The 259,983-nt window shown below is 39.9% G+C and overlaps 3 protein-coding genes and 1 long non-coding RNA gene across 6 annotated transcripts; 2 read left to right on the forward strand and 2 right to left on the reverse strand.

Moving 5' to 3' along the window:
- Positions 1 to 55,889: 55,889 nt before the first annotated feature.
- LOC116658633 lies at positions 55,890 to 57,979 on the reverse strand. Its single transcript, XR_004313855.1, has 2 exons — positions 57,526 to 57,979; positions 55,890 to 57,048 (listed from the first exon to the last, which is right to left on the reverse strand). It is a non-coding gene; the product is annotated as an uncharacterized LOC116658633 (long non-coding RNA).
- Positions 57,980 to 64,555: 6,576 nt separating this feature from the next.
- Positions 64,556 to 200,558, reverse strand: RALGPS2 (Ral GEF with PH domain and SH3 binding motif 2). Of its 3 annotated transcripts, XM_032463663.1 has the most exons (21): positions 200,200 to 200,558; positions 188,269 to 188,342; positions 164,712 to 164,853; positions 159,224 to 159,328; positions 158,096 to 158,146; positions 145,746 to 145,829; positions 141,471 to 141,560; positions 137,903 to 137,995; positions 131,223 to 131,349; positions 96,459 to 96,596; positions 95,268 to 95,358; positions 93,148 to 93,215; positions 91,690 to 91,825; positions 90,742 to 90,893; positions 87,938 to 87,992; positions 85,428 to 85,505; positions 83,724 to 83,829; positions 81,005 to 81,097; positions 75,422 to 75,527; positions 72,993 to 73,084; positions 64,556 to 70,253 (listed from the first exon to the last, which is right to left on the reverse strand). In XM_032463663.1, the coding sequence occupies exons 3-21, from the start codon at positions 164,763 to 164,765 to the stop codon at positions 70,224 to 70,226; spliced, it is 1,749 nt and encodes a 582-aa protein (XP_032319554.1). In that variant the 5' UTR covers positions 164,766 to 164,853; positions 188,269 to 188,342; positions 200,200 to 200,558; the 3' UTR covers positions 64,556 to 70,223. The 3 variants fall into 3 exon arrangements, with proteins under 3 accessions (XP_032319554.1, XP_032319553.1, XP_032319555.1); XM_032463662.1 differs by lacking the exon at positions 188,269 to 188,342 and having other exon boundaries at positions 200,200 to 200,556; XM_032463664.1 differs by lacking the exons at positions 85,428 to 85,505; positions 188,269 to 188,342 and having other exon boundaries at positions 200,200 to 200,557.
- On the forward strand, positions 101,760 to 124,401 carry ANGPTL1 (angiopoietin like 1). Its single transcript, XM_006187288.3, has 5 exons — positions 101,760 to 102,118; positions 107,147 to 107,992; positions 118,927 to 119,120; positions 120,236 to 120,506; positions 121,770 to 124,401. Exons 1-5 carry the CDS (start codon positions 102,109 to 102,111, stop codon positions 121,955 to 121,957), a joined length of 1,509 nt encoding a protein of 502 aa, XP_006187350.1. The 5' UTR covers positions 101,760 to 102,108; the 3' UTR covers positions 121,958 to 124,401.
- LOC116658816 (collagen alpha-1(I) chain-like) lies at positions 199,086 to 200,294 on the forward strand. The gene is given in 2 exon segments (XM_032464750.1): positions 199,086 to 199,527; positions 199,529 to 200,294. Coding segments are annotated over 2 exon segments (942 nt in total). The 5' UTR covers positions 199,086 to 199,351.
- Positions 200,559 to 259,983: the final 59,425 nt, after the last annotated feature.

Consider the following 259,983-nt stretch of genomic DNA (forward strand, 5'->3'; position numbering starts at 1 on the left):
TTCATGGAACAGGGAGGTGGCCCAGAACAGGGGAGGACAAGACAATTAACACAGTAGGACTATGAGACCAGGGAGAAAGGAGCCGACAGCTCACTGCCGTGCCTGGTGTGGCCCTCAGGGACCCCTGGGGAGAAACAGGGAGGCCAGACATGTGGGCAAGGGGATCCTCGGGGAAGGGAGTGCAGGGGACCCATGACAGGGATGCACAGGCATTTTCAGACAGCTTAGCAAATCCCTGGCAGAAATAGTGATACCAGGATGGTGTTTCCTCCATGGCAATGTATAAGAGGGGAGGGGGAAGAAAAATAGTTTACGGCAATGCCCAAGACACCCTCTGACCTGTTTCTCCTGTCCTTTTCTGGTTTTCATTCACGGTGGCGACCACTCAACCAAACCCGAAACACCAGGTGTCCTAGACTCAACATCAACCCACCCCTGGTCAGTACCAAGTCCTGCCAACCCTGGCTCCTAAAGACGCCTCGAATCCAGCTCCTTCCCTCCAGCCTCACCACCTGTTCCTGTGCAGTCTCCGTTTTCTCCCCCACTGGTTTAGGGCAGTGGTCTCTTTTCTGGCCTCTCTGTCTCCAATCTTTCCACATCAACCCCTTGCAATCTGTTCTAGAAAGTCCTGAACCATATTGGATGCCTGCTTTTAACCTTTCAGCGATACGAAGAATACAGCCCAAGGCTCTCAGCAGAGCATACAGAGCCTCCCGGGCTGGGACCCTCCTGCCCCTTCAGCCTTCTCTGCCGCACACTCGGCATCCTGGGAACGTGGAACCGTGTGAAGCTCCCTGCATACCCTGTGCCAGCTCGTGCCCGTGTGCTCTCGCTCAAGCTCTCTGTCTGGATCCCCTTCCCACCTTCCTCCAGCCTTACTCATCCTTTAAAACATGTCATCTTTCTTGAAAAGCTAAGTACCCATCTCTCAGCCCCCCTAGGACTCTGCCCACCCCACCCCTCTGTCTCATAGTGATTTAAGATCTTTCTTCTTTTTAAAATGAAGGCATGTGCTATACGTTTCCCTCTAAACACTTTAGACACAACCTGTAAGTTTGGCATCTTGCGTTGTTTTCATTTCATTTTCCAACTTCCCTTGTGATTAATCCTTTGATCCACTGGTTATTTGGGAGTGTGTTGTTAAATTTCCCAAGCTTCTTTGTTATTGAGTTCTAATTTCATTCTGTCATGGTTATAAAACATATCTTATGTGATGTTAGTTTAAAAAAAAATCTGTTGAAGCCTATGTTATAGCATAACATGTGAGCTATCCTGAGATGCTTCTGTGACACTTGAGAAGAATGCATATTCTGCTTTTGCTGGGTGGTGTGGTCTACAGGTCTCTAGGTCTAGTTGGTTTAGTGTTGTTCAAGTCTCCTGCCTCCGTGTTGATATTCTGTACAGTTGTTCCATCCATTATTGAAAGTGGGTATGTACTGAAGTCACCGACTATTAATATTGAATTGTCTATTTTCCCTTCAATTCTATCAGTTTTTGCTTCACATATTTTGTGGCACCATTATAGGTGCATATGTGTTTATAAGAGTTATGTCTTCTAGATGGACAGACCCTTTACCATTATAAAATGTCCTTCTTTGTCTCTAGCAATATTATTTAAAAGTCTACTTTGTCTGATATTAGTTTAACCACCTAAGCTCTTTTTAGTAACTCTTTGCATGGGATATCTTTTTTCCATTCTTTTTCTTTCAATCTACTTATGTCTTTGAATCTAAAGTTGAATTGGAGGAGAAGGTATAGCTCAGTGGTAGAGTGTGTGCTTAGCATGCACAAGGTCCTGGCTTCAATCCCCAGTACCCCCATTAAAAAAAAATTAATTGTAAGTAAACTTAATTACCCCTCCAAAATAAATTTAAATAAAAGAAGTAAGAAAAAAAATAAAGTTGGATTATGGTTTTTTTTTTAATCCATTCTGCCAATACTTGCCTTTTAATTGAAGTGTTTAATCCAATTAATGGAGTTACAGATAAGGCAGGGTTTCTGTTTGCCATTTTGCTATTTGTTACCTCTATGTCTTATGATTTGTTGTTCCTTTATTCCTCCATTACTGCCTCCTTTTGTGTTAAATCAGTATTTTCTAGTATACCATTTGAATTCCCTTGTTTCTTTTCCTATATCTTTTTTGAGTTCTTTTCTTAGTGATTTCCCTGGTGATTACAATTAACATCTTAATTTGTAACAGTGTAGTTCAAATCAATGCCAGCTTTATTTTACTAGTACATAAAGCTCTGCTTCTGTATAGCTTCATTCCTTCTCCTCTCCTCTGTGCTGCTGTTGTTACATAAATTAAATCTTTATGCACTGTGTCCGTCAGCACAGATTTATTATCACTACTTTCCTCTTATTGTATGGAAATCATCTGTTTCTTACACGACTGAAAGCTCTTTGAGGATAAGTACTGTGTCTTACTCGTATTTGGATACCTAGAATCTGGTAGAGTGTCTGGTACACAGTAGCTGCTCAATAAGTATTTGTTGACTGAAAATAAAATGAATTGAATACTGAACTGGTAAACTGAGACTACAGACCTCTTACCAGATCATTGAATGAGGATGTACAGGTGGTTGAATCAAACTCACATCATCATTAATGGTGATGCTCGTAGACCTATTTAGGGAAGTCAGTTAGTAGTGGGTAACTAAGTTATTCTCAGGCAAATCCATTTCTTTAGTTCTAGGAAAGTATTGGTTACGTAAAAAAACATTTGACTGCGGGTGGCCCTTCTTAGTATCTACTTGGTACTCGTGTGGTGTGTTGGGAGGGTAGTGGAGATGGATTACTGCCTGCTGTTTAGGTCTAACAGATGGAGAGGGACGGAAGGAGAGGGGGAGAGAGAGAGAGAGAGAAGGGTTATTATCAGGAAGATGGAGAATTGTTATGAGAAGGTACTTTTAAAAAATGCTTATAGAAGGAAGCAAACCAACCTCAAAAAGACCAAAAAAGAGAACTTTTAATAATAAATATAACAGTTGGGCAACATTATCTGATGTCAGCAACAAAAAGCAGTTCAATGTCCTTTCAAGGACCTCAGAATAAGGCAGTTCCATGCAGGGATGTACTGACTTTGCATTTGGTCCAGTTTCCTCATGTTACTGATGTAGAAAACAGAGCTGAAGTAACTTGCCCACAGAAACACAACTGGTTAGTAGAGTCAGAACTAGAGGTTGGAGTCCAAGTCCAGTTCTCCGTCCTGGTACCCACGGGACGTGTCTCTCTGATGACCCAGACCACCTTCTCGCCTCCCCTGGCCCTCCCTGTGGAGCTATGTCCCTCCGGGTCTGACTAATGATGAACCCTTTTAGCAACATGTTTGGCTCTTACTCCATAGGGTAGATGCCACTGGTTTCCCATCCTGTCATCACTCCTTCACCCTTCCCTCTCCTTCCGGACTCTGGGAAGGGCTGGACATGTCAGAAATCATCTCTCCAGCTTCCCATGCTACTAGAACATGGACATGTGACCAGTCCCAATGGATGGGACCTGAAGAGAAATTAACTGCAGGGTTTCTGGAAAAGCTTGTCCTCCTTACTAAAAGGAGAATGACTAGGGAAAATGCCCAGCTTCCCGCCCTAGGATGCAGCTCTGTGAAGAGGTTAAGTGTGCAGTCTGCCAGCAACTTTACAGCCATGAAGGTAGAAGCCTAAAAATAGGGCCAACCGTCTGAAGAGGACAGAAAAGAAAAACAGGAAGTACCAGACACTTTCCCCCCATTCGTAAACTTCTGAAGTAAACCATATATGTAGAAAATTAGAAGCATACAGCGCCATGAAATTTCACAAATTGAATGCACCCGTGTAACAAGCGTCTTCCCATCACCACCTCTCCCAAGGGTAGACACTCTCTTGACATCTAACATCATAGAAAAATTTGCCTGCTTTGGTACCTCATGTAGCTGGAACTTGACTGATACGTCCATTTCTGAATGCACAGTATTCTGTGAAATCGTGTTTCATTTAACATCCTGTTTGTGAGATTCATCCTTGTTGTGTGTCATTACGGATCCACTCATGCTCATCGGGGAATAGCATTCCATTGGGAGAATGTGTTATAATTTATGTATCCATTTTCATCCTTGATAGACTTGGGGAAGGTTTCCCCATTTGGTCTGTTGCAAATAGTGCTGCCGTGAGCACTCTTCTGCCATGAAGAATGTTCGGGTTACCTAGGAGTGGAGCCGCTGGCTTGTTGGGTATCCTTATGTTCAGACTTAGTAGACAGCGTCAGTCTTCCAAAGGGGTGGTACCAATTTACACTCACACAAGCGGTGCACAAATGGCAGGAGCTGCACATTCTTGTCATCTGGATTCTTTCTGAGCCGCTGAATTGACCCACCCTGGAAACTGTCTACTTCCAACTGTGTGAGTGTTTAACCAATGGCTAGGCAGACCCTCTGTGACACACAGCCTAGAGCTTTCCAACTACGGCACTCTGCAAGGGTAGACCCTGTACTTTGCTCTGAAAGGCATCTTTCCTTTAAGGTCAACCGCTTTCTGACCGGGTGGGCCACCCACTGCCATGGCTGAGAACAGTGGGAGCAGGGCCTTAGTGTTTCCTTAGGGAGTGACTCCCCTCATCCAGGTGCCCCTCATTTCTTTCCTAGAATATTGCAGTACTCTGCTAATGGATTTTCTCATCCGAGTATCTCCCTACTCCAGTATATCCCCAAATACTCCCTCATATACCTCACAGTGGAACTCCTGAGGTCTCCTGGATTATCTACAAACAACTGAAGGTGTTTTCTTTGATATCCCATTTAGCTATCCAAGGATACCCTGAAAGGGTTCTTTGCTAAAAGCCAGTGTAGTAACTACCATTAACTGAGAACTCATTTTGTTTGCCAAGCCCTGCCTGTGCTGAAAGCATCACATATATCTCATTTTAGTCTCAAAATAATGTTTTAAAAATCTTTGTGCCAGTTATCAATTTATGGCCTCTCTGTGCCAATCTACCCTTCATTGCCTGCTCTGTGAAAATCGTGTTGGACCTTTTTAAAGTATTTTTCCTTCGCTGGACGGCACGGTGTTACGCTTTGTCAGTAGAGGGCGCCAGAGAGACACTGCAAGGAGGAAGGGGCTTTCCGTTTCTGGTTCGAATGGGCCCCTCTCGGATGGCCCGGCTCCTGCAGCGCAGGGCCGCCAGCTGCTTCCCCTAGCATCCCTCCTGGTGTCTCACTAGGAGACACCTCCCCATAAATGGCTTTTTCTAGTATCCTAGAAAGTGGGTTTTGAGCCAGTTTAGAGATTTCCAGCAAGTCCCTCCACGGCAGCACCATGAGACGTCTCTGCTACTTCGTGAGCCCGGACTGGGTCTCAGTCCTGGGAAGCGAGGGGCTTCCTCGGGGCTTTATCTCAGCCGGAGGGGGCAGTGGCTGTCCTTGTGCCCGCTAGTTTTGTATTCTATAGAGTTCGGTTGCCTTTTTACTAGACAATCTCCCTTTGCTCCAACCCACTAGAATACTTAGTAACTCTTTCAAATTACTGTCTAGTTTCTATTTGGACCCTGGTGGATATAGTCCTTTTCTGATTACCTTTTTTGTTCCTGGGTTTTGGGGGGGAATTAATGATTGTTTTTCTTTTTTATTTGTTCACTTGTCCTTAGTGTTATTATTTCAATCCAAAAATCTCTGCCAGTTGCCTGTGTCTCCTCTCTGTAAACTCAATTTCACCTTCTTTGAGAAATCTTTCTTTGGAGCCTTCTGACTCTCTCCCACACAGACTTTTTACTCTTTTCACTTGGTCTGCCTTCAGCATCACGTTGGGAGTCTCCTTGGACTGTCCTGTGTGGATCACTCATCCATGTGCTTCCAAATTTTGTCCTTTTCTTTCTTCCTCCTTGCCTTTGCAAGTGTATGCCTTTAAAAAGTACCTTTTTTCTAGTTACAGGTCCGGGTGTATGTTCCTTTAGTCTTGCTTTAAAGCGAATTTTCATTTACTCATTATCCTTTTTAGAGGATATTTGTTTATCAATGTCACTGCTAAGTTGCTAATAAAGACCTTATTTCATTTAGGAAAAAAAAAAAATCCTTTTATTGCTGTTTTAGCAGGGTCTGGGGAGGAGCCAAAAAAGCATACACATGGTTATTCTGCCGTCTTTACCCAGAATTCGCTGTACATATTCTTTTGAAATCTACATTTTATTTTTAACTTAGTAGTGTATCATGAACAACTTCCCACATTGTTAGATTCTTGTATTACATTTTCTTAAATTACTAAAACATTTCAAAAGATCTTTGGTATCCTCTGCTGAAAATACGCTTTAATTTATTTAGCAGGTTTCCCTTGGTTGGACATTTCCGCTGTTTGCATTTGTTTGCTCCTGAGAAATTTTTGTAAGGGTCACAGAACAGACCTGCCTAACAGAGATGGGGGTGCTCACCCAGGACCCAGGCAGACGTAACACAGAGACAGCCTGTCACATTCACAGCACAGCTCTATCCCCAGGGGCTCTGGAGAATCCACTAATGACTGGAATTATCTGCTTTGATGACCCAAGGGCAGGACATCCTGACCACCCTCTTAGCTAACTGCCTGCTAACCAACAGCTGACCAGAGAAAAGGCAAAGTTCATTATTTTCAACTTGTCTTCAGTTTTTCCTTCTCCCTTTTCTCCTCTGTCTTGCATTTAACTCCTAATGTTGCCTCCAATATATGAGATAAGTCTGCTCTTGGCTTCCCTTGCATACAAGTAAGTGGTGTGTTCCTAATTAATTTTCTGTCTTTGAGTTGATGTTGACACCATTATCTACAGTGTTTCTAGGCTCATTCTCCTGGATAAATCGGTGTGCGCATCCAGGACTGTCTTCCCTGGATAAACGAGGCCCTGACTTCTGGTGGGGCTGGATTCTGTGCCCCCATCTTGGCTCTTCTGATTACAGAATGTAACACAGGAGAGAATAGTTTTTAGCATCTCCGGTTATAAAATGCACCAAATAATGACATAATTACACAGGAAATAAATACAAGATGCTCAATGAAAAGCTAAGTTGTGGAGAAACTTACAAGGAAAGTGAAAATAATCTTGACCCTTCCAGTCGTTACCCTCCTCCATACATAAGCACAGCCTGGCGATTCACAAGTAAATGCAAGGTTTTCAACACCTAACAGTTTGGGGTAATGAAAAAACAAGTCAGGAGTAAACCATTCTACACAGTGCCTTTCCTTGTCCTTTTTTAAACTCGAAAGAGGCTCAAGCAACAACATTCTCGTTCTGAGCTGAAACCCACAGGGGCTGAGGCGGCCCCGGCACAGTGCTCCTTTCATGAACCCTGAGTGAAGACTGGGCTTATTCATAGAACTTGCTGGGCAGTTAGACCACACCCTTCCTGGGCTGTTGCTTTGGAACCAGGCAGTGATGTAGGCTGGGACCTGAGGGGCTCGCTGACCCCCAGAAAGGCAGGATGGGTTCTGCTTCTGAAGCAGCCCTCCCTTGTGGAAGCACACCTGGGGGAAGCCTTACTGTCAGGCATGATCCGTTGCTCTGGATGGTCAGGCTTTCAACCTGCATTTCCTGAGCTGCTGCCATGTGGAGGGCCTGGAAACAACACGGAGCACCAGACTGGTGGGAGACAGGCATGGACCCCCAGAATCACAAGACGGTCTTTTCATGCCCCTCGCTCAAATAACAAACTCCTCCCCGCCAGCTACGTGGCCAGCTCCACAATTTCAATAGCAGAGAGGTCTAGGGGAGCTGTCTGCTTGGAAGTGGGTAGTGAGGGAACTGGATGGGAAAGTTTCTTCTTAGACTGTACACGGCTCACCAACATATATGGCAAAGTTTTCCAAAGATGCGTTCATTCATGTGTATAGGATTGAGAAGATGGCAGTTTTCCATACTGCATGTTTCACCACATTTAAAAATGCTTTTCTTTCTTTGTTATTATGCAAGGAGGTAAGGGAGGCCCTGGTGGAGATGGTAGGAAGACAGCTAAAGCCCCCAAGCCCCCTTGGGCTGCCTCTAGCCAGGCCTGCCTTAGGCATGAAAGATGGCCTCCGAACCTGTCCCCAGTGCAGAGGAGGTTACTGTGTCCAGGAGACTCTCTATGCGAAGAAAAATGCACTAGAGCGTAATGAGTGCTACTGATCATCCTTTCCTAGTTTCTTGAGAACCTACTGTGAGCCAGCCACAGAGCTGGGCCCTGAGGGTACAAGAGTCCTCGTTCCCTGAACTCACAAGGGCAGGGAGACCCAGGGAGTAGGGTTTCCTGATTCAGAACAGGACAGCCAGTTCAATTGGAATTTCAGATAAAGCAGTTTTTTTGTACAAGTATGTTCCATGCATTATTTTGATTTGCTAAGACAGGCAGTAAGTAGAAGAGACCATAAAGAACACAAAGTGCCAAGGAGCGCAGAGGGAGAAGGACTTCCTTCAGGTCCCTGCCTACGTGGCATCTCCTCGGTGAGGCCACCGTGACCGGACCTGCCCCTCAGCCCCTCTGAAATTACAGCACACATGGGTGGGTTTATCATCAGTCTTGCCCAGGAGAATGGATACGCCCCCGGGTAGGGTCCTTATCCCTCCTACTCACTGTTTGGATTTCCAGCAAGTAGGTGTTCAGGAAATATTTGTTGGATCAGTAAATGTTCCTGGGGTGATGGAAGGAGGGCTTGATGGTGATGGGGGTGGCACTGGAATAGGGTCTTTCCTAAACAGACAGAGGGGTGGGAAGGACATTCCAGGCAGGGGGCCGGTGTGAGCAGGGGCGTCGGGGATCAGAAGAGCTGGTGGCCAGTTTTTACAGGTGCGCAGGGGATGTGTCTGGGAAGGAGGTGGGAGAGAGAAAAGCAGGGACCTGCCCTGGTGGGCTCTCCTGTGTCCCCTTCACTGAGGGGGAACCAGGAGAGGTTTCAAGGCGTAAGGGAGAATTGGAGAAGTGTAGGTTAGAGCAGAGAGGTGGCCTGCAAAGGGCTGGTGAGAGGGCATGAACAGAGGCCGGATGGTGCCAGTGGAGAGGAAGGGACTATTGTGGGTATTTTGGGGAAGAATCAACAGGACTCGAGTATGCAGTGTTAGGAGACAAGGTAACAGATTCAGCTGTCATTGGGGGAGAGAGGGTGACATTTGAGCTAGGTCCTGAACACTCCAGGAGGGCAGGGGCAAGGTCTTGGTTGGGAGGAAGGAATTCTGAGCAGAGCAGCCATCATGAGTACGTGCACCGACGTGTGATGGGCCACTGTCTCGTGGGGAACGGTGGGCCGTCTGTATAACCAAGGCTAACTGTAAAGTCCCTGCCTGCAGCCTCTCCACGTGGATAAAGAACAGCTCACACCCCAGCCACCAGCTGGAAGGACCCCTGGGTTAGGGGGAACGTGGATCTCGTGGGTGATGATTTCCTCTGTGCCCCCAAAGGGACTCTGCATTGGCTGTGACCTCAGAGAACAAATGCTCCCTTGGGGAGTCACGTGCACAATTCAGCTGTTTCTGAGTGCTGAGGTCTAAGGATTAAAAAGCAAACACACAGAGACCGACAGTGAGCTAATGGCTTTTCACAGGACAGTGATGATTCTAAAGCCGCGTGAACAGTAGGACAGGAAGTGAAGCCCAAGCATGTCTGCTCTGAGCCAGGCCCTGTCCTAGCCCTTGAAGCTCCCTGCCATCTGCCCTTCCTGCTTGAGCTCGGAGGAGCGAAGGCCTGGGCTATGAGGAGAGGGCAGAGTCTTATTGTGGATCTTTGTTTTGTTTTTTTTTTCCTTTTATTAAATTGCTTTTTATTTGCATACAGTAAAAGGTGTAGAGTCTGTGCATTTCATACATCTTGTGACCTCAGACAGGAGATAGGACAATTCCAACACCCCATGGTTTCTTTTGTGTTGTCCCTTTTGTATTAGACCTTGTCTCCATCGCTAAACTCCGGCAACCACCGCTCTGTTCTCTGTGCCTATATTTCTGTCTTTTCCAGAATGTCATATAAATGGACTCATCCAGAAGGTACCTTTTTGAGATTGGTTTTTACGTAGTGCAGTGCATCTGAGATCCATCCACGCTGTGGCACGTGCCATGGCCTGTCCCTTCCCACAGCCCGCAGTGCTCCGTGTATGCATGTAACAAGTTAGCCACTCACTGCTGAAAGACACAGAGTTATTTCCAGTTTGGGGCCATTATAAATAATGCTGGGATAAACATTCATATGGAGGTTTTTGTGTGAAACACATTTTCATTTCTCTAGGATAAATACCTAAAAGTGGACTGTTGAGTCCCCTGGAGGTGAAAGTTTAACTTTTTAAGAAATTGCCTGTTTTCCAGAATGACTACCATTTTGTCTGTGAGAGGGCCGTTGACTTTTCTTTCATTTGTCCCTTCCTTCCTTCCTTCCTTCCTTCCTTTTAAATTTGTATTGCAGGGTACCTCACATGCCATCTTAAGCACAGTATCTGTTGTGTAAAACTAGATGAACTTTTATTTATATATACACCCAGGTAACTACCACCCAGATCAAGATACAGAACACTCTCAGCACCTCCTCCCAGGAAACACGCCACAATCCAGCGGAGGAACTGCTCTTCTGAATTCTATCCCCGTAGATTAGCGTTGCCTGTTTTAGAGCTGCATTTATGTGGAATCATACAGTATGTAATCTCGTGTCTGCCTTCGCTTCGCTCAGTGTCACATGGAAGCCACCCAGGCTGACGTGGGCTGCAGCATCTCAGTCTTGTCTGACGGCTGAGTGGTGGTGCGTTGCACGACTATGCCTCGATACTCTCTCTCCTCTGATGAGCATTTCGGTTGGATCCAGTTTTTTGGCTGTTAGCAATAAAGCTGCTCTGACTATTCCTGTATGTTTCTGTGTGTTTTTGGTGGACGCAAGCACTCATTGCTGTTGGGTACACGCCCAGCAGTAGAGTTACAGGGTATATTTAGCATTAGTAGAAATTGCCAGTTTTCCAAGAGGTGGATCAATCTTCAGTCCCAGCAGCCCTGTGTCCTGACACTTGGCACTGTCAGGTCTTTTCATTTTAGCCATTCCAGTGGAGGTATAGTCGTAGCTCACTGTGGTTTTAATTCTCGTTTTCCTGATGACTAACGATGGTGAGCATCTTTTTATATGTTTCTTGGCCATTCGGACATCCTCCTTTGTGAGGGGCCTGTTGAAATCTTTTGTCCATTTTTATCTTGTTGACCTTTCTTTGCAGGAGAATGGAGGCCATATGAAGAACATAAACTCAGCCAGCGGTCACCTCAGGGAGAAAACTGACATTGACCCAAGGGCAAAAGATGCTTTTTTGGGGTACGAGTGGGAAGATGGGAGAAGGGGGCTGTCTCCTCTGAAATCTTGCATAGCCGGGGCAGTTCTGTGTGGTTAGCCCACTGACCTCAAAGGTCTTGAAAGCCCCTGCCCTACTCCTGGCCTTTCTCACAAGGTTTTTGGTCAAGATTGGGAGATTGGGTTGTGGGGTGGCGTGGGGTGGGACCAGCCTGTCCTCCTTGACCGCTCTGCACAACCAGCCGGGCCCTTTATTGAACAAGGACCTTTCTGGTGGGCAGAATGAGATAGGGTGCCACCCGGTACTCCTCCAACCCAGTGAGACACCCCTGGGAGCTGTCACCCTGGGTCCTTTGGCAGTGTGTCCCAGGGGGCTCACGGGACAGCCGGGAGGCCTCACCTGCCCACAGCCCTGGGCCTGTGGCCGCATCTGACTGTGCAAGCTACATCCACATCACCTGTATTTTGGGGAGTATAGTCTAGTCATTAAAATAAATTTTTAATTGAAGCGAAATATGTTTACAGAAAAGTTTAAAAATCATAAGCTCACAGATAAATAAATTATCACAAAGTGAACACACCTACATAACAGACACCTAGAAACAGAACATTTCTAGCAACCCAGGAGTCCCACGTACCCTCTCCCAATTGCTGCCTTGTCTGTCTTTCTCAACGGTAACCACTATCCTGGCTTTTAACTGCATAGGTTTTGATAAATTTTGGTAGATATATACTTCCACGAAACCACCACCACAGTCAAGCTAGCTAACGTTTCCATCACTCCCCAAGAAGTAAGTTTCGCCTGTTTTTGAACGGGCACTATTTCTGGATAGTGAGAGGGGTGTTGGAGTAAACCTCTTTCAGGGGTGTACATCTCAGTACCCTACCATCCATTTGAAGCCCGCAGACCTGGATGTGGAGTGAAGACGTGGCTGAGGGCTGGAGAAGCAGCGGAGGAGTCCCAAAAATGGGAACAAGGAGGGACCAGAAGAGAGGATGGAGTAGCTGGTGAGGCAGACTCAGGCCCGCATCTGATGGGTCACAGACAGGCGAGGTCTTCGACGTGAAGTTTACACCTCACGCCCACTCCTGCTCCTAGCCCCTCACCATGAAAACAGTCTCGCCCAAACACCAGGAGCCTCTCTCTGCTCTGCTTGTTTTGCTAAAGTCTGCTCTGCCCGCCTAAAATCAGGCCCTAACCAGACAGAGTCCAGATGAGACTAAACTTCCTCTTAACGGAAAGGCTGGGAGGTCTGTTTCTCTAAGGTCTGGGTCTAGCAGGCCGGAGGAAAATACAAAATCCCTTTAGCAACCAAGACGTCGTGGAGGCCACCAGATGTGAGCTGAGTTGACTTCCTACAAAAAACAATCAAGTGAACATTTCCTTCATTACCAAAGCTTCAATTCCCCTGAAGTCTGGGAGAACAAGGGAGTTATAAAATGCTGTATAAACATAGTCACCAAGATAATAATAATAACATGGGGCATGAGTGAGCTGGATGGATTGTTCCAGCATGGGGGCAGAGCAAAAATCAACACCATTCCAAGCACATTCATTTCACTTCATTGATTTTTTTTTAAACATTGACTCAGCACCTACTTTGAGTTAGACATTGTTCTAGGGCTTGTTGTTCAGAAATGTACAAAGGTTTGGTCTGTTGCCCAAATGTTCTGTCTTCGTGGAAGTCAGCCAGCTTCTGCACGTGAGATCACATGTGTGTAAGTTTTGCCACTCGGGGTCAAAGATGCACAGATAAAGAACTCCACTGCCTTTCTTGTTGTCAGCCTCAGAAGTCTGGAACTTGTTATGATGCATCCAAGTTCCCCCACACTCTGTCTCTTCTGACTCTTGGACCCACCTGCCTTTTGTGATTCTGTCTGTAGTTTCAGCTTCTGATCCTGCCTCTTAGGGTAAGCTTGTTCCTTGTTGGGGGAACAGAGTGACCCCCCTCTTTTTGTTGGCCCAAGCCTATCTCGCGCACACTAAGGGGGGTCCTCTAGCGAAGTCTCCGTGGGTGAGCTCACCATGTTTCCTTCCAGCTTTCCCACCATATTTCTCACACCTTTGAATGGCGAAATCTTTCACCCAGGTCTTCAAGCCAGGAAACCGAGGTGACGCTCCCTCCTCATGTCCCCCACTGCTCATGACCACCATGCAGCCTCAGAGTATTAAAGCGACACCGGGTCTGAGCAGAGCAGGGTAGGAAATGGAGGGGAGAAATGGTTTACTGGCTGTGTGGATGGTTCTACGAAGATTGCTTTTTAAATTTTGGCCCTGACTCGCTCCTTTAGTTAAACCAGGATGGGACCCAGCGATCGCACCATCCCATCTCTGCCCTAGTCCTTCCCCCTTCTTTTTTGGCTTCCCTGTCCAAAACAACACAACAACCCTCCCCATTCCAAAAAAAAACCCCACTTCTGCCTCTTTCGTTCGGACAACAAATACGAACTTCTCTTAAAAACAAGACAGTGGGCCCCAAAGGAGTTGCTTATGCTAAATGCATGTTACCAAACCAAGACTTACAGTTTTGGCTCCGCACTAAATGGAATCTTAAACCAGTCAATGGGGAATTATCTAATTAGCGTTAGTTAGGTAAACTGCCTGATAGACCCCTGCCATCCACTAAAGGAAAGTAACTTTGTAATAACTAACCCCCGCCCCCCCTTTTTTTCCTAGTATAACTTCCTTGTTCCTTCTCCCTCTGCCTATAAAACTCTTTCGTCTCCTAAACTCCTTGGAGCTCCTTTCCATCTGCTAGATTGGATGCTGTCCGATTCATGCAGCATTGAATAAAACCAACCAGACCTTTAAAATTTACTCAGTTGAATTTTGTTTTTAACATTTCTATTTATATAAGCTCATGCAAGTAGCTATTTTGGAGAAGAGGTATCTCCAACGTGGCAGGCAAATCTTACGCTCAGACACTCTGAGCTAGTACTTGGTGACTGCATGAGTGAATCTATACCTTTTCTGTCCCAACAGCTTTGGGTTCGCACAACTATTCACTCTTCTCCCCTATTCCCGTATACACTGAAGAGTTCCAGGGTCTACATTTTCTTTCTTCTTCACCATTTAAATTGATTTTCTTAAGTGCCATTAGATCTTTCTTAGGACACAGTGGCCTTCACAGAGGCTTCCAGGAGCAGACACAACATGGCTCTACGTGAGGCAATGTACACATTTTCAATGATTTGCTTCTTTCCTGTCAACTAACACAACCTAGGAGGATTTTTCATTCAGTCATTCAACAAGAGTATGTTGAGAATTTACTCTGTGCTGATCAGTGTGCTAAAGGCCAGTGTACAAAAGTGAAAAAACCCAGTATAATCTCAGCCCTTAAAAAAAGTATGTAACTCACAAAGCAGTGGGAGCGGTGCTAGAGTCGGGGTGGGGACAGGCAGGGACAGGCGCCAAGGGGGTACATGGGAGAGACTCCTGACCCAGGCTTTGTTTTTTAAGTTTTTCTTTTGGAAACTTCCAGACATATACAAACGTTGAGAGTACAATGAACCCTCATGTCCCCATCACCCGGCTTCCACAATGATCAGTATTCTGCCATTCTTATTTCATCTGTCTCCTGATCCCACTTTTTCCCTTGAGTGTTGTAAAACCAACCCCCGATATCAGAGCATTTCTCCCATTTCAGATTCCTGGTTGCAGCTCTAACAGAGGAGGCCTGCCCTAACCAGTCTCCACGAAGGCAGGAAAGCTTCCTGGAGGCAGTGGCACCTAAACCGAGGCCTGGAGAAGGAGCAGGGTCAGCAGCCGGGTGACAGTGACAGGAGAGGCGGAGGAGGGCAGGAAGGGGGATAAGTTTCAGACCAAAGGAATACCTTGTACAGAGGTCAAAGGTGAGGGGAATATGGTGTGTTTAGCACATTGACACTCACCTGTGGTCTGTGGACCAGGAGAATGGGCATCACCTGGGAGCATGCTAGAAATTTAGAATCCAGGGCCCCAACCCAGGTGTAGCGATTCAGACTGCATTTTATCAGAATCCCCAGGGGATTCATTTGCAAATGCAGGTCTGAGAGGTAGTGGGTTAGGGGACTGCCTGAGGGTCGCTGCAGCTGGAAATTAGAACGGAGTGGTGTGAACGGAGCAAGGAGCAAGGTCAGGAAGGCCCCGAAAGCCAAGGCGAAGGCGCGAGCTTTACCCTGACCCCAGAGGAGGTGGGAGCCTGGGAAACAGGTTAGGCTTTTGCTCCTTTAGAAGCTATGGGGCGGGGGGCAGGGGGCTGGGCGTGGACCCAGAGCCCCACAGCCTTGCCTGGGTTGCATTTTCATTGTATCATTCAAACCCCAGCCTGGCTTCTTACGAGCAGAGTGGCTGTGACTTGATGAGCCTCCTTCCTCATCTGTCCCAAGCACGGCACTTTCCTTCCATGGGACCTTGAGTGCAGCGTCAATGAAGAGCGAATATGGAAATAGAGCCTGGTATTGATACGAGCAGAATTCAAATGGCATCAGAAATGCAGCAACGGCCTGGCTCCACACTCCTCCCTCCCCCAGCCCAGACTACAGTACCAGGGCCCTTCCCTTCCAGAAAGCCCTATGGTCAGGGAAAGAGCACAGAATTGAATTGGGGCTGGGGACTCAGCTTCTGGAGAAGTCAATTCAGTGCTCTGCTGAGAGGCAGCTCCCCAGCCCCACCTCCATGCCTGTTCCCATGCTGCCCACCTGCCCCTGCTCAGGCCAGGCCCCTCACCTGGAGTGCAGGTGTGCACATGTCCGTTTATTCCTCACTACTAAGTAAGCCACTATGTTTGGGACATTGTGCTCTGTGCTTTGGGGACCTGAGGATGAGTGAGGAACAGAACCCTCCTCCCCTCAGCCTGTCAAAATTCTTCCTATTCTTTGAGCTCATGCCCACCCCCTCTGTGGCGCCTCTCCTGACCATGCTGAGCTCCAGTGGCTGGGGAAGCTGCAGCCCAGTAATAGCAGAGTTGAGTGCCTCATGGGGACATGTCGCCAGGGGAGAACAGGCAGCAGGTCCTGAGGGGGCCAGGTCCCTCCCCAGGAGTCCTGTGCTGCGAGCAGGGACAAAGCTTGGCTGATCAGGGAGGGCCTGAAGGGGTCATTTGCTCAAGGTCAAAGGGCTGAGGAACCACATCTGGTGCCCAGGCTCCCTCTTTCCCGCCTCTCCTGGGTTGCACCTCCACAAGTGGCCACACGGGGTCAGTGTCCTTTCACGCTTGGGTTGGCACGGCTGGCCGGGGACAGCCCTGGACCCCATGGCTCTCTCTGCAGCGTCTTTCTGCAGAGAGTTCTGGCTAATTGTGAAAAGAAATTTTCCCTAAGGCTTGGAGCAACGTGGCCCATTAGGCCAGAGGGGCCCAATGGTCCAGGTGAGAAAGAAGAGCAGCGGATTATTTCCACAGTCTTGTTTCACTGAGAGGAGGCCCAGGGCCCTGCCCAGATGCCCTGCACAGGCTGGCTCTGTGCTCTCTAAGTTAAAAACAGGAGGTGCTCATGTGGGCTGATGTGGGATGGGCAGGAGCTGGGAAGGAGCCTGAGTCACGCGATTTTAGGAAGATGGAGGGCACGCCCCTCAGGAACACCTGGGGGTTCCAGTCAGCCGCAGACCACCTCTGCTGGTCCTGTTTTTAACAACTACAGGACACGTAGTCTCAGGTAGTGCTGGTGGCTGGGGCCTCCGGCCAGGCCACAAGGCCCGGGGGCTCGCTCTGCACCAGGGGGATGGCATGTGCTGGCACGTGGCCAACCACCCTGCCAGACATGGCCTCCTGGGGGAGGGTCCCCAGAGGCCTCGTCCTACAAAGGCGTGTCTCACTGGCTGGTAGACCCTCCTGCTCCCCACAGGGACAAGGTGTTCCTCAACCTCAAGTCACTGATGGCTCCCATGCCCTAAGCGATGAAGGCCAGGATGGAGACTGTCGGGGAGGAGTGGGCTGGGGACCCCAGGGGACTCTGAGGGCCAAGACTGGCCCTACACACACTAGACATCATTTCGCTCCATTAGGACACGACTGCAAATCACATCTGTAAGTTCACTCCCAGCTCAGTGTCCCCTTAGCCAGATTCTAAACGTGCCCATAGCCACTGTCCACCATGAAAGGAAGTGTGACCAAGAGATGTCAGAGTGGGAAAAGACTGCAGTTTTAATTGGTCTTAATTGAGGATGGTTATTATATCTCATTTTTCCAAATTTTACAAATGTTAAGCCATTGCTAAGGGCCACTCCCAGGAACTTGGAAGAGGTCCTTGCCAGCGAGGGGTCCTGAAGCTTCATGCTCGTCCCCCCGCGCCCTGGACGCATCCCTCTCCCCTCCCGCCCTCCCTCCTCCAGGCTGGCTTGCCTTCTTTGCTCTCCACCGCCCACCATGCCGTTGCTTTTGGCGGAGGGATTTCTTCCCCTCTCAGACGGAAGCCGGAGCAGATCTCGGTCCCCTGCCTCTCTGGGGCCTTGCTCTTCCTTGCAGTCAACACACAACCCTTCTAGGCTTTCCACTGATTTGACAAGTAGAGACAACAGACACGGGGAAGAAGACGGAGCCTTCTACCCTGCCTCTGCCGTCTTTGGGTGCCCCGGAGAGACAAAGGCACATGGGGGCGTGGATGGCGTACCTTCAGCTGGGACCAGAGGGCTGAAGTGGGTACTCCAATTTCTGAGAAACACATGCTTGCTCTCTCCCAGAATTAGTGTTGAAGGTCGCTGTTGACAAGATGAGATAGAGGCTGAGCAACTAGTGACTGAGGCGGGGGTCACTGCCACTTCTGCCAGACCCTACGTGAGTTGTCCCTGGCCCACCAGACCCTACCTGAGTTGTCCCTGGATGAGACCACAGCTCCTGAGGGCACAGGCTGTGTCTTGTTTATCTACATGTTCCCTGCACCCGGCATACTTCTTGGTACATAGTTGGTGCTCAATGAATGTTGAATTTAAAGAAGAGAATGAGGCTGGGGGATCTGACTGCTCCCGGGTGGCCTCTGAGGGCACGGTAAAGGCTGCTCTGTGTCCGAGTGGCCGTGGGCGTGTGAGGGCCAGGGGACTGCCTGTAACAGGCGGCAGCCAAGTGACTGGGGCCAGACCTGCTGCCTTCCCTCCCTTTGCCCACATTCTCACCTAAAACACTATTTTGTTTAACAAGGTCCTTCCTGTAGAAATCAGGCAAGGACCACCTGCAGCCTAGTGTTTGTTTATACACAGACATTTCTTCTGGGCATTTCTGGGGAAATTAGTATGCTTTTCCCAAATCTTGAATCCTGAGAAAAATCAATTGGGAAAACAGGAAAATGTATTATAATTCTCCTGTGGGAATCGAAGCTTAACAATCAACACAGAGACGTGGTTGGTTTGAAGGATGCCACGGACATCAAGTGAATCAGAAGCAGAAAGTGCTGACAACTCCGACTTGAAGGTTAAGGTCGACATTTTTGGGGAACCAGGGATGGGAACCTGTAGGAGAGACGTGGTCACCATATAATCAGTCTTGTTTAAGGCTGTTGCAATAGCATGACTATATGTTTGTGGCCCCGTCTGGTGCTTGAGTTATTGTTGAAAATAAATATTAATGGGTTTATATACTTAGTATACCTTTTTCAAATCCTATGAGTGGTGTTGCAAGAAATAACAAGTTTTGAAAGCAAATAAGTCCCTAAATTGGCACACAATGTAGTGCTGTTCACCTTGTGGGAGATCCACATGTTACATCATCTGAATCCCACCCAACAACATTCGCTGTTGTCTTCCTGTGTTTGAATATTCACTATCGCCAGCGTTCTTTATGATTACCACTAAATTTAACAGTTCTTATACATTAAACTAAAGCTTTTAGATATACATAGTAATGAGTAAGGTGTATAAAGAACGTTGAAAGTGTTTTAAGAATAACTTATGGTTTGGAGAACTTCCAAGAATTCCCAGGACTTCAGTTTCTTGTTCCTTAATCCTGAAGTTAAATATCTGTCAAGAATTTGGAAACACTATTTCAGCCTCAATGAGGATCCAATTTCGAGTTAGGGGACTGGGCAAATGGAGTTTTAAGGACCAGGACATTGGCTCGGAGAACTGTGAGGTTCACCCAGTGGCTGCTGGTAGACATCATTCCGGGTAGAGATCTCAGCCCAGGGCGCATGATTTGTGTTTGGGTTGGTGGGTTGCACTGAAGGGACTGAGAATCAGAAGGGATCTCGGGGGTTGTCCAGTGACCCTGCATTGCTGGGGCATCCACAACAGATGACACTATACCCACTGTTTCCTTGCACTTGACTCCCAGGCTCCCCACTGCCTCCAGCCCTGCAGAGGGGAGCGTTCACTTTCTTCCCAGGGAAATAAATTCTTTTGTCCTGCCCAGGTCAGGCTTTGGAAGGCAGTACAATCATCCCTTGTCCCTAGGTATCCACCGGGGATTGGCTCCAGGACCCCCAGGGTACCAAAATCCCCTGACCAAGTCCCTTATATAAAGTGGTGGCATATTTGCATATGGCCTACACCAATCCTCTTATATACTTTACATCATCTCTGGATGATTTATCATACCTCATGCAGTGTAAAGGCTAGACAAATTAGTTGTAAATACAGTGTGAATGCTATGGAGATAGTTGCCATCACACTGCAAATTCAAGTTTTGCTTTTTGGAAATTTAACAAACACATATGTATTTTTATCCAAAGTTGGTTGAATCCGCAGACGTGGAACACGTGGATACGGAGGACCCAGGGTATACGATCCTTTCACTTGGCTTCTCGTGTGGAAAGAGCTCTGGGTCTGATTCAGAAACCCTGATTTGAGTCCCGAATATGTCAAGTACAAGCCTTATCAGGCTGGCTTCTAACTGGTCTGTTTACAAGCGTGTTCCCCCAAGCTCTGAGGCTGGGGTACTAAAAAAAATACTGGTTAAATAAGTGAATAGATAAGCAAATGAATGAGTAGTTGAGGAAACATTTGTGAAAGGGCTGGCGCCTGATGGGCACAATGTCTGGTCATCGCAAGAGAAAAATAAGAACTTTTGGTTAAACAAGAATTGAAAACATACGTGTATCGTTCCTTCTTCCCCAAACTCCATTTACAAAGTTTTATTAAGACATTAAAAAAAAAGGTGTAAGCTCCCAAGGATGAAGATTAGAGATGTTAACAACTGTTTAAAAGACAGAATAAGGAGAAGCAGCCTGTCAGGGCTTGGGAGGCTGCAGGAGGCACCGACTCACTCAGAAGGAGGGGACGAGAAGGGGCAGAGAACACAGGGAGAGTCGGGACCCCCCCTCTCCTGCCCTCACCCTTACGGGAGATGGGAAGTTTATTCACTGCAGAAACAGACCAGACAGACCAGTTTCCAGGTCACCAGGCCCAGTGGACTGGGAGAAAGACATGCACTGAAGTCAAGCAGCTGAGTGCCAGGCCCCAGACTGTGCCCTGAGACCCCACTCTGAGCTGAGCAGCCCGGCAACTGGAGGTGCTTCCAGGTGGGCAGTTGGTGGATTCCTCTTTGGAAAAACTGGCCAGTCCAAGAGAAAAGACCTACATGATTGAAATCTGGGTCCTCCCCCCAAAACAAGCAGGTCTCAGCCTGGTCACTCTGTAGAGAACGCCAGTGGGTCCTATGTCCGGTCCCCACACTGGCTCAGAGTCCCCACTCAACCACCCCCTGACAGCCCACCCAGGGTCCCCAGAGTGGGAGAGTATCTTTAGTAAGCCAACAAACACAAACTCTGCCTTGTGTTCCAGTTTTAGGGAAAACGCTCAGAAAACAGTCCCCAGGCGTCCCTCAGGGAGGTTGCAGGTTGACTTCCAGACCACCACAGTAAAGCAAATATTGCAATAAAGCAAGTCACATGGAGGTTTTGATTTCCCAGCACATATAACAGCTACGTTTCTACTACCCTGTAGTCTACTAAGTGTGCAACAGCATCGTGACTAAAAAACAATATACACACTGTAATTAAAAAAATATTGCTAAAAAATGCTAACCATCACCTGACAGTGCAGGGTTGCCACAGACCTTCCATCTGTGAAAACCTCAGTATCTGCCAAGCATGACAAAGCGAGGTCTTCCTGCGCATATTTAAAAGGACTGCCGCTCTTGCGGCAGGAAGAGGACAAGCGGGACTATTGTCGCCTGCTAGGAGTTGGCACTGAGTTTCCCAAACCACGCTTTTTATGAAAAAAGGTTCACACGAATTTCAAACCATTAATATTATTCACATGGCCGTAGATTTATGATGAACATAATTGTCGAAATAATGTTTCACAAATATGATGACTAATTCAAGAACAGGAGGTGTTTTCTATGCATTTCTCATATGAAAAACCAGTTTTAATGCAAATAAAGTTTCTTATTTTTTATTCCTTGGGTGTCAGGAGTTTTTAAGAATAGAAAATAGAGTGTACTGCGAAATGCCATCTGATTTGGGATTTTTAATTTGATACCAGTGGGTTTACCTCGCAAAGCATTTTATGGAAAAAACTCAGATTATTTTTTTCCTTAAGTGAAGAGTGCATGTGTGTGTGTGTGTATGTGTATATGTATATGTGTGTATATATATATGTATATATATAAATAAAATACCATTTAAAAGGTATTTTAAAGGGAGGCTTATTTATGTTTCCCAGTTTGGATTTATGTATTTTTTATCCATACCAGACAACTGCCAATGTTAAAGATGGAGACAAAACAAGCAACCAAAGGTAAACAGAAATAAAGAGTTCAGCAAACCAAAGATAATGTAAGATGCAGAAGAAACCTTAAACAATTAAATTCATCCTCGGAAAGACCAGGACATAAAGAATGAGGATGCCATTTATGTAGATACACACCCCTGGAGACCAAGAAATAGTTCTTGGAAATATGACAGTCAAAATAAATTCAGTAGGAGGGATGGAACATAAATTTGTGAAAATCTCTCAGAAAGTAGAACAAAAAGACGGAGATATGGAAAGTAACCTGGTCAGATATCATACACTAGAGAAGTTCCAGTGGCAGAGGCCAGGGGAAATTGAGGATATTATCAATAAATTAATACAAGGAACATATTCAGCACTGAAGCCGTAAGTCACCAGTGTGACAGGTCCCACAGGGCACCAGCAAGAAGAATGAAAATACAGCCACCCCAAGGTACTTAGTCTTCAATTGTCAGAACATCAGAATAAAGAGATGATCCTATCAGCTGGTGGTGTAGAGAAACAGTTCACGCCAAGATCAACAGTGAGAAGGGGATGAGGTTTCCCACCAGCAGCAGTGGGAACCAGAAGACAAGGAAAGGATGCCTTCAAAATAATGGGCGAAATGCCTTCCAGCTTCTACTTCCAGCCAAACCCTTACTCTTGGGAGGACAGACTAAAGGCATTTCAAACCTGTTGGCTTTAAAATGATTTACCTCCCACGCTCCCCTGTCTCAGGAAGCTCCTGGAGCAGGAGCTCCACCAAAATGAGGGAGTAAACCAAGAAAGAGGAAACTGGGGGTGCAAGAAACTCTGGAGGGTGGGACGGGGAATCTCCTGGATGACAGCCCTGCGGTCTCTCAGGCCCAGGAGGCTGGGAGCTGGGGGACAGATGTCTCAGAGCAAAACCCAACGTGGCCCATTACCTGGGTATCAGATCACAGAAACAGAAGTTTTGAAGGAAAAAAATGAAAGACAGGTACACAGAGAAGAAAGCAAACAGAAAAGGCAGTTCTTGATGTGGGGGCAGGGCGGGGGGACGCTGTACAGGAAGGAAAAGTGTCATCTGGCACCAGGAGCCTCAGCTGGGAACAGTGTCTACTTAGTCATAACACAAACACTCAGTATCAATTTTTAAATGTCGCCACACAACTTCCTGTGAGGTGGGAGAGTGGAAATGTGTGTATGTACTGGGGGCGGGGAAGGGTGTATAAGAGAGAATTCTTTATCTTTTGTAGTGGAAGTCAGTAAAGAATGTCTAAAATGAAAAATAGATTTAAAAATAGCCTTTAAGAGGGGAGGGTATAGCTCAAGTGGTAGAGTGCATGCTTAGCATGCACGAGGTCCTGGGCTCAATCCCCAGTATTTCCATTCAAAAAAAAAAATTAAATAAATAAACCTAATTACCACCCCTACCAGAAAAAAAAAAAAAAAGTAAAAACTAGCCTTTCAAATATGGAGGTAAATTTTTTAAAAAGCTACAGGAGATAAAGGTGGCTGCCCTGGGGTTGGGGCTCAGAGGGGGATGGGGTGGCAGAGGACTCTGGTTTTCTGTGATCAGCCTTGAAGTACTATTCAAGCTGAGAATACGCATATCCTGTATTTTGTGCTAACAACAAAAGCTAATGGCAATCCCCCAAACTTCTGCACCCCTCTTTTCTACTGCAACCCCACCAGGCTCCCTGCACTCAGAAACCCGTTCTCCATGCATCACAGAAAGGGCTTCTCAAGTCCCCTGAAGCCCAGCAGAGTTAGCAAAAGCAGAAGCAGCCCCCGTGCTCTTCGTGAGAGACAGGAACTCAGCCAGCAGCGCACCGGCGGGTCAGAGCGCTATTCCCTCACCTTCCTTCCATGCTGCTGGGCGCCTGCCAAGACTCAGTTCTCTACTAAATCAAACCCTAAATCTCCTGCCTCACCCCCACACCAGATCCAGCCAAAACGACTTTGCAGGAGGATTTATTAAACTGGAGGAACTTACAAAGAGGGGGAAACTCTCACACGCACTCCCCTCACACCACCAGGCATCTTCAGATGCTCTTGTCCTCTGGAGAGAGCAGAATGGACGGGCTGCCCTGGGAGACCCTGCACATCGGAAACTCATTACAGATGTGCGCTTCAGAGTAAGAGGGACACTTGGAGACCTGTACATTTCAGAAGTTTGGGGGTATAAATGTGTTGCCTGGAAACCAGAGACCAAATAGGAAACAGGAAACCCCAGGAGAGAGAGGCTTAAATATTTCAGCATCATTTCCAGAGTTGAAGGCTGCTTGCCAATGCCTGAGGGCAGCTCTGGTCCTCCTTTCTCCCCAGCCTCTGATCATCAGAGCTCCTCCCGCCTCGTGGCCCTCCATCCCAACCTCGCTTTGCACCTCTTAGGGAGAGGCTGGATTCTTAAAGGGTCCACACCAGAGTCCATGTACACACAATCTCACACACACACACACACACACACACACACACACACACACACGAAGCCGTTTTCTGGCACTGGATTCTGATGAAGCTGGACGTTTAACAGAAACATCGGCTCACACCTCCAGACGTCCTGCAGCTGCAGTGGCTGCCCGGGGCCGGGGCTCTGACTTACGGCTTCCATTTGTGTGACCCTGGGTGAGGCTGGGTCTGTCTGAGTCTGTCCCAGAATCTGTAGCCAGAGCAGAGTTGGGGCCAAGCTTGGAGAGTTCCTGGGACACAAGGGAGCCCAGGGCATGAAACTCAAGTAGCCCCCCATCTGAACACACCAACCGTTCTTTCTCTGAGGCCGACACGGGCCTGGCCAAAGGGGCCCCCTTTGGTGTGCCCTGTCCCTTATGCTCTGTGTCTTTGTCTGTCACTGAAACCCATGTAGAACCCCTCCCCACTTCCCACCTGAAGACCTCCTGGGGGCTCCAGCTTTTTGTGCTCACCCCTCCTCCACAGCCTGCAGCTCTTTGACCACAGTTCTCACTTGGCTTTAGCATCTGCACGCTGGGATGTTTAGGGCGTGTGTGGTGTGAATTTCAGGGTCAGGCAGACCTCGTTTTCCATCACCAGCTGGATTTGGGGCAACCTAACCTCTCTGAGTCTCAGTTTCTTCATCTATAAAAACATGGACAATCCTTTTCTGTCAGTGGTATTGTGAGGATTGGGGGATATAAAATATCTGGGTCTTGAACAGACCTTTCTGCAAAGATCTACAAATGGTCAACAAGCACGTGGAAAGATGCTCAACATCGTCAGTCACCGGGGAAATGAAAATTAAAGCCACAATGAGCCACCACTCCGCACCTACTGGAATGGCTGTAATAATAAAAAAGAAAAATGAAAAATAGCAAGTGTTGACGAGGATGTGGAGAAATCAGAACCCTCATACTTTGTTGGTGGGAATATAAAATCGTGCAGCTGCTGTGGAAGACAGTTTAGCGGTTCATCAGGAAGTTAAACACAGAATTACTATATAACCCAGGAATTCCACTGTTAGATGTATACCCCCCAAAGAATCAAAAACAGATACTCAAATAAAAACTTGTACGTGAATGTTCATAGCAGCACTATTCACAATAGCCAAAGGGTAGAAACAAGCCAAATATCCTTCAACTGATGCATAGACAAAGAAAATGTAGTCTAACTACACAGTGGAATATCATTCAGCTGTGAAAAGGATGAATACATGCTGCAACATGGTAAATCTATGGTAAGTGAAAGACGCCAAAAGCAAAGGTCACTTATCATATGGTCCCATTTATATGAAATATCCAGATTAGGTAAACCCACAGAATCAGCAGATAATTTTTTTTTTTCTGGCTGGTAAATATTTTATTTAGTGGTGCCCCTGGTGCTATTTCTGGTGCAGATCTGACTCTTCTGTAGGGAAATTTCCAGTGTGAATGTGAGAAGACAGACCCACAAACTAGCCCTGGTAAATCGGATAAATAGCAGGACGTGTGCATGAGGTTTCGTGGGAAAATGGATGTGGGAGTGGTTGACTCCACTCTGAAGAGTGGGCACTGTGGCTATTTTTCAGTATCACCAGGTAAACATGGGCAGGAGCTCCCTCAAGCAGAGGACATGGCTTGGGGAGAAACAGCAGATTAGTGGTGGCCAGGGGCTGGGGAGAACGCTGCTTAGTGTGTACAGGGGTTCCTTCTGAGGTGATGAAAATGAGCCAGATAGAGGTGACTGTTGCAGAGCATTGTCAAGGTACTGAATGCCACTGTGTTGTACACTTTGTCATGCTTAATTTTATGTTATGTGAATTTTACCCCAATTTAAAAAAAAAAAGCATCTTCTCTACAGGCCTGTGTTTGGTGAGGGATGAAGATCTTTGTTTTTCAAACTTGGCTGCACATAGGAGCCACCAGTAAATGTGGACGCCTGGGTCCCACACCCAGAGGTTCTGGTTTAATTGTCATGAGAAGAGCCCTGAATATAGAGACTTGTGGAGGCTCCCCAAGGGATTCCAGCACCCAGGACCTTCCGTTCTGTTTCCACCTGGCTGGCACCTCTTCACCCCCAGCTTGCAGGCTTGCTGAGGGCTCCAGGGCAGCTAGACAGAGTGCCCTTGGCTGACCTTGGTGTGCTTCATTACAACTTGTGTCAATAGGGTCTGATCTTGTACTTGAGCATGTGAATGTGGGAGGCAGTGAGAAGTTAGATTTATATGTGAACATGTGAAGAAATATACAAGGCCTGGAGGGTATGTGTATGAGGGTAAGTGAGGGTGGCCAGCCATGGCCTTAAACCCTTCTACCTTGAAGGAATAGTTCCAGGTATTTCCTACACAAGTTACCCATGGAGCCAACCCCAAAGTGTTACATTAAGCCAAGGGAGGAGGGTGTCTAATTGTTCTGACAACAGCGTTGGGGAAATTCTCAACATGTTTTTCCACTGCTGCATAACAAACCAGCCCAGAACACAGTGGCTTAAGAACCCTTTACAACAGTGAGATAACACCTCACAACCATTGAGGTGCCTACTCTCAAAATAAACAACACACAAAAACCTAAAAAACAGAAAACAGTAAGTGTTGATGAGGATGTCGAGAAATTGGGACGCTTGTGCACTTTTGGTTGGTATGTAAAATGGTGCAGCCACTCTGGAAAACAGTATTCCTCAAAAAATTAAAGACAGAATTACTAAATGATCTAGAAATTCCACTTCTGGGTTTATACCCCAAAGAATTGAAAACTCGAAGAGATGTTTGTACACTCCTGTTTATAGCAGTATTATGCACAATATCCCAAGGATGGAAGCAACTCAAGTGTCCATCAATGGATGAATGGATAAATAAAATGAGGTATATACATACACACCACAGAATATTATTTAACCTTAAAAAGGAAGGAAATTCTGACACATTATACCATGGATGACGCTTAAAGACAATATGCTAGGTGAAATAAGCCAGTCACAAAAGGACGAACACTGTATGATTCTACTTGAATGAGCTCCTTAGAGTAATCAGATTCACAGAGACAGAAAGTAGAATGGTGGTTGCCAAGGGCTGGGGTGAGGGGGCAACAGAGAGTTACTGTTTAGTGGGTATGGGGTTTTAGTCTGGGAAGGTGAAAAGAGTTCTGTGGTTGGATGGTGGTGATGGTCACCCAACAACATGAAGGTACTTAATGCCACTGAACTGTAGACTTAAAATTTATCATCTTAACCCTTTTTATGTAATGTGTATTTTACTACAACTTTTAGGAAGTTTATATACTACCTCCCACCAAAAAAACTCCAACAAAAACCCAGTTGATTATCTCTCATGATTCTGTGGGTTCCCTGGGCCTGCCTGGGAGGTATTTTTTCCCATGTGATGTCAGCTGGGGCTGCAGTCAGCTGGGGCTTGGCTGGGCTCACTCACATGGGTGGCACTCTCGGGGGGACATCTGGAAAGGGGGCTCAGCTGGGACCTGGGATGATGGGGCCTCTCATTCTCCTTGTAGACTCAGGGTCTCCTCCTTCCCAAGTGGCCTCTCCACATGGTCACTCCAGCAGGGTAGCCAGACCTCTTCCATGGCGGTGCGGGGCTCCCAAAGGCACAGAGGCAGGAGCTGCCAGGCTTTCTTGTGGCTCTGGCCACGACCTGACACAGCGTCCCTTCCAGCACATCCCATTGGTTAAAGAGAGTCGCAGGCCCAGCCTGGGTTCAGAGGAGGGCCCTACACAAGGGTGTGGACACTGGGAGGTGGAGAGGGTCACTGGGGGCCATTTTTACAGACTGGCTGCCATGCTCAGCGTTTCCAGGACTGGGGTTTATGACCTCCTCCATTCTCCTCTACCCATGTCTCTGTCTGCCCAATCCACCCCTCTTCTTGGGTTCCTCACCTTGAGGAACGGCACAGCCATCTGGTCCCCTAACCTGAGCCCAGACTCATCCCTGATGTCCCCCTCTCCCTCCCCTGTCCGTCCCCCGCCTACTCAGTCACCAGGAAGTCCTGCCTTCTGTATCCCAAACACCCTACTCCTCCCCAACCCACTGTCATGGTCTTCCTCTAGGCCACATCCAACCCATGTGGACTGGCCTCCTGGACTGGCCCCCTCCAGCCTCCCCAAACCACAGAGTCTGTGGGTCCTGTCCTCTTGAAGTCTTCCCACCTCGCTGAGTCTCCACAGCGCCAGGGCAGAGCCATCACCTTCCCTGGCCGCCCAGTCTAACACGGTCCCTGGTGCTCTCCCTGACGGGGCTGGCTTTCACTTTCGTCACAGAACTGCTTACGCCCCCTGCTCTGCCCTGACTCCTCTTCCCCTTGTTTCTGCTTCCTGCTGTGTGTTCCTCATACTTGTACTTATTTACGTGCCTTCTCTTTCCATAGGCTGAAACGTGTGGGATTATTACTCATCTTGACTTTTTTAGATTTTAAAAGAGATGCCAGTTTCACATGGTTCCAGCCAATAGATTACGAGTGATGTGTAGCTGAGTGGCTTTGTATCTTGGGGTCTTCAGCACCTGGCACAGGGTTTTAACTAGTCAGTCCTGTGGATCAGGCCTTAGGAAAGAATCTCAGAAAGTCCAGAGGAAACACAGGCATGAGCCCAGGGACATGAAAAAGTACATGACGTGAGAGGGGCAGGAGGCTCCAGAAGAGAAGGTTCCGAGAGCAGAACCAGGAATAACCTCCGTGAAAAAGAACACTTCTAAGTACACGGAACGGGATTTTCTTTTAAAAGCTCTTAACGTGGAAGAACATGCGTCGGTCCTGGATGATGGGCAGAGAAACAAGGACAAACTCAAGAGAAGAACAAGGACACTTTCTGAAGAGTGTCAGGAAATCTAAAGCCGAGCTTTGCAAAAACAAGTGTTTTTGTTTGGTTATTTTTTATTTACTGTAGTTGCTTGTGGCTCCATTTGTTTCCTTTTGCTGCTATAACAAATTACCACAAATTTAGTGGCTTAAAACAACACAAATTCAGAGAGGGAAGGAACAGCTCAGTAGTAGAGGGCAGCGCTTAGCATGCATGAGGTCCTGGGTTCAACCCCCAGTACTTCCATTAAAAATGAACAAAGAAATAAACCTAATTACGCCCCCCCCCCCAAAAAAACACCCTGAAACAAACAACAACAAAAAACAACAACACAAATTCATAATCTTACAATTCTGGAGCTCAGAAGTCTAACATGAGTCTCAATCAAGGTGTGGGCAGGTCTGCATTCCTTCTGGAGGCACTAGGGAAGAATCTGTTTCTTCGTCTTTTCTAGCTTCTGGAGGCGCCCGCAGTCCTTGGCTAGTGGCCCCTTCTGCCGTCGTCAGAACCAGTAATGTGGGGCCATGTCTCCCTCATGCTGCCATCTCTTCTATCACCCTGTATTGTCTCCTTTTTCCACTTTTAAGGACACTTGTGACTCCCTTGGCCCAACAGGATAATCCAGGGTAATCTCCCTATTTTAAGGGCAGCTGATTAGCAACCTTAATTCCATCTGCAACCTTACATTCTTGAATTCCATCTGTATCCTCTTTCCCAGGTAACAACACATTCACAGGCACTGGGGATTAGGATGTGAGCATCTTGGGGGGACCATTCTGTCTGCCACAGTTGTTTTAATTTTGTTTGGAAGGATAAGAAAGATTAATAAAAAGGGGATAGACCCACACTACTTGGTGGTAAATGTTAGTGGCTGTCAGAACCCATTCAGATGCTATCTGCTCCACAAAGGGGAAAACAAACAATTTTAAGAGGAAATTGCAACATGACATGGAATGAGGTAGTGTAGCAGAGAATTTGGGTCATGAATTCAAGTGTGCATGAAAGGTCACTACTTTCTATTTTCTTCAAATTGGCAAGCTCCTGTCCTGCCAGCTTGGCAGGAAACATAATTTAAATTATTACAAAGGCTCCTCCCCAAAATTCAGGGGCCGGACCTCTGAACCATCAATCACTCATCATCACCACTACAATCCTACCTGCCAGGCACTGCTCTAAGTATCTACACATGTGAACTCACTTAATCCTCATAACAATCCTGAGACAAGTAATACTATCATCTCCAGTTGTACAGATGAAGAAACTGAGACCCAGAGAGATTCAGGATCTTCCCTGAGGTCACACAGCTCCAAGCCAGAATGGTTGTGGTTGACATCCTCCTTGTGTGAATTCAGAGTGATCCCATGAAGGGCTTTCTCTGTTTTAATGCCACATGTGGGGTGGGGAAATCATTGATGAGATGGGGCACCCTGATACCTGTGCCCTACCTTCTCCAAGGGTGCATGCAACCACTGACCCAGGTCTCACCACTTCCTCAGCACTGCTCAGTCCTGCTCCTTCCCACCCTGATTCATGATATTTTTTCCTTTGCCTCGGGGGATTTTGTCCCCTACTCCTGCAATCACCATTAAAAATATTTCTCATAATCTCTTGAACCAATGCCAGGAATAGACAGCCAAGTTAGTGCTTCTATTTTTGGCCTCATTGTACAAAACTACCCTCATGGGAAGGAACACATAAGGACCCAGCTACCTTCATCAATCTGGGGCCAGGACATTTAAAGGAGGAATTAACAAGAAATTATCCAGTTACACAAGAAAGGGAGTTTCTGGCACATTTAACCTAGTTCAGATACATCCCAGAGCATGGACAGAATCTGCAAAGAATATGCCCAAATTCTGCTTGGTTGGTTGGTCCTCTGTGAGGCATCTTGGAAAAGGAGGAAGGTGTCAGGAGACTGGCAGGATTTTGAACCAAATTTTTAAAAATGGAAAAAGAGGTAGACTCCAAAACCAACCTACCTGAAACTTGGAAAATCCCCTTGAAAAGATTATTAAATACACAATTCGTAAGACTGAAACAGAAGAAATGGCCTCATTTCCTTAATAGTGTGGTCACCAGACTGGAGGATTAGGGAGATGTTATACTCTGGATAGAAACATAGACCTTAATAAAGACTCTCATGACAAATGAATCACCCAGGTGATAACCTGGTTAGATAGTGTTACGGACTGAATGTTTCCCTGAAATTCATATGTTGAAGCCCTAACCACCAAGGTAATGGTATGTGGAGATGTGGGGTCTTTGAGAGATAATTAGATTCAGAAAAGGTCATGAGGGTGGGACCCTCACAATGGGATTAGTGCCCTTCTGAGAAGAGGAAGAAACACCAGGTTTCTCTCTCTCTTCACCGCACGGGGACACAGTGAGAAGCTGCTGTAAGCCAGGATGAGGGTTCCCACCAGAACCTCCCCTGCTGGCACACTGATCTTGGACTTTCAGTCTACAGAACTGTAAAAAGATAAAACCTCCATTGTTCCAGCCACCCAGACTGCATTATTTCGCTATGGCAGCTCAAGCTGACTAATACAGGTGGGTTGGTAGCTGGCTCAACAGAAGTTCTTAGAAAAGGTTTATTAATGGAATTCTATCAAAGGGGGGTGGGCAGGGATTGGGGCAGACCTAAACTGACACATACAGGGTACTTAGGTCCTGTGCCTCTGTTGCTGAGAATGGAAGGTAAGGATGCCAGGAGGGAGGAGAGAATTTTTTAGGGTGCGGAACCTAATTTAAAGGTGGGAAGCACAAGCAAGAAGAGATACTTCTTTCCAAATGTTTTAAACTAACATTGCTCCAGGCCTTACATGACCACCACAGAAGGGACCCTGACCCCACAGCCAGAGCCCATTGGCCCAAGATTGTGGCTACAGAGGGCCTGGTTTGCACAGACCAGCAGGGTTGACCAAGTGCAGCCATTTTGGGGGGACAAGCACACTTGTCCAGAAGTCGTGGCTCATGTGTGTTCTTATTACGGAGGGTCGCTAGAGCTGTCATTCTCTCCTAACCTGTCTCCCTGCTTCCCCTTTGACTCTCCACACAGTTATCCTCTTCAATCTTAGATCAGAACTCTCCAGTCACTCCTCCTCCCATCAGGGTAGAAGCTGAAGTCCTCCCCTAGGAAGCCCCACGGGGTCTGGCTCCACCCTCCTCTCTCAGCTCAGCTCCTCGCCCACCCCTCGCTCACTCCACCCAGGCCCCGCCCACCTCCTTGCTCTTCCTGAAACACACCAGGCTTTGGGCTTTGCACAGGCTGTCCCCTCCATTCACAACATTCTTCCTCCAGATACCGCTGTGGCTCACTCCCTCACTTCCCTCAGGTCTTTGCTCAGGTATCATTTTCTCAACAAAGTCTACCCTGACCACCCTATTTAAAATTGCAGCCCTCAATTCATTATGTTTATAGTCTTTCTCCCTTTGCCAGAAGATAAGCTCTCTGAGGACAGGGATTTTGGTCTGTTTCATTCACTGCTGTATCCCAAGCATCCAGAGCAGTGGCTGGTTCATTGGATCCCTTAGTAATCTCTGCTGCCACTTCCTGTTCTGCCCCTTCTGCGTAGGGTAGGACCACATTCTCCCCACTCTCCTGAGTGACATGTGCTACTTCCAGAAGGGACACTTAAGCACCAGTGTGTGACTTGCCCCCTTCAGCCTGTTCGTTTGCCCCCCATCTCTTAGTCAGGACTGGATGGAGTAGAGCCCCTACAACTTGAGGTGCACAATAGCATCGGCAAGAAAGACACCTTGCTGTTTTGAGTCATTGAGATAATGGGGATGTTTGTTACTGCAGCATAACCTAGCTGATCTTGACTGATACAGTAGCCCTTTATAAATATTTAATAGTCAGTGAATCCTTTGGTTGCCTTCATAAAGTCCTCAGCTAAAGAACTCCACTCTAGTACTGATATATATATATCATGTATTATAATAATAATTATTATTATTAGTTATTTTTTGAGTGCCACTTAAAGTTTGCAAGGCATAGATCTAAGCATTTTACATGTACTTATCCATTTAATTCCCAATAATTAAATATGAAATAAATGCTATTATCCCACTTGTCAGATGGGGAAACTGCAGCATGGAGAAGTTCAGGCCAGACCCACTGGTTAATGCCTGACTTTCATTAGTCACCATTCTGGAGTTCACAGTGGATGCACCCCAGCCCCTGCAGAGCATAGTCAAAACGTGCCAACTGGCCATGGGGATACCTGCAGCCATCCTCTCTTTATATTCCTGCCGCCTCTGGATGTGGAGTGAGACAGGAATGTGTGTTCGGAAACAGGGAGGGGCAGACAGCTTGCTAACCTGCCGTGCTGGGTCACAGGTCACCTGGATGACTCCATGTCTGGTTAATATCTCAGGATGTTTTAAGTGGTTTGGCTGCCAGTAAAATTCCCCAAAATATGCTTTGGGGGAAAAACACCCAATCATCCAGAAAAAAAAAATCCAACCCCCACCCTTGTCCTTTAATTTTTAAATTCTTTGTGTATTCTTTGGGAAAATTCAGTCCATATGTTTCTCAGCCTTTTATACACTGAAATGTTTCCTATGGAATATTTGACTTCCCCAAACCTCAGAACCTCCCCCCACTTTCCCCTCCCTGTCTTCAGCATCACCCCATCACTCCCAACACTTAAAATGCAGGAATTCATGTCCCAGCAAAATCAAACCTTGGGGGAAGCACTAAAGCTGTGCCCTGAGAATCCTGAATGGCTCTGAGCCGTTGAGATGCCTGCGGGGGCATCCACCCAGGGCCTGACACCTCCGAGCATCACTAGTCGCAATGGACAGGCTGCCCTCCTCCATTCCACGTGTGTCCCACTCCCTGAGCGTTGCTTATGGAGCAGTGGAGGCAGACCTCGATGTCTCTTTACACACTTGGAGTCAGAACAGTCAGACAGTACAAAGATTTATGTGAAACTAGGTGGCGATTCACGTTTCACAGGGAGCCTGGAGCCTCAGTGGGGAGAGTCTCAAGATAGCTCTACCCACTCCTGACGGCGGCTCTTCATCGAGGGCCAGCTTGAGACAGGGAGTGGAAAGGGGAGCCGGTGTAGTGCAGCAGGGCTGAAAGGCAGGCTGCACGGGGGCTTCACGCCAAGCTCCACGTGGTGGAAGTGATAATAATTATTAATGCCTGACATTTGTGTAACACTTCATAGTTTAAAAAAAGCTGTCAGCAGCTTGATGTAGCCAGTAGTTTGGAGCCAAAACATCTAGATTCCAATTCTTTGTCCTAGCTGTGCAACCCTGGGCAAATCACCTAACCTCTCTGAGCCTCCATTTACTCATCTGTGAAATGAGGACAATAACAACTCCTGCCTCACAGGCTCGTCGTGAATCTGTGAGAAAACATGAGCGAATTCACCTTCTAATTATGAAGCACTAACAGCTAAAGCTGGCTGTTGTGGAGTTGACACCTCATCTCTCTTGCTGCTCAAATCTTGACGCTCAAGAGCCTGACTGTGCCCAGGGATGACAAATGAATTTTCAATTTTCCATATTTTTTTCTACACAGGAAAGCAGATGCCACTCTCCAGCTTACCTTCCTGTCTTGAGTGCACCCGGTTGCCAGCGGTACGTGTGGGTCCCAGGATTCTGGTGCAGGCGTCTGCTGGGGCCCATTTCTAGGAGGCACTGTGGGTCCCCCCAAGAGGAGAACTCGTCCTAAGGGAGGACAGGTGGAAGGCAGGGCTTGGGGTGGCTGTCCAAAGCAGAGGGGCGGCTCTGAGTACCTCTGAGGAATCCCAGCAGGAAGGCCAGGGACACAAGGGATGAAGTGATTTCCCTAAGTGCTCCGTCAGACCCGGAGGGCAGGCCAGCTTGAAGCTGAGGTGCAAACCCCCACCCCCTAGGATGGGGTGCCGTGTGGAGAAGCCTCAGCAGCCATCTGCAGGGGACCCGGGCACCAAGCGATGCCTTCACGGGGGCTGGGAGGAAGGCACTGCCAGGCTGCCTTGGTGCCACGGAGCCACCCCGGGGACTCCCAGAACGAGGCTACCTTGAAGTGGGCGTCCCAGGATAGCCAGTGGGGGCAGAGAGGGCAGCACTGCTAGTCCTGTGACCCTGACACTCTTGGCCTTGGGGTTCCATTGGGCTCTCCAGGTGCCTCTATCTGAGCAGGAGTGAAAGTCTGACAAAGTTAAGAAAGCATCACCAGCCAGTGTGATGCAAGTTTGCGGAGAGGCCTCCAGGTGAGATGTGTTTTTACGCACATTAGGATCACCTGGGGAGCTTTGAAACCTGCCAACGCCCAGGCGTCACCCCATAGCAACTGTCAGAATTGACGGAGGCAGGACCCAGGCATCAGTAGTCTTTGAAACGCCCCAGTAACATGGATAGACCTAGAGAATATTGTGCTTAGTGAAATGTCAGACAGAGAAAGACAACTATTGTATGATATCCTTACATGTGGAGTCTAAAAAAATAATACAAATGAATGTAGACAGAAAACAAACTTGTGGTTACTAAAGGGAAAGTGCAGAGGGACAAATTAGGGGAATGGGATCAACAGACAAACTATTGTATATAAAACAGATAAGTAACAAGATATACTGTACAGCACAGGGAATTATACCCATTACTTTGTAATAACCTCTAATGGAACATAATTTGCAAAAATACTGAATCACTATGCTGTACATATGATACTCACACGATATTGTAAATCAACTATACTTCAATGAAAAGCAAACAAACAACGCCCCAGGGGACTCGAATGTGTGGCCAAGTTTGAGAAAAGGTGATCTAGGGAATTAAAAAGAATCCCCATGCCTCAGCCTCTCCCCAAAATAATGAAATCTGACTCTCTCTGGGGCTTGGGCATCCTTTTGGTTGGTTTTGACAGGTCTCCAGGGGGTAGTAATGTGCATGGGGGTGAGAACTTCTGATGAGGCCCAAAGCCCTCATTTGGCCCTTAAAGAACCTGCAGCCCAGAAAGGTCAAGGTATTTGCCCGAGGACATGTAATACACGCTGGGACCAGGCCATGAATCTAGCTCCGGGGCCCTGAATCCTAATGCAATGCCCTTCCTATCACATGGGGCAGTCGACCCTTGACCCTCGTGGAGAGTCCCTCTAGCCATTCATTTCACAATTTAGGTGTTGAGTTGGCACAGCTGGGCAAGAGGTTGTGCGAGCACCCTTGACTTTGATTAGAGAGCTTGCATGGGGGCCACCCTCCCCTCTCCTGACCTTTGTCAAACTCAAAGGGCAAAGTCCTTTGGAGAGACATCACCCAACCCCAATGGGAAGAGATTTAGCATTCTTTGCAGGCTGAGACTGATAACAGACAGCGATGATAAGACATGAGCTAGTGTGGGGTAAAAATCTAGAAGAAAGAGCCCGACCCCGAGGTATCTGGGCTGCACTCAGCCTGCACTCTCCTGGAAACTGCCTGGAGCTTGTATGCCTCTTGCCATGACTCACAGTGCTCTTTCTGTCCCTCCCATCATGTGGTTCCGTGGGAGCACCATGGGTTTGGAGACAGACTGCCCTGGTTTTCCTCCAGCATCAGCACCAACAATAAATCCTGGAAACCAATGTTTACCGAGTGCCTCCCGTGTGCAGGCTCTGCACCTGCGTGTCTTTGGCTTCTCTTAATACTCAGAAGAATGAATTCTCCGGTAGGGGTCATTAGTGCCCATTTCACAGACAAGAAAATAGGGCTTGAGGAGGTTAATCGCTTTCTCCAGATCACCTGGGTAGTGAGTGCCGGAGCTGGGATCTAAACTCAGGTGCGAAGTCCGTGCCTTCTCTTGTGGAGCACCCGGCCTCCCAGCATGGGCCGCACCCAGCTCACTTTAGTCAGCCCCGAGCTCCTCTTCATCTGTCAAAACCCTCCTTGTTGTTTGGGACCTCAGGGACTTGCTTCCTGCCCTGGTAACCCATGCCTACTCTGGACTTATCCTGGTGTCTCTGCCGCCTCATGGTGCCGACTCCCGTTGTCTTCTTTGTTCCTGGGTACCCGACTCACGGGAGGAGCCCAGGAATGCGCGGTGGTCTCTGGCCAGCAGCGCCTGGGATCCTCGAGCCCTGTGAGGAGACACACAGGGGCTGGGGCAGCAGACCCCCTCTCCCCACTCTGCCCCACCCTGACCTCACCTCCCGGGGTCTCCTCTTGGGTTCAAGAGGTCTCCTTCCCAAGGGACGTCTTTCAGCTCCAAACATGTAACTAGGGGATGGTAACCACAAGCTCTGATCCGATTGTCGTGAACTTCCTTGGCATGGGCAGTGGATTGGTACCTTAATTTTGTAAGACAATTTCGTTATTAGCACAACTTTATAGTAACTCTGAAGGAATTTAAAGAGAAAATGCTCCAATGCATAACCCTACCTACTCCTCTTACACAATTGTTTTCATTTGTCTGTGTCTCTCCCCAACCTTCGGCCAGAGAAATGCACGTTTTTTAACTTAGTTCTAATCAGAGCATTTATAAACAATTTTGTGCTCTGCTTATTTTAATTAGAACTAGCTTACAAACATTTTCCCCTACTCTCATCTTCACGTTGATTCATTCTAACATCTGTAGAGGCTTCGATCACGTTTTTTTTTTTTTTTTTTTTTTTTTTTGGTGCTGTGGTTAAATTGTTCCCCAATAGTTGATGAGTGAGGTTCATTTTATAAATGTGGATGGACATCTTTGTCCATACATTTCTTATGGAGGGGCCGAGAGGCCAGAACTGTTGTGTGCAGCAATGGGATTGGATGGGGTGGGCGGAATAGGAGGGAGAGAAAGTGGAGGAGAGCAACTTTCCCTCCAGTTTTGTCTGCACCAGCCAAGCTCACAAAGCAGGCTTCCCGGCCACCCTCCTGTGGGCAATGAGGTCACAGGCATCACTTGCAATTTCTGCACTCTCTCTGGCTCTGAAACTTGGCCCTCTCTCCCGCCTGCATTTGTAAAACTTGGCCATAAGGAAAAGACCTCACCTCAGAACCCTGTTTATTTAGAGCTGATGGGTGCAGAACGGTGTGTATATCTCAGTGAGGGTCAGGGTGGGGATGGGCTGTACTAAACATGGTAATCCTCACTTGGATCTGCTGCATACCTACCACATGCCGGATACTGAATGCTTCCTGTGGATGATCTCACCTCATCTTTTCACACAATGAGGTGGGTATCTGACAGATGAGGGCCTGAGGCTCAGGAAGGATGCTCACTCTCTCTAGGTGATAATTACAAGGTTCTAATCCACGTATGTCAGATTTACATCACTCCCAAACCCTAGTGGATAAGGAAGTCTTAACGCATCAGAAGCTGTCATTTCCCGTCAACCTCAGGAAGCAGCTAGAACTTTAGGGCCAACTCTAGCCCATGGGCCAACTCTAGACCATGCCCCAACCCAGGCAGGAAGATGAGCTGGCGTACAGTGACCATGAGCTAAAAGGCGCGAGCTCCTGAAAGCAATGAAGAAGGTAAAGGGCTAGGTCTACTTGGGGTTTTCCTCTAAACACCCAAGGGAAATTTCTTACCCTTCCCAACTGCAGTTGTCACTTTTAAAGTCTGTGTTGTGCATCCATCTGTGCAAGAAGCTGTTGGAGGGCAGGGTCTGGGACACACTCTCCTTTGGTCTGAAGAGTTGATGAGGTGCTCATCACTGTGGGGTGGAAGCAACGGAGGCCAAGCTCAGCTTTGAAAGGTGGGTGAGACCCCAGTTGGTGTAAAGAAATGGGGAGGGTGACCTGGGCGAGGAGGTGGTGGAAGCTCAGGCTGGGAGATGGGAAAGAGCAGGAATGTGTGGGGTGAGCAGGGCGGCCAGCGAGGAGACGAAGTCCTAGGTTGGGTTTGGGCTGGAGAAAGGCAAGAAGCAAGGCTGGACACGGGGCCCCTGGACTAGCTGTTCGCCTCAGGGATGGTCCTTCTCCAGGTCTTACTTTTTCTGGCTCAGAGTTGGAGAACAGTGATGAGGGTGAGACAGTTGATTACATTTGGCAATTTCTTATAATCAGGAAAGGGGAAAAAAAAATAATCTAACACTTGATTAGGTAAACAACCAAGATCCAAGTTGCCACGTCCAGACCCTGAGTGAAAGCAGGCCGCCTAGGGCCTGTCTCAATTCAAACAACACTCCCGGATGAGCACAGTCCTGCAGAGGGAGAGTCCTGCAGCGGGGGGAGTCAGGGAAGAAGCTGCAGTGTCTTGTCCTGGCCAAGGCGGAGTCCTGGGGGCAGCTCATGCTCAGGCCAGACGCTCCCCACAGCACCACCAGGATGGCTGCTTGGGAGACAGGAGAAGGTCTTTCTCTGCAAACCATCCTCTATTCCTCACCCCTGTGGTTCCTCCAGAGGCTCCAGAACCTACCAGGAAAACCTGGGAGACCGAGACCCTCTTCTGGAATGGCCAGGGCTTGCTCCAAAAGCTTCTGTGCCTTGGTTGCAGGTCTCCCCCATCCTTACCTTGTCTCTAGGGCTGGCAATAGAGAGAGGTTGTCAGCTCCTTCTCTGGGTCCCAGCCTCTTGGGCTGTTTGCTAATTTTGGTTTTGGAACTCTGGTGTTAAGTAAAAACAGCAGGGATTCCTGGCCAAGACTCAGACAAAATGAGAATTAGAAAAACAGAAGAGTCTCCAAGTCTTCCCAAGCAAATAGCCCAAGCTGTTGATGGCCCCCGGGGAACACTCTTTAGCAACAGGCAGCCCCAAACCACCTGCCTTTAGCTTGGGAGGCTTCTCCGTCTGTGGTTCATGTTAGAAATTCTGACCTATACATCCAACTGACTGTTGGACGTTTCCATCTGAATGGAAACATCTGAAACTCATAGGTCAAAGCCAAACTCCCCAGACCCCTGGTCTTCACCCTCTCTCTCTGTCTCAGCAGCTGGCGCCACCATCCTCCCAGAGACTAGAACCAGACAGATGGGCTGCGCCAGATACCAAACAGTCCCCAACTCCCCATCCTCCTCTCTGCTTCTACTGCTGCACCCTTGGTTCAAGGCTCTCTTTCTGATCTGCTGCAACTGACCCTTCAATGATCTTCTTACCTTCTATCCTGTCCATCTCAGAACCATCCTTGATGCAACTACCAGGGGAATTCATTCAAAACACAAAGTTGATCACGCACCCCACCCCACGCCCTTGGAATGTACAATGGAGAAGACAGCTGAAAATGAAGTCATTGCAGGACAGCATCCTTCTGAGGGGGAGGCGGTGGCACGGTTTCTATCTGTGGTGAAATAAATCTCTGTCCAGCTCCCTTCCGCTCGCAGGAAGGGGTGGGGAGAGTAGGTGAGAGCTGGGTTTATGGCTCATTGTTTAGGTCAGTACAGAGAAAGGCTTAGTGGTCACTGATGACTCACACTGTGAGAAAAGTAGGTGGAAGCTACAAGTCATGCTGTGATGAGTCGGAAAGAGTACTATAAGCAGGTTACCTTAAAAATAAGTATCTTTCTGTCTCTGTCCCACCAGGGTGCACTCCTGCCCCTGTCCCTCACCCTCCTGATGCTCAGATGCATCCCCAGCTCCTGGAGTGTGATCTCTGACGTCACTAACAGGAGTGAGGATTCCACAGGGAACAGCTGATTCCATGCATTGAGGCAGGAAAAAAATTACGATGAGCCTGGAGCATCTTTATTGTTGCCAGAAGCAAGAATGCTTTCAAGAATGTCACAGACAGTGCTGCAAGGACAAAGAAGCCAAACCAAGGGCTCCTGGACCAAGGCTTGACCACTGGGGCATTAATTAGAGCAAGTTGAGCCAGAGAAAGAATGTGAGTTCAATACGATTCTCAAAACACCTTAAAGTATATAGAGCAGTGGTTGGAGCACAAGAGGAGGGCGACCGTCATGGGATTTGTTCATTTCCATTGACTTTAGTAAGTGGTGCATTTCATATGAACACGTCTTTTGTTTCTTCTATTAATTATATATCTTGTTTACCAAGGATGGATGTGTTTTTGCTTCTGTCTGTGAAAGCAGGAAAGAATAAAGGCAGGGAACTCTGAGTTAGCCAGTTTGTTTAGGAAAAAGTACACACTGTCCCAGGACGGGGCTGCTCCGCCCTGGGGCCACACAGGACAGCTGAGTAAAGGTGGGTTCCCCTGTGTTCCCTAGGGCCCTAGAGAGGAGCAGAAATTACAGACTCGGTGCCTCTGCCTTTAAGGGATGAAATTTCGAGATAGTCTCTATAAATTATAACACAACACCAGCGAGGCACACATTTTTAATAATGCTAACAGATCAGGTCAATACATCATGATGATAGGACAATGGGTTACGCCAATGCTGGCCAAGTGAGTTGAGAATTTATCTCATTTCAGGGGCAAAATTCAATGCTGTAAAACCAAAAACCTTCCAAAAGGTGTGGCTTTAAAAAGTCTTATTGAAGAAACAAATAAAGAATAATTATGAAATGGAAGCTACCCCCATTTGGTTTCTTTTCCTTGGAATCTGCAGCCCAGGCTCACATCCTGACCCAGAATTAATCGTTCAACCACCCAGATTTTGCAACTAGAGGAGTTTGAAGCAGTGCTTTTTCTTTTTCTTTTGGTCTGGTAAGATTGTTAAAATCCCTAGGAAGGTAAAAATAGTATTTGGTAAAATCACTGAAATCCTAGAAAGGTGTCAAAACTGGCACCCCAGGAAGGTGTGGAATTCAGGATAAGAAAGTGAAACCCACAGGATTAGCACTTTCATAACAGGTTTTGATGTAAGGGTATTAAACAGCTTTAGAATTGTGCTATTTTGTATATTTCATACATCTTAAAAAAAGGATCTGCTGTATTAAACTTGTGAATTTAAATAATGTTTCATGGTGTTTCTTTAAGTTTGCAATCAATGTGAAATGTTTGTGAAAATCCAATGTGCTAAATTTATGAATTTTTCTAAAAAAAGAATTTAGTTTTGAGAACAGTTTTAGGTTCACAGCAAAATTGTGGGAAGCAGAGAATTCCCATTTACCCCCTGTGCCCCAGCCACACAGCCTCGCACACTAGCAACATCCCCACCTGGGTGGGAGGCACACGTGCCGTCCTCAGCGAGCCTGTGGTGATGCATTGTCATTGCCCAAAGCCCGTCACTTACATCAGGGTTCACGCGTAGTGCTGTGCGTTCCGTGAGTTTGGACAAATGTCTAATGACACTGTGTCCCCCACTACAGTGTCACACAGAGTAGCTTCACTGCCCTAAAAAGCCTCTGTGTTCTGTCTAGTCATCCCTTCCTCCCCAGGTCAGCCCTGGGCAACCACTGACCCTTACACTCTCACCATGGTTTTGCTTTTTCCAGAATGTCATATGGTGGGAATCGTACAGAGTCTGCAGCCTGCACAGTTTGGCTGCTTTCACTTAGTAACATGCATTGAAGTTTCCTCCATGTCCGTTCATGGCTTGGAAGCTCTTTTTTTTTTCCCCCTTTTAATGTTGAATAATATTCAACATTAAACATCCAATATTTAATGGAATAATATTCCATTGTCTGGACATACAACCACAGCTTTTTAATCCATTCACCTGCTGAAGGACATCCCAGTGGCTTCCAAGTTTGGCAATTATGACTAAAACTACTGTAAATATTTGTACGTAAGTTTTTGGGTAGACATAAGATTCAACTCCTTTGGATGAATTACCAAGCGGTACAATTGCTGGGTCGTGTGGTAAGACTATGTTTAGTTTTGTAAGAAGGAGCCAAACGAACTCCCAAAGTGGCTGTGCTATTTTTTAATTCCCACCAGCAATGAGTGAGAGTTCCTGTTGCTCCACATCCTCCCAGCATTCGGTGCTGTCATTGCTCTGGATTTTGGCCATTCTAATGGATGTGCAGTGGTGATTTACTAGCTGTGTTAGCAGATGTGAATATTGAAAGGAATGCTGATAGTTTATGGAGTGATGATTGTTATAATCTCACTAGATTAATCGGTGGGCATTAAACCGGGGGTAAAGAGTAGTCAGCATTCCTCTCCATGCCCAGAGGCCCTTCAGCCCTGAAACAGGCATCGGCGGCCTGAACACGCACCGAACAGTGCAGGCCTGGGCGAGGAGTGGCGAGGGAGGGCCAGATGGCCCTCTGTGACAGAAAGAAGGATTTAGGGGGGAATGTCAAGGGCAGAGGGAGTCAGTTAGGGTTGGAGGGGGGGGGCGGAGAAAGGAACATGGCAGGAGACCAAAGCCTGGGGCTGGTGGGAATGGCTAAGGAAGCATGTAAGAATGGGCACTTTAGTATCCATTGGAGGTAATTAGCATCACTGTGACGTGGGCCTTCTCCGTTTCCACAAGTGGGCTGCGCTGTTGACTGAGTGCTTTTTGGTGGAACTCCAGGAAAAGTGACTGAGCTCTGTGCTTGTGTCCAGGCAGTGGAGAGAAGGGACAGCTATGGGCAGGGAGAGGTGAGGGAGACTGAGTTACTAAATTAATGCATCACCTTCCCCAAGGATTGTGTAGGGCTTCTGCGGCTGGGAATGCGGGAGGAGGGGGTTATATGTGATGAACTAGTGGGTTGATGCTGGCCTTTACCAGCCCACAGGCTGATTATTAAATTTTCAGGAGTTTTTGTGTGTTGGTGGTTAAACTACTGGTAGATTGAAATCTGCCAGGAGGGAGGTATTTACACCATGGAGATTGGCACCAACATTACACATCAGTAACTTGTCCAACTCTGCCCACAGCTGCTTATTAAACATTTACCCAGGAGGCCATTTCTGGTCTAGCTCCTGGCTTCTCTCCAGGCTCAGCTCAGGTCACTTTCTGCTTTTCACACACCGTAAATGCCGAAAGGCTCACAATTCCTGTCTCCTGGCCTTCTGTGAATGCTGCCCCCTTCCCCTGGCTCCTCTTCGCTTGTCAAGCTTCAAGTTCAGCGTCATCTCCTGGGAAAGATTCCACCATATGAAAGCTGCCAGCATACACGGTGCCTTGAACCCACGAGGAAAAGGTGTCTCAACCCTGAGGGGTCCTCCCTTCCCATCTCCCTTGATACAGGCTGGTGGATTCACTCATTTCTGAGTCAGGAGAGCCTGGCATGGGGCCAAGCCCTCTCTAACCTTCTGCAGGATGACCCCCTCCCCTCCCAGGGCAGGTTTTGTCCTTAAGGACAGTCACAGTGAGACTGTGTGGAAGGAGATGCTGTCTTTGAAATTGCAGAGAAAGTTCCCTGGAGTCTTCTGTATGGGATGAGGTGAAGGGCAGTGAGACAGGGGCCTGTTGATGCTGCAGGGGGTGACAGAGAAGACGCCCCCTCTGGAGGGCAGAGGCCTGGAGCTTCCCTCCGCGGGGCAGGGGCTCCTCGGTCGGGTGGGAGGAACTGAGCTCACAGTGGGAACTGGTCCCCAGGCCTCTGGGATGCCTCCCAGCCGTCTTCGCCCTGGCCAGGCCTGGCCGCCTGCTGCCTGTGCCACTGCTCCCAGCCAAAGCCACTTTCCGACCCCGCAGACTTGTCAGCAGGACTGGAAATGGTGACTTGAAAGAAAAATGTAAACCATAGGGAAACTGTTCAGGGCTGCAGGGTTCTTAAGTGCTGCTCTCAGGGCTTTGACAGGGGTCCCTGTCCCCAGAGATGACACTGTCTCAGGGTGTTCACAACTCACGCCTGTCCCCAGCTCCATCAAGTCTATTTTGGGGAAAAGGGTGGTAGAAGATAAGCAGAAAAATGGGAAGATGCCAGCTGAGCTGCCTCAGGAACCCGCGTGAAGCAGGAAACAGAGCTGCTGGCCCCGTGGACGGCGCTGCCTCTCCTCCAAGGACAGCAGTGATGAGGGAGGGCCAGGCGGGGCTGGCCGAGAATGTTCCCTGACCCTCTCCTACTCTCAGAGCCGCGCCCCATCACAAACACTGTTTACTTTAGAATACTAAATTTCACTTAGACATTCTTACTGACAGTGATTATCCAACACAAAAGCCAGTCTTCCTGGAAGTGACAGGACATTGTCCCCACACCCAGCAGTGGATGGCTTAGAACAAAGTGGAAGGCTGGGAACTAAGACGGGGACGTCACCCCCAACCCTGGTTGCCCAGAAGTCCTGCCCAGGTGCCTGTCCCGACCCTGCGCCTTCCAGTCAGGATTTGCCCTTCACTGCCTTACCTCTCTGGGCTTAGATTTTCCTGAGTGGCCGAGATTTCTTTTCCTGGAAAGCCGAGCATCTGTTTTTCCTGCCCCTCTGGTGCCCAAACCGGCCTGCCATCCCCATATCACAGCTGCATTCCTGGGAACGGCTCCACGGTGGTTGACTTGGTCGCTTGCAGAAACCCATTTGCTCAAAAGAATCCATCTCTGCGCCAGGTGTGCCTGCCAGGAGAGACCTGGGAACGTGAAATTCCTTCGCAGGTTAGCTCCGAGGGCTGAAAGCAACTGAATGGTTTTATCGGATCATGTGGAGCCCTCGTTATCCTGCCATTCTGGCCTGCGTGTTTCCTTGTGCCTCCTTTCCTCTTCCTCTTGTGACTAAAGCAGGAGCTAAAATAGGTCTCGGTCCTGCCACCTCCACCTAAACAAGCCACGGCCCCGAGGATGGAGCTGCCGTGAAGATTCACGGACGCGATGCCGTCCTTGGTGCTTACTGAGCCTCTTGACATAGGGCACAGCTCCGCCCACAGCTGCTGGCACTTCCCGAAGGCTGGCGATTGTGCTGAGCAATGCAGAGGATGTCTCACGGAATCGTCTCCGCGATCTTATGAGGGAGGGGAGTGTGACCTTTATCGCCTGGAGAAAAGCGTGGCTCAGAAAGTTAGGAAGTTGGTGGCATCGCTCACAAGTTGTAGAGCCAGGATTTGAACTCAGATCTTTCAGACTTGGGTGTGCGATACTGCCTTCCAGGGACTCGTCAGTTCAGTCTGATTCTCAAGTTCAAGTCTTTGGACAATAGGCAGACCTTGCAGTATCAGTCTGCTTTTGAGAAATTAGGAAAATGCCATCCCTAGAACATTTCTATCAACACGTTATTGAAAGGTTAAACTTGTGTTTGCCAGCCACAGACAGACACTGAACTTCTTTCTGCCTTGTTTTCTTTCTACAACCCGAGTTTTCCTGTCTCCACTTACCTGAGATGTATTGTGTTGAACCATCTGAACTCAATGTCATTGTAGGTAATACAGCGAAATATCAGTGATTTCACTTGATTCAACCCAATAATAGACACTGCAACTTGAAAGCCTTCACTATCTTCACTACTCCGTCTCCCCTCCGTCCCCAGCCAACAATGTTTCTTGTCCAAATTATACCCTCACTTCAAGATTCAGCTTAAATCATGCCAACTCCTCCAGGAAGTCTTCGCTGAGTTCCCATCCGGAAGTCATTTTTCCTAAACTCTCATATTTGCCTCTCTTGTCACCATTTTTCAGGCATCACGGTTGTCTACATGTACACATGCTTTTTCTTCTGGTGAGGAGCCATGTCTAATTTATTCCTATCTGACTGGCTTTGTCATAATAGCTGGCCCATTGTCGGTGTGTTGGTTAAGAGTCTGTGGGGCTCAGCTATGTGACGTCCTGCTCCTTATAGGGACAATGGCTGTCCCAGGGCTCCATACTAAAGCTTGTAGGAGAATCTGATGGGGGGGTGAGTGCCACCCTCCCTTGGGCCCCCACCTTCCCGTTCCTGACCCTCACAATCACCTGCAGTCTCCTGGGAAGGGGCTAGTGAGATGCACCTCTGGCTCTGCTATAAATTCAAAACCTTGGGAGCTTCCCTGGGTGTAATCTGAAATGGGCCCCCTGAACGCAGAGGGCAGGGGGAGACAGAAGAAAGAGACAGACCACCGCACAGCAAATTGGTAGGTGGCAGGTTTAATAAGCAAGGGAACTTACACATAAGGCTTGTTCTCAGGCAGCCACAAGATGAGTAGATCTCTGTGCACCCCTGCCAGACTCTTACACATTTATATAGAGGCCTTAACTGGGGTCAATCACATGTACCGTCCAGATGGTCTCAACAACAACTTACTATTCCAAGGCCGTGTCCTTGGGCAGCTTCTCATGCGGGGAAGGCAAGCGGAACGTACATTCCGAGGACCAGGGGAGGGGGTGAGGCGCCTGTGATTACCACATCCTCCGGAGGCCCTCCTCCAACACCTGCTTGGAGAGGGGCCCAGGAGCCCTCTGTGGGTCAGACTCAATGCAAGGATCAGGTGAGGATGACTCCAAGTGCGCCAGAGATAAGGTCCTCCAGATGTCACTCTCCCAAGTCTGGCTGGATGGGCAGAGCTGCAAGCCACGGTTTTGGTCACTGTTTGTACACAGTCTTAGGACGTGGTCTGTAGGCCAGTGAGTCAGGAGACAGGTGGCTCTGCTCTTTTTCCCACTGATTACATTCTGGAAAGGATCCCCCAGCAGCCTAGGCCTGGTTCAAGTGGAAGGCATTCGTGAATTTGTATATCCTCCAGAGAGATGAAACCCGCACGTACCGAATCTGCTTTCTCTCTAGAAGACGTGGATTGTGGACGACTGCCGACCCTTGAGTAGCCCATCCCAAACCCAACAGCGCTGCGGTTTCCCCTTCCTGTCTTCTGGTTTCCCTCCCTCCCTTTCTGAAATCAAGACTGAAAAATAGAGGAGGCAGGGTTTTAAGTGGCTGCAATGTCCATTTCTTTGTGGGCATCCGCCCAGGGCCGACTCAGGATCCAGGCCAGTGGAGCCAGCATGCTGAAGAAATGGGGCAGCGAGGGTGAAGGACACAGGCGGAGAGTCTGTCTCCCAGGTCTTCCGTGTGACGGCGCCAACCCCCATCCCCATTTTCACTAGCAGCAAAGCAGGAAGGATATGCCGCTTGTCTGTCCCAAACTTGCCCGGAGGATAAATGAGAATGCAGATGGCACAGGGGGTGCTTTGGAAGACAATGTTGGGGCAGAACATCCAACCCCAAACACATGCGAAAGCACCGTGAAAACCATAAAGCGCTATACAAACGTAAGGGGTCGAGACGACCCCTCATTCACTGAACGCCTGCGAAAGCCAAGCAATGTGAGTGGTGCTGGGGGGCAAAGGTGAGGTTCCTCTTTCTCAAGGCAGCCAGAGGGCAGCGTGGGGGACAGACAGACAGACAGACACACACACACAAATAACCAACGCTGGACAAAGACACAGGTATACGCGAGTGTGAGAGAGCCAGGCTGTTGAGGAGTCGGTGGAGTGAAGGCTCCCTGGAGAAGGAGGCCCCGGCTGAATCTCGAGCGGCAGGAGTTTGTTAGGGGAAAACGGGGTGGGAGGGAATGGCCTTCCAAGCACAGGAGAAGCACAAGCTAAGGCTCTGAGTCAGGGGGATGTTTGGGGACCTCCAACTGTTGTACACGGCGGAGGGGAAGCGGGCAGGGCCAGGGGCCGTGAGAGAGGGTAGGTCGGGTCGTGGAGGGCCTGGTAGGAGGCTGCAGTGTGCTCTGGAAATCAGAGGATGTCACTGAAGGTTTTAAGCAGGTGAGTGACAGGAGCAGCTGTGGGGCCTAGGAGACATGTGGCTGCAGTGTATCCTGCTGCCTGGAGGACCGACACCCAGCACTCCGGTGAGGAGCCAGCGCCATCAACACGGAAGCAAGCCCATGAAAGGTCCCCATGATGGTGGCGGGGGTGTGTGGGGGCCCTATGTGTTCCGAAGCAGAGAAAGCTAAGAAGTGTCAAGGAAGCTGAGTGCAGAGACTTAGTAAGTAGCTGGGTGAATGGAGCTGGGGAAGGTAGGAGGAGGGGGGTGACCACTGGGGGAGGGGATGCAGGAGGAAATCAAGTTATGGCAGATGAAGAATTCTGGTCTGAGTTAAGCTTCTTTCCTTTTAAGTAGGAGATAGCTTTTCCCTCCTTTATACCAGTAATTTGTTTCATTGCAATTTTCTTCGTTGCAAAAAAAAAAAAAAAAAAAAATTCAGGACATATAGAAAAGTATATAAGTGAATAAAATTTTCTCTCAATTCTGATACTCACAGATAGTCAATTAACCTATTGGTGAATATTCCTCTAAATCTTTTTTCTGTGCTATATGATTTTTTAAAAAAATTTGAAACAGAGTATAATACTGTTTTTAAAACTTTCAATGCTCGGCTGTATCCGAGACCAATACAGTCAGAATGATGGTGGGTTGGGGACCAGGCATCAGTGTTTTTTAAGGCTGATGATTCTAACGTGCAGCCAGGGTTGAGAAGCGGCACCCTTAGACACGAGCGAGTACCAGACGGCAGAGCACAGGCAGCCTCCTGTCACTGCCAGGCTGTTCCTGAAGGTCCAGAAAGAACCCCCAATCCACGTAATAAAAAGAGTCAGTGGTCATAAGGCACTTCAGACTCCAATCTAACGCAGTCAGACCAAGTCATGATTCAAAGAACTGAGGAAAAGTCGGTATTTTTAGATACTCTGCTCAAACCCAGTGGACGCTTCGCCCTGGCGGGGAGCCACCTCAGTGGTCAAATTAATACATTAACACCTCAAGATGCGGCCTCTTGAGCTGGTGGTCAGTGGTACTGAGGATACTGTGAATCACGGAGCAAGGTTAACTTCAGGAACTAACAAGAAAAGGGATTCTAAACTCTTGGAACAGGAGTTCACTGTCTTAGAGAAAGAAAAGAAGGTGAAGTGGGAAAGGAGGGCCTCCGATCCACATTAGAGCTTCGAGTCCAAGAATTGTAAACATGTATGCGCTGCCAAATCTCACTCTAAATATATTCCAATGATCTCATGTTTTCATATGCAGCGGGATAAAAAGAGGCATTTTTATCCTTCTTGGATGACAGTGTCTCGAGCTTTTATGGAAGCGTCCTAGAGGCCTTAGTTTAACCAAGAGGGGCAGCAATATTTCAACCATTGCAAGTTGCCATGATGGGCATGTTAAATGCACGGAATGACAGTTCTCTATCTTCTTGCCGCTTGGACCCTCAAACGTATTCCCGAATATCAGCAGCGAACTCCCCACCCCACGGGGGAAAGTCTCCGATCAAAGATCCTCTGAGGAGCAGGAGCGCCAAGAGAGGCTTTGGAGGGAGCCGCGCGTATTTTGAGGTGATTAACATTTCAGTTTTGGCCTCTTGGTCCGCATGAGCGTCATCTGTTACTTGTTTTCTCTTTGGCTAACGAGACCACAGTCCGTGTCCCGCAGGAGAAGGCTGGAAATTCTTCTGAAAGCCCTTTTAGGTGAAGCCCAGTGAGAGGGCAAATGAAGCTTCACTCCTTTTATGGCCATACCTCACCGTGAGAAAGAGAGCACCCCCTCTGCTCCCCTGATGTCTGAGGAGCCTGTGTGCTCCTGAGTCCTAAAACTGGGGGCCCTCTCAGGACCCCTGGACTGACAGGACCCTCCGACCCCCCCAGCAACCTGCTCCCCCTCGCCCAGATCCTGCCTTCACCCCCACCATCTGCAGTCTTCGCTTCTGCCCCATCGGAGCATAAATCAAGCAGCAGGGTAGCTCGGAAATATGACGAATACCTTGGCTGGCTCCTGCTTGCAACGACAAGCAGGGCGGGGAGGGAATCTAAAGTAACCAGGCTTGGCTGCAAGCGCGGCCAGAATTTAGGGTTCCTGGAGCCGGCCCCAGCTGCGCAGACAGGAGCTGCCAGGGGCATCTTCCCTGGGGGCGGCCCCAGGGCTCCATGCTCAGCGGAGGAGAGAGCTTTGGTGTCTGTCAAGACCATTATTCAGAAATTCTTGGACACTTCTGAGCCCTCGCTGTGATCGTGGAGACGGGGGCTGAGGGTGCGGGGAGCTCTGCCTCAGCTGGGAGGGCCCTGGTAGCGGCCCCAGGCTTGGATGCACAGGGAGCCCCCCCATGGGTGCTGTGTGCGATGCTCGTGTGTGCAAGTGTGTGCGTGTGTGCAAGTGCGTGCGTGTGTGCGTGTCGGGGGCCGGTGAGGCAAGAGACCCCGCCATGCCCTCCTGAGGACACGGGTCAAGGGCGCCTCCAGCCCTCAGGTTTGGGGGCCTGCTCAGTGCTGGAGGGGTCCATATCCTTGTTCTCTGTTTCCTAGTTTCACTAGTTCCCAGTGTCTCTGGTTCACTGTCAGTGGGTTGGGACCTTGCGGGAATGACTCTAGCAGAGCCAGAAACTGCCCAGTAGGTAAAGCCGGGGGTCCTAGGCGTCACCCTCAGGCCTGCTGTCTGCCACGCCGATGGAGGTCACGGGACCCCGTGCAGGCAGCTCCTGAGTGTCCCGGCTCCTCAGTTTGGTGCCACAGAGTCACGATTGCCCATGACATGGGTCAGGCTTCAGGGAGCTTCAATCTAGAGATTCTTTTTGTTTTGTTTTGTTTAGTGTTGTTTTATGACTCATGAAGAGATTATTCCCATGGCCACTGACAAGAGCTTCTAGGCACAGTGGCGGGTCCACCATGACACTTCGGAGAAGAGTGTCGGTAGGCATCTGGTCTCAGCTGTGACAGGCTCTGAGCACATGTGTCAGAAGGGCTGCCTCCCTCAAAGCATTAACCACGTTAAAATATTCACTCCTCCTTCCAAAACCCTTCAACACCTAAAAGCTTTTTTTATCAAAGTTTTTTTTGTTGTTGTTGTCGTTTTGGGGAAGAGGCACTGTGGGACCCTCCCTGCAAGAAGTCAGAACATTATCGCGACCCCTCCCCTCGCTTCCCCCAAAGCCCTCTCCTGACCACAGTGTCAGTCCTCCGAGCTGGCTGGTAGAGCAATTAGCTTTCCTCGGAGCAGGGGCAGATCACCAAGTCAGGCCTCCATCCAGGGATTTCCTGTCACCAAAGCCACACTAATGCAAATCTATTTTTCATTAGGAGAAAATAAAACTCACAAGTGACATCAACTGAAAAATGTTCTTTGAGAGCAAGTTCTTTCCATTTAAAGCTAAGCACATGACAGCTGGTGACTTTTAATGGAAAGTAAAATTTGCTGGGCTGAATCACTATCAAACCACTTGAGAATTTGTGTTTTTAATTTTCCTTTTTGGAGAAAGGCAGTGTTTCGGAATCCAGAAGAGCAGATGAGGAATGGAAAGGTCCAGTCTTGTCTCTGATTGTGGCCTTAAAAGACCCTGGACCATCCTCAGCAGAATCATGGTCCAATATCCAGGTACATTAACTTCTTATACCCTTTACTTCAAGCTCATTTAAGAAACTGCTTAGAAAACAAATCTCTCTGTCCCACTGTCATTTGGGCTCCATAACAAAACTGAAAACTCTCCACACTTCTCCACTTAATATAAAGTATCTGGTACTAAAGAACCCAGTGGTATTTGTTATGGGCTGAATGTATATGTCCTCCCCAAATTCATATTTTGGAACCCTAGCTACTATTGTGATGACAGTTGGAGGAGCAGCTTTTGGGAGATAATTAGGTTTAGATGAGGTCATGAGGGTGGGGCCCCCATGATGGGATTAGTGCCCTTTCAAGAAGGGGAAGAGACAGAGCTCATCTCTCTCTCCACCCTGTCAGCACACAACAAGAAGCTGACTGCAAGCCAGGAGGAGAGCTCTCGCCAGGAACAGAATCTGCTGATACCTTGAGCTTGGACTTCCCAGCCTCAAGAACTATGAGAAGCAAATGACTGCTGTTTAAGACAGCCAATCTGTGATATTTTGTTATAGCAGCTCAAGCAAATTAGGACAATGTTCAAGTAAGCTAAAGGGTGCTCTGTTACCAAGAACTCCAGGGGATCAGCTGTCTGTACATCAGAGCTGCATCAGACATTAAAGAAGAACCATGTGAGACCAGCCTCTGTGCAGTCAAGTTCGTTTCAGGCCAATATAAATTCAGTTCCTCTTTCCCCCCAGACTCTTCTAGCACTTTTAGAATCTAAAAGACACTTGTTGTCTGTGTGGACAGTGGAGAGCACCTCCAGAATTTGGGGACATGGTCAGAAGGTGTCAGGCACTGAAGGAAGATGCTAATAGAACCCTCACAATATAATTGAGATTAACCATCTACAGATGAAACCTGTCTTGGGGAGGTTTTGTACATGCATTGCTGAGGATTTAATGATTTGCTACAGTGAGATTAGATATTTCAAAGTTTATTGGGAGATTAAACTACATAAAGTAATGACAAAGTATGTTGTGATAAGGTCATGCTACTTGAAGAGAGTTAAATGGGTGGACATGAATGATCTTGTATTGAGCCTAGAAAATGAGCGTTGAAGAGTAAGAATCACCCAAGAGTGTCAGCAGAATATGGTGGAGAAGGCCTTCTAGACTCTACCAGAGTCTGAGCCACACACCCCTCAGCACCTTTCCCCTGATTCCTGCTTACCAAGCAATTTTCACATAGTTTGATGCTCTATTAGACACATATACATTAAGGATTGTTATGTCTTCTTGGAGCATTGACCCCTTGATCATTATATAATGCCCTTCTTTATCCCTGATAACCTTCTTGCTTTGAAGTCTGCTCTGATTGAAGTGAATGTAACCACCCACTCTTTCTTTCTTTTCAGTAGTGTTATGGTATATTTTTCTCTGCCCATTTATTTTTAATCTATATGTGTCTTTATATTTAAAGTGGGTTTCTTCCATAAGCAAAATGAAAAGACAACTTATAGAATGGGAGAAAATATTTGCAAATAACACAACTGACAAGGGGTTAATTTCCAAAATATACAAACAGCTCATAAATGTGATATCAAAAAAACAAGCAACCCAATCAAAAAAATGGACAGAAGACTGAAACAGACATTTGTCCAAAGAAGACATACAGATGGACAACAGGCATACGAAAAGATGCTCAACATCACTAATTATTAGAGAAATGCAAATCAAAACACAACGAGGTATCACTGGTCAGATGATACCTGGTCAGAATAGCCATCAACAAAAAGTCTATAAGTAGTAAATGGAGAGGGTGCAGAGAAAAGAGAACCTTCCTATACTTGGGGGGAACGTAAACTGGTGCAGCCACCTATGGAAAACAGTATGGAGGTTCCTTAAAAAACTAAAAAGAGTTACTATATGACCTGGAAATCCCATTCCTGGGCATATATCCAAAGAAAACTCTAATTCAAAAAGATACATGTACTGCAATGTTCACAGCAGTACCATTTACAATAGCCAAGATATGGAAGCAACCTGTGTCCATCGACAGATGACTGGATAAAGAAGTTGTGGTGTACACACACACACACAGACACACACACACACAGGAATATTACTCAGCCATAAAAAGAATTAAATAAAAAAAACCAAGTTTCTTCTGTACAGCACAGGGAACTATGTTCAATATGTATAATAACTTTTAATTACAATAATATGAAAATGAATATATGTATGTGTAAAAAAATAAAAATAATAAAATAATGCCATTGGCAGCAACATGGATGGACCTAGAAATTATCATATTAAGTGAAGTAAGTCAGACAAAGAAAGACAAATATCATATGATATCACTTAAATGTGGACTCTAAAAAATGATACAAATAAACTTATTTATGAAATAGAAACAGACTCACAGACACAGAAAACAAACTTACGGTTTCCAAAGGGGAAAGTGAGGGCTGGGTAGGGGAGGGATAAATTAGGAGTTTGGGATTAACATATACAGACTATATATAAATTATAAACAACAAGGACCTACTGTATAGCACAGGGAACCATATTCAATATCTTGTAATAATGGAAAAGAATCTGAAAAAAATATATGTATAACTGAATCACTTTGCTGTATGATTGGAACTAATACAACATTGTAAATTAACTATACTCAAATTTTAAAAATGATTATAAAAAATAAAGTATGTTTCTTGAGCAAGACAATATATAGTGTGTCTTTTTATCAACTCTGATGATCTGTCTTTTCATTGGTGCATTTAGACTATTGACGTTCACAAGGATTACTGACATGATTGCATTAATATCTCCCTTATTTGTTTAGTGGTTTCTATTTGCTGCCCATGTTCTTTGGCGCCATGTTTGTCTTCCACTATTCTTCTATCTTTTGCAATTTTAATTGAGCATTTTATATGATTCCATTTTCTTTCCTTTCTTAGGATATTGGTTATACTTTTCCCCTTTTTCTTGTCTTTTTTAGTGGTTGCCCTAGAGTTAGAATATACATTTACAACTAATACAAGATCATTTTCAAATAACACCATTTCACAAGGTGGCATGAGTGCCTTCTATTAAGAAAATAACCCTATCCCCTCCCTGTTCCTTGTACCAGTGCTGTCACTCATTTCACTCACATGGATAAGGATCTATATACGCAAACATACATATATACACATGATAGATACACAAGCATAATCAAATACATTGCTGCTATTATTATTTTGAACAAACTGTTATGTTAGATAATTTAAGAACAAGAAAAATAAGAGTTTTTATTTTACCTTCACTAGTCCCTCTTTGACGCTCTTCCTCTCTACGCAGAGCTGAATTTCTGACCCATGTCAACTTCCTTCTCTTTGAAGAACTTCTTTTAACTTTTCTTTCAAGGCAGGTCTGCTGGCAACAAATTCCCTCAATTTTTGTTTGTCTGAGAAAGTCTATTTCTCTTTTACTTCGGAAGGATAATTTTGCAGAGTACAGAATTCTAGGTTGGTAGTTTTTTTTCTCTCAAAACTTTTAATATTTCATTCCACTTTCTTCTTGCTTGCATGGTTTCTGTGGAGAAGCTGAATGCAATATTCTTATCTTTTACGCTCTAGAGGTAAGAAGTTTTTTCCCTCTGGTTTCTTTCAGGATTTTTTTTTCTTTATCTTTGATTTTCTGCAATTTGAAAATGCTATATATGCATTGGTGTAGGGTTTTTGTTTTTGTTTTTTTGTTTTTTGAGGCATTTATCCTGCTTGGTGTTCTCTGAGCTTCCCGGATCTGCAGTTTGGTGTCTGGCATTAATTTGGGGGAAATTCTCAGTCATTACTGTTTTAAATATTTCTTCTGTTCCTTTTTCTCTTTCTTCTCCTTCCGGTATTCTTATTAATCATAGGTAGCATCTTTTGTAGTTGTCCCACAAACCTTGGCTACTCTGGTCTGGTTTTTTTTTTTTTTTCCTTTCAGTTTTTGTGCTCTTTGCTTTTCAGTTTTGAAGATTTCTACTGAAATAGCCTCAAGCGCAGAGATTCTTCCCTCAGCTGTGTCCGGTCTGCTAATAAGCCCATCAAAGGCATCTGCATTTCCATTACGAGTTTTTCATTTCCAGCATTTCTTTATGGTCATTTCTCAGAATTTCCAGCTCCCTGCTTACATTGCCCATCTGTTCTTGCATGCAGTCTACTTTATCCATTAGTGTCCTCAGCACATTAATCACAAACATACATGATTACATGTTCTAAATCACACATACATACAACACATGTTTTAAATTCCTGGCCCGAAACTCAATAAATTGACTGACTTTATAAATAAAGATATTTGAAAAGGTGAGAAGTGTGAATATAATTTATTTATCTTCTTTGGAATCCAACTATAAAAGGCATAATGAGAACAAGCTAATACGTTCTGATGTTTGATCCTTAGTTTGTCTGAGCTGACGCTCCTTGCCAACCTACCTTCTTTAGGGATGGGCAGAAAATTCCACTTACCCTGGCCTCCCTTGCTCTATCCTGTGCCTTTTGTTTTCATTCAGCATGTCATTTACTTGTCATGAAATAAGATGTTATTTGAGACTGACTAGAGCTTGCGGTGTTTACATTTATTCCTAATTATAGAAGTTATAGCTAATTATGACAGCCAATCACCGTTATGGAACTACAGACCCCTCAAGCATCCTGTAACAACAACAACAACAAAGTGACAAACTTGAAAAGCACAGTAAAAGCAGTGCCAGGCTTACTGTGAGGCCTGGACTGGCAACGGGAGAAGGAGCCTGTGCAGGAGAGGAGGAGCTTCAGCCGGACACACAAGAGGCAGGATTTTTGTTGCAACGCTGGTTAGATGCATGTGTTCGAGCAAGATCCTTCAACCAAGACTCTATCTCCTTATCTATAGCAATGCAATGAACAGTTCCTCCCTCACGGGACTGATGAGGATTGCATCACACTGACACATGCCAAGTGTACAGCGCAGCATCAGTGGGAGAATGGAAAGAGTGAAGTCTTGCGTGAAGGGCATTTCCAGGATTCTCAGGTCTTGACCTCTCTGGATGGGGCCCAAAGCATCCCAGATTCCCATCCAGTAGCTGTTACAGCTTGGCTCTAAGACATTATAGTATAAACACAAAGGAAGAAGAAAAGTCCATATGTAGAACAATAGCATAAAACAAGGAACTATGATGTCTCGCTTCAGGGTCAGTATGGAACAACTCAACTTGTTAGACAGTTGACTGTGTCCAACTTAATTTACGGGAAACCCTAGAGAGGGATGGTGCTTTCAATTTGCTTGATTGCACCTTCAGCTCTTTGCCAGCCAGTGTCTAACGCTTCCCAGAGTAAGAAGAAAACAGCCACTCTCCATAGCAGCAAGTCCTCATGAAGCATGCTTGTGGCCCAGGGAGGCACTGGTTCTAGCTGACCAAGGGAGATGGCTGTCACATTGGCCTGAGGGTTTCCGAGAGCCCAGCCCCATGCTGTGCATTTTCCATGCAAAATGCAAAATGTTAATTATGCTTAACAGGAGTCATCTAGTGAGTTAGGCAGTTAATGCTAGGTCCCACTTTTTTCTAGAAAAGATACCGTGTTGCCAGTGAGGGCCAGTGTAGACTGCCGCAGGCCAGTGAGTCATCACTTCCCGGTTAGTTGCACTCTGTACTGGAGAGCAGGGTTCCTGGGTGCACGGGGCAGAGGAGCATCCTTCCTTCCAGATGCTGAGGTCTTTTCTCCCCTGTGCTCCCACTTTGGGACGGGCCCTCATTCTCTCTCCCTTGGAGCATAACTACCCCCTGCCTGTTCTCCACCCTCCAGCTCCTCATCCTGGCAGTTAAAGTCCTGACCAGTTTGGCCCTAACCTACTTTTTCAACTTTACATCCTGCTGCTTGTCAGTGTGATCTCTTCCCAGCCTCAACTGCATGCTTCCACTCTTTGCTTTCAGTTCTCCAGCCCTAAGTCCTATCCACACGTACACCTCATCCCTTCCACCCAGCCTCCCCAGCCTCCCCAGCCTCTCCAGGCCACAGCGCAGTGCTTCTCCTTCTGACTATGCAGAACTTTCTGGCCTTGCATGCACATGTGACATTTAAGCAATTCAGGATTGTTTGTGCTAACTGTTCTGTGTTTTGTGTTTGTAGTGAGGTTGCAGAACTCCAGGGACCAGATTCAGCACAGTATGTGCAAGGCCCATAGGGAGGCTCTGGCCTGGCACAGACATTGGAAAAAAAAAAGTTACATTTGCATGTTGACAGCACACACATTGCTGCAGCTAGAAACTGTCATAAGCAAGAATAACTAAAATAGGAAGCAGCTGATTGTTCTTTCTTTGAGCCACATAATAAATCACAACACTATTTGCCGAGCTTTCGTGCTGCTAGTCCCGGGCACCAAAATTGCTAGTTACAGCTCTGAAAGCCAGGGTCTGTCAGGTTGAGAATGAGACCAGAGTTTGAATCCTGGCTCCACCCTTTCCTGGGTGATTTAAGCAAATTCCTTAATTTCCGACCTTTGTTGTTGTTATTTGGGGAGAAATACTCCTGCCCCGGAGGGCTGTTATAAGGACTATTGAGATAGTGTGTATAAAATGAGTAAGATCACAACCAAGACATCAGTGATTATGTGATGAGTCGAATTGCTACGTTTTTGTGAAATACATTGGGAACTTAGGGTGGGGTCTGTAGGGACATGGTGAGGAGACACAGGGCAGGACCAGAGCGGGGTGGACAGACCAAATGCTTAGTCACCTTGTCCAGGGTGGGTTTGGGCTCCAGGAGCAGGGTGATGGGGAGGCAGTTGCCCCCAGACAGGAAGGTTGTCCCTTCTTCCTAGTGACGCCCCTGTCTGACCTCACCTGCTGGGTGACGCACTCCGCCGTCTCACACTGGGGACCTCTCACCAGGCGCTCAGTTAATGCCGGCTTCTTTGTTGCTTCTCACCTCTTATGTCCCCACCTTGACCGTAAGAGTCGTCAGTCAGAGACGGCCCCCCCATTCCCCAGAATCTGGCAGAGAGCAGGCGTTCAGAACACACTGGTTTATATCGGACATTCCCAAGAACACAGTTTCCAAGAATAGAAGAAAGACCTCTTCCCAGATCGACTTGCTAACTAGCAAAAGGACAATTAAGATATTGCAAGGAAGTTATCGGCAAAGGTCCAAGAAGCCGCTTTTCCTAAACTCACAAGGTGCAGCGGGGCGCGTTTTTTGACAGCAATTACAAAGCGCAGGGCAGATGGAAGAACAAGAAGTACAGAAGAGAACTTGATTTGAGCAAGACTTTTGGCTTTGTTTAGCAACTGTTTACTGGATACCATAGTAGCGCGCCTTGCCCTGCTGTGGTGTGCGAGATGCCTCGTTAGCCAGCAAGGGAGAATGGAAATATTTGAGAATAAAAGCCTAATTATTTTAAGGCATATCAAAACAAAAGCAACGAGGGAAACAATCTGGCTCTGACAGGTTATGAGAACGCAGTATCTCTGAAGAAGCTGGGGCCGTCAGCGAGGGGAGGGCAGGGCCCTGGGGGAGCCGAGGGTCTCCTACTGGCACTGCACCGACCCCGCGAGGAGGCGGAGGCGGCTGGGCTGCTCCTTGACTTAAGAACCAGCAGGGGCCCGGGTCCGGTTTACCCAAGTGAAGGAACAGGACGTTCCCTCTCGAGCAGAGCCGGGGCTGACATGGCCCCCCAGGGGTCCCCCGACCCCGGATCCCTGCAGGCCAGTCTCCAGACCTTTGCAGCCAGTGCAGGCACACTTTTTCCCTTTTAATTAAAAAACAAAACCAAAAACAAACAAAAAAACCCCCCCCAAACAGAGAAGGAAGTTTCTCCCCTTTACTTTGAGACTGTTAATACCACCTGGTTGTACTTTCAAAAATTAATAAACTGGGGAGCACAAGCAGAAATCTTGTAAGAGATTTCTCCATTAAAGATTTTTTGCAGCTCCATCATTCCTTACCAGCGCAAAGAGGTCTTAAAGGTGGGCCTGCCTTTCCCCCTTCTTCCTCACTTTTTCTTCTTTCTATCCCATCTTGTTTTTCCTTTCTCTTCCCTCCCTTTCCTCCTTTCTCTATTTCCTTTTTAATCTTCTCTCTTCTTTTTTTCCTCTTTTCTTCTAAGGAAAAGAGGCTATTATTATACGTAAGAAGTCCAGAAGTTGGACCCTCCCAGGGTCGGGTTATTTCAGCAGCACAAGGAAATCATTAAGGACCTCGGTTCTTTCCATCTTTCCTTCTGCTCTTGGAGACAGCTTTGCTTCCAGGCCAGCTTCCTTCTTGGTCATAAAATGGGAGCTTCAGTTCTAGGTATCACATCACAACACCTAGCTTGGCAAAGAGATGAGCAGAGAAAAATCTGCCCAGAAATTACTGGAAGTGGTGGGGACTATGGTGCATTGGAGCAAACAACCCTCCCAAACGAAGGCTTTCAAATGCAGAACAGTTTCCTTCCTGCTGCTTCAAAATATTTAATTTTGTTGTTAGAGGGAGGAAAAGGGGATCATGGATGTTCTGAAATAACTGCTTTGAGTAAATACATTGTTGCAAGCAGTCAAAACACTGTTATTGCTCCAATGTTGCCGAGGTCAGCACTGAGCTGCAGGGAGGATGGGCCAGCAGCCAGAGATCAAAGGAGAGAGAAGGCTCCTCAGCCGCTGCTCTGCCTCTCCACTCCTGCTGGGAACCTTGCTGCTGCCCAGCCACAGGCTCTGCCTCCTCCCACCACAAGCTTCCTCAGAGTGCTGTCTTCTCTTTTCGTGCCCTCCTCCCCCACCAGCCAGTACCGATGGCACTGCATCCATCACATGCACGGGGATGCAGCTGCAAACGCACAGCTTAGTGTGCATTGAGGATGGATCAATCCTCCGACCTTCCCTTTCCAATTCAATCCCTAATTTCCAGTGGTTCTTTAAGTGTGGGCTGCAAATCAGCAGTGTCAGCATCACCTGGGACCGTGTTAAATATGTTCATTTTTGGGTCCCACTCCAGACCTGCTGAATCAGAACCTCTAGGGGGTGGGACCCAGAAATCTAAGGCTTAACAAGCCCTCCAGGGGAGTCTGATGCCCTTTGATCTAAAGCCTCTGTATTGTTTCAGAGACCAACAATCTAAATACTAACCCTGGCTACACAGTCATGTCATCTGAGGCGCTTTAGAAAAATAATGCCTGGATCCTATGGCCCCTCCCCCCAAACCCACGCTTATGTAACCGGTCTGGTATGTGGCCCAGGCTTCGAAAATTTTTAAAAGTTCCCTGGATGATTCTGAATTGCAGCCAACGTTGGGAACCACTGATCTAAATAAATATGAAGGGAGACAATTATACTGTGAATGATTAAGTAGGTATCCAAAAGTGAGACACAGTGATGAAAAACGTAGGGGGAAAAAAAGGCTAACATGAGAGGTTAAGCTGTGAAACCAGAAGTATAAAGGAGAGAGATGATTTCAGTTAGATGCTATTGGACACATCCCACGCCCATGATTTAAATTAGGCTGAAAAGCTCATTACCTCCTTTGGGAACAAGTATATATTGATGGTTTCTCATTGCTGTGGGTGTTACAATGAGAAGTCCTCTTTACTGGGTCAAAACACACAGCTCACTATGTTCTGAAACACTTTCATCATCTGATATGTTCCCTTCACTGTCCTTTCCCCTTTCTGAGCTCGGATAGAGGGAGTAGGTAGATTAAGCCTGAACTGCGTCAGGCCACCATCAGAGGTAGGACGGCCCCCTGTGAAGGTCCCTTAAGCGCAGAGGCCCTCCTGCCAGCAGTAAGCTCCAAGAACAAAGGGCGTCCATGGGCGATTTTAACCAATAGGAAAACAGAACATAAGCCTCTTCTTAAAGAAGGAAAAACATGAAACCAGACATGGGTCTTCCTTTAGGAGAGGAATCAGTTTTAATTCAGTAAATCTGAGGAATCACATAAAATTTGTTACCCAAGCGTGGTGAGTTATCTTGATTTGCAACGAGGCGTAGAGCACAATTAGCTGTGTCCCAGCAAGTTAACGCTAGAATCAAAAGTCTCAATTCAAATTGCACCAGGCCATACTCTGGACTTTTTTGTAGGTTGTCTATCCTGAAGATCCAGGGAGATGTGACCATGCCCCGAAGTCTATCATTTAGCTCTTTCAACATAGAAATTCTTATCTTGTATTTGTGTGGTTGTTAAGATTTGTTAAAACATGACTGAGATTGCATACGGTCATAAAACAGAGCTACCACAGAACTTTGTGGTCAGTAGGTGTTCATTGATTGAACTTTATTGCTTATGATGTAAGAAACTCACAGTGAATCTCCAGGTTTTTCTTCCACATCTAATCGAAAAGATTCATGTTTTCACATTAAAATCTCAGAATAGTTTCTGGCAATAAAATAGTTTTTTTTTTTTGTTTTTTCTTCCACGACGGCTTCATATAGATGCTAACAGGTTCTGAACCTAAACTGGATGAACAAGTTGGCTTTGACAGCTAGGCAACAGCACAATAAATTCAGTAATTGTTACTTTTAGTTGAGCTTGGGCTGTGAGCAAATCAGCCCAAATGGAATTCAAATTTTAGCCTGCACCAGGCATTGTCCTCATATTCTGACTTAGGCGGTTTGGGGTGGTGTTCAGAAGTCATCGTCGTAAAGTAGCACCAGGTGGGTGAAATGCTGGTCTTAATAATCAACAATAATAAACGGGGGTTCTTTTTTAAGAGGCTTTTCTCCACGTTTTTCTCGACTTGCCGGTTGTCTGTGATGACTATACCTGGCTTATTTCTTTACTTGGTGTACAAGAAGACATTTCTCAGTTCACTGTGACTTAACTATGCACAGACACCTCTCTTGTTTTATTTAAAATTTCCCCTCCACCTCTAACCCCACTCCCCGTACCTGAATCCAAGAGCCGAGCTGGCAGGCTACGGGGTAACAACCACCAACTTACCACGACGGCCCTTCCCAGCGCTGGCCCCGCTCTGCATGAGCTAAGTTTAGCCTCACCACTCTGGGAGGTGGGCTTGTCTTCGTGTACATTTTAAAGATGAGGAACTTGAGAAAGAAGGTAAAGTCACCTGCTCAGGATCAGGCAGCTAGTGAGTTATCCTGTGTTGGAATTCTTAATTCTTTTGCTCTCTGCACAAACCAGATTTCCCTAATGTTGCCCAGAGGGTCTCTGGCACGGCCTCACCAGTTTGACAGATACAATGGGACAGCTCTCTGATGATTTCTCTACTAGGGAGATTGTGCACCTTTTCATAAATTACCCACATAGGCTTCCTTCTGTAAACTGTCTACTCATATCCTTTAGCACATTCTTCTATGGAATAAATTTTTGCATTAATTTGCAAAAATTCCTTGTATATTCTTGACATGAATCCTTTGTTTTATTAACTCCAAATATTTTCTCCCAATCAATCACCTTATTTGCAGCTAATATGACAACAGAATCATACTGGACAAACCATCAGAACTAGATGAGGGGTTTCAGTAAGACTGCAGGATGTCAAGTATTCACAAAAACCAACAGCACTCCTATACACGAGTAATTCACGGTAGAAACTAAAACTAGTTTCCCTAGGAATAAACCAACAAAAGATGGACGGAACCAGTAGGGAGAAAACTGCAAAACATTATTGAGAGACATTAGAAACCCTAAATAAATGGAGAGATAGTTCGTGCTCAGAGATGAAATAAACTTTTCAAACTGTTATTCTCATATTAATCTATAAAGTCAAAGACATTCCAATAAAAATACCAACAGGGTTTTCACTGGACTTGACACACTGATCCTACAATTCATAGGGAGGATGAAAGAGTGAAGGACAGCAAAGGCAAATTTGAGGAATGATGTAACTACCTCACCAGACGTCAAGACTCGCACAGCCATACAGCAATGAAGACAACATGGTGCTGGCTCAGGGACAAACGACCAAGGAAGCAGAAAGGGCAACTCAGAAACTCAGCACGCATTCATGAGAACGGATGTGAGACAAAGAGGGTGCCGTGCGAGGTAAACACAGGCTGACTCCATCAGAGAATGGTCACTCTCTTTTGCTTTCAGTACAGGGACAGTGAAAAATTTCAGAGGCTACCAAAAAGCAGAGAAAATTGTTGAAAATTGAGTTATGGTCTGTCCAGACACTGGGCATTCAACCCTGTCTGGAGGTTTCTCAAGCTTCTTAGGGCAAAACCAGCACCCTAGCCCACGACGTACAGGAGACTCAATACAGGTCTTTCTCTGTTCTTCTGAGTTAAGGCTCCATAGGCTGGAAGATGGATTCTGTTCTCAGAAATGATAAGATGTGAAAAAGCATCATGTTTTAGACTCCATAAAATACAGCATTAGCAAAAAGGGCCTCTGGGGAATGGTCACATCATGTCATATACTCGGAGTGGGAGATACGGTTGGAAATAATACCCTTGACCTCCATTCCCCACGGTCCCACCTGTCAGCAGGCTGGGCACATCTTTGTTCTGGCACAGAGAAGAGCAGCTGAAGTTCATGCAGACAGAAGCTTCCCTGTACCAACAGAAACCCTGTCGACTAGTTTAGAAAGGGGAAAAAAAAATCAAGTTGGAGAATTTATTTAAAAGTTAATGATAAAAGTGTAAATATGAAAACAAATTATCCCCAGACAATCTATGTTTTTAAGTAATTTATTCCAATAGAAATATTTCAGAAAACTGTACTTAAATTCATTTTAAGTTAGCTTATGCAAACACACTGAAGATCTCACACTCACATTTGCGTATTAAACAGAAACAAAAAGTGAGAGAGGAATCGAGCTGCACATCACTCCAGGAGGTCATAGTGCAAAACGAGTGTTGCATCCTTAGTACCTCAGGTTAACCGGGATAAAGGAGAGTAAAAATGGCTTGCGTTTTCCTGTATATCGTCATCACTGGGTATTTACCCCCACAGATGCTTTTCATCTCCTTTAGATTACGCTGTGAAGGAGTTCCCCGCCCCCCTCCCCACACATACACATTCCAGTCGGCAGTAAGACAATGGATGCGTCAAGGTGTAGAAACCCTCAAGAGTCTGGTGACTTCTTATCAGCTACTCTGTCAGACCTAGTAAGTCAATGATTATTGGACTGTCTCTGCGAACAGTTGTTAATAGGTGATACCTTCAGGGGAAAATGAAGATTTGTTACCTGGTATCTAAAGCACAGCTAATTATGACATTTTCTGCTTGTCTATTAAAAAAAGTTCAATCCCAAAGGACTCTATGTGTTCCTTTAATCTCATCACTACTTTGCAGTCCAAATGACTAGAATAAAAATTTAAATTCTACTAATAACCCTCAAGGACCAGGTAACCCTTTATTTGTCTTTAAAGACTACATCTACTTGCTTATTCTGGAACATACTAGCCCTTTAAAAAATGTGAAAACAGTGTCCTGGCTCAGCTGAACGACACTAGCTCCGGAGCCTGCAGCAATCTCGGAGAAGCGAAACACATCCAAGCTGTGTTTTTACTGAGAAAGCTAGCTTAGTCCCTTAACTTCTCTTTACTTTGTATTTTAGAGTTGTTTTCACTTTCCTGCTGTAATATTTTTAAGTAAACAATAACGGGTAGGCTAAGTGACTGCTTGTTTGTTCTGAGTCTTATTTAAATACAAAAATGAACCGAACTAAATCTCATTTCTGGCCAAAGGGGATGCTCATTTCAGGATTTCAGTAGCTTTAATAAAATCCAAACAAATATTTCTGGCTGTATCATATTCTTTCAGGGATTTTCTAAAATGGATTTATAATTAAATCTATGTTCAAAACAATTTCAGTAACACAAAATAAAAATAAACTCAGCTGGATGGATGCTCTTCAAAGTTGTTCTGATGAATGCTCATCTAAAAGCCGATTTGGGTGGGTTTATTTTTAATCTATCCTGGAAGGAGAGGAGCAGGGACAGAGCTTGCCTAAAAAGACTCAAAACCAAGCTGATCTGCAACAACGACCTAGAGTTATCTGTACACATGTTCTCAGACTTGCTGTGAGAAAGGCTAAGCTGGTGGCGAGAGGGATAGCACACACTCCTGAAACAGGAGGAGTAAGAGGGCAAATGACTGTTGTCGTACTCAATGCCCTAAAATTGGTCTTCAAATCGATAAGGCACTAACCAAATTTTCCCCACACTACTTGAGATACTGATGTAATGAAACTACTTTCAAAAAGCCCAATAGTTTGAATGCACAGATCTCTTTCATTAGAATCCTCTAAACAGAAAAAAAAATAGTCAACTTTAGACACAAGCCATTTTTAAGGGAGCAAAACCAAAAATACTTAAATCATTTTGAAAAGGTTGACTTCACATGGGAAAATAATTATCATCAAGGTGATTAAATAACAATGTTAGAAAAAAACCAGAATACCACTCCAGCTGTAAAATCATACATTTACTATGTTTGAAAGAAATACTACAAAAGAGGAGAGAAAATGAAAGCAAACCCTAAAAGGTCACTGAAGAGGTCAGACAAGCCTCACCACCTGCCTGGCATCACCTAGTCATGCAGTAACAGTACCATCTGTTCCACTGCGACACCGTCGAATTCATCTTCATTTTCAAGAAGGGATCCAACTATGTCAACAGGCTTTGAAGCAGAGGATTTTTTAAAATTGAAGATTATCTTCTGTTAAGCAACACTGGTACCCCTTGTTTTGCAAAAGATAAAATGGTGGTTTAAAAACTCACTGTACAGAAATGTGCCTCAAAAAACAGGAAGGAAATCAGTGGTGGATATATTCTTTTAAAAAGTTAATGGATTAAATCTACTATTATTGATTTCTAATTAATATGATGTCCTATAGTTTTGTTTTCAGTAGTAAAGGCATATATAGCTTACAGATTTAACCTAAAAAAAAAAAAAAAGACTTCTGCTCAAATTATTTGGCCAGGTAAATTCTAGTAACCCCAAGAGAGCAACAGGTCAGGCTGCTCTCAGAGGGCCCTGGTTTCAACTAATATATAGAGTGTATACACTGCAGACTGTAAACATTTTTTCCTTCTATAACAGTGCACCTTGGGCAGCTTTATAAATCTTCTAGGAGAGGAGTAAAGCCATTAGTATAACTTTGCAGCTACAAACACCCTAGTTCTTGACCTACAGACAGACTCAGTACCAAGACAGTCCACACAGAAGGCAGTGCCAGTCTCGTGGCCTTTTCCACACAGGAGAACATCTGTCACTGAAGCACATGCCTGGGGAGAAACAAATACTCAAACTCGAATTGTTGGATCCCTTTCTGTAATGTTTACACAAATAATATATACACAGTGAAGAAAATGTAATAGGAAGGTGCGTATGATCAGTTTTAAAAATTCTCAACAGTTTGAAGGTAACAGTAAAAAAGATGCCTCTGAAAAAAATAAGCAGAGTTCAAACACAGAGGGGGCAGAAAACCAAAAACAGTGCTCCTGAAGGTCGTTATATAGTTATATTTTAAAACCTGTCAAGTTACTTCTGCGTGAAAAATAAGTTTTCATGTTCAAATCGACTATTAAATGAGACGTGCCTCAAACTGTGTTTGGGCTGGTAATCTACTGCTACACTAGGCTGGTAACACAACCATTATGCTCATCAAAAACCAGCTTAAACTTAAATTATAATGGAATGTCCAATGAGTTCTTTTTCACTCGGAGAAATAAATGAGCTTAGTAATGACAGAAGTTTCAAGCTTTTGAGTTACTAATTTACTAATTTTTTAAGGGGTAGGCCTAATAAGAGGAGAAAAATTTCACTTTCCCACGAATAAACTACTTAAATAGTTAATATTTTGGTACCATTTATTTTTGCTTGAATTATTATTAGGTATCATTTGGTGAATGATAGATCACCATGAGTAAAATCCACTATTTCAATTCACTTCTCTCACTGGTCTCTTCCGCTTCAAATGCTAAAGTAATCTTCAAAAGCAATGAGCAATTTTTGAAGGGACAAATCTGAAGACAGAAAAACAATGGTGACTTCTGGTGCACGGGCAAGAGTTTCAGTCAGTCAGAGGCCACAATCCACATACGGACTATTCACCGAACCTGAACACCAGTCTCACTCTGTGCAAGCATCCTCACGTTTAGCGCTGGAAACATCAAACACATCTCCCAGCTGAGCTCTCTCTTTGGCAAACTGTGCTGTCAGGCTCTGACGTCTAGCTGCGCATCTCCACGGACACGGTTAGCCTGCAACTTATCTACGGTAGCTTATTTATGACAAACAGACAAAATAATAAAAAATCCACAGGGTTCTTATCCACAATATTTTTAAAAAAGCACATACACTGTTAAAAAAAACCACTTATTTCTGAAGAGAAATAAACAAATTAGAAAATTAAAAAAAAATGCAAAACAAAAGTCAGCTGTGCAAGGTGTACGGAGAAACACTGCTAGGCTGGCTGCGCAGGGGGCGCCCTAGAGCGCGGGCCGGGCTGGGAGGCCCGCAGCCCGAGTCACTGGCACAGGCTCACGCTGCCCTCGCCAGCTCATGTCACTTCCCACAAAACCAGGAATAACGGTATTTCTAACTGTGCTACGTGAGAAAAATATATGAACTCTTTAAATCCTTTCCAAACAGAAAACTAAATTAAAACACTTAGCACTGAGAGAAAGCTCTTCTACTTCCCAATAGACAGATTTTTAGCTAACTATTCTAATAAGCAGTATTTTCTATTTAAGTTTCATGGACTCATGGGTAAAATACATATGACAAAAAAAGTATAAAATTCTCTAAGGATACAAATCTGAGAAATTTTACGTGAGGCCCACTGGTAACAGAAGTCTACCAGAAGTTGTCAGTCAAAAAAACATTTCTTACTCTGGGCCATGGCCAACATTCACGATGGATGCCTCCTGAGTTTATAACATCCAATACAGAATCTTTGTTCAAGTGCCATTTTTTTTGTTCAAATTCTAAGGCATTTCACCTTCAAATTTTGTTTTTAACTCCACATTTATTTTGGAAGTTAAATGCATTATTGCATAGAAGAGCTCTCACAAAACTGCTTGATCAACTACTGACAAAATATGGTTTCATGGTAGGACCTACAGTTTTCAGAAAAATGTTTGTAATAAAGGAAAGTTGTGCAAGAAGGAACACATTTAGTTTTGATACTTAAAATTTCCAGGATCTCAATCTTTGACCTTTCTCCCTTTGAAATTTATTCTGTATGCCTTATAATAAAATACGTACATGCATACAAACATATGTAGGATCTCTTTTAAACAAATGTGATCCTGAATCTCATGTTGAACAAAAAATAATGAAAATCAATAATAATAAAAAAAACCCTGGCATTGTGCACATTAAACACTGTAAAAGAAAATATTTTGACAAAATAGCAACACACCACCCTTGATGACAAGCATCACCCGTGAGTGGCAGATGAGACAATCTGACTAACTTGAAAATGTAGTTAGTTATTGTAAAATCTTCTTAGAAAAGTTCAGGTTGGGATTACAGTTCTCTACGAAGCAGATCTGTGGTCCAACAACAAATTCATGTAGAAGGCTAAGCTTTAAACTCAGTTAAAAACAACCATGTTTTCTGGAGCCCACCTGAAAAAAAAGTCTGGCATATGAACATTCAACCTTTATACCTAATGCAGGAAATAATGTACCTCATACAGTACTAAATTTCAGAAGTTTAGTGTTTAAAAAAAATCTCCCCCTATTCAAAACAAAATACACCCCCCCCCAAATCCCAAACAAACCCCAACAACTCACATTATTAACGCTTCTAATTCCTACACTCTTGCTGTGAGAAAGGGAGTGAGGCTGCAGGCTCGTGGAGGCTCCCACAGGCCTCCCGAGGAGGCTGCTGGTAGAACCCTATTCAGTTGGAGTTAACTTTCCACCTCAGTTCAAAACCAGCTCCTGATGTAACCCATAAGAAGTATGTTTTTCCTTCTAAAGTGTGTTTAAAAAAGGCGATTCCCCCCTCCAAAATTAGTACAAAGTTAAAAGAAATGCAAATGAGCTACGATCTATTCCAAGCACAGCACCGCCAGAAGATTCACACACACTATTTGGTGTTTCATGTTGGTTTTCCTTTCATTCTTTTAAGGCAGTGGTTTCCACAGGTCAGTTCAGAGATAAGAAGCATGGTCCATGGCAGTTTGTTTTGCAACTCCAATTTGTTCTCTGGGAATATCTCACTTCATTCCCTGAAATTAGTGCTTTTTTGGTTCAGAACGCGAGAGGCTGAGACGGAACCTCCGGCTCCTCCTGGCACTGGACTGGTTTACAGCTGGCGCTCTACAGTCAGGGCCTCACTTTCACTCAGGGTAACGGTTGGCCTTGTTCTTTCTCAGGCTTTTACTCAAAAGTCATCAAGTTTGTAGGAACCTAAAAAATATAAGCATTACAAACTGACAGTATTTAAAAGGTGTTCTTCAAAGTACTATTTCTTACCTCCCCTTGTCATTTTAAGTAAGCCGGAATATTAAAATCTTCCTCACCCAGATCATCTTTCTAAAAAATTTGATAGAAGGTATTGTAATCGTTTATGAATAATGAGTAAAAATATGCTAGAACATTTCTGAGAGAAAATCACTGAGATGAGTTAATATTCCCTTCACTAAAGTGAAATCCAGACAGGAAAAAGGGCAGAGACAATATCTTTCTCATCTAACACAGGGGGCTCAGGAGATGTTCACTGAGGGAGTAAATGAATGAGAAAAAAGTATGGTCCTATTAGGGTGCGATTCCAGACAAACATGCTTGTCATCATTTATTTTCTCATTCTGTGTATTAAAGTGAATTCCTACATAAAAATTTTAAAACCCAGCACAGGTAATTTTATAATAAACATTACTAAGAACTCATCATGAAAGTAAGTATAAAGGAGTAAAACTCATCGTTAGATAAACTGTGATCTGACATTCTGTGACTGAAGAAACCACAGGTTATACAATAGTTTGCTGCCTACAGATTGGAACAAATTAAAGTCCGAAATTCAACGATAATTCTTAGAAATATGAATATATTTTGTTTTTAAAAATTAGTTGATGAGTCCTGTAGTCAAGGACTAAAGAGGACTTCACCATGTTAAAAAAAAATGCCCTTTAACTTTTACTTCCAGTTTTCCAAAGTTGTGCTGTTAGACATATTCATCCATCAGTGGTCATTTCTCCATCTTTTAAAAGAGCTTAGTTCTCACACTTTAGCAACCCTTTTTCTGAAAACATAGGATACTAAAAATAAAAAATTAATCTCTTACATATATCAGCTTCTGAATGAAAAATTATGACAATATAATCATAACTGATTATAAATTTAATACACTACAAATGTTCAAGTGCTTAAATTAAAGTATAAATTCTCAGGTCTGGGTATAAGATACCCCTATTTAAATAAAGTAAAATTTTCATTTCCTCCTAAGGTGCATGAATATGGTTTAAGGTGCTGTATTTGAATTAGAGTCTTTTACTAAAAGCTTTCAAATTTCACAGCTATTTATACATTTGCTATTTCTCTGATTCTTCCAAATATAGAAACAAACAAATTAAAAAAACCCCATTTATACACATCTAGTTGACTTGTTCAGTGGGAAGGTCCACTAATACAGTAAAAGAAACTAAACCTCTTTGCTGGTATGCATACATTGTCTAGATTCATCTTCAAATCTGAGACTGAAAAAAAAAAATGACCCAATACTTTAAGCTACATTAAAGAAAATGTACAGCATGGAGCTGAGTCCTGAAAAGCTTAGTCTAGGCAAAAGAAGGTCTGTTTCCTTCATTCTGTCCCAGTCAAAACTTGTCAAGAGTAAAAAAGTAACTATTACTCTATAGTATTTCATGTCCTTAAGGGATGTTGCTAAAAATGGTACCAAGTATTGCTATTAGTCTTTCATATATATTTGAAATAAAAATTATCAGAGAACAAGGCCCATTCCAACAATATTTACGAAGAATGGATCTTTAGGAGGAAGACAGAGTTTGTGTCTCGGGTCCACCATTTTTTGTTTATTTGATCCTGTGTAGGTCATTTAGTATCTCTGACCCCTAGTTTCTTCTTTTTGATTTAAAAAAAAAAAAAAAGGCAATAACTTAGGTCCTGATAGCAGAGGGTGAAAAATATGTTTAAAAGCTTTATAAACTTTCATAGTATATCATCAAAAATTAGCTACTGATATCACTTACTGTATACTTCTGTATTTCAGTACCTTAAGGCAATAAAATTTTCAAATATATTCAACTAAAAACTGGCCTAAAAATATCTAGAAACTTCTATAACTGCAGTTATGTTTATTTCATATCTGTCCTACCAATTCATGGTTCAAGTTTAAATCTGCAACAGTGTTTGGGGAAAACAGCCTTATGGATTCATTCCCCTTTGCAGCTGAAAGTCTTTGAGTTAGACCATCTTTGTTTCAGAAAATAAAAACAAACAAAAAACCCCAAGTGGTCTTGGTTTTCACTGCAACCATAGGAACCCACATAAAATTGTCAACAGAACAAATAAAGATGCATCAGAATTGTTGTTAAAGTACCATCTCAGTTTTACCCCTTTAGAGCTACACTCCCTTGCCTCTCACTGCATTGTACCCACATGGTCCACATGCCCTTATTTTGAGCACCGCAAGCTCGTTCCACCTTTAGGGTGTCTGCACTTTCTGTTCCCTCCACCAGAACTCTGTTCCCCCTTATCCTCACATGGCCGTTTCTTCTTGTCATCCATGACACTGTCATCTCTTCGAGGAATTTTCTTCCTCACTTAAAGTTGTCCCTACTCCCATCACTCTACATCACGTAATTCTATTTTGTTTCCTTCACATAGTTTTTTTTTTTTGATGAAATCCAATTTATTGATTTTTTTCCTTTTGGTACTTGTGCTTTTGGTGTCCTATCTACATATAGTTTTCCCTATTTGAAATTCTGTTATTTGTTTATTTGTTTATTGTCCATCTCCCTCACAAAAACGTGGACTTCAAGTCTTGTTGACTCTGGCCAACAAGAAAAAGAATATAAACAATACTGTTTTTCTACTTCATTCAGAAAATTAGCCTACTTATTTCTCTTTGGAACTCTTAAATATATTCCCAATTTACGGACTATTCTGAGGATTAGGAAAAATGCTTACCTGTTGTTTGTTACTTTGGCAGGCTGCACTCAAATGCTTAAACCACAGCATTGCATTCATCCTATTGCCAGCTTGAAACTTGTATGAATTTCCTAAAATCATCAAAAACAAGGGGGAAACAAAAATTGATGAGTGAGGGAGGGCATAGCTCAAGTGGTAGAGTGCATGTTTAGCATGCACAAGGTCCTGGGTTCAATGCCCAGTACCTCCATCAACATAAACAAACAAACCAACCTAATCACTCCCCCCACCAAAACAAACAAAAAATCGATGAGCGTTCTCAGCTTCAGAATTCGACTTCTCTAACACCTGATTTTTCCAATACAAAAGAAGAGTTCTCTATGCTACGTTCACATGCTACCAGTTATTCAGAAAGTCATTGTTTTGCTGTTTATGAATGGGAAGAGAAGTATTTTATTTGACTCCTTAAATGCTCTTTAAAGTATATCTAAATAAAATAACCATCTGGCTTCTCTAAATTTCTCTGTGTGGAGAAGTGCAAATTATCAGTTCTCAACACGACTTAGATGATCTATATTAAGTTTTTATAGGCTAAAATGCTTTAACACGGTTAACACTTAAACATGAGCTATTTAATGTGATAAAGAATTAATCAGCTAACATCAATATAACCTATGCTTTTAGTTTTTAGTTACATTTGTCAAAATTATTACAGAAGTGTCCAGGTCTAGTGAGGGCTTATGTGAAAATCTAAGGAGGCACCTTTTTCTGTTTTTGAAAATTAGAAATTCATTTGTGCTGTATGTATTTAGACCTCATGCTGACTCTAATTCAAAACTGACACATAATAAGGGTCTTTTATATGCTTACACGTATCACGGTAATAAGCTGAGAAAAGAAGAAAGGACTCATGCAGAACAGGTTGCCCTAAGTTGAGCTTAGTTCCCTTTTCTCACTGACCTGAGTTCTCTTTATTTCCCAGTTCTTACTGAATTCTCCACCTTCCTTTCTGACCACATTCAATGGCTCAAGAGTCTGATCCATATGTAGGCATTATACAGCTCTTTGAGATTTTAACAATCAAAGACTTTTCACTTTCAGAAGCAACACTCTTCTTCACCAAATTTTTAATTATTCAAATAACACTGTTTTGCTTGTTGAGCCCAGAGGCAAACATCAGACCAATCCAGACAGCAGGCATTTCTGGCGAGCTGGCCACAGCTGCCATTCATCCACTCTCTCCCTCCCTGGAGAAGACTGTCCATCTAGACTTCATAAAATCCTTGGCTACTCTGAAATAGTTCTATCAAGCACACTAAGGAATCGAAGGAAACAAAGAATTTGTTAACTAAGCCCCATGAAAATAATCTCCTTTTAAAATGTACTTTTATAAACAGTGAATGCCTTTGGGATTGGCAAGGTGGATGCTAGGGTTTTGAATTCAGAACATTGAGTAGGAAGTTCTTACTCTGTAAATCAATCTATTTCATCTCAAAACATAACATTTTGCTACATTTTTTCTGTACTAACTTTTTTCTGGATATTTGCTTACTTAAGTTTTTACTTAAAATATCACAATATCCTAAAAGCAGAATATTGATATAAAATACATTCTAAATAAACAGAGGTCAAAGTATAATTCTGCAGTCAATAGATGGTAATATAATATCATTTCAGTAGTGAGTTGCTCAAGTGAAGATTCTGGGCAGATGCAAAAGAATCTCCTCTCTGGCTTCCTCTGAGGTGCTTATCAATAGCTGGCATATGTCATGAAGGAAGACCTGCAATCACGTAGGGATCTGTTCTGATGACCACTGAGGTGGTCTCAACTACAGGCACAAGCTGGGTCAGGAGGTATGATCTGATCTACACAGCCCACCCTCCAACTTCTCTCATCCACTTTGAAACTCCTATGGCCAACAGAAATAATTTCATTCATAAATGTCTCTATATACTGTAAGCAAAGTATTAAAATTATACTTATTTGGAAAATGAGCAATTTGAGTCTAATAACCAATTCATTTAATTAAAAGTAATGGAATAAAAAATCACTTAAAGGAAAATTTCTGCCACATTCAGAACTTAAGTGTAACAATTTACTTCAGGGTATAAATGAAGAGGTACTGCATATATGGGAAATCTGAGATTTTAAAAGTAACAGTGGTCTACAGATTCTCAAATTCCCTCCTTCCCCTCCTGGTTAGTAGCTCTCTAGGGATAATCTGGGTTTTCAATTTCAAGCTTATGACCACATAGCAAAGAAATATATTTAATAAGCAACTAACAGATATTGATATCTAAAAATATTGCTGTCATTACTATATATGATGTGATAGAAATAGTTCCCAAGAGATAAAACTACACAAACAATGCCCTGCAGTCAAGCATTCCAGTTAAACTGAACTTTGGCTTACCCAAAGCTGTGTATATGCACTGCCTTCAAAACCCTAGTTACTTTAATGACTCACCTTTCTCAGAGTCAGTCAACAAGAAGAGATCTGGATGTTCCGGGTCATCAGCCATCATCACCATCCATCCTACTACAGATACGTTCTTATTTGATGTTGATTTGAACTGAGAGATAAAAAGATCATGGAAACACAAAATTAATGGCTCATCCTAAGTAAAAATTAAGTGTTAGCATATTTTCAGTTTCTCCTAGTGAGAGACGAGATTTCTTGCTGGTCAGGTCTGCTCGGGGCCTTTTACTACTAAATTCCATCTAGGCATGCTCTCTTTAGATAGTCTCCAACTTCCCGTGTCTTTATCAGCTTCCACTCCTCATCAAAAGCTAACTGTCCTAATGTCCATTCCCGAAGACCATGATCTGTTAGTGGATATGGTAAGTTTGTCTATGTTATTTTTTCTGTTACCGTGCTACACCTCATCCCTTCCTTACAGAAACACATTTGCATTTTAATAGAGGTGTTATCCTCCCTCCTCCCAGCTTTACTGAATATAACTGACATATAACATTGTATACATTTAGGGTGGATAATGTAATAGGGGTGTTACCTTAAACTGATAAAACTGATAATTTAATAAATCAGCAGTGTCATCACAATTCTTAGGAATATATTCTTACTTGTATTTCTCAAAAAAGGTTCTTAGCATACTTGTTACTTTTCTAGTTATTCTTTTTTAAATAAAGTTATATTTTAGTAATAAAAAAGGGCTTTATAGAACAACAGGAAATTTAGGTTAATTGTACTCATGAACATAAATGAAAAAATATAAAATAAAATATTGGCAAACTGAACGTAGCAGTGTATAAAAAAACTGGTAAGTGATGACCAAACTGGATTTACCCTAGGAATATGAGGCTGGTTAATGAAATCAACTAATCAACTAAGCTGGGTTTATTTCAAGAAAGCAAGCTTCAACTTTAGAAAAATTATTAGAGTAAATCACCATATTAGCAGATTAAAAAAAAATTTGACCAACCCAGTTGATGTAAAATGAAAGCATTTGCTAAAATATAATGCATATTTGTGTTAGACTAGGAATGGAAGGGAATTTCCCAATTCAAAAAGAGTGTCTATCAAACGAACAACAAAAAATGCCATACAAAACCTGAACAGACAAAGCGGGAAAAAAGAAAACAAAAACCAAACCAACACGCTGCAACACCTACTTAGGGGTAAAATGCAAAAAACATTTCCAAATCAGTTTCATGACAAGGATGCCCATCACGGCTACTTCCACCGGACACTGCATTGGAGGACGTAGGCAGCCCAACAGGACAACAAAAAAGAAATAAAAGGTATAAAGGTGAGGAAGAAATAAAACTGCCGTTACTTACAGAGGATATTCTCTACACAGAAAATCCACCAGTCAATAAGAAAGATTAGCAAGGATGATCAATGTAAGAGTCAACTGCAAGTTTATACATTAGAAATCTAAAAGTCACTTATAAGAAAGGTACCTAGGAATATATGTTAACAGAAGACATACAGGAAAGTGTAACAGTTTAAAGACATTCAAGAAGAACTAAATCAAAGAGAAATACCATGAGATGAGGAAAAGGGTTCAGTGTTGTAAAGATGTCAGTTCTCCCTACAATGATCTACAGATTCGGTGTCATTTCAATAAAAATTCCAGTAAGGTTTTATGTGGAACTTGAGAAGCTGACTCTAAAATTTATATGTAAGAGCAAAGGACCAGAAATAGCCAAGACACTCCTGAAGAAGAATTAGGCAGGACTTGCCCTGCTACCATCAAGACTTGTAAATCTACAGTAATTGAGACCATGAGCTACTGGGACAAGGACAGACTGAGGGGGCAACGGAAGTCTAGAAAGCAATCTATGCCTATAGATGCAAACTCATACAACAAGAGTGGGCTCTGCAGACTGGTGAAGGAAGAAGGAAGAATGAATAAATGGTGCTGGGAAAATTAATCATCCATGCAGGAGAATCCAAATGAATGCCTACTCATACCACATCTCTCACACACACCTGTCTGACTCCAGGTGGATCAACGATTTTAAAGCAAACTGCAAAACTTTAAATCTATTAGGAGAATATCCTGATCATCTCAGGTTAGAGAAAAAATTTTAAAACATGACACAGAATGTATTAAGCATAAAGGAAAAGATAAATTTTATTACTTTAAAATTAAGAACTATTCTTTAAAAGACACCACAAAGAGAGTGAAAAAAACAAATCGAACTGGAAGAAGATATCTGTAACACATAACTGCTAATAGATTAGTATCCAGAATATATAAAGAACTTTTCCTAATTAGCAAGAAAAGACACCATTCAATAGGGAAAACATTTATCCAGGTATTTTAAAGAAGAAACATAAGTGACCTATAAACATGAAAAATACCTTCAAACTCATTAAGTAATTAGGGGTATATACATTAAAATCATGAGGTAACATTTCATACTTAGCAGATTAGCCAAAATTAGAAAGCTTGACAATACAAGTGGGTAAGGATGTGGAATGATGAGAAGACTCGTTATGCTACTGGGGAGGGTGTGAATAAATTTGGCACTTTGTTGGAAGGGTGAACAGTTGCACTCCTAGGTATGTAACCTAGAGAACAAATGCACAAAAGTATTCATAGTAGCCTTGTTAGATAAAGCAAAAACCCGGGAAGCACCCAAAGATCCATCAGGAGAACGATGAACACATTATGGCAGATTCATAAAATGGAAGACTATTCAACTGTGAAAAGGAACACAGGACAGCCATAGGTATCAACAGTGCTGAATCTCAACAACAATGTATCAGGGCAAAAAAGAGAGTGCTTAAAACTATGTACGTGAATCCATTCAGGTGAAGTGAAACAACATGGGACACAGGGTAAAATTCTAAATAAAAACAGAGCAATGATGAGGCTGAAATTTAGGACAGTGATGGGCTGTGGGTACGGCTGATAAGGAAGGAAGAGGATGCTGCTGGGAAGACTCGGGACAGTTCTGGTCATTATGCTGCTCTGTTTTCTTACGCTGGGTGAAGAGTTATATAGACGTTCATCTTATTTATTATTCTTTAAAATGTACATGTATACTACATATCTTCTGTATGTATATGTTTTATAATTTTAAAGAAAGGGTTAAAGAATGAACACATCATATTATTTACAACAACATGGGTACTACAAAAATGAAAGCTACAGGAATTAGGAAGTTTTAATACTACGAAGAATGAAATTAGCAATACCACAGAACTGCTGATTTGACAGTTTATAGTTCATGTCAGAGTAGACAGCACGATTTTCTAATATTCTTTTCCTAACCCTAAAAACCTCTGCATCAATTGCTTCTTTTTTTCAATTGAGAAAAAAAAAAAAAAGGGGGAACTCAAGCAACATAAGCCCCTTCACAGAGTGCAAATGTCCTTTACCACCAGCTGAATCTCATCCACTCCCCAGAACTCAACATCCTCTGAGGCGTAGCCCTCTGGATCTCTATGCATCACACCAAGGACTTTTTGGTTGCTGTTTGTTTTTAGCTACTAATGGAGGTATATTTAAATTCTGACTTGTGGTTTTTACCTATTAGTAAGTATTTCCTGAATGCTAAGTATTTTGAGTGTTTGCAGATTTCTGACATTATAAATATTACAGGAGTATTTTTCTATAGATATCTTCATACACTTGTTCAAGGATTTCCACGGGACAGATTTTCAGAAAAAGATCTCACTGGTTATTATTAAGTTAAATACTGACTAGGAATGCCCTCCACAAAAACAGTACCAATTTAAATTTCTGCCAACTGCAGATGATAAGACTATGTTTACCTACATCATGGCCAATGCTACATTAGTAATCTTTAAAATTTCAGCCTAACGGCAAAAAAAGGGGCATCTTCTTTGGTCTGCATTTTTGACAACCAGTGAGGTTCACCATCTTTATGTTTATTAGCCGTTTATATCTCACCTTCTATTTATCTCCCTATTCCATTTTTCTACTGCTGTTTCATTCTTACTGAGTTGTGGAAGGTCTTTATGGGACAGATTTCTTTTTCAGGTGCAGTCTTGGTTTTTAATACTGAACTCATCAAACAGTATTCACTCATTACTATGGCAGACATAGGTTCAAATAGATCTACAAAATTCTTTTTACAATGAATACGCTTCCATTAAAAATATTTTTACAGTTCATGTTTCCATTTTAAAACTTGATTCAAAATTATAGACATAACAAAACCATAGTCCCCCTCCTCTCTTCCCAAGCCTGCTCTGCTCCTCACAGGCAAAAACCTCATACTTAAGGAAGTAATAAAATGTAAGTGTGTAAGGCTGCCAGATTTCCTCCCCTGGAATTTATTTACATGTACAAACAGGTATATATATTCATTAGTGATTTTTTTCCTCCTCCAGCTTTTAATTTTGAAAAGGTTCAAACGTAAGAAAAATTTAAAGAATGCTATAATGATCACCCACATTTTGCATTTGCTTGATCTCTCTGAACATTTAAATATAAATTGCAGACATCATGACACTGAACCCTACTTACTTCAACATGTTATCTCCTAAGGATATATTCCTATATAACCACAGTGTATCATATCTAAGAAGTTTAACAGACACAATCATACAGCCCATATGAAAAATTTGATTGTCCCAATTATGACCTTTACAGCTTAAAAAAAATTATGTCCAAGATTAAACCAAGGTACACACAGTGCATTTGGCGTTAAGACCCTTTAGCTTCTCTTAATCTACATCAGTCCTCCGAGCCCCCTACCCAACTCCATCTGCCAAATTTTGGTCTTAAGAATCCAAGCCATTGTCTTGTAGAATGTCCCACAATGTGGATTTGAATGTCTCCTCATGATTAGATTTAAACAAAACAGCATGCAAAAGAAGACTTACAGGAAGGTCTACATTTGGAGAAAAGAGCATTTCGAGGCTTAAGCACAAGGAGACCATAGTAACCTTAGTAACGACTAGTCCTCTTCACTGCTGGGGAAAGTCAATCAATCAGTGACTGAGGTGGAAAGAACTGCAGGTGTTGGTCCTAATTTTTCACATTTTATAGGTTAGGAACCAAGACTCCAAGGCAATAGTTTTCAACCATTTTCTGAACAAAAAACCCAGGTTGGGAGGGCTTGGACGCCAAAATAGATACTTGTAATGTGCACTTTTCACATTAGCAATGGAAAAGCAGCATTCAAAAAAGGAACTTCCAAATATGGAAGTTATTCCAAGACCTTCCTCGGAATGGTCTTACTAAATAAAAATAATTGCACTACAGTACTCATACCAGGAAGGAGCGTAAGAACTTCTGGACTAGAATATGTAAAAAACAAACAAACAAACCCCTGCATCCTGTTAGGACTACTTTCTTCACAACCATGAAGAGGCTGTGAAACTACGCTAACAATTTACTTTTTCTCCCCTCCTACTCATTTTTGTGAGGCGTCTTCTTGTATTTCAAAGAGATCTTCTGCCAAGGTTCAGTAGGTGTTTTGTGTGAATTGATGGGTCTGTAGTTGTAATTTTTGGTGTATTCGTGGGAGAGGATGAGCCATGCGTCCTTCTACTCTGCCATCTTGGCAGTCCCCCATGCTAACAATTTAGAACAGGAATACTTACATGTTTCCTTTCTGTAGCCTTTAGAGACTTGGCAGCATAGTAGAAAAGCTGTGTCCCACACAAAGCTGCCCAATACTTTGTCCAAGATGCTACCTGGAGAGGACAAACACATGAAACTACCACTCAAATGCTACTAGCCCTCAGTCACTCTGCCTCCTCAGCCCAAAGTGCTTTAACTTCACTTCACTGCCACCATCTGAGCTTGGCCTCAGCGTTGCATCACTGCTGAAATCTTCATCTCAAATATTCTTGTCAGGTCCGCTTAATATATTCTACTAGTACATTCATTCACTTTTTATCATCTAGCATCACTGCCACCTACCCATCCCAGATCCGCCTTCCCCTTTCTTCACATTTAGCTCACACTATGAGGTCTGGCCACAAATCCATTCCCTTCCAAGTACGTTCACTGCCCCTCTCTCCTGATAAGACCCCAACCCTAGTTAAGTCTAACCTTCGGATGACTTGGTATCATTTCACAGTAGGTGAATATTGCTGGAGAAATCACATCGTTGTGCCAACTGACAAAATGATGACCAAAGACCTCAAGTGGAAATTCACAGTCCTTCAGTTTTACCCAATCAAGGGTACCCTCTCTCTCTGGAGATAACTATTTCACACTCTCTTTTTAAAATTCTAATACTCTACCCCTGAATGACACCACTGCATACTTCCTAGGAAAACAGATGAAATCTGGTGAGGACTACCTCCCAGACCAATTCCATCTAACTACCTGTTTGAGACCCACATCCTTTCTGTTGCAACAGGAGAGTTAAACCTCCCTTCACCGAAGGAGGAACTCAGCTCTCCTCGTGCTTTACATTTCTACTCTCTGTCCAATTTGCTTTTGTCATTTACTCCTCTCTCCACTGCATCTCAGTTTCTCTCCCTCTACCATTACACCAACAGTACCCTCACCTTTACAGATCCCTCTTTTGCCCATCTCCTCACATGTCAGACACCATCCGGTTCTTCGTTCCTTTTCACAGCAAAGCTTCTCATGAGGCTGTCTCTAAACCCTGCCTCTACCTCTGTTTTGCCCATTTTCTCCTCAAATTGCTTTTATCTGGGCTGCCGTGGTCAAGGCCACTGACCACCGACATGTACCAAGGCGTCTGTTCTTATCATAATCAGCCCCTTCGCAGCACCTGACACAGCTACTAAGCTTCTGTGATAACAAGGCCCTCACTTTTCCTCCACACTCTTCTGCCAGCTGACCTTTAAATGCTGGAGTTCTACCCCCAGCCCTCTCTTCTTCCCTGGCTACGCTTCCTTCACAGATAATCTATCCTACCCAGCCTCACACTTCAAATACCATCTGTTTGCTAATCACTCCCAAATCTCTCTCTGGCCACCACCTCTCTGCTGAACTTTTGAACAGCAGTCTTTAAAGAGCCAAACTGACACCTCCACTTAAGTGTCTAGTAAGTCTATCAAACTGAACTTGGCCAAGACTTAGCTGGCCCCTCTCAAAAAAACTTCCCCTGTTTCAGAAAATGTCCCTGACGCTCACCCAGCTCAGCCCCAAACCCAGACGTCACCTTCACTCCCCCTCTTCTCTCATACATCACATCTAACCCACCATCAAGGAACCCCAGCCCTTCTCTGACTTCATCTCCTCCGCCTCCCCCACCTTCAATGCTTCCACCATAAGGCCTTCTGTCCCCTGAACTCGACCTCCTCACATGGCTAACTCACCTTCCTCACTCAGATCCCAGCTCAGATGCCCTGCTACGGTGACATCTCTCCTCACCCTATCACTCTCCGTCTCATCCCCTTGTCGGAAGGGCTTATTTTCTATTTCTCTTCATCAGAACATAATCTCCCCGAGGCAGGCACTTGCCTGCAGCTGTTTCTAGCATCTGCACACAACAGGGGAGGCAGTGCCTACGAGCCGTTCTGAGTTCACTAGCTGGCCTAGTGTCAATTCTTGACTGACTGTGCCTGAGGTTTACTGTAATATAAGCAGCAAAATCAGATTCCTTAGATGTAAACCATTTTTATAATTTAAGAATCCCTCATAACTTCAAAAACTTTAAGTGCGGATATATGTCAAAGTTTTAACTCCAAATCAGATAAATTAATATACTGTTTGAGAAAAGAAAAAAAAAAAAAACAACAACTCCTTTCTTTAGTAATCAAACTACCTTGCTGCTGTTGGGGAAGAGCAGACGCCTGTGCGATAACTGAAAAGCTTTGTTCCACTAAGCTTTAAAAAAAAAAAAAAAATATATATATATATATATATATAAATAATTATGGTTGGAGGACATTTAGAATCTGCATCCTATTTTATGTAGGAAAACAAAACTGCATTACAGAGATTTAAATAAACTTAGGACTGACAAAACAAATTGAATTCCATTTTTTAGGGCTGTCACTCACTCTATTTTCGATTTCTCCTAAACTTACTACTAAAATACTTCTCAACAGGATACACTTTCAAGAAGTGTATCTCTAAGAAATGGTTTTGTGCAAGATCTGTATTAGGGATCAAAAAGAAGGACTGTATCAGGAGCATCTTGATTTAAGCCCTTGTTCGACTTAAATGAAATCTACATGACAGGTATATTAACACTTTAAATAACATTATGAGGCATATGTGTACTTTAAATTATTTTGAGTGTATTTTTATTTCAATTGTCTTCATATTTCCTAGGGTCCTATACATTTGCTTATTTTTAGAGGTGGATTAAAATACAATATAATAAATTCTTACTGTAGGCTTTTTGCCTTCTTTTAACAAAGTTTTCCTCCTGAGAACTCCTTGAATAGTGACAGCTCCTGGATATAAATGTACTGCCAAATCTTCTGATTCTGCAGAACTATAACAACGAAATGAAGAGAAGAATATATAAGCACTTTTGTCTATAGTAAGTATCAAGTACTTAAATAAAATATAATTATTCTTATTTTAAAATTGTTACTTGATTCAGAATGAGAAAGACTGACAATTATGAGGGTTTACTGATCTGAAATTTATAAGCTGTCACAGAGTTAATCAGGAGGTTATTAAAGGCAGCAGATGGTTAAAAACACACATTTTATTACATATTTGAACAAGTATAATTTAGAAAGAATACAGCATTTCACTTTAGTAAAGATTGAATTAATTTTCTTCTTAACATGTCATACTGCATCGTTGCTGAAACCTTTTATTCCCCATTAGAAACTTAAGTCCTGGTAGAAGAGATGAGGATTCTATTTGTTAAAAGTATTTAAGCATATGAAACTCTAAATAAAAATAGCAGAGGCTCAAAAAAGGAAAAAAGAAAAAGAACACCCATGCTTAATTCTAAAATAGGTGAAAATAATAGAGGCAATTAACAACATATTTTTAAAAACTGACTTTCTGCAATAAAATTTAATGACACTTAAATGTCATCAATGCAAATAAGTGATTATAACCCAAAAGCTGTCCAAGAAAGGAATTAACTCCAAAACTCAAGATTTCTTTTTCTTGTATCTGAAGAAAACCATCACAAAATAATCAAACATTTAAATATCTTTCCCCAACTCATTTAAGGTTGTATATTTAAAACAAGAACAATTTCTACATGAGTCAATTAAAATATACACACAGATTAAAAAAAAAATCTGTCATTTGTCTGGTGATTTGACATGTGCTGCAGAATTCCTACAAGAGTGAAAAAACCTGAAGTTTGCCAGTTTTTCCCTTTTTGATTATTTAGGTGTCTTCAAAGTGACTTAAAAACCTAAAAACCACTAGAAATTTCAAGGTGGAGCTATTTACATTCAGGGAGGTATACACACAAGGAGACTAGACACCATTAAACTGACATAAAGTCCACTTCTAAAGTTTGCTATCTTCTTGTATTATGTTTTGGTTGATTATCCACTATAGTTAACCTCCAGCCCCCAGTCCACCTACCATCCTCATCTTTTTCTGTAGCTAAGATAATGCAGAAACAGAACAGATTTAGCTAGATGAAAAACCGAATGAACATGAGTTTAAACACACAAATATTATTTAATAAAACAGACTTATCTAAATTCAGAACCTGCAGTTAATCTGAAAAATTCTTATAAAAGACAAATTGAATGTAGACTTATTAGCAAAGTGAACGCTTCAACTGCAGCCTTTGAATAATAAGCACATTTTTGTACTGCTCACCCAATAATCAGCAAGATTAGAAAGACCTGTGCAAAGCTACTGATTTGGAATTATTTTTAAAATGTGACATAAAGATGCAAGTTCTAGCAATTAGCTCTGTGGATCAGAAAGAACAGTTCAAATTTATCTCTAGATTAAATCTTGGAAAGAAAGTTACATGGGCGCTTTGTTTAGTTTTTAAACCAATTAGTTGAGAAAGAACAGAAGTAATGTGAGACCACACCCATGTAAGCCGATCACCAACACCAGAGGGGAGTTCTGTGACCCCTGAGTGCAGGGGAATTGTACCTGCTGGCCTTCACGTGGCTTCGATAGCCATTTCGTGCCACTCTTGTCACCGGGCCGAGAGAATGGTATAATCTGTTCCTGTTGGATTCCATTATAAATTGTATGTATTACAAATACTTTTATTCACACAGTCATTATCAATAACCTAGAACAGTACAGTAATTTCTTTGTGTAACATAGCTTTCTAAGTCCTACAGAAGGAGAGTATGTGATTGCTCCTCTGTCTTTTTTAAAGCATGAAGCACTGATTTCAAAAAATTTTATTCTTCTACTATTGACTCCAGAAATACTTAAAGTTCTATTAGTTTGAACCATATCTTTATATAATCACTCACTTCTGCAACTCTACTGAAATAAAGAGCTATTTATAACCAAACACTACCAAAACCTGAAAAATACTCCTTTTATTTCTATTCCAGTTCTTGGATTCTACTTTAAATGTGATACCTGGATTTACATGAATAATTTGTTCTTATTGTTTGTCCCTGTGAAGACACCTAAAAGCAAAATTACCTGTAAACTTAAAATTAATTTGGCCTAAATATCTTATTTTCCTTTCCATCTTTTATATTAAATCCAAGAAAACTACTAAAAGAAATGAACTGAGTAATAAATACAGGCATTACTTTGTTTTTACATCAACTAGAATAAATACACGATAAAGTCAATAAATGATAAACATGATATGAGTCAGTATTCATCCAAAACGGCAGGGAGTACTTAACAAAGGAAATACGCACACACAGAAACACTGATAGTTCTTTGTCTAGGAAAAGCCAACAGTAGCCCAGCTGACAAATGATATTTAAAACAAAAAGCATTATTTTAGCAACTTAAGTGGCAATGTATTTGAGGTCTCTCAATTTTCAAAGTTCACTATCCACAAGCAGCATTTTGAATCCTAGTTCTTTATTCACTTTTTATTATTTCATGTGAGTCTTGCTGGACAGCATTAATTTGTTCTCAAAATGTTCCAAGAGCCGCTGATTTAGACTTGGCACAAGTACAACAGATGTTTTGGCTGCAAGTGTCTGCAAGGCAAAACATTTTATCAAAAGAAAAACATTGTTTTGTGATGTGAAGGTAACACTGTTAAATACCATCTCCGTAAGTAACCTGCTGGGATAAGGACAGATTATTTAACACGACACCCTTCCAGTCACTCGCTTATAACTCATGACATGAGAAACACTTTTGTTCATCAATATTTTCAATCTAAAAACAATACACTCTATAATCAACATCTGATGGTATTGTGTTCTTACTAGAGCGAAAGAACTAGTAAGACAATTTGTACAGACAACATGCCAGGGGCAACGCTCGTGTTTTTCCTGTTTTAGGCAAGCCCAAATAAAGAGACTGAAAGAAAAAGTTGGCAAAGAAATAATACCTAAAAACAGATTGCTAAAAATCCCCCAAAACAAAGAGGACAAAACTTAGGAACACTGATAATTAGAGCAGAAAGGCTCAAAAGTACTTTGAAATCTTGGGTTTACAAGTAAAATCTTAAGCACATAATGGTGAGAAATCTTTATCAAGTTTCAAAAACAAGGGTCTAATTTTCCAATTGTACCACGAAATTTACCAATTCAAATACGTGTAGTTTAATTTCAAACGTACAGTTAGTATAACTGTTTTCTATTAAAAAGTGACTGATAGGGAGTTAGGTAACTAAATATTTTCAACTTCATCAATTTTAACATGACATTCAAAATTCAATCTAAATGACAAAATGCAAACTAATCTTGTCACTTAGTAACTTAGGTTGCTTAGTTTATATACAAAAGGGGATAATTATTCTGGTCAAGATTCAAGTAATTTAGTATGAAAATGGCAGAGAATGAAATGGCCAAAGACAATAAAAAATTCTAATGGACATTTATTAAATAACAATTATTTGTACTGTTTGACTACATTTTTAGGAACGTCGTATTTTGGAAGATTGATATGGCTGCAAGCAGAAGACAGCTTTTACTGCTTAAAGCATCCAGGGAAAGAGAACAGAATACGACTTACATTATTTCAGTATAAATCCATGTGCTTTGTGCCAACTTCAAATCAATGACAATTTAAGTTCAAACTTCCAGCTGCTTTACTTACAGTGTATTTAAAATTTATTAAGTCATTTTGCTTTTGACAAAGCAGCAGAGAATGAAGTTGACCATTCCACTAAATGCCTTAAATTACTTAAATGAACCATAATTAAAAAAAAATGATTTTACTTTTAAAGACTTAAGTAGGTAAGCTACGATTGGTTATTATTATTTTTAAATTACATTTAAAATGTACTAAAATTCAAATAATGTGTCAAGTCACTAAAGAAACATATCTTTACTAGATCAGACTAAATTCCAGACTTAAATATCAACTTCTAATTTCTACCACCATCAGGAAGCCCAAACAGTCCCTTGGAGATACAGAATAAACATTATGCCTTGAAGTTCACATATCATACACTTTCAGAGAGACAAAACAAACTCAAAGCAGTTTAAACGGACAATTTTTCTTACCTTTCAAAAGCAGGCCATGAGGTTTCTTCACTTAGTTCAGAGCCATCACTGCTACCTAAAATCAAAAATTATCCTACTTTTTAAATATCCTAATTACAATTTGGATTTTATATTTAAGAAATAAATTCTTTAACTGTGCTTACAAAGTGAAAGTCACATTATTTGTGGGGAGACATCCACAGATCAATTCTTCATTCTAACATCACTGCACTAGATTTATTTTGCAAAATATCCAAATAGAGTTGACAAGACTATCCACAATAGCAACACAGCACAAAACATTTTTGCATGTATAATTGTGGCTCAAATTCATTACACTAGTAAACAATTCTTCTACCATCAGAGAATGTATATAAGCACGAGTTTTTTCCTTATTAGGTTGGTTTTAATTTAAAAACTATATAATTATGAATTTCTTAAAGGTTCATGGCATACTTCCCTTTGTATTCCTTTTAAAACCCATTACTACCCTAAGGATAAAAAGCTTAAGGAAATTGAATTTTTGCCTTTAGAGGCAAGGTAGAACAGAATGGAATCCTTACATTTTTTTTTTTAAAAGGTGCTATAACAATGCCAAAGTTTCTCTCAGAGGGCCAGTATACCAGTTAAAGCAAAGTTTTAAATTAGCTTAATTTGAGGGGAAAGAATGTGGAGTCCAAAACAGCTTAGGGTGATTTAAAGTTATTTTAAAGATAATACTGGCTCTCAATAAAGTTGGTAATTAATATGTCCTTTATGTATCAAGTTGAATCATCGATCAGACTTTCATAACCAGGGTTCTGTGAGAGGCTCAAACTCAAATACTACTAAGAGTCCGTCACATGTGAGGGATTAGCACGTCTTCCATGGGTTCAGGATGGCACGGGTTATGTACCGTCCTTGGAGGAACTGAGTAACAGCCACTGAACAAATTTTCTGGTTGTGTGGTTCAGATGAGAAACTGGAGATAATCTGTTGTGGGTCTTGTAGATGATCTTCTGATGTGCAGAGTTATGTGATAAAGACTGAAAGCTTAAGCATAATTAGTATGACTAATTTGTAGGAAATGTAAGCTCTTCCAGAAGCCTGAAGCTCCGAGTGGATGTGCCCCCTTTGGCTGGGCAAGTTGGGCTGGTAACCAAAGGAACATCAATGGAAAGTAACAGCCACAAACAGAGAATAATGGTCACTATAATACTTATGACAGTAAAAAGCCAAATAATTTGTACTGAGTTGAGAGCTGTAATTTTCAAAATTATTATTTTTTGCTTGAAGTGGCATGCTGGATTCTGTTAAGTATAACATTTTTAACTTGAAAAAAGTTCTTCCTCTCTCTTTTGCAAAAGTATTCTGTGTATTATTTTTCAGATTCAGGCTGATATTTGCATATAGGCAATTTACAGTATCAATAAAGAGATATTTCATGTGACCAACTTGTCTCCTAGTTTGTAAATTTTGTCATCATTTCATCATTTGCATTTATAAAAAGGGGAACATTGGGAAAAAAAAACCTGCTGAATGGAGCTTTCTAGCTCCAAAGCAATTTCACTTTCAGGGTTTGAAACTCAAGGATTAAAGAAAGTCAGTATGTTCAAGAAAATGAACTTCACTTCTTTCTACTGACTGTTCATCAATATTGGCATGATCGTATTACTAATAACAGGCTTAGCCCTTGAGGAACCTGGCACAATCACAGAGGATGACATTTTCCTCCTTTCTTTCTTTTAAAAAATAAAAATAGTATCGTATGGGGATTTCCTAACTATCCAAAGAAATAATGCTTACCTAGAAGGCTCAGAATATGAATAGAAGTTTAGGAAGTAAAAACAAACAAATTCCTCTCTCAATCTCACAGCCTTTTCCAGTCCCGGTTTTCTGCTCTGACTTGTTCGTAACCATCTCTCTTTTCTTACCTTTCATTCTCCAGTCTTCTCTAATCAGGGCTTCGCCCACACTAGTCTATAAAGCAAATCCTGTCAAGGGCATCAAATGCCTTTTATCTTGCCAAATCCACGGATCTACTCCCATTCTCAGTTGACCCTTCTTTTTGCACATTTGAGATTGATACATTCAAAACTTCCCTCCCTTTGGAGACACTTTGTCTACTGGGCTTCTGTGATGCCACACTGTTTTTCCCCCCTACTTCACTGGTCCCTCCTTCATGGTTTCCTTTGATGGCCCACCATTACAAAAAAAATTAAAAAAAAAATCACACCTCTAAATGTTAGAATATCTTATTTATTTACATTCTCTCCCTAGGTGACCTTATCCATCTCAATACTGTAAATATGCTAATTCCTATACCTGTATCTACAGACCTGGACTTACCCTATTTTAAGCTTCAGCTTTATACATTTGATTACCTACCTGACAACTCAATACAGAATTCTTAACTCCCCAAACCTAGTCATCCTTCACAAATACCTCAACGTGTACAAATGGCTACTTTTCTAGTCTTCTTTCTCTTCCTTGGTAACAGCACCACCATCTAACCAGCTGCTTAATCCAAAACACCGGGAGTCATACCTGATTGGCCCTTTTCCTCATTCCCACATCCCACCTGCATGCAGTAACCAATTCAACCAGCCCATGTTCTGCCCCCAACCACTCCGGAACACCTCCCCTTTTGGAGTCAAAAACATCAAGCTCTTTTCAAACTATCATGAATTATTAACCTCAGTACCTACTAGTGATATGGTCATATATCTACTTTGCTTCTTAGGTTTTATCAAATTTTTCCTGTTGGAGTAGGGTTCATGGCTCTTCCCCAGCTGAGTTTTGTTTAAAATCTTATTTTACGTAAGTTGGAATCCAGTATTTCTCACCTATTGAGATTCCACTAGAAAGAGTAGAGCTTTCAGCTTGGCCTCGAGACGGCGCATGGGGCTCCATGACGCTGTCATCTAGCAGGTGTCTTGGCCCCGCGTTCGGGAACGTTGCACTCTTAAACTCTGCTGTGTTCATTTTATGAATGAAACTGAAAACAAAGAGAAATACTTTTCTTATCTTTTATTAATGTTACTAATTCAGGATATAAAAGATACTCTTGTATAAAGATTTAGGATTTAAAAGCTTTACCTGCTACCTGAACTTACTTCTGAACTCTCATACTAATGAACACATCAATTTTACCATGAAAGCCTCAAACTACCAGGTTAGGGAAAAGTTTTTAGGAAGCTAGACCATATCCACCTATGTAGCAGAGACGCTTTAATTTTATATTGAGTCTTGGGTCTATTAAAAATCATTTTCACATCCACTTTTGGAAAGTAGCTATCAAATCCTCACGAAAATCATGGCAAAGGTGAACCTTTGGCCCCATTTTGAGAAAACAATCTTGCAAAGCTAAACAAAAAATCAGTTTCCCTTTCCTTATATTTAGGAATAAAAATAACAATTTTTATACGCTTTATTTATGGTCACTTATTTTGGTTAACTTAAGGAATGAGATGACCTTGGAATAAAAGTTACAACTTCAGAGGGAAATGGTATATTGCTTTACTGATTTTATTTATGATGATGCTTTGTAATGTTCATTTATCTCCCCTAAATGTGAGGGCACTGTTGGGAAAAGCTCATTTCCAAATTAAGGTAAAGGAAGAAATAAATGCCTTTATCAAACAAAATATTTTACTGAATCAGAAAAAGACTTGTGATGCAAATAAACCTAAGCAAGGATACTATTTTCTGTTCAACTAATGAAATAAATAGAAAATAAACCCTACTAGAAAAAATACATAAAAATTTGAAAGATAAGATTAAGAAATGCTGACTTATAACCCAAGCTATGGCACTTCCTATGTCCATGCGGAATCAGGTTCCTGGGGGATGGCGGTGTCTGTGGTAGCAGGGCTCCTTCGGCTGCCATGCTTTTTCTTCCACTTTGTGGAGATGCTCCTACTTCAGGACCTAAGGGTTGCATTTAAATAAAGAGAGAGAGAAACTTTCAAATGGTTTGAAAAGATTGTTTTATTTTTAATCCTTTGATATGAAATATAAAATGTGGTTTAAATTTTAAGATAATATTAATGCTACTTGTTTTAATTGAACATGAGAAATATTTATTTTCTGAGTTTTAAAACACAAACGCTCAAAACATACAAAATCCATTAATTTCTATTTTACTTGCACTAAGTAGGCAGTATAAATATTTTCCCCATTTACAAAGGAAGCAGCAGAATTAGAAGAGATGGGCTCAGGATATTACATCACAGATGGAACCTAGACTAAACACTCAGGTCTCCCTAGTTAGTCCTAGTTCAGTGCTCATTTAATTTTATACATTACTTCTTTACTCTTAGTTTTAGCTTCTTCTTGGATAAAGAATGTGTAGGAGCACATTCAAGTTAGAGCATTAAGTTAGAATTTAAATCTACACTGACGCTGTTCAAGTTCATGGGAATTAAAAAAAAAAAAGAACTCAGAAGTACACGAATTTGCAAAATATCACTTGAAGAATGAAAAGAAAAGTGAATTTAAAGAGATTTACACTGAAATGTTTTCCTCTGCTTGAAATACTCTTCCCCCAGATATTGTTATGGTTTTGTTCCCTTACTTCCTTCATACCTTATTGAGTGGGCCCTCAAATATTTGTAGAATATACAATAATATATATAAAACTTAGAGCAAAGGTCTGTATTTAGAATTTTTAAAAAAAATACTTATTGATGATTTCTTAAATAATGAATTATCTTCAATTTTATATTTTTGGTTATGTGATATACATATGAATTCCCATTATAATGCAACAGATAAATTAAGGGACCATGACTATTTTTAAATATTTTCAGTACTTGGTCCAGCATTAGTATAAAATTAAAAAAATTAAGCCACTAAAATTGACTTCTACAATTATTCAAATTAGTAGAATTTTCCACTGCAACCACAGAAATTTCTAATGTAATCAACCCTCACTGCCCAGGGCTGCATTCTTAATGTAAACAGCAGACATTCGCATTTATTTATTTTCATTTTACAAACATTTATTATTTTCTGTTGGTTGTATCTATTTTTCTTGCTTAGTTGGCATATTTGTTTGTACATCAGTGACAAACTTTAACAACTTTTAAATTAAAAAACAAAAAAAAATAAAAACTGCATATATTTTAATACCAAAAATAAAATTGTATGTGCAGTATAAAATGTGCTAAGTAGTTATTTACTTTGGAATATATTCTTTCTTATTAGGTTATCTGGTTTATGACTCGGTAATGAGAGAAAGCTGCACTAACCTACTAAATCTTCCCTGGAAGCAGCAGAACGAGGTGTGCTTGTCCCTGGTTCTATCTTTAATGAAAGCCTGAATTTCAGAAAGAAACAAAGCACATAAAATGATTAACACTTGATAAAATAATAATAAAATTACGTACTTCCTCAAAAAAAAACCCTAAAAACATTTTTACAAAATAATCTCAGCTACATATTTTTCTTCAAGAGGACTCTTTAGTTGTTAAATCTCATTTCTCTTTTATACAAAGCTGATTTTATGGTTATCCCAGGAAACAACAGCAAGGGAAAAAAACATTAAAAAGTCATATTTAAGAACAGAAAAATCTCCCTAAACTACTGCAACTGTTGCCAAACAATTCAACACATTTAAAGACATCTGATGAATGACTAAAAGGTTAGATTTAACTTGAGGTTATATTGATACTCGACAATTAAACTCAGTAACTTTCACATATGTTATTGATTATATTATGCAAAATCTAGAATCTTTATTGGATGGGTTAATGGCCTCTGTAGCACTGAAAATTTCAAAAACACTTTATTTAAAAGTAATCATCCAAAAAACCAACCAACTCAGTTAAAACTACCTAATGGCTTAAGTGGCTAACTCTATCCATTTAGAATTAAAATTCACCTTCCTCTGTAACTGTGCAACAATGTCTTAGACTTCACTTCTTAAACTTTAACTTCTTTTAAATCCATTAAGCTTCTGGAGCCAGATGTGGCAATTTTAATAACTACTTACTCATATTTTAAGATAATCTCTATACCTCACTGGACAAAATATGAATGTTGTGCTATGTCGTAATCAGAGAGATGGAAGAAATAGTGGTAAATATTTCACAGACATCAAGTCAAGAAGTTTACAATCCATGGCTACATCAGAGCTGTGAAGCAACTCCAGCCTTAAAAAGCTGATCCAGTGACGTCGTACATTTTCAAATGAATTACCAAGTAAAAACTTTCTATAAAATAAAAATTGATATGAAAATATAAAGTGGTAATAATGTGGTGAGAAATGGCAATAAAAGTATTTTCAAACATTAATAAAATTCTAGATACATTTAAATATGTACCTCAAGCTTTATATTTGAAGAAAAGTTCTTCCTAGTTGTTTTCTAGAATTTCTAGCCTTTTATTGGTACTAATTCTGTTTTGCAAAATTCTTTACGAGGAAGAAAAAAGTTGATAATCACTAACATATGAGATCAGAATACTTTCATATAATGCATTAATATTAAAAAACAACCTAGTCTTTCTCTTTGATACAATTTTAAAGTATAACTTTTTATTGGAAAAAATATTTATGGACGACATGAAGTTAAATTTGAAAGCTTGGGAACAGCTGGGATAATAAAGCCAAGCAAAAATTTTTCTGAAATTAACAAATGAAGCTACAAGGAAAATGAGAAGCCTCAAGAGAAATAAGCTCTTTATCCTCCCGTCGGAATAAACCCCGACAGTTGTGATGCATGATACGTGAAAAACAGAAAGGATTAGTAATTCAAAAATCCCTCCTAGTCTGAGCACTACTGTGGATGGTTAGTGGAAAGGAAATGGAGATCAGCTATTTCAAAAGTAATTTCAAAAATATTTAATGAAGGACTTGCTCTACTGGAGAAATGGGCAGGTGTGGTGCTACGCTGGACAAGCGTGTCTCTAACCTTTAGAGGCCAGAAGGCTCAATATTCTCTCAATCCACAAAAACAATTCAAAACAAGTTCAAAGATGTGTTAAAAATTACCATTAAAAAAGGAGTAATTTTTCTATTTGTAGATGGTTTCATTAAAGTTTCAGCCTATTCAAAGATAAATTTCCATAAGACTCAATGCTTGAATACAGAGAGAAAGGAAGAAATGTAAATCAGAACTATCAAACATCAGCCCTCAGTAACCTGAGAACATGAAATGGTTTTTCACAGCCAGCCAGAGGAGGCGTTTGCACACTGCCTCAATCACATCAAGCGATTAAAAAGAAATACATGAGACACCCTTCCCGTTGTAAATGTACAACGGAATCAGGCATTTGCATAAGATGTAGGATTTAGATGTTTAAATACACGGAGAGAAAGGGTGGAGGACAGGACAAAGCCATACAAAGCACTTCTGAAGATCCAACTTACTTGTAATTATCATCTTCGACAAACTTCTGCAGCTCTTCTATATACTGAACGGAGTTCAGGTATTTTTGGACGTGAGGCAACATGGGGATATCTAGGCAAAATGTGATAGTTAATTATCTGATAAAGTACAGCTCAGGCAGAATTTTAAAAGTTAAAGCTGAGAAAAATATATTTCAAGGTAAATTAAGGCTACATGGCACTAAAGTTTAAATTAACTCTAGAAGGACATTATCGAGATAAATGTTATTTAATGTAAAAATGAAGCTAATTTAGAAAACTACAGTTGTATGCTGTCTGTATGCATTAAAAAGAAACAAAGACAAACAGCTCCATTTACAAAGTCCCACATTCTTGAGGAACTTCACAGGAAAAAATCAGAGACATCGTTGTGATTTATACTCAAACCTCTTGTAAATGCAAGACGTAAAGCAGTTTTAGTTTTTCCTGTTTTTTTTTTTTTTTTTTGAAGCCTGGCTCACATTTGTAGTTTTTTCCTTTCCTACTTAGAAATTTCAAATGAGATTAATTTAACACTATAATTTGGTCTTATTAAAAAAAATTGAGAAAAGGATAAAAATAAGAGATTATTTGATTTAACGTTCAGATAATGTAAGCTTAATGTTTTTATGTAGTATAAAAATTATACAGCTATAGCAGCCTATCAGTTTATTCCCTTCCACACTGAAAGCATCCAAACATTTTAAAACATTAAAAAAAAAACTTTTCTAATCAGTTGGGCTTACATAAGCTCTTTCTATATAAGGTTCCATAAAATACATCTTGGACAAAAACTGGTTATTTACTTGCCAACACAGGACTCAAGTAAGCTAGCTGATTGTTACCAGGGATCAAGGGTCTCAGTGCCTTCCCTTAACTGAAAACTATTAAGAATTATTTTCATAACAGATCAGGGAAAGCAAATGAGATGAAGAGAAGAGAAAATAATTTTGAAAATTATGTTAGCAAACGTCCTATAAAATAGAAGAGCAAAAGATAAAACCTGTAACATTTTAAATATGAAATACTTCAATTCCTTCAAAGCAAGATCTTAAACAGAATGCTAAATATTAAACAGTGAAATAAAACAATCATCATTTTCCTTTATACTAAGATGATGTTCCCTGCTGTGCAAAAAGTGGCCGTCAACCTGTGTCAATCAACAGACTCATAGCATTACCTCCAGATACTCACCATATTCACAGGACTGCTGTAAATCAGAAATTATGCGAAGGATGTTATTCATTAAATTTGATCTTTGCTCATTTTCTAGAATGCTGCCCGTTGATGGGTACGCTGAATCAATGTATGTTAAATCTGACAGATAGATACCTGAAACAAAATTAGATAAATGAGTGTTTTCCTATGTGTAGCTTGGAGAGGTATAGTTTATAGCTATATTTCAATACCTGCCGTATTTAGAATATATACTGCAAGCTTGTTAAAACATGACCACTGAGGCCTGGATTTCCCTGGAGTTGGGGTCAGACGTGTAAATATGTTTTTTTTTTTTTAATAAATGTCCTCTTATGGTGTCATTTTAAGACATGGTTTGTGGCTGGAGTTAGAAACTCCAGTATCTTACCTATGGGACCCAGGAGAAAGAAGCTGAGCTCCCGACCTGGCTCTGCCTCTGACTAGTTGCATATAAAGAAGACAGTTCTTTTCATCTCTGAGCCTCAGTTTTTATGTCTATACAACTAGCACCTATTTTCCAAGTTGTGGTACAGCCTGAGAGGTTAAGCTAGCCTGAGAGGTTCAGTTAGCCGGCTTGGCCGGTACCTGGCCGTGGGGGCAGTTACTTAACATTAATTCTACACCTTGCCTTGAGGTGATAACTATCACTCGAGTCTTAACTAACTTTGAAAGCTGTCTCATTCTGGTGGAAAGGTCTTGTTTTAAAGATCAACAATTGGGTTTCTGACATAGCTTTTGTGACTACAAACTGCAATTAACCCTCCCCCTTTTCTCTATATCAACAAAAATAACATACCCCCCCAAAGAATTCAGCTGTGCTAGTTCTAGATATGCAAGGTCCCTTTTATAACAAGTATTTCCTGAGGGCTCACTGTGCACATGTCAGGTGTGTAAGACAACCACAGCTGGAGAGAAGAACAAGAGAAGAACACACTTTCTACTTTTACCTCACTACTCAACGTCCACGAACTCTCAGGGTAAATGCAACCACAATGATGCGCCGACTGCTGTCCAGGTAAGCCCTCGGTTTTTCCTCATGCCATTTCTTCCATCCTGAATGATACCCAGACTCAATTCTGCCCATCTAAATCATATCTTATATCCAGGTCAGTGTCAACTGCTCTTTAATTTTCCTCATAGATTCCAAGAAAGGAATTTAGAAATTGTCTGGTCTAACCCCTTCTTTTTATAGACTAAGAATCTCAGGTCCACAGGTATTAAGGGAGTGGCTAATGCCGTGTGAGTTGTCAGTGACAGAGCTGGATCTGAGTATACACTTGTACCCTGTTTTTTTTTTTAATTACACTCTTTTACAAGCATATACAGTATAGCTATACCATTCACTTGATAATTTTTGTGACTTTATAATCTCTTTATTTAAACTTTTTGTATTTATATCTTATCTACTGAAGACTATAAACTCATTCAGGTGGTTGCTTTATCTTGCACTCTAAAAAAATGAAAATCCGGACCAGTATTTTCAGAGACAAATAGTGCTTAACACTATGTAAAAGGCTGGCATGGTGATCCGTTTATTCATCCTGGTGTCATTCCTTTTCTATTCAGTAAATCTTCACAGTATTCTTTAGGCCACCTATCATAAATACTTCTATCTCTTAAGAGACTCTTAACCTCATTTTTTTATGACTTCAAATAAATCTACAGCCTAGCTCCCTTCCTTTTCTTCCAATCTCAGAAGAATCTCTTTCTTCTTTCCATATTTGAACTGTGATTTTGAATGTATTCGCTACTGCCTCCTTAAAAATATCCACCGTTGCCTTCACTATCACTCACCCTCCACTGGCTCCTTTCCCAGAGCCAACACACACGCTTAAATCTCTTCTAGTTAAGAAAAGAAAGTCAAACAAACTCTTCCTTTAAATCTGATCCCTTCCTCAAGACGGGACCCCTGCCTCTCTCTCGTCAGCAAACACCTTGAAAGAGAAACACAGACTACTTACTTTTTAATCCTTCACTCTATTTTTATGTAATATTTGGTACATATTAAAGTTTGCTTGTGTCAGGAAAAACTGTGATAGACTTTAGAATTAGTCAGAAAGGATTGTTAGGTATATCCTGTCTCCATGTGCATCCTTTGGCCTGAGCTGTGTTATAACTCTGTAAGTTGTTGAGAAGTGGTAATAATATAAATTCTTGTCCATAAAAATGCCAATGAATTATGTCCAGTGGGATGTAACTGATTATTGCCCTGTGGATGTTGACCAGTTCCGCAATGACCTGTAAATTCACTTCGGCATTCCCAGTTGCCGACGTGTGTGTGCGGGCCTTTGAGTTCACCCTTGAAGTGGCTGTAGCGTCTTCCTGATTCCCTTATACATTTTATTATTTAAACAAAACCTGTGACATGTATTCATTTTGTATTTGTGTGAGAATCATGATTTTATCTTTTAAAAACTAATAGTTTAACACATCTAATGTCGGTTGTTGTCAAACAATATAATAAATACTTGTGAATGCCCCATCAACATAAGAACTACAACTGTTGTGTCATTTATCTGCTCATTCCCAGTGTCATCTCCCTGTCTCCTGTCTAACCACTATTCTGACTTTGAAGATTATCCCTTTTTTTTTTGAGACACATACATGTCTGTATTCCTGCACAACATGTTATTTTACTTTTGCTTATTTTTGAGCTTTAAAAATCATATTTTATATATGAGTGACTAAGTTAAATATCAGTTAAGTTAGAACAGGTTATACAATAAATGATTTGTAAATAAATTTTTAAAAATATGTCCTGTGATAGCTTTGTCTCACTCCTTTGTTTCTAAGACTTACTCATGTTAAGTACACACAGTTATTAAATTGAGAATAAATTAATATGTAGTTATGTCACAATTTACTTATTCATTTTATTTGATAGAGTTTTGAGTTGTTTCCCCCCTCCCTCCCTGTTGCTATAGACATTCTTGCACAGGTCTCCTGGTGCACAGGTATACGAACTTCTCTAGGATGTATGTATAATGTTCAACCTCACAAGCCAGTGCCACACTGCTTTTTAAAGCTGTAACAATTCATGCGCCCACTGACAGTATATAAGTTTCTACTGATCCACACTTGTGCTAACACTTGTAGATAACCTGAAATTCACGTCCATCCCATTGCTGAAACTTACTCTGGCAGAGACACAGATGACCTCTTCATTATTAAGTCTTTAGACACCTCTCTTGGTCTCCTCCCTCTTGCTTAGCTGCTCTGCAGTAGTTTTATGACTCCCTTTGTTCCCTGGTCTTTACTGGCTGGAACCTTCCTAGCTTCCACCCTCCCTCCCTCCGCTGCTCTTTTTCCTCATGTTCCCTGGAAGCTGGTATTCCTCATGGTTCTGTCATTAATCTTCTCACTCCACAAGTACTTGTTCTGGATTATCTTACTTCAGAGGCTTCAACTATCACCTAATTGCTGATGAATTTCCGAATCTCTCTATAGAACACAGCTCCTTTCATTTTCAGTTTAACATGCCAAACTAACCATTATTTGTCCCTAAACACCTGCCATTCCACTTTCCAACCTTGGTTAGTGATAGTATTAATTGCTACAGTTGGAGAGCTTAAAGTCGTTCAAGCAAAAAGGCTCAGGAGGAGCTTACGGTCTCATATTTCTCCAGATTAAGCTGTCAGTGAATACAACATCATCACTGAATGATCAAGTGATGTATTACATAATATAAATCAGAGGCTAGAAGCGGTCCCAATGTTTTTAAAATCAGGAAAGACCACAGGAAATATCTACATGGCCCTCTTTTCCTAAAAAAAAAAAAAAAAAAAAAAAAAGAAAGAAAGAAAGAAAGAAAGAAAGAAAGAAAGAAAGAAAGAAAGAAAGAAAGAAAAAAAAAGGCGGGGGGTGGGGGTAGGGAGATCTGGCAACAAGGAGGTAGAGCTGAGAAAGGTGCAGACCCTGCTACACTATTAAGGATGCCTGTTGTCACAACCCTATTTTCCTCTCCTGTCTTACTTCTGGTTCACTTCACGTATGTACATTAACTGCTTCATTCTTGTTGTGAGCATCTGCAGGCCTTTGGGTATGCAACCCCTGCTATCCCTATGTATGTCATAGGAACTTAAAGAAACTCATTCTGTGAAAGAAGCAGAAACTAAGATGACTTTAAATAAAGGATGTTGATGAACAAACAGCTGGCGGTAGGGTCGAGAAAGAGAAAAGCAGCACAAGGAAGGCAACGAAGAGGGGAGAGCACGTGGCATGTACAGAAGGTTTTATCTAGAAGCAGCAGTTATATAATTCAAAGAGAGATAATGTGGCCTAATGCTCTGGAATTAGATTCGAACCCCAGGTCTACTGCTTAGGACTGAAGTCCTAAGCCAAATTACTAAAGATGCCTAAATTGGTGTCTCCTCAGCCACTAAGCTAATCAGCATTTCTTGATTTAATGAAACACAAAAGCATACTTGATACTTAACCATTACGAATTCCCTCTCCAGCACTCTAATGTCATCGCAGAAGAACTGGGCCAGAGGTGCATAAAGCGACTTGTCTGAGTTCCCATAGCCAGCAGGGTGTCAGAGCTCTCTTTTCTCCCCAACTCAGGCCAGGGTTATGTTTGCTTTTAAATCACAACACATCAATAAGAATAACTGTATTCAGACAAGAGGGGGTCATGTTACAGAATAGGAGGAAGTGACATTATATAACATCAGAATTTAATTATGTAACATCAGAATTTTAAAAGTATTAAATTTCTGAAAAAATTTTACACACAGCTTTCCAATGATTTTTGGTAATTATATATAAATGAGCGGTTTTATCTCAGAAATATTACACAGTAAGATATATTACAACAGACATCAGGTTTCTTACAAGCTTAACACCTTCTGCAATGGCAACTTAGTAAAATGTTTAAAGATTCTTCTAGGCTATAAAAGTATCATATTATTTAGGGGGCTGCTCCTTAGAATAAAGTCTAACTCTTATTCTTTGTAATAAAAAACAAACTCATCAGCCTGCAACTACTTCTAAGTGAAGTTGAGTACTATTTTTTCAGCATTCAACTTAAAAGATCTCCAGCCAGCAGACTAAAATGTTTGTTTTATAATTGCCCGCTGAACTATGATAGTTTGTTTCCAGATGGTGCCCTTCCTTCAACCTGCACACAGTCTCTCCTTGTTCCAAGCCATTCAGCCTCCTGCTGATCCCACCACCCCCACCCCTATTTAAGGCTACAGAGAGGAAATCCTAAGGAGATTTCCACCCCCCGCCCCCCAGTTTCCAGCAAATTTTTGGTGACGTAATATGTGGGCTGAACTTGAGTCTACCGAGAAAGAGAGGGAGTCACTATTCGAGGGTACTGTATATACAATCTGGGTCAGCTGCAGCTGGTTACTGCATTTCTCCATGTGGCAGACAGAGCAAAGCCACAATGCTTTCTCTGCTGGATTAAAGACAGCCCGCAGACCAGAACTTCCACTACACTACTTAAAATTACATAGGTGGCTTGTCAAATTCAATTGATTAGTGCTGTAAGAAGAAAAAGAAGTTCCTTATTACAGCTTGGACTCAACGGCCCAAAACAAAAATGCAGTTGCCATTAAAATCACAGACGAACAAACTTCTACACTGATTTTTTAAAAGCAAGAACAAGAGCAGCAAGTTTCTGAGTTTGCTTTATCAACAGATGCAAAAAGGTACTTTGATATTTCTTTTATTTTTATTTAAAGATTCTATGCCTGTTGAAATGTATAATTATTTTACATTTGTAGTAGAAATTTCAAAATCTCTTATTAATCAAAGAACTCTGGAATATACTACAATTTATTTCATCTGAAAAAAGTTTTGTTTTGCAACTTTATGTAAAAACTGGTCATTATATACTTTATGATGATTAGTGAATTATTCGAGGTTCAGTTTAATGATACTTAGTGTGTATGTTTATAGACTGATGCATACATGTTGGGTCTCAGAAAACAAGTCCTTTAGTGACACCAGAAGAGAAATTTTAACAAGTAACAGATTATAAGACTTATAGCACAGGGATTAAAACAAAGGGATACAAATTAAAGAAAATAGTTGTAAACATGATTCGTCTCTCTTTACACAGCTACAGTGTATATGCTAAATATTTACATACACTGTTAGATATCTACAAAACACAGCTAAGAAGATACAAAATTAACCGAAAGGCTCTGCAACAATACCTCAATTATGGCATAACCTAGTATAATTAAATACTAAAGGTTTCAAGTCAGTCCATGGTATTTCTTGCTAAAACTCAAACTTTCAAATAGTTTTCCAGGCTTACATGTACAGAACTTTAATTTGAGTAACAGAAATGAAAAAGGTTACAACTGGAATTGAGAAAGCAAAGTGATCGATACATTAAAAAAAAAAAATCCTGAAACCTTACAGATTAGAATTGAGGAGAAGAAATAAAATGTGGTAGAAGTATTGTGTAAGTAGTCAGCATAAACAATAGAAATTAAGAACCCGGAAGATACAATTACTTATATGCACAATTAAAAGACCAAAAATATACAATATTTTTAGAAAGATATAATTTTGGTCAACAAAAACAATTCTTTCAATATTCTATCTGGGGGCTATGTTTAATTGTATTACTAGAATTATTAAAAAATAAAACTACTAGTTACCAACAATAAGCTTTAACATCAAAGACACTTAAATTTGTTATGATTTGGGGAACCTCTGTCCTTTTCAAAATCAAAGATATGCAAGGTAAGAATGTTCAACCAGCAAATAATGGGTAAAACTAAATAAGATTTCTTCAACTTTACTTTCATGTCCTTTCCTTAAAGATTCAGAACTCTTAAACAACTGGGAGGATCTCCTTTAAACATATTTTACATGAAATTCTGATAAAATTTCCAAGCAATATTGGATCTGAAATACTGTCATCTCTCTTTTGTTTGTTGTTGCTGCAATGAAAAGTACAGGACCTCAATTAAACTTCAGTTCTTACTGAAGCCTTAGGCAAGCATTTAATCGGAAACCCAGATAACTATTTATCCTTTTCTTAAATATCTCTAGGGCATGAGATTGTTCTCAAGTCTCTTCCCAGAACATAAATTCCCAGAATCTAGAAGTTCTTTATCTAAGGTGCCTTCAATGCCTCATAAATTTAAGCTCATTGTTTCATGCCATTTTCAGGGCATGACACAGTCCGCTAAACGCCTCGATGAGTTTACCACGTGAAAGCAAGTAAATCCTGACTTTCATTTCTTCTCTCTATTAGCTGGCAGTGTAGCAACTATGAAGAGAAACAGTACCAATAAAATTTACTCAAAGCATGGAAGACTTTTTTTTTTTTCTCCTAAAAACAACCAAGCAAAGACACAGATTTAAATTTAAGTACACTGTAACTAATTTACAACATTCTCGTGAGGCCTTGGAAAATTTTAACATATACAGAAAGGTTTTATGAGGTAACACAGATTTATGGATCTTTCACTTTTAAAAACTGAACATATGTGGGAAAATATTAAATAAGAGAATGTTTTTATAAAAGGTAACAGTAAGTGTATTTTAAAAACCCGTTCTTTACACATGACGTAGCTTAGTCTACTACTTAAGAAATGCAGTTCCTTATTCAGCTTTGGGTGACAACGAAGTCATTACTTTTGTAAAGGATAAGAGGATTGTATACATTAAAAAAAATAAACTTTTAGTTGCCTCCTTTAAGTATTACCTTAGGTCAGATTCTCTTAGGGTAGACCATAATTCATCTCAGGACTTAATCATCCAGGAACCCACAAAGAGCCAGGGCAGAATACACCAAAAACAAGCTACTGCAATTTTGATTTAATTCCTATTTTCACATTTTTGTTCTTCCATGACAACACAAACAACAGCAATAACCTTCGATTATATGCTCTTAGTTGTTCTATAAAACTCTACCTGGTAGGAATATAAGCTTTTCAATCAGAATATTGTTCAGAAAATTCTACATGTTTTGAAGTTTCATGATACCTTCTGAATTTTCCTTGTTTCGGTAGCTTATTTCATAGTAAGTTACTTAAATACAATAATTTTATGATCTAAGAGTTTCCAATTTATTACTGAAGTGAACGAAACGAGTGCATGTGAACCCTAGACACTTCAACTATCTACGGAGGTGAAACGCTGTACATTTTTGCAGGGGGCCGATGGCTTCTATTTTACTGTCTTCAGTTTTAAAAATAAACCACATCTAAATTCTATGAATCTGTAAGCATAACAAGATGCATTTTACTGGTTATTGGTATAGGGAACTCTAATATAGTAACTACAGTCCTTTTTTGATAAAATAGGTAACGCTCAGTCTAAATTTTCTACTGATGCCAGAAGGCAAACTATGAAAACCCAAAACTGAAAACACTATCAGGCAGCAAAGAGAAGGCCTCTGACACAAACACAGGCTATTATTATGCCCCTCCTTCCTATCTGGACTATGTTAGTAAAAGAAATTATTCTCCACATTCCATCCATTCTTCGCTTTATTTTCATTATCACCCCATTTTGCAAACATCACTCATTTGAACACAACAAAGTAAGGAGACATGGTTTTAGACACTAGTCATCATCTTTATGACTCTGGTTGAAGAGTCCATAATTCATTGATTTAACCTTTAATTTTAGGAGGGTTCATAATCACAGAGACCATAATTAATTAGCCATAACCACAGTTAATTCATATTAACCATCAACCAACAGAATACACACGGAGGGAAGGAACAATAGCAGACAGGCCTGGGATATAAAACGGATCCGCAAGAACCTGTGCATAATTCAGTAGCGGGTCAATGTAAAGAGACAGAAACCAGGAAAAGACTGAAAGACAAGAAACACAAAATTAATATGCCTCTGTAGTTACGACGTGACTAGGATAAAAATCACAGGTCTAAAAAATTACAAGTAGGAGATCCGAATCCCATTTGAATGTTCTAACTTCTCCAGGTTTCTTTCTTTGCAAGACGGTATGTTTACTTCACAGTGCGGTTGGGCATGAGTTAGGCACTACACGAATATAAAGGGTTGTTATAAACATTGGTGATAGAAAACAGGACAGACTATGTTGCCTTATGATGTAGTTGTTAGTGAAAAACATGAACTCCGGAGTCTTCTGCCTGGGTTCAAATTCTGGCTCCATGTCACAGAAGCTGAGTGACTCTGGGTGAGATACTTAACTTTTGGATGCCAGTTTCTTCATCTGAAAATGCGGATTATAATAACCTACCCCAGGGGGCTGTGATGAGAAGTAAATGATTTAATGTATGTAAAAGGCTTAAAACAATGCCTGCTTCTCAACAGGCACCCAATAAATACGAACTATTGTTACTGCTGCGTTGCTATTATGATTAGCATCTGGGATAAACAACTTGGGACCTGGCTTCCCAAATCAAAAAAAGACAAGTACCTGTGTGGAAAATGGGATAGAGAAGTTATTAGTGTATCCACTGCCATCCCTCAAAAACAGCAGATAGGAATCGAGTTTTCTAGAGTGGGAAAGTGGGCTGGACTACAGCAGCTCGCTAATAAACCGGGCGGGGGGACACGCCGCACTCATTCTACTGCTACCACCCTTTAGGGAGCTAACTAAAGAGAAAGGAGACAGCTCTGGTTCTGGGAACCAGTTCTATTGTTTCCTCTAGTGTTCCGACAGAAATTGTACTATAAAGGACAAGTGTTTCTTACCTGCCACAGCAAAAATGAAACATTCCTAGCACACATTTTAGCGTATGTGCCACTGCTGTCAGCACTGACTGAGGCGCCAGGGAACCTGACCTCTGGACCTGGCTGTAACGCCACCTATTTGTGTGGCCTTGGCCTTCAGCATGCGCATGGGTGCAAAGAGGTCTTAGATGGGATGGTCTTGAAGGCACTTTCCAACTCAGATGATCATATTCAACTAACAGATGAGTTTCTTTCCTTGGTAACAGCATTAGGAAATTATTAACATTTTAATAAAATGCAGTTCAGCAGAACTTCTGTCAGAAGAATGAACCTGCTGACTCATATATAAGCTGAGAGCATATATATGAGTACGGTTTAGGAAACAGTTACCCACAATAATGACTGTAAGCATTCTATCATTCTTCAACTTGACACCAATCCCAAAAGGCCATGCTACCAAAACGAACAAAAAATAAGATGCTAGAACTTTCTGGTTTTAGAGCTATCTAAAAATGTTTGTTTCTTTAATTTGTTGGATTAAAAAAGATACTTTCAGAGAGGGCCAATTTAACTGAAACTGCACAATTTCGATATAAAATACTGATTGGTAACTTTCACACTAGTCAGGGGAGAATGTTTTAACGATTGCCTTACAAACATTTTCAGGGACTTAAGAAAGTAAATAAGCTTTTCAAGGTAAGAAAGGTGTCCTATTAGGGTTTCAAGAGCCCCGGAAGCACCTAACGGCATCTCAGCACACAGTGGGCTCTCACCCAGAGCTGCACAGGGCGCTGAGGAACACAAAGCAGCACGGTAAGGTGCCAGCTGCAGAGCTGTTCCCTGAAACCTAATTTTTAAACAAATATGAAGGCACTATAATATTGAATTTAAGAAGGTAATCACTTTAATTCTGGCCCAACTTATCAACACCACTAGATATTCAGGTTTTCCCTTAGATATTTTTAATATTACTGACTTTACAAGTGGATCGACATCAATTCTTTTTACTTTTTACCTTCAATGGTTTTTTTATTTTGTTTTTAAAGACATCATACAACCTCACTTCAAAATGAAGGCCTTTATCTGGACCCTAAGTGTGCTATTCTTCCTACTAATGGGCATTGGACACTGCAGAGGAGGACAGTTTAAAATAAAAAAAATAACCCAGAGGAGATACCCTCGTGCTACAGATGGTAAAGAGGAAGCAAAGAAATGTGCATACACATTCCTGGTACCTGAACAAAAAATAACAGGGCCGATTTGTGTCAATACCAAAGGGCAAGACGCAGGTACCATTAAAGACATGATCACCAGGATGGACCTTGAAAACCTGAAGGACGTGCTCTCCCGGCAGAAGCGGGAGATAGACGTCCTGCAACTGGTGGTGGATGTAGACGGAAACATAGTCAATGAGGTAAAGCTGCTGAGAAAAGAAAGCCGTAACATGAACTCTCGTGTTACTCAACTCTACATGCAACTGTTACATGAGATTATTCGTAAGAGGGATAATTCACTGGAACTCTCCCAGTTGGAAAATAAAATCCTCAATGTCACCACAGAAATGTTGAAGATGGCAACAAGGTACAGGGAACTAGAGGTGAAATACGCCTCCTTGACTGATCTTGTCAATAACCAGTCTGTGATGATCACTTTGCTGGAAGAACAGTGCTTGAGGATATTCTCCCGACAAGACCCGCACGTGTCTCCTCCTCTCGTCCAGGTGGTGCCACAGCACATCCCTAACAGTCACCAGTACACTCCTGGTCTGCTGGGGGGCAACGAGATCCAGAGGGATCCCGGCTATCCCAGGGACTTGATGCCATCACCTGAGCTGGCAACGTCTCCCACCAAAAGCCCTTTCAAGATGCCACCAGTAACTTTCATCAATGAAGGTGAGTTACCTCCTACTGTTAAAAATGGAAAGAGAAGGTAAATGTGTTTTATGGTTTATGAAACAAGCCTCATAATACAGCCTATTCTTCATTTTGGTTATGTAATTATGCATGAGCATTAAATTTTCTATTTTTGTTTGCTATTAACCAAGAATTGAACTTAAATACATCTCGCAGCTCTAGGAGTCTAACAGTTTACAAAAACAGTGTATTCTGTGGAGAAAAACACTCTTTCATCCAAATTCTTACAGTCTGTTACTATTGCTGAGACAGGAATGAGTCCATGGTCCACTCCTCACCTCTATAACCATCCACCGACCTCCAGCCACGCCCTCACTGCTGCTCAGCAATTCTTCCATCTACCTCTTGCTGCTCTTCCCATCATCCTCCTCTTCAAAAGGGACATTTAAAGATGTGCTTTCACCCTCCCAAAGCCTCAAACTAACCTACCACCTACCACTGTACTGAGATTAAGTCTACTTGGGCCTAGGGTCCTTGTTCTTTCCTGTCTTGAAAACATCAGCATAAAACCCGTGCTTTTTTGCCCTCACTCTAAAGAGGAAAATAGCCCACCCATTTTCTACGGCTAAAAAACTACAACTGCACCTTGTAACCATATACATATAAGTAACTTTTTACTACATAAAATACCCGAGAATTGATACTAGTATCTCTACCTCTATTTCTTAATTTCATTCCTTCCTCCCTCCACTCATTCCATACCGGTCACTGATCAAGGTGCCCAGAATGCAGATGAATAATTCATCTTTCTGTTTAGCTCACTGCTAACATTCCGAATACATTTGTTTTATACCTACATCCAATTGCTCATAAGCTGTTCTCCTGAACTCTTTCACAAGTTGATTTGTTTCCTTAGAGTGAAGGGAAAAACCCAAATGCCCCCCTCCCCCCAAAAAAGAAATTGTAGTTCATTCACCTATTGAAAAGACAGGACATAAAACTGCACATAGACTAAGAAATAATTTTAGACAACAACAAAAAACACAGAGCAAAGACTGGAAATATGCACATCACAAAGTGGTCAAGCCTTTCTGCAGCAGGGGACACCACTGACCATTCGCACCTCCACTTCCTTGGGCCTCCACATCATAATACTCTGACTCTTCCTGCTTCTCTAGGTCCTTCGTTGGCATCTTCTTCCTTCTCCTTCGGCTTAAAAAGACTTCCTTGAAGATACTCTATTTTAGAGGTCCCATTCGTCTTCCAGGCTACAAGTATCACCACTGATCAGAGGACTCCTGCATGGAAGCCCTCCCTCCTGATTCTAACCAAAGCCGGATATTTGCATCTGGATGTTTGACTGTTACCTCACACGCTGCTTCTTCCTCTCCTGAAATGCCTTCTTTCAGTTTATCTGTCAACCTGGCAGATTGAAGGCTTAGCTAAAACAGTATCTTAAATTTTATACCTTCCCAGATTTAAACAAACATAACCAGATGGCTCCTCCCCAAACATTTGTTTTGTTTCTGTTGGTTTTTTTTTTTTTTACATCACATTACACTGGAGTTATTTGATTGCATGTCTGTCTCCCTGCTGGACTGAACACTTCTGGAAGAAAGTAAACTGTCTTTCCATTTCCTACTTCAAACATCTAGCCAAGATCAGATTTGGCATATTGTACTTAGCATATTGTAAGCAGTACAATAAATACTTGAGGAATGAATCAATAAATTAATAACTAAACTCTAAAACAATTTCTTCTCCAAATTAGCATTCTCCTTTTAGAAATAAGTAAATTATTATTATAAAAGCAATAGAGTTACTGAAGAAAATCCAGAAAACACTGATAAACTTTTTTAAAAGGTATGCTTTTTAATATCCAAATACCCAGAAATAAACTACAGTTAACACTTTAGTAATAACCTTCAAAATTTTTTTTCCCATCTCATAAACATGGTAACCAATATTCTTGTAACTTCAAAAATTAACTTTGTTCTTTTTCTTTTTCTATGATTATATCCTTAGGATAAATTTCTGTAAGTAAAAGTGACAGGCCAATGGATTTTTATTTCTCTATTTTGGTTTGTTACTACCCATTTCTGAATTTGCTTGGCTGATCTTTGACACTTCTCTCCTGCCTCACACACATAGCTAACTAAGTTCTACCCATGTGGCTTTTCAGTCTTTCATGAGTGTATCCCTCATTTCTATCCAGAGCCAGAACTAACTGAGATCCAAGTGATCTATGGCAACAGCTAGAGGATAGAGATGTCCTGGATTACAAGCTGTGAGATCTTGGGAGGTGGAGAGGGGATGGTTGCTCTGTGCCTCAGTTTTCTCACCTATAAAATGGGTAATAACAGTATTTACTTCTTAAGAGTTGAACACTCGAGGAGTGATTAGAACAGTGTCTGGCACTCAAATGTTAATTCTTACTAAGAATTGTGTAATAGCTTGCCAACTGGTCTAACTCCATTTTCTCTCTCCATCAAAATGTATTCTACACTGCGAACAGATTCGTCTTAAACTACCATTCTGATCACACCACACTTCCGCCCAGCAGCTTCCCACTGCAAACAGAAAAAGTCCAGTTTGCTTAGCTTGGGTAAGATTAGTGTACTCCTCAAAAGAATCAATCCTACTTCTTTAGCTTTCCTTCCATTAATTTCTTTCACAAAAGCCATCTGCTTCTATAAAATGAATCAACTCATTGTCTTCTAAATATTTTCTGTTTTCTGCCTATTCAAATAAGACTCAGACTAAAATAAAATAAAATGAAATAAAATAAAATAGCAAGTCCTTCTCGAAGCCCTTTTGACTCCCACAGGCTTAAAGTGATTGCTTCTATACGAATATCTTTACTCTGTTAACATAGATGCAACATTTCTTATGTCCCCTCTTGAATTATCAGTTATTTTTACATGTACTCATAGTACTTCTACACACATCTAAATAAAATGCCTTCCACCCATAACGTAAGCTCCTTCCTGTAGATGGATATTGTGTCACTTGCACACGCTAAATAAATGCTGGTTGACTTGATATTACACTCTTACAGAGCTTCTTACAGTTGTCATTCCAAAGAGCTTCACGAAAGTACTTTAACACATTCTATTATAGTGAGTCAGTCATTCTATACTGTTCCAACTCTCAGTAACAACAGGTTCAAGTACCATTAAATTAGGCAAATGATGATTATTAATTTCCCCACACCCTTTGATTTCCAAAGGATTTATGTGTATGAAATGGTCACCTGGGTATAAAAAGAATATATATTTATTTTTTATATCCTTTAAAACATACCTCTTGTATAAGCTTTAAATGTATAAAATTTATCAGCATAGTAGTGTGTACATGTAAGTTGTAAATAAACATAATTGAAGTGTGTGAAAAATTTTTAACTGATGGGGGTGTACAATTATATAAGGATGAAGATGACTTGCATGGAGTGTTTTTGTGGGTGCTGAATCTTAAGTGGATGGTATCATCAGTTCTAGAAGAAATGATTATTCACATATCCCTACACTGACACACTAAAAACGCCTGTGCAAAATGAGATGCATCAGTTCTAGGTTTTATTATACACTGAGCTGCAGTGCAAAAAACAAGCAAATACACAAAATTAAATCCCGTAATAGGGATTTAGCACATCAAAGGTCCCATTTAACAGGCTTTTGCTTTAATAAAACAATGGGGGGGGGGTGTGTGTGTATATCTATATATATCCATATATCTATATATATCTATATATCTATATATATATCTCCATAATAAACCAATACTTAATGTAAAAATTAAGCACAGGCATAACTTTTTCTGTTATTCATTATTTATTTGTTATAATAAGTAAACATTAACTTTTCTTTTTTTTCTATAAAAGTTGGCCTCTGAAATTCAAGGACATAACTAGCTATACCATAGAATGTTCATCAGTACACTAATGAACATGTAAGGGAAATCGCACAGAATTAAGAAAACCTGTTTCCTTTGTTACTGACCTCGGGTAAGTCACTTTGCCCGTCTGTCTCTGTTTTCTCATTTGCACAGTGAGAGCACCGGTTGGACTGGATGGTTCTAACACCTCCTTCTAGTTCTAATATTCTATGATTCTTACCAAATATAAATCACCAGAAGTGACAAAAACCAGACTTGCTACTTTTTCTTTACATATAATGTGCTAAAATCTTTGTTCATATTATTCTTATATCAGACTGGAAAGTATGTCTAAGCTGTTTGGGTACTTGCACAAAAAGGGCAAAGAGATGGATGGCTACTGCTTTATTTACATATGCTTCTAGCACCAAGAAGTTCCCATTCCTGCACTCTACATGTAGGTACATGGTCATTCCACACTCTCTAAATGCATAATGTGCATGTATTACTTAAAAAGTGTTCTACTCAGTCACAAGAAGTCAAATACTGTATGATTCCACTTACATGAGGTACCTAGAGTAGTCAAATTCAGAGATAGGAGAATGGTGGCTGCCAGGGGCTGCAGTGAAGGGAGAATGGAGAGTTGCTGTTTAATGGGTACAGAGCTTCAGTTTTGCAAGATGAAGAAAGGTAGAGTCAAGCTCCATAATAATGAGACTGTACTAATGCCACTGAACCGTATATTTAAAAATGGTCAAGTTGGCAAATTTTATGTTATGTATATCTTACTAACATTTTTTAAAGAGGTTTTAATGACAGGAAATTTTATATTTTCTTTTAAAATGGTTATAAGAAAAATGTACCTCAAGAGAACAAACTTACTATGAACTTACGGCAAGTAACAGAATAATTTTTGCTTGTTTACAATAAATTATCTCTAGAAACATTACTTTCCCTCTACCTTGAAAATAAAATGTTTGGGAATGTAACTACACACCTGGCAAGCTGCCATCAAAAAATTCTTAACTGTTAATGTTATTCATTGGCTGTATTTTGGGTTAGTCTTCTATAAAAGAAAACATTATCCTTTTACAAATGATGTATTAATATAAATAAGTTCATTCCTTGTAGGTGAATGGAGTTGAGAAAGTGCCTTCATAGTGTGTTAGAAAATAGATCTGAGTATCAGGAAACTTGGATTCTGTCAAGGCTTTTCTGAGGCACAGTTGCTTCCGTTGTGAAAGAGTCTGCTGTGATGACTAAATGAGGTGATGCATGTGGAAATGTTTTGTATATGGTCTGACCAGCATGACTACATTTTTCTGTACACTTCCCAACATATACCTTGCCACATATGGGAATATAAAAGGTAAGCTTACAAAGTTAATTTTGAAAAACAGTCATTGGAAAGTAAAAATATGCTTTTTAGTGGATAATAAGCTGATTTTCAATGATTTGTAATGCTTCCTGTCAGTAAATTTAAAAAATGCAGTTGATTTCAGTGGAAAGCTTATATTAACACTGCAACCAAGAAAAACTAAACCAAAGAAGACTGGTTAAGCAAAGGGGCTGAAATACAATTTTATTAACCAGTCATGAAAAACAGCTGATATGTTCTTAAGTAATTTCAATATGAAAGCTCAGGTTGCTAACTGCACTTCAAACTCACAGATTAATAAACAAAGTAATTCATATTATTACAAGAAAGAGTCTATTACCACTATAAAACTATTTGCTTCAAACTTCCGATTTCAGAAATGCTGTTGAATATATTTATCTAACACTTAATTCAGAACCCAATAAAAAAAGTTTACCTCTCAAAAGATTTTACTTGCTGACCATTTGAAAGCTCTAAATTGGTTATCTTTTTTGTCCTGTTTTCTCCTATAAAAAGAGCATGGGATTAGGACAAAGTAAGAAAATAAATGAGAAATTCAATGAAAAGAAAAGGATTTTCCTTTTAGGTAATTAAACAGTTTCTCTATGTAAAAAGGACAGGGATGTTAAATAAAGATGGTTTCCAGTAAAGGTGCTATTCAAAGCATGAAATTTTTTTTTCTGTTTTAACCCAGTTCTGTTAAAAGATACGAGTTCTTAATGAAAAATACATGTTGCAAAATATGTGGCATGACTAGTCAGTATTTATCTTTCCATGATGAATCAGACTATTAACTGGTTTGTTAGCCCTATACACATTTTAATCATCAAATATATTGAGGAAGAGAACTCATCCTTCAAATTCAATGTCGAGAATTGCATTTTTCTGCCTTGACAAGAATCCAATTGTGTGTCACAGAAGACAAAGACTGTTTCAAGATTACTCAAAGCAAGAAAAAAGTTAATAAAATTCCTATTTTGAAAGAAAGGTACTTCCAGTCCATACCCTTCTGAACCATTATGAACAAATTTCTGAATCATATATAAATATCATGTCAAATAAATCAATTAATTTATCTCTAATAATGCACAAACCAGCAAGTTAAAACTGACCTCTCAAAAACAAAGCTGTACTTTCCTACTAGTCATGTAAGAATTCCTACTAAGCGTCTTTTTATGGTACAGAGAAAGCAGTAAAACACTGAGTATAAGAATGATCTCTAATTTAATTCTAGAACGGAAAATAAGGTATGCAAGTAAGAAGGAGAAAACATTTCTGCCAAGATCAACAGTACACACTTGGCTAAGACAGGTTAAGGGTTCGTCTCTACAAATAAATATAAACAAGGACTAAATTCTGTTACTTACCATTTTTACTGAGGAGGAAAAGATAGCTATAAGCACTGCTAATTTTATCCAGATTTCTTGGAAAAAGATTTCAACTAAATTTTCCTAAGCCTTTGTCGCAACCAACTCCAACAGGCATCCACACTGCAAACACGAAGCCCACCGTAAAAAAGTGGGTTGAAACTTAAAGTTGAAGTTAAAATTTGTATAAGTTGAAATCTGTATCAAATCAAAGCTGGATCTAAAAACCCAGGACTCCTCAATTTGCTTAAACATCTGAGGGCCTATTAAAGAGCAGAAAAGGAACAAATGGTATTTTACAAATTTTCTGTCAACATTCAAAACCTTGATGCTTCTGTATTTTACATCCATTTAAATAATCTAGTTAAAGTCCAACTCATGACTATACAGTCAAATATAAAATGTAAACTGTCAAAACTATACTCAAATGAGTGCAGAGCAAACATTTACAAAGATGACATTCATGAATAGGCATATTTCTGAAAGGAGAGAGATATTTACATGTATTGCAATAAAACCACTTCATGTGTGCATTAACTACAACAAACAGGTTTTAAAATAAGAGCAATATTCCTCAGATATCCTTGACTATTCCGGAAGTGGCAACTTAGAAAAAAAAATCTGTCTGACTTTGTAAACAACTGCGATGACTGTACTTTTAGACTGCAGAAACCAATTTCAACCCTACAGCCGACCTCAAGAGTTCCAAGCACCACCTTCTACCATTTACATTTCGGACACGCTGAACTTGTAACTCCTCGAGAGCACCGAGCTCTCTTCTCTGTCTCCATACCTCAGCACATGTGGGGCCCTGATCGGACCTCCTCTGCCCACTAGCCTCACTCCTACTCAGTCTTCACAACTCAGCTGAGATGGAGCCGACCCCATCTCTTGCCCACAAATCTGGGTTAGCCATTTCTTGGCCAGAGCTCCCATGTGCCCTGCTAGTAACTCCACCAGAGTACTCATCAAGCTGCAGTGGATTCTCTCCCGCCACTTCCCCAACTTGCCATCAGAATCTATGGTTTATCCCTGGAGCCTAAAACAGTTTCCAGTCTACACCAGACGCAGAAAAGACATTTCTGGGAATAATAATGCAGAATGAGGAAACCACTGTGGCTGCCAGGAATCACGTAGGTCAGCAGATACTTGAGGGCCTAATGGGTTAAACTGTGGATACACAACCAAAAAACAAAAAGTCCTTGTCCATGGGACGTTCTATGAGTAAACAAATAAATATGTTACAATGCATTACACAAATTAATCCAAGATTGGACCTGGAAATCATTCTTCACTTTTCCTTTCATCTTATTCCCAACTTAGGAAATTAAAACTCTATAAATTCCATCCTAGTCTGAAATAAACCTCTCTAACCTTCTCTGACTCGAGTTCAATGCACATTTCCGTAATGTGATGTAACTCATATGTGACTAGTGAAAAAAAGAGAGTAAGATCAGTAAAACAAAGCAGTCATATTAGTTCATATGGGATTTTCCCCAAGCACATAAAATGTTCTGTGCCACAAGCAACTGCAGCTGAATACCAAGCATGCTAACAGCTAACATTAGCTGTTATTTTTAGTGCATGATTTTTCAGAACATGGGGTTTTTCAGAAACACATTATTTTTCTAAAACAGAAATGACTGTAGGTTCATCTTTGAATAGCCACATTAAATTTATTGACTAAACAGACATGCATTTATTAAACAAGCTGCTTAAATTATTAAATAAATTACCACTGTGTATCAAGGTCAGCAAGGAAGAAGAAAAGGGAACTAAATTACGGATGATGATTACTTTGTTGAGCATTGTGTTAAAGGCTCTGAACACTTTGTAATTTAAATTCAGTTAACCGAGAAGGTAGATAATATAAAAATAATTCACACTGAATTCAAATGGAATGTGACTTAATTTATGGCCAGCCTGAAAAGGGCAAACATTATTTTTAGAATAGTCCTCCCCAGCTTAAGAAACTATTTATGAGCTAATAACGAAAACTAACCAATATCCTCATAAATATAAAAGCATAAATTCTTAACAAAATTTCAGCGAGTCAAATCCCGCTATATATAAAAATCATAATATACCATGACCAAGTTGAGGTTTTCCTGGAACACAAGGTTGGTTTAACATTAAAAATACAATTAACAGAATTTATCATATTAAGAAATGAAAAAACAAAAACCATATCATCATCTCAGTAGACGAACGAAAAGCCTTTGACAAAATCCTAAATCCATTCATGGTAAGAAATCTCAACAACCTAGGAATAAAAGGGACAGGAATTTTTAAAGTAGTTATTACAGTTTAAAGGAAAACATGTTCATAATAAGTGTAAAATTGGAAATCTCAGAAGAGAAATCAAAGCTATACAAAAGAATCAAATTGAAAATCTTGAACTAAAAAATTTAATATCTAAAATAAACATAACCTAAGAAAGACAGCATTAAGAATGTCTAGTTTCCACAAATTTTTTTACTAGTAATCTGTAGTGCTTACAGTGATTGTATTGTAATTTTCAAAAATCTGAAAGAGAAATATCAATGAAGCATAATAAAAAATATGGACTAGGGAAACAGATCATCTCTGATCTTTGTGTGTGGTTCTCAACTTCCTTGTATTTAAAATGTGATGGCAAATTAATTGATTCATTTGCTTAAGAAAAATTGACAGCCTACTTAATAGTCAAAACACAGATGACATGGAGTCAGAAGGAAAACAAAAGTCGTCTCCACCCTCAAGGAACAATCTAGAGGGAAGAGTTTACAGTCTCTAAGAATTCCTCCTAATGATGTAACTGTATAACTATTTAATGAGATTAATTCTACCAAAGCAAGGCCCCAAAGGGACCTTTGTATTATGCTTGGCACAGTACAGATAACACATTTCTCAAAATTTCAACAGCCCCATCATTACGGTACAGATTTTCTTGTCTGAGTTTCACTCGACTGAACTCCCTACTTTCACATAATTTCTAAATATTATACATGTCAGGATTTAAAAATCTTTAGTAAAACATAAAATATGACAACTGAAATTTCTATGCTTTTGTTGTTGTTGTTCCGATAAATCTTTATGGTAATTCTTATTTCTGAATCACTTAGTATTTTTCCATGCTTATAAAAAAGAAAGCATCAAAACACGAGAAGGGTGAAACTAAAGAACGCTCAGCAAAATTAGAAGCTATCTTTCTTTAGATAAAGAACATGGAAATCACGATTCAAGAGTCAGCCACTCTACAAATGACTTTACAAAATGCTTGTCATTTTAAAAGATATGAAGAACTTATTAATGGATTAAAAAATAGGGAGAAAATTCATAAAAATATGAAATAATGTGGGGACAACTGCAGAATAGCAGTTCGGAGCATGAACTCTGGGATTAGAAAGAAATGGGTTTAAGTCCAGGTTTTATCATCTTCTAAGATACAGAGCTTTAGACCAGTTAGTTCCATGGAACATCTGTAAACTATCACAAGGTCACTGTGTAGATTAAACAAGAAAATTACTATTAGTCACATAAATTGATGTAACTCTTTAGAAAGGCATTTTGCCAACATTCCTAAAATGTATTCTTACTGAACTGCTGTATGAGGGAAAAAGTTAAAAAATTCCAAAAGTTTGGGAAACTGGTTTATTTCAGGGCTTCTCTTTAGGATGTGAATGTATATTGGGAGTTTCCAAAAGGGTAATATAATATTTAGCAATTCTAAAACTGACGTGACCATGGAATGCCATTTTCACTATCTCACGGGACTAGTGTGCTCCACTGAAATCAAATTTTGGAAACTGTGAACTGGGCACTGTGAAGAACTGTAAAACTATCCACGCAGTTTTGATCCAGTAGATCAATCTTACAGCGTTTTTTTAAAAAAATGAAAAAATGAAGCCAATAAGAAGACACTTTGTACAGTGTTATAATAGCAAAAATCAGGTAAAACCTCAGTGTCCATTGATAGAGGAATGAACAATGATATATCAACGTCAAAGATTGTATATTACAGCTACTGTTAAGCCCTAGAATGGAGATTGTAGTCCCATGGAAATGTTTGTTAAAATAAAAAAAGACAGAATTCCATTTTCTAAGTGTGTAAGAATTATAACAATACAAAAATGTATGTACGTGGACAAAGACTTGCGAGAACAGTGGAAAATGAAACAAGTTAATGTTTCAGACAGTGGGACTGGGACAATCCTTTTATTTAGTGTCTTTAACCTTCAGAGCGTCGCGTACACAGTAGATAAAAAGCGCTATCTGTAAGGAAAGATACAAAAGTAAGACTCTGACTAAAAACTGTTTGAATATGGTTCTTTCCACATTAAGTTTCCTGGCAATCAATGATGTTTTAATTACAGGACCATTCAAAGACTGTCAGCATGCAAAAGAAGCTGGACATTCGGCCAGCGGGATTTACATGATCAAACCTGAGAATAGCAATGGACCACTGCAGTTATGGTGTGAGAACAGCCTGGATCCTGGGGGTTGGACTGTTATTCAGAAAAGAACAGATGGCTCTGTCAACTTCTTCAGAAATTGGGAAAATTATAAGGTAAATCAGTGATTCAGACCTGGGGGAGCGGTGGAACAAAGCAGCTCTTGCAATAGTAGCCATTCTAAGCAATAAATAAGATAGACAGTGGAAAAATAACTACCCATGTGCTTTTCATTATTACATTTGTCAAAAAGATGATTCTCATCTCTGGTTTTAAAGTCAAAGTGACAACGTCAAGTGGGAACTGAAGACGTCCCTAAATGCTCCCTTTCGTTCTGGATGCTTATACATACGTTTAATTCTTTGATTTCATTTTCTAAGAGGACAACTGCCTTTTTGTTTATGACTACATCTGTACCCATTATCAAGTGTATTTCATCAAAGGTAATTAGTCCTAGGGTCATTTTTTGGAACTCCGATACTTTATACTATTGTTTATAATAATGAGACATTAATATACCCATGTGAGAAGTTACACAAATTTCTAAACAAATAACTAGGAAAAAAATCCTGCAACACAACCTCTTTGAAAGTACATTCAGTGTTAGAAATCTATATTCTGCTGCATACCTGCAATGGCAAATGCTTACTGAAATAGGATAGCTAATTTATTTATCATTTTTCCAAACATTAATCTACATTTCAAACATTAATTTTTCAAAGAAGGAACTTTGAAGACTACTGTTATATCTTCTTATATTTACTAATTTTATTTACAACAGAGCTAAAGAAGATAATCTGTTCTGAAACAGTTACTATCATTTTTACTGAATATCATAAAACTGTTAATGTCCTTTTTGTTTGATTATGGTGAGGACAGTATCTATATACTTTCAGAATAAAAATTTGGCTTTTGAGTACGAGAGAAATCAGGAACCCTTTTCAAGGATCTGAGTAGTTCACTAATCAATGTCACTCTGAATAATTTTCAGCTCCTTTTACCTTTGTCTCAGTTGTAGAGTTTGAAGCTAGATGTGCAAATAAATACAAGAGAAAGCAAAACAAAACAAAGTTTCTATGTGGAACTTTAGTAGAACAGGTGATCTACAAAAATGAAGTTCACATTATCACCAAATGGCCCATATATTCATGCTATCTAATGTCCAAAAGTTATCTACAAAAAAGTTATCTCCACACTTATTCATGTGCTCATGCTCTTTGCTTACTAACAGAAAGGATTTGGAAACACTGATGGAGAATATTGGCTTGGACTGGAAAACATCTACAAGCTTAGCAATCAAGACAATTATAAGCTGTTGATTGAACTAGAAGACTGGAGTGATAAAAAAGTCTACGCAGAATACAGCAGCTTTCGGCTGGAACCTGAAAGTGAATTCTATAGGCTGCGCCTGGGGACCTACCAGGGAAACGCTGGGGACTCCATGATGTGGCATAATGGTAAACAGTTCACCACACTGGACAGAGATAAAGATATGTATGCAGGTGAGTAAGGAAAAACGGATGTGTGCTTTCTGTACAAGCACCGCTTTCTATGCATCAAATAGAACCCTGTTATTAAAGTATATGCTGCTACACATCTTTCTCAAAAGGTCATTTGGGACACAGTCAAAGGGAACGTAACGTGCTGAAAGGAACAGCCTCTAGGCTCTCTTGTCTAAGGCAATCCCAAAGTGTGAACTCTGTGAATGAGGTTCCACTGCTCTAACTTGGCGGGGGTGGGGTGGGGGTGGATGGGGACTAGGCGGGAAACAAAACAAACTCATCTGGAAATGACGCTGCCAGCTGCCTGAAGTTCATAACGAATCCCACTGGACACCTACTATGTGCCAGGCACTGCTGTAGGTGCTGAGGATACGCAGGGAACAAAGGTCCTGCCCTCTTGGAACTTACTTTCTAGAAGGAGACAAAATGACGTGTCAGGTGGTGACAAGGACTTTAGGAAAATGCAAAGCCAGTAAGGGAACGGGGGTGAGGGCCGTTCTGTACTTCCTGGTAAAGGGGAACAGCAAGACAACTGCGGCACAAGACACAGGAACAGCAAAAAGCTTCATTCACAGGGCAAATTAACATTCTCTTCAGAAAGAACCAATTAGGCCATCCACATGATATAATTTTAAACTTAATTTTCATATACTTTTGCCTTTTTAACCCAGGTTTCTGGCCCTGATAAAGAGATAGCCTCTGAAAACGGATTTATTTTTATGTTCGGCAGTGTCTTGGCAAGTAGCACACAGCTCTCTAGTCCACACTGGCAAAGAGGGAAAAAGGAAGACAGATATGACCGTAATACATGCTTTTCTTACAGTAACTCATTTGATTGCTGATAAGACTATTTTACGTTATTTTTTTTGCTATTTCAAAAATCAGTTTTCCCCAAACTTTACTCTCTTTTAGCAACTTCTCATCTTTCCTTCTCTAATCTCTCCAATCTTTTTTTCTCTTTCACATACAAATAAATACTGCTTGCATTTTATTTACCCTGCTATCTAGAAAACTAAATCGCTTGGAAAAAAAAAAGCATGTACTAAGACAAAATAAAAAAGGCAATTCGAATTATCTTTCAAGTAGTTGATATTTAAGCAACCGTAACAGAGTAAACGAGGACACAAAGCTACGAAGATAAAGGTAACTGAAATCAGTAAGAAAACTCACATTGTTCTAGAGGTAGAGTGAGTTACTGAAGGTTTACAGAGCACCACACTTAGAAGAAAGTTTTCCTCTGATGTCTGTATTTTTCCCTCCAAGGAAACTGTGCCCACTTTCATAAAGGAGGATGGTGGTACAACGCCTGCGCACATTCAAACCTAAATGGAGTGTGGTACAGAGGAGGCCATTACAGAAGCAAGTACCAAGATGGAATATTTTGGGCCGAGTACCGAGGCGGGTCATACTCCTTGAGAGCAGTTCAGATGATGATCAAGCCTATTGACTGAAGAGAAAGTCTCCAATTTAAATGACATAGAACTCTGTATTTTTCAGTTCCAAGAAGTGTAAATGTTACATATATATTATTTTGCACAATTCATTTCTACAGATAAAGTTTAAAGTTTTTAAAATGATTTTTACCATAATGATAAAAGGGGATTTATGAATGTAGTTTCATCTTCCCTTAATATACTGCAAAAGATTATCTGTATCTAAACTCAGTTATTTTTAAAATATTGACTAAATACAGGCAAAGTTTGTTTTCTAAAATGTAAATATTTGTCACAATGTAAAACAAATCTTAGTTTTATTTTAAATCAAAATTCAATACATGTTCAAGATCGTTAACAATTTATTTAAAAACTTTATGAGAATGCTATAACTTCCAATGGAAAAATAATTTTAAGATTTCAAAGTAATGCATTTTATTTATAAAAATATAGACAGGAAATTAGAAAAACTCTAGTTTTGCCAACATTCTGCATTGAATAAAAGTTATTTCAAATTGAGTTCGTGCCTTTCACATGAAATAATTAAATCTGAATTCCTGACAGTATGTCAATTTCCCAAAAGAATTAAGAAACCCACAGTATTAAAACACACATTTTTAAAAACAAAAAATAATGTATGCAGTATTTAAATGATCAATTTATAAAAACAAAAATATACAAATGAATTTTTCAAAATTATCTTCATATGACTTGCTGAACACCAAAATCTCCTGAAATCCATTCTATGTTGTTATATCAGTAAAATGCTGCTATTATAAAAGTGCAGAATAGTTAGTGAGCCAATGGTTTTACAGATCTGAATTATAACCCTAAGCTTATATATTAATACATTTCCCTCACTAATTTATTAATCCTTACTATTAAGAAGAAACTTGTCTGCTAGTCAAATCAGAAAGCGTGGACAGCTTTATAAGCATTACTGTATACTTATGGGTGGGACTAAAACAATTTTAAGGAACTGTTAGATATTTTTCCAATACTGAGATTCAACAGCCTCAGAGTGGAATCCACAGTGGTTTGGCCAGTCCAAATTGCTAATTCCACTTCAGTGTGTGTCTTTACCTCATCTTTGCAATTAACAACTTCATCACCAATCTTCTAGAAATATGTTCACTGCTTAGAGCTGACCTTCTCTTAACTCATTTGTGAACTAAAAATTTTAGAGAAATCTCTTGAAACTTTTGCTCAACTAATCAGAACTGAAGATAATCATTTGAACAACTCAAGTTCATCAGTATGACCAATGTTTCTGCTCTGCCACATCTCAAAACAAAACTTCTGGTGAAAGGAGAGAACATCAAACCTATGCTGATGTTACTCTTTCTTTTACCTACAGTCATCTCAGAATGGTTTTAAAGTCCGTGCCCACCTCCACCCAGCCCAGAACCAAAAAAGTCTGCTGTAAGATTTCCGGGAGAAATTAGACATCTAATTGTTTTTATCAAATCTTAATTGAATAAAACTCTACTAGGGCATTCCATTTATTGACAGAACAGTTATAGCATTTCACTTAAACATCCAAAAGTCTACTAAAGACAAATCTTACAGAATTTTCACAGAAAAGAAATATTACTAAAATTAGAATCACATCAAAGTCAACATATAAACTAGGAAACTGCTGAGTGCTAACTGCCTTGGCCACAGGGTCCATTCCGCTCTCCTTTATAAAGGTGGTGTAACTCTGAAGTTCCGGGAGGGCTTAAAAACTTAAAGTCAACTGAGCTCCTTGAGAGAAGGGAGTAAGAAGCAGTATTATCTGACGGCTGAGTATAGGTCCTAAAGTCAGAACTGCCTGGGTTTGTGACCCAAATCTACCATGCATTCCCTGGGGCAATTTATATACTCCTGCCTCAGTTTTCTTACCTGTAAAATGGAGATGACAACAGTACCTAGCTCATGTAGTTAGTGTGAAAATCAGATGAGGTAATACACGCAGTTAAGACATTCAGAATAATGCCTGGCACGAGTAAGAACTCAGCAGATTTTATCAGATTACGACTACCTGTCTATGTATCATCTGCAGTACCTATCACAGTGCGTTGCACAGTGGGTGAGAAACAAATGTATCAAAAGAAACCATAGCTAAATTTTCTGGGCATACAATTACACTGACCCATGATCTTCATTAGCAAATCTAATAGAGCTACGTTTGCTGTCATGGCAGGAAGTTAAGAGAATGGGCCATAAGAAAAACTGAGGCAAGAACAGCCACAGGAAGGGACTGTAGCCTAATGAGGATCTTGTGGGAGATCAGACAGGGCACATGTACGGCAGGCAAGTCTCAACAGCCAGCTACTTTACAGGTTACCTAGACATAAGACGTGGTTGCCTTACCTTCAGTAAGATTGAGCTATAACCTTGGAGCTGGTTTACAGAAGGATTATTTATGTTTACTTTTAATAAATGAAATAAAGTTTATCCTAAAAATGACTTAAACTCAACTCTGCACTGAATAAGATACCATCATTTCTAGGAAACTTGGCACCTCTGAAGCAGACCTATGAAACAAGAGATTCTGGAGAAGGCCAATATTACACACCACTTTGAAATTCAGTAGATGCCTACAACTAAGCTCATCCTCATGCTCCAAAGCTGGCTGACTATGAAGATCCAATTTTCGGTCTAACGTTCACTCGACTCTGTGAGTCATGATACAAGAGTGCTAATTCTTCTAGCATTATATTTCTCAGGACCCCTGCTGGTAATAATATAACGAGCTTGTAAAAACTTCTACAATCATGAAAATGTTTCAAATTACTTGTAAACCTGTAACTAATGTAATATGATTTTATGTACTTCGATTAATCTTAATAGTAAGTTAAAGATTATTACATCCTAACAATTTCTTAGTCTTTTATTTTAGTGTCTGAGATAATAACCAAACAACAAAAGAATGATTCCACTTTAAATGCCATGACCCCTCTTCAAAAAAGCCATCTAAAAATAAGCCCAGTTTTTAATTTTATCAATGGGATTAACAGTTATTACTGTGTAATTCTACAGATACTTATAGGAAAGACTGAAGAGTGAACTCAAAATTAAAACTATTACAGATTTCTAAAATATTAGTATAATTCCATAATGCTGTTTTTAAACTATAAATGAAACGGTTATAATGCATATCTTTATAGCAAGTCAATTTAACCTCTCTTGTCTCAGCTTCTTCACTTATAAAATAGGAAAGATAATAGTACATCCTACAAAATTGTTAAGAATTAGGTAATTTATGTAAAGTACACAGTGTTAGGAATGTAGAATTAAGTGCTGAATAAATGTTAGTTATTAAGATTTTTACTATTATTCCCCTATTAAGGTTTGCTACAAAATTTACAAAACACATTACTGAAATATCAACAGTTGGAAACACCCCTGGCAAAGCTGCTGGAACTGGAGAAATGTGATTCTGTTTATGATTAAAATGCAGATCTGTATAGCTTCTACACATGGCTTTTTAAGAAGATATAGGCTCTTAAGAACTATGAAAATGGGAAAGAAATCAGCGTAACCCGATCCTCAGCCCTTTTATATCCCAAGTCTCTGAGTGGCCTAAAGTAAACTTCAGAAAGTATACCGTAAAAGAATTTTAGAGGAATTTTAAATACATAAAAAAGAATGAGGGGAAAAGGGGATATAAATGAGGTAATGGAAAATGGGAATGTAATTTTGGCTGAAGAAAAAGCTAGGGCTAGCTGCCATTTGGTCAGAGCTCATTCTCAGGATTCAGAAGAAAATGACTGAACATGCTTTATTGCTGTTTTAGAATTCAATATATAATCCTAATGAGAAGAATAAGGTAAAGTAGTGCATGGTGTATAATATCTACAAATCAAACCAAAGAAAGGAAAATGCAACACAAGTCTTATAATATTAAAAGCCAATGACATTTTTGGACCATTAGGCATTTTTAGGATCAGTGTTAGAGACTTATACATTTAACCAAGTAAAATTCTATCAAAGGGGCAGGGAAAAGTCTCATTAATTCTCACAGAGCTGCAGAAAGCTTTGGACTTTGTTAAAATTATCTGAATAGAAATATGAATAAAAAGCCATCTTTCAAAATACCTACACAGATTAGCTAAAATACAATATACTGTATTCAAAACAAAGTTGCTGGAACAATGGGAAGGGCAGAAAGGGATCATTTAATTAATTAATTCAACCAATAAATATTAAATACTAAGTGCCTACTTTTATTCTAGGTGCAAAGTAGACAGCCTTGGACCAAGACAAGTAAGAGTTAACACACTGCTGAGGGGGAGAGATTAATGAAAGCAAAATGGTGCTTGTTAAAGAACAGGCGGTGGGATGGGCACTGTATCCTATATTACAGGTGGATGTAAGGACAGATTTTCTCCTCTCAAAAAAAAAAAAGGTGAATTATGAAAATCTAACATAGTAAATTGAAAATTAAGTGGGGTGAGGGGATCTCTCTAGGAGAGGTAAGGTTACATCTAGACACATCAAGACAGTGTGCTCATGTCCTTCAGAAGGGCAGGAGAGTTTACAAAAACTTCTCAGTAATATTCTGCTTCCACTTAGCAGAAAGCAATACACAGAACTGTGACAACTTACTTATTTCCATAGTTTAAAAAACATACGCTTTCCTTCCCAGAAAACATCCTAATCTGGTTAAGCTGCTCCATCTTCGCCAAATTACATGAACATAGTAGAAATGAGGTTAGAAAATGCACATGAAAGAGTATTTATCATGTTTCATACAACAACTAAATTATTTTTGCACAGTGTTCTATTTTCCCTTCTCTCCAGCAAAGCAAAACTTCTCACGCCAAGTTCTTCAATAAGCCCCTTAAGATTGTTCTCCAGTGACAAGAACAAATGAGTGCTGTTAATGATTTTCAGATTTAAAGCAATAATTCTCATATAAAACAATTTTTTCCTTGAGATTTGCCAAACTATTTCTCTCCAGAAAAACTGTATCCTTAGTCTAAGAACTTTTTACTATATTGTCCAGACTGACTAATTTTTACCTTGAATGCAAACCAACATAAGAGACAATTTTTCAAGGGGTGATGAGCTGAAAGCCAAGAAAACATTTTCTACTTCTTATAATTTAATCCACACTGAATTATAAATACATCTGGCAGTATCAAAATAAGAGTTCTGCCAGCATATAAACCTCCACACACATCACAAAGAATGGTTGGTTTTGATGATAATTTTTAGGGGCAAAAACACCATTAGTTTGGGTCCTATCTCTCATGGTAAGAAGCAGATGATTAGCCTTTACCTTTTCGCTGTGCATTATAGATTCTTTTGATTGATACATTTGTTCCAAAAGAACTTTGCAGACATAACGGATAAAGGACGGCATTATGCAAATTCTATAAACTTGAAGGGGGATAGTTAAATAGAAGCTACCAATTCGTATTATCTTTCTAATGTCTTCAGGGCAAGTTCTCTCCTATCAAATGTACAGCATCTTGCAAATGTGGACGTTTTGGCATCTATTTGTATGAAGTCTAGTTTCATATAAATGGGGAAAGATTCTGAAATTAAGATAAATTTAAAAAACACGATCCTAATTCATTTTAAATTAGAACAAAATATGAACAATGTAAGTATTAACAGGATAGAAACTGTCAAAAAATCTCCATTCTTCAAAACATTTCAGCACTGAAGATTAAGAACGAAAAAATGAACCTGTCTATGCTATAAATAAATCAGTCAGAAAGTTTGCTTCACATTTTCTTAGGAAAATCATGTATGTTTTGATGGATGAAGTGAATACATTTAATTTCAAGGTGTGCTATAAAACAAAGCTGTCACTACATTAAAAAGATGGTTTTCATGCTGGAAATGAACTAAACTGAGTCACTACTTATCTGACAAATGTTTCAGTGTTTCATTTTCCTTTCCCAAGTCTACCAAATGTTTGTGCCAAATGTTCCACAATTGTCTCACAATCTCAGATGCTTCTTCACAAACTGGTATAGGGATGAAAAATTATACGAAGAAACCAATGCATAAAATGTAGACGTTAATGTGTATGTTCTCCATTTTAGCTTAACGTTTTTGCCATTTTTCCTCCTTTTGGTTTCTAATTCTTGAAATAACCCTCAGAAACATGCATCTTGTTTCAACAGAGAATAGGAAAAAGAGAGGAGGAGGAGAAACCCAGCACCCCCACTACCCCCGTTTCTAGCATTGTCTACACTGCTCCACTGTGGTCACTAGCAGACGAGGCTAGGAGATAAGACAGGGACCAGGTTCAGAGGAAGGGGGAAAATGATGAATTTACTTCTGAACATGTGAAATTAGAGCAGACACCTCATTCAATCAGTATCTGAATACCTAAAATGTTACCAGGCTGCAGGAATTACAAAGAAAGTTGGATATGCAGGTCTAATCTAAGATTTGGGAGTCATCAGACGATATAAGGAAAAAATATGAATGAGACCACTCCAAATGAGTGTACAGAGGAATAAAAGAGACCTTTAGAAGAGCAAGTTTAAGAGAAAGGCAGGAAAGGGGAGCCAATAAAAAAGAGCCCAAAATGTAGACGGTAAATCAAGAGAGACCAGTGCTACTAGCGGAGAATTTCAGTAACTAGCATCAACCTCTCACAAAATTCAGATGAGGCTTGAGAAATACCTATTAAAACTTTCAACTAGGAGGTCAGTGGTGTCCTTACTGGGGTAATTTCTATGGGTGAAGAGTGAGATAACAACACGTTGAGCAAAAGAAAACAGCAAGAAGGGAAAGGAAGAATAGGTTACCTTTTATTAGCTTTGCTATAAAGAGAAGGAGAATTACACGGCAATAGTGAGAAGGAAGACTCTGGACCATGAGAACATACAAAATGAAAAGGAACTGAAAGGAGAAGAAACCAATGGAGATTAAGTGGAAGACACAGGAAAGATCTTGGTTCTAAGACTTTCTCCAAAATAACTTCTGAACCTCAATATTTGTCTCATTTACTTTAACCCACAGGAACCAGAGCTGGGAGAAAACAGGTATATTCTCTAACAGAAAACCTTTCCAGATTCCACTAATTTCCAACTATTTCCCGCCCTGGCCCCATACATGCATGACAGTATGGTATATGCTGTACTGTACTGAAATCTGTACTAAATCTGTACTGAAGTCTCCACTGTGGATAAACAGAAAACAAAGACCCCTGAACTGGACATCACAGCACAAGGATTTGTATTATTTGTCATTTTCTCATTTTCAAAAGAAAATAACCCCCTTTTCTAAAAAATACAAATTATGGAATTTGAGAAAAGCATTTCATTGAGAAAAGAATACAATTATAGAATCAATAAATTCTAGAATGAGAGTTTAGCAGGTATAATTGGAAAGATGCTAGATTAGAACTTCAGATTCCAGATCTGTCACTAACTAGTTTTAGGATTATGAGCTACCTCTTCTACCTTTCTGAACTTCAGTTTTCTCAACTGTAAAATTTGTGAATTAGATAAAAGAGATTACTGTGGTCCCATCCAGCCTTAAGAAGAACATGATTCTGGTCATATGTATGCTATTTCTAGGTTAACAAATAAACAAACAAACAAACAAGGTTCAAAGAAGACAAGTCAATGACCTGAAAATTTAGTATGGTAGAGCCATTTTGGAATTTATGGTTCCCAATTCCCAAACTAATGTTCCTTAGGCTATAAAAAGTTTATTGTTTTTATGGCATATGCAGATATTGATGATTTTTAAAAAGCCTCTTTTCTTTCTCTCCTGCAAATTACATTTTCAAGGATGGGCACAGCCAAGGCTACAGTAAAAAGTGGAGCACACGCAGAATGTCTCCCCTTATATCCATCCAGCTTAGCGCCTCTCTGACTGGGTCATGCTTACTATGGCCCTGAACTATTTAATCAAAGAAATAGACAAAAGCTCTGTAGTGGCCACTATCTATTCAGTCCACAGGAGTCCTGTGCCTTCAACACAGGGTATACAACATTCCCTATTCCCACTGGATCCTAGGATGTCTCACAATGACCTCATGAGTTCAACCCCTCTCTGACAAACTAAGGCTGATGCTGCAGAGCAGCTGAAAGACACTGTCAACTGCCTTGGTCCCTACTTTGTGTTCCAGTCACTCATACTGTAAAGACTTCAAAGATGACACTGCAGAGTTTCCTAAACAAGTAACAGGCTTTTCTATTATTTTCAAAAGTAGTTATGGTGAAATCCAGTTTGAGTAGTAACATAAAAGACAGAGTGGAGTAGGAGAGAAAAAGGGACACTGGGAGAAAACAAATAAATATTTATCATTTCATTACCTTCTACATGGGATCAAACCAATTTATTTTAATACATATACTAGATATATATCATACAAAGCATTTTCTGTGTTTAAATTTGCATACACATTTTAAAAGGAATAGTTTAAGTCTTTTTATTCAAATATCTAACAAAGCATTCCTACTCATTTTGTTGAACATAATTTTATGATATTATTGGTTCAATATTCTGGGAATTTATCAACACTGTAAAACACACAGTAAAGAGACACATTCTTGGTCAAATGATACATAAAATACAGATTTGTTTGTCTCAGCTAAATTTCCACAGCTAAACAATTCATTTCTTCCAGGAAAACAATAACACCAAGATCCATTGAAACTGCTTTTTATAATTTACCCTAAAATATCTGCCAACTATATATAGCAAGAACTCATGATGTTGAAAATAAATTCAATAAATCTTTTGATCAATTTCTTTAGTTAATGTTAAATATTTTTACAGCATTCAACTTCATTGCAAACTACTATTTAATTCTTTAAAAGCATTACTGAAATAGCTAAGACATATTGCTTTACCATACGGTCCATCTCTAAGAAAAAATGATAGTCTATGAAAAACCTTAACTACTATATATAAAATAAAAAAAAAACAAGTTTATACTGTATAGCACAGGGAACTATATTCAATATCTTGTAGTAACCTACAATGAAAAAGAATATGAAAACAAATATATGAATGTATATGTATGACTGAACTATTATGCTGTACACCAGAAACTGACAAAAGACTGTAAACTGACTACACTTCAATTAAAAAAAAAAAAAAAAAAAGAAAAAAACATAAGGGCAAAAGGCTAATTTAATACAAAAATACATTCCAGGTAATAAGGTAAAAAATTCCTGTAGTCAATTTTTTCAATTTAACAATCCTTTAATTTCTCTAAAGGATACACACATTTGGAAAATACCTTGAATTTTATATAAAATACTGATTAAGGCAGAGCAACAACTAGGCACAATGAACACACAGTGACATAACTCACCTAAATAGGGAATGCAAGGTGTCATCTTTAAGCTACTTATATAGTCTCTGAGTCTTTTGTAGTTATCTTCTTTACTCATTACATATTCTAATTTTTCAAAGGTAGTTTTGTCTTTTCGACTTAATAACTAAAAAACAAACAGAAAAGCCTAAGTTATTTCCAAATCTCTTTTTATTAAAGCAAAGACTTGAAGTTTTATTTCCTATAAATCTGAATTTTAATTTCAAAGTTATATCTTCTTTAATTATATATTGGTAGTATATAAATAAAACAAAATCAGGTGTCTATTAAGATTATTATTTATAAAATATCCTTTATATGCACATAAAATCAATAACTCACTAAGTAGTAAATTATAATACATTACTTCTCATCTTCACTATTTCAAATGGTTAAACAACTTTACTGATCATTTTCCTAATTTAAAATAATTATGTATTCATACTCAGCTCAAATGTCCAAATATTTTAATGCACTGTCCCCTGCTTCCTCAAAGATAAAGATAATTCTTGCATAATCATTAAGAAATAAACACTGAATTTTGTAATTTAAGTCATATTCTTTCTTGATAAATCTAACCATGGCTAGTCCTAAAGGTAACTATAAAACTGTGATTTACATCTTTGGATTCTCAACATTTTTTCTGAGCCCTTTGATCAGGACTATATTGCATACAGTTGAAAAATCAACTGCAGCTGTTTGGGGAGGCTTGAGGGGTAGATTCGCAGTGGGTGCTCTTTGAGAAAAATGGAGATAACTAGGTGGAATAAAAGAAAAGCAAGGTCAGCCACCCAAAATAATAACTAAAAGATTCAGAAAATATATATACTTCAAGTATTCCAAAGACTCTGGAAATTTTTTTTCTTTAAATACGTGAAGTTACAATTTCATTATGATGTAACAAAATTTCACTTTATTTATATCATAAAATACTATTTTATAGTACGCAAAACACTTCAACCTATAAAATTCTAATTCTCCCATGAGGTTAACAGAAAAGTCAGAGGATTTATTTAAAGATGAGGACACTGAGATTCAACGGTGAAGCAGAACATACCAACACTCTCAGTCATCAATTCACAAAGACTAGGTCCTGTTTTTCAGGGTCTCGGTCTGGTCCTGAAGACGGGATATTCTAACACCGAACCCACTACTCTTTCTAGTGTTACAAGTAGCCTAGTTGGGATTGATGTTGGAATCTATTTTTAAAAATAGTCTCCAAGATGTAGATTAATTTCAGATAATGTCTGACCAGTATCCCTCTCTCTTTAAAACACAAGATTTCAAAGAGTCCTTTGCTTTAATGGTTTTAGACAGATTTTCCATGATCTGAAACACTGGTTTCACAACTTTCTGTGGCCCAGCTTCAACAAACTTGATCGGCATTTTCCAGTTTAGGTACAAATCGCTGCTGCTACCTATAAAGCCAACCATCCTTTTCTCTCCCACATAACGGAACATTTGAATATGCAAAATATACTGATGTGACATGGCAGGGATAACAAGAAATTTATTCTTTTTTTCCCGAAGTCAATCTTTCTAAAACTTTCGTACAGTATCAGGAGAAACAAATTACTTGGAACTCATAACTGATCTTGACACATCTGAAACACAAAACTAAAGAACCACACAGAGTAACATGTATAAAAATAACTTATGTTTTGGAATTTTCATAACAAATCAATAACCAGATTGAAAGGATTCAATCTGGGGTGCAACAGCAGAGACCTGTTGTTGTCAGAAGACTATTCAGGGGAAGAATATGGATAAAGAATTTAATGTTAAAATAGGTATTTCCTAGTTATAGCTCAGAAACACCCACAGCCCATGTGCCAAAGCCCTACATAAGCAATCTTGATTCTTTTTCTCCTTTTCAGATCTTTCAGATTTTTCTGACGTTTCTAAGGTTATCCCTACAATGTCACCTCACTATATTTCTCCCTTCAAAAAAAGAGAAAACAAAGTACTTCACAAGGGTCTAACTCCATGTGTTTAAGGTGCCTGCTCTTCCTCTGGCCAAGAGGCTATTCCTGAATTTTTGCATTTCCATGTAAATAAGCAGTCTTGTCCAGGTCCCCAGATTGGGATTTTGATCAAGCTGCATATAATCTCCATACATATCTGGGGAGAACTGGCATCTTTAAGTTTTCCCATCCATGAACAAGAGAGATTGCTCCATCTGTTCAGTTCGTCTTTAATAACCTTCTGCATATAGGTCTTACACATTTTATTCCATTTATTGTTTGCTCTTTTCTTTTACTGATATTGTAATCGGTGTCCTTTTAAGTGATACTTCCTAATTATTTCAAATATAACTAATTTTGTATATTGTTTTTATGTTTAGTAACCTTAATAAACCCTATTTTAAAAAAGCTGTGGTGAAATATACATAACATTCACCTTTTAAACCACTTTTAAGTGTATAGTTTAGTGGCATTAAGTACATTCAAATTATCCACCAATCATCACAACCATCATGAAAAGAACTCTTTCCATCTTCCCAAACTCAAAAACTCCATACCCATTAAACAGTAACTCCTCATTTCTCACTCCTCCCAGCCCCTGGTAACCACCTTTTACTTTGTGTCTACGATTTGACTACCTCATATAAATGGAATCATTCAGTATTTGTCTTTTTGTGTCTAGCTCATTTCATTTAGCATAACATAGTCAAGATTCATCCATGGTGCAACATGTGTCAGAATTTCATTCCTTTTTAAGGCTGAATAATATTTCATTATATGCTTATATCACATTTTGTATATCCATGCATCTGTTGATGGACATTTGGACTGTTTATACCTTTTGGCTATCGTTAATCATGCTGCTTTGAATGTTGCTGTAAAAATATCTGTTTGAGTCCCCACTTTCAATTGTTTTGGGTACATCCCCAGAAATGGAATTGCCAAATAAATGGTAATTTTAAGTTTAATTTTTTGAGGATCCTATTATTTCGAATCTCTCTCTCTCTCTCTTTTTTTTTTTTTTTCTGATTGTGCTGGGTCAGGTCTCTATGTTGAATAGAAACAGTGAAAATGGGCATCCTCTTTCCTGACGTTAAGAATGTTGCTAATATTTTCCCTATTTAGGATGTCATAGTTCTTTGGTACATTCCCTTTGTTGGCTTAAAAAAAAAAAACACCACCCATAACACTCCCAATTCCTCACTGATATGATCTTCCTTATCTTCTGACTTGACTGAGTACCCTACAACTCTCAATCCTTTCCAACTGTACCCTCTAGGACTCATGGTCCATCTTCTGCAAAAGCCCCATCTTTGACCTTTTCTTGAAGCGTTCTCTCATTTCTTACAAACTCTATAACATGAGCCTGGAGTCCAGTTAGGTGCAGTTCTTGCTCCTTTCTCTTCACCATTCCTTCCAGCTTATTATCCTACTATCCTCCCCCAAATGTTCCAGCTCCAGATTAAGTTCAAGCACTAGACCACTGCTGTCCAATCAAATTTTGTGCAATGATGGAAATGTACCACATCTGTGCTGTCCATACAACAGCCACTAGCAACATGTGACTACTGGGCATCTGCAGCATGGCTAGTAAGACTAAGGAACTGAAGTTTAAATTTTATTTACTTCCAAGGGTTTAAATTTAACAGTCACATGATGCTAGTGCCTACAATACTGGACAAAAGAGCAATACATTATAATACTTATGTTACTGTCATTAATAGAGCTGCAATTCATTTTTCCATTATATCTTGAAGATTTTAGTAGCTGGAGAGAAAGAGTCTATGAACCAACATTATTTTTACGATGACTGCAGTTTTCACAGAGGTGACACTCCTACCACCCTGGCTTCTCAGCTTCTTGACTCCTCTTTCAGTGGCCTTCCATCACGCTCAGTCTGTACAACCTTGGTCATCCTCATGCAGTAAGGGTTTGAGGGCCCCAGGATTTCTACCAGGTACCATGCTACCTGTTCACTGTTCACCATCTCTTGCCTTTTACTTGGGTTAGATTCCTCATTTATCACTAAAACAACGTTCACATTTACCCACTTTCTCTTGTGCTATCCTTGACCCCTCTGTGGTGCAAAAAAACCTAAAAAAATTCCAACTCTGGTTAAGTCCAATTCTCAGCACTTCTCCAGGCTAATGATGAACACCTGACCCTGGTTTGAGACTATTTACTTTGCTAACTGATTTCACTCTAAGTTCATGACCAAATATCTCAAGTGGATGTTCATAAAACCTACCAAACCTGTTTCCCTAGTTAATTCACTCTCACATTCTCCTAGATGACTTTTATCTTTTCTTCTTTCTTCAATCCTCCACACCTCTCCCCGAACACTCTCAGCTGATGACCTTGCTTCTTACGTCTTATGAAACAAAGCATCAGAAGAACTTCTGCAGAATCCCAACACCAAATCTACCGACATACCTGTGTGTGTAACCAAAATGCATCCCCTTCTCTCCTGATAAAAATGGATAAACTGTTCCTGCCCCACCAGGGTACTGGACCTCATCCCCTCGTGCCTAATCTAGGGTATCACTGGAGTGACCCTTTTCTCTCTTACCATTTCCCCACTCTACTAGATCACTGCACCAGCATACAAACATACTGTCATGGATCTCATCCCAAAGTCAAAACAAAAGACCACAAATCTTTGGTGTCACATTTCCCTCCAGCTACCGCCAGACTTCTCTAGAGGACCCCACCTCAACGTATTCTCTATACTTACTGTCCCATTTTTTTCTCCACCATTCTCTCAAATCCAATCTATCTTTCACCCCACCACTGTACTGAAGCCATCTTTGCCAAGGTAACCAATCCTTTCCAATTGCCAGAACCAATGGCCATCTCAAAGTTCTCACCTTATTACTCATCGTATTAGCTGCATTTGACACAGCTGATCACTCTTTCTTGAAACATTTTCCTCATCTGACTGTGAAAACTACCTGTGATATTGCCTTTGATGATTCCAATCTCATGTTTTAAATACTATCTTTATGCTGATGATCACAAAAGTATACCTCTAGCCCTAAATGCTCTATTAAACTCGTATACCTAACTCTGACCTTACAGTTCCACGCGGATATTTATCAGGCAACTCAAATTTGGTATGTATAAAACAGACCCCCCCCCCTTCTCTATACCTCCCTGAGTATCAGTAAAGAGCACCTTCATTATCTGATTCCACATCACCTCTCTGGACTCAGCTCCTACCATTAACTACTCCTTAGCTTTTTCCACTCGACATCAACACTGACCACCCTGCTAGTCTTTGAACATTGTCAGGGCCTCTGTTCTGACTATTACCTCTGCTTGAGATTCTCTTTTCTCAGATATGCACAAGAATGGTTATCTCAATACTTCAGGTCTCTACCCAACTGTCACTTATCAGAGGCTCTTACCACATATCATAGAAAGGAAAGGAGGGAAGTATTTCATATCTCACTTACTCTGCTTTATTTTTCTATAGAGCATTCATCACTATTTATGATATATCACTTATTTATTTATAGTTTATCTTTTCCCAGTAGAATGTTAGCTGTGTAAGAATGGGGCTCTGTCTATATCATTTACTATTGTATGTCAAGTGATTAGACAGTGATTGGCACAGTGTGGAATCTTTTAAAATTTAATGTAAACACCAAAAATTTCATTTAGGTTAATAACGGAGCTGTTACTAAATTTAAAAAAATTATTTTCCATACAAATACATGAGGGAGACAATGAAAATAACTTCAGGGAAAATAAAAATTAATTTGAGGGAAATGTACCTCATTTCTAAATCACATAAATCAGCATATAATTATTTTCCCAAAAACTTCAAAGATGGAATTCATAACTGTGTATTTATAATCATTTCCATTCCCCTATTAAATTCAAATTTTAATAAAAGAGAATAAGGCCGTCATTATTAAAAATAATTTTTAGAGTAGGAAAACTGCTCACCCAGGTGTTTCTAAAAATACAAATAAAGAGAATCATAAGCTCTTCCATACTAACTTTTTTCCAATATAGAAATCTACCCTGATTTTCATGAGAAACAGCTGTTTCTTCAGAGACTATGAAAAGTGAAAACAACCTTAGGCTAATTAAAAACAATGTTATATTTTAGTAAGTAAAAAAAGTGCAAAAAAATTTGCAGAAGTCAAAATTCACACCCTGACCTTGTTAAATAGAACCAAATACGATTAACATAATATCAGAATGTGCAGAAACACTGCCTAATTCCATGTTAACTGTCAGATTTTCCATTATTCCTAAGGAAAAATCCTGAGAGCTTACTGACTGAAAAAAAAAAAATAGAAATCTGAATCAGTAAAACTTATTGAAACTTACAATTCAGATCTTCCTCAAATTTTCCAAAAAGTATAATCTTTACATGAGTAATTGCTACTTTTTTTTGCATTTATACTTTCCCATCAGTAAACATGAAATGCTATACTGTCAAAGATGTTTAAAGAAGTTCTTCAAAAATGATTTCTAAAGAGCAGAAACCAAGTTGTACTTTACCCCCAAAATAGCTGACAAACCTAGTGAAACACTTATTTAAGGAGAAAAAAATGTAGGTTTCAAAGAAAAGAGTATGAAGTAATTTAAAAATCCTTATCTATTACCATGATATTAATCTACTAATAACTACAAAAGGAACTAATACATTTTTTACTTCCAACAGGAAGTCTAACCTTTCATTAACTAAGGAAGATTACTCACCGCCCATGTTTTAGTCAGCCTGAAAATTGGGGCACTCTGTAGGCCAGAAACCACTGCCATAAGCGCATGAAGATTATTCAGCTCGTAAAGTTTCTGGAAGATTTAAAAAAAGAGGGGGAGGAGAGATGAAAAATAAATAGCATGAATACAAGACAACTTTAGATTAACAAGTACAATCCAGGTGACTGGTAGTGTTCCAGGACTTACTAGCCTCATTATTGAGGTCTGTCTTTGGGGTACCCACTACATTCACAGTGATCTGATTGCGGCCCACAACAGAACTTCCACATTCTAACTTGGCCTTGCCCACAAGCTCTGGGAACAAATCCACCTCTAGTACATTAAAAAAAACAAAACAAAACTAAGCCTCTGACTTGCAATTCAAGTTCAAGGAAAGGGTTTGTGCCCAGGATCCAGCTCTGGTGTCCTACTCAGTACCCCAATGATTCTAGGTCTAGGGTTCACCTATTTTTCACAGCCCTCCTCAGTTTCCTGCTTCCACCAGCCTGATGCCCTAGATGCTCTGCTCCTTGTTCATGCTGGGACATCCGCCTGCCTCCCAGTATCAGACCACACTCTTTATAGTTTCCATACAGAAAACTCCCATCTAACGCTAGGTTCCATCAGTCTACCAAGAGATCTACTTGACATTTTTGCCATTATTTTTGACAAATTATTGCCAACTGCCCAGATTTCTTTCAACTATCAGATGTTTGCATCTCAATGGTCTTATCATTTAAAACTGTCCTTACCATCAAGAGCCTCCAAGGCAGAAATGTCTGTTTTGAATATGAGAACTAAGGAAAGGAGAGGGGTTCTGTTCTTCTGAAGAATCCTAACTATTATAATATACCACCTTAACTCAGGACTTAAAGAACTCCCATAAAATTTTAAGAAATATAAACTCCAGTTTAAAGAAAGAGAGGCAGGGGTATAGCTCAAGTGGTAGAGCACATGCTTAGCCATGCGCAAGATCCTGGGTTCAATCCCCAGTACCTCCTCTAAACATAAATAAATAAACCTAATTAGCCCCCCAAAATAAAATTAAAAAATGAAATAGATAAATAAAGGAAAATGAAAAACACAAGGAAACAAGAATTCACAAATGGCGAACAACATCAGGTATTGGCCTCAAATAAAATGAAAATTAAAAATGAAGGCATTATCCAGAAAGCAACATAAAAGCCAAAGGGTTTTTTTAAAAACATGAAATAGAGGTTAAAGAGACAAAAAAAAAGGTACAGCAAAAATAGCCAACATTTATCTAAATGGAGTTGCAGAAGGACATGATAAAAAATAATGGGGTAGAAACAATAAGAGATAATGGCCGATTATTTTCTCAAATCACTGACAGACACTAATTCCTAGGGCTAGGAAGCTCAAGGAATCTCAGGTGGAGTTAATAAAAAAATAACTCTAAGTGTGGAATAACATTCTTCAAGAACAAGGGTGACAAAGATGCTTCCAGACAAAATAAAATAAAGAGAGCTTTAAAAAAATATTTTTAAAAGGATGCCAGAATGATTATTCATATGGAAAAATGTTTACTGGAATCCATAACTCATACATATTACATTTAAATTTTCAGATGAATTAAATACCAAAATCAAAGCTACAGAACTTTTAAAGAGTAATATAAGGGGAAATCTTTGATATTCTCAGAGGTTAGAGTAAGATATTTTAAATGAAATATTCTTAAGACAATAAAAATTAATTAACAATGAATATATTTGAGTATTAAAGTTAAGAGCATTTTCATCAGAGGTAATATGAATAGAGTTGTAAGACAAGTCATAAATAGGAAGATGCATGCAAAGAATATAGCGGAGAACTTCAGCATCTTGAATTATGTATTTTAAATTGCTATAAAAATCAAAGACCAATACCATAGTAGAAAATTGCTCAAAGATCTTGAACAGACATTTCAGGAGAGAAAATCTAAATAGCCAACACACAAAAAGTGTTTGTTCTCATCAGATTCAATGAGGCTACTGGTCTAAATGCCATTTCTCTGAAGGCAATTTGTCATTTTTCTCTATTTCTAGGGCTTTAACCCTCAACTGAGCACCAAGAGACTCACACAGAGAATGCTTTATAGCAGTGGAGTTTATAATAGCAAAAATCTGAAACTCCTGCCTGAGTTTCTAGGCTGTCTGCCTGCCCTATGGATTTCAGACTTGCTAGCCTCCCCGCACCCAATCACATGAGATAATTCCTTAAATCTTTTTATACATGACATACATATATATGTGTGTGTGTGGGGGGGTGTTTTCCCATCTCTGTAGAACCCTAACTGAAACAATCTACTGTAAGAAGAAAAAGACGTACTAGTTTTATAACAAACTGAATACAGAAGGCAGAGAGTCAGATTACAGGGATTTAAGAGACAATAATGAGACAAAAAAAAATTATGAGTTTAGGACTTGGGATGAAAGCAAGCACTGTCAAAAACACCTCAAAGCTGAGTCTGAACTGGCATTAAATGATTAGTTGATGAGGATAATGGCAGGTTTGACAGGCAAATTTTAGTGGTTTTGAGTGGAACATACAACAAGTACATTAAAAAAATTACCAAAAACCAGAAAACAATAATACAAATTCAGGATCAATGGAGAAAAGTCATGAATTTCTATTAGCTAAATTCCAATAATTACCTAAATCACAGAGAGTGTTTTTAAAAATTTTTAACACTACTGCAAAATATCAAATTTTTTAGAAGGTTAGCTCTGCCACCTAGTGCTAGAAAATGCTAGAACACAGTCATTCCCAGGTGGTCAAGGAAAATACGGAAGAGTTATGACGTACAAAAATTACAATTTTACAGTAATTACAATAATTTACAATTGTAAAAATGGTGTCCACAATTTATTCCATCTTCCTTCAATTCACAAGTGAGATAAACTATGTGCTTATTATAAGAATAATGAAAAATGAATGTGGATACAATTATACTGCTTTTTAGTAAACGTAACATAAATTTGGAGTTGTTACAAATTTTAATAAAATCTTGGGATCTTCTTGTGGAATGTCTTACTCTGTCCTCCTCTCTATATTTTGACTGCCCTTGAAATCCATGTTCTATTCCTCTTGCTGTATCTATGACCTCTGCTATTTAATTAATGTATTTGGTTAACATCCTCATTTATACTAGTCTTTTAAAAATAAAGTTTTATCATTCTCCACATAGATGGCAGAGTGACCTATTTCAAAGGCAAAAAATGGATATTTATTGTCCTACTTAATCCTATAAGGCTGTTTTGATCACCTGCAGAAAGATCAATATTTCATAAGTATTAAACTTCATCATAATCCGGCCTCTGTCTGCCCAGTCAAAATAATTCAGCGACTCTGAGAGAGGGAGGAAAGGTATAAAACAAAGGGGAGGAAGATAGGGGGATAAAGGAAAAAGCAAAAGAAACAGGCATCCAATTTTAAAACCTGAATTATATTAATCAATAGGCCTTATTTTTCAGCATCAATAAATAGTGAACAGTGTCACAGGCAAATTTTCACTCATAAGCATTGCTCAATGACTGAACTCAGAGATAAAAACACAAGTTTGTCTTACCTTAGCAGTTTTAATATAGTGGCTCAAAACTTCTGCTCTGATTTTCAATGTTTGAGCATGAAGAATCTCTCTAACAACCCAAAAGCTTACCTGCAAATAAAAATTTAAAATAGTTGAGTGGCAAGATTCTTTATTTAGTACAATCAAATTAATGACAAGAGCTACTTGAGGAACTACTGACAGTTGTTTAAAAACAATACTTTCCCCTTCCCTTGAGTCACCACCAGGACATGACCAATCTTCAAATGCTACATACACTTCATGTACAGACAGGCAGATACAGGTATGTATATATGAATACACACACATAAAAACATTACTACATTTTTTAATTTGCAAAATCTAATACACATTTTGAAGGAAAAAAGAACACAATAAAACCAGAGTGATGCATCTTGAACACTATACAAGCGTTTTTTGCTGTATTTTGAAACACTTCAGCAGAATTAGATAAACTCACAGGTCAGACATGGTAAAACATGCTACTTATGGTATGTTTTCCTGTGGCTGTGTAATCTCATACTGCCATTTATTTATGTTCAGCAGAAACATAAGCGTAAAGAATCTCAAGTATGGTTTCCCTGGTATGAGTAAAATGAAATAAAGTATCATAAAGAAAAACGTATCTAAGTCATTCTAAAACTAAAGCTGTATTTTTTAAGTTACGTAAGGCTTTCTAATTCAATGAAACCATCTTTAAGATTTCTTTTAAAAACATCAAAAATCAATCTTTAGAAGGCAGACTATATCTATAACATTACTAAAATGCTATACTCTAGTGAAAATAGCGTGCTTACTGTATGATATAATATGTATGTAACATATTTTAATTCACGCACTATGAAAGCAAAATCAAAACACTCTCAGTTGGTTCAGACTTAGACAAACCTAAAAACGGAATGTAGTTAGAAAACAGTGCAAAAGATAAAGCCACTTCCTCATATTTCATCACTTTTTTTTTAGTGAGAGATATTTCAATTTTTACTTGCAACTTTCATCTATAAACTGTCAAAGTGTGTGTATTTTACAAACAGATGTAAATGTAAAATGTGTGTCTTTTACAAAAGCCATCTTCATATTTGCTACTGTATTTGAGCTACTAATGGCAATAATTATCCCTATAATAAAGTTTGCTTATAAAACGTATCTAAAGTTATACTTTAGACATTTTAACAACCTTAGTAAATTTCAATTATGAATTCAATCTAAACTGCATGTTCATTGACTTAATTAAGCTTAATGTCAAAGTTTTAAGACAAATACTATGGTGATCTAAAAACATGGCCACAAACTCTTTACCACTTCTCATGTTGAAAGCTGGGGTGTATGTCACCTCTCATTGAATCTAGACAGGTTTGTGACTGCTTCAAGAAATAGAAAATTAACAAAATTGATGCTGACATCCAGGACGAGGTCATAAAAGAATATGTGGCCCCTGCCTTGATTGCTGGATATTTTTCTCTGGGATCCCTAAGCCACTGTGTAAGAAGTCCAACTACCCTGAAAGCTCCATACAGGAAAGGCTAAGTGTAGGTGCTCCCCAGTCAACAGCCCCAGCGACAGCCAGCCAAGCCTGAGGATCCTGACCCAGAATGACTTACACTGAGACATACTTTTATGAAATCACTAGACTTAAAAAAAATCTTTTGGCCACTGAGACAAAAAAAGAGTGATTTTTAAGGAAAAGAAAATTTAATCATCATCAGAATTTTCAACAGCGACACTTTGCCATAGCAGGTAACCTTGATACTGAGTCATAACTTTGGTTTTCTTAATGTATCACACAACTAGAGGTAGAAAAAAATAAAAGTACTATGTCAAATGTAATGAAGGAAAGAAAATTTCATACAGAGAGCAGGCAAACTTATCAACATGTAAGAACTCAAGAATATTATTCCAATGAGCCCTCCCTGAGTAATTTCTGGAGAACAAGTTCAGACAGCCAAATGACTAGAGAAGCATCATCATAAGGGTGGTAGTGAGCATTAAGTATACACGTATTCACAGAAGTAAGAGTAATGAAGGTTAAGTAAAGGAGAGCATGTAATATAATGCCTGTATGCCTAGACAGTATATACTATAACTATAAAAAAACAGAGAAAACATGTGCAGAACATGTACTCACCTGTTTACGGGAATAAGACTGGTATTAGCATTGTTACTCTGGGACTGTTTGCTATGTAAGATAAAGCAAATGAGTCACTTGCAGGATACTGCTTAATGTGTGTTCCTTGAAAATCAGGTTCTGAGTGTGAAAGAAAGGATATGCAGATAAAATAAAGAAGAAGTGAAGTAAAACACTGGTCCTGAATTTGAATTAGAAGTATCAGTATGAAGTCGAGATATTTTATCTTTTGATAGTTTTGTGTGTCTGTGTGTGTGTGTGTGTGTGTGTGTGTGTGTGTGTGTGTATGATATATAGATATCCTAGCTATATCTGCTGAAAAGGCCTAGAAACTATGGTTACTCTAATAGCAATGAGCATCTCTAGCATCCCGGTCCATTTCCCACTATAAGAAACCAAGGTTTATTAAAGAAATGATTCTAGGCAAGGGGCAGGTAATGGATGAAATGAACCGACAACGTCTCTGCATTCAGACGGCAAGGAAATTATTAAAGATGACTAGGGTCATGACAAAGGACGTGAAAGCCAACCTGAAGAGAGTTCACTGGCCAAAGATGGGACAATATGAGTTTGAATAAGGATACTAACTGCAATGGGTTGAAACACATCATAAATATTTAAATTTATGAGTTCAAAATAAAACTAAAAAATAAAAAACTACTTGGTCACCACTACAGGATGACAGAACACCAATTCATTATCTTCAAAACTGCTAAATAGACAGAAACAAATATTTATCCTTCCTTTGCCTATAGGAAATTGACCTCCGGGTATGCAAATACTAGATGAGGGAAAATGTCTCTTTATAAAAGCATTCCAACTAATCAGCGCAGTTTAATACGTCCTGTGTTTTCTGGAAATTAGCTGCCGGTTTCAAAGGTTCTGCTGGGTTCGGTGCCTTTGGCAAGAGTCTAGGTTGTGCCGGGCTTTTTCATCAGGTCTTTTTTGTGATGTTAGCAGTTGTCTGGATCCAATAATTAAGGTTGTTAAAAGGTGAATTCTCATTTCATCCTCTTTTTTAGCAAAGAAAGATCAAAGTACATATCTAATACAAGTAAATATTAGGTCGCAATGTAAAATATTTTATCTTATTGTTGGTCACAGTCAAAAAAGTTCGAAAGCCACTGCCTAGAGAAGCTATTGCACATGGGCACCAAAAAGATTCTTTAGAGCATTCACAGCAATGCTCTTCATAATAGCAAAAAATCCAGGGTCACATCTTATGTCCACCCTTGAAAGAATGATGAATTCTGATACACTCATGCAATAAATGCTAGCAGATAGCACTGAAAATCAGTGAACAAGAGCTACACACATCACCATGGACACGGAAGAGAAACACACAAATGAAAAAAGCCAAGCACAGAAGGGTACGTATAGTCTGATGATATATTTTACAAAGATGAAAAACAAGCAAGATTATACATGTTGTTTAGGGATACCATTATTTCTGGTAAATCTATATGAAAATTATGAGAGAAGTTAAAAAATTTCTAAACCAACTTAAAAAAAAAAGAAAAGAAAGAAAAAACCTCAAAATGTTCAGGTAATGGTTACCCCTAAGTGAAGACAGAATGAAGAACACGTTTAATGCTTCAACAAAAGTTTTGGTAATACTGTATTTCGTAGTTTGGGTGGTGAATTCACAGCTGTTTATTAGAACCCTTCCTAATACATACTAGATTAACAACATGAACTCACCAGCTTTTGTAGCCTAACAATGGTCAAACACTGCAGTTACATATGATTCAAACAAACATTTAACACATTCTTAGAAATGTATCAACTGCTTCATTAAAAAGTAAACCTTAGATATTTTTAACTGTAGTTGCTTTATTCAGGGTTTTATAATCATATAGAGATGTTATGAAAACCTTGTATTTGTAGTCAAATATATGTTAAGCTTTAAAGATAGTTTCTTAACTTTTCATCGTGGAAAATTTCAACTGTATACTGAACTAAGGAATTACAGTAAATAGGAATTACAGAAGGAAAACAATAGAGATCATACAGAGAGACAACAATTGAAGAGATATTGGTTGAAATGTTCTAGATTTGATATAAAAACCTGAACTATTTCTTAATGAAAAATTATATACTGAGGAATTGAATTTCAGAAATGAAATATCAAAATTTAGTAAGTAACTCACATGATTAAATCTTCTTGTGAAGGCAACTGCATTTGGTGCAGAACTATATTTTTCTTTCTTATTCCATCCACAACTTGAAAGCTCCTGAAAAATTAAGTTGAAAATTAAGTATAAATTCATGAAATAGCCCAATTTCCTTGTTATATTAACAGTTCCAAAGCATTAAAGACTGTTGTATCTTTTCTTGGAACTGTTTTATTTAATAGGAATATATCTAAATTATAACCATTCAGTTAAATCACAAAGGTAAATTTTATTAGAATGTAAGAGGGCAAAATTACTTGTCTATGAGGACATAGATCATTAGATTTATACTCCATATGCAGATTGATGGGTTCTTCTTTGAAGACATTTGAATCCCAAGAGGAAAAGATCTACAAATAACGGAAAGTGAGCTCCCACAATGTACAGTGAAGCCCACTAGCTGTCAAGCCCCAGTCAATCACTCAAGAGCATCCAGCCAGCTTCCTGGTACCTCAGCCTTTGAGCACAGCCAATGATCCCAAGTATCCGAAGAAACCTCTAATAAAGGGGGTTCCTGATACCCAAAAAGGTCTATCAATAGATTTCAAAGGGCTCAAAACTTGGATGTAAAAAAAAAAAAAACTGAAGTGACATTCCTCTTAATTATGCATGCTATCTACAGAGTATAGAAAAATAGGCAGTACATGTTACTTTGTTACTAACAAAAATCACAAATATTTTCACATCACATTACAGTTGGTACAGATATCTCAAAAATAGAATTTACACTCATCACTACTTTGCAATTATAATCTCATCACCTTTAGATCTTACTATGTTAATAAAGAGGTACATATATTGCCATAGAACAGTTTTTTAAAATATTTTGATACATTTATCTTAACAGAATTGATTTTCCTTTGATTTTAAAGGGTTCAATTCCATAAGCTTCAGTTTGCCAACAGGGTCCAAGGTTCAAAATAGGTTAAGAACCCTGCTGTAACACAACCACCATCACCAGAAACAGAGAGAGAACCCACGGGGAAAAGAACTCTGAGGAAACTGAGTTAGGGCAGTGAACAACAGAAAACCGAGAAAAGAAAAAGACAAAACCATACAATTATTACTCTCAGATAGATAAGAATAGATAATGCTCCCATTAAATGGCAAGAACAGGAGGATATAAATAAAAAATATTCAGAGAACAAAACAGAAATAAATATATTTCGGAAATAAAATATATAAGAGAAATTTTTAAAATCAACAGAGGAGTTGTGAGATAAAGGTGATAAAAATCTTTAAAACAACAGGTTAAAAATAGGAGCAAAATTATTATGTTAATTAGAAGAGTCGATAAGAGTCAACTTCTGAATAAGAATTTTAAGAGAATACAAAAAGAGAGAAAAGTAACATTAAAAAAAAAAAAAAAACTTACTCAAGAAAATGCCTCCAGAACTTACAGGACAAGAAAAGACCTGCCTAATGCCCATTATAACAGATTTAAGAAAAAAAAAAAAAAAAAAGACTCAAACCAAGGTATCAAAAATGTAGCATAACTGGAGACAAATCATAAATCGTCAGTTCAAAAACAAAACAAAACCAGATCTACACAGAAAAACAGGGATCAGAAGGTATCAGATATCTCAAAAGCAATCCCAGAACTTAAAAGACAACTGAAACAATGCCTTCAAAATCCCAGAATTCTATACTCAACAAAAATATCAATTCAGTATGAAAGTATAGCACAGTCATTTTCACATGAAACTCTCAGAGAATTTGCCTTCTATGTACCTATTCTCAGACAGCTAGAACATACGTTCCAACAAAACAAACTAGCAAGTTAAGAAAAAGACTAAATCAGGAAACTGAGGAACCAACATAGAAAGAAAATATTGGAAATTCCCAGATTAACAATAAAGGGAGATCCCGGGACAAAGCTGTGAGCAGACCTTAGGAACAAGAGTCCAGATGGTTAAGTAGTAACGACGGAGATTCCAAGTGAGACCTCTCTGAATGAAACATCTGGAGTGTTTAAGGAGGAGACACACTCACTGCATGAACTTCTGGCAGAAAAATCAGCGACAAGTGCAGAGAAAGCTCAAGTAAGTTATTTAGCTCGAGGAAAACAACATTTAAGAAATCATGGCTCAACTGTCCTTTACAGTTGAAATGAAATATTTAGTGTTGATAGTATATTGACATAAAAATGACATATGGTATTGACACAACATTGTAAAATGATTATAAATCAATAAAAAATGTTAAAAAAAATGACATATGGTAACAATGTTCTTTACAGTTGAGCCATGATTACTTATTCACGTCAAAATTGTGACAATAACTGTAAGGGAAAGAGGAGGAAGTGAATTGCATAAACGTGCAGAGACTGTAAGAGAAGAAAACCGTTTCTCTAGTAGAGAGTCAATAAATCATACCCAAAATTGAAAAATCACAAGCAACAGGCATTTAGACATATTATCTGAAAAACAGACATAAATTCTGCCAAGGAAGAAAAGCTAAGAGGCTTGGATGGGTGTGGGGCTCAAGGGTGGAGGCTGAAAGGGTGGGAGCAAATGGATATTGCTATACTTTGCTCTCTTATGGAAACACCTGACTTCTTAAACATGATATATGCATATCTCCAATAAAATTTTAAAATAAAATAAAACAAACAAAAAAAGAACTGAGTCAGGAGAAGACTGAGGAAATAGCTATGATGATATTACAATACTTTATAAAAAAGGTAATATTCCCCTGAGTAGGTCAGTATCAGTGGATATTGAAAAAAGTGGTAAATTCAAGATATTCTGAAGGCAGGCAAGACTTCGTCAAAAATTGGACGCACACAGTGTAAGCTAAGAATGAGGTGATAAGAATGAGGTACTAAGATGCACAAGTTTCTGGCTAGAGCAACCGAGATGGGGAATACTAAAGAAAGAGATGACAGTCATCACTTTAATGCAGCAGATAAACAGTAAATGCTCTGACGATATGAATTACATTTTTAAACCTAAAATTAAATTGCAATTTTCAAATTAAAATTACTGAACGGAAAAAAAATGACACAAGTAACACACAGTGAAAAAAAACTGCTTGGAACTAAGCCTAGATATATGCTCATTTCACATTATCTCCCTGTATAGACAGGAAATAGTTAGTGTAGACAGTATATTGACATAAAAATGACATATGATGACTATAATAAAAACATCAAACTGCTAGGAAACATTTCTGTTCTTTCCAAAAAGTAACGGCATACTTATACAACTATATAAAGATGCCATATTTTAGGACAAAATCCCTAGGATTAAATCCATCAACTTGAATTTGTTTTTAAGAGTAGGAATCTTTTCAAGGCTTTAATATCTGTCAAACTGCCCTCCTGAAATTCTGAATCATTTATACAAGCACGAGTGTCAGTTTCACAAGAGTCCTATCAAAACTAGGTATATTTAATTCCCTTTCTATATGTTGTACTTTAATTTCTCCACCGACCAGGGTAATAGTGGTTGTGTGACATTTTTTTTAAAAACAGGAAATGAGGGGTAGGGAGCTGTAAATCACCTATACACCCATCACCCGAAGAAAACCTATATAAATATCATCCCAATTGTCTTCACGTGCATACAGGGGCTGGCTTTTGTTTATTAAAAATAGCCACTACACTTATCCTTTTCTTTGTGATTCAATCTTCTGATTTTGTGCTTAGAAAGTCTTTTCATCCTGAGAACATGTTAACAGCCGCAATAAAAAAAAAAAAATAACAGACCAATAGTTAACATGAATATAGGGATCACTATTCTAAACACTTTATAAATATCAACTCATTTGATCTTACCTTTATCTTTAAAACTTACTATGATAAATAAGGAACGCAGATAAAGTTACTGGTGAATTATGGCTTTAGTTTTTACATTAAAAAATTTTAATGCTATTCTGACTCTTCAAATAAGAAATACTAAAAGGTTTTGAAAATCTACCCAGTTCTTGGAACATTTCAGCATTATGAACTTAATGAAAAATGCTCTTCCCCTTTGAGAAAACTCTACTAGAAGCAGACTGAAAGAATGCAAGGATTGAATGGTTCTGTAGTCACATTATGTGGGAGCAAATGTTTTAAAATCCCACTGGAACCTTTTATCCTAAAGAAATCTGTAATTAGGAAGCACGAAGAAACAAGTAGGCTTTTAGAAAATTCTCAAAAAAAATTTTTTTTAATTGAAGTATAGTTGATTTACAATGTTGTGTTAGTTTCAGGTGTACAGCACAGTGATACAGTTACACACACACACAGACACACACACGTATTATATATTCTTTTTCAGATTCTTTTCCATTATAGGTTATAAGATATTGAATTTAGTTCCCTGTGCTGTACAGTAGGTCCTTGCTGTTTATCTATTTTATATATAGTAATGTATCTATGTTAATCCCAAACTCCTAATTTATCCCTCTCCAACCCTTTCTTCTTTCGTAATCACAATTTATAAAAAAAACTTAAGATGGTAGTTTCTGCTTCAGAAAAGTTTCCCCTCTGAGACAATGTTACTTTACTAGCTCGTCTACCACCACAACAAACAGGACTATGAAGACAGAGGACAGATGAGTGGCTGCCAGGGACTAAGGATGGTGGGGAGCAGGTAAGAGTGGGAGGGGCGTGGCTACAAAGGGGCAGTACAAGGGAGGGATCCTTGTGGTGCCGGAACGGCTCTGTATTTTGATGGAGGTGGTAGTCAGACAAATCTACACATATGATAAAATGTCATAAAACTATACAGACATGCATTGTACAAATGTCCATTTCCTGGTTTTGATATTATACTACACTTATACAAGAGATAACTTCCAGGGAAAACTTCTAGGTGAAGGGTAAATGAGCCCTTTCTGCACCATTTTTGCAACTCCCTATGCATCTACAATTATCTCCATACTATTTTTTGCAACTTCCTGTGAATCTTTAATTACCTCCAAATAAAAACTTAAAAAAACAATGACAATAACAACAAAAACCCACTTAATAGCTGATGAAGCTGAAACTGCACTGGGACTCCAGGAACTCACCCACTGCTTTCTTCCTAAACCCGGACATGCATTTATGATTAGCTGGCCTTAAGGGACTTTTGCCCTACCCCACCTCTACCTCTCAACAGCCACTAAATATCCGTCAGAAAAAAAAAAATTGCTTTTCCCTTTGTTCCTGTCTCTTTCTGTCCAAGACCCTAGGCTCTTCCTCCAAGTGACACTATATAATCTAAGAAACAAATTCTACCAGTTGTCATCTTGTCAACTCATCAGCCACATCAAGTTATTCTGCACTAAATCATTTCCCATGAACACCAACAAGTGAAAGTAAATTTAGTGACTCAAAAGATGCTTTTTTAGGGTCTGACTTAAGAATAGGACTTATGTGAGTACACTACAAAAATAAGCCTCCATTTTAGCAAAGGCTAAATGAAATACAGCAGCCTTGATACCTCTTAAAATTTGTTCAAATGTATTTAACTTGCAAGTTTTAAATCAGGCAAGGAAGAGAAATCCTCTAATAGTAACTCACATTTACAAAAGCAATTTCCTAATGGTCATTAAACGTGCATTTGAAGGAATATTCATGGACTCACTTTGAGCCATGAAACTGCAATTACTCTGGAAGCACGTGGGAAGGCAGACGCCGCGACTGACGACACATACCCTATGAAAGAATTACTGAATTTCACGGGAGCCACAGCTTCTCTTATGTCTTGTAGGTTTGTTCTGTAAAGTCAAATTCTTGATCTAAATTTCATCTTGTAGGTTCCAACACTCTTAAAAGGACTGCTCTAAGGGTGATGTTGTAGGGGTACCTATAGGCAGAAGAAGAGAAAAGGCCAATATAGACCAGCACGTAGACAGAGACTGAGGGACGAAAAGAAAGTGATGGAATTGTAAAAGACTGTGGGGGATGGGGCGGGGGTGCTCACAAGGAGAAGATCATTATTGCTGGGATATTCTTAAGCTCAAGCTGGAAGCTTTAAAGAGATTCAGCATATCCGTTAGCATTCAGCCTACACGGCTGTTTAGAAAAGACGCCTCAGCCACAGATGAAGTGCTCACTGTGATTCTTAACCAACAGAATAAGCTTGGAAACTATCTAACTCCAATGTAATACGTAAAATCAAAAATATCACTTCACTTTTCTAACGTACTCACACTCTCTCCTGCCGACACCTTAAAGCCACCTCTACAGTGAGAGCAGAGGCAAAGGCAAGGGCTGTCTTCAGCCACGGCCGATGCTGGGATCCACCTACGGGCCTCGTCAACAGTTTTCTTCTTCGCCCTCTCTAGCTCTAATCTAAACCTGACCTTACTGTATATTAAGAAAGTTCACTGCAAGGAACAGCGATAATATGAATGGACAGAACAGCGGCACCTTGCTTCTAATGAAACGGGCCGCTTTTTCTAGTCTGTAAGAAGTCACACGTCTCTTATGCTTTCTTCAGATCTCCCACTATAGTCACGGACTGTTTACATTTTAATTCTAATAAAAATAATTTTCTCTATATCAAGGATAGAATTACAGTATTCTTGATGTTGGAGCTCTGGATGTTGCCAGGATTACAGTCTCTGCACACACAAGAAAGTCTGCATTTAACCAGAATTCTTCCTCAGTCTCTCCTGTGTCCCAGTCATACATGAGGGCCTTATCTATCCTTTGTATCTAATGTGTTTATTGCTATAATCTAAAGGACTTATTATTATTGCCCTACAGAACAAACAATAACGTGTGAAACTTTGTTCTTTGAATGTAATACATGCCAGAGGACTTTCAGCCAGAGACTGCCACTTTATAAACACTTGGGAACCCCATAAGAGGGGCAATCATTATCCAATGCAATGACTACGGTACAGATTTCAAGCACAGTTCACCCCTTACTTAAGACTTATCGAAAGCACCAGGGAATTGCTACTGGAGAGAAAACCTAATTGCAAGAGAGCTTTCTGTCCTAATTCATCCTGTGTTGAACAACATAATACTCATTCTGAAGAGAAACCCCACTGGTGTAATGCACATGGCAATGTCTTCAGAAGAAATACAAGCCTTACAGAGCATCAGAGAATCACTAACAGAAAAAAAGAAACAACAAAGTCCTATGAATGTATAAACATGGAAAAACCTTCAGAACAGTCATTGCTTGCTCAACACGAAAGAACTCACGCTGGAGGGAAGCCCTGTAAATGCATTAGAGCCTTCTAACAGGAACAAAACAAAACAAAACAAAACAAAACCAAAAACACCTTCTCATCAGAAGAAAAATCACACATCTATGTACATAAGAAATGAGAAATGTGGGAAAACTTCAACAAGAATTGAACTTCAGCTAAATATCGGAAAATTCACACCAGAAATTAGTGAATATACAGAACCCTCACAGTAAACTCCTGCCCTCACCGAACACTGAACTGAAAGCAGGGGAGAAGAGTGTGAAGCCTGGTTTTGTGTTAGAGGGATCACAACCCACGGAAGCTTCCAAGTCTGGCACGCTGCGTGGACCAGTGGGCAAGTGAAGATTCTGACTGTGCTTCAGTAAAAAAAAAAGAAACAACTACATCAAAAAAGGCAGTATATAAAGAAAGTGTTATCTCTCCAAAAATATTTCTGAAAAAAATACTGTAATGTGTTAATGTTATTAAATACGGGTGGCAAATCCAAAAAAAAAAAATTTGTTAAAGTTATCAATAGCAAGAGTTTTGACATAATAAACAAAAATATCTGTACGAATAATTTGGCACTGGTTAATAAATTTAAAGATGTCAACATCCTACAACTCAGTAATTAATGTACTAGTGTATCAACATGGATGCTGGTCCAAAAATGCTGGACATAAGAAGCAAGCTAAAAAAGAAGGAAAAAAAATAGGATACCATCTACCTAAAAAATTTAAAACCTACAAAAGTATATATTGCTAAGGGATACATATACTTATAGAAAAAATTGTGACTAATTGCACAGGAACGATATAGATCAATACTAGACAGTGGTGGGAGGAGGGAAGAGGTGAACGTGGGAGGACCCAGAGGTTAGGCAGATACACAGAGGTCATCTCATTACTCTTGATGCCTTTTTCTATGTCTTAAGTATCTCACGATAAATTAGAAGACATTTTTCTGCCAGATGACAAAGTCCTATTTGTGCTGCCAGATTTAGTGTAATTTTGATGATTATATGAAACATTTTGGTGCTACATTGTTTCTTCCAAGAATTACTGCTTCAGTTTTTTAAAAACATTCCCTCATTGAACAAACATTTACTAAACACTATGTTCACTTTCTCATTCTAAATATTGAGCTCCCACTACTTGCCAGACAAATAGTAAAAACAAACTCATTAGTCATAAGTGCCCTCATGTAGCTTAAAATTCAGCAGAAATGGCAAGCAATAAACAGGTAAGGGCATAATTAACAACACTTCACACTGGATCGTTGCTTCCTTCTTAAAAATGTGTCCTTTACTTGATTCATCAAATTTCATACTAACCTAGCTCTCCTTCTAAATCACCAGCTGCTGGTCTCAGTCTCTTTTGTTAGTTTCTCCTTTAGTTTCACTAAATAGGTTCCTGTTTTCCATATCAATATTCACTCTCTTGGTAATCTCGCCCACACTTTATGTATCTCCACACTGACAACTCCCAAACTTACATTTCCAGCCTGGACTGAAAACCTATGCAGGTATATATTCTCTCACTAGTCATTCTCCTCGGCTGTCCAACAGGCATGTAAAACTAAGCATGTCCGAAGCCACACGCGGGCTCTTCCCTCAGATCTGCTCCTCTGGCCTTTCTCCACAGGCTGCATGGCACAGCCCCAGGAGATCTGAACATAATACTCATAATTTTCCATCTCACAGAGTATCAACTAAATGCTTCTGGTGTAAAATAAAAAATCTTGCCATCATCCTTGACTCCTCTTGACAAATCGTGCCTGACAATTCTCACCACATCTTCTGCTCCCACCCTGATGTGAGCTACCTTCGTCTCTCACCTGGTCTCCTAGGTTCAGTCCTTGGCACCATCTGCTCCCCACCCCATGCCTGCTTCCCTGCACACCCTGGTCAGCAGACAGGGGGAGCCAGAAAACCTCACTCGTCTGCGTCTGCTTGAAAGCCTCCGATAATGTCCTCTCTTCTTCAAAGTAATGGTTTTCAAGGCCCCCTACCACCAAACCCTCACTACACCTCCCACCTTCTGCCATACTCCTCCACTCACTCACTGGCGCTCACTGGCCTTTGCCCTGGGTTTCACAGCTTACTCCAGCAATCTTTTCCCTTATGTAAGCATAATAAATGGCTTACAATGGGTAAATGCATAATAAATGTTAGCCTCTCTTTAAAAAATAAAATGCCTTCCTCGACTCTTATAAAATTTCAACACACAGTCATATGATGAAGTCATAAAATAAAGGTACAAGGAAAAGTGTTCAGGGCCAGCGTAGACTTCAGTTTACTACAACAAGTACACTCTATTTTGTTCCCAAAAGAGCTGAGAAAGAATCTTACAGTGCTGAGTATCAGTACTGCTCTTTCTGCCCGGATCGCTCTGCCCCAGACACGGGAAGACTTGCTCTCTCACCTCCTCATGGTCACTCTCAGACGACTCCGTCTCGGGGAGGCCTTGCTGACCATCCCATCTGAAACCACAGCTCCCGCTGTGTCCTTGCTCCCCGTCCCCTTCTGGCTGCTTGATGCTATTGGTGACACACTACTAGCTCACCTCATTCAAAGGGAAAATCTAGGAGGGGAGGAACTTTATTTTTTAATGTAACTTTTAGAGGCCACACTCTATTTACAGTTATTACAAAATACGGTGACACTTCCCGTGCTGTGCAGTGCATCCCTGTAGCCGGTCTTCCGCCCAGCTGCTTTAACCTCCCACCCTCTCCCCGCTGGCAACAACCAGTTTGTCCTCTACACCTGTGTGTCTGCTGCTTTTCTGTTTTATTCCCTAGTTTGCTGTATTTTTTAGATCCCACATATACAGTATGTGTCCTCCTCTGTCTGACTTATTTCACTTAGCATGATGGAGGGCAGGAATTTTAGTCTGTTTGTTCACTGCTGTAAACCAGTGCCTGGCACAGAATGCTCAGTAAATAACTTGCTGAAGCACAACAAATACACGTAAAACTGCAACTGACAAGTCCAGTGAGGAACTGAAGTGCTGGGGGAGCCTGCAGGGAGATAAGAAAAGCCCCCGTGAGAAAGTCAAACGTGATCTGAGAACTGAAGGATGAGCAGGAGTTAACTGGAACATGCATAAGCTCAGTGGTGAGAGCGACTGAAAGGCCACCGCACTAAACCAGAAAGAGGTGGAAAAGGCTTAAGACGGGATTGAGGTAGGAAGTGGATAGGAAAAGGCAAAACTCTTTGAAGAGATTTGTAGATGATATTACAATAGTCTGTCTTTATCTTCAGAGCAAAAGGAAGCCACTGAAGCATTTTAAGTACAGGGATAGTATGAGCAGATTTACATGCTGAGAAGGTTAGCACGGCTACTGGGTGGAGGAGAGTTCAGAAGGGTTGGGTGGAGGTGGACAGATCAGGAAAGAGGGCCTCGGGTTACACCGCGGTCTTGGATTAGGACGCTGACAGCAGAGAGAGAATGGATAAATAAGATACTTAGTTTTAAAAAAAAAATCAATGGGACTGGTGCTAAATTAGATCAGGGAGTGGAGTGAAGGGAATTTTAAGGTCCATGTCTATAAAGTTTACGCACTGATAGATGTCCCAGGGAAATTAAAAATCCCCACTGACATGAAGTCTATGTCCTTAAATAGTCATTATCTAAATCTTCAATGTCCAACCCCCTAGACACAAACGGCTATGGAGCACTTGCAGTGTGGCTTCTCCACATAAAGATGTGCTGTAATTGTACAATATACACTGAATTTCATAGTCTTAGTACAGAAAAAAGTAAAACACCTCAGTAATTTTTATACCAATTACAAGTTGAAGTGATAATATTTTGGATGTGGTAGGTTAAATACAATTATTAAAATTAATTTTACCTTTTTTACTTTGTAATGTGACTACTATAAAATGTGAAGGGATGTAAATGGCTCACATTACATTTCTATATACTAATCTCATGTGAAACAGCAATATAGTCATTGCAGTTTATTCAGAAGGGAAAAATATGTCTAAGGAGAAGATGGCTGAATTTCAGGGCATAAAAAAGTAACTTTTATAAAGAATCTAGTTTGTTTTGTTCAGGGATGTGAGGAAATGAATATTGCAGTTTTTGTGATTTAAATACAAAAGCTATTTTTGTTTGTGCCTTTTTTATAGACTAGATTGCTCCTCTTCTGTTGCTAATCTAATGGTTCAGTTGAGAGTGCCCTCCATGGTAAGGGGGGAAAAGTTAGAGAAACAAAGAATCGTGGAAATGACAGGGACTCAAAGATGATTCAGGCCCACCACTTCATTTTGTAAGTGACAAACTTGAGATACTCAGACATTAAGTAACTTACTTGACAATCACAGGACTAATCCTGTCTACACCACTGAAGATATAGATGTTTTCTCTAACTCATTATAATCATTATAGTAGACTTACTATCCTGTAAGAAATACACTGTATTTTGTTCCCAAAAGAACTAAAAAACATCTTATGGTACTGAATATTAGTATTATCAGTGACTTGGTTTGGGGATACAAAATCATATTTACATTCTTATCTGCTAAGAGTGAAAAGCATCAGGTTTTAGAGTCTGAAAGCCAGTTCCAGGGCTTAGCTGTGTACCAGGGACAACTGCCATTCTGTTTTCTCATCAGTAAAACAGGCACTGCCATACTCAGGTTGTGGTACGGACAGGAACATTACACACACACACACATACACACACACACAGACACAGACACAGCGTGATAAATGGCTTACGGTGGGGAGATGCACAGTAAGTATTAGTCTCCTTTTTAATAAAAACAAAAAATGCCTCCTTGATTCTCTTCTCTCCATAATGTCAATACACAGTCATAAAGTCATAAAATTAAGGTACAAGAGGAAAGATTACCGAAGTGTGTTGTGAAACCCAGCAGCTTATTTCCATTCTCCCACTAAAAAGCTTCAGAGCCTTTGGTAAAACATTCAGCCTCTCTAAGTCCATGCCCCTTCAGTAACGTAGTAAAGCCAAACCAACCAAAATGGTTCCAACAGTCCCATCTACAACTCAGCAGGATATTAGCCATGAACGCCACATGAGCTTCTGAGGCCTGAATAATACATTGACAAGTTACATCAAAAGCTTTAAACATTTAAAAATTTCTATAAAGTATAATTTGTCATTTCTAAAACTTCTTAATTTGAGACCATAATTCACTATCTTATATATTTTAAAGGAAAGTTCTTAAAACTACTCACGTCTGGTTGAATGGCTTTAAATACTGGAACATCCATTAGCGTTATCTGACCCTGAAATGAAAAGTAAAAAAAAAATCATAATTTATTCTTTGGAATTCTACGGTATGACATCTTCTAAATTAAAATTACATTCTGTACTAAAATATATTAAGTACTCAAATCTTTACTAGAAAAAGTCCCAATTTTATAAGGGCTTAAGAAAATGAAAATTCAGCCCTGATACCATTAAATATAATTATTTCTAATTATCTCATGTCTATTCACATTTTCTTGTGAGATAACTGAGGTAAAGTTAGAAAACAAAATTAATTTTAAAATTTTGGACATGGTCATACATGGCCAAAATGAAAAAACAAAAATTGGATCTACTGGTTCATGGAGCAGTGTTATTATGACTATTAAATCCTATCTCCTCAAATGGTAATATAAAATCTGACCTTAATAAAAAGGTATTCTTCCCAATTTATAAAAGGTAACGACTCGACTCTAGTGGCAACTCACACTGAAGGACTCCACATGGCTACGGACCTATCTCACTCGTGGCTACAGATGTAAAACAGAATCTAGCAACACACCAAATAATATGCTATGACCAAACACAGTTTATTCCTGGAATGCAAGACTGGTTCAGTATCAAATCAATGCACTCTGCTAACAAATTAAAGGAGAAAGACAACCTAAATAAAGGAACATTATGTCAGTTAAGAATTCAATGTTTTTCTAGGTACCCTTCATGATACTGCAATAGTGCCCTCAACTTTCATTTTTCAATATTTTAATTTACAAAAAAAGAAAAATACTTCTTACATATGTCAATAAGGTACAGTCAGCCTGGGGAGGTGGTACAGGCAGGGACAAAAGCAATTACCATAAAGGTAAAAACTTAGTTTAATTACTTACCAAGTTCAAGTGTAACTTACAAAGCTGCTCTATGGATCATCTTACCTTCTCCATTTCACCCCTCTGCTTGCTCCATCGCTGTGTGACCCTCCCCAGCAATTCCCACAGTAAGCTTTTTTCTTTTCTTTTTTTTTTTAACCATTTCCTCTGCTGGGCCTACAAATTCTAACTCAAAAGCACCAACGTGTAAATCATGTGCAAAAACTGGAGGAGAGTTGGGCGGCTTACCGCATATTCTTCTGGTGTAACCTTAAGAACGTCAAATACCACAGCATCAAAGCTTTTCTTCAATTCAGAACCTTTGTCACTTAATGATTCAGAACTGCTACTTTTCTGTTAAATTGAAACAAAAAGGAAGCCATTTTAAAACTGTCTTGCAGTCAATGTCATGGAAACTAGACTGACATTAAAAAGTGAGGAAGCTAAGACCAGTGGGTTAACAAATGCTGTAGAGAAACTGGGCAGAACACACTGCTTCCCTGGAAAAGCACCAGAAAAAGGGCTGGGCAACTTGAAATCGAACCTCAACTTTATGATTTTTAGGTTCCTGAGTAAGTCATTTTCCTGTCAGTTTCTTCATCCTGACATCCTATAATTTCCAATAGAAATAAAAGATTTTTAACAAATTCAGTGACTTTCAAAGGGGGGAAAGAAGTTAGGGGAGAAGAGTACATCCCTTTACAATTCTTAAATCTAATTTTTATTAAGAAAAAGACTTTATTTTCATAACATAAACCACAAGAAACATTCAGAACTCCATTAACTGAATAACCCAGTCTTATTCGGTAAGTGAATGTCTGTGATAGTACAATTGACACTGTTCTTTCTATTGTATTACAAATTTAGGGGTTTTCTGCTTTGAGTTTGAATTTGCTGTTGCTGCATGTAGAACAAAAGGTGGCTTTTGGCTCCGAAAATCTTATTTCTATTCAAATTCCACTTCATCTGTACAATGAGATAAAAATATATTCTATACCAGTTGGCTGAAAGCAGAGTATTATCACTGTAAAAACATTTAGATCATGCTCTACTAAACGGTGGCAGGATACCAGGCTACAGTCAACAGCACAAAGAAATTAACCCAAGTTTCAATTACAAAAGGAGGGAGGGTATAGTTCAGTGGTAGAGCGCCTGCTTAGCATTCACGAGGTCCTGGCTTCAATCCCCAGTACCTCCATTAGAAATAAAGAAAGAAACCAAGTTACCCACTCCCTAAAATAAAAAAGATACCCTTCAGAAAGAAAGTTTCAATTACAGGGGTATAATACATGTCAGCCTGTTAGCTATCACGTCAGTTTTGAGCTCTTGTCATTATGCTTCGTTTTTACTTTTCCCTCCCTTTCAGCAGCAGCTAAATATCAAAATCATTACAAAGGAAGGGATCTGTCATTAATTTTGGAAAATTCTCAACCATTCTTACTTCAAATTCTTCTTCTGCTCCCTTCTCCTCCTTCGGGTGGTCCCATTACGTGTGTGCTACACCTTGGGTCACTGCCCCACTGTTCTTGGATACTGACTTTCATTTTCCTCTTTGCACTCCATTCAGCTTGGGAACATTCTGCTGACATGTCTTCAGGCTCACTGATTCTTTCCTCGGCTGTCTACCAGTCACCAGTCTACTAGTGAGCCAATCAAAGTCATTCTTCATTTCTGGCACAGTGTTTTTGATTTCTAACATTTCCTTTTGATTCTTAGAGTTTCAATATCCCTGGTTACATGATCCATCCATTCCTGCACATTGTTCATTTTATTCATTAGAGTTCTTAACATTATTAATCACGGTTGTTTTAATTCCCAGTCTGTTAATTCCAAAATCTCTGCCATATCTGAGCCTGGTTCGGTTGCTTGCTTCATCTCTTCAGACTATGTTTTTTCTTACCTTTCAGTACGCCTTAACATTTGTTGAAAGCAACAAACGATTTATTGGGTAACAGAAACTAAGGTAAACAGGCCTGTAGTGTACGTTTATCTAGATGAGTGTTACACTGTTTGCTATCTGTTGCTAGAGGTGTCTTCATTTTCCTCTAGTGACCTTGTTTTTGTCCCTGGTTTCCCTAGAAACGCCCCCTACGACAGAGTCTGTGCCTTGCAGTTCTTTTAGCTGTCACCTTTCATTATGATACAGGAGCCCTGCTGGTGTGGCGGTGAAGTGTGGGAGAGTAGCGTTTCATCACCCTAAAGTTAGGTACTTTAGCGAGCCTGTGACCTTCTCAAGTGCTTCTCAGCAACCCCGACTCCCCTCAGAAGGTGAGGCAAGAAGGCCAGAGGGCCTGGAGTCGGCTCTTTCTCTTCCCCCAAATAGGTTAGGCTCCCTTGAGGTCAGGTGGACGACAGCACATGCTGGGTATGTTTCAGGATGATTACTTTTCCCCCACTCAGTGCTGGAAACATGAGGGGATTTTTCCCTGATCTTCACTGTGAGAACTTGATGGGGCTCCTAGAGGTAAAATCCACAAAAGTAGGGGTGGGAGCCCTAAAACTGGGCCCCCAGGAGTTTGTAACTCCCAAGCTAGTCCACACAGAGCCTCCATGGTTTGTGAACTACAGGTTGTTTCCTACCCTTTCCTGCCTCCAGGGAGTCTGTTCTTAGTAACCGTGATTCTCTGTATTTGCCCATCTCCCCATTTTCCAGGGCATCACTGTCAATTTGCTCTGTGACATCAATTCTCTGATAAAGCTAAGAAGAGTTATTGGTTTTCAGTTTGCTCAGTTTTTTTTTTTCAGGTTGTGAGGACAGGAGTGATTAATTCTGAGCTCTTTACATGTCTGAGCAGAAATCCAAAGTGCTGTAAATGGATTTTATACATAGTGTCTTATTCCCTGTGTTTAATCTCTGTAACTATGACTAGCTTACAGTATGTCAACAACATTATTTTATGTTCCAAGACTAATATAGAAATTTATTCATGTTACGCATTCAAATAGACATCAGTGAAGCAGTATATACTAATGCAGTAACTACCAAAAATAAATGCATTCTGTCAATTTTAAACAGAATTTGGTAATTTCCCCCCAAGTTTTTAACTCATTCAAGGCAAGTTAGCAAATCATAATGGCAATTTTACTGCTTACCCAAGTGAATAATCATTTTCCGTCTTCCAGGCCATTAGCATAAACTTAAACAATTACGAGCGATGTGCTTCTATATGCTTCCCTACTACTGACAAACACGCTGGTAATGAGAAGCTAGGCAGCACTGGGGCACACTGCGCGCTATGAGCACAGCAGTCGTCCTTTACTCGCGACCAAACTAAGAATCTTCTGACACCTCTAAATGTCTGGAAAAAGTTCACCATGACTCTACTGATATCAGAAACCTAAGCACAAGTTAAGTCTAAAGGTAGAGACGGGAGAAATCAATCACTCAGATCAAGTACCTTATCTATTCAGTAAGCTTATCACATTTATGAGAAATTTGTACTTTGATATGTTAATAGATCTGTATTTTAAGAGAAGGTAGAAAATAAGTATTTTTAATTTTATGTTCTTGCCACAGCAGGACAATTTAAAAGGCAGACTCTTCCCCTCTTACTTTTCATGTAGTAGATTATACTACTCCGAGGCCTGATGTAATTCACCCACTTTTAGAAAAGTCAACAGAATTTTTTCTATAAGTGAAATGACCTACTTTATTTAACGAATAATTGTGTACTGTTTCTTGTAATACTAGCTTGTATGTTTCACAATATATAGTCATAAATATATTATACAAACACACACATACATTTAACATATTCAAGAAATATAGTCATAAATATACCAAATACACAGATAATACAGACATACATATGAGCATACAAAATCCCTGTCTCAAAGAGGAAGAAAAACTATGCATAAATTTATGAAAAAAATTATTAAAAATTAGCTTTTTAAAAGGGATAGTTGCAAAAACAGGACTGCTCCTATCCGTGTAGGGAATCAGAAAAAGACTTTCCTAAAAGTATAGTCCTTGAAATGGAAAAACCTAAGGGTTTATACAAACGTCAGCAACATGTGGTATTCTTTCATTAGAATATAAATTTCAAGTAGAGGATTAGAAGCAACTAAATCCATTGGAAAGAAAATTTAGGGCCATTTTGAGGAAAGTCTTAAACACAGGGGTGAGGGTCAAGTGTGTTTAATAAGTAGGCCACTAGGAGCCACAGACAGTTTGGGAATATTTTAAGAATATTAAAATTGAATTACAGTCAAATGGACCAAAAATAGCAGAGAACAGAAGTACAAGATCAAAATAAAAGGCAGCTACAATAATCTAGGCAAGAAATAATAAATGACCAAACTAAGACCTAAGACAGTGCTAGCAGAAATAAGGAGAAAAGGGCTGGATCCTAGAGATAAGGCAGAGTGGACAGGCTCTAAGCCGCCTGCCAGGAATCTCCATCTCTTGGTGGTCATGCTCCTGTGTAATCCTCTCCACCTGAGTGTGGGCAGGACCTGAGCTGTCCCTTCCATGATTACATTACAGAGGACTCTAAATTCAGTTTTGTTAGCAGACTCTCCCTGATGTGATATGAAAATGGTAATGGTGGGCAAATGGGAAGCAGGTTAATGACAAATCTACAGATAGGAACTTAGATGGCTAGAGAAATGGTGACGCTACTAACAGAAGTCAGAGAAAGGGGGTGGGCTGTCTTCTTTGCAGCTAGTCCAACAGAGTAGAAGTAGTAAGTAACTTGATTTTGTTCATATTATAAGTAAAATGTCTAGTGTATCACAAATGCTTAACAAAATTTATGGAGGAAGCCAGAGCTAGAGTTAAAAATACAGAAATCATCTACATAAGAAAAATAATCAAAACTACAGACTTAGAATATTTTCAACAAGAGCAAGGCATAAGTAATTAATTGTCTTGGGCAAAATGGAGTTGGAAGTTATTAAGGAACTCTGAGGCCAAGATGTTAAAGTGTCATAAACATTTATTTTCATCCTGTATGCAAGGAGAAAAATAAAGAAGAAATAGACGGTAGATGCTAAAGTTATTAAGGAAGGCAGGCAAGCACCCTAGATTTATACACATAGCAATAAAGAAAAAAGGTGGGGCAAAAATGAAATTATAAGACATCAACTAGAGAGGGGAGTTCAGTCTTCACCTCCGTCTTTAACACTCTGAGCTACATCACCAGAGTGGCCTTTTCAACAGTCCAGCCCAACAGTTCTTCGATCTCCTTCAACAGGCTTGGAATCAAGGGATCCAAGTGTCCAAGATTATGTCATTTCAAATGGAAGACTCTTTCTTTGCTTCACTCATACTATTGTTCTCAAGGTATGCATGATGTAAAAGTACCTTAAAAAGAAATTCTATGTATCCTTTAAGACTAAACTCAAGAAAGCATTTTACTTTTTTAAATTTGGGGGGCTTTTGGGGAGGGTGGGAGGAGGTAATTAGATTTGTTTATTTATATATTTTTAATGGCAGTACTGGGGATTGAACCCAGGCCCTCGTGCATGCTAAGTGCATGCTCTACCAATGAGCTACACCCTCCCCCCTCAAGAAAGCATTTTAAATAATCATTATTTGTCAAGTGGATAAGGCTTAGCTCCACCTAAAATGTACAATAAACACATAGATGGTACAATTAAAATAGTTTCTTAAAAAACTAAAAATTCTATAACCGTTTTCCTTAAGTTCTGATTTAAATCTATGACCAATGATAATGCTGAAAAAATTAGAATGGAAGGTAAGAAACTTTACAACTAAACCTCTCAAGTGGCTCACCTCGGAAGCAGCAGCAGCATGAACACTGCTTGCCTGCCCGTTCATTAGGTCCATGCTTCCCACAACATCAGTCCCTGACGCAGTTTAACAGCAACAGAAGACGGCTTGCTTCACGTCCAAGGCCACAGATACATTATTATCCCTGTAAAACATAAGCAGAGAACTTTAAACGTGTGTCTTACTGGAAGTTTAAGAAAACAAACCCACGCCTATCACCAAGCCAAGGAATTCAATATTTCAACTTTACTAACCTCTATTTTTCATTTCAGGTAAATCACTAAATCCAGTTTAGTGCTATTTTCAAATGATCAGAAACACTTAATGTTCTTTATCAGCAAAGCAAAAGCCTAAGCTTTTCATTTACTGTGAAAAAATTCAAAACCCTTTTTAGTTTTAAGTCAATAAAAAGTGTTTAAAAAAATGTGGCAAAGTAACACATGGTGTAACAAAATCAGTTTTTAGAGCTCTAAATGACACTCCTAAATCAGCCTTACACAATTAGATTAGCATTGCTGATGACTTAGTTTACAAAGACGACACAAATAGTTAAAAATAAATTATTATGGAGCATGTTATAAAAATACCACAATACATGACATATTTATTTGTATAGAGCTTTAAAGTTCACTGAATATCTCCTATCCATCATCTCACTGACCTTCACAACCACCAATAAGGCTAATTAAGTAAGGCATCACTATGCTCCTAGAACACAAATAAACACAGCCTCCGAGGACACAGCCTGCTAAATGAGTCAAGAATAAAATTCAAGCCATTTAAAATTCTAGTCAAATACTCTTTCCACACCAATATATTTTTTTCATTTTACTGGAAGTCAGAATATTTACTTGAGGTTCTAATCCCTTTCCACAAACGACTTGCTGTATAGCACTATTTTGGAAACTGTACCTAAGAGAGAATTTCCTTCTCTTTGTAAAATGACAGGAATAAACAGTCTTTAAGGCCTCTTTCCAACTTTAAATTTCTACGATGTTTCCCATGAGAGAAATAAGTGTTTATAAGTTAGGTATTTAAAACTATCTCTACTTTTTTAAAATTGAAGTATAACTGACTTACATTACTATGTTAGTTGCAGGTGTACAACATAGTAATTCTGTATCTTTACACAGAAAAATGACCACAACAGTAAGTCCAGTTCCCATCTGTCACCATACCAACTTATTGCAACATTACTGACTATATTCCCTGTGCTGTACATTACAAAACTACACCTACTTTAAAAACCGAGTTTGAACTATCCATAATAATTTTCTCAAAATGCTGTTTCCTTTCTCTGGAGAACCAATATAGGAAAGTGATTTAGTAGCACAGACGACAGAACAAAACAAGTTTGAACCCAACAAATTGTTTGACTTTTCTGTGCTCAGTTTCTTTACCTATGAGACAGAGGTAATAGTGCCTACTTTACTGAGTCGTGGTGAGGAGAAATTAATTGATACACGCAAAGCACCTACAACAGTGCTGACACGTGGTAAGAGTGCTATTATAATGATGCAGATTTTGTCTATGATTTTCTTAATCCACACAAAACCTAAATTCAATGGAGTCTTCCAATTAAAGAAGACAAAGACCTTAGAAATACACCTCTGGCAAATACATGTTGGTGGGAGTCACCAAAATCTTGACTGCAAAAACAACAAACGGGAATGCCTACGATCTGTTTCTTAGATATGGCAAAACACATTACTGGTTTTCAAATACTTAAAAATGATTACTAATGACAGCAGCTTTCAGTCACATCTTAAATTTATCTTCATTTCTTCAGATATATCCTAAGTATCTGCCTTAAGAGCAAAACACTGTGTTAGAATTTTAGAAATGAGAACTATATTAAAAATAATGAATTTTTTAAAACCATGTAGAAATGAATTAGAAAACCAATGTGAAAATGAATAGAGCACAGAAAATCTTTAATCTCCAATCTACAGTAAAAGTTCATTTTATAAGCCTCATTTATCCTTATAAGAATCACTTTATTTTTACATTGCTATCCAAAATGAACTTAATAATCCCAATTCTCTCTGAAGGCAACACTCAGTTTGAAACAATGTTTTCAAATAATTTCATTTCATCAATGCATGATTAATTTAGATACGAATTAATAAATCAAGAGTGCCCCCTAGTGTTAAGAAAAATAATCAAATTGTTAAAGGAAATGTATTTTTAATCTATATTACAAATCAAACATAAATTTATGACTAAATATTAACTGAAAAGAGGCAATATACCAGGAGTAAACATTGATACATCTATAAACTATTAACAGTAGCGAATCAAATTTTCTCTGCCTGTTTTTAATTGTTATTCAAATATCCCACGAAAATTAAGGTCATATTAAAATCAATTACATGTAAAAAAAAAAAAAGGTACAGCGAAGCATACCTTAACAAAAATGCCGTTCATGACAACTTACAAATGTTCTACCCGTCAATAGTATTTAACACTGTAAGTACAACAAAGCCTCACGATTCTGTAAAAACACCTCAAGTCCTGAGAGACAGGCATGGGTTTATTCCTTTATGGTATGTGCCTCAAGACTTTTCTGTGCTTTGCACACAAAAATGTTGAAATTAAACAAGACAAATGCATGCTTTAATATTTACTTTTCCTATCACTATATATAAACGGCACAATCATTCGCAAAAACACCAACATCACAGCAGCTCTTTCCTTACATTATTTCTCAGCTATTCTCTTCTCATACTTCTTAAAGATAGCTAATCTGTCTTTTTAAAGGGTTTAAATCCCAAAAAAGGCATAGTGCTTCAATATAATCCCCAAACATGGATATTGCTTCTTTCCAAGCAATATAATCCCCAACTTCTAGGAAATCTGAATAGATTTAGTTCCTTGCTTGAGGTCCCAGAACTTGATTATAAATTGCAGGCACAATCATTCAGCCTCCTAACTCCCCACCTTCTCAGTGGTATTCCCACCAAGAAACCAATGCTTTTTAAATAAATGAACAAAAGTGTAAAGTTAAAGTGACAACTTCTCACTAACTAATCTAATCTCATTTAATAATACCAGTTACATATTCTTCTCTGAAATAATTTATATTACCATCATTAGAAATATTGTGCTAAAGACATTTAATAGCTACACTCTAGAAGAGTTAAGCAACTATAAGGAAAATGGCGGAGAAATGCAATTAATTAGTGCAATTTCTTTGTAAATACTCAGACAACACAGAATTGATATGCTTCTACAGGTTGGCTTAAAAATCTCCGTACTGGAAATTCACCTTATCAAAACTCCGGAGGAAAAAAGAACAGGTAAGCGATATCCAATAAGCGCTACTTACAACAGTGAAAATCAGAAGTGGCCTTAATACCTTTGTATATAACCACAATAAAAAATTCAAATGGATAATTATAAGAAAAAAACCCCATGAAAATAGAAGTGATAGGTTCAACAAAATAAACTAAATCTTCTTATTGGAATCGTTAAGTTTCAAGAGAAAAAAATAGGGTAAAATTAAAACACCATAATTGCAATTCAATATTTAAAAGCTGTTTTACATCTTGCTTTCCTTTAAAATGTATTTTTAAATAAATATTAAAGAGACAGTGTATATGACACTCACGGAGGGCCCAAAGATTTAAGCAGCCCGTGTATCACAGCACATTCAGCATGTCTGACAGCTAAATTTACATTGCCTTCATTTTTTTTTAATCTAAGAAAATCAGAGATTAGTCCCAAATTCCCCAGTACTTTGTTTCAATAATTACAGCCATCAAAATGCTGATGAGTAACAGAAAAAGACTGTTTTTGACATAATTGATATTGAGCTATTTTGACAAAAGTTTAATAAAGAATGTGGTTGCCTCTTAAAACCATTTCTTCTATAGCACTAAGCAAGATCATCTTTGCTATTTGCTTATAACAAGTTCAAGGTATTGTGAAAGAAATTAGAAAGAAAGGGGTTCATATGCACATCCAGGGTTATGGGAGGTCCTCGCTGCCTCCCACAGAGAAGTCCTCAGTCTCCTTCCTTTGTGCTTCCACTGCTCTTCTGTCAGAATTCTGCTATAGTTTCACATTGACTTATTTACGTACATCTCCTGAATGAATTTTGAATTCCTTGATGTTAAAGACCCATATTTAAAACAACACAGAACAGAAAAACTGTTATTTTTTCATCTGTTTTCAGGCACATGAACACAATACTTGATCTCAACTGCCTACCAAAGTATCTGTTAAAAGATGAGTAAATGACTGAACAAAGCAGTTGTTCACAGGATATTAGATAAATGCCCACTTAATAAAAGTACAGGGAGAATGGCAATCAAATAATCAACACACACAATACTACACACATTTAAAAGAATATGATGAGGATTTCTAGTTCCAGCAACACGGCTGAAAAACAAGGTAAAAAATCTTTGTACCACAGAAGAAACTTGGAAATGGTGGCTTGGATTTTGGCACCAGTTGGACAGAAGAGGCAACCAAGAGATGAGAATGGAACTGAGACACACATGCTCTCCTCCTCACCCCAGCCACACACAGCTTTACCTAGAATTAAGTCAGAGAGATTGGTAGTCTACCCAATCATTGGTAAGATGGTCTATAAAAAGATACTGGTACAGGAAGATAAGGACTTGTGTATCTTGGCCTGGGCTTAATCCTGAGGCTGGAGGAGGGTGCCTACAAAATGCAAACCTGTAATCCAGGCTTGCTCCGGCACTGACCCAGAATTTGAATTTAAACTGCTAGCATGGTCCAAGACTTTCAAGACTACAAATTCTCATAAAATACGTTCACAAGCCAGTGAGACTCCTGGAACCCAAGGAGGGAACAAAAGTTTAGGAGAAGAACATTCCTTCAACCCAGGCAGTGCGGGATTCCCCCAAACAAAGCCGCACTAGCAAGCTCAGGAGGGAAATCCAGTAACTCTACAAACAAACAACCCCCTGCAAGTAACAGCAGGAAACACAGGAATTATTAGGGTTACCTCTGGGGAACTTCAGATGAAAAATTATCAGATACAGGTTATAAAATAGGAAAGATGAAAACCAGCAGCCTTAAAAGAAGAAACTGAAAATACAAGACATTATAAAAAAGCAAGACAAACATTTGTAAGAGAACCAAATAAAAGTAAATAAAAGTTTGTTTGTTTTTTAAGAAAAGAAATATACAGTCACTGGAGAATTAAGCTTCAGAGTAACACAACTAAAGAGAGAATTTGTAAAGTAGGATAAAGAAATGAAATTATGCAGTAATTCTAAACAAAGGCTTAATGATATGTAAAAGGTGAAAAGAGATTAAAAGAAATAAAAAAACAGAATAATAAGATCTAACATGTCTCAGAGGAGCTCCAGAGGAAGAGAGACAATGAAAGTCAACATTTAAAGAGAGAAAATCTGTTTAGTTTCCAGAACAAGTAAAAGACATGTATCTTCATATTCAGGAATCACAAGCCTTGAGCAGGACAAATAGTCATATTCTTTATGCATCACTTTAAATTGGAGAATGCTTGTTTAAAAAGCAAGCAGGTGAGGCTTTTATTTACAAAGGAACAAAATTAAATGGAAAGCTTTTCAACAGTAGCAAAAGACACAGAAGAAAATGAATTATCTTCAAAGTGCTAAGAGAAAGTAACTGTCAATCTAAAATTCCATACCCAGCTAAATTCTAATTTAAGAGGCGGCAAAATGAAGACATTTTTAGACAAAGAATTTACCACAAAATTAGTCCACATGGCAAGCAGTTAATGTGGTGGTACATGAAAAACTAACTTATCTCAAAATAGAAAAACTTCTCTTGGTTTCTGTTTAACTTTGTATCAAATGAAAGTAAAGTCAGGGGTAGAAATACTTATCTTAACCGTGATTGTTAAGATGATTGATGTTTTTGGATTATTGTCAAAGTGTTTAAAAGTTTAAAATTAACCTCTCTATATAACTACCTCTCCTTTTATAGAAAATCCTATCATTATGTTTTATACATTGGAATACACAAAACAGTGTAACAATAACAAATAAAAGTTAATATGTATGGAGTCCTGTTATCCAGCGAGCCCTTTTCATTAAAAAATTCACACAATCATCAAAACAAACCCTATATATCCCCATTTTTAGAGATGATCGAACAGGTACTTGTCCAGGCTTACACAGTAGGGGCAGGCAGCTGGAAGGGAGGGGGAAAAAGGAAGGACGGAAAAACTAAAGACAGGAATGATGGATGAACTGATGAAAGGACAGACAGGAAAATACAGAGGAGAGGGGTGGGGAAGAGAGAAGGGAAAGGGGTGGGGGCAGAGGAGGGAAAGACGAGGAGGAAGACAAAACGAGGAAAGGAGGGAACCACAGAAGAGAACTGAAAAGGCTGTTCTTCCTCTGAGCAAGTTTATAATTTGGCTAGAGGGAAAAGAGCAGGAATGAGAGAATCAGAGAACTCTACAACTTGTTATACTGTGATTTGGCTTCAAGAGTCACATGACTTCAACAGGAGGAAACGATATTTAAGTTTATACAGAAAGACAGGTTGAAGGGTAGGAAGAAACGGAAAGTAAAACCACCATCAACAAGGGTGCACACTTCAAAGGAAAGGTGGCCCAGAGAGGAGGTCCAGCACGGATGCCGGCCGGCCTGGTGGGGAGAACCTCCCTGATGAGCTCTGGTAACATTCGAAGAAGTGACAGGAACAGCCTGTGGAGGGTCTCAACTGTCAAACAGGGGGACTTAGATTGCACGGGACAGGCCCTAGGAACCATTAAAGGCTTCCGAGTAGGGAAATGAGCTTAGGAAACTAAAGCCAGTATTTTAAGGACTTTCCATGCCAGGGCTACGCCACTGGGCTTTAGGAAGGTGAGCAGTAAACAACATGCTCCCACAAAAACAACAAAGCATCTAAAGTGACGTGCAGGCCCCTTTCCTACCCAAGCTTCTCCAATCTCTGCTCTCCAGTACCCACCTAGTCTTCCAGTTGAATAAAACTCCCATGGTCACATTCTATCCTCTTAACTTCTGTCACCTTCATCCTCCATCACCAGGTTCTAATTCACAAGCCTGATGCCATGGAAATGGCAATCTCAGATGATATTTAAAATAAAAAAATTAACAAAATTCATATTAATTTGTGAACACTGCCCCCCATCCCAAATCGAGGGGCAGAGAAAGCAGTTCACTGGGAAGAGCATGAGATATGGAATACAACAAGTTCTAGGATTTTAACCAGTTACGCTGGGTAAATTATTTAATCTCTGAATTTTAATTTCTTTGTTTGTAAATAAGGGACAACAAAATGTACTTCAGAGAGATTCTGTAAGAATTACATGAAATTTCTATAGAAGAAACAACACATCTAGAAATAATATGGTATAACAGCAAGTACACAAATTTTGGAGGTGGAAAGCCCTGGGTTCAAATCCTAGCTCAGACACTACCAGCCAGATGTAAGGCCTTGGGCAAGGAACTTTGCTAATATTTAAACAGAGGCTCAAAGTCCACTGTATCAGCGATGAAGCTTAAAAAAAAAAAGGAGAGAAAGAGGCAGACCTCAAAGAACCATTCCTCTAAATTCCAGAAGCATGAGAAAATTACAATATAAATTAACGAGTTAGAAAAAATAAGTAAACTATAACTGTAAATGAAGAATTTTTGAAAGCATATTTTAAGACACAAGTACAATGGAAAAGAAATTTACTAACAATTAAAATTTTTTTCATTTAAAAATACTCATGTGAACTGATAATAACTGTATCTCTAGGACAAATCTACAAACAGTTCGTAACACTAAATCATTGCATTTAATGATGAGAGATCCCTTAAGACAGATACCATTTTACTTGCTGACCAACTAATTTCCAAGTGTAGATTAATATGAATATTATAAATTCCTTTATGAATTTATTCAAAAGTACATAACTTGAAATATCCCCATTTATCATTAGTAGTACAGCATAAGTGATAAAAAATTCTCAGCTATAATTCTTTTTAAAAATATTTTATTTATTTATTATTGTATTATTTAATTATTTAATTTTGGCAGGGTGTGGGGAGGTAATTAGGTTTATTTTTAGAGGAGGTACTGGGGATTGAACCTAGGACCTCTTGGGCTATACCTGCCCCCCTCTACATTTAATTCTTAATCAAAGGATAGCAAGCATTTTTCAAACAACGGTAATTCACATGGATAAGAACACACTGAAACTACAGGGAAAAAAACATGTTCTGGAGAAAATTCAATCACTGTAAGCCAACCACAATGACAGGTTTAGGAATTTCATACACCACCCAGGTTGGGGGGAGGGGGCGAGATAATGTCTAAACTAATGTACATATTTAGAAGTCTCGTGTCAAAAGAACTTGACTGTTTCCCAACCAAACTGTTTCCTAGATCACTTACCAAATTATTGTTTAAGCTTAAACATCTCTATATTTTTTCAGACATATATTTTATTTATAAATATTTTAGGTACATACTTAAGATTTGTGAGGAAGATGATTTTCAAAACAAAGTAAACTGAGGTCTTAAATTAGAAGGAAAAAGGTGAGGACAGCAGAAAACTGTTTCACTTACCACACTGCCACTACAATACCCTCCTACCTAACACAGAGAGCATATGTTAAAGGCAATGAGAAGAAACTGGCCCATTTAAAATCTCCTCATCTATAAAACAGCAGGCATTATTTCTCAAAGTGTAAAAGAAAAGCTTAAAAATAATGAAGCTACGTCAAAGAAAGTGCTTGGATTAAAACTGTTTTACCTCAAGCCAATAAAGAGAGACTCTACACCTAAGTCTCTCAGATATAACTTTGCTGTATTTGTACTAAACTGGAGATGCAATGGGAAGAAGCATTTATAAACTGGCCCATATCTACACAGAAAGCTTCTATGTACCCAAATGACCTAAACCTGTAGGGGAAGAAAGACTTTCAGATGACTAGATTTTAAAGGGGGGAAAATGTATTAAACAATACCTTTAAAGATTATACTCCATCTCCAGCATAAGAGGTTCATGAAAGATAATCTGCCAGTACACAAGAGCTCTGGAGACCTCTGACACGGCCTGGCACAAATATAAATACAGATTAAATAGAAACTCAGACAACAGAAAGGAAGTTCCAAGCAAAAACATGCACTGTGCCTCAAACATGTTTTTTGAGTGTGTTTTTGTTTTTGTTTTTAGTGGGTATGTGTGCATTCTGGCCAGATGCCCTACTCGGAAGACTAGGCCATAAAAGTCCATTTGCCTCATAATACTATACACTATTTGAAATTAAACAAAAAGCCAAACTGTACTTTTTAGCAATTAAAGCATAAAAAATTCAATTGAATCAGAAATACAGTTTATGTATTTGGCAAAAGTGTGCCACTGTAGGCCTAGGAATGGTCAGAGAAAGGAACTCAGTCCATCAAACGGTGGAAAGCAAAAACAGCTTGGTTAGCCAGTTTGACGGGGTAAGACAGATGTCAGGACTCCACTGTCTGAGCCAAGGTGTCAGGTGAGGCAACAGTACAGCACTGCCTCCCTTAAGCTGTAAGAGAAAAGGGCCCAGAAAGGAGGACAGTTAAATAGCTTGCCCCCCCCCGAGAGATTCTCAGACCTGAAATGCGAGGCTAAACTGAACATCACAGAACAATCCGTATGCAAAATTATACACAATGGAACACCATGCAGCCACCAAAATACCATAGAATACTCAGTAACACAAGGTAAATATCCGCAACTTACTGCTAAATCAATAAAGCAATCTGCCAAACAGCACTTGAGGTATAATCCTTCTTTGATTGTCATTATTATAGCACAGAAAAGAGACTGTACCAACATATATAAAAATGTGTCTATTTCCAGGTTTACAAGTCAATTTTTTTTCTAGTTTTGCCTTATCTATATATTTTAAATTTTTCTACAAAGATAATTAATTAAAAAAAAGCAAAAAGACAGAAACAGTGTTTTCTCATAGCCTGCTTATTAGTTGCAAGAGGGAAAATAAGTAACTATACTATGAAGAAAAGAGGCAACGTCTTGACTGAGTGGATCACAATACCCATCACCAGTGAGGAGCAGGCAGATGCTGTGTGCCTCTGACGTGATACTCCGGGAGGGACACAACATCACGTATTGAGTAGTTGAGCTGGGAATGCATCACCTGAATCTCATCTCAAGGAAATGGACAGACCTAACCTGAGGAACATTCTACAAATGCATTCTTTTAAAAATGCCACTGCTATGAGATACAAAGAAAGGCTGAGGCACCATTACAAATTAAAGAAAATTCAAGAGACATGACAATTACACATCCTGTACTGGAGGGCAGTAAATGCTACAAAAGATGTTATTGAGACAATTCACAAAATTACAATACAGACTGTAGATCAAAGTACTGTATCCATTTCCTAAATTTGATAACTATATTGTGGTTATATAAAAGAATTTGTTCTTAAGAAATACAGTTGAAGTCTTAAGAGGTAAAAGGGTATGTGGTATAAAAACTAATCTCAAATATTTCAGAAAAATAGCATGTATGTGTGTGTGAGAAAGAAATGAATGACAAAGCAAATGGTAGAAAATGTTAAAAACTGGTGAATTTGTATAGAGTGTATACAAGAGTTCTCTTTAGTACTCTTATAACTTTCCTGTTAGTTTGAAATTCTTTCAAAATAAAAAGTGGTGGGAACCCTATAAATTCTCCTAAATTTTACAAAAATCTCCTTAAGAATCTTCAACTTGCAAAATCTCAGAGACTGAACTACACATCCAATAAAAAGTACAACTCTTCCCACCAACAGATGGCGCTAGCTGCCACTTGTTAGCATCTGAACAGACTTGGAATCCAACTACATACATCCTCAAATATTTTTGCCTCATGCTAATACCAAGAGTAACATAGATGAATATTACTTAAGAGGTAGGAGGTACTTTGGAGATCTCTACCTGGAGTACATTTCAAATCCCCAGGTCTTCCCTTATTTTAATATTTGCCCCCTTCATCCCAGGGAATGCCCTCCCCCAATCCACTCCACTCCCTATGGATAATTACCGCTGTGGTAACTTACTATAAAGCAATGTGAAAGCACTGGATCCTTCAAACATGCAAAAATAAAAAGAAGAGGAGGGAAGAAAAATGGAAGTAAAGAAAAAGAAAAGAAAGGGCAGGGGAGAAAATGCGTTAACCCTCTGCTTTATTCTAATGCCCTGATTCTACAGAAGATGACAGTCTAATGCAAGGTCATGTGATCTGGCTAGGCTCACATAATCAGTTAATGGCAGAGGTAGGTCTTAAATACAAGTCTTCCGTTTGCAAATCCTTGTGCTTTCTGCAATGCCAAATTACCCTCTCCCCACCAACCCTTAATTGAATGTTTAAATACTGTGGAAATGTGGGGGCAGTAGGGGATGAAGTATCTGGTTTCTCTTCCTCTTCACTTCTAACAGAAGTTCATTAGATGAACATGATGACAAAGAAAATACCATGTACAAAGGCTAGGAACAGTGAAATCCTTCGTCACTGGCATTCAGGGAAGCACCAATAGTTGAGTACAATCTAATCAGATGGCAAAATGTAAAAGAGTGATGGGAAACATCAGGAACTGAGTCTGGAGAAGTAGATATAAGGGCAATGGTTGTCAAGTAAAAAGAAAAGCCTGGACTTTATCCTGAAGGCAATGAAAAGGCAGAATCTTATAAATGGGACTATTAAATTACATGATCTTACAAGTTTCATTCAGGAGACACACACAGGCACACACACAGAGAAAGACATTCCTGTTGAATGTGTATGTCTCAACAAATGGATACCTGTATGACGACTTCAAGTAGAACAGATTCTCAATGTTTATGAGGGATTTTGTCCCAAGACACCATGAAAAATCCCCAAATTTGAGTATATTACTATGGCATATAACATACTAAAGCATAACTGATTTTTTTTACCCCTATAGACTTTTGATGATTTTAAAAACACAAATAATTTCTACTTATTTACATTATCACACAAATTGCAAAGTGGACTCATTTACATTATGAATTTAAGTCACCACAGAATTGTACACTTTTACTCTTTTAATTTATCCAAAATTCCTCTTCCTGTATGTTTTGCTTTTTGTTTCTCTTCGGTCACCAGAACTAGGAGTTGGCTCCGCAGCATATGCAGTGCTGGCTACAAAAGTTACTACACGGAAAATAGAGAACAACAGATTACACTGAGAGGTGCCTACCAGTGGCTGGGGGCGGGTGGAGGGTGGGCAGGGACTAGGATCAAATCTGTGCTCAGCAAAATTACAAATTATCATGTCAGACACCCTCCCAGTCATTCATGGAATAGTGAAAACCACAAGTGTTAATTTGTGAAAGACAGAGCTCTATTCTATCAGCCACTGACCAGCCAAAAAAAGTATCATGTACTCTAACAGTGAAGATCCCACTGGCCTTTGGAAAGCAGCAATGCCTATAACAACATAAATATTTGCATAGTGACTTACAACATACACTTTACCATAATTTCAGCAGGATTTCAAGAAATCTTGTTTTAGTAAACTTACAACCTTGTTTTCCATTAGGACATTTTATTAAGAACTGAGTAAGTACTGAGTCTCTGAAGATGTTTATCCTCCATGAGTTCCTGGGGCCACCCAATGACCAGAAGAAGGGAATTTCCTATATAAATATTGAAGTGTTAGAGAGACTGGAACACCCTTCTTCATTTATTTTAACAGCCCCCTAAGATTATTATATTCAACTTAGGAAACTGAGGCTCAGAGAGGTTAAGAAGAGGGATATTTCTTAAGAGTAAAGAAATCTTTCCTAGAAGTTTCCTCCTTCCATCCTCTTCCCACCCCTCCCCCACAAAAGGAAGACTTCCCTTCATCTCTCAGTCGCTATAATTCCTTCATATTTATGTCTGCCAAGAAGGAAATGCAAGGAAAGTTTTCACAGAAAGTCTGATATTTGAGATGAGTATTTACGAGTAGATACTGGGCTGATGGAAGGTAAACTGTAAGCACATTCCGGGCAGACAGAAGACACCAGAATGGAAGAAACTGGCATGACAGGAGAATGTTGGTTAACTCTTTGCAGAAAATGCATGTATGTGTGTGTGAACATAAGACAATAAACTGTAAAGACAGACTGGAGCCAGATCATGAAGCATTAACAACTGCATAGAAAGAAACATGCATTTTATTTTCTAAATCAGGATTTCTTAACTAAGAGACCATGAATTAATTAAACCCTGGGGCTATGAAATGCCCAGCTCTCCAAAAGTATGAAAATTATGTGATGAATACAAATGAAAAATCATCTTCCTGGATCCACAGCTATCAAATGATTTTCACAGGGACTCAGAAATGAAAGCGGTTAAGAACCACCATTCCAGGTGACTGAAAGTCACTATATACACTTTCCCAGGCAGGGATGTGTGCTGTAACACTTTCATTCTGTACGTGGCAAAATTTTTGGAGGCTGATAGATCAGAGACAGAACCTTAAAAGCAGAGAGTGATAAGGAGGTCCTGCCCTATTCCAGCCAAGAGGTTATAAGTACTTACGTTTAAAAAAAAAACCTAGTTCCAGAGAATTTTCAAAGGTAAACTTTCTAGAATTTGCTGACCACCTGCACATGGGCTGTGATCCAGAAAGGAATTAAGTCTGCCTTACCATTCCACTTATCACTTAAAGTTCCCATCATTCACTTATTCCATACCATCATCAGGAAAAGCCATTCAACACAGCAGAGCAGCTGCGAGTGAAAGGCTATCTCTTCCTTCCACTTGCAACCAGCCACCACTGGGAAACTAAACAGAAAGTGCCAAATGTTCCAGAGAGGAAGTGCTGATGCCTAGAATGGGGGTTGGCAAACAATGACCCACAAGCTGAACCCAGGCCTGTTTCTGTAAATTAAATTTTATTTGAACACAGCCACACTTACTCATTTCTGTATTGTTTACTGTTGCTGTCATGCTATGAAGGCAGACCTGAATAGACTCAACGAAGACTGTATGATCTGCCCCCACGTGCCCCCCTCCAAAAAAAAAGCTTAAAGTATTTACTATCTGGGTCTTTATACAAAGTCTGCCAACTCCTGGTCTAGAACAAAAGCAGGGACAGATCCTACTTCAGAAAGCACTCCTTAGTACAACAGATGGGAGTAATACGCGGAGGGAGGCAGGACATGGGCCAGATTCAGCTGTGTGACATCAGTCTCCTGGGCGCAGATGTAGATATATCTGTAGTGGCAGCAAGCTATTCCCAACTAAACTGAATATACAGAATTCCCAGTGTCACCCTATCTGGAAAAACACCGCTCCCAACAAGCAACATTGATTAAAGGCCAGTGTTCTCAGCCTGATTCAAACCCTTGCTCTTCTCCCTCATTCTTCCACTAAAATCTACCTTCTCTCCCTCAGGTTCTCTTTTAAAAAGGAAAAAAGTAGAAAATACTATGATCCAAGTGTCACCATGTCAACTGCTGAAGTTACATGCTGAGAACAAGAGTCTTGGCCTATTTGTGGAATATTGGGAAAAAGGCGGCGAGGCAGGCATTTTAAGTTAATGAATCTTAAATCTAAATTTAAGATCTCAAGGAGCCACTAATTATTTCAAAACAAAAAATAAATTTTAGTCCATCAATTAAAATTAAGCTCTATTGGTGGCCTGGGAAATTATACATATGGTAGTGGTGATATATATATATTTTAACATTTTCCCGAAATGGTATAAAAACAAATACTTCAGCATATCCAAAGTGCTCAATTCCAGGTGGCTACACAAAAGTCATTATTTCAGAAATGAAAGAGTTCCACAGACACATCATGCACACATTCCCAACAGTCTAAGACACAGTGTTCCCCACGGGTTTCATTTAGCAGCTTGTCTTGCCAATAACATGTTCAATACAGGAATGTGGAGTTAACACAGGATTCAAATAAGCAGCTAAACTGACCTGAGATGTCTGTATCTGTATCTGTGGCCTCTATTCACTAGATGCCCTTAAGTAGTTTTGGCAACCAGATGTCTCTAGATACTGCCAAATAGCCTTCGGGGGCAAAATTGCCTCATTTGAGAACCAACAGTCCAAATGAATTAAATTTCTTTAAAAAATGTTTTTAACACATTTAATGGTAGGTATTCCTTTCCAAGTCAATTGTTTTATAGACATATTGGGTGTCCGAGCTGGAAGGAACCTTGGAAACCATGTGGTCCAAATGATACATATTACAAGTGAGAAAAATAAGGCCCACAGAGGGCCACTGGGACAACTGGGAGCAGAAGAGAGACAGGAACCCATGACCCCCAGTTTCAGGTCAGGACACTAGGAGCACCAAAGAGCCGACTCATTTCCACAAGCGCTTTACTAAGCATCTCTTAGTATCTTTCAAAAGGCACTCAATTTTTAATTTGATGAAGTTCATTTTATCAATGTGGTATTTTATGGACCGTGCTTTCGGTGTAGTACCTAAAACATGTTTGCCCAACTCAAGGCCACAAAGATTTTTCTCCTGTTTTTGTCTTAAAGTTTCATCATCTTAGGTTTTGCATTTAGGTCTATGATTCATTTTGACTTAGTTTTTGTATACAGTGCAAGATACAGACTGAAGTTCATTTGCTTGTGTATTGTGCCAGCATTATTTTCCTTTCTCAACGAATTGCCTTCGCACTGTTAAAACTCAGCTGTCCATGAACTCACTGGCTTATTTCTGGACTCCTCTATTCCACTGACCTACTTCTCTATCTTTACACCAATACTACACTGCTCGGATCACTTTAGCTTTATAATGAATTGTGATACCCGGCAGTATTAGCTCTCCAACTTTGTTCTTTTTCAAAGTTGTTTTAGGTATTCTAGGTCCTTGCCATTTCTACATGAGTTTTAGAATCAGTTTGTCAATTTCTACAAAAAAAGCCTGCTAAGATTTTGACGGGGACTGCACTGAATCAACAGATTGATTTGCGGAGAGCTATCACCTTAGCAACAACGAGTCTTCCGACCCATGCACAAAGAATACGTCCCCATTTATCTAAATACTCTTTAATTTTGGTCAGCAATGCTGTGTAGTTTTCAGTATTTCATACATGTTACTACTGTCAATGGTACTGGTTTTGTCAAGTTTCAATTTCTGTTTGCTGCAGTATAAAGAAGTACAACTAATATTTATATATTAATCCTGCGTCCCACAACTTTACTAAACTTACTAGCTCTAGTGGTTTCATAGATCCCATCAGATTTTTCTAAACAGTCATGTTTGCCTCCCCGCAAAAGAGACACTTTTCCTTCTTCCTTTCCACTGGAGATGTCTTCAATTTCTTTTTCTTGCTTGACTGCACTGGCTAGAAACTCCAGCACTTTGTGCAGCAGCAAAGGTGTGCGCAGACAACCTTCTCTTGTTTCTGGTCTTAGGAAGAAATCACTAGGTTTTCCACCATTAAAACTACATCATTGTAGTTTTTTCAGAGCTGCCCTTTATTGGGTTGAAGAAGTTCCTTCCTAATCCTAATTTGCTCAGTTACTACCTGGAATGGAGTCAAATGCTTTTTTCTTTTTGCATTTATTGAGATGATCACATGATTTGTCTTTTTAGTTGGTTAACAGAGAGGATTACACTGATTGCTTTTTAAATGTTAAATTAACTTTACATTCCTGGAATAAACTCCACTTGATTATGATCTATTATATTTTTAAAGTAAAATGTTACATTCAGTTTCCGACAATTTGTCTAGAAGACTAACACGTATGCTCATGCGGAATATTTCTGTGTAGTCTTCTTTTCTCAATGTCTGTGTCTGGTTTGAGTATAAGGGCTATACTGGCCTCACAAAGTAAATTAGGAAGTCTTCTCTCCTCTGTAATTTTCTAAAAGTGTTTATGTAGAACTGGTATAATTTATTCCTTAAATATTTAGTAGAATTCACTTGTGAAGTCATTGGGGCCTACACGGTTTTTTGGTAGAAATATTTAAATCACAAATTCAATTTCTTTTATAGATACATGGCCACTCAGGATATTTCTTCTTGAATGAAGTTTATTTAGTAGTATAAGTCTTCTGAGAAATTTGTCCATTTCATCTCTGTTTAAGATTTACAGGCATAAAATGGTTCATAATCTCTTATTTTCCTTTTAGTATCTGTTGAATCTGTAATGATGTCACCTCTGTCATTCCTGATACTAACCAGCCTGGTTAGAACTTTATCAATTTTATTGATCATTTCAAAGAACCAGTTTGGGTTTCACTGATTTTGTCTATTATTTTTATGTTTTCTATACATTAATTTCCACATTGGTCTTTACCATTTCCTGTCTTCTAATTACTTTGGTTTAACTTGCTCTTTTTCTAATTTCTTAAAGTAGAAGTGGACATCATTAATTTGAGATCTTCTTTTCCCCTAATATAGGCACTCAGTGCTATAAATTTCCCTTTAAATACTACGTTAGTGAAATCTCATGAATTCTGATAGGTTGTATTTTCCTTTGCATTCAGTACCAAATAATTTCCTTTTAATCTCTCCTTTGAATTGTGTTATTTAGTTACCAAGTATTAGTAAATTTTCCACAGTTGCCTGTTAGTATTTTCTAATTTAACTCCTTTGAGATCAGAGAGCACAGGATCTCAATCCTTTTAAATTATGGAGACTTGTTTTATGGCCCAAAATACGGTTCATCGTGGAAAATGTTCTGTGTACACTTCAGACGAATTGAGAAGAATATTCTGCTGTTGTTAGGTGAATTAGGTCAACTGGTTGACATGTACTGTACAAGGCGACTATATCTTTGGAATTTTCAATACTCAGGAAAGAGTACTGAAATATACAGCTAAAATTGCACACTTGACTGTTTCTCCTTGGGAGTTCTATCAGTTTTTGTTTCATGTATTTTTGAAATTCTGTTTTTAGAGGCACAAATGTTTAGAATTGTTATGTTCTCTTGATTAACTGATCCTTTATCATTATGTAATGGCATCCTTTATCCCTAGAAATAGCCTTTGTTCTGAAGAAGTCTATTTTGTCTAATGTTAATATAGCCACTCTATCTTTCTTTTGACTGTTGTCAGTATATCTTTTTCCATCCTTCACTTTTATCCTATTTGTATCTTTATATTTAAAATATGTTTCTTATAGGCAAGGATATAGTTCAATCTTGCTTTTTTATCCAATCTGATAATCTCTGCCTTTTAACTGATGTGTTTAGACCATTTATATTTGATGCGATTACTAACATGGTTAGGTTTAAGTCAATTATTTTACAATTTGTTTCCATCCATCCTGTGTTCTTTTTTCCCCCCTTTTTTAGGCCTTCTTTTGAATTAAATGAGTTATTTTCTGATTTTACTTTATTTCTTTTGATGGCTTATTACTTATAACCTTTTATAGTATACATGTTTTTAACTTACCATGGTCTGCCTTCAAATGATATTATACCACTTCACATACAGTGTAAGAGACTTACAGTGGTACAATACCTAGTATCATGTCTTGCCCACCTAGCTCTCTGTACCTAGACACCATCTTTTTATTAAAATGGGAAAGAAGTATTCAAAACATGTAAAAGGAAGAGTAGCAACAAACTGAGACCTTCTCCTTGGCTTCATTTAAAGAGATAAATAAAAACTGAGGAGGAAATAGATGTTTAAAATTTAAAACTACAACTATACCACCTGGGTTCAAATCCTAGCTCTGCCACTTACATATTGTATAACATAAAGCAAGATGGTTAGCCTTCCTGTTTCTCAGTTTTCACCTCTTTAAAATGAAGGTAACAACAGTACCTACTTCACCAGATTATTATAACGATTCAATGAGTTAATACAGGTAAAATGCTTAGAACAGCACCAAGCAACTATTAAATGCTTCAAATACAGAGGCTACCTTGGAGATATTGTGGGTTCAGTTCCAGACTACTGCAATAAACCAAATATTGCAATAAAGCAAGTCACACCAATTTTGGTTTTCCAGTGCATATAAATGTTTACACTACACTGTGATCTATTTAGTGTATAATAGCATTATTCCTAAAAATGCACATACCTTACTTTAAAAATACTTTATTTCTAAATCATGCTAACCACCATCTGAGCCTTCGGCACGTCATAATCTTTTTTGCTGGTGGAGGGTCTTGTCTCAATGCTGATGGCTCCTGACTAATCAGGGTGGTGGCTGCTGAAGGTTGGGGTGGCTGTGGCAATTTCTTAAAATTAGATGATTATGAAGCTTGCCACATCGATTGACTCTTCCTTTTACAAATGATTTCTCTATAACATGCAATGCTGTTTGACAGCATTTTACCCACAGAATTTCTTTCAAAAATTGGAGTCAATCCTCTCAAACACTGCTTTATCAACTAAATGCTTTGTTGTCATTTCAACAATTGTCACAGCATCTTCACCAGGAATAAATTCCATATCAAGAAAACACTCTTTGCTCATCTATAAGAAGCAACTCCTCAACTGCTCAAGTTTTATCCTGAGATTGCAGCAATGCAGTCACATCTTTAGGCTCTACTTCTATTTCGAGATCTCTTGCTACTTCCACCACAGCTGCAGTCACTTCCTCCACTGAAGTCCTGAACCCCTCAAAGTCATCCATGAGGGTTGGAATCAACTTCTTCCAAACTCCTGTTCATTGATATTTTGACCTCCTCCCATGAACCATGGACGTTCTGAATGGCATCAAGCATGGTGAATCCTTTCCAGAAGATTTTTAATTTACTTTGCCCAAATCCATCAGAGGAATCACTATCTGGGGCAACTATAGCCTCACAAAATGACTTTTTTAAATAATAAGACTTGAAAGTCAGAATTACTTCTTGATCCATGGGCTACAGAATGGATGTTGTGCTAGCAGGCATGAAACAACGTTAATCTCTTTGTACATCTCCACCAGTGCTGTTGAGTAACCAGGTGTACTGCCAATGAGCGGTATTACTTTGAAAGGAATCTTATTTTCCCTGAGCAGTAGGTCTCAACAGTGGACTTAAAATATTCAGTAAAACATGTTGTTGACAGATGTGCCATCTTCCAAGCTTTGTTGTTACATTTGTAGAACACAGGCAGAATGGACTTAGCTTAATTCTTAGGATTTCTGGAATGCTAAACGAGCACTGGCTTCAACTTAAGTCACCAGATACATTAGCCCAAACAAAAGAGTCAGCCTGTCCTTTATAGCTTTGAAGCCAGGCACTAACTTCTCCTCTCTGGCTGTGAAAGTCCTAGATGGCATTTTCTTCCAATAAAAGGCTATTTTCTCTACACTGAGAATCTGTTGTTTAATGTAGCCACCTTCATTCAAGATCTTAGCGAGACCTTCTGGATAACTTGCTGCAACTTTTCCATAAGTACCTGCTGCTTCACTTTGCACTCTTATGATATGGAGATGGCGTCTTTCCTTAAACCTCATGAACTAATCTCTTAGCTTCAAACTTTTCTTCTGCAGCTTCCTCACCCCTGTCAGTCTTCACAGAATTGAACAGCTAGGGCCTTGCCCTGGATCAGGCTTTGGCTGGAGAGAATACTGTAGCTGGTTTGATCTTCTGTCCAAGACACTAAAACTTTCTCCATTACCAGCAATAAGGCTGTTTTGTTTTCTTATCATTCATGTGTTCACTGGAGTAGCACTTAATTTCACTCAGGAACTTTTTTTAGCATTTACAACTTGGCTAACTGTTTGGTGCAAGAGGTCTAACTTTCAGCCTGCCTTGACTTTCAACATGCCTTCCACACTAAGCTTAATCATTTCCAGCTTTTGATTTAGAGTGAGAGATGTGCAGCTCTCCCGTTCCTTTAAACACTTATGAAACCACTGTAGGGTTATTAATTGGCCTAATTTCAATATCCTGTCTCAGAATAGGGAGGCCCTAGGAGGGGGATGGGGGGATCAGCCAGTTGGTGGAGCAGTCAGAACACACACATTTATTAAGTTCAGTCGTATACTGATAAGGTGCATGGCGCTCCAGAACAATTACAACAGTAACATCAAAGATCACTACTGACAGATCACGGTAACAAATATTTTAATGAAAAAGCTTGAAATATTGTGAGAATTACTACTGGAGTGCGACACCAGAGACACGAGGTGAGCGAATGCTGTTGGAAAAATGGCACCAACAGACTTGCTCAATGCAGGGCTGCCCCCAAACCTGCAGTTTGTTAAAAAAAAAAAAAAAAAAAGTATCTGCGAAGTGCAATAAAGCAAAGTACAATATAACAAGGTATGCCTGTCAATACAGTAAGTCCTATTATTCACTATGAATAAGACAGTATCTCTTGATGCCCTATACACGACTGAAAACAACTTGCTTAGCCAGCGTACACACTGGGTTGCACTACTCTAAATGAATCTGTAAGCAAATGAACTCCTTAAGCTCTTTCAGTTGCAAGAAATTCATTCCAATTACCCCCAAAGAGCATTTTATATATGATGCTACTTATTGAACATTTGTTATGTGATTAGTACTGTTTTAAAGGTTTGTATGTGTCATCTCATTTAATCCTCACATCAACCCCATGAGGAAAGGTATTATTTATGATGCTTATTTTTTTTACAGATGAGAAAAGAGACAGAGCAGTTAAAACAACCTGCCCAAGGTTACAAAGCTAGTAAAAGACAGAGCCAGAATTCTACCGCCAAAAGTCTGACACCAAAGCCTGCACTCTTTCCTGGGAAAAAACTGGATGTGGTCTCAAGAAGGACAGGAGCCACAGAAATATTAATGGAAGAAGAGCATCCACAGAGCCAGAAAGCAGAAGCTCCAATCTCATGCTCTATGCCTGTCTCTCTCTCGCCACATGGCTTCTTGCTTACTATTTGGTGCTTCTCTCGACACAGACGCCCTATTCTTTTCTGGTTACCAACTGGACCCCTCTAGTCCTTTATCATTTCTGTTAACTCACAGCTTCTGCTTATACTTACTTTCCAGTCTCCTAAACTTTAGTTTTACAGGATAGCACACTAATGCATCCTTCCAGTGTCAGCTCCCATAGCTCAATGGCAAATTAACTCCACATTTCCTGTAAAGAGCTGTAATTCCCTCCCTCTGCCCCAGACAATCCTAGGTTGCTAGTTGATTTACAGACTGGCTGGCAACCCTCAGGTCAAATGCCCACTCCTGGATCAATCAGTTGTAATATAGTTATACATGGTTAAAAACATAGCTATTGAGATCTATTTCTCTGCAATGTACTATGGAAAAAGCAGACTTCCTCCAAAGGAACTGCAGGCACACCAGGATTACAGAACACAAGTCTAGGGCACTGAGTCAGCTAAGTTACCATTAATCTGGGGCTTAAAAGTCTTGTCAGTATTTCTAATCTATTTAGTTATAGTAATTAAGCAGTTACAAATACAAATTTTGGTTGCTATTAAGGAGATCATATAATTTACAGTGTCACACAAGTAAGACATGGGTCACAGGCCCAGCTGTTGTTAAGTCAAGGGTGGCCAAACTGTATCAACAGTCCTACAGCTGAGAGAAGGAAAACCCACCGTCGTCTATAATTTTGCGTTTTGCTCAGAGACAGAAGTAGTAAACGTCAGTAACCCTGCCCACTCCTATGCCTGTGTCTGTTGGGCCACACTGAACTGAAGCAGATGAGGGGGCTCTGCGTGCTGACACCATCACTACAGCCAATGCACAGCTGCCCACCCTCTTTAAACAAGTGCAGCACAGAAGGCTTCAACAGGACTGCTAGTTCCCTGAAGTTCAAATCTTCAAAACTACTTCTTTAAAAATCTTTCTGCAGAAGAGTTCTCACCCTACAACTTTTTGCTTTCTTAATGACAGAGGAAAGCTTTGAATTGAAAACCTTCTGCTACAAAATTAGCTAAGACCAAGTACTAGGGACAGAGAAGAAAAAGTAAACCTGAAGCTTATTAATGCTGCTTTCCTATCAACGTCATTTTCAGTCTTCTTGTTGGGAAGATTACCTAATATATATATAACTAAACGTCACTTTCCCTTTTTTAAAAGAAGACTGGTTCTAAACAGTTTGGATTTTTCTTTCAATCTTCATTTGTAAACTATCAATTTACAGCTTCAAGAAGAAAGGAAATAGAGTGAGAAGCTAGAAGTTAGTATGTACTATCCTTTAAATTTTAACCTGCTTTACTTCTAAGGACTGAATAATCTGGTCTTGTTTTATCAAATGTAACTGTATTTCCTGTTCCATCCTTCCCCCACCCCCCAAAGAAATCCCCTTCAATCCAAAGCATGACAAAAAGACTAATTTCCGTTGCTGTATCTTCATTAATGCTGTTCCTCAATATTTATGTTCTTACCACCTGAATGAAACACATTCCTTAAGGACCACTCCTGCCCTCACTGAACCTCCCTCCTCTCCTGCAAACTGCTCTTCAATAATATGACACTTAACTACATATGAACTTGTATTATTTACTGTGGTTTCACACATAAGATTTCCTCTCACCAAGAAGATATGAACAGCAAGTGCAAGATCTAAGACTTATTCTTCTATGATAATATTCATAAGTACTGGGCTCACAGAAAACACTCAAAGATATTGTTGACGAAAAGAAGCAAGTCAAAATCAGAATTTCTTATTCATAAGATATCCCCCAAACATTTCTCCTTTAGTAGACTTACCCCTGTACCCACATCTTTAAGTGGCAGGATCTGAACGACACAGACCTACAGAAAAATATATCCACAAGTCCAAACTGTAAAAGAAAAGTAGCAGAGGTTATCCTAGTGACAATTTACAGAATAAAAGCTTTGTCAATCACACCTAAAATACATACTAATTCCCTGCCCACAAAACCCTAAAATCTATGAAGATTTCATCACATTTATAGAAAGCAGCTAAAAAGTAGCAACAGAAAACTTACAGATTTGTCATGTTAAGCTAATTCCACAAGGCTAGAAAAGTTCTAGTCAAACCCTGAGAAATCTAAATCAGGACTGGAAGAAGTCTAACAAATAATTTACTCCAGTAACCCTAGAGACACAAGAGAGTCACCCCAGATACAAGAGAAGCCAGGCTGTGATTGTACACTTGATCTTCAAGGTCCTGAAAGGAGGAAGAGTGAAGACCTAATCCAGCTAAGTACTTCGCTTACACGTTCACATTTAATCCTTATATAAGAAGACACTCTCATGCCCATTTTACAAATAGGGAAGCTGAATGCTAAAGAAATTAAGTAACTTGTCCAAATTCATACAAACTTCAGGCAGAGGATTAAAATCACTATCTATATTGCAAAAAATTATTTTAAATTTAATTAAGTAAATTATTTGACTGATTTCCAAGACTACTAAGATGCATTATTTAAGGCAACATCAAATCATAGTTTTGACATTCACATTCCTTTTACTGCAAAATTGTTTAAGATATATATTTAACAGGAAAATCTGATAATTTTTAGACTAGATCCAACCAAAATCCATAGCCATATTCATGTTTCTCAAACAAGCACATCTGAGTATACCATTCATTTCTGGCTCAAAAAACCATCAGTGGCATTTAACTTTATGACAACTGGCTAACCACTTGGAGAAAAAGACAAAAATTAGATCTTTCATTAAAATAAATAGGATGAATTAAAGATGCAATACATTTAAGGCATAAAAATACTAGAAGTAAACACAGGTGAATTTTTTTTTTTAATGTTGGCATACGAAAGTCTTTCTAGGACTGACAGTAGAAACAGCAACAGTACAAAAGACTGAAAATTTGACTAAAAAAAACATAAGACACATAGAGACAGTAAAACAAATATTTCATCAATTCTAGGATGAATATTTTCTCACCATTTAACATCTCTGATATCAGGATGCCTCTTAAAATTAAATGTCATGGTTTAACTGACAGTATATTTCTATCCTTAATTGTACATAAAATTGTTTATCTTACAATTGAAATCAACTTAGATTTAATAAAATAAGTTAGGTGACAAAAAATAAAATAGGGAAAAGATCTACAACAAACAACAAAGGCAATATTCTTCATACATGAAGAGCTTTTGTAAGTTATTAATGTTAAAAGGGTGCTTCAACTACACTAGTTATGTTTCATTTCCTAAGTTGAAGTTAACTGTATTGATCTTTATGTACTTTTTTGTTTACTGATTTATTTCCTCAAAAGATTTTTAAAAGACTGAGCAATAAGAATATGAGTAAATGATATGAAAAGGAAATTGCAGCACAAATGTCCAAAAACATGGAAATATAAATTTCACTGAAAATGTTTAAATATGCAAATTAAAACAAGGAGAATTTATTACACAACAGGTCAATATATATGTTTTTCACACTAATCACCAAGTCATTAAGAGCATAGAGAAATAAACAATTATATACCATGGGCAAGAATGCAAATGTACTTGACCTCCAAACAAGCAATCCACCCTCTCTTTAGAAATTCAAAAAAAAGAAATGATCAGAAAAGTATAGAAAGACCTATTAAAAAAAAAAAAGACATCAACTCTATCATTGTTTACAACATGTAAGTTAAAAACAACCTAAATGTCCCAAGAGTGGCTTAAATTATGATACACACAAAGTGATACAGCGCAGTCATCAAATATGAAGGTAAAGAGAAAACTGTCTTTGGAAGTGATATTAAGTATCCTTGGAAGCATAAAGATTTTTCATATGAGCATCAAATTTTTTAAAACTTCTTTTTTCTTTTTTACTAGCTTAGTGTGTTTTACTTTTCTTAATTAAGATATGCATAAATACGAAAATGTATTTATGAATTTTTACTATGTAGACACCCATGTAACCAGCAAGCACATGAAGATACAGAGCACTTGAGCACTCCAGAAGTCTTGCTCCTCTAGTTCCAACCCCCAACCACTATTCTGACTTCCATCAACACAGATGAGTTTGACCTTTCCCTGAGCTTCAAAAAAAGAGAATCACACAGTATATACTCTTTCATGTCCAGTTTCTCTTGCTCAACATTTGTTTGTGATATTCACCCACATTTGCTGAGTACAGTAGTTCTTTCTTTTTCACTGATGTATATAGTATTCCAGTGTAGGGCATAACACAGATTATTTCTCCACTTTCCTGCTGATGGACAGTTGGGTTGCCTCCAGTTGGAAGATATTATGACAAAAAACCCTGTGTTTTTTCAGATTTCATTACTTACTAGTATTGCTTAGTCTTATATATTTGTATTAATAAAACAAAAAGGATCAAACAACCCAGAAAAATACAGTAAAGAATAAAACTTTTGGTATCTCAACTCATAGACCACTACCACTTTCATTTTGAGATTTATGTTTTACATAACTCAAAGTATGTCATAAATGCTGTTTTTTCCTAAATCAACCTCTTTTCCATTATTTTCTCCCTTGTTTCTCTCCCTCTCCTTCTTACCTCTGCCCAAACAGGTACAAACTTTTACATTTGGTGTGCATCATTTCCCAACCTTATAAGATCACTTACACACACACACATACAGAGTTTTCACTGTTTTATAAAGATGGGATATTTTATTTATTCCTCTGAATCTTGCTTTCCTCAATTAAATATAGTGGCAATGTCCTCATATCACTGATTATTTTTGTCATGTCTTGTTTTTTTTTTTAACAGCTTTGAGATATAATTCACATACCATACAATTCACCCATTTAAAGCATAAAACCCGTACCCTTTAGACCTCCCCATTCCCTACCCTCAACCTCAAGCAACCACTAATCTACTTCCTATCTCTACAGATTTCCCTGCTCTGCTCATTTCATATGAATGGAATCATGTAATATGTGACCTTCTGTGACTGCTTCTTTTCCCTAGCACAACGTCTTCAAGATTTACTGATTACGTAGAATGTACCAGTACCTTACTCCTTTTAAGAGCTAAATACCAATCCACTGTATGGCTATACCATATTTTGTTTATCCACTTGTTGGGGTATGGACATTTGGGTTATTTCTACTTTTTACCTATTATGAATAATGCTGCTATAAATATTCACGAACAATTTTTGTGGGGACATGTTTTCATTTCCCTTAGGTATCTATCTGGGAAAGGAATTGCTCGGTCATATGCTAACTCTACGTTTAATCACCTGAAGAACTGCCATACTGTCTTTCAAAGTAGCTCTATAATTTTACATTCCTATCAGTGTATGATGGATCCAATTTCTCAACGTACTTGTCTATACTTGTTCTCGTCTAACTTTTTGATTTGAGCCATTCGAGCAGTGTGAAGGGGTATCTCATTATGGTTGATTGCATTTCCCTTAAAGCTAATGATTTTGAGCATCTTTTCATGTGCTTATTGTATATCTTCTTTGAGAAATGCCTATTCAGATCCTCTGCCCATTCTTAAATTGGACTGCATTTTTATTATTGAGTTGTTAAGAGTTCTTAATATATTCTGGATGCAAGTCTTTTACTTCAAGATATTTGATTTGCAAGTATTTTCTCTCGTTCTGTGGGTTGTCTTTTCAGTTTCTTGATGGTGTCCTTTGAAGCACAAGTTTTAAATTTTGATGAAATTCAATTTAGCTCATTTTTGTTTTGTTGTTCCTGTTTTTGGTGCCGTATCTAAGAATCCCTTGCCTATTCCAAGGTCATGAAATTTTATCCCTATGCTTTCTTCTGTAAGTCCATGTCTTTTGATGCACATATATATTGACTTTCACTGCTACACCAAGAAGTAAAACTGATGGATCATAGGGCAGACACATGTAGAGCTTTAGACGCAATTTTCCAAAGTGTCTGTACCAATTTTCAAACCCACCTAAAATGTATGTATGTCCCAAGTGCTCTTCATTTTTGTCAACACAGTATTTTCAGACTTTTTCATTAACACCATTTCTGGTGGGTATGTAGTGGCATCACATGATAATTTTCAGAAAATTGCAAATTAAAACTATGTGTGAGTACATTTTCACCTTGGCCACATGGACAAATTCATTTTATAAATGCCTGTTCTGGTCTTTTGCCCATGTGTTTTAAAACTGGGTTGCCTGTGTTTTTTTATTTTTATTATTGGCTTGTAGAGTTTTCATATACTCTGGATACAAGTCCTCTGTCAGATGTATTGCTGTCACTTTCTCCACTGTGTCACTTGCCTTTTCATTCTCTTAATAGTATCCTTTGATGAGCAGGAGTTCTTATTTAATGAAGAACTAACTTATCAGTCCTGTCTTTTCTGTTTCTTATTGTGTCCTGTTTTAAAAAACCTCTGCCTACCATGGGGTCATGTAGATATTTTTCTATGATTTCTTCTAGAAACTTTATTTTTCACCTTACGCATTACATACATTTCCTTCAAGGAGCACATAATCCCTAAGTTACAAAACTATTTCAGAGAAGAGAAAAAAAGGGAAAGCTTCCCAACTCATTTTAGGAAGCCAGCCTAACTCTGAAGTCAAAATACATACATATAAATCCAATAAATTTATCTACTGATAAAAGTAGATTAAACGAACAAACAAAACTCTTCAGGCAATGGCAAGTCAAGTTCAGCAGGGAGAGGGGGAAGAAAAAAACCAATGCAGCACAGCTACATGGAGTTGTACACAGCAAAGCAAACAGGAGATAATCTGTTAATGTAATACATCCTATTAGCAGATTAAAGGAGAAAATACATATGATCATCTCTGCCAGTACAGAACACCTGATAAAATATGATACTAAGAGAAAAAAAACTCTTACAAAACTAAGAGTAGAAGGTATTTCTTGATCTTTTACAGTTATATTCAAAAATTTATCTTTTACAGTTATATTATCAAAAATTTCCCCCATTTAAGGTGGGGGAAATAGGGAGAGGCTGGTAAAAGGGCAGTACAAACTTTGTTGTAAGACGAAAAAGTCTGAGGATCAATGTATAATATGGTAACTACTGTTGACAATACTGTATTGTATAACTGAAATTTGCTTAAAAGGTAGAACTTAAGTGTTCTGACCACACCCCCCCAAAACCAGGCAACTATATGAGGTGATGAGTGTATTAATTAACTCAATGGTGGGGGTGGGGGGGATCCTTTCATTATGTATGTATCAAACCATCATGTTGTGCACTTTAAATATCTTACAACTTTGTCAATTATATTTCAATAAAGCAGAAAAAATACATTGAATAACACCTATTATGTACTCTCTTTTCTGCACAATATTCCTTATTAATTTTTATGTGTGTGTATAATTTAGTCACATGTTAGTTAAATACAAATGTAAGCAAAGCATATATTTTTGTTTTTTTTTATAGCTGTATTCCTAGCACCAGAAATGTTCCTGACACACAGAAAACTCTCCATGACTTTTTAAAAATGAATATACAAAAGAATGATTTCTAAATTATAGTACTTTCTTTTGGCATTTCTCTAGAAATAAGCAGTTATGTAGGCCAAGTTTGTAAATTTAAAAATATATATAATATACATAGACATACATACTTATGTATGAAAGTAGTTCTGATAAGATTAATAAAATAACCCTACCTGATTAAAAACAAAAACAACCGGTAGTAAGATAGCACACTTGATGAGATTTTAAAGGTATTCCTATTAAAGTCAGGAACATGAAATTCAGAATCACCTATCTCAAATGAGCCCTCAGTGCTGCCTGGCATCGCACTGTATTTCCCTATTCTGTTCTACTCTATTCACTTTTCTACTCTCTAATGGACGACTATGTCATGTACTTTTCCCTCTTGTCAAACCTCCAATACATACTCCCATTTTTCCTTACCCTCAGCTAGTGATCTTGCTTTCTATGCACTAACAGAAAACCTCAGATGAGAACTTCCTCAAGCCTCCACCATTATGTCTCTGTCCATATATTCTCTTCTTCTCTCTCATAGATAAACTCTCCCTACTCCTAATAAAGCAATAGCTAATCCTTCCACCTGGGCACAGACTGAGGTCAGCAAACCACAGCCCGTGCTGTCCATGGCTGCTTTCATGCTGCAAAAGCAGAGATAGGTGGTAGTAACAGACCGTGTTGCCCACAAAGCCTAAGGTGCTTACTATCCAGCCCTTTAAAGAAAAAACTGGCTGACCCTTGCACTAGATGGTCTCTCCTCTCATCTAATGCGGACACATCTCATAAAATGTAGTAGGCTGAACGGGCCCACTAAGTCCCATGCATGAGAAATGAAGTAAGAGCCACACAAGACACATTCAACATCAGGGACATATCGAATATACTGATGACAAAGAAAAGCTCTTAACAGGGACAGGTCACATTTAAAGGATGAAGACTACAGGGCAGTAAGTCTTTTCAACAACCACTTGAGGCTAGAAAATGATAGTACAATTCCTCAAATTTTGAGGGGAAAATTATTTCACCTTCGAATTCTACACCCAGACTAGCCAAACTATCAACCAGGTGTCAGGGGAGGAGAGAGAGATTTTCAGCAACACAAACATCTCAAAAATTTCACCTCCTCACATACTTGGTCCTTGAAAATTACTGAGGGATGTATTTCACTAAAACAAGGGTGTAAATTGAGAAGGAAGAAGACATGGATCCAGAGACCACAAGCTCTAACACAGGGAGAAGGCAAAGGGAATTCTCAGAATCATGAAGAGAAATCACAACCTAAAGCTAAGCAGAGTGGAGAGCCAGAGTGCAGATCTGTGCAAAAGGACAGACAGACCTGGGGCTCTTCCAATCAAAAAAACCCCGAATGATCAACTACCTGATGTGTTTGAACATACTGGGACAGTTTCTAGAAAAAATTAGAGAAAAACAGGAAACTAAACAAAAAGAAAAGATTTTAATTCCAAGAAATATAATCATAGTACACTGATTGTAAGGTTCACTGGCAAGCATATTTACAAAGTCATAATAACATAAATAATGAATACTGATGTAACCAACAGAGTAACTATACTGGAAGATACAGGGAGAGTAAGTTCAGGGGGCATAAGAACTCTAACGTATGGACTCCTCGTCCACAGCAGGAAGCCAACAGATAATGTCTAAAATTGAAAAACAAGTAATACCTTAAAATATGGAAGTAAGTATCAGCAGCAACAGCTAAAAGTATCCAAAATGACTGCTCCAAGAGTAGGACCTGGCAGGGAGAGTCATACAGGGGAGTAGTGTGTTTCACTCTAAGTCTTAAAGTGCAATTTTCCTTTTAACTGCACAATTATATTATCTAAAGTAAAAAAAAAAAAAAAAAGTGTTTTTTTAAAAAACTAGTAGTTTTTGTATCATTTAATGCCAATTAATTCACTCACCCCATAAATATTATCTGGGCATTGACTATGTGCCAGGTGCTTTTTTCTAGGTGCCAGGAATAAATACAGCAGTGAACAAAATCAAGTCCTTGCCCTCATTAAGCTTACAATCAGAGGGATGCAAATAACAAATAAATTAATGTATGCTACAATGTCAGATAAATTAATGTTGTGAAGAAAAACAAAGTGAGGGTAGAGTGTGATGGGGACGCTATTCAGGTAGAGTTTTCAGAAAAGAACTCTCCAAGAATCAGCAAAAGGGAAATCAACCTAAAAAGGAAAACCTGTTTTGAGAAAGGCCTTGGAAGTAAAATACAGAAAGGTATCAAGCTGGAGGTGAGAGTTTCACTCCAAAGCCATGTATCACTCAAAAGCCAGACCAAAGTTCCCCAGTGACATACATAAACTGCCAGCACCCTCAACCTAAGTCCTGTGAATACTGCTGCTTACCGCTTCCTAGATCCCTAACTAGCCATTACTTATTAGAGTGACTGGCTACATTTATACTCAAACTTTTTTCTTTCCATAGAACAGGTGGATGTCACACATTTCAAATTCCAGTGTTTTTATTCCTATTATGTAGTTAAGAGTTTTCCTAAATCAAGTTCAGGACATTAATCAAGAAAGATTCCAAATTAACTCCAAGTTACTGGAATCTATCACATCCAGTCTTCATTTTTTCACAAAAGAGAAACCCTAAACCAACTGGAATAAGACACATTCAAAGAAACAGCTTAGAGGGTAATGCAATACGTTTCTTCAAGAAACCTCACTCGGGCTGAGGCAGAGTTTCAGGCTATTTGAATTATCTTTCTGCTGAAAATCGAGTAACTGAAAAAATGTAGTAGTCAAATTAGAGCAACAATTTTATTCCAAATACAGATGTTACTAATTAAAAAACCTCATATTCAAAAAATAGGATTGATTTTAATACAGTTTATTCTCAAAACACACCATTAAAAGTAAATCCAAACTGTCTTTTTTATATAGCAAAAAAAAAAAAAGCAATACTTCTAGATTTGAATTAGGTTTTTAAGTTTAACTCAGAAAGAAATTAAATTCAATTAATGAAATCTCAATTGATGGTTGGGTTTAAAGTTTAAAAGCTATCTAGAAACTTCTGGAAAAGTAGACTAGAAGCTGTACTGTGTGCTGAACTCTCACTAGCTGTTGAGGCTCTTCCCATCTCACTCCCAGGCCGGGCATCGCGTTATACTGAGAGCTACAACCTGAGCTTGGGGGCGTTCCTTGCTTATTGGGGTGTGCTTACATCGCCAAACCAGTTTTCTTAACCAAAATGGAGACAATAATGCCCACATAGGGTCACTGTTAGCTGCTGCACTCCCGTAAATAAGAAGTACCAAAATATTTAAGTGTTAATAACATACATAAAGCAGTTTAGTAATCTGCAAAGAACTACAACAATATTTGCCATATTTTAATTAAAAAAAAAATAAAACCTCAGTCCCACCCCTGAGTATTTTAAAGAGCCATCACTTTCAGTCAAACTTTTCCAATTTTTAGCCCTACTGGTTATCAAATTCTGTGGAAGAACAATACCACATTGGTCTACTCACAAATGCACAGCCAGAAAAAAGATGATTAAAAAAAAACTTACACTAAAAAAGAGAATCAGACTATCTTATAAACAAGTAAGTGTCAGGAGAATATTTTTAGCAAACATTTCATTTAACTATATAAACCAAAAGAATAAAGCTGTTTAACCACAAGTAAACTGTGCATCACGTGACTTTAGGTAGACTGGGGGTTTTTTTGGGTATACTTGGGAACCAGATACCCGATGTATATAAACATCAATATATTTTTAAAACAACTGTCTTTTTTTGTTCACTCAGTAATAATTCCCCCTATTGTTAGAAGGAAAAACACAACAAAATCCTTAACCAAAAAAACTCATCAGAGAAGCTTTTACTTCTTAAACTTTTAAACTAACATTAAACAGTGTTTAGCTGACAATGAAGTTGTAGACTACTTGCCTTCTTATCCTTGAAGCTCCAACAGAGCACAGGCCTGTCTTTTTCTCTGTTGTATCCCCAACAGCTAGGCAACTAACTGGCACCACATAGGAACTCAATAAATAGGTGTAGAATGAATGAATGAATGAATGAACAAAAGACCTGGGCCTCTGGACAAAAGCTTTTTGCAACAGAGCAATTTCACCTATACATATACCCATCATTCACGACAAGCAACTACTGTCTCAACTGTAATGACATAATAAATTGGAAAAAAACCCCAAAACATTAGGTATATGAACACAACAAGTACATTACCCACATGTATAATAAAAGTACACAAAGTAAATGAGTCACAAAGCCAATTTTTTGGTTATAGTTTCTCTCAGGAGATTTTGGTCTGTTCTTCTTGATAATCAAATTATTTATCAGAAAAGCATGCTGCAATCTTGATAACGCAAGCACTATCTTTAAAGTTCTGTTGCAATCTGGAATAATTCAGGCAAAATGAACATTTCCAGAGTCCCACCCTAAGTATTTTGAAGACAAATCCTTAAAGGAACGAAAGGTGGAATAAAATGGAAGAAAGGTAGATCTCACCATTTTAAAATTATTACATTGAATTTTAAAAAGAAAAAACTACGTTTAAATAAATTATATTGAAATTATTTATTCAAAAAGGCATCTTATGTCCTCACATTCGATCTTTAAGCGAGTAAGAGTCATTTTCCAAGTCTTTGAAGCTAGATGATAAACTTTACACCTACAACGCTTGAGTTAGTGGTTCTTTTTATTAAAATAATTTGGGTAAGTTCCTTCATAATTCTAACGTCTACAGCAAGATGCAGCAGGAACAGCAATACACATTAAATGTATGATTCTACAGCACTCGTCTAAGTATAATTATCTGGATGTAACAGGCTTTTACAGCTAGCAAGCTATGATCTATGACTGCAATACTATTCTGCATGGACGAAAAGTTTCCCAAAATTCTGATGGTCATCTTCAAAGAGACTTGAACAAGAGTCGATTTGATAGCGAATACAGAAAAACACAAAAATCAACTCATAAACACTGGCACGAAAACAAAGCACTCTGTAACAACTACAGCGTTAAAAATTTTAAATCCAAGGCACGTAAAAGATAAAGCTCAATTAACTGCTGCCTGTATTTCCTACTTTATGGTCTTAAACGGGGTATCACATATTTTTTTTTAGCGCTTTCTTAAACAGAAATTTCTTGTTTCAATGGCCCCTCCTCCACTGCTACCATCAGCGCCCTTTCTTCCTCCTCCCTCACCCCTCCCAGTTAAAACAAATTAACATTTGTACTAAGGTACCTCCTATCAGCTCGCAGCTTCTTCCCAAACACGCCCACGTACACTGAAACTGGCCTGCGTCTACACAACACATAGCTACAGGAAAAGAGCTTTGAGGGGGGCAGGTGGGGGGATAATTTAGCTCCGCACAGGTTTACGGCTATTTTCCAAATACAGATACCAGCTCATCACTCCTGGCTCGGGTTTCTCCCAAATCACCTCCAAAGCATGGTGTTTATGAGCCTACCTAATGCGATACTGCAATGGAATTCCGGGTATCTGCAGACAGATAGCCCGGCTTTGCAAGTGTTTGATCAGACCCGTGGGGAATCTCTTTTTCCAGTACGCCCGTTCCTAGCGGTACTGCCCCCGACCTCAGGCAGCGTCCCTGGCCCCACGCCCCGCCGCGCGCCCGGCCCGAGGCCGGCGCAGGACCGGTCTCCCCGGGTCCGAGGCCGGCGGGCGACTCGGGCTGCGGGCCGCTCCGCAACAGGTCACCCTGACCGCGAGAGTGCGGGTCCGCAGGCGGCCAGCTCGGCGGCCGGGCTTCGTGGGCGCAGCCGCCAGGGCCGGGGAGGGGGTGTGGCCCCGATCGGCGGGTCCGGGCTCGGGGAGTCCCGGCTCCCGCTCACCTGGAGGGAGAATGAGACGCCGCCGGGCGCCAGGGCAGCGCGGGCGGAGGCCGGGGGCTTCGGCCACCCAGGAGAGGGCGAGGCGAGGCGGGCTCGGGGGGTCGCCGCGCTCCCGGCCTCGGGACATAGACCCGGAGCGGGGACCCCATGGCCTCCTCCTGACGCCGAGAGCGAGCCACCAAGGGAGGCGCGGCCCCAGGTTCCCACACCAGGGCCCCCCCTCCTCTCTCAGCCCAAGCCCCGCAGCCCCCTCCCCGCGCCGAGGACGAGCAGCCCCGGGGCCCGCGGCCAGAAGATCAACACACCGCAGCGCCCGGGCAGCCGCCATTCCCCGCGCCGCCGCCGCTGCGGCTCCGCGCCGCCCCGGGGGCGCAGCGCACCCACCTTCCCTCCCCCGCACCGCCCACCGAGGCTCCGCACCAGGCCCGCGGCCAGAGCACCGACCTGTGCAGCCGCGGCAGACGCCTCGGAGGATGGAAAGACGGCGCCGGCCTCCCGCTCCGCCGCTTTGCCGCCGCCGCCGCCGCCGCCTAGGCTAGCGCTCGGCGACCAGAGCAGTCGGCGTCTCTCATTCAGCGCCGGCCGCCACCGCGGCCGCTCGGGGGAGGGGAGTGAGCTGGATCCTCCCAGTCCGCGCAGGGGGTGGGGGAGGAGAACGGACCGGGCGGGGGCGCGCGCCGAGCGGGCGGGGCGGAGCCGCAGCTCGCGCACCAACCGAGCGCGCTCGCGCGGGTCCCTAGCGTCGCGGCCGCGGGGTCCTCCCGGCGCGCGCCCCCGCCAGCGGCTCTTCTGCCCGGCGGAGCCCAACTGCCGCTGGGGGCCGTGGCGGCGGCGCGCTCCAACAGCCGCAGTCCCTCCGCCCCGCGCCCGCCCGAGGGAGGGGCCGCTACCCGCCAAACCAGGCGGCGGGGAAGGGTAGAGGACTGACAGGTGGGGCCCCCGCGGCAGCCCCGCCACCCCCTACTCGCACCGGGCCCTCCATGGTGAAAACTGCTGTGGTGTTGGTCGCCTTCGACGCCAACACCTCATCTTTGCGGCCAGAGAACAAAGTTTGGAAACGCTTGGCCCCCAGATCAAATATCATGCCCGCGCCAGCCGTGTTTTTAGAAGTCGGTACGCACAAGTGAGGGGGTTCCAAATGTGAAGAGCCACCGCACTGCCGTAGGATCATAAATTATGGTGATCGATACTCTAACACATTAAAATTCGGGAGGTGTCAGAAGTAGGCCTTTGTGTGATGCCCTTGGCTTAATGAGCAAATGACAGAAATTTGGCATCCTGTGGGGCTCAGATGGATGAGTCCCAGGTGAGCAGTATTTTCATGTTCAATACAAGATTCTGAAACATTAAATATTTCCTGTGAATGAAAAAGAAGTGGATTTGGTTAAACGGTGGAAGGGTGTTGTTTCGGTGGGCGCCCTGTATGGTGTGGCACCAGTTGTTGCAGTGTGACTATAAATGGAAGGTTTTAGGTGAGCCACCTTTTTGTGTGGTGTCATTAGACCACTGGAAAATGGGTGATGATTCGATAACCTGCAGCTCCTTCTCTAGGTAATGTGCAGTAGAATGTGTAAGGAAAACTGTACCAGCGTTGGATATAACACATGAAAGGACCAAAACTGTTCCCTTTTGGCTTCTTTTATCTCTTTAATAACCACTAAACAGAACTACTTAATCGTGTATATTGAAGACTGCTAATTATTTCCTCCTTTTACTACCTGTGTCATAGCCCTTTAGTTAAGGAAACTAGAATGCCCTTCAACCCCTTTCAAACAGAATTACTTCTTTAAAGCCCCCCTCCCCTGCCCCATACCCAAAGGTAAGTTAAAAACAAAAACAACAACAACAAAAAAAAACCAAGGTTAGGCCCAGTTCATGGTTTTTCATTTTTATTTCATTCACTTTCAAACAAAGTCTTGAAAAAATAATTATGATGAAATCACTAGGAGAAGTAGAGATACCAAAAGAAAAAGGAAAAGAAAAAAAACCTTTCAAATAAGAATCGACACCCTCCCCCACACAAAAAGGAAAACAGACTATTGGTGAAAGGGGGAAATGTGTGATGTATACAGGAAGTTTTCCCACAGATGTTAATTGCTTCAAGTCCCAAAGAAACAACAGGCAAACAGAATTAACACTTGGAGGAGAAATCCTTCTATTTGGGTAAATCAAGTTGGGTAAGTGTTTAATCTTCTTTAAGTGTTAGTCAGAGATTAAGGAAAAGGTGTTTGGCCATGTGCCTACTGTAATACATACAACAATTACATGTGTATATACATTGTAATTATAAATATATATATGTCTTATTATCACTGCTCTTAAAAATCGGAAAACTGAGGAACAACAAGGAATTCTGTTTTGTGTAAATGTCTTGCAATTACTTTAAACTTGAATTAGGGTTTCACAAAAACAAATGAGGCTGTATTCTACACCTGCCAATAATTTTCACAGTTTACTGTAAGAGCAATGAAGTGTTCATCTGGACTCTGAAGAGAAAAAGCCATGTGACATGTGAAGCTAGGCCATGAATATACTAAATTCTTAAACATACTGAATTTCTGAGTTTGGAGTAATTACTCAAAATCTGTTTCACATGTTCATAACCTATAAAATAATACTTTTATTAACCTTTAGAGTCATGTTAAGTTCCAATTTTCAGAACTTGATTAAGAATTTGTGAATAAAAATATAGGAAAAAGTTCATTCTCAATGTCTTTTTTTTTTTAATCATAGCTTGGGAATTATTTTAGAAAGTCAGCGTCCCTTCCAAGTCATTGCTATGCAAAAGAAAACAACAGCTTTTTGCATGGGAAGAGGACTAGAACCGAATTTTCTTTACTGGAGGGTCTTTTATCACAGTTAAATTCTGTTAAGTTGCTTTATGTATTCTATTTGCTTTTGCCAAAAGACAAGAAGTTTGCAAAGTCTTAGTAAAACAAAAAGTACTAATGTATAAAATAGAAATGCCTTTATATAAAATAGAAATCAATAAGAATTCAATATGTTTAAAAGTAGCTTCAGAAGACTCACTATTATGTAGCAGTTTTATTACTATCCATCAATATTATTTCCATGGGGTAAGCCAAGGAACTAATTTATAGAACAAGCAGCTTCAAAGTCAAGAGACCACCACTGCAAAAAAAAGAAGAAAAATCAAATCAACAAACAATTCGTCTCATTCCAGCTGTCAAAACAAAATCCAACTGGTGTGGTAAGAAAGTTTGTTATTTTAGTAACACCTAATTCTATTACAACTAACAGAATTTCAGTAATAACATATATCCCTATTATTTCTCTAAGCTTTAATCTCTTTTTTCAAATATATATACCAGCTGGACATTTTGAAAAAAAAATTGTTATGTTTGCAGTGTTCTGATAGAAAATATAGGCAAACATATCCAGAATTCAAATGTACAGGGGGACTTTGAGAAATAGTCAAGGCATTCTCCAGAAAACTGATACCAAGTTATCAGGAGAGCCTGCCACGATTCCCAATCAAGATTACTACTCAGCCATAAAAAGGAATAAAATAATGCAGCATGTTGCAGCAACATGGGTGGACCTAGAGATCATCATTCTAAGTGAAGTAAGCCAGAAAGAGAAAGAAAAATACCATATATCACTCATATGTGAAATCTAAAAAAAAGAAAAAAAGAGGACAATAATGAACTCATCTACAAAACAGAAAGACTTGCAGATACTGTAAACAATCTTTTGGTTAATGGGGGGTGGGGGGGAGGTGGGTGGGAAGGAATAAATTTGGGACTTTGAGATTTGCAAATGTTAGCCACCATATATAAAAATAGATTAAAAACAAATTTCTTCTGTATAGCAAAGGAACTATATTCAATATCTTATAATAACCATTAATGAAAAAAATACAAAAATGTATATATGTATGTATATGCATGACTGGGACATTGTGCTGTACACCAGAAACTGACAAATCATAACTGACTATACTTCAATTAAAAAAAGAGACCTGCCACAGATGTTAAGATACGAAGAACAAAGATAATCACCAGTCCATTCAAATATGAGCAACAACTTTCAAAAGGCGTTAAGTCCTTACCTTAAGACTGGGCTATGCTTTACAAGGGCAGCCCTGTGTGGGGTATGGATCAGCAGGGATGTATTTACTTAATGAGGATTAATGTTTCCCTGGAACAACTCTTGGGGAGACCAGCCAGGGTATAAATAAATGTTTGCATGAACTAATAATTTTCAATGTTAACATTAAAGGCAACTTCAGTAAGGTCTCATTTATCTGACCAGATAAGGAAAGGAGGCAGTGAGGGACTGAACATAATTAGGTATTCTAGATAACTGAGGTTTGCATCTGAAAGCACTAGGAATAGATTCATTTAAGCAGCTTATATTGATGTCTTTTCTGAAATATCACTTGTTTCTCTGCCTTAAACATAAAACAGTGTAGCTAGCTTAACCTATTCCTAATGACCCAGAGGTGTCTTAAATATAAAAGCTATAATGCCAAGATGTCCCCAGAAGCTTAGAAGTATTTAGTACCCTTCACTGTACAATAAATAATCACCACCAACTGTGTTTCTGCATGCCTTTGAGTCTAATTGATCTGGACGGTACTCCTCACTGACCCCGCCGCTGTCCCTTCTTTCTGCACCGCTGCTACAGCACTGCGTGTGTGCACACTCACATCTCCCTTTGAATTGTCTTATCATGCCAGTGTAAAAACCAAATAACCAATATTTTAATATACATGTATAAAATGAGAGTAAAGAACAACAGAACGTATAAAAATGACTCTGGTACTTTGGGGCATTTACTTAATATAAAGGCCACTTGCCTACTTTCATATTTTCCTCTCTGTTTTAGAAATTGAGTTTACCAGCTAAGTAAAATATTATTGCATTCTGCTTCCTTTATAAAAATTTTAGGTGTTGCTCTTTATACTTAATGGAAGGAGAGAATGTCAATAATGTTCATCACAGTAGTTTCCTCAGATATCCTGCATTCAAATTAAGTTTATAATTAAAAGGAAAACAGGAATTCATAAATCCATACCAGTAATAGATGAAATAAATGGAGAAGAAGAGAGTATGCTCGGTTATGCTAGAATGTTGAGCGCCAGCAGGTAAATGTGGAGGGAGTGCAAGAGTTGGACAAGCATTTGCAACCGTTGTGGCAAAGATTGGGTAAGACAAGAACCATCAATGGATCCTACCTGTAGGGAGAAATTTTGATGAGGAACAGGATATTTGCATCATCTTAGACTTCTTCCCATAAATATCCTATCAGTTGCAAGGAAGAAAAAGACAGTAATTACATGCTTGAGAAATTGACAAAACCTTGACCAGGTAATTAAAATTATCATCACCAATAAGGGACAGATGGACATTGTTTTCCTCAAAATGCAATTTCCAGGGGACACAGATTCTACTCAGGAAATGAGGAAATCTAATGAGGAATCTAATGAGGAAATATCAGACAAATCCCAAACGAGGACAGTTCTGTTTTGTTTTGTTTTGTTTTGTTTTACAGTGGGGTGGCAGGACTGTATTCTTCAAAGATGTCAATGCCACAAAAGACAAAAGTTGTGAAAATATTCCCATTAAAGAGCCATGACAACCAACCAAATGCACTATGAGATACTAGATTGGCTCCTTTACTGGATGGGAAAAAATTCTATAAAGCACATTATTGGATTAATTGGAAAACAGATGGTAGATTGATTAAAGTATTGTATCAATGTTAAAATCACTGAAATTCATAACTAGATGTAATTATGTCCCTAAATACTGCAGTATTTAGGAGTAAAGGACTAAAATGTTTGTATGGTTGAGGGGAAAAAAAATATATATGTATATATGTAGAAAGAGAGAGAGAGAAGAGAAGACAAAAGTAATAAGATAAATAGGTACAGTGTTAGCAATAGATAACTTTGTTGTGAAGGGTGTTTCGGTGTTCCTTGTAACTTTTCTATAAATTTGAAATTATTTCCAAATAAAAAGTTTTGTTTTTTAATGTTAGAATTCCAGAAAAAAGCAGCAGCAACAGAAGTAAGCAATCCATAGACTATAACATTATAATTATTTTAAATGACCACCTTACTGCCAAGTCCCACATGCTTTCTAAAATTGTTGACTACTCCCATGAAATTGTCTATCTCTTGGGTTAAAATTATAGAAACAATGAATTTTATAATTAAAGAGTCATCTTATCCAGCTTTTTTATTTTATAAAGGAGGAGACTGTGGCTCAGAGATTCAAGATTTACCCCAAATCCCTTAACCAGTTAGCATGACAGAGCACATTCTTGATTCCACTTCAGTGTAACTGCTAAGATTTCTCTCTGAGCTTACTGCTCAGTTTCTATCACTTTTCTTTTTTCTCCTTTCTAACTGAGTTTCCTAAGGGCTTGTATTCTCTAATTTTTTTTATGATTATACAGGGAATTTATGTGGCTTTACTGTTTCCACTATCACTGCTCCACTGGTCAAAATCACCCAGGCTTCTAATGTCTGATTGCCTCCCTCACACCTAGATGAAGATGCTCATCATTAGTTCCATGTTTACAAGTTCAAAACTGAAATAACCACAGAAGAAAAAATTAAAATAAAACCTATGAAAATACTTCCACCCTTACTGATAATCTGAGACACATTAAAACAAGATACGTTTGATCAAAGAAATTGCCCGAATAGTAAGATTTACAATATTTGGGTTTAGCCAGAATGTGGGCAACAGACTCCCTCCTACACTGATGGTGGGAGGATAAATGAGCATGTCTCTTTGGTGGACAACTGGCCAAAAGCAAGGAAAACTTTTAATGTACATACCCATTGAGCCAGCAGTTTCATACAGAGACACCTGTCCTACAAAAATATGTGATGACTTTCAAAGAAATATACAGGACTGCTCATTAAGTATTACTTGTAATAGCAAAAATTGGAATATTAAATATCCATCCATACAGGAGTGGGTGGAGGGTGGGTAAAGCTTGGTGGTAGAATGCATGCTTAGCATGCATGAGGTCCCAGGGTCAATCCCCCAGTGCCTCCATTAAAAAAATAAAATTAAATATTAAAATTAAAAAAATACAGGAGTGGGCAAATCCAATTATAATATTTCCTTGCATGCATGAAAACAGCTGTATATGGAAAAAAAAAACAACCCAGAACTCAAACAAGTTGAAGAGAAATGTGTGCACTAGTCTCCCGTTTCCTTTTCTTTTAAGTTGGTGCATACTTAGAAAGCTATGCAAACAAACTATCACAATAGTCACTCCAGGAGAACGGAACTGGGGGTGGAGAAGGGGACTTTCATTTTTCTACTTCATATATTTCCATTGTTTGGTCCTCCTTGTTTTTCACCAGAAGCATGTATATCTTTTATCAAAGCAACGACAGTAAAAAAAATAAAAGAGGTGTTGCTTTCTTTTTAACCTGAAAACTTTCTTTATTCAGCATCCCCTCCAACATCACTGTTCCCATCATTTCTTCTCTCTCCTAGATTTTAGAATCAATGTTAACTCTTTTCTCTCCTTTAATATTTATCCACTTATTCCTGATCCTTACAATTTTTTTGTGTTTTTTTTTTTTGCAACTATTAGCCCAAACTATGCTAGTAGAAAGGTACTCCTTACTGATCTCTTAGATTTAGCTAGTCTTCACATTTTTTTTTAACATGCCTTTTCCTACACTACTATTTTCACTATGTCACATCTTCTCCACCCCAACTCACCTCCCAGGTGAAAAATCCCCAGTTCCTTATGGTTTGCCAAGGCCACATCCAAGGACTTCCATAACCTCAGTGCACCCTGCTAATTCACCTCATCACCTCTCCACACACTGGACAGGCCATTCTTCGCTTTACTCATTCAATAAACAAGCACTTATTTCTCCTCGTAAGCACCAAATATGCTTCCGTTCATTTAACTGCAGTGCAACTTCTCCCTGTCCCTCTTGTCTGAGATTTCACCAGACATCTCCTTTCTCCAAACCCCTGCTGGGGTTATCATGGTATCAATTTCTTACTTTGGAAATTTACTATATGATGACATACAGTTTTACCGAGGTGGGGTTCCTCCATCCCCCAAAGGATTGTAAGCTCCTGGAGAGCACTATAATGTCTCTCTCTCTTTCTTCACATTTATTAAGCATTTACAATACAGACAATATATTAAATACCTAGCCTATGTCACCTCTTTTTGGTCTCACAACTACCCTGAAAGGTAGATATTTTTAACACATTTTGAAGATGAGTTCAGTAACGTGCCCAAGGTCATGGTGTTAGGCAATGACAAAGCTGGGGATCAAATCTGGGCAGTCTGACTCACAATCTCCATGTTATATAGCCTCCCTGTAAAACTGTGCTTTTTATATATTCTTGTAAATTAACAGCACAATGTCATGTATGTAAATGAAGCTTAGAAAAATATTTATTAAATAGAATATGCTTTATGCTAACAATGAAAAGTTAAATGGAAAAAAAATGGCATTTGGTCCAATTCCTCACTTTGTCCAACCAAATGTATTTTAAAACTATGTTACAGGAGATAATTTTCTGCCATAGCCGTGTAATAATAAAGTTGGTTATCACATTACAGATGAGAAAAGGTTACTGCATAACCACTGAATCCCTTTCCCTGGAGAGATGCAATTCTATCTATGGTGTCATATTCCAGAAAGAAATATTCTTACTCTTTCTGGAAATTAGTAACATAAGCATTTAATAGTACTTCTTTCTGTTAGATCAACCAATAAATTTTATGTAATTTTTACTGTATTTAATAGAGACTTCGCTCAGCAAGAGAGGCTTCCTTCGTTATGACTAAATCCAGCGTACACAAATTTGAAACTCATTGTTAAATATTGGCAATTATATTTGTCTTTAAAAGCCACTACATCTATACATAGTACTTATTATTTAATAGTATTCAACTTGAGAAAGTATAAATGGTGACAAAATTAGTTACAAATTGACTTTTAAACTGTGACTACAGTTCGAAAACATGACTTCAAAAATAAAAACAGCTTAATGTGTTCATCACTTTTCAAAAAAGTGTTTTAAACTCACTGATATGTACTATAATATAAACAATACCAGCACACACACTGAAACTGAAATAAAACCACTTTAAAACTAATGGGTTTTGGGGCTGAGTTATAGCTAAAGATAAATACTTGCAGGAACTTACTTATGTTTCAGTATTTTTCTTTCCTATCAACATACTAATTTTGCAATATAACCACAAGAAAGACAGGGCTTCTGGTAGATTAAAAATAAATTTACTGACTACTTTCTAAACTTGGTAAGTTGAATATACATGTTTATATCTGCTAACTCCCAAAACTGACCTAAAATTATAATAAAGGATGGAAAGAATGGAAGAGGTGAGAATAATGAATGAAAAATTTTGGAAGATGAAAAAATAAAGGATAAATAGACTTAACTAAGCAGAGAAAAATGAAATTAACTGCCTGTAGAAGAGAAAGGTAAGAAGCCAGTTAATTTACACAGCAGAACTCTGGAAATTTAGGAATTGGAGACACTACATACTGAGAAAAATGGAGATGAAAAATGCCTCTAAAAATAGAATTGGACAAAAATCCTAAGAGGAACACTTGGACAGACAGCCCCTGTCCCACCTTAAGCTACCATCCCTCCCCCACCCCAAAGAGAGAATGAACTTTTGTTCTAAAGAGAATTAAACCAGAGAGATTGAAGAAAGTTATCTGATCTTTACATAAGAACAATCAGTCAAGGACCACCAAACATTTTAGGAAAGTCTCTAACATAAAAGCCAGAGCTTCCCCTGCCTCTAAAAACAAAACAAAATCAATCAAACAAACAAAAACAACAAACAAGCAAACAAAAAACAGGAAGGGGAAATTTTTATAAAATTCAATCAATAACTTACAGCAAGGTACAATATTGTATTCATTAAATAAGACCAATACAAAAAATCACAAAGAACAGAAAAAAGGCTCTTAGGAGTTAAAAATGTAATAGCCAATATAAAAATGTCAACACAAGGTTGGAAGATAAAATTGAGGAAATTCCCCGGCAAGTAAAAGACTGTAGACCTAACCATTTCATTACTCTGCACTGACCTAAAATTGTGAGCAAACAAGTGCTATTATAAATTGTTGATTAGAAGGAAATTGGTAACATTTCTACAGAGGGCAGTTTGGCACTTTCAGAATTAAAAATACAATTCCCTTTAACCCAGAAGTTCCATTTCTAGAAATTTTATGCTACAGGAAAACTTATGTGTACAAAAAGATCTCTGTACAACGATAGTAGTAACAGAAGGCTGGAAATATACGAAATGCCATTGACTGGAAACTGGACCCCCTCAGATTACATTACATCCATACAACGGAATACTGTGCAGCCATCAAACAAAATAAGAAGTTCACTCAAGTTATACTTGTATGGAATGATTTCTAAAGTCTACTGAAAAAAGCAAGATGTGAAACTGCCTGCTTATATACAGAGAGCACACTTCTGGTAGGATACCCCAGAAACGATCACGGTGACTACCTCCAGTAAGGGGTGCTGGTGGCTGAGGTGGCTGGTGAAGGGGAGACTGACTTTCCATTGTGTACCTTTTTGTGTCTTTTAAATTTTATATCTAGTTTTTTTTAAATTATTTTAACATACTGAGTGAATGCCTCCATTTATCATTATTTAAAAGGACTTGATTTCCAATCAAAATAAATTTTGTAACTCTCCTCTGAATCATTGCTAAATCCATTAGTATTTTTTGGTTGAAATGCCCCAAATTTGACCCTGTACTATAATAAACAATGCTCTTGAATATGACATTTTATTACAATCAGTGACTAGATACACTGTCCTCTTCCTAGTCTTTAATTATAGGAAAATACTGGGAGCATATGATAGGATTTTTTTTCATATTTATTGTATGTGTTCCTCATTACACACACTTCTGGCAATCCTCCATAGCCCCTGCTAGAATGTTGGCCCTAAGTGATTATGAACCAGTAAATTTTCCTCCCCTGACCACCAGGGCAAGCTAAACCATTCTGCTTCTCCCAGCACTTGGGATAAGGTCACTGAGGAGCAGTTAATTGGTCTTGGGAGCCAAACTGCAAGGCTGCGTAGCGCTCCGTGCATGGCAGAAAAGACACGCAGAAGCAGGGAAAGAAAACTAGTCTGCATAGAAGGCTACAAGAAGGATGAGGGCAGAGACAGAAGCCACATGAGAGATGCTTCCTGACTTCCCAATCCCAGGCCCTGCTTCCTTTTACGTCCTGGTGTTTGTCTGCCATGTCTGTTTCTCACGCTGGTTCTATTCCCTGTCCCCGCCCATTTCCTGGCTAGAATATGGAGTATGATGTGTAGACTATTTTCAAGTCTCCTTATTAACAACTGATCTTTTATTTATTAATACTTCTCAATATTTATCCTGGGATAAATACTGTTACAGTGGGAGCATGGTGAACTAGGCATTAGTCATCATTCTCCAGTCAACCACGATAAACAACTCAACTCTCCTTTCTGTTTCCAGTTTCACTTACTTTAAAAATAGGATGATAATCTTCACCCTGTCTTCCTCATATCATTATTCTACAGATTAAATAACATTACAAAAGTAAAAACTAAAACTTTGAGAAGTGTTTTGAAATGTCAGGTTTTATTAGGGTTATTGCTTGTTATGTGTTATAAATGCAAATTTCTAAGCACTTCTCTAAATCACTGAAGTTAATTCAAATGTTTGGTGCTAGCATGAAGTTGTAACACCTGTACAATCATAGTGTTTCCATTTCCTTTCCCTTGTTTCCAACTTGCTGCCCGGGAGCATCAGGTCAGTGCTTAGGGCAGGTTTTGCTTGCCTTGTTCCAGATGCCTTCCAAGGCTCTGCTTCCCTAGCCCCTGGCTAGCCTTGCCCACCCATGTCCAGGTCAGGCTCCTGGAAACTGAACGAGGCCCCTCTTACCTAGAAAGCGAATTCAGACAAACTTACTTGAGCAGCATTTAATCAGCATACCTATCCTTTCCAGAGTTGTTCATATGATAAACCTGTGTTAGGCTCTTAACTCACACTATAAAAGTTCACTGTCCTGCCACCTCTTAGGGAGGTATGTGAAAACTTGCTCATCTTTCAACCTCCATCCCTCTTCTGGGAGGACAAAACTCCACCCTATCCTTAGTCAAATGCAAGCTCTTTCCTGACTTTCTTTTCCTTAGATATTTATTTCAATTTAATATTACCTGTACACATCTCTTTCCATTAGTCAGGGCACCAGTGTGATTTTCTCAGGCCTCATGTAACCCCTAGGGACAGCCAAAGTGGTGCTTAGCTACAAATGAGTTAGGTTTCAAATGAAATATGAATCCTATTCAATTAACCAAATAAAATTTGTTATATAATCAGCAAACAGAAGTCAAATCTAAAAATAGTATTCAAGATCTAGGACAAGAGATGGAGACAAAAAGTCGAGAAGAAGATGAAATTTTCAGGTGAAGAAATAATTCAACTACTGAGATATTGGAATTTGTTTTCTACAGGAAGACTTCCAACATAGCCTATCCTGTAGAGGGATTTATAAGAAACTAAGTTTCCTCTCTGAATGTCATCAGGAAGAAACAGTGTCGCCAATGTAAAACGAGCTATAAACTTGAAAATTGTAACATGCTAAAAATCCCTGTTGAGATGAAAAAAGAATGTAATAGTAGGGAAAAAAATGTAAAAAGAGGGGTCTAACAGATAATTGTCTAGACACAAAATGCTTATCTAGTTCAAACGGAAATATTCTTGGAGTAGAAAGTGTTGATTTATCTGACTCACACCAAGCAATCTCTTGATCTAATATTTATTCCCCAAATGAATCTATCTACCAGGCATGGTGAGGTTGGGAAGTGGAGACCGAAGAACTGGGGGCTGTGTGGATGACCGCTCCTGCTGTAGCTAGGAGGTAATTTAGGCTAAATTCTTATCCTGTTGCATCTCTTTAGTGAGGTCTCCTCAGCCTCTGTATCCTGATTAAATTTCTCATCCTGCAAAGGAGGTCCCAGCGAGGACAAGTCCTAATACCTACTGTAATCCAGGAGGTCCCTCCAAAAAGAACAAGATCTCCTTCGTGTTCACTGTTACACTTGGCATCTGGGCTCCTTTGTGCCCCAGATTAACCTAATTTTAATGTGCTTAATAGAACTTCTGGAAACCATTGTGTTACCAACTGGTGATGCCTTTTCCATAGCACGTTCTACCTTGTATTTTGTTAATATGTAACTTCTTAAAACAGACCTTAAGCTCCTTGAGGATAAGAGCTCCCTCAGGTTTGTAGTCCTTTGTTACCACCATCCCAGTGTCTTACACAGAGAAGGTTATCATTAAATATGTAACAAATCAAGATGAACAATATTGATAATAGATAGGTCGCTTTTCCAGAGTCCTTGAATTAAAATTTTTGTAGTGGTAAGCCAGGAACTCCTTCTAAATCCAGGTCATAGCTTGCTTTCTTTTATTTCCTTAATTCTTATTTACTGAAGTTTTACCCTGATACAACACTGTATACCTTGATGACAGATGTTTTTATGTTGTACCAGTTTCTAAGACATATTATTAGCAGATGCTTTCTCTTCCCAGCTGGTTTCTAAGTTCCTTGAATGTGGGGACCATACCTTCAATCTCATCACACCATTTGTAACTACTCAGCACACACATGTTGACCACGTGCTTTCCATGGACCAGGTGCTTTCTGAGCACTTCATATGTAATCACTTAGCCCTCATGGCAGCTGTGTAGGGTAGGTGCTAAACATAAGTAGCTAGTTCAAGGTCACACAGCTGGGCAGTGGTAGCACCAGGATTTGATTCAAGGCAGTCTTGCTCCAGGTGCATGGTCTGAACCACGACTTTACAGCCGCTTCCTAAACAGATTGGTTAAATCTAAAATCTTTATTAAAGGCATGATTTTTGATCAACAGTGGTTTGTGATATAGTAGAAGTCAGGTAGAAGAGATTTTTCTTTAAACTTTTTTTTTAATTGAGTTATAGTCATTTTACAATGTTGTGTCAAATTCTAGCGTAGAGCACAATTTTTCAGTTATACATGAACATACACGTATTCATTGTCACATTCGCTTTCGCTATGAGTAGAAGAGATTATTTTTTCCTCCATTTGTTGTACTTTTTGTGTTACTACTCCCCTACTCCTAAAATTCAGTACTGTGGTTCTTGGAACTCTCACACCACCACTCAGTTATCCACAGCAAGATAGATACCCAAACTATAAAGGACCACAACTCCTTTCTAGTTTGGTCATTTCTGACACTGGCGTACCTCTCAGAATGCCAGACCCAAAGTCCCTCGCTGTTGCTGCCTCACGTAGGACAGCAACCTCAGACCCACCTGAGGGGGAGTCTCAGCTCTGCTCCTTACCAACCAGGGGACCTCAGACAAGTCATTGCAATTCTCTCAGCTTCAGCTCTTCATCAGAAAAATAGGGATAATAAAATCTCCGTAAGAGGGTTACTGTGAGGTTCAGAGGTGATGTAGTAGGTACTCAATTAATAGTAGTTTTTATTACTCTCTTAGCAATTCTCATAACTCTTGCTGCATGAGAAAATCAACACAGAGGTATTCTTAAAGATTTGCCCTCTCACTGAGCCTATTGGTTCTGTTGCTTTTTTGTTGTGCTGGTGTTAAATCCCTAGTACTTCCATTAAAAAAATACAAAAATTAAATATTTATTTTTTAAAAAATAGAACAACTCAACCACTGCAAGCTCCAGTTTCTCCTGTTGTGAAACACTGGCTCTTTATCTGACCCGCCCAGCTGCAAACTCCCCCCACCTCCACGCCAGCAAAGAGACAGGCTTCAACTTTCAAATGGATCCTGTCCCAAAAGATCAATGAAACCTGTTGTTTGAAACCCAGAAAATATTTCCTGCTGAGAAATTATAAGTGATGGCTGGGATCTTGGGTCCATCCATAGCACCGTATTTCATAATGCAGTTAAATTATGATATTGGCCCAAGAGTAAGAAGAGAGAGGAAAAGAATTTCTTTCCCCCTTTTTTTGGATGCAAGCCAACACTAGACAAAGCTTTGAAATGTGAGCTGTTTACATTGGCACCCTCTCACTTCCTTTCCTTTTCCTCTTTTTCACCTTCTAATGTCCCTTTCTCTGGGCCCAAAGACTCCACCTGTTGCATCCCATTCAGGCTCACATCACTGCGTGGAGCCCTTAACTTTTTTTATCCTCTCCATTCCCACCTGTCTCTTTCCAGCATCCTCTCCCACCCCATCCCTTATCTCCAAGGCCTCTAGTCCCTGAATCCCTACAGTGTCCTCCCATCAAACTTCCATTCCCTCAGTGAAGCAGTGCTCAGATGGACCAGTGAGAAGGAAATCTGATGTAAATGATGTATGAACTCCTAAGCATAATAAGAGTTGATACTTAACTAGTGCTTCCTGAGTGCCTGGCCCTATTCCAAGCCCATGTCAACTAGGAACCTTCTACCCATTCATGGAGAAAAAGGCTGGCTCCTGTTTTTCTTGGTCCTCCCGTTCCGTCTTTCTCTTCCAAGAATTGTACAGATAATGAAACAAAAAATGGTTGACACTTCTCATGAGAGAGATAAGTGTTTTGGGATGCTAAGAGAGATAATAGTGTCTTGGGATGATAAATGGCAATCAGCCCTGGTTCCTGGTGTGTGAGGCCCTCCCTGGGGTGACAGGAGAGCACGTGTGCCCTGTGGAGGGGCAGCCCTTCTCAGCCCCAGGCAATGTTTAGTCTGCAGGCAGGCAGACAGTGTGAGTCCAGAGCTTAGGCTGTCAGGCTTCAGGTGACACCTGGACCATATTTTTAATGTACTTCATTGTACTATATTCACTTTCATGGTGAATGGTTGCATCTATGAATAAATTAGAATGATATCTGTACTTACCAGGCCTCTCCAGTTGCAAGTGCCATAAACTCAACTCGAGTTATCTTTAAAACACATCCACATGTGAGGGGGTGTGAGTACACACTGTCAGAGACAGGAACTAAATCTAGGGGCCAAGGTATATAATCAGGCCCCCTCCTGCCATCCCCCAGATCTTCTTTTATTGGTGTATTGACCTCATCTACTTCTATAGACATGAAGATCACACTCTAGATGCACATCCTTGCAGCCCCTGTAAGTCCAGAAATCAGAATAGGTTTCTCCTACAGCTCTGGCTGAGAAGTCCCAGAGAAGGACTTTGATTGGTTCATCTTGGGTTGTGTGTCTACCCTTGAACCTGGAAAGCTGGATCAATTTGATTAGCCAGTAATAGATTGTGTGCTTAGCATGCACAAGTTCCTGGGTTCAATCCCAGTACCATTAAAACAAACAAACAAACAAGCAACAAACAAACAAACCTATTTACTTCCCCTCTATCCACCCAAAATTTAAAAAATAATTTAAAAAATCATACTTAGACATAAAGTGTGATTGCAGAACAGCAAAGTGAAAGAAGATCTTAAAGGAAGACAGAAAGGAAAAAAACATTATCTTCGAAGCAATGAAAATTAGATTTGACAGCAAAAGTGGAAGTCAGAAAGTGGTACAGTAATATCTTCAATGGGTTGAAAGAAAAAAAAAACCAACCTAAAATTGTATAGCCAGTAAAATTTATTTTTCAAGAATTGAGAGTTTGCCTATTTATTGAAGTAAATTCTGAAGAATATACTTCAAGCAGAAGTAACATGATCCCCAGTGGAAAGTCTGAGATGCAAGAAGAGATGAAGAGCAAAAAAAAAAAAAAAAAAAAAAAAAAAATTGGGGGGTAAATGTGTGTGTAAACATAAACAAACCTAAAACATACAAGAGGAATAATTTCCTGCTGGGTTAAAAGTTCATATAGAATAAGAGGACTTCTACCATAGCATGAGTCCAGGAGTGATTAGAAATAGAATGTTCAACAATTCTTGTGTTATTGAGAAGAAAGGAAAAATATTGCTAAGTGTTATACTTTGACAAGCTAAGCTGTCAAAGAAGTCAGGCTCTCCTGCTGGAAAGGTGAGTCAGAGAGAGAAGTCCTGGAAAGACCACGAGGAGAGAAAGGCCCCAGTCTCCAGCCATCTCAGCTGTAGTGAGGGCGTCTTGGATCTCGTCGAGACTGCAGGCAGCCCTGCTGATACTGCCTAGAACAGAAAGACAAGCCACCCCAACTGGGCCCATAGCCAACCCACAGAATCATGAAAAGTAATAAAATGCTTGTCATTTTAAGCCATTGTGTTTTGGGGTTATTTGTTACACAGCAATAAATACCTGATATAATACTGGAAAAAAAAAAAAAGCAAAAAAAGGCCTACAGCCCTCATCATATTTAATGGTGAAATACTGAAAGCATTCTCTTTAAGATCAGGACAAGCCCAGGGGTGCCTTATCACCAGCTCTATTTAATGTCATACAGGAGACACTGAGCAGAACAGTAAGACGAGAAGGAAATTAAATTATAAAAATTGGAAAAATAAAAAGAAACCAACCAGTAAATATTGCAAAGAATCTATACATTAAATTAATAATTGATTACTTAATAAGAGTGCTTAACAAGGTGATGGGTAAAGAATGGTATTACTATATGCCAGTGACCTGAAAAGGTAAAACTTTTAAAGTTACCTTTCACAATGGCATAAAAAATAAAGCTTATAGGAATAAGTGTAACAAAAGGAGTGCATGACAAACATCGAAAAATTGTTTTCAGGTTTATTGAAGTCATTAAAGATGACCTACATAAACAAAGAGATATACCATTTTCTGTTTTGGAAGTCTTTATTTCCTAAGCATGTAAATTCAACTCAAACTGTTCCATAAATTCAATGCTATTTCAATCAAAATTACAACACACTTTTTTTTCTTTTTTTGAATTTGATAAGCTAAGTTAAAAATACATATGCGAAACAGGAGGCCAAATAGCTTGCAGAAAGCAAGGTTCGGGCTGGACCAGGGGTAATCGCCTTAGAAGATATTGATACTTAACCATGAAGCTGTAAAATCAAGAGCGTAGAATTAGTTCAGGAATAGCCAAAATGACCAATAAAACAGAATAAAGAACCCGTAAACAGACACAAACAGATGTGGAAAGTTGAATTAGGTCTTCACTAACAGTGCAGGTCATGGAGAAAGGATCAAAAATGGTACTGGGATAATCTTTTAACCATAGGGAAATAATTTAGACCTATATCTTACATCATACCTACTCAATCAAGTTCAAGTGGATTAAATACATAAAAGTATAAGGCAAAACTATAAAACCTTTAGATAATAATACAGGATAATGTTTTCATATAATCTCAGGGTAGGGAAGGATTTCCTGAACAAGATTTAGAAAACATAAACCCAAAAGAGAAAGATTAATATATTTAACTGCATTCAAAAACAAACAAACAAAAAGCCCTGGTGATTAAAAAAAAAACCCATGAACTTGGAGAAGATGCTTGTAAAACATAACTGACAAATAATTTACAACCAGATGCAAAATAACTCCTACAAAGCAAATAAGAAACACAGAGCTCAATAGAAAAATTAGAAAGATATGTTTTAATGTCCACTTCACAGAAGAAACATGGATGCTCTTAAATATATGATAAGATGCCCAACCTCAGTAATTAAGTAGGTGTGAATTAAGATCATAATGTGAGACCACTGCATAACCAGTTTGGCTAAAACTAAAACAATCTGACAATATCAAGTGTAGACAAGTAAATTAAACAATAAGAAGAAACTCTCACATACAGCTGATAAGTGTGGAAACTGGTAAAATAATTTTTGAAAACTATTAGTATTATCTAATAAAGTTGAAGAGGCACACAGCCTGAAACAATTCCACTGCTGGATAAATACCTTAGAGTAACTTATGTGTGTACCGAGAAACAACCCAAGTATATATTAATAGTAAAATGGGTAAATACACAGTCATAGATTTCAAACAAGAAAATAGCATACAGTGGTTAAAGTTAATGAATTACCAATATATTGATGAATCTCTGGAATATAATGTTTTATAAAAGAGCAAGTCACATATGATACCTACTATATGATTCCATTTATATCAAGATCAAACACATGCAAAACTAAACAATAGTGTTTCGAGATAATGAATACGTAATAAAACTATAAAGGAAAGCAAAGGAATGCTATTTGCAAAACTATAGTCCTTACCTCTGAGAAGGAAGGGGAGGGGACTGTGTAGGGAGAAGTTCACAGGTTAATTTATTTTCTTAAACTTGAAGATGAGTACTTGACATATGTCTATGATATATCATTCTTTTCAATCTATTCAATATTTAGCAAAGATTTCATTGAGTGTTCAAAAACCCTCACGTTCAATCAGGATGACCTCAGGGAGGAACAATTGGAACGCCACTGTAACTAAACTGACCAACTGTGGTGGACTTTGTAAAAAGAAAGTCTTGGTTGGGGGAGGGTATAGCTCCATAGTAGAGTGCATGCCTAGCATGCACGAGGTCCTGGGTTCAATCCCCAGTACCGCCATTAAAATAAATAAATAAACCTAATTACCTCCCCACAAACAAACAAACAAAAAAGACAAAAAGAAAGCCTTGGAAAGGGAACAATCTGTTCTTTTCTAAAAGGAAGTGGAGAGCAAGAATTCGTCACTGTCCGCCAAATCCTGCCCTCCCCTCCCCCCCCCCGTTTCCGATTTTCCGATCCCCCCCATTCCTTTAATACTCTCACTCCTCCATCACCACTGTATTCTCAATATTTTTCACTTCTCCCCCTTTTGAGCAGATTGCCAGGCCCTTTCATACTTCCTTGTCCAGGGGATTTTTGCCAGGCAAAATTTACCAGGCAGCGTGAAGTCAAAGGCTCCTCCTGGGTTTTGTAAGAACCTCAAGTCTCTTGAAGAGACTATGTCAGGCATCCTGGGGGGAAGAGGGGCAGGGCACAGTGGACCAAGAGAAGGGGAGCTAGGAAGCCCTCAGCACCATAGATTAGCTTCTGACTGTATGTTTCAGACCTTCTTTCTTTTCCACTCTCCACATACTTTTGATGCAATAGGACATGTTCATACTGTAATGTGACTTCTGGAAACATTCTTAGTAGCTATTCTGACATTGGAAAGCCAGCAATGACTTAACCATTTACAGAAAAGATTGCAAGCCAATAAACCCAACCAAATGTCTCTCCAACTCCACCCCTCCTTTATCAGACCTCCAAAATACCCATGACCCCTCCAATGCTGCCGTACTCAAGGGGAAGTGTGACTGAGGAGAAGTAGGAATGCCAAGAGATGGAGTCTTAACTGATTGCATTTAAATACCGTCTTCTGCAAATTTTACAAAACCACAGGAATGTATCAACAAATTATGAAGGCCCCTCCCATAGTCTTGAGAGGGGCTCTTGCAAGTGAGGCGCAGTGAAACTTAAGCTTTAATAGCTCAGTATATCTTCTGGTGGACCTGAGGAATGTCTGCTGAATGAGTAAAGGAATCAAATATGAGACACTTGCATTTTAGGAATCTCTTTGGTAGAGTGGGAATTTTTTATCTTATCCTATCTGTCAGGGTCTGTATATGTTATCTTTTATTAATTCCATGCTCATCAAATCTTCTGATGAAAAATTTTCCCCAGGTACCTAGTACAGGGGAGGTGGTGGGTACACAGCAGAGCTAAGTGAAAGTACATTTCCCAGTGCAAATAGATAAGTGGTCAATCTGGTTAGGATATCAGCCTCCTGGGAGTTTGATTTGTGTAGCTGGGTCCTGAGAACCTGACACCTCAGGGTGCCCTGACGAAACTCAGTTTCAGAACATGGCAATGTGGCACCCCATGTACCATCACTCGCAAAACCTTGTCAGCAGGTTGGCCTTTCTCAGGGAGAAGCATCTAACTCATCAAGCATACCTCAAAACCGTCACTCTAAATAACTCAAAATAACATCCAAACTGGGTGAGAATTGTAGATTAACTGGATATACACAGGTGAGATTGAAAAAAGGGGGGATTGCATTTTTCCCCCACTGCTTTCCATACTTAAAAAAAACGCTGTTTTCATAATAAAATGAGAAAGATTACTTGCCAGTATGTGGGATTGGGAAAGAATTTTTTGCAGCTGTGAGACAAGCAGGTCTTAAACCCTCTAGGGCAAAGGCAACAAAGGGCAGGAACCCCTCAGCAGTTGCTCTAAAACTGTCCAGGGACACACTGGGTATTGCTTCAAGACCATGGTCAGATTCCTTAGTCCCTCAAGTTTCAGGCGCTTTGAGGGGACGAGGAAAAGAATGGGGGTAACATTCACCATTTACCAACTGATCCTATTCTTATGGAATTTTTAAGGCTGGAAGCACACAGATCATTGCGCTAGTCACAGATGGGCAACCTAGGACCAAAGGTAAGTTGCTCCTGCAAGGTTTACATGGTTAGTGGTGGATGTGAGGATTCTGGAATAGATTTAGGATATGGTTTTTAGGCCTAAGAAATTCAGAATCGAGTGTCACAGAGGCTGTAAGGGAAGATATATAGCGAGCCAGCCGCTGTCCCAGATTGTTTGCTGAAGGGGAGTCAGAACCCCACCTCTTCAGCCAAATTAACAGCTGGTAACAGTTGGAAGCAACTGTCAGTTCTTAGAATTTTGAGCTTGCAAAAATCTTGGAATTAATGATATTAGGGAAGGGTTGTTCCTCCTGGTCCCATCCATCATTCATCAGAAGGCGACTGGGGCCACCAGCTGTCACATACAAACTTAACTCCTAGCCAGGGCAGCAATTGGAGTTGGAAAGAGGATAAAGCCAGTGTCCAGCAAGTTGGTATTTCAAAGAAGGTCCCCCAGGAAAGGTTGATCTTGTCTTCTTTAAGAAGAAACAGGAAAGAAACAGAGGAAAGCATGGCAAAACAAGATAAAAAGTCTCAAATACGTATCTCCAGAGGGTAAATGTGACAGTAAAAGAAAAGGATAATAGAATATCTCTGGAAAGATAAATAAAGAACTGATAATTGCCTCCCAGGAGGGGAAGCAAATTTGGAGGGTTTAGACATAGGACAGGCTATTTTTTTTTTTTTTTTTTTTTTGCTATATAGCCTTTTCTACATTTAGGTTTTGAAACCGTGAATTTTCAATCTGTTTTTTAAAAAATCAGATTTTAAAAAAGAAAACCAGGGAACTGCCCTTAAAACTACAGCTGTTTTAAAACAACTGGGAAACGAGGATCTAACCAGCTCAGTAAAATCCAGCTCTCACCGGGGCCCTTGGTGGCGACGCAGAGTGCGTGACTGAGGGTGTTTTGCCGCAAGCCGCCTTCAGGCACAGCTGCCTCTGAGGAAGCATCTCTTTCCAACATGAGGCCAATGCACGTTCCTCATTCCTTTCTAGTGTTTCTTGCTGTGACTACTAAATACCTCCCTGAAACTAAATATTTCCTTTTTTGGAGAAGGATTAAGTATAGGCAGAATGCTATTTTAACAGCTATCATCATGCTGTCTAGTTCAATATAACAAAGTTCCTGTCCTGGCCAACAGCCCATACGAGCATGGTTTTGCTCATATTTGTAAGTAAGGATTTTATACACTCATACCCATTGATATGATATATACTATTTTTCTTTAAAACTTATCTATATAAGTATGTCTGTCTATACATACATATATATACTTTTTAAGAAAAGTATTTCAGAGACACTGCATGATAAAGGATCGGATTTATAGAGAGTGGTGTCACATAGGATGTGAGATAACCCATGTAGGATGTAGCAACAGGGGTAGGTGTGCAGCACGAAAGAACAGAGCGTTCAGGAGGCAATGTAGGACAGCAATTTAAAGCCTGGATTCTGGAGCCATGCAACATGGGAATCAAGCTTTACCACCGACTTAACAATGTAACTTTTAGCAAATTATTCACCCCATGTGACTCTGCTGCCATCTCTCAAATGAAATCAGTAACAGGAATCAAAGGTTTGTTATAAAGGTTTAGTTAACAGATGAGATATCTGGAATAGTGACTGGCCACATGGTAAGCACCATGCAGAAGTATTTGCTGCTGTCACTCTGCAAAGGACAATTTGGCAATGTGGACCCAGGCCATAGTCCTTCTGGTCCCTAGGTAAATATTTTCACCCATGTGTAAGGATATATTCTATCAAGGTCGATCATGACCTAGGTGAAAATGTCCTCAAGACGATCAACTTGTTAATTCCATGCTCACCCAGCAATTGTCTTGATGACTAATTCAACTTTCCAGGTATATGTCCTTAGGAAATAAGCCCTCATATTTTGAGTGAGACAAAGGACATTTGTTTCCTGCCCAAAAGGGGACTCTCCATTTACAAATTAATGCTTTGGCATTCTGCTTTACATGTTCAGCTCGTGTGAGTATTTCACTGAGCCTGCACCTCTGGGAATACACTCGGAAAGTCTAGTTTGTGGACTTTCCCGGTGAAGGTCCAGAACCTGGACCTTTGTGTAGTTACCAAGGAAACATCACTCCAGAGGCCTCTTGGAGACCAGTCAGCTGTCTTCCTCCCCAGGTGAATCCCCCCTAATGTTACTACCTCATTGTAGGTAGGGAGCACACATTCCACATGGTTGCAAAACACTGTGGTCACTTGGTTAGCAAAATGTTCCTTTATTACACAGCATTTATGTATAGTAACTGTATTTGAAAGCCCACAGGCTTTTTTTTACATATATGTGACAAAATTGAACTAAGAAAGGAGTTGGTGATTTTTTTTTCAAGCTAAAGCATAAACAGAAGGGGTTGAGCCTTTTTGTAGGAAAGGAACAGGTAGAAAGTATATTCTGAAGCATATTTTTCTCTTTTCTCCTACAAGGTCCTGGGTGTTTAGAGTTTATGTCACATTTTGATAAATTATTTGGGAAAATAGTTTTCTGTTGAGAGTCACTGGAATTGAGATGCTCAAAATTCTAATGTCAGTCTCAGGTTGAGTCATAACAACACTACGTTCGAATCCAGTCTCATGAAAGGCCCTCTGTGACCTGTACTAGTCTCCAGCTAGAATAATAGGTTTTATTCTGGGACTCTAGTAAGGGGGTCATTGACAAACTAGAGTTGGTTCAAGGGAAGGCAACCGTAAGAACAATCTCACATGTATCAGTCAGGATATTTTTAGTTGCAAGTAATAAAACACTTGACTCAAACCGGGCTACGAAAAGGGAGAATTTGACTCATGTAACTGAAACCATATAATTCTGAAGTAGAATTGTCTTCATACAAGGCTTTGCTGGAGGTTCGCGTGATGCAACCAAGACTCAGATTTTTCTCTCCATCTGCTTTTTGGGCACCATTTTCAAGTAGGCTCTTTCTTTCATGGTCTAAGACAGATGTCAACAATTTCCAAGGCTCTATGCACCCTCTCCCCCATCGCACACCTTAGAACCATTGTGCTAAAGTCCTGAGATTTACTCTAACTGGACTGGCTTAAGTCAGGTGCCCACCTCTGCTGCCATCACTGTGGCCAGGAGAATGGAACGTTAGCCTTGGCCATGAACTCCACCCTTGGGGCAGGGAGGGAGTCAGCTTTGCCAGAATCACATGGATCCCTGCTTGGAAATTAGGGCTGGTGGGAAAAGGGAAGAGGAAATGGATGCTGTGGAAGTAATCAACAAAATGTATGCACTTCAAGACATGAGGAAGACCTAAAGGAACAGGAGTCCTTAGCTTGAAGAAGAGAAGACAGAAAGAACAAGGCAGTTTTCCTTGAAGATTTGAAAGTGTCCTTTGGAGGAAGCATTAGATTTATTCCATGTAATTCTAGAATGACTGATGGTTATACTTATAGAGAGGCAGATCTTGACTAAATTTAAGGGAACGAAATGTAAAAATCTCCCTCCTTCTATCCCATTCCTTCCCTGCCACTCACCTTCCTCCATTTCTACCCTTCTGAGATAATCTCTATAAACTGCTGAATGAAAACCTTTAAGATTAGAGCAACCCATCAAGACCTGACTATGTCTTACAGAGTTGACTGTCCCATCACTTCAAGCAGGATTTCTTCTCTAGTGGAACATGGGCCAGCTAAATGTAAGGCGCAAGGATTCCATGTCTGAGGCAGAATAATTTAAGGGAGATTTGGGAGTACTTATAAAAGGGTGACAGTAATTTAAGGCATTTTAGATTAAGTTTTGATTGTTGATGGAACAAAAAAACTGTGCGCCCCCTTTCCTTAAAACCAGGGCAGTGATGGCAGATGGAGTGAGTAATGAGGTAAGGAGAAGAAATAGAATTTGGATGAGAGGAAGTGAAGGTCAGTTCAGTCAAAGAGCACCTTGGAACAGATTGTGGATTCAGGAATGAGCGGAACACATAGGGAGGCAAGAACTTTCACATGGATGGCCAAAGTCCCTCTGACATATAAAAGGGCTGGTTCGACTGAATGTTATTTGGGTCTTCCATTTACACGTGAATAATTAAACTTATCCTTTGACTGTTCTGGTCCACAGTAGAAATAATAGAAAAACACTGTTAACTGTCTTAATTTATTTCATAGCTCTGTCTGTTCCAATTTATTCCTGACATATTAATGAAATAGTAGCTATCATTTTAACTAATATTTCTAGTGTAGTCAGAATAGCAAACAAATAAAATACACTAAATTTGCTCTTTCTTAGAATACAAGAGTAGTCCAAATGAGATTGGATTTTTTCCAGGCCTAGTAATAAACTGAGTCTTAAGAATAAATAATTACGTACCATTTATTGAATGCCTATTCTGTTTCACATATTGCTTATCACTCAACACATCTCATTTAATACAAATTTCAGAACAACCCTGTGAGGCTGTTATTATTATCTCCACTTTACAGATGAAAAATGAGGTCTGGAAAGATTAAATAAGTTGCTCAAAGTCAGCTACAGCTAATACGCAGTAGAACCAGAATTGGGACCTAGTTCTTTCTGACTAAACCCACGTCCTTTCCATATGATGCTGCCTTTATGCATTAAGCATGTTTATGTGTGTGTTGAGAGAGCCTGCTCATGACACTATGTGGTGGAATATCTGGCCTGTGTACACAGCAGCCTCAAAACAGAAATGTAATTTTATTATTTTATTTTTTAATAGAGGTACTGGAGAGTGAACCCAGAACCTCATGCATGCTAAGCACGCACTCTACCACTCAGCTATACCCACCCCCCAAAATAAAAATTTTAATTCTCCTTACATGTCTGTTACACATAGAAATAAACAAATGCAGGGGGGAAGGGAATCACTGTGAAGAAATAAACATGACATGTGGGTTTTCAGAAGAGCCTTTAAGTTCTTTGGTGCTTAGGAATGTGAACTGTGAACAGTCTTATGTTTTTCTCCCTTTGTTGTGGATTTGTTTTTGAATGAGTTGTATAGCAATGACACATTTGATTGTTATTTCTTGGGCTTGTTTTGAAATGTGTATTGAAGCCTTGTGAACTTTGCAGTTCCTAGGGTCACGCATTTTTTTCTTGATGACTGCTAAATGATGTATTTTTTCCAAGACTCCTAAGGGAGCATGACCTCCTTTAACCAGCAGTTCTTAATTTTCAAAAAATTTCCTTTATTTTTATCCTAAGCTAGACATTCCTTTTTCTAGTTTCTCTTTCAATTTAGCCAACCTTGGTATGCTCAGCCTCTGTGAGGGGTTCATAAGGAGGACACAGTGGGTTGGGTGATGTTTCAATTATCAGCCCCTCAGACACCCTTCCCCGTGCCTACCCTCATTACCCTCTTACAATGGCGCCCTCTTCACATCTTCTCACGATGGATGATTGGGTCATTTACCTACTTATTGACTGTCCCACCCCTACGATATAAGTTCTAGAGGGTAGAGACCTAACCCTCTATCTCACTGTTGTGTCCGCAGCAACTTAGCAAGGTACCTGGCATAGGAGGCTCTGAATAAACATTTGCTGACTGATTGAATGACTGAGTGACGATCTTCAGAACCTAGCAGTGCCAACCTCATGAATGGTGCTCCATGAATCCTAACAATGAATGGTTAAGGGAGATGGCAGAGTCTGATCTGCTCCCATGCTGGAACATTCAGTATTTGTTCTGTTCAGAACAGACGTTAAGGGGAGGGAAATGCTCCTGAAAATCATGTGGGGGCTACGAACTGAAGTGCTTCAGAGGAAAGGCACATGGCCCAAGCTGAGTCAGTCACTGGCCTCTATCTTCCTGGGCACATTGATCTGCCCCAGGATAGGCACAAAGTCCCAGCCAGTTCAATCAGTGTCTTTTTAACCAATATTTCTCAAACTTGAACTAGAGAAAGATATTCTTTTTTCCTCTGGTCAGAGAGCTGCAGGGACGTGCATCCAAGGCAGCTATGCCTTCTACTCCCACAGAGGAAGCTGGTCTGAGAGGATGACGCCAAGAGGCCGAGATTCAAAGGCAGGAGATGGGGAGAGAGCCCTGATGGCCAGGGTCCAGCTGACACGTCCTTACCAAGGCTTAACCGTTCAGCTTCAAATCTGTGAGCTGATCCAGCATTCTTTCATAAATCACCCCCTCGAGAAACAAAACGCTTGAGCAGCTAGAATGAGTCCAGGAATCCCAGCTAATACAAATGTGAGTAGGTAGACAAAAGCATAGAGGTTAGATTAAATATGATTTTTTATAAATGCTCAGAACTAAACACTTAAAGGATAGATATTTATGACTTTCAGCCAACGTGTATTACTGCTCTCCCTAGTACGATCCTCATTTATACAGTTAGCTTTGGCCACTAAAGTAGGAAATGAAGTGTGATAACATGATAGGACACAAAACAAAAGTAGAAAAAGACAGACATGACTAGATACACAGCAAGAGTACAACTACAGAGCACAGTGATGGAGTGAAATTGCACAAACTTCTGAGTCACGCGCTTTGATGTGCATCCAGTTTCAGTTTACTAGGAGCATGATGCTGGGCACATTGCTGGACACTTTGAGCCCTAGGTTTTCTTCTCTGTAAATCAATGATACTATCTCTCAGGGTCGTTGACAGATTAAATTAAAACATAGTAGGTAAAGTCCTTAGCACAGTGCCTGGCATTCAATAAATGTTACTTATACCCTTTATGTTAAAAATAATAACACACACTGCATTACGAATTTAAAAACACTAGAAGAAACACTTCTGAGTGTTAACAGTACTTGTGTTTGGATTCATTGATTTATTGAACAAATATTTTTTGGATGCTGACGATGGACAGGGATTAGATACAACAGTGGGATACAACAGTGAACAAAATTTTAAAAGTTATTGACCTCATGGAGCTCAAATTCCTGATGGATACAGACAATACACAAACAAGTGAATTAAACAGTGGGTCACATGTCCTGAAAAGCTACAGTCAGTGCCTGGTATTTGTGTGTGAGGAGGTGGTCCTACAACAATTTTAAGCCCAATGTCCTGAAAAGTCTCACTGAGAAAGTAATATTTGAGCAAAGACTTGAAGGTGGAGAAGGATGGCAAGACCATGGATATATTTTCTTTTTTCCCCTCATATTTACTTTTCCCATTTTTTTAAAATGAGTATTTGGAAACTGAGTTTTAAATTAAAAATTAAATGGAAACTAAAATCAGAATCTTACTAAAAGTATTTATTATTATAACTTATCTATGGCCTTTTGGCTTTAAAAATATTTTTTCCTTATCACTTATTCTCAAAACACCGTGGCATGGCTAGAAGGCAAGTAATATTTTTTCCCCTTGTTTTACAATTGAAAATGAACTTCCTCAAGGTCATACAAGTAGAAAGCATTAGAAGAAATTCTTGAAATTCAGCTTTTCATGCCCCAGATCTCATGTTCTCTAATAAATGCCCATTCCTTACAGCTCATATACATGGGATCATCTGTCTTCTCCTGAAATTTATCTATCTATCTATCCCTGCAGGGGTACTGATCAATAACTTCTAACAACTCAACACTTATTTATTATATTCATTGGAGTAGGAACTGCAACAATATTGTAGTCGCTACACAGAAGGGCGTGTCCATAAATATTTGAGTGGGCTCGTGTTATTGAATAAGCCATATAGCAGTGACTATGTGTTATTTAGTATGTTGCTATTTAAAATTACCTTTATCTGACTTTTTTTTCCCCTAAATTGTTCTGCTTTGAATGAAAATTGTCAATGTTATACTGCTAACATCTGTCAAGGTTATGTTCTGGACTAATTTGCACATATAGCCATTGTGCTCATTGACACTTTTTACCAAAAATGAGAGTTGGAAAATGTGCCTTGAGCTTGTTAGGAGGGAGGGGCGAGTTGAATATTCCATTCTTCTAAGAGCTTGATCCCCAGTGAGTAGTTCTCATTCTGACTTTCTTTGCAACTTTCCTGCCCACTTCCTTGACAATCTTAGCTCAAACCCAGCATTTGTATTGCAACTCAGAATCAAACATACAATTAAACTAAATACAGTAGTGACATTTTCACTAAAATGTATAGTTATAAAATATAGTTATTAAAAATATTGGCTTAGAGTTTGATATAATTAACCTTAGGGCTTGATATAATTAACCTTATAACAAAAGCATACTTTTTCTATTTGTTAGAATCCAGAAAAATGTAAGCCTTAGAACAATAGTATTAAGATAAAATCAGATGGCCTTTTGTTTCTATGATTCAAAAAAGAAAAGAAGAAAAAAGGGAATGAAGGAGAGATGGAAAATTACTTTGCTGAGAACCAAATCGTTTGCCTCAAGAAGAGAACCAGGATTTCCTCATCTATTAGATACATGTAGATATGGCTGTAAATTAAATGAGACAGAATGTGTAAAAACACTACAAAGTAGTACAAATTAGATGTCCAATCCCTGTTCTTTGCACCTTCATCTGAATCTACATTTGCACAAATGTTAGAAGATTTGTGAATAATGGCCATCATTTCTGCCTTTTATAAAATCTCTTTTGCTCCTATTTCCTCAATTATATTAGCCCATTGATTCAGGTGTTAACTTCAATAGAATATCCTTAAATTGAGGACTCAATAGATTTTCGAAGTCTTGGATTAATGAACATCTCTTTAAGTCTCTCTTTTCCTCCCAGATCTCAGAGAAGAGTCAGAGTTGGGGGTGAAGGCTTTTCTGGGTCAGGATCTTTTCAGAAAGGGCATGGTGTATTTAAACTTGCGTCATGGTCACAACTTGAACAAAAGCTTTCAAATATTTAAAAAGCAAACTAGATAGTTTGAAAGGCAAAGAGAAAATAGCTTTGATCCTTAACGATTTTACCAGGAGCCATTTGCATGTTCTGCTTTGCAGAGCCTGCACATTTATCTGCATATCGTAAAGCATTTTGCGAACACTAAAGTCGAGAAGTCCCCAGTGTAGGCAGTTAAGGTAGGTCCCCCTGCCTTTGTCCATTCTCTCTCACAGAACTTCCCTGAGCTGTATTTCTTGCTTCTATGCTTTTAGACTTCATTGCTGGCAAAAATGGACTCTTCTTCACTGACGGAGAAGGATCTGAGAACAGAAGAAGCAAATGCAGTGCTATCCACGGGGTCCATGTCTGAGTTCCCTGTTGCCACAGCACCCAAGGACTCAGCTGAGGATGGTTGAACTGGAATATTGGCTGAAAATGCAAGTTCATATTTGAATTCAAATTCCTGCCTTTCCCTGTGGGAAATGTGGAAAGCCAAATGATTCTATCATTACTTTTAGGGTTCAAGGACCCCACTCTTCAAATCTCTAGGGGACTGTGAGTGAGGTGCGTGTCAGGTGGAAGTATGGTGGAAAGACTGCAACCACAAAGGGGCTGCTAGTCTTCATCCCCCACCCCGGCCTCCCAGCAAAACTGAAAACTTGAAACTTGAGTCAAGGGACTTTGAATCTGACTGATCCTCTCTTGGTTCTTGGAATGAGGGGCTGCTCCGGGCTCACTCCTTAGTAGAGCAGATTTACTGAGGTGATTTCAAATATAGTTGATCCTTGAACAATGTAGGGAGGTGGGGTAGGGGGTTAGGGGAGCTGACCCTCCTTGCAGTTGAAAATCGGCCTATAAGGCCTCCGAATCCACAATTCCAGATCCATGGATTCAGCCAACTGGAGATCATTTGGTATTGCAATGTTCACTATATAAAAAAACAACCTGCTTATAAGTGGACCTGCAGGGTTCAAACCCATGTTGCTCAAGGTCAGCTGTACATGTGCAATCCAGGACTACCCATGTCAGATGACTCTTTTTTAAACTTATTTTTGAGTGGCCAAATATACGCAGCATAAATAGTACTGTTTTAACCATTTTTAGGTGTACAAGTCAGTGGCGTTATTACATTAATTACATTCATGAACAAGTTCATCCATTCATTCAATAAACTTTAACTGAATGCACACTACAGAGCAGGTGCCACTTCTGTGAACACAACAAACATCCTGGATGCAGGGCGTTGTCTTCATTTTAGCATAGAGAGGTAGAAAACAAACAGAAAACATGATAAACAAACAGCCTCTGTGGCACGTTGGCCTGTGATAAGGGCTATGGTTAAATGCCAGGTCACAGTGCTCCCACATCTGAAGGCGTCTGTGTCCTTCAAAAAGCACACAGACCTTTGCTCTTCTACCTTTTCCCCTACAAAGCCCCGCCTCCGATGACTGCTAGTGCTCTGGGAGAGTTCATTGGTTCCCTGCCTGGGTAATTCATAAAGAAGATGCGTTCATTTGAATGGATCTTTGACTAAATATACAACAAATTCTGAAGACAGTTGGGGCGGTCGAGAAAAAAGGGTAGAGGTCTCTGCTACACATAGTGTGCTTTCCCAGCAACACACTCTTCACTTTGAGAACAAGATTCAAGGCACAGAATTCAAACAGGAAGACATGCATGCTTCACCAGTAATGTGAGATTTTTTTTTTTTTAAAGAGGGGGCTGTATAGAAACATTTGCATTTTGAAAAGTCTTTCTCCTCAAAAACTTACAGTGGCCAAGGAGGGAAGGGGTGAGGAATAAAGTGATCTATTATGTTCGTGGTGACAATGGAAAGGAGGTCCTGAAATGTTTGCTTTTGTCAAGTGCAAGCATGCTATCGGATGTTTCCTGTAAAATGTTAGTTTCTGCTCAGACTCTTTTGGGTTGCGAGGAACACTTATATACCATAATAGTTGTTTATTTTAAGAATACATGGGGAGGATGGTAACTAGATATCATGGTGGTAATTTTGAAATGTATAGAAATATCTAGGAATATACAAAATAGGGAAATATATAGAAATATGCTATGTTGTATACCAGGTACTAACACAGTGTTATAGGTCAATTATACTTAAAAAAAAAACTCACAGAAAAAGAGATCAGATTTGTGGTTATCAGAGGTGGGGGGTGGAGGGGGTGGGGTTGGATGAAGGCAGTCAAAAGGCACAAACTTCCAGCTGTAAGATAAAGAAGTACAACGGATTTAAAGTACAACATGATAAATACGATGAACACTGCTGTATGTTATACATGAAAGATTTTAAGAGAGTGAATCCTAAGAGCTCACATTACAAGTAAAAAATAGATTTTTTCCTATTTCTGTAATTTTGTATCTATATGATATGATGGATGTTCATTACAATTATTGTGATAACATTTCATAATGTAAGTTAAATCACTGTAATGTACACTTTAAACTTATATAGTGCTGTATGTCAATTATATTTCAATAAATCCAGAAGTAAAAAAAAATGGAACGTAAGGGAGAAAAGTAGTAAGTATGTGATGGTGAAACTGGGCCATGATCAAAATTAACGTACCAGTGTGGGACAAAGGGACACCTGTGCCTCCAACTGAGCTGCTCCAAAAGGATGCAACAGTCCTAATGTGGTACCCCAGCTGGAAATGCATCACCTGAGAAAACATCAGGCAAAATCAAATAGGGGGGACAGTGTACGAAATAACTGAACCCATTTCTTTAAAAACGGCAAAGAAAGACAAAGGCTGTTATAAAGCAAAGGAGACTAAAGAGTAGGGTGACCAACCGGCCCTGTTTGCCTGGGACTGAGTGGTTTCGCAGGACACAGGACTTTCAGTGCTAAAATTGGAAAAGTCTAGACAAATAGGAATAAGTTGGTCACCCTCAGAAGAAGACAATAGTTAAATGCAATGTGTGAAATGCGTGATCTTGGCCTGGAGGGAAAATACTATAAAAGATATTATTGGGACAAGTCACAGAATTTGAAATTTTTAAAAAATTGAGGTAAAATGTAACATAAAATTTACTATTTTAACTATTTTTAGGTATATAAAATACAGTGACTTTTAAGTACCTTCATAGCATTGTGCAACCATCATCACTATCCACAACGCTTTTATCTTTCCAAACAGAAACTCTGTACCCATGAAACAGTAGCTGTCCATTTCCCCCTCCCCCAGCCTCTGGTAACCACTATTCTATTTTCTCTCTCTGTGAATGTGCCTCTATTAGGGACCTCATATGAGTGGAATCATGCAACACTTTCCTTTTGTGTCTGGCTTATTTCACTTAGCATAATGTTTTTAAGGTTCATCCATGCTGTAGTGTAAATCAGAATGTCATTCCTTTCTCAGGCTGAATAATATTCCACTGTATGCGTAGATCACATATTTTGTTTGTCCATTCATCTCTTGACAGACCTTTGGGTTGTTTCTACCTTTTGGTTATTATGAATAATGCTGCAGTGAACATTGGTGTAGAAACATGGACTTTTAAATTAAAGTATTACATCAATGTAAAAGTTCCTGAATTTGATGCCTGTATTGTGGTTGTAGAAGAAAATATCTTTGTTCTAAAGCAATACACACTGAAATATTAAGAGGCAAAGGACTATGATATATGCATCTTGTTCTCAAATGCTTCAGAAAAAAAAAGAGAGACAAAGGAATTGCAGCAAAACATTAAAAATTGATGAATCTGGGTAAAGAGTAGGTGAGTTCCCTATATTATTCTTGCAACTTTTCCATAATTTAAGAATTTTTAGGATACGTGGGAAAGAAAGGAAGAGAGAAATTTTATTTACAACAGCCAGGCTTCATGGAGAAAGAGGAATCCGTGAAAAGCCAGCCCTCACAGAGCCTGATATGTAATAAGAGGAGTGGAGGGTAACTCAGGATTCATCACAGCTTAACTGGGTATCTTGTCCCTGTGAACGGAAGTTAGCCACTGTGCCCTTTCGTAGCGCTTTGCTGTTATGGTTTCTCAACTACCCTCTGCTTCTTCAGCTGCTCCTGTTCCTGCCCACTTATTTCTGCATCTCGTCCTGTCCTCTCTTCCTCTTGTCTTCAGCTTGCTCACAGCAGCTTCTGTTTCCTCCTGGTTTCTAGTTCCTCTTCTCTGTGTGTGTGTTGACTGCCATCTTCCGCTGGTCCAGGCAGCTGTGATGGGATCATGTGGTACAGAGCATGACGATCTATACATAGAAAGAGCTACAATCCTGGCATGTGAGCACATTGCTTGGCCAGTCCGGTCCAGCTTAAAACACTAGGCTAGTAATACGTGTTGTGGTTTAGGGAGCTGGTATGGGGAGTGCAGTGGAGAGAAAAAAAACACACCATCAAATCTCACCCCAGGCACTAAGTCATGCTTGATTTGTCTGGCAAAACTGTGAAAAAGTAGAAACCATGGATACAAGCTAAAGAGAATTGAGACAAGATGTCATTGTAGTTTTGGAGAAAATAAAGATTGAGTATCAGAAAACCCTTCCTCAGCAACCTAAATGCCCACCAACAGACAACTGGATAAAGAAGCTGTGGTATATTTATATGATGGAACACTACTCAGCCACAAAAAAGAATACAATAATGTCATTTGCAGAAACATGTTTGGACCTGGAGATCATCATTCTAAGTGAAGTAAGCCAGAAAGAGAAATAAAAATACCATATGCTATCACTTATATGTGGAATCTTAAAAATGATACAAACGAACTTATTTACAAAACAGAAACAGACTCACAGACATAGAAAACAACTTACGGTTACCAGGGGTGGGGAAGCGGGGTGGGAAGGGATAAATTGGGAGTTGGGGATTTGCAGATAGTAACGACTATATAAAAAATAGATGAACAACAAGTTTGTACCATATAGCACAGGGATCTATATTCAATATCTTACGAAAGAGAATATGAAAAGGAATATATGTATGTATATGTATGACTGAAACATTATGCTGTACACCAGAAATTGACAAAGCATTGCTAACTGACTATACTTCAATAAAAAAAGAAGTTTTCCTTTCTCCCTTCCACAAAAATTAATTATGCCAGCAGCATTTTAATAGATGCTTTGGGGAATCTAAATTGTATAAAACAAAGTCCCTGCCACAAGAAGCTTACAGTCTAGGATAATGTGTTTTAAACTGAAAGTTGCATCCTATTAATATGCATCTGACCTGCATTTTTTTAAAAAATGGAACAAAAGAAGGAATTATTAGAGTCCATCACACTTTGCAATGGTAAATACTGGTTATTGAATTTTCATATGTGTGCTTATGTGTCCATAGGATTGTGATATTAAATGTGTTTCTACTGTGGGCTATAGAAAAACCGTCTGCAAGCCGTTGATCTAGTAGAACTTAAACCTATAGCTTCAGTGATCATCCACCTGCTGACTCATCTCTACAGCCTAGAACTTGTTCCTGAATGCAGGACATGGCTAGCCAACTGCCAGCTGGACATCTCAAACTCAACCTATCGCACACTCCCCAAAATGTGCCCTTTCCCTACATTGTGTGTTTTACGATATCAATATACACCTGGTAAGTCAAGCCAGAAGCCCTGGAGTTGTCTACAGCATCTCCTTCCCAACCCATTCTTCACACCCAACTGGCCAGGCAGCCTCCTCATTTCCATCCTTACCAGCACTCCTTGCCTGAGGTCCCGTGTAATTTCTCACCTGGTTTCTTGCCATCCACTGCTTTCCTGCCATCCCCTGCTTTCCTGACTCACAAGTCTGTGTAGCACATTGCTTCCCAAGTGATCTTCCAAAAATACTAATATGATATTTTTGTTCCTGGTTGAAAATCCTTCCATGGTTCCCCACTGCTTTCAGATTAATGTCCAGTGATGAGAGCTGGAGCCTTGATCTGCCTCCTGCTGCTTCTTCGGTCTCAGCTGCTGATCCTCAGCCCCTTCTCAGACTCTAGAGGTACCAACTAACTGTGGTTCCCAAACAGCTCAGGTGCTCTCATATTTCAGTGACTTTTAGTCTTGTCTTGAATCACTTCCCTTGTTTCTTTACCTGTGTCTAAATCCTATCACTCTTTCTGAACACAGCTCTGGTGTCCCCTGGTCTTGGGACCCGTTCTGACCACACTCCAGGTCTTCCTTAGCATCCTGGCCATGCTGCTGTCCCAGCACTGACCAATGCATGTGGTCACTGCTGTTGGGTTTTCTTAATTATGAGCTAGCTGACAGCAAGACTTGTTTTGTTCATCTCTGTAAAACAAGCAACCAGACGAAAGCCTGACATGCTTGGCACTGACCAAACGTTTGTTGAAAGAAAGAGTGAAGATGAAATCTCTTACTGGTGGGTCTACTCCTTGACTGTAATGATAGCGCAGTGATAATGTCAAATAATTCTTGCAAATACCGTTCTCAAGAGTAGTTCTCAAGAGTCATTAGAACCAGAGGGTTACTAACTGGCCAGATGTGCTTTGTCTCATCCTGATTCTGTCATTTCCTTTTCCTTCGCCTCCCTTCTCTCTCTGGTTTCTGTAACAGGAGAATAAGAGAACATTATCATCTGCTTGTGAGAAACTTCCAGAAATTCTCCCACCAAGAGATCACTGTTTTTTTTAATGAAAGAGAGAAAGAAAGAAAAAAGAAAAAGAGCTAGAGAAGAAGGCAAATGGGCAATGAGGATTGAGTTTCCTTTATCCTAGAGCTTTGTTGTTCTTACTGTCCATCTGTGTTACATTTTAGGCCTTAAGGAGGGGGGCCAGAGCCTTTTGTTGCTTGCTTTGAATGGGAACCTGCTTGGAAGCAGGGTGTCTAGTCCAGAGTGTGTAATGCAAGCACCCAGAGCTACCATATGAATTGCTTTGCACTTGCAGAGCCATCCTGATTCTCTATTCTAGGCACGGGGGTACAGTGATGAAGATGTGGCCTCCGTCTAGAGGAGGAAGGGAAATTTTTTCTTTGTTCTTGTGCCTATTCCTCCGTTGTCCTGGAGTTTTATTTTTTCAGATTTTGCTTGACGTAAGTGAGATCTAGCCATTTGCAACTTAGCAATTTTGTTTCAAAGGGTCCCACCTCTCTGTGACTAGGAAGAGAAAACTATTCTTTTTTTCTGGCAGGGAGAGGTAATTACATTTATTTTTTTTTTAATGGAGGTACTGGGAATTGAACCCAAGACCTCGTGCATGCTAAGCACACACTCTGCCACTGAGCTATACCCTCCCCCCTCCCCCCTGCAGAGCTATTCTTAATGCAAAGGTTTGGAGCCCAGAAATGGGAGCCTCAAGAGTCAATATATTCCTTATCCAAAATAAATAGATTGTGGAGGCAAAACATTCTCTGAGGTTTACTTTTTTAGCATGTAACACAGGTGTAATGTTACCGCCTTAGCACGTGAGGACTTCCGAGCTAAAATATGTGAAGGACCTAGCGGAGAGGTGGGTACCCGGTGATGTAACACCCACTAGACGTGATTCGCCCTCCTAGTGCGTCAGAAAACAGAGGGGACGTCGAGGCTGAACCAGGAAGACGGCGGCACAAGCTCGGTGTCCCCATCACCCCTGGCGATGCTGTGGTGTCTGACACAGCAGACGCCCAAGGGAGAGATTTTTTTTTTAAGTACAATAAATGGCCCAGTTACCGGCTTGTGAATAAAGTAAATACTGAAGCGTCTTTTAGAGAGTTACTCTGGTGCTATGTAATGTGCCTTCTCATCTTTGAGGGGAGGTGGAAGTCAGGGAACTATAACACGCGTTACCATCTAATTAGTTACTTGATCTTAATAGGAAAATGACTGGGTCCTTTGGGTTTTGCTATACTTTTCTAGGTCGTTTCCAGCTTTTTCTCACAGTAAGTCAGTTCTCCATCACTGTTAAAAGTAGCAACATCTGGAATAAATATGATTTCTCAAAAGGTCAGTGTGTGCATCTTTAGAGCAGAGCTAGAAACTATTACTTTGAATCATAACAAATGTTTTGAGCTATAGCAAAATTAGGGAGGGCTTCACTTGAAATCCTGTTGTGGTCATTTTTTGGTCATGAAAAACCTGACATTTTCCCAACAATATCTCCAGTGTGTTTTCAGAAGGGCCCTCATTCCCATGCCTTCACACAAGATCCCATGCTTCCTGGATTCTATAGCAACAATTAATTACTCCCTGACCACTGAGTAATGCAAGGTCCTCTTGGCTGGGCCCATTCTCGGATCTTGCCGTGACCTCTAAGTTTCTGAGAAGTCCCAAGTGCAATAGGGCTTCTTGCTGGGATTTTTACTCAACCTATGGGGAAAATCTGGCTGTCGAGCCCTCGAACTTTTCCCAGGGCTTCGCCTGAGTGCCGAGCCCATGGCAGAACTCTCCTTTATTCCCAGTTTCAGTTACTGCACGCCACGCTTGTCACCGACACCTGGCCACCCCCTTGGAAGAAGTCACACCCCCATCAAATGACTCCCCTATGTGACACAGTCAGGTCTGACCCCTCCTACCTATTCAGCCTCAGTCTCTGTGCCTGTCATTTGCTCTCTGCCTCTATCAGGTCAGGGTCTTCCCATTGCCCCACAAATCCCGTGGCCACGTCTGGGATATGCTTGCGCCTTTTCCCCAACTGCTAAGCCCTTTCTTTTTCTTTTTTTTTCACCCACCCAAATCTTTCCAGCCCTTCAAAGCCCAAATAAAATCTGTTTTTTTTTTTAGTGTTCTAATATACATTATTTTTCAGGTTCCCCAAACTCCTTTATTACTAATAATTGATATCCAGTCATCATTCATTAATTCATTCTTGCAACAAAGATTTACGAAGAATGCAGAACGTGTTCTCACCATTCTAGAGCTCAGGATACTGTAAGACAAAGTCTTTGCCCTCTTGGAGCTTTTATTCTGGTGTAGAAGACAGACATTAGGCAAATACAAGTGAGTCAGACACAAGTGCTATGAGAAAAAACTTAAAAGGCAGGACGGGGCTAGGCTGTGACCATGGGAGTGGAGGCTATTTCTCATACAGTGGTCAGGGGAGGCCTCTTTGAGGAGGAGACATTTGATATTTGAGCAGAGACTTGAATTATAAGAAGGAATCAGCCATAAGCCAACCCAAGAGAAGAGTGCTCCAGGGAAAGGGAACAGAGAGTAAAGTCCTGCAGATAGAAATGTTCTAGAAAGATGAGGAATGTTCTAGAACAGCAAGAGGGCTAATGTGAGGCAGAGTATAGCTGGAGATGAGGTTGGAGAGGATGGAGAGGTGAGAAACCGTAGGGCTTTAAGGTAGAGAAGAATCCAGGGGGATTTCTTGATGTTAAATCTGAGTACTTGGTAGGGAAACCCTGGGGGAGGGAGCAAACATGGATTTGTGTAGACAGGGGAGATTTGGAAACAAGATTTTGGAAACAGCTGGATTTGGAAACAAGAGTTCATTTTTAGACATATTATGCTTGAGATTCCTTTAGGTATCCAAATATAGATGTTTGGGTAGACAGTTGGGTATTTACAAGTCTGAAACCCAACGAGAGCCTAGATTCACAGAAAGTCAATGGCCTAGATCAGATCACCTAGGAAGGGGGTGTAGAGTGAGAAGAGGCCAGAGCCCTGGGGCCCACCAGCATCTAGAGGTCATGAAGGAGGAACCAGAAAGGAGATTCAACTTGTGGCCACTGCGGTTTCCCCCATATCCAAACACATCCTTGGCGTTGTGTGGTGTGCTTATATTTTTCATGTGCGCCGGACCTGTCATGACAACCAAGATTGCAGACTTCTTGTGACTACTCTCTGTAAGAGTGGAAGTAAAGATCCAAAGCATTTTACTGGTGCCTACAGTCTTGGCATGGTCCTTGTTTACTACGTATTTCTTACTGTTCCAAACTTCCTCACAGTGCAGAGTGAACAGAGCCAGGCTATTGGGGGAAATGTAGCTACTTCCTTTCTCAAGGACTGGATCTGTGAGTTAGTTAAGAATTCTCAGACTTATTTTACTGTCAGTAAACTGATGCAAGGAGAGATTAACTAATTTATGCACAGTCCACACTGAGTCAACAGCTAGCCTGAGGCCACATTGCAGGGTTCAGCAGAGGGTATGTGACTGCCATCATATATATATTTTTAATTGCTAACATATGGCTCATCTACTCAGTGCTTTATAGATAGTAACTCTTAATCCTCATGACTCCTGGTAATAGGCAACACCGTCCCCATTTTACAGATGAGGAAACTGAGACATGAGAGAATTTCATGTGATAAAGTGATAGATTAGTCTGGCTACTACTCCGTGCTTTTAACTACAATGCTACAGGCCTGCTGAAACAGAATCTCTGGGAATAGGACACAAAGGGAGTATGTATTTTGAAAAATCTCTAAAATATTTTTATGTATATGAAAGTTTGAGAATCCAAGGTTTGTGGGATCTCAAGTTTGTTCTTTAAAGCTCATGGACATCTTAAAATTTGCTCTACTAAACTGATTATTTTTAACATCTCTACGTATCCATGCTTAAGTTAATTTATTAGAGTCACATAGACTATGCTGAGCAGTATTTTGTTAAACATAGGTAACAGCTGACTGCATAGTTTATCAATTCCAGAGTGGAAAAGCACATCATTGTACATTGAATCAGCTTGTGTTGTCTGATATGTTGACAAGCATTACCTAACAGTTTAAAGCCTCATGCCATGGACACTGACACAGCCTACTCTCAATAAGAATAACGTGTCTTTCCCCCTGTATTTATGACTTTACACATTTGCCTCCTCAGACCCATAAAAAGTAATGAAAGCAGTCAATCATATGGCCAGCAGAAGAGCATGAATGTCTCCACGTTGCTGGCTGAGAGGAGGTGGTGCTCAGTCAGCTCTGTACGCCCCAGGCTAGTAAAGAGAAAGCCATTTGAGGTAGGGGATGGCCCTCAGAAAAGTCAATCCATGGAGTAGTCTCTGAAGACCTTTGCAGATGATCTCAAGAGCTTATGGGATCAAAGGGAAATGGAGTCATAGCCAGTATCAAAAAAAAAAAAAAAAAAAAAGAGAGAGACAGAGAGACATATTGAATATACAGGGCCTTTAGATCACAGGTAACACCCAGTAAACTCAAGGAATTGTGTTTTACTGTCACAGATCTCCACCCAGACTGACCCTCCAGTGAGACTAGTTTCATCAGTTTGCAACTATTAAACACTTAGTCATCAGCTAAGTTGTTCAAGCCAATTTCCCCAGCAGTTTATCCTATACACATTTTTTTCAATCCCACAATAGAAGTCAACCAAGGTGGCACACCGGTTGTATATTGTCAAAGGGGGAAAAATAAAAACAACATGGCGTAGAAATGAGGCCATTACATGAGGGAGAACTGCAATCTGACCCTTTTATATGAAAAGAAACAAAGAAAGAAAAATATAAGTGGACTGGAGGGTGGAGAAGCGGGAGGTGAGTGCTGGAAGGGTGGGAATTGGGATGAACTTCTAAGGTTTACATATTGGGTATAGTTGTCAGATTAGCAAAAAAAAAAAAAAAGAGAGAGAGAGAAGAAAAATAAGACGCTAAAATAAATTTGAATTTCAGATAAACAATGAATACTTTTTAGTATAAGTCTGTCTCATGTAACATCTGAGACAGACTTATACTAAAAAGTTATCTGTGGTTTTTCTGAAATTCAAATTTAGCCGAGTGTCCTGTATTTGATCTGGCAACCCTACTTGAGTAGCGCCTTTTAATCTCAGTTTGAAAAAAATCCTTCTAGAAAACAGATGTCTTCAGGAAACTAGGTCATGGATTCAACAACATAAATACTTGCTAATTATGCTGCACAGTGTGATGGGATTATATATTTATTTAATATAAATAAACTAGCAATGGTAATGACTGAAACTTAGCTATTTTCATTTGAAAAACCATCTCCTTTATCTATTTGGCATGAGTAGGAATAAACTAAAAGTGGACAATACTGATTCTAACACTTACAGACAAGAATATATCCATCCATTTATTCATTTACTCATTCTCTGCTTACTTTTTGTCTGTGCAAAGTCTTGCTGGTAGACATGTTTTATTAAATTTTATTTTAGTGATCAAAATCATTACCGTATATGGACTCCCTGACCCAGTTTCTTAAATAATTCTGCGTGGTAATAACTTAAATTTAAAGAGATAATAGACCGAGACAAAGAGGAAACAAAGCCCAAAAGAAAAAGCTGACTTGCCATCCCCTTGCTACCAGTACTTACCCAAGTCGGTCCAGTTCCAATTTGCCCACAATGGGGCAATAAAGTCGCACATAAACAAAGACAGAGGTTGATGAAATACAGGCTTAGAGTTGGGTGCTAAGACGCAGTGAGAGGAAAGAAGGGGAGATGCAGCACGAAGAAGAAATAAAGTCTAAGTAAAAAGAAGTCCAGAGGTGCCAGAGGTGGCTGAGAGAGGGTAAAGCAAGGATGGGGGAAAGATAAGGGAAGGAGGTCTGACCTGAGCTCGGTGGGAAAATGCGAGGATGGCAGGGAGATAAGTGAGCAGTGTGAGGATGAGTTGTAGACTGACCAGTATTTGAGGGCTATCAGATAAAAGGAAATTTAATTTATTTTGTCTAGCTCTAGAGAATGAAGACAAGGCCAATAAAGACACAGCAGGACAATAGACGTTTATACCATTTACGCAGGAGCTTTCTAAGCTTTAGAGCTGACTGCTCAGAGGATGGGCCGTCACTGGAGATGTGTGAAGCTGGCTGACTGGTGGGCAGGCCCGAGCAGAGGGGATTCCTGTCTTGGGTGAGGAGTGGACTGGATGCTCTCCAAGGCCCCTTCCCCGCTGTGGTGTGTGTTTCCACCCAGCAGGGCCCTGTGTCTTTTACCAACTGCTATATCCTCAGTGCCTAGGTCAGTGCTTGACACTCAGTAGGGTCACAGTAAATCTGCAGGGTCGTAGGGGATGTGTTTTGTGGAGGAGGCAGTGCTATTTGGGGCCTTGGCCTCGAGGTGATAGGAAAAGAAAAACTAGCTTAAATCAAATCAACACACAATGAGCACCTACATTTGGAGGAGGAAGGGATACAGGGCTCTATTTTGTGAGAGCCACAAAGACGTGATCCATGTTTCCCCAGTCCATCCCAGCCTGGAGAGGAAGAAGAGAACAAAATGATCATTAAAAGCAACATTTATCTGGTTTTTCCATTCTCCCCTGCCTACAGTATTTTCAGCCCCTTCAAATTTCTCACCGACTGGTCTAAAAGCCCCCAGGGGAGGGCCCTCATGCCTTCTGAACTTGTGGCTATAAGAGGGTATCTGATTTTATTACTGTTCTGTCCCCTGGCTTGCCGTCGTCTCTCCTGCTTTGTCATACTGTGGTGATATCTCTGCGTTTCTGTAAGTTCCAATGATGCGACAGCTCCTGTATACCCCACCAAGGCACCAACGCTGCCCAGTCACCTGCCAAATACACCACGCCTACCACCACCAGCGACATCACACTCAACGCACCTGCGCGGAGGGAGTGCATGAAAATCTTAAGGGCACGGACACAGAATCAGTTGGAAGTAGCAATAGCAGGGGACACCAACCAGGGAGTCACTGAGCCACCACCACCGGGAAGCCCCATGTGGTCTGCACCGGGGACCACCTGGAGAGCTGCTGCATCGCATGGTGGAAAGAACACGGCCCTGGAGCCAGAGCAGCCGAGATACGTTCAGTTAGCCCTCTACGCCTCAGTTTCCCCCTCTGTAAAGCAGGGACAATATAACGCTTATTATGAGGCTGTCGTGAAGACTCAATGGGTGAGCACAGGCAGGGCGCAGAGCTGCGTCTGGCCCCGACCGGCAGTCGGTTTGCGAGACCCTTTATTGGTGGTGCTCACCTTAAGTTCTGAAGATGTCAAGTCCCCCTCTGGGGCCACTGTTCCTGTTTTTCTCAGTTGCACTGTAACCTGACAAGAAACTTTGAACTGAAGGGATTTCTGCTCCTTGCAACAAAAGGAGCCTGATTACGACTACGGATCTGAATCCTCACGTGGCTGTGATAACTCAGGATCTCAAGTGGGAATTTTCACCACTGTCCTTTGAGAAGCAGTAGAGAAGCAAGTCAGCAGATAGTGAGTACCCACAGCGTCCAACACTGCCCTCGCAGAGCTGTCTTTGTCTTGGGGAAACAAGGCAAAATTTCACTAAAGGATGATGAAATATTTGAATATCTGATCATGTCTTCAGCAGAAGAGATGATGTTTGTCCCTAATGTATAGACTGTGGAAGCAAACTGCTTTCTGGTCTTGGTGTTATAGGTTGTTCAGCCATTTGCAACAATTTTTGTTTTAAGTTTATAAGAAATGCAAACAAGTTTCTCTCTACTCTGGTGGATTCCACATTTTGGTCAAACTGGGCTTTTGTTACTTAAATGGGCCTCGAAGAGTAGCCTTTAATTTTAAATGTCTTGGGAGGAAATATCTTTTCATTATTATATTTTGAAAGTGTTTTGAAAGTATCTACAATACATTAAAGGAGAAATATCTGCTGGTTGATGCAAATTTAAACCCAGCATTCAAGAGAAAGGTCAGGGCTGCAGACATATAGACTTGGAAGGCATTAGTACATAGGTCATAATTAAAGCACTAGGATATTTAAAGTAAGTAAGAGGAGGGGAATTGTATAAAGTGAACAGAGAAAAAGACAAACTACTATTCAGGGCCTTTTCCCAAACACCCATGGTGATCAGCTTCACATATGAGCCTGTTCCTGGGCTCTACCTTGGACCCACTGAATCTAAATGGTTGAGGGGAGACGAGTTTGTACCTTTTGACCCCCTTCACCCAGTTCACCCACTTCCCTGTCCCCAACCACCAACCTGATCTCTGTATCTATAGGGGCAGACTTTATTTTCTTTGTTTAGATTTCACATATAAGTGAGATCATATGCTATTTTGTCTCTCTCTGACTTATTTCACCTAGCATAATGCCCTCAAGGCCCATCCACTATGTCCTTAAGGTCCATCCCATGCAAACAGAAGTCTGAGCCCCACTGAGGGGAGGGTATATTTGCATCAGGCACAGAAAAGGTTGCCAAGAGGGAGGCATAACAAATGGCCTCCTAACTGGTGGCTGTGAACAGGTATCCACAGTGGGTTCTTCCCGAGATTTCTTGGGGGTGGCTGTTTCCCTGGCTTGGTTACTATAGCGCGTTGGAGCCAGAGAATCGGAGGCGGTGGCAGACACAGATGCTCTGTAACTGTGTAAAGTGAAAGAACACGGCTCACTTACAGCAGAAATGGTAAATTGTCACTAAGGAGCCCTCTTTGTATTACCAGGCGTGGGGCCCCCTCCATGTCCTCTGCTTACCGGGTGAGGAGGCTGCACCAACACAGGCCAGAACCCATGCGCTGGGGGAGACTGGGGGTGCCAGCAAGCCACAGGCCTCTGATCCTAACATTGCCTTTCTGGAGATTGGGGAAGGGGTCATACTGGACATCAGAGCAACTGGAAGTCCCAGCGTTCCACCCTAGGTGTGCTGCAGGGTGCTGGTAAGGCATGCCCAGAGAGTTAATTTGAAGAGGGAGCCTGAGTGCCACCCAACAGAACCACCCTCAGGCCCAAAGAGCTGCCGCTGGCCTTGCACCTACCGAGAGGCTAGAGTTGAGTCAAACCAGTTCCGATGGTGTCACTTAAACCACTTTCAGGGGTGCTTTGCGGTCAGTTCTGTAAGATACTCTGATTTTTATCTTGTGATTATTTCGTCAGGAACTATTCCTATAATATGTAGCATTTTTACGTAAGTGGTCCCAGCTTTCTCTCAGGATAAATCTAAAAAGCATGACTTTCACAGAACTTGACGTTGCCCAGGAGTGACAAACTGCCAAACGCAGGAATGGGTGCGGTTTCTGGTCATGGTACACGTTTCTGCAGGGAAGTGACTTGTGGCGGATGGCTATGACGGTCCTAGGATTGCTGTAAAAGCATTTTGAAAAAAAAAATGTTTATAACTCAAGCCCAGCATCAGACAATTGGGGCTGTTAAATCCAAACATACATCACTGAGACGGAATTATGTTAAATAGCATAAATGCGTGTTAAATCCAGCCATACATCACTGGGACAGAATGTGTGTGTTTTCCCCCCTTACCTCCCTGAAGGAGCAAATGTAACTCTTAACTGGAGTATAACTTACACTTCCCTTTAGGGGGGAGTGGGAGTTGGCCCGGCAGCTTTACTATAACATTTATAATAGCTATTTTATATACCCTGGACGTTAGCATCTTAAGATTATTTTGCCCTCACAGAGAAAAGCGCCGAAGAGAGATGATTAAAACACGAGGGGGGGGAGGGTGTGCTTAATAATGGGTTAAGCATAAATGTTTATGCTTATTCTTCTTCTTACATATGCTCATTGTAAACATTTCTAAGATCATAGAAATATAATCCTATCTTCTATAGACAAGCAGGGTTAACAGCTTAAATATTCCTGAAATTTTAGATACACAATCACATGGATGATAAAGAGACTACTTTCCATAAAAGGATAGGGAACATACGAATCCCTGGGAAGACACATTCCCCGTGGGAGGAATGAGATAAACGCTTGTAATGGGCTGTATTAACCATCCTCAGAGACAAGATGCAACAGTCAAAAGCAGCAGTGAACTGGGGCGGGACTGCCGTGGGGAGCTAGACTTCAGCCCTGCATGCAAACCAGAAGCCAAGAGATTTACTGAGCTCCCCGACGCAGGCGCATCTGTCCCTTCCTTAAATCCGATTTTCTTACCATCTGTTCCTTTACTCCAGCCTTGGCTGTAAACAAAGTTGATGCACAGTGATGCACTGCGTCACCAGGCAGCTCTCCTTGCTCTTGTAAGACAAAGTCAGTTCTAGACTGAAAGACTGTGGGTCCCGTTATTATCCACTTTCCCTACCAATGTAAATTGTGAGAGTGTTGAGAGGCGTTTTAGAAACGGGATTTTTAACTTCACGTGGTAAATGTGGTGTGACATGACTATCTGGTTTTGAAAACTCTGTAAGGAAAGATCTAAATGCATCAGGATGATTTAGATGGCAGAATAGGATTTCCCCTGCCTCACAGAACAATAAGGATGTGCTCGGGGCAGGCAACACATCAAGGAGAAACTGACGTGGCAGCTGCCTCTGGAAAGAACTCACCGCCTCCAAGGTTACAATTTGCCATGGGCGTGGGGGGAGGAGAGGCAGGAGGAGGTGAAGATGATTAAAGATGTGTATCTAGGGTGTGCAGTTGTGTCCCTGAGAATGCACTACAAGAGCCAATCATCTGGCAGCTGTGGGGAGGGATCTGCTGACCTCTGGTCTCCAGCTCTGGTTTTTCCAGCTGTATAATATGTATAATGCACTCTTCCTAGGAGAAGCTTGGAGCACTATGCATCTTTGAACGGATTCAGTTAATCCTTTTACTATCCCGTGAGTGATGAGAGAAGCAGAGAGGAGCAAACAGGAAAAAAAATTCCACATTGAAAGTGGTCACTGCCATGGCAAAGAAGAAAATAACTTCACTCTGCTAAGCAACACCAGGAAAAGTCAACCTTGTGATTCTTCCCTGTTGATTCTGAGTCTAGGCAGTGGCAGAAGTGGTCAGAATTCACTCAGAGGGTGTTCATTCTGATCATGCAAGTCATTGCTGATTTAAAGTCCTTCCATGGCAGGGGAAGGGATTTGCCTGTTTAGGGGGCTCACAGTCAGAGGACAAATTTTGGCCAGTGCAGCTGGGGGACTGGTGACGTACAGGGATGATTGAGCAAACAGGTAAATGCACTGAGGATTTTTTTTTTTTTTTTTTTTTTTTTTGCTCTCAGAAGGGAATTACAAATACGGAAAAGGGAAAGGTTAGAATAAATCCTGTGGTTAAGGTTAAAGTGTGAGTAGAGGAATCAATGTGAATGCATAGCTTTATGTAGACATGGATGTAGAAAGAGATATAAATGTGTGTAGATGTCTATGTGGGTGTATTCATATATATACACACTCAGACATGTATGTCATATATGAATACACAAGTACAAATATGTGGATGGATATATACTTGTATTTCCTAGTTCTATCTGCTGAGAGGAACAGAAGCAAAGATATCCTGTTAGCAATAAGCACACCTAGCTTGCAGAACTTGGCCTCTATTATTCTCCATTTAATGGAACCAGGGCTCCTTAGAGAAATGGTTGGCTCTAGGCCTGGGGTAGGAGACATAAAAGGTGAGACAGGAACATCTTGCATACAGTTTAATAACAAAAAAACAAACAACCCAACCCCAAAATGGGCAGAAGACCTGAACAAGCAATTCTCCAATGAAGACTTAAGATGACATAAAAATGGCCAATAGGCACATGAAAAAATGCTCAATATCACCAATTATCAGAGAAATGCAAATCAAAACTATAATGAGGTATCACCTCACACCAGTCAGAATGGCTATCATTAGAAAGTCCACAAATGCTAAATGCTGGAGAGGCTGTGGAGAAAAGGGAACCCTCCTATACTGTTGGTGGGAATGTAATTTGGTGCAGCCATTATGGAAAACAGTATGGAGATTCTTCAAAAAACTTAAAATGGACTTACCATATGATCCACGAATCCCACTCCTGGGCATTTTTCTGGAGGGAACTCTAATTCGAAAAGATACATGCACCCCAATGTTCATAGCAGCACTATATACAGTAGCCAAGATGTGGAAACAACTTAAATGTCCATCGACAGATGACTGAATAAAGAAACTGTGGTATATTTACACAATGGAATACAACTCAGCCATAACAAAGAATAAAATAATGCCATTTGCAGAAACATGGATGGACCTAGAGATCATCATTCTAAGTGCGGTAACCCAGAAAGAGAAAGAAAAATACCGTATGATATCACTCCTATGTGAAATCTAAAAAAAAGAGAAAAAGAGGACACTAATGAACTCATCTACAAAACAGAAACAGACGTGCAGACATAGTAAACAGTCTTATGGTTACCAGGGGAAAGAGAGTAGGAAGGGATAAATTGGGAGTTTGAGATTTGCAAATGTTAGCCACTATATATAAAAACAGATTTTTAAAAATTGCTACTGTACAGCCCAGGGAACTATATTCAATATCTTGTAATAACCTTTAATTAAAAAGAATATGAAAATAAATATATGTATGTATATGCTTGACTGGGTCATTGTGCTGTACACCAGAAACTGACACATGGTAACTGACTGTACTTCAATTAAAAAACAAGACATTTCTTCACAGGACACTTAGGAATGACACAGCAGAGAATCCTGTAAGACACCATCTTCACCAAATGTCACAGGAAGGTTAGTAATGGGTCACATTGGCGTCATGTGGCTCCTGATCCGATGCAAGGAGAGGAGCACGGCATTACTTCTGAGGGACTCTTGCTGCAAACCCATCAATCACGAGGAGGCATCAGACAAACCCAAACTGCAGGACATTCGATAAAGTGCTTCAAGAAATGTCAAGGTCATGAAAAAGAAGGGAAAAAATAAAGGGAAAACCAAGGAACTTTTCCAAAATGGAGGCAACTAAAGAGAAATGGTAATTACAAAGGACCTGGACCTATATAGGCTATTACTGGCTCGAAAGGTGAATTTGAATGAGATCTGTGAATTAACAGTCCTGTTGGCTCGATGTTAACTTTCTGATCTTTTGTTGTTGTTGTTGTTCTTTTTTCTGCGGGGGGTGGAGGTGGTGATTGAGATTAGATGTATTTATTTATTTTTACCAGAGGTACTGGGGATTGAACCCAGGACCTCGTGCATGCTAAGCACACACTCTGCCACTGAGCTTTACCCTCCCCTGACTTTCTGATCTTGATGGTTGAATGGTGTAAGGCAATGTCCTTGTTTATAGGAAATATGTAAATACGTACTGAAGGATCAAGGAGTAAGGAGGCATCATGTCTGCAACTTTCAAATGGTTCAGGAAAAAACTTCCGTGTGTGTGTGTGTGTGTGTGTGTGTGTAAAGAATAAGGCAGATGTGATAAAATGGTAACAACTGGTAAACTGAGTGGAAGGTATAAGGAACTTCAAGTACTACTTTTACAACTTTTCTGTAAATTTTTAGATTTCAAAATAAAAAACACAAAATCAGGGAAAAACGCCTACTATGGGTCTCTATGTACACAGACCATAGTGAATCAAACAGAGCAGGTCTGTTCAAATGGAGTAACAGCGAAGCTTAAGGCGCTGTACTCAGCTACTGCGTCCCTGCCCTCAGGTTGCTCACCATGGGGGCCGGGGGTGCAGTGCAGTGGTTGAAGTGGGAAAAAGGATGGGAATGCCAGATAAATGGCACTAACAGGCAGCTGCTGTAGGAATTCAAAGGAGCCAGAAGGCTCCACAGAGATGCTGTGTGAGGAAGTCCTGGACGGAACTGAGGCAGGAGATCGGTGGGCCTGCTGAGCACAGAGTCACCAGATTTAGGCATTTCTGAGAATTCTGACTCGGTTTTCTTTTTGACCACAGACTGGTCTGTTTCTCACCTCCACACTCTTGCTCCTATTGCTGCTCCTGCCTGGAAAGTGGGCAGTTTCAGAGCTTGGAGGATCCATTGCATCCATTTTTCAAGATTTAGCTCCTATCCCTTCCTTTGACTTTTTCTGACTGACTTGCGCCCCTTCTGATAGAAGAGTCTTTTTCTCTCCTGTGCCCCTACTGTTCTCAGTATGTGTCACTGCACACATGGCTCTTCATGGCACTTGTCAGTTTGTCTGACCATCCCTCCCAGCCTGAGTCTCCTCAACGACTTTGTATCTTCTCTTTCTTTCTTTTTTTTTAATTCTTATTTTTTTATTGAAACGTTGTGGATTTACAATGTTAGTTTCAGGTGTAGAGCAAAGCAATTCAGTTATATACATACATACATATATATATATATATATTTTTTTTTTTCAGACTCTTTCCCATTACAACAACTTTGTATCCTTATATCTCCAATGTCTGGCCATAGTGGGGGCCCAGGAATTGTTAAAATAATCAAATTAACTCGAGATTTCCCCAAACTCTTTTTTCCTCTCCTTTCCATTTTTACTCCTAGGCTAACTAAAGGCTTTCTTAATTCAATGAAGACAAGCCATGGGCTTTTCAATTTCAAGTAGTCTGAATCCAAATGTGAGGGAAAATATTTTCTTTTTTACCCTGAAACCATCAGAAGATGGAGAGAGAGATGGACCAGCAGGTTGGTAACACCCACAAGACCTGCCACACCAGTGGCTCCAATTCTTGATGAATGATTCAGTGACTGACCCACACAGAAATACGCGAATTGCTCCTTGGGGTTATGTTAGGGGAGGCACCATAATGACCACAGCTGATTGTGAAAGCCAACCAAAATTATGTCAACCACTGATGCTTGGAAGCTTCTCACATCAAAGCAGGGTATTATAGAAGCTGCTATCTGCTAAAGGCCAACAGACCTTCTTGCCACGGTATTATTATAATAATAATTAGTAATCACCAACATGCCTTTAAGCACTTTTCATCCAGGCGCCATAAGCAGTGAACAAATGTCACAGATTCTGTGCACCCAGGCGTCACTTGTCCCATCTGGGGAATGAGGCAGCCCTGGGGAGCAGAAGGCAGCTGTTCCCTCTAAGACTGTCATCCTTGAGCCCTGGACTCACATTATGTTGTTGAGGCTCTGGTTACAAAGCTGAAGCTCCGCTCCCCTTCTCCATGGTAATTGCAGCCTGAGGTTTGAAAGAACATCTTTTGTGAGTTATGTTCCACTTCTTACTACAGACCATGTATGAGACTGCTGTCTTCTTAGGAGCAGTCAGTCATCAATCTGCTGCAGAACGCTGAGGGATTTATGGCTGGAAGAGGTCTCTCCTTGCTATAGTCAATGCGTAAGTGCTAGGGCTTTCCTTTGTCTGCTGTCTCCCCCGGTTCTAAACATTTGTTTGCACTGAGTGCCGCTTCACCCTGGAGAGAGCAGCCTCCCCACCTCACAGGCAAGCTGGCAGCTGTTGGAAGACTTTTCAACACCAGATTATTTTAAGGCATCTGTAAAGTGGGGGAAAACTAACTTTAGTGAAAAACTGTTAAAAAAAAAAAAAACACCAAACTTTTAGAAATAAATCAAAATAACATCCAAGTCCTGCAGAACAGCCGGTTCCTCAAAGACCTAGAATTTTACTTGGTGCTCAGCAGTGTTGGCAAGATTCTATCCTGACAAACATGTCACGGGTCAACGTTAAAAAAGAATAATGTGAATCTCCTGTTTTCACGTGCTGTTCAGCAGTGGGACATCAGAGCAAAAAGACTGCTATAATTAGAGTTTCTGGTTTCAGTAATTTCACACTGAAATGGTGAAACAAACAAAAAAAGCTCATCAGCATATGTTATACAATTTTTCACTGTGTATTTAGTAGTAAATATCAGCTTGATTTCATAGCTGGTTGATATGGCCTTAAAGCAAATTAAAAAAAACAAAGCAGTTTTATTCTCACATGTAATAGCACAGCACGTTTCTCTGTCTCAGAATATCACACACCAGCACGGCTTAATATGATGGAGCCAAAAGAAATGGAGATGCTTACAGACTATTACCACTACATCTGCAGGGTCGTCCACAATCAGCCCAGCCTGGCAGGGCCCTTAGGAGGAGGGCAGGGCTATGACCCTCTGTTACCAGTGAAGAAATGAAGGTCCAGAGAGGATGCATGGCAGCCAGTTCTAGAGTGTGGTTCTCATGGTCTTAAATTTAGCCCATCAAGTCATGACATCTCTCCTGGTTGGCGATTTTGGTTTTAAAACCGATTGCTCATGCAGCGCTTCATTATTATAAATCATCTAATAATTCGTGATGAAGGAGCTAGAAAACCAGGGCTAACAACAAGTGTGTGACAGCTTGAATTTTCACCAGCTGGATTCATTGGCTTGAGGCCCGGATGCCATCTGACCTTCAAGCTAGCCAAACACGTGGGTATTTCTTATCAGCACTCAGAACCAAAAAGTCGCTGTGATATTTTAGAGATCCAGAATTTCATGAGGGAGGGAAAAGGGTGAAGACAATAAAGATGCTGCCTATTTTGAGAAGGACTTGTTATTTCTTCTTGGTTATGTCTCTGAGGGTGAAGAGCATCAAATGCTATTAAATGAGTATTTGCTGAGCTCTTACTTGGGGGTCTAGCCCTGCATATGGATTCTGTAGAGAATAAGAAAAGGTTAATATATAATTTTAGGCTCAATGGTTTTCTATCTATTTATGGAGACTATGAACACATGAGATGCTGTCTGAGCACGATTGGCAAGCTTTGGCCCATAGGTCAAATCCAGCCCACCTGTTTTTGTACAGAGCATGAGCTAGGAAAGGTTTTCACAATTTTAAATGGTGGAAAAAAATTAAAAGAAGAATGCCATTTTGTGACATATGAAAATTACATGAAATTAAAATGTCAACATCCATCAATCAGGTTTTTATTGGAACGTAGCCACACTTGCTCACTTACGTCTTGTCCATGGTTTTGCGCTACAGTGGGCAGCAGAGTTGAGTAGTTGTGACAGACACCATATGGGCCGCAAAAGCTAAAATGTTTACTATCTGGTCCTTCATGGAAAAAGTTTGCCGACCCCGAGGTAGATAATACTCCAAAGGCGCTAAGTGGGATGGTTTAGAATCAGCTGAAGAAGCAGAGGACTTCCATGAGGGGAGAGATGATATGGCGGGTAGGAATAAAGCTTCAAGGAGAAAGTGCCTCTAAGTAGTGCTTGAAGGACAGATAATGGAGCGTTGTAGTCATGGGAAAGGCCAGCCAGATGTGGCTGTCAGCTTGGCTCCACCCCTGACAGCTTGGCTCCACCCCTGACAGCAATGTGACCTTGGTAAGTTCTTTAACGTCTATACTTCAGTTTCCTCAGCTATTGAACAGAAGTAGTAAGACCCACCTCCCAGGACTGTGGTAAAGCCCAAACACAAAGTTAGCACATTGCCTGGTGTCTTGTAAATATTAACTGTTAATAGTCGTGATTGCCACTAGTTCTCACACTGAGACATCTATTAATAAAATAAGGCAATATTTCACCTAAAAATTAAGCCCTTCAGAGGTTATTAGTGGACAAGCTTTTAAAATCTGAGATGAGGGGTAGGGTATAGCTCAAGTGGTAGAGCGCATGCTTAGCATGCATGAGGTCCTGGGTTCAATGCCTGGTACCTCCTCCAAATATAAATAAATAAATAAAGCTAATTACCTCCCCCTACACAAAAAATAAATAAATAAAAAATGAAATAAAATAAAATCTTAGAAGATGAATTGGAGCAACTGAATCCTACGAAGTTGTTAAAATGATGTCAAAAGAGAATTACAGCATGGGAAAACAGTCCCAGTGTATTCCGTGAAAATAAGTTTTATAAACCCAGAAATCCTATGTCGCACGTGCATCCAGACTGGAAATTCTCTACAAGAATCTACTAAAAGCTATTGACCCGTCTCATTGACAAATGCACACGGCACATACACAGACGCTTTTGCATACAATCTTAGGGCTTAATGGATCCCTGGAAGCCCATCCCTGGTTTCCAGGTTAAGAACTCATGCTCCAGTTGCTCACTCATACTTATAAAACCCACAAGATATTGATATGTGAACCAGAATGCTGAATTATTTATTCATGAAGAAGAAATAACGTCAAATGGGCTAAAATCCTTGCATTGGCCGATCAGCTCATTATCTTGCTATACAAAAGCTGCATGAAGAGCCAAAGTACAATTAAAACTGAGAATGGAATCACAGCAAAGGGAATTGGAGAATGATCTTAATAGCTCTTGACGCCAAGCTACGACAGTCTGATGCACCCACTTCCGATGTAGAAGACCCCTGCCAAGGATGCTGGAACAGTCCAGTCCGGGCCCTCTCCTGTGGACAGATCTTGATGTGTGTACTGCCTGCTGGCAGGTACAGTAAAGGCTTATCTCCTTCCGCTGTCACTGTTGCTAAGTAAAGGTACAGGACAAGCAGCTAGACCCCACATGCACACATACTAGTTTCCTTACACTATGCTTGGTCTCTGTATAGCTGTAGAGTATCTATATGTCTGTCTGTCTGTCTATCTGTCTATCTATCTATCTATCTATCTATCTATCTATCTATCTATCTTATATCTGCCCATATATAGGTTCCAGTTTAGGGTAGGTTTGTTGTGTTGATTTTTCATAATTTCCTTTTCAGAAGGAATCTTTGTTCAAACTTAGGAGGTACCTTACAGTCCCCTGCTTCTTCCCTACCTCCAATCCATGCTGAAGACAGAAGAAAGGGCTCCTTTGTTTCCTTCCTCCTTCCTTTCCTTCTTCTCTCTCTTTCCCTCTTTCTTAAATAAACTTTAATTTTGAAATAATCTAAGACATAGGTGCAAGAAATTTCAAAAGTAGTACATAGAGGTCCTACGTACCTTTCACTCAGTTTCTCCCAAAGGAAAAACCTTACATAAGCATGGTACAGGTCAAAACCAGGGAATTACACTGGCATAATATTATTAACTCAGGTAAAAACCCTACTTAGATTTCACTAATTTCTACATGACTCTCGTATGTATGTGTGTGCTTGCGTGTGTGTGCGTGTGTGTGTGTGGTTCCATGATATTTTAGCACATGTGTAGATTGAGAAACCAACAGCACAGTCAGGACACTGCAAAGAAACTCTCTCAAGTTACTCCTTAGCAGTCAGTGATTTTATTTTATAAATACTCTGCTTTTGGTGTTAGAAATCAGTCCAGCAGACTTTGGCTATTTCAAGCACCTGAAGTTCTTATGCAAATGTTCTTGAGAGACAACAGTTATGACCTCACCAACCCCTTTCCCTGGGGACTAAACACATTCAATATTACTAAGGCTTCAATGGCAACTTTTAGACTCAAATTGTCTTGAGTTTCATTTCTGAATCTCTGAATATTTTTTGTCATTGAGCAAATTTTTTTCTTGCTATTGTGTAGAAACAGTCTAGTGGGATTTCTGAAAGTTAGGATTTCTGATCAAAATTTCTTTGACTATAGCTACATAATTAAAAAATCCCTTAAAATAAAATCTATGAGATGTGTTGGTGTATAGCTTCACACAAGTCTAAATTTCTTTCCTCTGGGCTCTGAGGTTTCCTGTACATATGTCCTCCGTATTGGCTTTTCACCTTGGTGAGTTCCATGGGGACAAATTTAGGGCCAGTATCCTCTTATCGAAAATACCACTTGAGGTTACACTCTTCTAAAGTCTTCTTTCGGGGAGTTCAGTTTCCCAGTGAGTTTTCTGAGCAGCATGCTATTGTGTGCCTCAGAGTTTGCCTGAGTACTTTTTGCATGACCATCCCCTGAGATAGTCGAAAACTAAATGGTTGCTGGAGCCAGCCCAGTGAACTAAGTGTTTTAAATAAATAATGACACGTGCATATTGAGTGTAACCGTCATAAATGTCTATTTAAGGTCATTATAGAGAACAAAGCATAATTCAACCCAGGAGAGCATAGCTGAAACATTCTCCAGGACGTAATTAATTCTTGGAATAAAAAAACTGGGAGTCAAAGATTAGAGGATGCTTGTCCCATGACTTGGAGAGAAGAAAGGAACCCATAATTGCTGGGAGGAATGTAAAATGGTAAAGCCACTTTGGAAAACAGCTTGGCAGTTTGCAGTTAAAAGTTAAACATAAAACTACCTGGAAATGCCACTTCTACCTAGGAGAAATGAAAATGTATATCCACACAAAGACTCGCATGCAAATATTCATAGCTGCATTATTCATAAGAGCCAAAAGCTGGAAACACAGGGGAGGGTATATAGCTCAGTGCTTAGTATGCATGAGGTCCTGGGTTCAATCCCCAGCACCTCCATGAAACACACACACACACACACACAAACCTGGAAACAACCTAAAAGCCTGTCAAGTAGTGAAGGGATACATAAAATACAGTATGTTCATACAATGCAATACTACTCGGAAGTAAAAAAGCAATAAACTACTGACATGTTACATCATGGATGAACTTCAAAAACATCATGATCAGTGAAATTAGCTGGACGCAAGAGACCACATACTGTATGATTCCATTTGCATGAAATGTCTAGAAAAGGCAAACTTACAGAGACAGAAAGTAGATAATCAGTGACTGCCTGGGGCCAGGGATGGGGATGGAATGAGGGAAGAGAGGTCTTGTGGGGATAGAAATGCTCTAAAATGATTTGTTGTGATGGTTGCACCACTTCGTAATGTTATTAAAAATAACTGAATCGTACACTTGAAGTGGGTAACACAAGGCCCAAGCCCAGGCCCCCGGCAACCAGAACAAAGCTGCTGACGGGGGCCCAAGGCAAATGACCGGGGCCAGTGGAGGGGAAGGCTTCCTGGAGGAGGAAGTGCCCGAGCCCACTATTTTCCAGCAGAGGAAGCGTCTGCTTCAAAGTTGAAGTGCAGGACATAATAAATCTAATGTTCCTTGAAATCAAATATGAAACGCTACGACCAGGTGGCAGATGTTTCAGCCTTGGTTACGAAGGCATTTCTCTTTTAACCCTTGCATCTGGCAAGATTACAAGTGTCGTGATCCACTACAGTGTCAGTTGCCCTTCTCTCCTAGGCTCAAAGATCTTTTGGTAGAGAGCGGTGAGGGGTCTGTGCAGTCATTTCTAAGTCATTATCATCAGGGATAAGAATGATTTTCTTCATTTAAGGGCTCAACCATGAAAACTCTTACAGTGACTCATACGATTAGATTTAAATGCAGCCCTTAGTGTGAAATACCCATTTGCTAAGAGTCGGGAGGGGAAAGCATGATTGAACGCAGAGGTGTGAGCCCTGACACATCCTTCCCCCTCTGCAGAAATGCTGACCGAGGGGTGTCCCTCCCCAAGACCTCTCTCCTCCTCAAGATAGCTATCCTTGATATTTGAAGCACTAGAGTATTTGGTAGAAAGAAGGATTTGTTCTAATATGTATTTATTTACCTATTTTTCTGCAAAAATGAGAATTTTTGCCTTTGTCTGTGGAAGTCCAAGGGTGGCAGGATTAAATGCAGTAAAGAGAGCCAGGAAACTTTAAATTTTTAAATATAACGAGTGCAGTCATTTTGCCCAGGGGGAAATAGCAATGTCAGAAATGACTACCGACTACCAGCCACATCCCAGAAGAGAGGCAGGGAGGGTGCCTGTGGAAAGGAGCTTGGGGGCAAAGGCATGTGACCTGTCAGCTGAGTCTCCTCAGCAGACTAGTCCAAGAGTCTTTGCAAGAAAAGGGCAGCCTCCCAGGGAATTTCTTCCTAACTCTTTTTGCCCCATCCAAATCCCATCAAGAAAAGGATAATGTAAAGACAGATGAAACCAAAATATCTGGGATGTAGGAGGAGGGTGGGTGGGATGAACTCCAAAGTTGTCAATTGGGAAGACTGGGAGAAAAGACAAAACCATACTCAGGTGTTCAAAATTGGGAGAGTTTATTATTATCGTCGCTATGGTCTCAATAGTGAATTTTTACTGAGTGCTGACTACATAAACTTGGCAGTGCTCAAGTTTACAAGGACTGGTTCTACGAGGACTGTACACACCCAACAAGGAAAGCACTACGATTATCCCATTTTACAGATGAAGATCAAGAGGCTTAAAGAGGTTGGGTCCAGGGTGGTAGGGAAGATGATGCGTGGGTTTTGGATAGAGTGAATGTTAGGTGACACCAGTGCTAAAAGGATATCCTGATGACGGTCAAAAATCAGAAATTGAGCCTGGAGGACGGAGGTGGGGCAGGCAAGAGAAGGGCATGGAGATTTGCACTGCATACCTTCTTTAACTTTTGAGTTTTGTAGCAAATGAATGTGCTATCTGATCAGTCAATAAATTAAAAAGTAAAAACAAACAAAAAATCGGAAATGGCAGTTAGGAAAGATCAGGACTGAAAAAGCAGCTCTGAGAGTCAGGTGACTACCTGAAGACCAGGTGTGGGTGTGAGTGGGGAAACTTTAGGGATAGGAACCCAGTGGTAATCAGTAAACCAAGAATGGGAGAGATTTTTGTCTGTTTGTTGTTTTTAATCAGACAATCAGAAGCGAACGTCATAGTCTCTTGGTTCACAGCTTAAGGACTCTTAACAGACAAGAGTTAACTCCAGGATTGTAGAAGTATTTAGAAGGCATTAGGAGAGATTCTTACCACCTGAGTAATCCAGGAACCATTTATCCTGAAGAGAAGGCTAAGGCCAACTTTTCTACAGGTAGTAATAGAAACTCTCAGGAATGATTCATAGCCCCATTCTTCCTAGAAGCAACCAGATCAAGCATTTTAGTAAGAGGCCAAAGCAGATAAGCCACTGTGTGGAACTTAATTATGCATCACTTGGTTTCTTTGATGTTTCCTGAGCTCAGGAGGATTATTAAATGTTTTCTGTTTAATCTGTACCTATTGCAAGCAGAGGTTGGGTCTAAATGCCCAGGAGAACAATTTCTCCAAAATTCCAGCACCTCCAGCTCCCTGGCCAGCCCTTTGTCAGCTCCAAATAAATGATGAATGGACTGGGGGAGGGGAGGTGCCCATTCTGAGAAAGGGCTGTCCTCTGGAGGAGAGACAAATGAGAACCACGGAACATTAGCTAACATTATGCTACAGGATTCTTGGAGATGACTAGGGCCATGGTTCTCACACCTGAGCATGGACCAGGATTGCGTGGACGGCTTGTTACTACACAGGCTCCATCCCCAGAGTTTCTGACCAGGGTCTGGGATGGGATCTGAGACTTTTCATTTTGAACAACTTCCCTGACGATGCTATTTTATTTTATCACACTTTGAGGACCACTGAACTAGTGCGATCTCTTCATCTTGCAAACAGGAAACCGAACCCCAGAAGGTGTAAATAATGTGTCCTGAATCCCCTAGTTAATGGCAGAGCTAGGCTTAGAACCTTAATCTCTCTCCCCCTTTCCTTCATCTCTAAACATTTCAGCACTTATTTCCTAAAAGTAAAAACGCTCTTTCATAACCAGAGTATAGTTACAACATCAGAAGGCCAACATTAACCAATACAGTGAACACATCTACAGACCTTATTCAGATTTTGCCAACAGTCCCGCTAGCATCCTTTGCTGGACCAAGATCCAACCCAGAATCTCACAATTTTAGTTGTAATGTCTCTTCAATCCGGAACAGTTCCTCAGTCTTTCTTTGCTTTTAGGACCTTGATACTTCTGAAGAGTACAGGTCAGTTAGTTTGAAGAATGTCGTTAGATTTGGGTTCATTTGATGTTTGTTTCATGATTAA

Source organism: Camelus ferus, chromosome 21, assembly GCF_009834535.1.
Source record: "Camelus ferus isolate YT-003-E chromosome 21, BCGSAC_Cfer_1.0, whole genome shotgun sequence".
NCBI lineage: Eukaryota > Metazoa > Chordata > Mammalia > Artiodactyla > Camelidae > Camelus > Camelus ferus.

Bases quoted from the DNA above. Each gene is read 5' to 3' on its own strand.
- ANGPTL1 (XM_006187288.3), top strand. The intron at 107,993-118,926 runs GTGAGTTACCTC...TTTTAATTACAG, and splicing joins AGTAACTTTCATCAATGAAG to GACCATTCAAAGACTGTCAG. The intron at 120,507-121,769 runs GTGAGTAAGGAA...TTTCCCTCCAAG, and splicing joins AGATAAAGATATGTATGCAG to GAAACTGTGCCCACTTTCAT.
- RALGPS2 (XM_032463663.1), bottom strand. From the start codon at position 164,765: ATGGACCTAATGAACGGGCAGGCAAGCAGTGTTCATGCTGCTGCTGCT. The intron at 85,506-87,937 runs GTAAGAAAAATT...GGAATCCAACAG, and splicing joins TCATGGCCTGCTTTTGAAAG to GAACAGATTATACCATTCTC. The intron at 83,830-85,427 runs GTACAATTCCCC...TCGTTGTTATAG, and splicing joins AGCCACGTGAAGGCCAGCAG to TTCTGCAGAATCAGAAGATT.